Genomic DNA, 266,649 nt, shown 5'->3' on the forward strand with positions numbered 1-266,649 from the left:
CACTTAAAAAGTGTTAAAGTTATGAGGAAAAAAAGTTATTCGCACCTCGTTTTTTTTTCTCAGTGTAGGGCTCAACACGATTAATGCAAAAAGGTTTTTTATGCCCAGTGTACACTTAGACGATACCAAGTATTTAACCTATTGTGTACCGGACTCTTTTCTATTAGGGCTTTAACGGCTTTGATCATCCCTTTCGTCACTTATGGGGTTGAATTATTTTTCAGTGTAAACGCTGAGACAAAGGTCCACCTGATATCAGGGCATTCAACTCCTCCATCCTTGGTTAATTCCATCCTTGGTCTTCCTCTTTTCCCTTATTTTGTGCCAAGTTTTGTTGACTTTGCCTCGTGATTATTGTTTACTGGTGGACCATGGTATTTTGTGAAGTTAATGGTGACCGAATCATTCCCTAAGGCTTTCTTATCGTATCTCCGTGCACCAAGTTCAGGGTATCGCATTCTCCACACCGAAAGCTTATCCTCTGATTTGTGATTATTGTATCCAGAATGATTTGTCCTATATAATTACTAAATAAATTGAAAATTCTGTAGGATATTTCCTCCTTTCATTCATGCTAACTTAGAGGTCAAACGGTAACAGATACCAACTTATGGTCTTTTTTTAAAAATAGGTCTCGTTATAAATTTAATTTTCATTATTTTTCGATAAGATATTAACGAACCACTTGGAAGCAGATATCAGAACTTATCAAAGAGTTATCAGAAGACAAAATATAATGACTATGAAAAATTAACAACTCAGAATGTCGTGTTACTCTGGAAAAAATCTAGGATGGAATGATAACTTTTTGACACTATCGAATCAATAGTATCGATAAAGCTATATCTGTTAGATCACTGAGAGAAATCCGAAAAAATTAAAATAACATTCCGGACATGTTCATTTTACCCTGCATTATTGATCCGAAATCGGTGTAAATATTATGCTTTTTAGGTGTATTATAGCTTAAAGTTACCCTTTTTCATGTTAATTTTACACTTAAAAAGGTGTAAAATTAACATTAAAAAATGTTGATATATTTTTACACCTAAAAAGTGTTAAAGTTACGAGGAATAAAAGTTAATCGCACCTTTTTTTTCTCAGTGATTAAGCGAATGTCGACATTTTACACATTGTAAACCCATTCACTGTGACATTTTTAAAATAATGTGACAGCTAATAAATACCTATATTATTTACAGGAAGTGCAAATGTCGCTTAAAGTTTTCAAAATCGACAGTCGATACTATAGAAAATAAATTATCATGTCATCTCTCTGATATTTCTTTTGAAATTCAATGAGATGCAAGAAATTTAAATACAATCTTTGCATTTTTTAAATAAATTTTCAGTTTGAAATATTTGAAACTAAATCAATGCTCCAAAGAGAAACTAAAGAATTTCACAAGAACATTCTCCAAATAACTTCACAAACTTCCCATGCCAATCTGTCTGTCCAAAGAAGGTCAATTGGATTCTTTTTGGCACCAGAAAATCTCATAAATTTTACGCCGATTCACTATCATTTCTCACTATGGGCAGAAACAAGCATAAAAAGCTTCATAGAAAAGTACATTCGGAAATGTGAAAGCATCATCAATGATCAATAACAAAGACCAATTTTCCCACTGTGTCGATATAAATTAAACACTTGGAGAGAAAAATTATTTCCATGCGGGATATGTGCAATTTTCACAAGGGGGCAGAAAGCCCGGGAAAGTACAGGGTGACGATTAAAATGAATTAATGGATGAGATGTCTCAGCTAAGATGAGTTGAAACTGGAGAGCTTTTTCCCCTTGAATTTTGTATAGATATATAGTGCTAAAGCTCTCCGGCATACCGGGATGAAATTCATCGAAAGTGGGGAGATATTTTGCATGAAAATCTCTTTCTCCTGGACATTTTTTGTCCTTTTTTGTCTCGTGGAAATCCTGAAAGAGCATCCAGGAGCTTTTTGTGCGCAAGCGTTGAGCTTTTCCACTGTGTTTACTGGAGATATATCAACAGTAAAATTGTCAGAAAAGCAATTGAACCATCAACAGCATCCCTTTCTGGAAAATTTATCAGAAAGGGACAGAAGGACTTATGAGGAGAATTTTTCAGGGGAAAATAATCGAATCCCAATACAAGCAAAGTACTGTACGGTTGACTGAAGCGCAGCATCCGAAAATTCTTGGACAGCCAGTGTTTTAGTTGTAAAGCTATCCTCTGACAATGGTGACGAGTCATTCTTTTTTTAACTCTATCGTGGTCTCAGTGAAAATTATCCATTGAAGAGTTTCAGTGGTCAGGAGCACCTCAAGCACCTCAAATGGCATCCCTCGTGAAAGCTCAAAGTTCTCTCTAAACCATCCCCAAAATTTGAGACGTTTTCCGTGCAAGATGAATCGATTTTTTGTGATAATTCAAGTGTTTTGTGCGATTTTGTGTCCCAAAACCACCCATTGTCTGCCAGATATCATCAAAATTGGTGAGTTAACCACAGAAAAAACCCCTCCATCCATCAACATAAACTTCCGGACAGGACAAACACTCAAAGACAAGATGAAAAAAATACCCAAACCCCCTCGGAATATTCCTCAAAATGCCTCTGTAAAATTCCCCAGTGATACTTAGGGACTTATCCTTTCTTATGCAAATCCACAAGAGATCCTAAATATATATCCTCATCCCTTGCAAAAGGAAAAAAATACCCACAAACCAACATTATTTCGAGCCCCAAGAATTTACTCTGAAGATAATAAAAAATTATAACTCATTGGGTGTATTTAGCTCTCCTTCCCCCTATTTTTCCACCCACCCCAAACAATTTTCCCTCACAGCTTTTACATTTTCCGGCCTCTCCTTTCGTGACAAATTATTTAAACTCCTATACAAATAATTTAAAAATGAGGAAAAAAATGAATAGCCAACCCCCTACAAATATTTTAAATATCAAAATTCCCAAAAATTTCATACAAAATTTAGTGAAATTGCAAAAGAAAATTTTCCCGCCCTCCAGTCTCTCGCTACACATACGGAAATTGTCGAATATTCATAAACTCGAAAACTTTGTAAATGAATTAAACATTAAGCTGCAACTCAATAACATAGGAGTTAAGCACATTCTAACTAAGCTGAGCAAGTAGTTCGAGGAAAATTGAGTGAAAACTAATTCGCAATCTGCATAAATTGAGTGAAATTGTAAAATTCTAGTTCATTGAATTACACTCATTTAGGTTATTTACTATATTGATGTCAATCGGTCTAATTTCGATTATTATCAAATAGATTAGAAATTTGCAATCAAATGTGAAGTGAATTTAAATGAAATTCTGTATTTGCAGCAGTGGAATTTTGTAAAATGGAAAAATACTTTAGTCAAACAAGCATTGATACCGAACAGAACTGAAGTAGGGTAGAGTCAGTACTTTTAGCCACCATTAAGCTCTAGGGGCCTCGTAAGGTGTGATATTTTTGTCAGATTAAAATGAGTTTTTGTATAAAGATACTTTGAAGCAATATTTATGTATATATCTAGTATACGTCTCGAGAATTTTAGAGAATATCATTGAAAAATATGCATTTTCCCCAATTATTCTTGTTTCAGTACTTTTCGCAACCTGTTTTAAAACGAATTTCAATTAATTAAGAGACGTAATAACGTATTGGGATATTAGAACAGAACATATTATGAGTGTTAAAATGCTACTTATTCTTAAATGCCTTAAATTAGTTGTTTTATATTAGGTGGCGAAAAAGTGCTTACATGGCGAAAAAGGCTGACTCTACCCTACAGTGAAAACTTAAGGAGACCTTACGTTTTTATAAAGATAACCTCAAAATGCCGTAACCTAATTAATTTAAATTCGTCTAAGAAATCTTCAAAATTTCCCAAAAAGTAGTAATAGATGCAGTATGCAGTAATTTTGAATACTTTGCAGTATCAAAAAACCCCAAATTTGTTTTAGAGGTTATGTTGTAAAATATGAGTGCTCTAGAATAACCTTAAAGTAATACTACTTTGCTAGATTCTATTACCTCTTGAGGATCGATAATCTTTTCAAAAAGAAATATCATAGAGTTTAGAGGTTAATTCTGTCCCTCAAAATGTCATTGAACTGCCAAACGTGAAATTTAACCTCATTTAAATTATTTTAAATTATATACTGCAGACTTCTAGAGAAATATCTCTAAGGAAGTTTGTAAAGAAAACTCGTCCTCTTGTTCTCTTTTTAATTATTTTAGATTTCTTTTTAAATATACTATACACATTCAAAGTTTATGATTTAAAATAGGCCTGATAGTTATTGAAAAGATAACCTCAAAATTCCAGCTAATTACATAACCTGTTCGGCTGTTTATTAAAACTTTCAGGAGGTAAATTAAGAGATTAGGTAATAAATTTTAATATTTCAAAGGCTCACAAGAATCTTCAAATTAACATAAATTTTGAGGTTATACTGCTTAATAGGTTCCAGGAAGAGATAACCTCAAAATTCATTATAACCTATTTGTCTGTTTTTTTATTGATTTGTTTCTAAATGAATAAAAGCAACTTTTATAAATAAATTAATTTGACCTGACAACAATTTCATCCACAATATGAATTTTGAAATTATAATAGATTTTTTGCGGTTAAGGTAAAGTGTTCTCAATTCGACCAGGTAGAGTTATTTATTCAATTTATTTATATTTGCACTAATATTTGGCGTATGATCTAACATTAATAGGTCAATTATTGCATAAATAAATACGCATCAGTGACAATTTTATAGAAATTCACAATTAAAACATTCAAATATTGACCACCGGTCGAGTCGAGGAACTGGTCGACTCGAGGACACTTTACCTTATGTATATTATTTTCGTAATAGAAATCACATTATAGTCCAATTAATTATCAAGCTAGGGATTGTTTACAAAATCTTTCACTTAAGTACAAGTTTAAGATTTAGTTAGGCATTCTTTATACTCTTTTTCTGGATGAAGCATAATTCCTTGAAGGTTATCTTAAAAGACATTCCATTCAATTTAACGTTTTAGAGCAGAAGTGAGCAAGAACCGTTTGAAACCGAACAAACGTTAAATGAAAGTTGTACGTCAATGGTTAAACGCTACATGGACAAATTTATTTTGATGTTTATTCGGTTTTAAACGGTTCTTGCTCACCCCTGTTTTAGAGGTTATACTTCATAATACGTTTTATTGAAAAATAACCTGAGATTTCGTTATTTGTCTATTTTTATGATACATTTTTAAATTTTACAAGAAGGAAGTTTTATTAAAAAGACCAGTTTATACGACATTTATACGAATTTTGAAATAATACCCAAATTTTTTGAGGTTATGTACAGAGTTTTTGTAATTAAAACCACCTTTAAACTTAAAGATTAATTGAGTTAAGGATTGTTTGGAAGTACTGTCGCTTAAGTAGAAGTTTAGAAGTTAGCTGAGATTCTTTGTAATCTATTTTGTTAAGTAATGTTTTGCATGTTATGTCAAAAGGCATTCGATGATAACTGAATTTGAGAAAATGATATTAAGACAATAAGAACTGTCTCATTGAGAAGCTCTCAGTATACCACCCAAAAGTTTGTACAGTAGACTCTCTCTCAATCGGGCATTTGGGGCAAAATGTCATCCGGTTTATCGATAGATTTTGGCATCAATGCCTTTGTAAATTCCACAAAAAGTGCTCAATTATGAGGAATTACGATAAAATAGGAAGAACTACAGCGAATTTGAGCAAATTACCTTCATAATTAAACGTGAAAATTGTCAAGAAAATTTTTCGCCCGATTGAAAAAGGGCCAATTGAGTGAGAGTCTACTGTAAATGTTTTAACCAGAGCTTAATTTCTCATACATTTTAACACTCACTGAACATCAATTCTTGTGGTTCAACTTAACCTTACTTTCAATAAACATATTATTTGTTGTTTTTTTTTTGTTCTTTTTATTTGTTTATTTTTTCTTTTTTTTTTCAATGCATTAAGATTTTCTAAATATAAAGTCCGTTTTAAGGTTATGTGCCTCGTGGGATCATGTTAATTTTGAGGTTATGTACATTCGAAGAATTGAAATTCCGTTGCAAATGAAGAAATGTTAGCCGTTAGTGGCACATACTAGCCCTAATTAGTCAGCTTAAACATTTGCTATCTCTTTGTCATAAAAATGGGGACTTTATCCCATAACACGAAACAATTTTCAAGGACCTATATTTAGAGATAAAAAGCCATAATAAGGGAAAGTGCCCATTCTTGATACCATTTGAAGCTTCGTAATGACTAAATTTTCTAAGTTTCACAATATATATACGACTCCTCGAAACCATATTTTAAAAACTATGGGAAAGTGACCAGTTTTTAAAATATATTTCGGAGTCACGTTTATTGAGAAACATAGGAAAAATGTAGTCATTACGAAGCTTCCAATGGTATCAAGCATGGACACTGGGCACTGTCTCTATACCTTAAAATTGGGAAGAATATTCAAATAATCGCAAAAATTTTAGACATTGAAAAATTACGAAACAGCAAATTATTTGCTAAACTCAGCTGATTGTATTTAGGTAGGTTATGAATTTTTGAGGTTAACTCTGAGCAAATCGTGACACCACACATAATTTCCATTTCATTAAAGATATATTTCTTCTCAAAATTGACTGTAAAATTAAAAAAAAATCAATACTCACACCTTAATTTCATCGAATGCCTAAAACTTATTTGGAGGTTATTTGAATTGTGAGGTTATGAACATTCTAGGTTATGAAAATTTTGACCCAAAATTTGTCTTTCAAATCCTATATTAAAATCCTGCAATAAATTTTATATGAATCACAAATAAGAACACCAATCAGTCACCCTTTTCTCCAACTAAATCCTTCTTGGTGTAACTGTAACCGCAAACCAATGAATGGTAGAAAATCCCTTACAAGCTTATCACGTAGGAAAATTTCTTTCCCAATGAAACTTTCAACCCTCTGCAAAGGATGAAAAACACGATACTCACGCCTTCCTTCGCATTGATTGCGTCCATGAAGGAACAGTGAAAGGATACCCCGTAAATCCACTCACTTGTCATGCCATAAGAAAAGATGAGAGTCTTGAGGGTAAAATATGACTTAAATCATCTCATCCTATGATTTTTTTTCATCTTTCTCGGATGGGTGGCAATAGGAGGACTTTTCCATCCTGGTGATGACACCCAAGAGGTGGCCTTTCGCTATGCCGTTGAGAAAATAAATGCTGATCGTACGGTCCTGCCGCGTTCTAAATTATCTGCACAAGTTGAGAAGATAAATCCCCTGGACAGCTTCCATGCCAGCAAACGAGTTTGCCACTTGCTGCGAACAGGAGTGGCAGCAATTTTTGGGCCACAATCTGCCCACACTGCCAGTCACATTCAGAGTATCTGTGACACCATGGAGATTCCCCATCTCGAAACCCGCTGGGACTATCGATTGCGCCGTGAGAGCTGTCTCGTTAATCTCTATCCCCATCCCAGTATGCTCTCCAAGGCTTTTGTGGACATTGTCCGTGCTTGGGGCTGGAAGAGCTTCACCATCATCTATGAAACCAATGAGGGATTGGTACGTCTGCAGGAACTCCTCAAAGCCCATGGACCCAATGAACTTCCCATCACTGTGCGTCAATTGAGTGATTCCGGTGACTATCGACCACTTCTGAAGCAAATCAAGAATTCCGCAGAGTCCCACATTGTTCTGGACTGCAGCACAGACAAAATCTACGAGGTACTGAAGCAAGCTCAACAGATTGGCATGATGAGCGACTACCATAGTTACCTCATTACATCATTGGACCTGCACATGGTGCATCTGGATGAATTCAAGTACGGTGGCACGAATATCACCTCCTTCCGGCTCGTTGATCCAGAGAAGCCAATCGTGCAAGACACAATTGACACGTGGATTTATGGGGAAACCAAATCCGGAAGGAAGGTGCCTTTTGGGAAGATGGTGAGTTGGATAAATTCCACATTTTACTAACAAAGTTTTCCCATTGCAATTTCACCCAAAAGCATAAAAGGAAGAAAGTTTATTATATCGTCACTCTGTCCACTGTTGTCCCTTAAACCCTATCTATATGCAAGAAATATTTCATCCAAAATTTACTAAAAATTGTGAGAATTTTACGAACTTTTGTTCAATATTAATTGTATTTATGCAGTGGCCTCTCAACATTTCATTTTTCCATACGTTTTTGCATATAGGCACTGAAGACTATTGGCAAGTTTTTTCCTAAAGAGAATTGACTTATAAGTCTGATATATTTCGAAATCGTGCACTAAAAGCTACCTAAAAATACATATTTCATAATGCTCGCCGAAATAATGGAATAACTAGATTAGGCTTGATGGGCCCCTGTATTTATGTACAAAGACTCGTCAATCAGAGCAAATGAGACTCAAATCATCCAGTTTTCTCCGGAGTGGAGATAAGAAAAATTCCTGCCTCCACTCAGAATCGAACTGAAGACCTCTCGTTAACTAGACGAGTGCTATACGAACTGAGTTATTAGAGGCCACATGCTCTAATTGCTCTCTGTACTAAAAATTTGTCACTGGGTTATTTCATCTATGTAAAAATGTTTCCAAAGTCTAGCTTATGGTGTTATGACACATTAAAAACTAAAAATGCTGCTCTTCCGTTTGTACATTTTTTAGTACATCACTGTACTAAATTAATTTGTAACAGAAATTTTGAGTATTCTCATGAAATATAGCAATAAAAAGATAAGGTACAATAAATGCTAAGTGTTTTCTACATAGAAATCCTTTCTCTATTTTTCCTTTGTACTAAATGTACTAAAATCAAATCCGTTTATAATGACATTGGGAATATTACCAATACTTTTGATATTTGAAATGGAAAAAGTAGTAGTTATTTCTCGTAGTTTCATATGATGTACTAAATCAGTTACTGTAGCCGAGATATTTTAGAACAGTTGTAGTGACTACTCTGAAAAAAATGTATTGTCAAATTAATAAGACAAGTTTGTAAAAAAGATGTTCTTCCATACAGAATACGGAAAAGTTTTGTCAAATTGGCGGCCAACTGGATCTTGTTAAAAATTTGTCAAAAAGATGTTTTTCTATATAAAATGCAAGAAAAAGATTTATCAAATTGGTAAATAACATCCTTTTGACCAAATTTCATTTAAAATTTCATTATTCAAAATTTTTTTCAGAGTAGTGCAAACTTATTTACAATTATTACAGATAGAAAATTTATTTAAGTTGACCTATCGATCATTTTAATCTCTCTAATTTTCTCAAAACTGCTGGCCAACAGCATGACCTAGTACTAAAACTGAGACATGTTTTTTAGTACAAGTCATACGTTATACTAAATTCATAAATCATCACAAGCAATATAAAAGCATAAATCAAGCGTTGATTTTCTTTCATCGTGATGCATTGTTCAATGTAATTGAATCAAGGAAATCTATCTAAATAATTAATCCCATAAACATAAAAAAAACATATCTGGAATAAAGCAATAATAAAAAAATTCCTTAGAATATTTTAATTCCATCGTGTTTCTGATTGGACAAAGCTGAGTGCTTTCCTCTACCCAATCAAAGAACGTGCTCGGATTATAATATTTAATGTATTTAAATATTTAATTTCATGTGGATAATGCTTAAGCCCTAAATCAGGGATGGGTTAATAGGGAAGCCAAAATAAATTTGATTTTTACATACGCACAGAAAAATATATTGTAAAATTGGGAGCGTACGAAATGCGAAAAGATCTTGAAATTTCCAACCCGACTGCATCGAACTTAATCGGTCATGATTCGGTATAGTACCCGTAATTAATGTATCTTTCTCAAAAATTTTCAAGAATAGTTTTTATTTTTTCGAAAGCTTGTGAGACGGCTAGAGGCCAAACAATAAAAGATATCGACTTCCGGTTTTCAACGACCCTCCCATAAGTCAAAATTATCTAGGACACTATTATTTTCATTTACTCTCACCCCCATCGTATCCCTCCAAAACCATGTTTTCTCGGTTTATTTCGAAAACGGCTCCTACGATTTCTTTCATTTTCGAATATATTTTAGAGGTAATCAAGGCGAATATTTCGTTCTGGGACACCTATGCTCTAAAACCATTTCGATATTGAATTTTCGAAGATAAATGTTTAACCATTTTGGAGGGCAAATTGGACTTAATCAGTCATTAGTCGGTGTAGTACCAAGATCTTCTTTAACGAACTTACTTTTTTATTTGTTCGAAAGCTTGTTATTCATGCTAAAATATTCTAAAACCTACTTTTCTTAAGCAATTTCTTATTTCAAAATGATTTTTTTATTTATCAATCAATTTAATCGGTAGTAAAACGGTATGATTCTAAAAAGCATACGGAAAGTTTGAGTTCGAGCACTCTGCAAAGCTGGGACGTCTTGCCATCTCTTTTTTATACTGTACTGTCTTTTGAAATAAAGTGAAACTTCCTTAGAATCCTCGAAGATCAAATGAAGTGCCTTATTCTATTTTTAAAAGGATAAAGTATAGTTTCTGCACAATAGTGACAGTAACACTTTTGATGATCTTCAGAATGAATTTTTGTTTTCAAAGGGATTTTTAACTGTCCCTTGTAAAACCACGTTTTTTCGGATTGCTCGAAAACGTGTCGTGTGTTTTTTACATTTTTAGATAAGTTTTAGAGATTGTCCAGGCGGATATTACGTCCTTATTCGAATAATATCGTGGAATCGTTCTTAATAATTATTTTTAAAAGTCGGTTAAAAAAAACTCTACTGAGCGCATTTATTAATCGTATGGGGTCATTTTAGGCTCGTTGGAATTTTTGAAAAGAGTAAATCTGTTCGAATCGGTTATGCACCGGTAATGAACCGATTCATAGCGGTGTACATTTTTTACCAGAAAATCAATTGTGCTACTCCTAAGCTATTTTGGGATATCTTTTGAGTATTTCAATCGGTTCTGAAAACCGGTTATGAATCAGTAATGAACCGGTTGTGAACCCATAGGTAATTTTTGTCCGAAAATCAGTTCTTTTGCTCTTAAAACTATTTTTGTTGAATTCTAAGTGATTTTTGAATCGGTTCAAATCGGTGGAGAACCGGTAAACGTAAATGATGCGAAAGCACTTTTGAAGTATACCATCTAAGTCGCGAGTTCGAGTACTTCGCAAAGCCTGGGATGTTTTACCACACCTTTTCTACCGGTTTAAAAATTAAATAATTAAACATTTGGCCAGTTAAATAATTCAAACTTCGTCAGAAATAGCTTATAAACATATTTTAATAATGTTTTAATTTGAAACAGATTTGTGTTAAAAACTAATTCTAATCAACAAATTTAAATTTAAAATCATAAATCCTGTTAAAAGGAATAAAAATTAGTATGAAATTGGATTACCTTCACGTTTCTGGCTTTAAATGTACGAGAATGAAATTATGTGATAATATGCTGTCAGTCCAAAATTCTGATACATAGCATAAATTAGTGCATCACATTAGAACAATCGAACATGTTGAAAGCCCCATTAAAATATTGACCACATCTCAATGAAATTTCAAAAGAGCTTATCGACTCAAATAGGGATTAGGGTAGTAGGTGCAATAAACAGAATTTTAAACAGAACATTATCTGAATAATTGCAGACATTATTTGCCAACAACAAATTCTCTCTCTCATTGTGGTTTAATTAATCTCCCAACGGCTGTTTTTGCTAGCCCGCAGGAAAATAATTGAGAAAAAATACTTCCTCAAATAGTAATTGTTATGTGTGTTGAACAACAAAAAGGGCTACAGAACAAAAACACAGTGAACATTTATCCCTTCAGGCTGATTAATTAAAAATTCGTGCTGAAATTCTCTTTTTCTCTCTCTCTGTTATTTTTTTCCGGTTGTTGTATGTATAGACAAATATTTCCGTGATACGAACGGAAACAGCCCTCATGTACGATGCAGTTCACCTGTTTGCCAAGGCTCTCCATGACCTGGACACCAGCCAACAGATCGATATTCAACCCCTATCCTGTGATGCTTCAGACACTTGGCCCCACGGATACAGCCTCATAAATTACATGAAGATTGTATGTGAACTAAAATCATATTAATTCCCCTCAAATCAACAATAATTATCTCTTATCGCATGAAAACATCCCACACTGAGCTCTATCGAAGCTCTACTGCTGCAGGCTCAAATTGTTATTTTCTGTACAGGTGGAAATTCGTGGACTTACCGATGTCATCAAATTCGACCATCAAGGCTTCCGAACGGATTTTGTCCTGGACATTGTAGAGCTTTCGCCTCTGGGATTGAGAAAAGCCGGCACATGGAATTCAACGCAGGGTGTTAACTTCACAAAGACCTACGGAGAACAGCAAATGGAAATTGTGGAGAATCTCAAGAATAAGACACTTGTTGTCACAACAATTCTCGTAAGTATCGAATTTTCACTGAACCATGATGTTTGCAAAGGGGTTTAGGTGGAAAGTTTCATGAAATTTAAGATCATCACCCTCAGTCAAAGCAACTGGGCATCTCAAATTACTTCCTTACTCTCAGTTTTCTCAGCAAATAAGCTTGGAAAAATTTTAAATGATTTTGAAACACAGTTAACTTATACCGGCTTCAGACCTGAGCTTTAGCCTAGTTCCCGAGGTTTTAAAAATCAAAAACAGAAACCACTTTTATTGGTTTTCCAGAATTTAATGGGTCATTTGCTCATAACATTCATTTTTTAATCTTAATTTTCCAAAAATTCTTGACTAATAATAAATCAGAAAAGTGAAACCATATAGCTACTAAGCCTTATACGGGCTTCAGACCTAACTGTTTGCACATTAAAATTTTAATATGATTCACATTAATTGTCGCTGGTGAGATTCCAAATGTGTAATTTGTGTGTTTGAATCATTTTACATTCAAAATTTGATCTATTTGTTGATAAAAAGGTAGATTTGGCCCGCAAAAAATGTATTAAATTGATTTATAGCATTAATGCGAAAAATTAATGTGATTTTCTCTTTAATTTTTTAATGTGAAAAATATTTATGCTTTAGGTAAATTTAAACTTATTTTTGCAGGCCAAGTCCACTTCTTTATCAATAAATAGAAAAACCCCAAATATTAAGTGACTCGAAGACACAAATAACATATTTGGACGCTCACAAGCGACAATTAATGTGAATCACATTAAAATTTTAATGTGCAAGTGTGATAACACCGTAAGGCTTAGCCAAATGGCTTAACTGCTCTAATTTCTTATCAATCATGATTTTTTTTGGGAACATTTAACTTAGGATTGGACTATTAAAGACAAATATCCTATTAGACTCCCAAAAAGTAATTAAATTGCACGCTATTTAGTATTTTGAGACCTACGGGAACTGGTCTAAACCTCTAGTTTTAAGACCGCTTTAGGTCTGAACCTCCCATTATTTTAAGTCAAGTTAGCTAACCAAATACCACTTAAAATTTTGATTTGTAACGGTTAGTACACAAATTTATTAGTACACATTCGAAAATTATTACTCAAAACGAAAAATTCGGTATATTGACTCTACCAAAATATTCACAAATTTTTAGAACAAGGATAGAACTTCAAATCTAAAAACTACTAAAGAAAGTATCTCGCTGTAGCCTGTAAACCTCATAAACGTATCATAGTGCTATTACATAAAAAATGAAAAGGGATCATCTTTCTCTTAAACATTTTTTAGTACATGGCTATCATTATTATCATTAGTACATGGAGAAATGTTCAAGAAAAAATATTCAGTAGAAAGATCTCTCCATGTACTAATGATACTAATGATAACCATGTACTAAAGAAATGTTCATGAGAAAGATGTCCCCTTCTCATTTCCCGTAAATCCCATAAACGTATAATGGTGCTATTGCATTGAATGATGAGAAAGGGACATCTTTCTCTTGAACATTTTTTTTAGTACATAGCTATCTGTAGTATCATTAGTACACAAAAAATGTTTAGCACGAAGATTTATAATGATACTAATGATAGCCATGTACTAAAAAAAATCGCCTATGAGAAAGGTTTCCCCATGTGCTAATAAATATTAATGATGGCCATGTGCTAAATGACATTTTTTCTTGGAAAAAGATTTCTGATTTTCCCTTCTCATTTTTCAATGCAATCTTTCTCCTGAACATTCTTTTTTAGCAAATGGCCATGTACTAAAAATGTTCAGGAGGAAGATTTTCCCTTTTCATTTTCCAATTGAATAGCACCATAAGAACTTATTTAAAAAATTAAAATTATTGGAACATTACTTTTTACAAATTTAAGGTTATTTCACTCCTTTTTCTGCAGAGTACAAGAAAACTAAGTATGGAGAAGTTACATTTCCCAAAACATTGACAAAAACATGACAAAACGTTTAACTATTTTACACAAAAAAGACATAAACCATCTAGGAACCATAAAAATGCAATATTAGAACCAAATTCCTTTTCATAGAAAAATTTAGAAGAGCACTTTGAAAGTAAAGGTTCGCAATGATACTTGCTAAATGATTTTTTAATACACGCTAAAGAAATTTCAATTGAGAAACTTTTGAGAATCACTGTAAATTTCACTGTACACTGTAGAAGTTTGTACTGCTAAAAATAGACAGTTCCATATTTAGGAATTATTCCATGAAAAAACTGGTAACTGCCATTTTACAATACAATTACAATGCAATTTTCCTCTTGAAATTTTTCATAATTTCAATGCTTTAGGACAAATTAGTACTTCAAGATCCATACCGGAATTTTTTAGTACTCTTGATCTAAAATTGATTTTTAGATCTCTTAATCTACTTGCGAAACTATTGTCTTTTAATTAAGTAATTTAGTACACAACATTTATCGAGGACTTTGTACTAAAATTAATGTTTTGTACCAAATTCTTATTTCAATTATTAAAAGAAAAATCTATGGCATTACTTGGCGCAACTACTAAAACTTTATAGATTTTTTTTTATGAAAAATAATTGGTTAGTTGAGTGGCATAGTACTTGGTCTGTTTTGCAAATGTTCAAATATTATTCTAGGTTAAAGGGAATTCATTGACAGATTTTTAGGTTATTCAAAATTCCAATACATTAAATCCCTTACTCAATTTAATTCAGTCGGTTTGTACATCTAGGTTACGGATGATCTAGTCAAAAACAAATTTAATAAATTAGATTAGATTTTATTAGATTTATTTGTTAGTTCATGCAGTTCAGTACAGGCTTTATTTGTACTAATCACAAAATTTGCAAATTATAAAGCAGAATATTTTATGCATACTGAAAAGCGTCTCAATCAGATGAAATGTTGCGATAATAAAATTAGTACAAAATGAATACTAAAATTCTCTGCAATTAGAACTGGTCAAAAACAAATTTAATAAATTAGCACAGGCCAGGGGCATGACGTTTCCTATGTTTCCCATGTTTCTAGCGTGCCGAAAAAATTTTTGAGGTCATTATCTATTTTCTGTCATTGTAAAATGAATTAGCAAATATTACAAATACAAAATAAAAGCCAATTTAATATAGAATGGGCAACCGAAAACCCCAAATTAGCAACCTACATAGTTTCGGAGATATCTCGTGAAACGTGTATGAAAACAGTAAAAAATTTACAATAAAACTGGTCGCATTTTTCAGAGCTAATGTCACCCCCCCTGGTACAGGCTATGTACTAATCACCAAAGCCGTAAATTATACGACAAAATTTTTAATGCATACTGAAAAGCTTCTGAGTTAACTGAAATGTTGCAATAATAAAATTAGTACAAAATGAGTTCTAAAAAATCCATATTTTATACAAATTTTCAGCTATACGTTATACTTGAACTTCGAAATCTCTATTATTGCTTTGAAAAAATGCATTAAACGTAGAAAGATTGCCAGATATTTTATTATTCTTCTATATTCGTCGCTTGTACTAAAACAGTAATTATTAAAATAAAATAAATACAATATTAAAATGAATGCACAAGAACTTTTTTAAGTGCACCTTTAATATTTTGAATAGCAGCATTAAAGACTATGCAAATTATCATTAAATAAACACAGTTTGTACTAAAAAAAATATTTTAGGGAAAATAATTAAAATTAAGTAAAAGTCTTTTATAAGTCGAATTAAGTCATTTCAATCATTTCGAACAATTCCAGTAAAAAATTAGTACAGAGCAATTTCCTTTCAGTGCAATTCTAATCCTGTGAATAGGTATTATAAAAGACAATCAACTATGTCTTGGGAAATAGTTTCTGACATGAATTCTCATGAAATAAATGAGTCTGTCAGAAAATTTCTGAGAAACATTGCATCCCTTGAAAGATTTTCCTGTGAAAGTAGCATGTGAGGAAGCTTAGAGAACATGGGAAATCCATTAGAATGTCGATTCTTTTATCTCACTATTCAAACCTTTACCCTCTTTGGACTTTTGCAGAGTTCTCCTTATTGCATGAGGAAGGATTCGGCAGAGAAATTGACAGGAAATGATCAATTTGAGGGATATGCAATTGATTTAATTCACGAAATCTCCAAGATTTTGGGTTTCAATTACACCCTGAGACTTGCACCTGATGGCCGATATGGCAGTTACAATAAAGAAACAGGGTGAGATTTGCAGTTTAACCAATTTTAATTTTTACCTTATCTCAAAGTAACGTTGCAATATTTCTTTTCCAAATAAAATGAAATAAAATAAAAAAAAAGGGAATGGGATGGCATGGTACGTGAATTATTGGAGCAACGAGCAGATTTAGCTATAGCCGATTTAACAATCACCTTCGATCGAGAACAGGTGAGAGCATATTGTCGAGTGGGTTTTCCTTTTGTGGCTTTTCCAAGAGGGGAGACAATACTCAACAAGATACCCGAGTTATTGTGTTTAGAACAGCACAAAAATACAATATTGGGGATGGTTGAATTGTGTGAAAAATATCCCTCTTGTGTTCAATTTCTCTTGCAGGTTGTGGATTTTACAATGCCATTCATGAATCTGGGGATATCCGTGCTGTATAGGAAGCCAGTTAAGCAGGTGTGTATTTTATTTCCTCAACTTTAACCCCACACAAAAGGAAATCCCAAACTCACACTAGACCACCCAGCAATTAAGAATCACTTAGGGATATTGAATTTTTCAAGTGACATACTTTAACAAAGGTGGGTCCTTTTTTGTACCTTCTGGGAGAGCTTTTATTAAATTACACCCTTCCCCATTTTACAAATTCAGAGCTTTTCAAACTTTGGAAATTCAAAGCACACCAAATGATAGAATGTTCTGAAGTATTTTTGCCATATAAATCCCTTCTGGTATGTATAATTAATCATTAATAATTAACATGTCATCATACTATAAAAGGTTTAAACTTTATATATTTTAGGCGCAAAAACGAATACAGAAATGTAGTGAAGAAGGGTAGGGCACTTCGACATTGAAAATCTTTCTTTCCTTCAAGAAACGAAAGTAATAATTTCGCAAGACATTGAAAATTTCCCTTTGTCCCAAGAAGATAAACTAATAATTTCCCTAATTTATCAATGCAGAGAAAATGTGTTTTTGTCTCAAGAAACGAAGCTAATAATTTCCCAAGACATAGAAAATGTTCCATTAGCCTCAGAAGTGAAAATAATAATTTTCAAATACACAGGAAATTTCCCTTTGTCTTAAGAAGAGAAACTGATAATTTTCCAAAATACTGAAAATATTCCTTTGCGCATAGAAGCGAAAGGAATAATTTCTGAGAACACAGAAAATGTCGTTTGCCTCAAGAAGCGAAAGCAATAATTTCCCAGAATACAGAAAATACCCCTATGCGCCTGGAAGTGAAACTAATAATTTCTCAAAACACAGAAAATGTCCCTTATGCCCAAGAAGTGAAACTAATAATTTCCCAAAATACAGAAAATATTCCTTTGCGCCTAGAAGCGAAAGAAATAATTTCCCAGAACATAAAAAATATCCCTTTGTCCCGAGAAAGGAAAGAAATAATTACACGATGCGCGGAAAATATTTATTCTTTGCCTCAAGGAACAAACTTAAAATTTCCCAAAACAGAGAAAATATCCTTTTGCGCCTAGAAGCGAAAGAAATAATTTTCCAGAACACACAAAATGATCCTTTACGCCAAGAAGTGAAACTAATAATTTCCCTAATTTTTCGATACACAGAAAATGTTTTTTTTTCGCCCCAAGAAGCGAAGCTAATAATTTCCCAAAAGACAGAAAATATCCCTTTTGCGCAAAAAGTGAAACTAATAATTTCCCAAAATACAGAAAATGTCCCTTTTGCCCAATAAGCTAATCTAGTAATTTCCCAAAAGACAGAAAGTATCCATTTGCCCCGAGAAGAGAAATAATTTCTCAGAACACAGAAAATGTCCCTTTTGCATAAGAAGCTAATCTAATAATTTCCCAAAACACAGAAAATATTCCTTTGCTCCGAGAAGCGAAAGAAATAATTTCCCAAAACACAAAAAATGTCCCTTTTGCCCAAGAAGCTAATCTAATAATTTCCTAAAAGACAGAAAGTATCCCTTTGCCTCGAGAAGCGTAAGAAATAATTTCTCAGAACACAGAAAATGTCCCTTTTGCCCAAGGAGCGAATCTAATACTTTCCCAAAACACAGAAAGTATCCCTTAGCCCCGAGAAGCAAAAGAAATAATTTCCCAGAACACAGAAAACCTACCCTTGCCCTAAAAAGCGAAACTTGAAATTGTCTAAAACAGAAAATTTCCCTAATAATTTTCCAAAACACGAAAAATGATCATCTGCCTCAAAACGCGAAATTAATAATTTCCCAAATTTTGGCTTTTCAGAATTTCGTCTCATCCAGAATTTCATTCGCCCATTTGCGATTGTGGATTTTTTGGACCTTGACGTTTTCATATTTTGATTTCAATCATCTTTCAATATAAGCGTGTTACCTTTAAGGTTTTCATGCTTGTTATTGTAAACGTTTTTGTCTTGTAGGTCAGGTGTTCGAAACGAATCCGTAATTATTGAAAGCATCCTTGCGTTTCTGGAAAACTTTCCGAATTTCTTGAACGCAATTTTGCGTTTCTGGTCGTTTTCGTATTTCGAGGCGAGTGTCATGGAAAGGTTTCCGTGTTTCTTGAAATCAATTCAATTTCTTGGAAATATTTCTGTGTTTAATGGAAAAGTTTCCATGCTTTTTGGAAACGATTCTAGAACATTGGGAGCATTTCCGTATTTCTGGAAACGTTTCCGAATTTCTTGGAAACATTTCCGTATTTTGATACGATTATGATTATACGTTTCTTGGAAAGGTTTCATAAAAGTAATTCTGGTTCTTGAATGCAATTTTATTTCACGGAAACGCATATTTTTCGGAGATGTTTCGTGTTTCTTGGTTGCAATTTCGTAGTTATTGAGAACGTTTTTATTGAACGTAGTTATTGAAACGTTCGGAAACCTTTTCGAATTTCTTGAAATGTTTCTGTGTTCCTTGACAACAATTGAATTTCCTGAATGCGCTTCTTTATTTCTCGGAAACACTTGCGTAAATGATTTCCTAATTATTGAAAATGTGTCCGAATTCTCTAGGTTTCTCCGTTTCGTTTTTAGAAATATTTCTGCGTTTCTTATAAATGTTTTTAGAGGCGCTTCTTTGATGACAAAATAAACTATTTAGACCTCAGTACAGGATAAATCGAAAGTGATCAAATGTCTATTATAAAATGAAACATAACTGAAAAGAATGCGTTTTTACAACATTGCATAGATAGAGAGGAATTGTTGAAATTTAAATCTCTCATAAAAAGGCATATAAAATGTTTTCGAGTAAAAATATTATTTAGATAATATTAATAATATTTTTCAGGTAATATATCAATTTGATTTTGAACATATATATAATGACTGATATAACGGGTTACCCAAGAAGCAAAATAGCTGCCTTATAGAACCAAGTATTAGACAAGTCTTTTAGTGCACTTTTAAAAGACTATTTATTCACAAAAATAGGGTCAACCCTTTTACAATTGTGAATGAAAAAAAAGAAAAAAAAAGAAAAAAATGAGATAAAGAAATTATTAAAAAGAGAAGAAGTTAATAAATTCAGAAGTTTAAATTTAAGTACAAATAAAAAGATAAAAAAAGTAAAGAAAAAAAAAGTAAAGAAAAATTCCTAAGCTTCTCAGGCTTCAACTAAACTTCAACTTAAAGTGAAAATTTTCTGTGGAAATTCCTATAGGAGCTCTTAAAATCCTTGTGAGTACGCCACTTTACTTATAGTAATCTCAGTGATAGAGGCAAGAACTTTATAAGTAAATAAATATGTTTTTGGTTCTATAGTGCCTTACTAAGGGAATTCTACAAGACTATTTTAAGAAAAAATTGCTGTTTGGGTAAATACTTACGTAATATGGCTGTCAGTCTAGTCCTGTAATTCAACTTATTGCCAAATATTTCTTTTATTTGAATTTAAGTGTTTTAGAGTGTCTATTAATATCCCTAAAAGTCTTTTCGAAAGCCTAAAATCGTATGAATTGATAATGTTTTCTAATGCATTGCAAAAACATTATTGATCGCCTGCCTAAGGATTAAATGAAACTTTTGAGAGACTGTACCTGAGAGTGTTTTCAAATGAATAAATTACCATTTGAAACACCCAACTTCGCACTAAGCTGTGAGAACCTTTCATAAACTAGAAAATCAAAAATAAAATTGAAAAGTTCGAAAGTTTCCACAAAAGTATCTTGCAAGAACTTTTCCTCAAAGATTTTCTTCTCTCTGTTTTTTTTTCAGCCACCAAATTTATTCTCCTTCCTGAGTCCTCTTTCATTAGACGTCTGGATTTACATGGCGACAGCTTATCTTGGTGTTTCTGTTCTTCTATTCATCCTAGCCAGGTATGTTGGACTGTAATCCCTTAATTTCCCAAGCACAGAAGTTGCGTAAAATGTCAGAGAGAAAATCCATTAAGTGGTAGCTCTCCACAAGAAATCCATCCACTTGAGCACTAAATCTTTCTTCCATGCCCCCGCCCCCTGTGCTGAAAATTCGTGACATTTGCAATGTGCAATGTGGAAAATGTGCCTCAAAACCCTCTCTTCCCTCGCTTAATTTAAGATTTACGCCCTACGAATGGCCATCGACATCTTCATGTGACCCAGGGAAGATGGAAACTCAATTTACGTTGATGAATTGCATGTGGTTTGCAATTGGATCACTTATGCAGCAGGGATGTGAAATTCTGCCCAAGTAAGAATTCTTTTTCCCACCATCAATTCTTCCCTTCAGCCTCAGTTTTTTTTTTTGTGTATTCCACCCCAAAAATTATCCAATATCCATCCAGAGAGATTTTTTTTAATACACCATTTGAGAAACGTGCTTCGAATGGTTTGAGATGGAAGAAAACTCCCTTAAAATTTTTCAGGCTTTCGGCACTTCCTTAAACTTCTTTGATCTTACAAATCCACCCAATTTCTTGTCCGTTCCATTCCACTTGGAAGAAATTTTTCTGATCCATTCTAATGGTATTTTTACATTGAGAATCACCCGAATCACCGAAGGTTAAAGTGAAATTGGAAATTTCTCCTTTGTTGGAAGAAGAATAAGTTGAAAAGCATTGAGAGTTTAACTCTAATTTTCACTTCTTCCTCTCGTATTCAGATATCGTGCGTGAAAAAAAATCATTCATATGTGTCTAATGTGAAAATTGAGGACATTAAATTTTCATGTCAAGCACTCTCTGTCGAGTTTCCATCAAGTACCCACCCGGCAAATTCTGCAGAATTCTGCAGAAATTCGTCAGAATTGAATTACTAAATGCCGAAAAATCAGCAGAATTTCTGCAGAATTTTGTTCTAAGGTGGATCCGATCGTTGTATGAAAATTCTGCAGAATTTTTTGCAGAATTTCTATAGAAAATTTTAAAATTATCGGCAGAATTTCTTTAGAGTATTTAGATGATTTCTACATTTCTTCTACCCTTTCTAATGTTTCTAAACATTATTTTAACTACATAAAAATATGTATTTCAATTTATTTAAAATTCAATTTTTGTTCAACAATTTTACGTGAATACTCTCTTTTTTTACAATATTATTATAATGTTATAATACAATATTATTAAATCAGCCATAATAGAAAATACGAAGGGGAAGGAAATGGTTAGAAAACACGAAAGAAATTCGCGATGCTCACGAAGTCGCACGACTATCCCGAAGCCACACGAAGTATCCGATTGAATGACAAGAAACGTTAAAATTTCAAAAGTGCAGAATTGCAGATCGAAGTTTTGCTGGGACTATCCAAGAAAACAAATTGGCAATTGGAATTCAAATCAGGAAAGAGGCCAATTTTAACAAACTCGACAGAATGTCGCATTTTCAGTCCGCCATTTTGAGCAAAAATTTTGCATGACCTTCCGCGAAGCATGAAAACTATTCGGACTATTTTTCTCAAGTAATTGAACTAAAATTACTAAAAATCCATTCTCGACAGCAATTTAGATTAAAATTGCCCGGGAATAAATCATCTAAAATCACTCAATTTGCGTATGATGTATAATACCATGGTAAGGAATGGGTTAAGTGGATTTTATCTAGGTAGCGTAGTCATAACGATCCACACAACGAAGTGCCCAGATTAGCGCAATTGACAGGATACAATTCCTTATCAACTTGTATGAGAATCATAAAATCAAAAAATTCTCGAAACGCCACTAAAAAATTTAAGGTGCGATATGCTCATGTTTATTTACTGTGTCATTGTTGCTTTGAATGTGGTACAGATCGCTGATACAAAGACTTTACTAACACATGAGCATTAGGGTGTGTCAAATTTTTTTTTTTATCTTTTTGGCCCGGAAAGAAAATTAATCTATATGATGAAACAATTAAATGCTTCTTAGACATGAAAAATATCGGACGTCGTTTAGAGGTGCTCCAAGGCCAGTTTATATAAAGTGAAAAATCTCGAAAATTCATAAATTTTGCCCGGAAGAAATTTCTCTACGGAAAACTACTGAGTATTTTATCTCAATATTTTAGTGGAATATTGCTTATTTAGTAGACAATGTTTTTGCAAAATTTTATTGAGATCAGATAAGAAAGGTCTCCGGCCCAGCTACAACATACTAAAATTTGAGATTAATCGATACCGCATGGATCGAGTTATTGTGAAAACATAATTTGGGGGTTTTCCAAAATGGCGGAAGGGTGTATCTGACATTGCCTACTTCTAGCGGCCCATTAACGTATTTAGAATTTACCGAAAATCGCTTGTCGATATCCTCACTCCGTTCTCTCTCCTGAAATGCTTATACGACGGACGGAACGGGACGAGACGCGACGTCCACGAAAATCAATTTTTAGCAGATATCATATTCGTGATCTAGGAGTGTCAAAACGTGTTTAGACAAAGTTTGAACGAGGTCGGATTTCATCCGTGACTACAAAAGCTGAGATTGTAAAGAATCTCAGCTAAAGACGAAATTGATCGTATTTAGCGGTATCTTTAATTCGATAAATTCGAAGATATGGCCCAATTCGCAAAAAATTACTCTGACTCAAAAATGACTGGTTAATAAATTGATCAAAAAAAATTACTCCTAATTGGAATCTTAAAAATTAGTCGTATTCGCGTCGAATTTTGGTCACAGCATTACTCAAGATTGAATTAGTAATATTATTGTTATTTTACGGTTCTAAAATTTACTCTACCATGCAGTAACAAAAGCGACTCCAAATGACGGTATTTTTCCGTACAAAATATGACGCGCCAAAAACAATGCATTTGGCGTCCTTCTCTAGCGCATAGGTACGAAATCGACGTACACACTTTGAATGAAAACGTTAAGTGTACTTCACAACTTTGTATTGCATTACGACTGTAGACAATATTTTCTCAACAATTCTTCACATTTTCCATCGTTTTCTACTACGTTCTATGTAAATTTCTCTAATTTTTCCATAATTACCTACACACATTTGCGAAGATTTTTGCCGTTCGCCTATTGCTGAATGAGCCATCCGACATGTCGAAAATTTTCCCATTGGATGGCAACAATACAAAAAAATCTTTTAAAATTTTCACTAAATAGGTCTTTTCGACACAAAATTTTAATCACAGGACACTCCAAAGACTGGAGCAAACTCCTAAATCACAAAATTTCATTTTGCAAAAAAAAAATGTTTGTGTGTTTATCATGCAAAAAATTGCCTAATTTTCACTTTACTTCTGTCGGCACTGTACTTTTTCGAATCACAACACACATCTCTACTGAAGGAGCTTTTCCTCCCAATATACACTATTATATTGTTGAGAAAACACGCGAAAATGTCAATTACTTTGCGAATTCACAGCTCTGATTAGTTCTATTTGCCATTTGACAAGTGAAATTTCCCCTCAGATATATCCAGTGAGGAGAAGAATTTTTATTATTACACTGGAAGTCGGCGCCATATTTTAGTCGTAGGCGGGTAATCTCAGAGTTATTATGACGCCAAATGACTTCCGTAATTACCGTCATATTATTCCCCACTTTCCGTCATTCGACTCTCTGACGACCGTCATAGGACCCGTTTTTGGAATCCAGAATACATACATCCAACGGTAATCTTACTCCAAATTGCTATTTGGGGGCGGAGAAACAGAATCACAGAATGGAATAATTGAGAATCACGGAATACCGAATTGAATTATTAGCAGAATCATCTCACTCTTGGAACCATTAGAATCTCATTGTGGAATCACATGGAATAAACGGAGTATGGATACAAATTTTCGATCTTGAACAACCCTTTGGTAGTACTTCAACTGATTCCTTGTCGTCTTGAAGGGTTAACTTTTGTGATAACACACACAAACTCGAACATTTGTTTTTACACAGATTGTTGGACTTAAGAAAAATGCTGAATATGTACCTCTCTGTCGCATTCGGATTTTAGATAAACAGAAAAAAAACTACAGGCTCAAACATAAAATACAAAATATGATTTATATTTGTTATAGCTCCAGCGACTCATTTTATAATATTCATATGATCTATTGATTACTTTCTTCTATTTTCTTAATACAAAATTAGATAAGGTATAGCACCTTCGTGTGCTTTCGATACAGTGAAAATGTTAAAATTATTCAAGTTGAAAGATCTAGAATCGTCCAATTTAACAAATGGTACAGCCCTATCAACTTCACAGTGCAAAGTATATGATCCATTATAGAGTTCGATTCGACTAAATTTAGCAATGTGTAGATCATAATTGCAATTCAACTTGTGAGAGTATGATTTATGTATTTTTAATATATTTTTATGATATTTCGATGATAGTGTACAGAGTGTGATGTTAAGGTCTTGGTTTTTCTCAACCACAATACCGATCCCATTTAAGAACGTATTTTGCACTTTAGTTATATTTATTTTACTATTTGTAAGTTCAATAAACATTTTCTTTGTGAAATCAAACCCAACTTGAACTTGGTTCTTAAAACATGGCACGAGACTTCTTTCTGATCCGCAGATTGTCATGATATCACTTTGGCATAGGCTGTAATATCTTTTCCTGGAAATATTTGAAAATTGATAATGCGTAGTTGAGTTACCTTTGTAGGTTTGGATAATGTCACGAATCTCATTGTGTGTCAAAATGTGTCGATATTCAGCAAATACTTCAAAGATTTCCTCTTTACTGAAGATTGGGAAACGAATTTTGTAGAGAACATCTCCCAAAATCTCTCGAAGATTTTTAGGAGTGCATGGGATCTGTAATTTGAGGCAATTGTGCTGTGCCCATGTCATAATTGCACTAAAAAGTTCAAATTCCTCACAGTTCAAGCCATCCAATTTGGCTATTTCATTCAACTGCTTTTGCGAAAGGCTCAAGAAAATTTCCAATGTAGCTTCAGTTTTTACAAGAAACCTAAAATTAAATTCTATAAAATTCAAAATTTTCTTTTTAAATAGAGAGCCGTGGTTCAAAAATGAGCATTTGCTGTAAAGTGTCAGACATGAATTCCTATCCAACATATTGAATAGATAATCTTCGCAAATCTTAATCAATCCTTGTACATGGAATCGACTTGCTAATTTGAGGACATCAAAAGCTATATCATTATTCATTGAAACTTTTCCACTGTAGCAGTATTTTAGGAAACATAGGAAAGCACTGTACGTCACATCTTCTATCAGCAACTCCTTTTTGTCTAACTTCAAATTTTTGAACACGTTATCAAACACAGAACTACGTAGAGACAGGACGAACTTATGACCAGGAACTCTTGTCCTTTCATCTCCGACTAAGAATATCACATCTGACATTAAATTATTGCAGTAGAGTTCTGACATCCTATCCAACATCAAACTGCTGCTAGCGCTGTCAGGGTTCGCCATTCTGTGCATAAAAAATGGGCAACGTATCAATTGTGAAATTCAATACACTCAATAAAAATTTCAAAGAACAGAGAATAAAAGACCTGTGAATCTGAAGTCGCACAAAATTGTTTCTATAAAATCTGTTCAACTAATTCCTGATAAATAAATACAAATAAATTGCAAATGTTGCAAATGCTTAAAGGAAAAGTTAACCGACTTTCAATGACCACGGTCACACCACTTATGAGGGATGATTAGTATATAAGGCGTATTGAAGTCTGCATGAGTATCGTATATCGCACGCTGGAGATTTAAGTGGCACATTGAAGATTTTGATATTTTGAAATAAACAAAGGGTTACTCAAGATCGAAAATTGGTGTCCATATTCCGTTTATTCCATTGGGATTCCAAAGTGATTCTAACCCAAGGGGCATTTGATATCCAAATAATGTATGTCTCAAATGTAACCAACATATTTTCAACGTAATCGAGCGAAAATTATGTGCGTTGAATGCCAGTATAATAACTTGACTAAAAATTATATAGAAAATATCAGTTATTTTCTACATATAATACATTTTTTTTTTTGATAAATTCCAATTAAAATATTGTTATTTTCCCTTAAAATTACGACTAAACATTTTTAGATCCATAAACAAGTCATAATATAATCTATTTTTGAGTGAAAATGTATAAAACTCTGTCAAAAATTTCTAAAGTATATTTATCTTACATATTCATGCCATTATGTTCAGATAATGTCGTGAAATTGTATGAACATAATGTTCTGATATATTTTAGTTACATTTGTTCCATAAAAGACACAAGTTACATACAACTTGTCTTCTTTTTGTATGACGCTGCGAAATTGTCAAATTCTACTTTGAAGCAGAAATTCATCTGCGAGTGAAAATTTGTGAAAAAAGTGATTTCTCACATTAATTAGAGTGCTAAAATGCACCAGCGTGTGCAGAAAAATCGAGTATACAGATAAAAGGCATTAAATTTTACAAAGTAAGTGCCATTGATGAAAAAGTAGTGAATTAACACTTCGTTTGTGAGAGCTAATATTTTCTTCCTTTAATTGCAGTGTACCGCAAGTACAAGCATTAGGACAGCTTCCAGATCATTTGTTATGAAATCAAACTGCAGAATGAGTGCCCAGAATGCAGAAAAAGTTTATCAAAAGGATAATCTTTCAGTGTTTTGACATTTTTGCTGTATAGTGATATTATTGTCGTAAGATGTCTACAAAATGTAAATATGATATACGACATCTTATAAATATAATCACTAAAATATATAAATGTGTTTTATTTTCTGCTTTTCTTACTTATTTGGGTTACAATACCTTGATTTTATTTTATCAGAACAAAAAGAAGATTATGGCGTGGAAAAATACAGAAAATTGGCGACGCCAACTCAAATTAATGGAAAAATTATACACAAAACATTGCAGTGCAATTATATTTGACCAAATTATTGTTTAAAAGACTGTATTCTATCAATACACGCAGTAAAAATTGGGGAACCATAAGTTTTTTAAATGATGTAATGTAAAAAGCAATAAATTTATTCAATTTTGTTTTATTTAATTTCTCAGCTTTCCCTTAAGAATTTCAAGTCGGGAATGAAATTTTGTTCACTAATATTTTAGCCTCTAACGGAAAACAATTATTGCATTAAACTTTCATATGCGATGAAAGTGCACGAGGCACAAAAAATGTGACTGAATCGTTGATGATAAATATTTATTCATTTCAGGAAAATATTTGAGCAAGTCTTAAAGAAAAATGGACAAGAAATGACAGTTCTTCAGTCGATAGTTATAATATTGGTATGACAGAGTGATTATATTTTATTTAGTCATAAACAATACATTTTACCGTACACGACTAAAATAAAAAATTGTTATATTTCGGCTATAAAAATTCCCCATTCACCCGAATATGGGCCTGTTTTATGCGGTTATATAGAAGAAATTTGTAAAGTCTTCGCCATTATTTTCATATAGATATTAAACATCTCTACTCATTTATGGTGATAAATACTCCTTGGGAATGATTCCAAGTGTGTGATTCTCATTCGGTATTCCGTGATTCTCAATTATTCCATTCTGGGATTCTGCTTATCACTGACATCATCGAGTTTATCGTATTTCAGAGGGGCAATTCACGAAATTAAGCAGTCAAAATTTTGACTGGTTCTTGCATGTTTTCTGTGAGGCGAATTTCGCCATTCTGTGAAAAGGTGCGTCTTCTCGCTAAAAATGGAGGGTGTACAAGGTTTTGGGTCTTGTACCAGCTGGAATTTCTGGGTGTACCCAGACAATTTCACCCGCCAGCTCGAGACCGGAGGGTACGATTTTTTTTTACAAATATCTTACAAAAAAGTTATTTATTTGCATTATTTCGTTTAAGTAAAGATACTAAGTCACAACAATGAAAAGAAAATATTGGATTTTAAAATTTTCTAAACGTTTAAAGAGTTTATGCGTTCTGAAAAATAGGTTTTGGGAAAGTTCAGGGATTAAAGGAATTACCATTTAGGGATTTTCTAGGTCTCAGATTGTTTATTGTTAAATTTTACATACAATATTTCACCAAGCTAAGATTTCTACAATGATATTAAAAAAAATTGTGATATCAAATTAACCTTCTCAAGACCACTAGGGTAAGTGCTCATAATTTTGGACAGTTTCTAAATTTGGACACTTTGAGGGTAAAATTGGACACTAAAAATAAATTGATTAAAATGATGGATTTTTATTCCAATATTTGATGAAAAATGAATTCTATCTAAATATTTGTTCTTTTTGGAAGATTTTGACACTAAATACGTTAAATTTTGAATATGATTTGAGTTGAAATTGCTTTGTTGAAAATTCAGTGTGAGCAATTGCTTACGAAAAATATGACAGAACTTCGTGGCTTACTTCAGTCTTATTTAGTTTTGGTGAAGTACTAACAAAGTTTGTTCGCTGTTTTTGAGTGATATTATTGAATACTCATTGAATATTGTGTTGATTCACGTTAGTGGTGATTTGTACATTTGATCTGAAGTGAGATTTGCCTTGTGAATTATATTTTTCGTGTGAAAAATGGGAAATTTTTTAAGACATTCACCAGTGAGGTGATGATTCTTATTTTGGACAGGTGTTTTTCTCACGAAATTTCGTGAAGTTTTAGCTTTTGTGATGACTAGGTTGGACAAATGCCTGGAGAAATGAAGGAGCATCATCTCTACGAAAGAGATGTAGCGAGAACTGCCTTGAAAGGTTCCCGGAAAGGCCAGGGAATACGCGAATCCGCACGTACTTGGAGTATCGAAGTCAACTCACTTTAATGAATGATATGGAAAGTTTCCGGGCTTCTGTGACATTCTACGTTTCCCTTACATGAACAGGAAGAGGACTTGGTAAGATTGGTTCATCAAATCAAGAACAATGGGCATCCTATTGAGGCGGATTAGCTGTCCAAATTTACAGCCAAGTTGGACAAATTAATAAACAAGTTGTCCAAAATAAGAGCCAAAGTCACCTCTACATATCAATTCATTTTTAAACGTATTAAAACTAATTTTAATAAAAATAAGTCGATAAATAGCTTGCTAAGTTTCTAAACAACCCTTCTGAAAAGAGAGTAACAAGAAATGTCAATTAGTATAGAAAATATCGCACTTCAAACTTGGAACTTCGATGCTTATAAGCAGACTGTCCAAAATTATAAGCACTTCCCCTATATACGTGTCAATAAATGCATACATCAAATATATTATATTTGCAACTGTTGAAGTACCATTTATCACGTTTAAGTACAAAATGAATGAAATTTTTATTAATCAAATAACCCGGAGGAACCAAACTACGTATAAATTGTGTATATACGTTGTACGAATACTCAGTATCATCATGTACGCCCATACTTTTTACTCAGTACTATTAGCACCAAATGAGACCCGAAGTGTGTTTTTGTGTGAGTGTGTCCGTGTGAAGTATTATCTCTTACAGAGTAAATACGTAGTACTACATACATCGTAAATATATAATAAAAACCCTGTATGACAGAAAATGCTGTTGGAAGGCGTGCTGTCAGCTGCTTTGACAACGGGAAATATTTTCAATATTTGAATTGATATTTAGAGGTGTATTTGACTCAAATTTTGGACACCTTGGCTGTAAATTTGGACAGCTAATCCGCCTCAATAGGATGTCCATTGATCTCCATTTCAAGAACCAATGTTACCAAGTCCTCTTCCTGTTTATAAGAGGGAATCGTGGAATATCACAAGAAGCCCGGAAACATTCCAGATTATTCGTTAAAGTGGGTTGACTTCGGTAATCCAAGTTCCGGAAGGCTTTCAAGACTTTCTTCACTACATCTCGTTCATCATTATTCATCGAATATTGGAATAAAAATCCACAATTTTAATTAATTTATTTTTAGTATCCAATTTTACCCTCATTGTGTCCAAATTTAAAAACTGTCTAAAATTATGAGCCCTTACCCTAATTAAGGAGTCAACTCAAGATTTAAAAATTTGTTTAAAATTAAAAATTTGTTGGACAAGAATTTAATTATTTCTAATTCAGTCCGACCGGCGCGAAAGGCTTCAGTAATGGCCACTCGGTTATTGTGCTCTTCACTTGATTTGACCATTGCAATTCTTTCCTGCTTATAAACTGTCAACTGATGTACCTAGCTCGTAAGAAAGCCGAGTAGCGACATCTATCGAGCAAAGGAATGGCCGTCAAGAGATCTTAAAGTCAATTTAAGGCACACACCCTGTAGGGGAAAGTACGCACTCTTCGAATGTTCATGCCTTCGAATAATGTGAAATTTCTTTTAGTTTTCCTAAGAGACTTACACATTTCCATTAAATATTAGTTGAGTTATCATCAATTGTTGATAATTCGGTGATAATTTAGTGTAAGGGAGTAATCACACTAGAAAATTTCACATTGAAGTTAAAGTGAAAAGTTGCTCATTAAAACACCATGAACCTCTCGAGATCGCTGATTTAGTCAGGACACATTGCTAGAATTGCTCAATATCACGATGGAACGTGGATCGTTGCACATTAGGACACATATTAGCAACAATTAATGTGAATTATATTAACATTTTAATGTGAAACTCTCTAGTGTGATACCACGGTAAATCTCTTATGAAAAACAAATAAAATTCACATTATTCGAAGGCATGAACATTCGAAGGGAGAGCACTTTCCCCTATAATTATTTCTAAACCTAAACCTAAACTAAACCTTTGAAAATACTAAAAATCATCAGGATTAATTAGTCGTCAATCCTGAAATATTGAATAAGTCAAATACTAGTTTTGTAGGGGAAAGTGCCCATGTTTTGGACGGTCCAAGCTTCATAAAGACAAAATTTTCCCTGGGCCTGGCAAGTTGGCTTTTTTATATGGAGCTATTTGAAGCCAATTCCTAAATTGATCTCGGACTCAGCTCACAGTGCTCCGAGGAAAATATTTATTTAAACAAAAATTTAGTATATTTATCCCTCCATACGGAAAGGTATCTTATAATACGGAAAAACTTCTCACTTTTTAAATATTTAGCATAACGGTAACGAATGCAAAAAAAATCCCATATGAATTTAAATCAAAGTATGAGAAAGTGGCTTCAAAGTTCAGGCAACTTGCCAGGGGGTTGTTACTGAATAAATGTCACTCCGCAATATATTTTTAAAAATGGGCACCTTCCCCTAGTTTTTAAATACGGGTGCGATAAGATACATTTATTGAGAAACGTAGGAAAAATTTACTCACTACGAAGCTTGGGATCGTACAAAATATGGGCACTTTCCCCTATGCAAAAAATAATAATAAAAGAAAATCATTACTCTAAAGGAATCTAGGAGAAAAATGCTGATTGAAAAAGTAACAGACAGATCAATTTCCACACAGGTTTTCACCTCAAGAATGGCAAAATCCTCATCCATGCAATCGTGATTCCAGCACATTGGATAATCAATTTTCCCTCCACAATTCCCTCTGGTTTACCTTTGGTTCCCTAATGCAACAGGGATGTGATATAAGTCCCAAGTAAGTAACTTTTTCATCAAGTTTAAAATGTTTTTCACCACAAAAAATATATCCTATATATCTCTTCTCTTTCTCATGTGAATTCATGCCAAAAGTCTCTATATCATCATAAGTTGTGTGTGGTATAAAAGTGAGGACAGAACATCCTAAATACTTTTCCTTCCAAGAGACACTTTCTCCCTTTTACTTTGGTTGCACTGGGAAAACTTTGCAAACCTCATGTGTACAGAGATTTCCAAAAGATGGAAAATTTATAGTGGCTAGACTTGTGAGAATTTCTATGTAGAACTACATCATCCCAATAGAGTCCCTCCACATAATCTTCCCAAACATTTGTAAATAATATATTATGGGAAAATGTATAACGATAGGTCTTCTCTTCCTATAAATACTCATCCTCTCTCTTAGAACCATATCTCATAGTTTATCAATTATATTAATTTGATACAAAGCTTTTCTCATTCATTTAATCCTAAGTAATGTTCCTACTTTCTCTCATTCTATAAATCTTCGGGATTAAAATATCCCACAATGCAAAAACGAAGCACGTTTCTTGAATACCATTGTATATCTCTTTTCCTTATTTTTCTGTTTTGTAAATATTGAATTAGAAATAAAATAATAACAAAAAAAAAATATTTCCATTTTCCCAATAAATTCCATTTCAAAGAAAATACTAATTGATTTTTCTACTTTGTGCAAATTCAATGAAAAAACTTCCAGGGCCGTTTCCACAAGAATGGTAGCTGGGATGTGGTGGTTTTTCACGCTGGTAAGTTAAATTAATTTTTGTTCACCATCCATTAATAACATTATTATTAGAATATACTTTTTAAATGGGAAATTTTAGACGCTTTCACGTCATGAGATTTTCCTCGGAGAAAATTCATTATGCCCAATACAAAACAATGGGTGAGGAAAGTTCGCAAAATACTCGACCTTGCGGGTTTGTACCAGTTCAATGCCGATTTAAACCGTGTTATAATACGAAAACGATTTTTGGCGCTGGCACACCTTTTCAATTTAATGAAATTCAATCGATTGAAATTTTACCTCTCACTCTTTCAAACTGAAATCAGATATAGCTGCCTCTTTTCTTTCAAATGGAAATTGAAATTTCAATTTCAATTTTAAATTTCATTTGGCAGAAAGAGACAACTATATCTGATTTCAGTTTGAAAGAGTGAGAGGTAAAATTTCAATCGATTGAATTTCATTAAATTGAAAAGGTGTACCAGCGCCATAAGACTTTGAATTATACGTCTAGAATTTCAAAGAAAAATTTGGAGAAAACAGAAAATTTTTAAGCTAGGGTCAATTTAAATTTATTTAATTTATTTAATGTTAAATTTATTTGATGTATTGATAAATGGTAGAGAAAGAGTGCCAAACTTGTAGTAAGATATAATAAATTCAAGTATTACCTCTTTCCCAATGCATTACCTGCTAAAACTAGTGTAATCTTGTTAAGAATTCCAAGACCTTTCAAATAAATCCAAGCTTGAGAAAATTGGTTGAGAAATAAACCCATTACAACCATTCATACGAGCGTATTTTGGTATGAAATCCATATTTCGAATAAAAAAGTTTACACTAGATCCCGGCATTATGCACATTTTCGGGACCGAAAAAAACGCGCGAAATGCCATTATGTTTCGAGAAAATTTGCATACTTGCAGGAGATTTCTTTTTAATAAATCGGCCATAGAACAAATTTCGCGCGGGGTAAAAGTAGTCAGAATAAAAAGATTCAATTGTTAAAAAAAAGCATTTAGGGGAAAGTCGTCTGCCTTTAAATGCAGCAGCCTTCAAATGTTGCGATTTTTTCGTTGTTCTCAAAAGCATAAATTATATTCTATTAACTATTAGGTAGCTATCCATCATCCTCACAAATCATCAAAAAATGGAGAGCCTAGCTCCTATTTCCTAGATGCTAGATAAAAAAAAATGAAAATGAGCTCTAAACTGTAATTTTGATGTTCCACAAATCATGTGATTTTTCATAGTAAAAATCATTTTACAAATAAATCTTCCATTGTGACACATAGAAGGTTAATCAGGCTTAATATTTCTGTTAATACATTTTGGTTCAGATGACACAATTTTTGTGGGTGGCAAAAATTTACAAATATCACCCTGCAGCAGCCTTTAAATGCTAATGTCGTGTGCCTTTAAATCCTATCTTTCAAAAATGATTTTATAAATTGACTCCCAATGGTAGGCAAATTTGCATAATTGTATGTGCATAATTCCGTCAGGTGCATAATCCCGAAAGACTTAATGCCGGGACTGATTGTACTGTTAAGTACATGTACTCAAACTCAGTCTTGCCTACCTTTCGGCAAATACTAAAAAAGCTCTAAGGGAGATGAAATGTTCTTATGGCGCGCAGATTCAACTAGAACCGATGAATACGATAAATCGAATTTCAGTAACGTTTTTGGTTAAAAAAAATCCTTTTATACTTTCACAATGTTTCGGAATACAATAGAAATACTACTTTACTTTCTTTTTTAGCGAAGACACACTTAGTGGCAATATAAAATGTCTATGATACCTTATCACAGAACCGAAACGCTAGTGGAATAATATCCAAGACCCCACCGCTGTATAATACAGTGATGTTCACTTCGAAAACTCACTTCTAAGACTAAATCCATGTGTTCTAATCTCCCTATGTGAGTCTTAGCTAATATAAAAAGTCAAGTAAACTTTCTGTTTTGCTACAAAATATTCGCGAGGTGGTTGTAAGTAATTTTCCTAAAAACATTTAAATTGATTATCAATAAAATAATTCAATATCTATTTATGAAAATTTAGGAATAAGGAAAAATAAAGTACAAATTCTTTATACAAAATCCGTATAATAACGAGGTTTAGTATTGCCGTCAAGAATAACGTAATGTGGACTTCTGCCCTAAGGCTTAGCCATATGGCTCAATATATCTAATTTGGCATCATACAAAATAGAACAACTAATAAAATTGGTTGTCAATTACAATCCTGATGCGTTCAGTTACTGGGATAGACCTCCAGCCTGAAGACCGCTTAACTCTTTAAGGACGAGAGGGTCAAAAAATGGGGAACAGAAGGGAAAAACATTTTTTTTTGGGGACACCGGTGTCCCTATCGTTCTTAAATGGTTAAGAACGTAATATAAGGTTTATTTGTCAATTACATTACATTGCACATTTTAAGGAATGAAGAATACCGTGCCAAATGGCTTTATTCACCTAGAAAATTTGCATAGTATCAGGAGTTTTCCACATGGACTTTTTCGGTGTCCGACAGTGAAAAATGTCGCCCTTAAGATCAAAACAATTAGTTCGTCTTGCCCAGAGCTTTCGGTCCCGATATGGACCATCTTCAGTGTAGACATTGGGACCGAAAGCTCTGGGAAAGACGGAAAAAGTGTTTCATCTTAGGGCGATATTTTACACTGGTGGACACCGGAAAAGTTACCTTACGACTTAAACAGAGAGACAACTTAACGTAATTAGAATCAAAATATTTATTGGAATAAATTAATAAACTGTTTCTCGACTTAGGGCAGAATCACATTGACAGTAAAATGCTCACCGTAGCCTCACCGTATTTCGTTAATTTACGCATTTTCATTACAATTCTTACGCAAATTCTCGATTACCGTATTACCTTATCTCATACTCGGTGGCCCAAAGTGAAAATAATAAAAGAAAATTGAATAAATAAAACGAAAATGCGATAAACGGTGAGCAAAAAAACTGTACGAATAATTTCTCTTACAGTTTTTCTTTGCTCGCCGTTTATCGTATTTTGTTTTATTTCTTCAATTTTCTTATATTAATTTCACCTAATGCCACCGAGTATGAGATAAGGTAATACGGTAATCGAGAATTTGCGTAAGACCCCATTCAGACTAGAGGCTTAGCCCAGTTCCCAAGGGTCTCAAAACCTTAAAAAGCAACCGATTTTATTGATTTTTCAAAATGTAATAGGTCATTTGCCCTTAGTAATCCAACCCTAAGTCAACATTTTCCAAAAGATCTTGACTAATAAGATATTAGAGAAGTTAAGCCATATGGCTAAGCCTTAGGTCTGAAGCTCGTATAAGACTTGCAATGAAAATGCGTAAATTAACGAAATACGGTGAGACTACGGCGAGCATTTTATTGTCAACGTGATTCTGCCCTTAAGCCGCGAGATGACCTAGTCAAGAAACTGATGGAAATGTAATCTAATCATTATGTTAAACATAAATACCGTTAAGCCGGCTCTTGGCTGAAGTTCCAAGTGTGTCCAAGGCCTAACGAACTCTGGAATTATCGTTGGTAAACCTGGCAAAGAAGATATTCGAAAGATTTTCGAGCATAAGCCATTTACAGATATTTAACACCGAAATTACAACTGAATCGAAGTAAAGCTTAGAGAGGCAGTTTTATTTAGAAAAGGAGATCTTATATCAGAATATCCTTATTTAAATGACCCGTAAATAGTGATCCGACCTTGATATTCAAAACTAGTTATCCGTTTGGTCAACAACGAAAATATATTCCAAAATACATAGAGTATTTGGAGCTAATTCTACATTATCGACTTCTTATCGACGTGAATTTGAAAAAATTGTTATTTCTGAGCAGAAAAAACTTTACTTTTTTTACAGCGACAAAACTTATTTATCAAATACTTCTTTATGGGGATAATGATTAAATCGAAATCCCACTTCTGAAAATGTAGGGCAAACAGGAAAAACTACCCATTTAGCAATAAATAATAATAGAAATACTCTACCTATTTCACAATTCCAAAATATTGCTAAAATAAAATTTCATAGAGGGTTATGAATTGAATAATTGATACAGATATAAATTTAAATAAAAATTGATGGATTATTGATATCGCTTTCCCTCTAAATTCGAGCAATAACACCCAAAACACTCTCACTCTCCGCACTTGAAAATTTAATTGTAAGAAATGCTTTCACGCGAGAAAATTCGTCCAAGTGTATGCATTATAGAAAATTACTTCCTGAGGAAATGTGAGAATGGGTATTTATGGGAGGAAATATAACATTCTCTGATTTATTGTAATCATCTTTTCTATAAATACTTTCCCCATCAAAAGTGCAAATTCCATGGGTAATTGCTGATAATTTCTCCATCAAAATATCAAATAGTATTCAAATTAAATTCTGGAGAGAAAGTTTTTGTTCTTTTACGAGATCTCTTTAATTAAAACACGTAAAAGAACTTAGTTTAATCTCATTGAATTACCGTGTGATTTTTGTCCTTTTAGCAGAAATTAAGCGTGATATTTAATTAGGGTGGTACATTCAAAAGAGATAGTATCACGTTGATAGAGAGATAAGGCAACTGTATAGCATTTGGGGAATGTTTTGAAGCTTTAAGAACCCCTCAAAAAATTTCTTTCAAAGCATTTTGGGTTATAAGTGAATTTAAAAAGGATATTTGATTTATAGCAATGTTCTTTCTGGAAATCTTATGAGGAAGTAGGGGTACTTTAAACTGTAAAGCTACATTGCTATACAATGTTTTCGTATATTCAATTCTCAAGAAATTATTCTGCAAATTCTTTTTACAGAAAAAAAACACTTCCGCGTGAGGGCATTGTTTTCTCCCGCGAGTGGCGCTGGCAACTGTTCTCAATTAACTCAAAAATTCTCAAATATTGAGAAATAGAGAGAAATTATTAATTACGTTACAAGGAAAAGCCTGTTTAAACAATTATAAATAATTCATCATTATCCAATTAGAGATAAGGAGCTAAAATGATTATGATGAATTATTTATAAATAATTGGTTAAAGAGGCTTTTCCTTGTACTGTTTTTAAATATTTCCCTCTATTTTCGGTATTTGATAATTTTTGAATTTTTGAGAACAGTTGCCAGCGCCACTCGCGGGAGAAAACAGAGCCCTCACGCGGAAGAAAACGTTTTACCGGTAGTCCTTTTTTCAATTTCGCATGAAAAGGTTTTCTGACATGAACTGAGCTGAATCTCAACAGAGATGAATGTCTTCATTTCTATGAAAGATATTTTCATTCAAAATTTGGGTCTCTTTCACATTGAAAGCTGTCAAAAATAGCTGTACTGACAGAATTTTGACAATTACTTCTAAAGTATAGAGATTTTAAGACAGAAGTCCAATAACTCCCCTACATTGACAACCATTTCCTCCGCTAGAGGTCTCTGTTTTCTTCCGTGAGTGGCGCTGGCAATTGTTGTCAATTTTTCATTCTCAATATCTCAGATAAAAAAAAATTACATCAGTTCAAAAAACTCTCAAAATTTTTTTAATACTGTGTTGGTTGAAAATTTTAATTGCTAAATATTTAACAAATTTGGCCACAAAAATAAATATGAATTTTAAAATGAAAAACCACATAAAAGTTTGTATAAGCCGAAAAATATCAACAAATTCATAAAATGACCAACAAAATTGTTGCATAAATAATTCATGAAAAGCATAAACAAAATTTTATTTAATTTTATCTATTTGCCATCCCCATGGTGTTTAAAAACATATTTACAGAAACTTTTTTAATGCAATTTCCCCTGGAAATATTTCACAAAATCCACCGTGTATTTTAATAAACTTTTTAGCATAAACCTGAATCACTTTCTGCTCAACAAGCACCACGTATCAAAAGCTCTTAAAAGGCTTACAGAGAAATCGTAAAGCAACAAATTCTATTCAAACAGACAAAAAAAGTGTGAAGGGAAAAATTTTTACGAGTTTTCCGGGACAATAAGAAAGAAATTTGGGATTGTAAATAGCGTGAAAATAGACTGTCGAAGATGAAAAGATATTTTCCAGTGAGTCAGAGCCAATAAGTTATTTTTTTGGCTAGAGGGTTTGGGCATTTGGAATGGGATAATTGATTTATCTCTACTTACAGATCATGATATCCTCCTACACTGCCAACCTGGCGGCCTTTCTCACTGTCGAGCGTATGGATTCACCTATTGAGAATGCTGAGGACCTGGCCAAGCAGACTAAAATTAAATACGGTGCTCTTGGTGGTGGATCCACAGCTGCATTCTTCCGGGTAAATACTCTCCAGAGTTGATCAGTTGTCTTTAAGAAAAACATAGATGAAAGATAAGGATTTTAACTGAAATTTTTGGACTTTAAGAATAATGTAAGGTTATTTTTCCGGTTATGAAGAATTTTTTTTCTATAAAAATTACAACGGTCATAATTTGAAATTCGCAAGTCAATTCTTCTCATTAGAACGGTATCGAAAACAGAACGGTCGTATGGATAAGGTAACACCGGTAACACTTTTAGAAAAGTATTGGAAAGGGGAGCATCAAGCTCTGTGTCCTGAATCTTGCACAGTGGATAAAACAGTCGTTCCAGGACTCAGGGTAACAAATGAACAAAAGGATAAAAAACATTAATAAGTTAATTACTGGCGAATGACCTATAAACTGTTGGTCAGACAAAAAATAAGTTAATGACAACTTCTATTGTACGATAGTTATGCCCTAAACACACTTACTACTTAAGCCGAGAGTCGGCTTAGTGAAAAATGATGGAAATGCACTTTAACCATTATTTCTAATATAATTACGCTAAGCCGTCTCTCGGCAAATCCTCAGGTCTATCAAGGCCCTTACTTAATCTTTAATTTGTCATACTTTGTCTCCTTGTGTACTCCTATCATAAGTCCGTGTTTCAATAACCTGCTCGCAATCTGGTTCCTCGGATATCTGTGTGTACTAGAGCCTAGAACAAAATGGCTCCGATCAGTAATAACCTTTCGAAGATTTCGAAGAGACAAAGCCACAACGTTTGAATTGCAATTTCATTAAAATATATGTTCTTTTCATGAACTTGCTCACTTTTATGTAAGGGCCTTGACATACCTTGAGACGGCTTAGCGTAATTATATTACAAATAGAGGTTAAACTACAGTTCCATCATTTTCCACTAAGTCGTGTCTCGGCTTAAGTCGTAAGTGTGTCTAGGGCATAACTCGTCGGTTTATACGTTCGAACATCCAACAGGTTTTTACGTAAGTTCCCAGCGAGCAAAAGTTAGCTAAAAAAGACACCGTTTCCAGCATTTTTTTTTTTGAAAACGCTGCCTATTTTAGCTAACTGCAAGGTTATGATATACCTTCGAATCGGAACAGAAGAAACCTTAACAGGAGAGAGCTCTCAAATCGGGAACGTTATTATTGAACGAGAGCAATATTTCTCTTTTATTCTAACAGTTTCTTAAAAGTAATCTGTTACTTTCTGTATCAGTAATTTGATGCTCCCCCTACAATTGCTTTTTTTTGTTTCCCCCTCCCCTTTGAATTCATTGCTCAGGTCTTAGGCCTTAGGCCTATTTTGACCGAAGGACAATTTCTCTTAAAGTTCTCTTGGTGTTTGATCCAACGAAGATGTCCTTAGTTTTCAGAGTGAAATAAAATGCTGATACTACATCGAAAATTTTCGCAGTAAAAGCTATTGCAAATTACTCTAGATTAGTAGATTCTTCTATATTTTGGTTATTCTGTACAAAACCTACACTAGACTTTCCATTTTCATTCGAACCGTTTATATCGGGAGTCTATCTTATTGATTTCAAAACACAGAACAATGTTGGGATTATTGCTCTATCCTGCTATTTATAGTCATGTGTCATAGTAGAATAGGATATTTATTTACATATCATTTGATTTAGTATACAAGAAGTAACAGTTCTAATATATTAAATTATTTTTATTTATTGTAACAATAATTTCGATTCTCTTTGAAAAACAAAATAAAGTAGTTAAGATTAAGAGGAAATAATGTATTGTTCGAGATGGGACACATTTCTGATAGCTGAATATCTAATTATTCTGGAGTTTGACGATTTTTGCCTTAGAGCTATAATTCATGCGAGAAACACTCCAATCTCTCTATAAAGTCAGTAGATTTTGCAATTTTGACAAAAAATTTTTTATCTTTTAAATTTAGAAGCTCCTCTGACCTGTTTATATAAACATAAAAGAAATAATATAGCGTTTGTACAGCGAAGAACAGTTCCATAATTATTTATTTTAAATCCTTCATCTTGAATCTATGAATCTTTGCAACTCTAATGGAACAATTCAGTCACACTTTTTTGAGATTCCAACCACACATGGATGAAATTTCCTAACTTAGTGCACCTCCTTCTCCCAAATAGGACTCAAATTTTTCCACTTATCAACGAATGTGGTCCTTTATGGAGTCCGCCAGACCGTCCGTATTCACCACCAGCAACATTGAAGGAGTGGAGCGAGTGGTAAAGGGAAAGGGGAGCTACGCCTTCCTAATGGAGTCCACATCCATTGAGTATGTCATCGAGAGGAATTGTGAATTGACCCAAGTGGGTGGAATGCTCGATTCCAAAGGCTACGGAATTGCAATGCCACCGAGTAAGTTTGAGAATTTTTTTCTTATTGCTCGAAGTTGAAAGAGGAGGCGATAATCCACATTACGAAATATTACGTCTTAATGTCCGGACATTGATCCGTTTATTTGTTACTGATCTAAAGGCCAAACGGTAAGAGGTATTGCCTTCTGGTCTTCGGTAAATACTCGGATAAATCAATATTGCTTAGGGATTTTTTTTTCTTTTTCCTCTCCAAAACTGATTTTTTTCTCGTGTATATCGTCGCTTGAATCAGCAATTGTCCTATCTCCTGTATAAATTGGATAGAACAATTGATGAATCAAACGACAACTTCTTGACAACTAGACCAAAGATTTTTTACTTTTGAATATGTTCCAAAGATAACTTATGTAGATATTTTGCCCACTTTTCAGCAAAATAACCTCAAATTATTCCTTCTAACTTTGGTTCAAGGTTAAGGAATTATCAGCTTGGTACAACTCTGGAATCGTTGGAAAGGTCTTTTGTTCGCTAACACGTTCAAACGGATTACGAGTAGTTTAATTAACCGATAAATTATTTGGCTTATCGGTGTTCACATATTCCAATGACCTTCAATTATTCCTTTTAAAGATTTTTCAAGGTTAACAAATTCCAATCAACAGTGAATTAAAAACAAATTTCAAATTGAAAATGAAATTATTCTATTTTGAATCGAATTGATACAAACTCTTATGCGCCAGTACTCTGCGAATTTCCCTACGCAGTGGTTCAAGAAAAATATTTTCCATGAAGGGTGACACTCAATTTACAATTGAGGATTGCTCAATTCAAGCATTCGCACTTAGCATGCAGATAAAATTACGCTAGATGGAAAGAAGTTGTGCATGCAAATTGCAAGAAAATTTAGCTTGCATCTGGAAAATTGCACATTCGCAATGGAAATGATCATCATGATGGTTTTTCCTTCTTCCTAAAATGATTCTGCATCGTTCGGAGAAAATTTAATCATGATTTGGAATAAAGAAAATTTCACAAGAATTTTCTCTCTTACCATTTTCATCCAGAGAAAATTCCTGCTGCACTGTGTAGAATGCCAATATTCCCTTTATGTGAATTCTCTTCCGGCATTTCCCTAAACTTAATCATCAAAGTATAGAGTTCAAAATGAACAACTTTAGTTTCAATGAGGTCTCTCAAACTTCTTATTAGATGGAGATAGAACCTAGTTTTTGCAAAGAAAAACATCGAGGAAACTTAGACTTTGATTCTCCCACAAAACTTTGAATTAAATTTTGGGAAGTGATACAAATCGTGCTAAGTAATATGCACTGAATATTGGTTAGTAAGTTACAACGGGAAGTCTTTCAGGCTTCGCACACATTCTGGCTTCGAATTTCGAACACTTTATATTTCTTCTGTATTCCCTTAATGAATCTGACCTAATGGAAGAATATTTAACTAACTGATTTATCTGATCTGAAAACCGGTTTTGATAAAATTACGATTGATCAAAATTCTGAAAGGGACGAAATTATACGGAGGATAATGTGTGAAATAATTTCCCAAGACACAGAAAATTTTCCTAGTAGCTATGACACTTTAAAGAATATCCGGATTTTGCCATTCGGGATTTTGGCTTTCCGGGATTTTGGCTTTTCGGAATTTTGGTTTTTAAGCATTTTAGTTTTCCGGGATTTTATCTTTCGAGATTTCGGCGTTTAGGAATTAGCCCATATGAGATTCTGGCTTTAAAAGTTTTGGCTTTTTAGGATTGATTACGGCTTTTCGGGATTTCGGATTTTTCTTAGGATTTGAGCTATCGGAATTTTATTATCTTTCCGGATTTTGCCATTCGGGAAATTGGCTTTTCGGGATTTCGGTTTTTCGGGATTTTCGCTTTCCGGATTTTTTGGCATTCAAGATTTTAGCCCGTTCGGGATTCTGGATTTGGGGATTTATGCTTTCGGGATTTTATTTTGCGGGATTTTGAAGTTCCGGATTTAGCCCATAAGGGATTCTAGCTTTCAAAATTTTGGCTTTGCGGGATTTCGGCTTTTTAGGATTTGATCTATCGGAATTTTATCTTTGCGGATTATGCCTTTCGGGATTTTGGCTCTTCAGGATATTGACTTTTTTCCGGATTTTCGCTTTCGAAATTTTTGGCATTCAAGATTTTAGTCCATTTGGGATTCTGGATTTCGTGATTTTTCTTTCAGGATTTTATCTTTCAGAGTTTCGGCGTTCAAGAATTATCCCATACAGGATTCGGGCTTTCAAAGTTTTGGCTTTAGAGGATTACGGCTTTCCGGGATTTTGGCTTTGCGGGATTCCGGCTTTTTAGGATTTGAGCTATGGGAATTTTATTATCTTTCCGGATTTTGGCATTCGGGAGATTGGCGTTTCAGAATTTTGGGTTTTCGAGATTTTCGCTTTCGAGATATTTGACATTCAAGATTTTATCCCTTTAGGGATTTTGACTTTCGGGATTTTTGCTTTCGGGATTTTATCTTTCGGAATTTCGACCTTCAGGATTTAGCCTATACGAAATTTTGGCTTTCAGAATTTTGGCTTTGCGAGATTTCGGCTTTTCGGGATTTTGGCTTTGCAGGTTTTTGGTTTTTAGGAATTTTATCAATCGGGATTTTATCTTTCGGGATTTTGACGTTCAGGATTTCTGAAACTTATTACTAAAAATTTTTAAAATTTAATTAAATATTCTAATTAATAGCAAAATATCGAAATAGTTTATAAATTTAAATAAATTTCTTTAAGTTTATTTTATTTAGTGTATTTAAGTAATTAAAATAACAAAAATTAAATTAAAAAATTATAACAAACTTAATAAAAGAAAAAAATTTGAAACATTCAAAACTTTGTGAATTTATATATACTCGTAAAACGTTTCATTCAAACTGTAAACTTTACTATAACTTTAGAAAGTTTGTTTTTCTATCACTTTATTTAAAAATCTAACACTGAATCAAGTTGGAAAAGAAATAACGATATTTAGTCTCTTAGGAATTCAACAAGGAAAAGAGTAATACAATCGGAATCACATAAACTTTTCACGTTTTCCCAACAGATTCCCCCTATCGCACTGCAATCAGTGGGGCTGTGCTAAAATTGCAGGAGGAAGGGAAGCTGCATACCCTGAAAACTCGTTGGTGGACGGAAAAACGTGGAGGTGGATCATGTCGGGTAACATCAATATTTGACCAGAAAAAAACCATTCAGTCCTGCACATTTTCCTTTTTCATTTTTTTTTGGTTCCATGACCAGGACGAGCAGTCAAAGTCCAGTAGCACGGCCAACGAGTTGGGACTGGCCAATGTAGGTGGCGTGTTTGTGGTGTTGATGGGTGGAATGGGGGTGGCATGTGTCATAGCGGTCTGTGAATTCGTGTGGAAATCCCGAAAGGTGGCCGTAGAGGAAAGGGTAAGCCAAATATTGCATGAAACATAGCTCTAGAGGACTAAAGTCTCTCTCAAAAAAATAAAAAAAAACGAATAGGAAAGAGTACTAAACCATAAAATTGGCATTGAACAAAAAAGACTTTAAAAAAAAATAAACATCAAAGGGAAATCACGGAATAAATCAATTTCTAAATTAAATTAAATTAATTTAATAAAGAAATTTGTATATAGGGACAATTATAATCCAGAGGAAAAGAATATATATATATTTAAAGGAAAATTTCATGGAATTTAAGAAAAAAACCAAATTGTAGCCATTTATCATTATATAGAACACTTTTATTAAAACACACACAATTTTCTCAAATCAATTGAAAGAAAAGTTTAAGAGATTAAAAAAAAAACAATGTTTCCAAATGAATTTACAATTATATAAAACTCAATTTATGGACCAAAAATGATAAATCTTTTGCATTTCAATTAGGCTTTTATTTTTAGTTCAAACTCTCTAACATAATCTATCCAATAAATTGGAAAATTTTAAAAACAATCATAGATAAAGAGCTACGCACGGAAAATCTTTTTTGCAAAATGATTTTTTATGGAGGCTTTACTAGTTATTTGTTAATTTTTTAAGCATAATATTTAGTACATGGCTGTACTAAACAATTTTTGACGAAAACTTTTTATGCAATCAGTGGATGATAAACCAAAAACCCACCTCTTTCTTTTGGAACAGGTTAATTGTGACGAATTACACATGAACCATGAATTATACATGAACATTATTATAAAGCTAAAAAAATATAGTTTTTAGAACAATGGCACGAGAAGTACTAAAAAGGACAACGTGGATGGTGATAAAATTAAATGAATTTATAAAGCATTTTTCATAGAAACCCGTCCACAAATATTTTTTGAAGAACTGGCAATATTACAATTACAGTCTCATGACTGTACTAAAAATCAGACGCGCATGTTCCGGAACAAAATATTCTCCACTTCTTTTTTGAACTGGACTACTGAGAAGAATGCGGCTATTACATACAGTTCATGTGATTTCTGAATAACGTGAGGAAAACCAGCGGAGTTATTAGAACAAAAATCCAGGAGAAGTGCTAAAGAGTAGTCTCGAAATTAATGCGAAATGAAGAGAAACATTCATCAAAAAACTCGAGTAGTTTCTTTCTTTTCCGTCTCTTAAGAAAAAATTCCAATAAAAAATCATTATATAAAAATTATAACCTGAAATTTGTACTAAAAATGTCTGCCATTATTTTATAAATTTATTTTAGAACAAAATTTTCTAATGACTTTATGAAAACCTAAAAAAAATTGTCTGTTCTAAAAGTTCCTTTTAGAACAGACGATAGTTGTACTAAAACCAATCCTGTACTTCTTTGAATCTTAAAGAAAATGAAATCTCTAGAAATGCCTATTAGCATCCTTTGATTCTAATTTTTTGCCAATTTAATAAGTCGACTGGATTAAATTTTTCAAGTTAATGACACGCTGAGAGCAAAAAACTGTTTTTTTTTTAACGTAAACCGATGTTAATTTTAGTACAAAGTTTCTTCCCATTTTGACAATACAGAAGAATTTTTATTCTGGACTGAAATTCTTCCAATCCAACGATCACTGGTTGATTCTTTCCTTATTTGTGAATTTCCTTAATTATACTATATAAATTTCTTTTGAAAGTGTCAAAATTCTTTTTAAAAAAAAGTGTAACCGAATTGTTCAAAACGTTTTGTAGTACTGATAAAAGGGACAACGTATTCCCGAAACGTTGTAGAGAATAAAAATTGAAATAATTGGAAAAAAGGTCTTAATTCGTTTTCACCAGATATTATACTCCACCAGACCGTACATAAATTGAACATTTTAAAATGAATAAAAATATAAACATTCTTTTGGGTAATATTTCGGCCACCCGGCCACCCTAATTTTTATAGTTTCTTGTAATTCCGGAACTGTTGTAATATCTTTCCCATATCTTCATCGTTAGTGGAAGCAACTTCTTTTTCTGCATTTTAAATTGTGTGGAAAATGAAGAAACATAAAATTTAATTAATTTTGTCAAACAAAGGAAGTGGCCGAAATTACAAACTGGCCGAAATTTGATACAGGTCCCCTAAAAGCGACTAGAAGTACAACTTTGTAGCTTTTTGACAAGCCTAAATTTTATCAAATTAGATAAGAAGTATAATTTATGCTAAACTTCTAAAAGCGGTCTAAGAGTCTTTTAATTTTTTATTCCTAAACAAAATAGGAACGAATCAAAAAGGTATTTTTTACAGAAAAAATTCTCCGTGTGTAGCCCATAAACCTAATTAAAAACAAAAATTATGTGAATATCAACATTCCAACGAATTTTTTATATCGAAAATAGATGAAAATTCCTTTATTACCACAAAAAAAATGTGTATTTACAGCCGTAGAGAATGAAAATTAACTGCCAAAATTTTAATTTATTGTATAGTTATGAGCAATAATTTGTGGAGATGACAAATGCTATGAACAAAAAAACCAATTTTACAATAAATTATTGAAAAAATCAAAGACAAAAAAGCAGTTTAACATTTCTTTATCCAAACTCTGCAATTCACATTCAATTATTTATGCAATTTTTTCCTTGTATCCTTTCCCCACTCAATAAATTCATTTTGAACATTTTGTCGCCAAAAAAAAAGAATGAAATGAAATTGGTTTTGGGGGTAAGTAGTCATCGAAACGACGAAAATTCCCATGTGAAATATTCCCAGATTTCTTCCTCTCCTTTCAAACTTTTCCAAAACAATCTTGAGTGCTCAAAGTTTACGAAAAAGAAATACGTGTGTTTTATGATGAAGAAAAGAACGAAAAATTTTCCTCAGAGAATCAATAAATTCAATTTTGTTGTTAGGCTATCGAGAAAATTGAGAACTTAGAGAGATTTCAAAAAAGAAAAAAAGAAAGTCAGACGAATAAAAATTTCAAAATGCAATATTTCATGAATTTTCTCCCCATAAAAACAAATATATTGTGTGCAAATCTTTTTTGCTCCCACTTGTTGGCTCTGTTGGAAATAGGAGGTATGTTGCAATTTTAATTCAATTTTCCTTCGTTAAACACATCAATCAACCATTTTACCATTACATTTTCACACTCTGCATGCAAATGTTTGCCCAATTGGACCATGGAAAAGTTGTAAAGCATCTTTTTGTTTACAAACAATTTCTGTTGAGACATTAATTTTGAGTTATAAACCTCGTACAGTTCATTTCTTTATTCTACATTTAAGTGCTCCTGCAGTAGGGGAAAGTACTGTTCCTTCGAACATTCATGCCTTCGAATAATTGTGATTTTTTTTATTTTTCCTAAGAGACTTACACATAATTATTTCGTAATTATCAATAATTGATAATAAACTAAATAATATTTAATAGAATTGTGTAAGTCTCTTAAGAAAAATTAAAGAAATTCACATTATTCGAAGGAATGAACCTTCGAAGGGAGAGTACTATACTTTATGTCTTTTAAGTTTACAGGATTTTTATTTACTGTGCAGTGTTTTTTTGTATATTTTCCTAGGAAAGCAATTAGGGCAATCTTGGTATGGTTCGCACAGAGTGAACCTTCAAACAACGCAATTTTTCTCTTTGTTTGCAAAGAGCTAGTTCGTCATTTCTTAGCTATAAGATAGATCAGAGAGAAAATTCGCATCGTTTGAAGGTTCACTCTGTGCCAACCATGCATACATTCCCCTACTGGATCCATTCTATAAGCTCCGCCCATAAATAATTTTAGGACACGCCCCTTCGAGAATTTTTTGCCAAGTGAACGTAGTTTTATTTGTTTAGAAGGCATAAAATTACCTCGAAAGCCATATTACGACAAAATAGAAACTATTTACCCAACAACTTTAATTGTGGGCGGGGTTAAAATGTCCTTGATCACTTAACGTCACACTTATTAAAATTTTACAAACATACACAGAAAAAAATATATTTCGTAAAATAATTCGTAAATATTCGTGAACTCCTATTGGGGACTTGAGAAATGCTCGTAAATCGAAAACCCCACTAAAAAGTTTGTAAAAGTTTGTACTTTTGTCACAAACATTGTTCGTAAGATGATCACATGACGAAAATTTTTTATAATGTTACAAATATTTGTTCGTAAATGTTCACAAACAAAAAACCTTCGTAAAATTGTGTCATTTTGATCGTAAATTTTTGTTTGTCTGACAAAAAATTACGAACAAATGACAAAATTTTGTCAACATTTATTTGTGTGCGTTTACGAACATTTATCAACAAATGTTTGTAGAAATATGAACAATTTTCTTCAAATCAGTTATGTCATCATGTCACAATGTTTTTGATAAATTACAAACTCTTACAAACCTTTTTGTGGGTTATAAGATGTAAGTTGGAATTTACAAACATTTACTAATTTTTTTCTGTGTAGAGAAAAATGTAAAACCATGACGTCAATTAGGAAACTTTCAATGTAAAAAATTAAAGAAATTTCACCAAAACCTTGGAAAAAATATCGTTTTGACAAACTTTTACAAATAAGTACAAAACAGATAGTGAAGGGAATAATATATATTTGTTGATCAAATGCTTGAGTTTGAAGAGAATCATAGAATCATAAAATGAAAATTAGTGAAAAACTAAACAGAAGAAAATCAAAAGCATTTTACATTTCCGTCCATTATGTCCTACGTCTCCTCAGACCGAAAATTAAATCAGGTAAACGTTACAAACTCTTCTATAGGATTCGAAATAAATTTATACAAAAACATAAATTTTACTGGAAGCCTAGTCTATTCTTTGAGTTCTCTGTATAACTCCAAAAATAACCCATTTTTATATATGAAATTGTGGGCGTGGCCTAAAAGTTGTCTTCCTTAATAAAGAAACATTGTTCCCAAACATGTTTTAATAACAAACAATATATTAAGAAGATGTCTGACGAAGACAATTGAATGGGAAATTCATTTGACAGCAAAAAGAGAAATCTTTTATTACCACGCCCCTAATAGGCCACGCCTGTATTAAAATTTCCTTTAGGTTAAATTTGGAATTATTACACCGAGAGAAATCCGAAAAAGTTAAAATAACATTCCGGAAATGTTTATTTTACCCTGCATTATTGATCCGAAATCGGTGTAAATATTACCATTTTTAAGTGTATTGGGGGTTAAAGTTACCCTTTTCATGTTAATTTTACCCTTAAAAAGGTGTAAAATTAACATTAAAAAATGTTTATATATTTTTACACCTAAAAAGTGTTAAAGTTATGAGGAAAAAGAGTTAATCGAACACTCTTTTTTTCTCAGTGCACCTACTCCTCCATAAGTTTGTTCCATATGCAAAAAACAGTTTTATGTACTTTGAACAAAATTGTGATACTCGCAATATTTGTCTTTAATTAAAACTTTAAGGGGGAGTGGCCTATTTTCCCATGAGTATATCTTTTAGAATACAGTCGTCATTGCTCAAGCACTACTTAAGTATTCATTAAATCAAACTATTCATTCATTTTATTATTAAAAATAAGAATCAGAAGATAGATGAAATTTTAAAAGAGGCGTGTCTTTTAATTACAGTTGGGCGGAGCTTATTTGTAAACTTCATTACTCTTGTCAATACTCAGTGACCTTACATTAAAAAGTTATTCTAAATGTTCAACCAGTGGTAATTTCATAAAAATTCTTCTCTTTCTCTGTTTCTTCCTTCTTTTTCCAGGTGTCGTTGTGTTCCGAAATGGCCTCTGAACTTCGCTTTGCCCTCAAGTGCCGGTCAAAAAACCGCGGAGTACGTCACTCACACGCCGTTAATGAGTTAGACAGTGCTGAAAATCACCGATTTCATCCCCTCGGACCGCCCTATTCGCAATATGAATTTGAGACAAAAGCCGCAATGGAATAGATCTGGGCACTCAATAGAATAATCCAGCATTTAGAATTGAACTAAATATCGAAAATCACGCTATTTGCAGTTAACAGTGCACCCGATAGATTTAAAACATAATAATTAATCAAAAGAAATCAAAATTTTTAATGTGCTTTCTTCGAAGAGGAAGATAATCTCGGAATATGTGCTTCTTAGGTTTTTCGATAAAAAAAACTATACTCGAAATTTCTTTTATACTTTTTTACTCAATAAAAAACTACTCCCCAGACCCTAATTGACTATAAAGGAATTTGTATATCGTTAAATAAATGAATGTAATTTGCATTTAGAAAAGATGAAAGATAATCACTATCGCTCTTGGCTTTGTTAACTTCGCTGAATTGGATTGGATTTTATGAAATGTTTAATTCTAAAAGCAATATATTATTACTTAGTTTACCATAAATAAATGAAATATTTGGCAATTTTTCATAAAACAACGATTAATCAAAAATATTATCATCTGTGAGTGTCAAGACTGCAAGAACAATTGTGTTCCAATTTAATAACCGCTTTTTGTTGGTTTAAGCAATAATAAAAATGCTTTAATGATATTAAATAAATTTTGGCAAACAAAATATTATAAATTTCCTGCGCTTAATGATGCTATAAGCAATTTTCTTTTAAATTAAAACATTTTTAATATCCTTTTTATTTATAATTTGCAAATTTAAATTTCATATAAATTTGTTTATTATTCTAAATTTGGAAAACTATGTAATTGTAACCTTGTATAAATACATTAAATGAATACAGTAAACATGAGTTAATCAATCAATCAAACTACGCATATTTAATGCCAGGTGGCGCTGTGAACTTGACGACAAACATTCAAATATAGGTTTGTCGTTAAACGAAAGATGGATTTTTAAATCGAAATTTAAATTAAATTATTTAATTTTATAAAATATTTCAATCTCAGCGCGTTATTCGATTGATGTAAATAAAAGATTGTAAAATCGAGAGGGAGTTGGGCATACCCAACTCTTTCTTCTGGTAACCCTGCCAAAACTGTTTACAAAATATACAATAAGGAATTTTCCATATTTTTGTCCTGAAGGTTAACTCAATGCTAAGACAGCGATGGTCGCACATTGGGTGTGTCAGAAGAAAGAGATAAAGTAAAATAAAATTCTATAATATTCTCTTCTATTGACTATTAAGACCAAAGGGATGAGATTAAACCTAAATCAAAAGGAATCTTTTACGAAGAAAAGATAAGAATTTTTCTTTTGTCAATATGAAAAAAAATCAGAAATGTTTCTCATTTGGGAAATACAACATTTTTTCAATTTATTTCAATCACTTTTTAATGAAACTCTAAAAACAACAGTTCTATTAATACGCTTTGTTATACATTATGTCTATATAAATGCAGAATTATTGTTGTTTCAGAAAATTATTAGCCAAGACACATACCAAAAAGTAGTAAAGAATGGTATTAATGAGTTCTATTGCAAGTTTATCCTTCTTTTCAAATTCAAGAATAGACTTTCCGTGAGTTTTCCTCTCGATCTTTGCTATATTTTTAGTAAATAAATTTTGAGGGATAAAAAACAGAATGTAAAACATAGGAACGTCAATTGAAAGTTCTGACGTGTGGTGTCTCAGAAAAAATTATATTAAAAGAAGAAGTGAGGCACCTTTGAATAGACTTGAATGAAACCTTTGAATTAGACCTCATAATGATATAATTTAATTCAGCAAAACAATTGTGAAGCTAAATCATGATTAGACTCAGTTGCACTTAAAAATAGGAGAAAAAAACCCAATTTAAAGCTGCCCCACTTTAAAGGTGCCTTTCTTCCCACTAAAGATATTTTAATTTGTTACATAAAAAAACAAAAACATTGCAACAACTTGTGACATTGATTATCCGGTCATGTGTTTTTTGTAATCGAACATAAGCATAACTTGCAATGGAAGTCAAGTATGCAGTAGGAATATGAGACCAAAAAAGGGTGTCTCTATACTTATTTCAAAAGGAATATTTATTACTCAGATAGTTCACTTTTTTACTGTTATGTGGTTTGCGTCTTGGCTAACCTTTATTTTTTTTAATTAAATTTCGATGATCTATATGTTTTGATTCAGTTCTAAAAGTTTAAACTAAGGTAGAGGATCTTTTAGTCGGTTCCAAGTAAGTCACTCCGGGTTCTTTATGTCACTGGGTAGATTTACGTTCCTGAACAAGCTTTAATAAGCTTTACCAAACCCTAAAGTGAAAACTAGATCAAAAAATCGACGTTATTCATATCCATAATTAACAATGGGGCTGAGCTATTCTTCGCAGCTGATAGTGAAACGTTACGGAGACTATCTGTGACTTTCCATGCTTGTGTCAGATATATTGGTGGTCTTGATCCCCGTGATCACATCTCCGGGCATCATAACGTATCGGTGTGTTGTTATATCCCATCACTCCTCCGTCTGAGAGCGGTATCATTCCTTTTTCACTTGATTATCTCTGAGAGGCTACAATACTTAACTTCACTTTTGTAGGGGAATTCTGTAACAGTATGACAATGTCATATGACAAATTTGAAAATTTTTATGTAGCTAATTCGGGAAAATTTATTGAAAATCACAATCATAAAAGCTTCATAAAGCTCCTTGAAGTGGCCATACGATGCTTACTGGACTTTAGTGTTGTCCTACTTCAGAATTTTAGCAAGAAAATTTGCCATATGACATTGTCATATCGTTACAGAATTTCCCTACTGGTTCATGGAGCCTCTGCCAGAGTTCGGAGACTCTTGATAGAGCTAACTCGAATCAGCTTTCTCATATGCTCTTTATCAAGGGGATAGTAATGTTTAATTCACTTCTTCCAAGTTCCAGACTATCAATTGATGGAATAGCGGCATACTTTCAGTCTCAGTTTACTTTCACATTTTCATTTAACATTTCCTCCTTTTCTTCAAATATTGTTAGACTTTCTCACAATTTTCTTCTCTTTTCGAAACATTGTAAGAGGCTTGAACGCTATTTGTTTGTGATTAATAAATAATAGTAAAAATAAAAATAATTACAATCTTCCGGATGATGGAGCGGCATGCTTCCCCGTCAATTTCGCGATCTCTGCATAACTCGCGTTCGGATTCTTAAGATTTTTGTCTACTATTAATCTTCGCAATCTCTCGATCTTGTTGCAATAACTCAGTTAAAAATCAATATTTATTTATATTTTATATTCTAAAATCAATATATCAAGAATTCCACTAAAAGAAAACTGGAGTGAAATGATAACTTGTCGATGCTGTCTAATCGATAGTATCGATAATTCTGTATCTGTCAGATTAAGTGAATGACGTGGTTTTGAACGTTGAACAATTGATTGGATCGTTCTTAAAAGAATGTGACTCTTGATAAATATTTATTTTAACTACAGAATGTGCAGCTATCATTTCAAATTTTTAGAATCAACTATCGATACTATCGAAAAGAAGTTATGATGTCACCCATGATTAAATTCTTTTGAAACGACACAAAAAAAAATAAAATCCAACGCCAACTGTGACTAACTTCATGTCAAGCGTTGGCTATAATTTTTATTCGGCACCCTTTACGAAATTACCTTATCAGCTAACAGGAAATATTTAGTTTTTTTAATGTCAGATGCATAAGCCCTGAGAAATCTTGTCCATCTTGTATATTTTCTCAAAAAATATCTCTTCGAAAATCGGGTCCCAACAGCTGATGTTTCAGAATTTTGAAATGAAAATTTTAGGAAATAGTTAAAATGTTGTGCTTTTATAAGGTAATAGCTCGATTTAATGTCTGTTTTTGTTATGTTGAAAAACGATGTCAAGTAACTTTTTTAGTTTGTTTTTTTTAGTCTTCGTGACCCACGTAACCTTAGACATACTTTCGACTTAAGCCGAGAGGTGACTTAGTTAGTGAAATTTGATGACAATGAAGTCTCATTCCCATCCCATATTATTTCGAACATAATAACGCTAAGCCGCCTCTCGGTTAATCCTCAGGTATATCAAGGCCCTAAGCCCTTAAGTAAAATTTTAAGTGTATTAGCAAAAATTTCCTAATGATAAGTTAAAGGAATTAAAGGTTAATATCTTTAATAACAGTAAATGTTCCAAGTTCTCCTAAATATTCCAAGGCTTTAAAGTGTCTCGGGTTCATCTTTAAGGGTTAAAACAACTTTAAAAATTCAATTTCAGTTTTATTATTCTTAAGTTTGTCGTAGTTCACCTCAAACGCCTAAAGTATATTACAACTTCAATTACGCGAAGTGTATCTTAAAACTCGATTCACAGTTAGAAGGCTGATTTAAAGTTGTTTAAAGTCTTAAAGCTTAAAGAATGTATTTCAGAAAATATTTTTCAAAAAGAAATATCTTTCTTTTAAACAGTTATTACAGTGTTTTACTATCTTTGTTATCTGTTATTGAATTTCGCGACTTTTTAAGTGGATCTCAAGTCATTAAGCGACTCTTTGTTTGCAATTAGCTCTGTAATAAGCCATAAGGATAAAAAAGAACTCTTGCTGTCCTTAATCCAATTCAGCGATGTCAATAAAGTCTTTTAACTCATTATTTTTTGCATGGAATAAAAGAAAAGAAGAAAAACTGTGTAATAGCAATATAAGTCTCAATTAAATATTCTACATCAAACATTCAACTGGAATTAATTATTTAGCTCCAGGGGATCTTTTTAGTTTCAGGAAGAACGACAAAGTCTTGGGTGTCTCCTATCCATCTAATTAGTGCATCTCATTTGTATGCGGCATGAAGTTAACGTATTTTACAAGTGTACCGTGCAAATGCAATACGAGCTCTCCTGCACTTAATTTGTTGAAGTTTTCGGGTTTAAAAATAAATTCACGAGAGTCAGTTTGCTGGCAGCAATCTAAACATCAACTTGCACTTTTACCATCATCTCTTGCCATTTTATTTGACCCTTTTCGCATATTTTATTTGCTAAAAGATAATTTTCTAGTAAATCTTCTGGAAAGACTGGAAAGAAGTTGAAAAAAAAGGTGTAAATTACCGTCTCGAGTGACTCTTAAAACTTTTTTTTTGAGAATTAATTTAGCGCAATAATGGAGATTTTTTTGGGGTGAAAGTGAATGAATTATTTGGTGAATTCCTGATGTTTCTGTCGACATCGTAAAAATTCTGTGAACCCATGGATACCATGAGATTTTCCTGGATTTTCGCAGCATCATTCCTCATTCTCAGCACATTCGTCCATGGCGATAACATAAGAATTGGTAAAGAATAGAAATGGAGCCAAAAAGGTGTTTGAAAAGTCAACCATAAAATTCTTTTGCTGATTGTGCTTTCTTTTCTCACACCATCCTCCTCGCCTTTTGGCGGAAAACTGACAAAAAAAGGTGGATTGTTTGACACTGACCAGGAAGATTTACGGCTTGCCTTTGGGTATGCTGTGGACATTGCAAATACGGAAATCCTGGGAGCATCCAGTGATTTCCAATTGGAAGCTGCACAAGTTGAAGTACCCTTTGGCAATGAGTATTTAGTGTCAAAGAAACTCTGTCGTCTACTGAAGGTGAGTTCATTTTAATTTTAGAACACTCACTTAGCGTCCTAATTAATTTTCATAAAAGTGCGTGTATCAATTGATGAATATTATTTCTGGCAACAAACGCCAATAGAAATCCCGCAAGTTTATTTACCAAATATTTTCTGCATAATTATGTTGATTTTTCCTAAATCAAAATGTACACTCTGTCTGTCAATTTAATATTGACTAAAGTTAAAGTAGCAGCCCTAAGAGAAAATTACACTCTCCAAAATGAAGAAAATATAACACTTGTGATGAAATTAAGGGGCTGACAATTTGTTATTATTACGCCAAATTATTCAACCATTTATCACACAAATCCGTTTTTTTTTTAATTAAAATAAAATTAAAAGCAAGAAAATCGATAAAACAAAAATTATTTAGCCGAGACACATACCGCATAGAAGAAAATAGTAAATAGAAAAGTCCATGCTTATGCATTCAAATAATCTAGCGACCTTTTCACTATATTAAAAACCACTGAGATTACCAAAAAACGATGGCAAAACGTCACAGACTTTGCGAAGTGCTCGAACTCGTGACTTATATGCTATCCCTCTAAAGTACTTTCTCATCATTTACCGTTTACCGGTTCTCAACTGATTTGAAATTATGCATAAATCACTCAAAAATCCTCCAAAATAGTTTTAAGAGTAGTAGAATTGATTTTCGGACAAAAGTTACTTATCGATTCATAACCGATTCATCATCATCGATATCATTCGCGTTTTCCGACGGTTGATTCAAAGTATTATCAATTCCGGTAAACGTTGTGAGATGGGGCAGCTAAGAAAAAAAAATTTTTCCCAAAGCTTTCGGCTCAGACTCCAAGCCTTCCTCAGTGGCTGGGACCGGAAAGAGCACTTTTTAATTCGGGTTGTAAAAGATTCGATGAATAAAACAGTGCTTTTTCCGACCCCAGTCACTGAGGAAAGCTTGGAGTCTGAGCCGAAAGCTTTGGAAATTTTTTCTTCAGGACACAAAATATTTTGTTTAAGGACACAAAATATTTGCCTGAGTAATCTCCAAAACCGGTGGAAGCCAAAATCCCGAACGCTAAAACGTGTTGTTCACATGAAGTATAGAGGTAACTTTAAATTCACCTAAAACGTGGCACTCACACCGTAAGGATCACCGTGCAGCATCCGCTAGGCAGAGCATGCGTGAAAGCAGGTTCGCATAGGGGAGACCGAGGTAGATTTGACACCAAATGAAATTTTTTCGTTGCGCGTAATTTGTACAAAAATTGTTTGAATGACACTGATAAATACTTCAATGAATTGAATAGCAAGGGAAGTATATAATTCAAATAAAGTGTGGTTTCCTCAATATTCCTTCGAAGGCAAACTATATGATACCACTATCTAATAATATATACGGCTAATTCTACCTCGGTCTCTCCTAATAACTATGCTGAGAAAAGTGGTCCCGGGAGGTGGAAGATGAAAATTTTGAGAGCTAAAAAAATCGAGGGCTTATTATGCACAACTCTCTCTCTGTAGAGTTCGAGCAGTACTATGTTCAAGACAGTGTAAATGACTTTTTGATGTAAGTCTCAGCTACTAATAAAAATTTCGATCGCTCAGAATAAGAAACGAATAACTCGCAGTAGGAAAATTTAGCAAGAGAGCGATATAAAGCTGAGATTTTATGCAAAGTATATGATTTTTTAGATTTAAAATCTGTATAACTCATTATCTTTCAAGTATAATATTCACAAGGGTATAAAGAAGTATCCAAAAAACGAATAAAACGATTTTTGGAAAAAAAAAATTAGTTGTTCGACTTATATTCTGAGTCATCGATTTATAGAGAAAAGCGTACGGTTGTAGCTCAATTAAATACCTGTATTTTTCAGTTATTCTACTCGTAATTTCCTACATTCTCAATTTATTATGTATTTTTCGTACAAAAAAATAGAAGAAGGGTAAAAGGAAGCTTGGGCAAATCTCATATCTTAAAAGATATGAGATATGAGCTAAAGTGTATCGCTTTAAACACTTTTTATCATGTAATGTCTCATATTTTTAATTTAGTACTTTTTTTTACTTTCTTTAAATTCTAAAATATTTATATTTTAATAAAAATGACGCACAAATAATACAGAATTTTGAGAAATATTGAGCGATGTTTGTGTCTCGGCTAAAATCATTTTTACTGTTTTTTTGTTCACAGTTTGTTAAATTTTCGACCTTTTTCTTTTACTAATCTCTTTTGTGCTCCTTCTGGTAATAAAATGAAAGTAGAAAGTCTAGAATTCAATAAACAGTGAGCGAAAAAACTGGAAGCCCTATAAGTTGTGTGTGTCTTAGCTCAATCGTTCTCACAATTTCACATAATTTCTAAATCGTGCTTAGCAAGTTCAATAAAAAGAAAATTGTCTGAGAATTGAAATATAAATAAGCAAATCTGTGAGAAAAGATAAAGGTTTGACAGAAACCGTAAGGATCTAACTGTCAAATCTGCCAAAAGAACTGTATTATTCTGTCATTCTAGTATCTAATTCTGGTAATAAATTTAATTGAATTTAATTAAATACAGAAAAACGAAAAGAAATATGATAGTAAATACATTTTTAAAAAATATTCACAACAAAGTTTATAAAAATTAGTCCTAATAATTCATTGCGGTGAGATGGTATGTGTCTTAGCTAAAGGTTTTTAATTTTCGGATTTTCTTTCTATTACTAAAATATCTTAGTTTAAACTCTTTTATACCTTTCTATTTTTTTTAATTTCTGAATTTTATTTATTTTCCAATTATGTAAATTACTCCTGTTGTACTAAAAGTTTTACTTATCAGCCCCTTGGGTAACATTGAAATGAAATAACAAGATGATGAGTTTACTCTAAATTACCATTGCATGATGCTCCACCAATAAATAATTCATGAAGAATCACTGAGAAAGAGAAAATAAAAAAAAATAGGAAAATATAGGAGATAATCCTGGGAAAAACAACACAATATTTCCCCCAACATAGAGTGGTGTAGCTGCCATAATTGGACCACAATCTCCCGCCTCAGCTGTACATGTTCAGAGTATTTGCGATGCCAAGGAAATGCCCCACATTGAGACACGCTGGGAGCCCATCTCCAACACCGGCTTGCCCTCCCTCAACATCCATCCACATGCCCAGACGATGAGTCGCGTCATTGTGGACCTTGTTCGTGCCTTCGATTGGAAATCATTCACAATTGTCTATGAAAACGGTGAGTTTCACATGCAGTTGCATGCGACTGACTATCGATTGCATTAAATTTTGCACGATTTCTGCCCTTAGCGCCTTATCTCGTGGCTCTATCTGATCTCCTGAAGCTCTACGATCCTAAAGGACATACCATCACTGTTAGACAGCTAGACCTAGGCCTCCAGGACAACTACCGGGCAGTCCTGAGGAGAATCAAAGTTTCCGAAGAGAAAAATATCATCCTCCACTGTTCAGCAACAATTCTACCAGAAGTCCTGAAGCAGGCCCAGCAAGTGGGAATAATCACTGACCAACATCAGTTTATTATCACCTCACCAGACCTTCATACCCTTGACCTCGAACCCTACCAATACAGTGGAACAAACATCACTGGTATTCGTTTAATTGATCCTGAAGATCCAAGACTCGTCCAAGTGACCGATTTGTGGAAGAGCCTGCATGAAGAGCAGGGTCTGGAGCTACCAGAATCCCTACTGCCCAATAATATAAGGACAGAGGTAGCTCTGACTTTCGATAGTGTCCTAATCTTTGCAGATGCCTTAAATCAACTGCATGGGAATAAACAACTAAGCCCTGTCCCATTGAACTGTGACGATGGGGACACCTGGATCAGTGGATACAGCATTATCAACTACATGAAGACGGTAAGGGATACTCTCAAACCTTAACAGACACCTTTGGAATACCCAGCGAGCACAGTTAGTTGAAAAAAGCGGCGTTTTCATCATATTTTTGTTGAGTTGATTAGCAAAAATATGGTTAGCAGTTCTCGAAGAAAAAGTGCTAACCAAAAAAATTAATATTAAATTAATTAAAAAAATTAATTAAAAATTAATTTAATTAAAATTAAATTAAATTAATAATTAAAAATTAAAAGCTGAATTAAAATAAGTTAGAATTTGGTGCTCGCTGGGTAATTATGTCCCGAGATGTCTTTCAAGTTGGATTATAAATCTAATGGCTAGAGATATTAATTCTGAGCCTTCGATGACCCCAACATAAAGTCATTTGTAACCCAAAACCGTTACTTTTTGGATATTTTTCTTTATTAACAATCTTTTTTTTTGTTCAGGGAAAATATATTTAACTTTCTTGACAAGTTATTTCATTATAATTTAGGCCACGCCCCCTAAATTTGTTACAGATAGCAGAAGTCGAACCTACCAATTTCTTATAAGTATTTTACTAGTTTATAAGACCGACAATAAACTACACTCTAACAATATCAAACACGCCAAATTATTTTAAAAAAGGATCTAAACAAATTTACCTGTTAAAATATAGACCACGCCCCCTTTTCTATTATTTATTCCAATTACCAGTTTCGTTTCAATTGATTTCAACTTCAATTTGAATTTCAATTTATTAACATAACTGGTTTTCTCGTATTTTAGGACAGAATGTCCTTCCGGTGAGCGTCGGTGTATTGGGTGCAATCCAAAATAAAACACACAATCTACCAGAGCTTTCGACACATATCGTGTCTTCTTCAGTGGTTCTTTGGATATTTAGTCAAGTTTTGGTCTACTTTTTTACACATCAGTTGTTTGAAATTAGTTAGGAGCGAATTTCTTTTCTTTCTTTGTTACACAGCAAACGGCTTGGTACTTGGAACTGGTCTTCGGTTAGTGCTCTTGAGTTAACGCTCTTCCATGTTTTAGGAATAGTGGCCATCGCCGTCTTAACATTGACCTACCCCCAATGTAAAAACGATTGAAAAATTCTTCCAAATCTTGTATGAACGGTCTGCATTATTCGAAAAGAGTTTTCATAAAATAAGAGAAAAGCCAAAAAAAAAACGAGTGAGAAAATCAGATTGTAGTCCTTCCGGAATTTGCGACACTTATACTAGCTTCAGACCTAAAGCTTAGTCATATGGCATAATTGCTCTAATTTCTGATCAATCACAATTTTTTGGAAAAATATGACTTTGGATCGGATTATTAAAGATAAATGACTTATTATGCTCTCAAAAAGCAATAAAATTGCTCGCAATTTAGGATTTTCTGACCTTCGGAAACTGGACTAAACTTCTAGTATTAACCCTTTAAAGACGATTCGAACACCGGTGTCCCATAAAGAAAATAATTTTTCCTGACTACCTAAAGTTATTTTTTCTAATGTCTGTACATAATTGTAAAGTAGAAGGTTGAAGGAATCTAGAATGTTTTTTTGCAAGTCTATAGCTATTTGCTATATAGTAAATATTTAAGCTCAAAAATGGCGAATTTTTAAATTCTCAAATTCATAATTGATTTTATTTATTTTTTATACTTCCAATTTTTTTAACCAAAACCCTTTTGGCAATAAAAACTACAATACTCATACGTAATATTTTTCATTAAATCGAAAAATATTATTCATTGGTATTGTCAGAAAAAATATTTAAATTTTTGGGCTATTTTTGTCCCTATCGTTCATAGAAGCACAAAATACACCGAATCAGACTCTGTTGGACTTTCCAAGATTAGATGTAAAACTTATCATTGATTATTTTTCTCAGTTTAATTCTTTTTGTTGATTTTCATCCCGTAAAAAGTGTCTCGTCGTTAAAGGGTTAAGACCGCTTTATACTCAATAGATGATGACCCTCTTTTTGGGATTCGTAGGCTCAGCATACGCACTCTGAGCCTTCCAATGACACAGTGACTGTACCACAGATGGTGCCAGGGTGTCTTACCACTCACCCTGAAGCAGGTCAGGGAGGCAACCTTGAGATTGCAATAGGGGAGGGTTGCCAATGGCGAGGAGCGTAACGACGGTAACGACACGATCGCTACTTTGTCGTTGTCTGGCGGAAAAATCTTCTAGAAGACTCAGGCCGGCCCTAAACAACTTGAGTTGAAAATTTCATCAAATCAAAACAGTTTCTAACCGTTTTTAAACCGATAAAAATGCCTTTAATTGAAAACTCCAGTATGCAACCTTAATAGTGCTATACTGTTCTGAGGTGTGTCTGCATGCATTATCGACTTTTCTTAATATTGGTTCATGTCACGACTTTTTGGTGGTTTTAGAACACGGCCGAGGACTAGGGAAAACAGTCGAGGCAGGAACCAACACAAAGAAAAGTCGATTATTATCGAGACACTTTATTTGGTATTGCAATGTAATCATAACAATATGCCTCGTGTTAGAAGAATCTGCTGATCGTAGATCGCCCAGGAATGCCTTCACCGAAGTAAATGCTTCTTCCGTGTTCCTGAAGGTTTTTTGAAAAGTCGATAAAGTAGACGCACTTGAGAACAGTAAAGCGCTAAAAACATGTTCATTTTTCATTGGAATAGCACCATAAAGGCGGTTCTAGACACTACTTCGTACTCTTGTTCTCTTTTCAGTCCCACACGAAAGGCCTCACGAGAGATATTAAATTTGACCACAGAGGTCACAGAACTGACTTCCTCCTGGACATTGTGGAACTAGGATCAGCTGGACTTGACAAAGTCGCCGTGTGGAATTCTTCAGAAGGACTAGCTTCAGCAAGAACCACGGCTCCTTTAGATGCACTCGCTGACGATGGAAGCTTAAAGAACAGGACTTTTATCGTCCTTACAGCCTTAGTGAGTCTTTGAAAGTCAAAATCGATTTGCCTATTACTTTTAGGATTTTTTTCAGAGTCCTCCATATGGAATGCTCAAGCGATCTCCGAATAAACTTACGGGGAATGATCGTTTCGAAGGATTTGGTATTGATCTCATTCATGAACTCTCCTTGATGCTGGGCTTTAATTACATATTCCATCTGCAAGAAGATGGGGTTTATGGATCCAAAGGAGAAAATAATGAATGGAATGGGATGATTAAGGAACTCCTTGAATACGTAAGTTGAAAAATGTTTAGGTCTCTTCGTTAATTAATTTGCAATTTTAATTTTTAGAGGGCAGATTTGGCCATCACGGATTTGACAATCACTGCAGATCGCGAAGGAGCAGTGGACTTTACCATGCCTTTTATGAACCTTGGGATTTCCATCCTTTACCGAAAGCCTACAAAGGTTTATCTTGAACTCATTATCTAGGATAGTCCTGTGATTTATTTTTCTTTAAATTTCAGCTTGCTCCATCTCTTTTCTCCTTCATGAGCCCCTTCAGCACTGAGGTCTGGCTTTATTTGGGTTTTGGCTACTTGGGTGTCTCAGTCTGCCTCTTCATCCTAGGCAGAATCTCACCCGGTGAATGGGATAATCCCTATCCCTGCGTGGAAGAGCCTGAGTTCCTTGAGAATCAATTCAGCTTCCGGAATGCCCTTTGGTTCACAATTGGTGCACTTCTGCAGCAAGGAACAGAATTGGCAGCTAAGTAAGTCTCATATTAAACTTTTTCCTTTTCCTCTGATTAATCATCCTCAATCCGCCTACCAAAAGAGCCCCATCAACACGGGCTGTTGCGTCAATCTGGTGGTTCTTTACCCTCATCATGGTATCATCGTACACGGCAAATCTGGCTGCTTTTCTCACCGTTGAATCCCTTTCTCCCACAATTGGTAGTGCTGAGGATCTAGCAAATGCCAATGGTGCGGTTAAGTACGGTGCCAAGAGGGACGGGAGTACTTTCAATTTCTTCAAGGATGCCGAATATCCGACATACCAGAAAATGTACGAGTACATGAAGGAGAATCCCGATCTGTTGACATCATCTAATCCAGAGGGATTGGCACGTGTTAAATCCGACAATTATGCCTTCCTCATGGAATCCACCTCCATTGAGTACATCATTGAACGCGAATGCGATGTAACACAAGTCAATGGCTTATTGGATGATAAGGGTTATGGCATTGCCATGAGAAAGAGTAAGTTCCTAATGCTTTGCCTTTTAGCAAAAAGTATTCTAAGGTAAAGTACCCTCTAGTCGGCCGGTTTCTCAACTCGGCCAGTTGAATTATTTAACCAAATTTTTAACGTTTTATAGTCAATTTCTATGAAATTTTCACTGATTTACTTTATATATAATATAGTACACCTTCTAATGTTAAATCGGTAAGACCATAACAAATCTAAGTAAATTGAATAAATAGTCGCACTGGCCGAGTTGAGAAACCGGCCGACTAGAGGGTACTTTACCTTATACTTCTCTTTTTACTATTGGAATTCAAATTGGGAAGTATAAATGAGATTAGAGACACCGCTGTGAATCATATAAATTATGGGATATTTTATAGCCAGGTGTTATGTGTCTTAGCTAGGCGGTATGTGTCTTAGATCGGAGTATTCAAGATCTGTTGTGCTATTCGAGTGAAAAATGAAAAGAGGAAATCTTGAAAATGCGTAAGAATGACTGTTCTCGTCGACTTTTCTTAGTGTTGGTTCTTGTCACGACTATTTGATGGTTTTGGAATACGACCAGGACTGGGGAAAAGAGTCGAGGCAGGAACCAATACAGAGGAAAGTCGATAACGCAGAAGCACATGAAAACACTAATTTTTCCAGGATTCAAGGTTTCTCCTTTTTATTTTTTCATTACGGAATAACACTATTAACCGCTATTGTGTCTGCATATAGGAAACTAGCTAAGACACATAGCAAAACTCATAAAAAAATATAGTAAACTCAATACAACAATCTTAACATGAATTCGGTTTTTCTTCCCTACCTCATTCTAAATGTTTTAATTTTTACTTTACGAAGCTTAATATAGTTTTTATAGGTTTCTGGTATATGCCTTGGCTAACCATTTTCTAGTTGGAAAATTTAGATTTTAATGGATTCTGATTTTAGCATAATAATGATTAAATTATCTTTACAATTATAAGCTAAGACGTAATAATCCCTAATCTTTCCGTACAGAAGTAGATCTTGAAAAATTCGAAAACCTATGTGAAGATCCAAAAAAAGACTTTCTTTCTTACTTCTTAATACTTTCGCAAGGTGGCGGAAGTTACATTCCGTTCGAATTTCGAAGTGCTCAAGTGTCAAAATGTGACGTTCTTCACATTGTTGTGAAGAAGAAAACAGAACAATGACGTTTACTGTTCTTGCCCCAGTATTTAATCACTGAATAACTCGTTTGCCAGCTTTTTGTGATATTTGATACATTTTCCCTACCTTGTTCGAAAATTTAGCATGACAATTCGAAATTGAATTTGAATTCATCGAACTTCAACAACTTTTTGTGCAAATAGAGTTCCATTTACCTTTTATCCAAGACACTATTGGAGAATCAAACTCTACTTCTGTTTGGGCTCAATAGAAGGTATGTTTTTATAGGTTTCTGGTGTGTGTCTTGGATAATTCTTTTCCATTTTGAAGGAAACCTCGAAGAATTTTACATTTCTAATATGTTATTGTCAATCCTTATGGCCCTGGCACACTTTCTAGATCAGAAAATTTCCATCAAACCAAAATTCACATATCTTTCTTTCTCACTCGTTTTGCATATGTCTATCTCATTCTTTCGTGCTCAAAATTAGATTGAACTAAATTTGATTTGATCTGATGTTCAAAAGAAGAAGAAGAGTCCGAAAAGCTGGGATAAACATATGGGATAAACTTTTGATTACAAGAAATTTTCCTGATTTAAAACGTTTGCCGCAACCATGAAGAAATTGAAAATTAAATTAAATTTAAGATCGAAAACACTGAGTTAATTAAACCTAAAGTTTCAAGATTAGGTTAAGTTTAAGATTTCACTCAAAATTGAGAAATTATTTTAAATATATAAAACAGTTTAAAGTCTTAAATACCAGAGTCATACTCATAGTTCAGAACTCGTTTACGAAATTTAAATTTAATTTTGTATAGTGTACAATTTAAGAAATTTTTGATTTGCAAACCTTTTTTCAGGATTGAGTGTAAAATTCTTATATTCCATTTGAAAATATTCGTGCTATTTTTAAATTATTCTGGGTTTATTTTAACACAATCAGGGCTTACTTTTGCATTCTTTCGGCTAATTTTAAATCTATAAGGGGTAATTTTAAGTATGGCTTGTTAATTTTAAACGTTTTAAACTGTTCTTCTTTCTGTCACAGATATTTCTATCATAATTTACAATCTTTTATCCTCAGATTCTCCATATCGCAATGCTTTAAGTGCAGCAGTTCTCAAATTACAAGAACAGGGAAAACTCACTGTCCTCAAGATAAAGTGGTGGAAGGAGAAACATGGTGGCGGTGCATGTTTGGTAAGAATATTAAAAACTTTTCTGTGAAATCTCTCACGTACCCCTCCTTGCAATCCTTCTATCTCAAAAAATACAAAATAATCTCGCGTTATTCAATACCCATTCCGGAATTTCTTTTTATCTCTCTGTTTTTCTTATTTATTGCTTTTCAATGGGTAAAAGGCCGCTAGTGAAGATGGTGGTGCACTTGCTTTGGGAATTGAAAATGTGGGTGGTGTCTTTTTGCTCCTGTTCATTGGCTGCGTGGCAGCTGTTGTCATCTGTCTCTTGGAATGTCTTTTTGATATCAAAGCACGCGCCAAAGAGCTCAAGGTTCGTGATGATTCTCCCAAAGGAATCTCCCATTCCCTTTACTTCAATCTCCCTGACTTTTTTGTCATTCCCTTTCATGCAACAAGATACAGAGAACTTGTGTGTTATCCATTTCAAATGCTACATCATCATCTCTATGAGAAAACTATTTCACGAACAAATCCCTCATTGCATTTCAATTGCTTTTCCCTGGAATTTTTGCACTTTTGAACAGAATGCCAATGTCTTCCGTTCTTTTTGGACAGAAAATTCTGCAAGAGGACAATGCCCCTTCCTTGATTTTTCAGCTGTGATTCTTTCATAATAATAATTGTGGCACAACGTTTCATAGAGGAACCTAGGCCTTCATTCAAGGGGAATTTGGAACATACATTAACATTTTTTCTTATACGGGATGAGATTGCCAGTCCGTAAAGGGGATTCGAACCCGTCCGAAACTTGACCCATTGAGTGTCCTAATTCTTTCATAACAATCATGAAAATTCTGGCACTTTTGAGCTGATAGGGTAGCGGCATTACTTATGGCCAAATTAAGGACATATTTGCTCACAGCTTCTTTTCTTTTTGACCAATTAAGATAAAATTTTAACTATAATCTCTTAAAAGTACCTCCTTTCCATATATCCCAGTGAATTTATTAGGAAATTCCCTTAAGCCTCAGAAAAAGTATGAATTTTCCAAAAATATAAAATTCATAACTTGTGGCCACTTTTACTGACTTATGGCCGCTTGTGGAATGACTTGTGGCCATAATGTAAAATGATGCAAAACAAACTTATAAATAAAATATTTTAAGTGCAAAAGAAAAGAAAAAGATTTTAGGTAGTTTCATAAATTTTTATTATTTTTTTCTTAAGTTTTTGTAGTTCTTATTCATGATTGTAGCATTGCACTATTAATTGCTTCTCATCCTTCTATTCACTCATGGCCCACAATCCGTTTTTCATAATGAAAAATGCATATTTGACTGCATGAAAAACCCATCTCATAATACCCTCTGTCTCCTTTTGTAAGGGCATTGCGAAAGCCTTCGTGGTCTGATATTTCTTCCGGATCCTTTCCGGAGATTTTAATGAGGAGAGTTGTGTGAGGAATATGATACCCTTGAAATACTTTGGTCGCGATCATTGCATTGTCAATGCCTCTTAATGCCTGTGAGTTGAATTGAATATTGAGGCTCTTTTTAGTTTCTTTATATTTTTTTACTGGTATCATTGTCCTAAAAGAGTGAAAAAGAAAAGTCAGGTTATCTGTAACAAAATACAAATTCATGAGATAAATCTACAACTCTCGAGGAATCTTGAAATCAGATTTTACACCACATTTATTTATAAACAATTTTATATTGCAATTTCTTTACTTACCTTAAATTTCATTAAATGTTTGCCAGAAAACACCGAACTATTGAATAAGAACAATACAATTGACAACTCTCCAAATCAAAATAGTGTCACATATGGTATGAGGGCGCCACACGTCAAATACCCTGGCCACAAGTCCGTAATCCTATCAATTTGGTCATAACTTATGGCCTCATATTAATTTTATATTTGTTGTTTAAAAATTTATCAAAATTTAATAGTAAAAGAACATATAGTTATTAAGGAAAGAAGTTTTGAAAAATAGTTCTAAATATTTTCAATTGAAGATACAATATTTAGTTGTTAAAATTTTTGAGATCATTAGTAAATTTCTTAACGATTTGACGTATTTTTAATCGTAATCCGCATCAGTAAAATATTTTCCCTTAATTGATTATTATTGTACCGAAATATTAAAGTAAATCAATTTAAAATTTTCATTTAATGATAGCACATCAAATATTGGTAATTTTGTGGTTCTTTGAAATCATTTTGTGAGAAAAAATTGAAGATTTCTGCGAAGAGGCCACAAGTATAGACTGGCCATAAGTAATGCCACCATCCTATACTCTTCTCCGCCTGTAATGTAGGCAAAACCATTTTAGCCATTTTATGATACTCAGGTGATCACAGTTTCGATTCTACTGAACCAATTTGATTTGTTGCAAAAAAAAAGTTAACGGTCTTGATATGACCTACAATTCTTAGGAACAAATAAAGTTTGTAGAACCAAAACCAGGAGCGCTGTAGTCTCATGAACATCAGAAAACATGGAAAAATTGCATTTTGGTTTTACAAACTTTAAACAAAAATATAGGGGATGTTTCTCAGACTTCGCACATACTTTGGCTTCGAACACTTCATATATTTATCATATTCTTTTAAGACTAGTTATTAAAATATTGCCATAGGTAGGATTCATTAAAGAAATATGTGAAAAATATAAAGTGTTCCAAGCCAGCATGTGTGCAAAGCCAAAACCAAAAAGGATTTTTCATCATATGAAATTTTGAATGTTACTGGTCATATTTTGCATATCAACAACTTTTTTGTAGAATATTTTATTTACCCTAATACAAGGGATCGTCTGAAAATCAAGCATTCACCATTATTTTGCTAAATATTTTATCAATTTCTTTAATTTTTTAATATAGTCTAGACACACTTAAGGCCTTTCCAGAATACACATAAACTTAAAAATCTATCGAGTTGTTTTCGAGATATATCATTTTGAAGATTTTTTTTTGCGAAAAATCAAGATATGATAAATACAAGGTGGACAAAGATTGATCCAGTTGGCTCACAAAAAAATTTCCAAATGAAAGAATCACAGTTCAAACAAGCCTATTATTCGTTTTGTGAATGTAATCCCACTTCTGAAATGTGTGACCCTCAAAATTCCTGTCCATCTTTTCTTCCCTATCTTTTCTTGTGAGCCAGAGAGGCAGCCTTGATGGAAAACCCAAGGATTTAGACATGGCCAATGTTGGTGGAGTTTTTCTAGTTCTTCTAATTGGCGTATCATTGGCTTTCTGGTACGGATGCTGTGAATTTATCATCACGACGGTAAGACGAGCAAAACAGCATCGTGTAAGTATGAGAAATTTTTCTAAAAAGACAACCCTTCCCACTAAAGAAAACTCAGTCAAACTCAATAAACCCTCCAAATGGCAAAGCATTTTTCTCGCCGCATTTTCCTCCCATGCTAAAAACGCTTTTCCCGAATGATTTTGTCACCAAAACCTCAAGAAAAACTCTATGACTGAGAGTGTTATAAATGGGACAAATTTCTGGCTTGTTTTTTTTTGTGTGTACTGGTCCAAGGATACGACAAGAGATAAATCAGTTGGAATTTGATTCACTTACCAACAGAAACTTTGGTATTTTTTTTTATCTTTTTCCTATTGCCCCCACGATGGGTAAAATTTTTAGGTATCCTTCCGTGAAGAATTCATCGAAGAGATAAAATTTGTTGGAAAGTGTCACGGAAACACCAAAATAGTTCGGCATCGGAAGAGTTCATCATCGAATTCCAAGTTGTCAGAATCTTCAGATCAAATTGAACGCGGATCTACACATTCACGCTCCACCAATGGCAAAAATGCATCCAGAAATATAACTGATGTTCCGGATATGATCATCACAGCATCCAATGGACATCCACCAAAGAAGGAAAAATGAGAGCACATCAGAAGAAAAGAAACTTTTAAGTTGAAATAAATAAACTTGTGGCATACATTTTGACTAATGACATCCAATTATGAGAATAAATTTGTCACGGATTCACGAGTGCAACATTTTATTCTTCTCACATTGGAAGCTTTAAATGCATTTTCTGTTGATTGTGGGTGTTTATGACTCTCTCAAAATTCGACTCGTCTTATTAGAAGCGCCTCGTGAGAGAAATATTCTGAGACATTTTAAATATACATTTTTAAGAGTTGGATACATTACATTACCACGAATTGTCTACACTACATATTAGTCAAAAGGTAAAGTATCACGAAATAAACAGAATCAATTTTATTTACTGTACAACGTTACTAATCTCGTATGACATACCACGGTATCTTAGTTGAAAATTCGAAATACAGTGCCAGGTCTCTTATTTGGATCGGAGTTATTCGGATGATAGGGTAAGTGTGCCAAATTTCGGCATAATTGCATGCAAGCGTCAAAGTCTCGAGTTTGAAATGTAATATTTTAAATTCAAATTGATTTTTTTTATTCTTTCTTTTGTAAGAGTGTTGCTTGGAACCTTGTAAAGAGTTTACCGTCTTTATTTACTCTAAAATCATTCTTAATACATTTTAAAATGAATAAAAATATAGACATAGCTTTGGTGCCCTATTTCGGCCACCTTCATTCTCATAGTTCCTTGCACTTCGGGAATTCTTCCAGTGCCTTTTTCACGTCATCTCGTTTGTCGAAGCTACATTTTTTGTTATTCTTTTGCATTGTATAATCTCTAGAGTACGTAAAATCTAAAAGTTCATGGAAATTCGAGGAAAAAAAAAGGTGGCCGAAATTGCAAGCTGGCCGGAATTTGGCACACTTAATCGGCTAACGGTATCCTTCAATGATTGTCAGGTATATCTTCGGTTTGAGTCGCCGAGACCATATAACGCCCCACAGAAACGTTTTCATAGGTTGTGATCAGGAGGGGAATTCTGTAACGATATGACAATGTCATATGATAAATTTAGAAATTTTCATGTGGTAAATTCGGAACAATTAATCGAAAATCAGATTCATATCAGTTACTAAGAGCTTCATAGAGTTCCTTAAAATGGCTATTCGATGCTCATTGAGCTTTAATGTTGTCCTCTTCTCGAATTTGCAACGAAAATTTGTCATATGACATTGTCATATCGTTACAGAATTCTCCTACAGTATTTTTGCTTGAATCTTTTTACTCATCTAAATTGTTTAATCGGTAATGCTTGTTAAGCAAAGCATACCATTTTCTTTGTAACTTCTACAGTTTCTTGATAAATCAACAATATTTTTGTTGAGACAATGGAGACTATGCAGATTTCCTATGCAGTAATTCTGCCGAATATCTAAAGAATTTCTCTAAATGTACTAGTATATACCGTTACAATTCAAAAAACCTCCGAGTAAAATCGGCAGGTAGAGCAATGATTTGACGGGTACTTTTCGTAATACGGCACTATGACATCTGTCACTGTGACTCGTTTGTGGAACTCAGAATATATATTTGAAAGTGATTGAACAGAATCTGCTCGCTTGGTACGTAATCCCAAGAAGTTTGTGTTTATGCACAGAGAGCGACAATCAGAACAAGTGATTCCCAACCACAATTTTAACCCAAGTAGAGACTGGAAAAAATCCTGTCTCCACCCGGGATCGAACTGGGGTCTTTTCGCTGTCTAGGCGAATGCTCTACCAACTGAGCTATGGGGACACACTGGCTCTGACTGTCTTTTTGCCACTGATCTTGATTAATTGCCAAATGCATTTCAACTCGTTTTGACTCACTACGAGCCTAGAGGAACGGTATCATGCGTACAATTAAACCAGCAGCCCATGTTTTCCATGGATAATTAATTTATTTGAAAGTGATTGAACAGAATCTGCTCGCTTGGTACGTAATCCCAAGAAGTTTGTGTTTATGCAGAATATATAATATCCCATTCGGTAATTTTTCGTTCAAATACTACTTGAAAAAGACGGAAATGTAAGTGCAAGGCACTAAAATAATACATTTGCATGTTAGGCTAAAATTCATTCGAGCAACGTAATGGTTAAGTGGATTATAATAGAGAAGGCTGCACGCACAGATCACCGGGAAGAGCTAAAGTTATTTCCTCCTTTTCAGATATAAAAATACTGAGATTATTGCCCCTGTTTTTGGTCGCCTCAAACACCTTTTCAACAGTAACGTAATTTGTAAAAAATCGTGTTTTTAAGTTTATAACTTTTTAACTTAAAGTGTTTAGAGAAAACCATTGTCTTAACTTTTCTGATTTGCTAGAAAGATATTTATAGATTTGGGAAGGATTCTATTTCTTCAGCAAATAAGTCTAGGAATAGTTTTCTGTACTAATTTTAAGATTTCAATTACTTCAGATACTTGCACTTGGAGTAATTTACATAACCTCCTAGAAATTAAGTTCTATTTCCGTTAGGATTTTATATTTGGTGAAAGACAACCAATTTTAGGGATTTTTTAACTTAAATTATTATTACCAAAAATCAAATTTTATAAAGCAAATTGCGAAATGAGGTTATGTTTAAAATAATCTAACTTAAAGTTGTGGTAATAGTGAATAATCATACCTTAAGACCCTTAAGACCGGTGAATCATTAGGAATTTCACGTTCTTATTACAGTAAAATCTCGCTAATTCAGCGCTTTTAAGGTCGCACTACTTTTTAATTTTGCAAAAGGTTTGTTGACATTTTCCAAGTTTCAATTGTTTATCGATTGAAGTGAATATTGTCAATTTTCCATAGTTTGTATTAGTTATGATGTGATTTTGCATTTAATTTTGCATGAATTTACAATAAATATGACTACGCAGAAAAATTTTTTTGTAAAATTGTTCGTAAATGTTTGTTAATTCCCCCTGGGGACTTACTAAATGCTCCTAAATCGTATGATCGGTATAATCCATTAAAAAATTCGTAACTTATTTGTAATTTCATTGTTCGTAACATGATCACTTCAAAAGCACTCTTCGTTCTTTTGCAAACATTTGTTCGTAAATGTTTGTTAGATTTTGTCATTTGTTAGCAAACTTTTATCAGACAAAGAAAAATTCACGAACATAATGTTTGTTGAAGTATAGAAAATGCTTGTCCAGTGATCAATGTTTATGAAAAATTCAAACGGTATAAATTTTTACAAACTTTTTTTGTGAGTTACACGATTTACGAGCATTGCGTAAGTCCTCAGTAGAAACTCACAAATATTTACGAACAATTTTACAATTTTTTTTTTCAGTGTATGCAAACTTATTCTGAGTATGAGATGAAGAAGAAATCGTTGACTTTCAAACAGTTTAAAATTCAACTGTTACGGGTGACATTTCAGTCCGAAACGCCCGAATTTGAGATAGTCTACTGTACGTTATTCCAACTGTCAATGATCATTCTGCCAATTTTTTGTGTAACAATTCAAAAACGGTTGACCTAATCTGCAAAAAGCCTTCGTACAAAACTTTTTACGTTATCAAAGGCTCCTTTCGACTTTTACTAAATTCAGGTAATTTTTACGTAATTTTTACGTCATTTTATTTAATCATTGTCGAAATCATTTCGTAGACAATCCATCCTTGTACCATTTCATCACTTTTGGGTTTTTCAACTTTCCTACAAATTTAGAAAATGCCCCTGAAACTCTAGATGGAAGAAAAGGCAAACAGATGGAAAAATTCTCGAAACATCGAGCAATTAATATCGCATTTTTCATCTTTCGATAAACAAAACTTTTCTTAACGAGATTTTTTCCACAATTTGGCCAATCAACAAACCACCCAAGAGTACCAAAAAAAAAAACATCATCTGGAAAAAGTAATTATGAAAAAAACAACACAAACAACTTAAGCCGCCAAAAAAATCAATTTCCTCTCAATTGAACGTAGTACAGAAAAAAATCTTAGGAAAAAAATTATGGCTTTTGTGTGACAGAGACTGAGGGATTACTCCTATACTCATGGCATGTTCTCAGTGGAATTTCCTCTCGTGTTATATATTCCTCGCATCTTGTTTAAAAATAAATTTTTATAACTTTCCACCGGAGGAGGTGCTGGGGGGTCACCAAAACTCAATTTTCAGCAGTTTTCAAGCAGAAACTTTTTAGTCACGATCCGAATCTTGCACCATTGAGGAGTGTCAAAGACTGTGGTTCAAAACTAACGCGGAATTGACCAAGTTTCCCTCCATTCAATTGGATTTACATCAGTGGACACTTTTCATTGGAGTTTCCAGAAGGAACAAACTTTTCTGAAAGGACTTTGTTTGAATTTCCTCGAAGTTGGATGGCAAAGAGACAAAATAATTAAATTATTGTGTTGAGAGGTGAAAATAAAGGACAATTTCTTCTTGATGGATGATGGTGAATGGTGGAAAAATGAATGGGCTTCATATTTTCTTATTAAATTATCTCTTCATTTTCACCCTTGGATATGAGTATGGGTATCCTATAACAATAGGTGAGTTCAAGGAGAAAGTTCAAAATACAGAGGAGTTTTTATCCTTAACGGTGATTCTAAAGTAAAGTGTAACAAAGAGTTCAAGGCTTTGGCTAAATGCTCGAACTAGTGACCGGTATTCTAAGCTCAAATGGTGTTGTTGATAAAATTATCTGAAAGCTCTAAACTTATAAAAGAGAGCACAGTTTTAAAGAACTAAAGCATTTTGCAAAGCATGTTCGACTATGATGTTATTTAATTCAGTTAACCTAGATCAAAACTTGACCAAGATTAGCGGAGCTAATTCAAGGAATGAGGAATTTACAACGAACTTTAAAACTCCGCGGGAAATTCCGGTAACCCACGGCGAAAGCTTAAAGGATGCATGAGATGCGGTATGATCATTAAGACCTGACTGAAACCCCGAGAAGATAGGAAGAAACCCTGAAGAACCACGAAAAATATTTAGGAACCCTTAAACGGGCTTCAGACCTAAGGCTTAACCATAAGGCTTAACTTCTCTATATACTTACTAGTCGAAAATTTTGACTTAGAAATGGACTATTAAGGGAATTAATCTTCTTGAATCAAAAAAACAAATTAATTTTGTTGCTATTTAGGATTTTGAGTTCTTCGGAAACCAGGTTAAACCTCTAGTCTGAAGACGATCTTATATAAGCTTGATAAGAAACGGGAAATTTGGGTAACCTACGGAGAAACCTTGATGAGCATAAAAGGAACGGATAGGGAACACCTAAATAGGACTCACTAAAATCCGTGAACCCTGAAGCACCCAAGGACAAATTCAAGAACATCATATGCCCAAGACACACTTAAGACTTAAGCCGAGGGACGGCTTAATGTAACTATAATTAAAAAAATGATTATATTGTAGGACTGTTGAGCCTAGGAGTTCAAGTGATAAAGCCCGTTCTGACAAAGGCTCTTATAAGCCAACTGTATCAATCAATGTTCAGTTCTGGTGGTGGCTCTGAGGGTTGTTATAATGGGTTACTTCAAAGAGTACTGTATTGTCGGTATTGTCGATAGATGGAGTTATGAGCGTTCAGCCTTCAACCGTGAATCCAACAGGAAGCTCGATTCGTGACTTCTCAGTAATGGGCAATGAGGCCTCTACTCCTAGAGGCTGGCGATGAAGGGCACTTCAGCATATTCCAGTGTGGATCAGTATGCTACAAGATTACATTTCCATCAGTTTCTGACTAATCCATCTCTTGGCTTAAGCCGAGAAACGGCTTGGTTAGTGGGAAACTGAAAACAATTTAGTCAAATCATTATTCTAATTATAATTGCGTTAGACTTGAATGTAATACGAGCTTTAGATCTAAAGCTTAGCTATATGGCTTAACTTCTCTAATTCCTCATCAAGCATGATTTTTTAGGAAATTGTTGTTTAGGATTGAATATTAAGGGCGTTAAGGGCAAATGACTCATTAGATTTTGAAAAATCAATAAAATTGCTTGTTATTAAGATTTTTGAGACTTTCGGAAACTGGGCTAAACCTCCAGTCTGAACCCGGCATAACTTAACTTTTACGTAGAAGTCCACTTTTTCATTCATTTTCAACCGCTTATCTCGCTTATCCTTGTCGGGATCGCGGGCCCATGACATCCAATTTAGCAGCCCACGCCTGTCGACCATCCGCCATTTTGGGAAGATGTTCGCAGTTAATCCTAAGGTACTTATAGCCTTGAGAACATCTGTAACATAAAAATCTTTCAAAATTTTAAGTACAAAGACCTTTACGTATGTCGATAACATAAATGGACCCGTCAGTTTAATCTTTATAAGCCCAAAATTGTAGAAAAAAAAACATTATTGTGATTATGAGATCGTAGCACGAATGTTAAAGGTCTCACACCAGAACATGCTAGAGCATCTTGCATCGCTAGTCTCCCGGAATTGAGCCTCATTGCTTATTCCAAGAGAGCCACGAATCCGACGTTCTCTTTGCTTCACCGATGAAGTCCGATCACTCACAGCACATCATCTAGCGGAACTATAGCGATATCGTAACTTGAGGTTGGCCGCCGTTATAGCACCCCTTAGAATTACCACCCCAGCTGAACAGTGAATTTCTTCCTCTAATTCTACAAAACTTAAGCGTCCTACTACAAGATTAAGTTATGATAAAATTCCTTCACTTTTACGTTTATCCTTTTCATTTAACGTACTTAGTTCCTGTTCAGTTTTATAGATTCGCAATCGATTTAAACACTTTGATAGTTTACTTTAAAATTTCTAAAATCTCAGATAAAAGTTAATAATCGGTTATTGACCGATTCATAACTGGTTCAGTTTCGAAGGCATTTCCAAAAACCTTGAATTTTCCAAAATCGATTAAGAAATATGCTTTTTAGAGCCTTTTTAACCTTTCATTTTGAAAAAAAAATCAAAATTTTATGATTCAGAAGTATTGTCGTGTATGGACGGAATGTTTTTCATGACGTTTTCGTAAGATGAAAAAAAAAGTCTTAATTTTGAATTGGGAAAGGATTGGAAGAAAAGTGTAGAGGTAGATAAGAATTAAGGTAATATTTATTAACAATTCGAGGTTTGACTTCTGAATAGTATTCTGCAAAGTCTACTCCAAGCTTAGATCTCGTAAGAAACGGACAAGGAGCGTTCACTGGAACGATTATATATGTGGATTTTTCCGTGAAGTACGAGCAAGAATATAAACCAAGCCTAGAATGCAAAGATATTGGTGTAAGAACAATGTTACAGAAATAAATTGTGAATTTTGGGTGAAAATCTCCGCCTCCAAAATAAACCCAAGTGTCGGTGCAGAGTTTGTTGGGTGCGGGTGTGCTTTAATAACACAAAAATATAGGCCAAACGTATGGTGACCATCAATTTTGAAAATCAGAGAAATTGTCACTCAAACTGCCTAATTTTCACATTTTGCAAAATAAAAATCTCCTTTAGGTGGAATTTTCGATGGGGACACAAGTGATGCCGAAATGGCCTTTGCATATGCTGTAGAAACGGCCAATAATGAAATTCTTGGACCAACAAGAAGTCAGCAATTGGTAGCTGTTCCAATTCGTGTGTATGACAACAATGAATTTACAGTCTCCAAGAAAGTCTGCCAGGCCATCCGTGTAAGTTAAGTTTTATCTCTGTGACAGCAGCACATCGTTAAACACATATCAATTTTATCTTTTAGAAGTTTGTTTCATCAATACCCATTCATTTCTTCTACTAAAAGGCAGTGTCTTAAAAATCGATTAATTTTGGGGTGACATGTTGTGTTGACCAACAAATAATGAAACCCAAAGAGAATGCCGCAAATTTAGTCACACTTGTAAGCTTTTCCCCAAATGAGGGCACTGCTTTCTCCCGCAAGTAGCGTTGGGAACTGTTCTCAATATTTAGTTCTCAAACTTTTCAGTAAAAATAATTGGCAAATTTAGTCAAAGACGCTTTTGGGATTGCATTTTTACTTAGATACTGCATTGGTATTGGGTTTTCCAACACAATTCATAAAAATAAAATTCAAACTACCAATCCCAATAATCTATTCCATGCGAAAATGCAATACCACTTAATTTTAATCTTCGTAAAAGCTTGTAAAAGGACTAGAAATTCTAAATCTAGTAGTTAATTAGCAGGAAAAGGTTCAGATTTATTATTATTGATCCTCATTCTCTGTGACTATTTAATTTCGTATTTAGTATCCATGTGAATGCTTTTGGGATTCATTTAGATAATGTGGGATTGATTTTGCATGGAGAAACTATATTGGGATTGGCTTTTTGCAACAAAATTCACTCAAATAAAATTTTAAATCTCAATCCCAATACACTATTCCATAGTAAAATGCAATTCCACTTAAGTTCCTATCATTTTAAAAGCATGGAAAAGGTTTGGAAATACCACACCTAATAGTTAATTAGAAGGAAGAGGTACAGAAATATTAATATTTATCCTCGTTCTTTTTGACTATTTAATTTCGTATTTCATATACATGTGAATGCTTTTGGGATTCATTGAGATAGTGTCGGATTGATTTTACATGGAAAAACTATATTGGGATTGGCTTTTTGCAACAAAATTCACACAAATAAAATTGAAAATCCCAATCCCAATAGAGTATTCCATAGTAAAATGCAATCCCACTTAATTTTAATCATCGTAAAAGCATGTAAAAGAACTATAAATTCCAAATCTAGTAGTTAACTAGCTGGAACAGGTCCAGATTTATTATTATTGATCCTCATTCTCAGTGACTATTTAATTTCGTATTTCGTATCCATGTGAATGCTTTTGGGATTCATTTAGATAATGTTGGATTGATTTTACATGAAAAACTATATTGGGATTGGACTTTTGCAACAGATTTCATATTAATAAGACTGAAACTACCAATCCCAATGAAATATTCCGTGGTAAAGTGCAATCCCACATAGTTCTAACACTTTTAAACAGAAATGTTTATCAAAAATGCTTTATCTATCTCAGAACTTCACCTTAAGAATATATACAGTTTTTTACATCAATTTTATGATTAGATTACAGTAAGTACCCAATAATACCTAAATTTACGAGCAATACCAAAACTTTTCTACGAATTTCTTCTCATCAACTCTTCATCGAAGTATTATCAATTGACGCAAAGCAATAAATCTTATTGATCTTACTAATAGACAATGCATTGAATTAGTAGCTTCTGACATGTTCGTCTTTCATTACAACTTGTGCATTAACGGATTTTGTTTATTTAAACGTCAATCTCCATTAATTGACTCCCAATCGACTCTTTCGATCTACCATCACGTAAACATCTATTAGCAGTCTCTCATGCTAATGCATCAAGCATAAAATCAAATGTGTTCAAATACACAGCACATAAATATATTAGTAGCTTTGGGTAGACAAAGCAAGATGAGCAAAGGAGGAGAAAATTATGTAAATATTTACATTTTATACTCATGACACAAACTATCACTGAAAATCCACTTTGAGCCAAATCTCTCTCAGCTGAGAATCTGAACCAGCAATAGAATCCTCCATTCGTCGCAGTTATTTCATTAGCACAATCATTTGGCAAGGAGAAAGGACTCATTTGAATCACTGTGAAAGGAGATATTTTGCGGGGGCAATAAAAGGGACAATCAGCAGGGAATTTAGATGTAAAGATTAGGGAGAATCCCCTATTCAGTTGGAGATATTTTGGATAATTGCACAAGACATGAAATTCATATTAAAACACACAACTTTCCAATTCTCTTTCGTCCTTTGTGGATGTGAAACTTTTTGAAATCACAGTTATTGCAATGTTGCGGCTCAGTCTATCACTTGCGTTTTATGTTTACCAAAAAAACAATCAATACGTCCTACATTTCCTGTACTTTGGGATTGCATTTTTGCTTAAATACTGTATTGGTATTGGTTAATTACAACAAATTTTACACAAATAGAACTTGAACTATCAATCCCAATGCAATATTTCATGGTAAAATTCAATCCCACATAATTAAAAAAAAACTAAAACTATTTTTTAAAAAATAATGACTTCAGAAGCTACTAATATTTTAAGAGAAACAAGCCCAGTGTTATTTATTTCATTCATTCTAATTTCCTTTGACTGGTGAAAAATGAATGCAAGTTTGAATGAAAATCTTATGCAAATGAATCCCACTGCTTATGGGATTCATTCGCATAAGTCAGATTGCGTTATACAGGAAGATATTATATTGAGATTGCTTTTCTATAGCAGAACTCAAGAAATAAAACTGAAAATACCAATCCCAATACAGTATTCTGTGGTAAAACGCAATCCCACTAAATATTTAATCATCTTAACGCATTTAAAAGAACTCGAAATTCAAAATTTATTCGTCAATTATCCAGAAAAAGTCTAGGTTTAATTTTTAATCGTCATTCTTTTTGCCTAGTTGATACTATATTTCGTATCCGTGATAACGCTTTTGGTATTCGTTAAAATAGTATCGGATTGAATTTTACATGAAAAAACTATATTGGGATTGGTGTTTGACAACAAAATTCACAAAAACAGGATTAAAAATGCCAATACCAATACAGTATCGTGTGCCAAAATCCAATCCCACATGGTTCCAATGCTATTACACGTATTTAAAAGAATTAGAATCTCAAAATGTACTAAAGTAAAGGCCCAGATTTCTTTCACAGATCTTTGTTCTCTTTCTGACTAACTCGTTTTATATTTTGTATCCCTGTGAACACTTCTGGGATTCATTGATATGATACCAGATTGAATTTTGCACGCATATATTGTAATGGTATTAGGTTTCACAACAGAATTTACACAAAGAGAACAGAATAAACCACAAAATGTATTTTTCTAGCTTGCTTACAAACTGTACTTGTAATTCAAGAAATCCCAATTCCCATAAGCTTATAAAACCTTACCACTGATTTTCTTCAACCATTTTCCATAGACGGGAATAGCTGGAATTATTGGTCCACAATCGCCACATTCATCGGTGCACGTTCACAGTATCTGTGACGCCAAGGAGATGCCCCACATTCAGGCACGTTGGGATCCCATCGCTAGCACCCCGTTCGCCCTCAACATCCACCCAGATCCCCAAACACTAGCCCGTGTCTTTGTGGACTTAGTGAGGGCATGGGAATGGAAGGAATTTACAATACTCTATGAAAATGGTATGAATTGCCTCTTTCTCCTTTCTTCTTGTGTGTTTTGTGTCTCTTGAATTTGTTTTGCACTTTAAATTGCATCCCAAAATGGGAAATTCTTCTTTTTGTCTCCAAGAGATAATGTCACGATGGTGCAAGTTGCTGGCTTGTAAACTACAGTAATTGACAAATTTTACAAGAAGCCATTAAGGGACTTTAAGAGTTGAGATTTTTTGAAATATCTTGAGTATTCAAATTACTTTACAGAAATATTAGGGTTTTGAATAAATTTTGACATTAGAAACGTTGTTTTGAATATTGACTCAAACTACGCAAGTATCAAGAATGACAGATGTCACACTGACAGAAACAACGATACTCTACTACGTGTAATGACAGTTATTCAAAAACTTATTAGAATGACATTTGTCGTTGCACGATTTAACAGTATATATAGATATTTAAAATATTGTGAAATAAATTGACAAATATTATTGGTTAATTTTGAGCATGTTATTTTACTGTCATGCAAACAACTAACTGTCATCCGTTTACGAAAAATGACAGTTCGTTTAACATTTTTTTTTTAAATCACGAATAAATCTAAAAATAATAATGTAATATAAATTACAGACATGCTTTTCTTTTAATAACATGTTTACTATCAAAACAATCAATTAGTATGACAAATGTCAATTTTCGAACTGTCAAATGTAATTTGACTGTCAAAAAGCTATTCATTTTGATCAAGTGGCAAATAGTAAAGACGAGGAAGAAGAAGAATAAGATCAATTAGCAATATAATTCATAAAATAATCTTCTAATAAATACTTTTAATAATAAATTGATTGAATAATAAATTAATAAATTGATATTATTTACAATTTTGAATTTTGAAACAATCGGCAAAAATTAGAATTAGGGTAAAACGAACCCCTATTGACACTTTAAGAAATCTTGTCAAGACTCATTGACACTTTACTTTGTACCATTATTGGGAGATTTGAGATGTAAAATATAAACATCTCGCATGATAGGAAAAGAAATATTATAGAAAAGTGTCACATTACTTAAATTTTTACATTTAATAAATGTCAAAATTTTGACAAGTGTCAATAGGGGTTCCATGTCGAAGAAGTGTTTCAGTGATCCTATCTGGAAGATATATTAGATAAATAAATTTTGAGCCAATTCACAAATTTTATAACAATATAGCTTTAAAAATAATTCGAATATGTATAAATATTAATTTATTAAGGTAAAATACTTGAGTTCATGATTGACAATTGACATCTGTCAAATATGTCACTTTTTCATTAATAATATTTTTGCCCTTTATAATTAATTGATGCTAGATATTTTTAGAATCATAAATAATCTTTAGACTTCATATGTTTTTTAAACATAGCTGACAAGAGAATATCAAATTTAATTGTCAGACCTGTTAAATGTCAATAACTGTCAAGTACATATAATCTGTCAAATTATTTATGATCGATATTATTTATAGACGAGAGTAATAAATTTTGTATCAAATTATAATATTGGGGAACAATATGGCTTTAAAAAATATTTATATACATTTAGGATTGACATTTGACAGCTGTCAAACATGCCACATTTATTATAGGGAGACCGAATTTCTTTAAAATCATAAAGCGAGGTATCCAAATATATTTCAAACACATCTACCTGACAAGAAAGTGTCAAATCTGACTGTCAGATCTGTCAAATATATTCAAATTCAAATTGAAACGGTCGCAAACTGTCACAGATTTTTTTGAAAGTAAGCTAAAAGAATACAAAGAGCAATTGAATACTGCTCTTACATTTAAAAGTATCTATATGGAACACTGCCAGGTCTAGGGACAACACAATAAATTAAATTCAATGCACAACAAAGAAGGAAACTGATAAGGATGTTTCTCATTTGAATATGTTGTTGTAGTATTGCATTCAGTTGCAGATAGAAGATAGAACAAATAAGTAAGAAAAGTTTAATTTTGAATAAGTGGTTTGCAAAGAGAAGAAGAGTACTCAAGAGCTTTCCCCTTTAAAGTCAGTGGGTAATCATGTCTTTAAGAAAGTCCTTATCGCCTCATCATGAAACTTTCCCATAGTGCTTTAAGAGAAAGAGCTTTTCTCTTCACAGTTTCTAATGGAGCTGCTTTAAATCTATTCCGGGGTGAATTTTAGCTGCTCATCTACCAAGATTGTCAGATCTCTTGAAAATGTATGACCCCAAGGGACACACAATCACCGTTCGTCAATTGGATTTAGGACTGCCGAATAACAATTATCGTTCGGTGCTGCGACGGGTTAAATTAGCTCAAGACATCCACATTGTCCTGGATTGTTCAGCAAAAATTCTGCCCGAAGTCCTAAAGCAGGCTCAACAGGTGGGCCTCATGACGGACTACCATCAGTTTATCATCACTAACCTAGATCTGCACACTCTCGACCTCGAACCATACCAATACAGCAGTACAAACATCACAGGGATTCGACTCTATGACCCAGAAGATTTGCGTGTGCAACAAATCACTGAATATTGGAGATATCAGCAGAAGACCTTAGGACGGGAGTTAAACCCGGGTGAGTTGTGCAAATAACTTCACAAAACCATTAATTAACACCCAGAGAAATGGACATGCCGACATGGCAATTGGACAATATACTCACGTGAATGATGGTGGGAATTTAATTAAATTCCAAACCAATATCGTATTTTGGAAGGACATTTTGATAAATAATAAATTACAGCCTTGTTCTCTATCTCATCCTCTCCAGGACTTCAAGCCCATAATTTGACCACAGAAACCGTCCTCGTCTTTGACAGTGTTATTATGTTTGCTGAAGCCCTTAAACAATTAAAGGGTAGTCGACAATTGCGACCAATTGCACTGAATTGCGACGACAACCTGACATGGAGCAGTGGATCCAGTATCATGAACTTCATAAAAACGGTATTTACATTTTAAAGATTTCTTTTAAAATTATTCATGCATAACTAACAGACTAGCTCTAAAAAACATTCAAATTATTTAAACTCTTCTTTATTTATAACATAATTCATAACATAATTCAAAGCTTGATATTTTCTTATAAAATACCGATATTGTTAGTGAATTAAAAAGAACTTAGTTGAAAGAAAGTCCTTAATTAAGTACTTTTTATTAAGTACAGAACTGAGAAAGTTGAGTCAAAAATATCACCACTCAGGACCCGATGGACTTATCTATTGCGCCACTGAGATCCCTATAAAGTACTTAAGGAAACTAGTTTCAGTGTCCTTAATACAAACTACTTAATTAATGGCATATGCAAAGGTCTTAATTAAGTACTTAATGTTAGGGCTGAATCATGCAATATTAGTATCGCTATTCGCCACAATGCGTAGACGTTTGTCTCATTTCCGTATATTTTTTTTAAGTATTGGGTTGTTCTACAACTCCTTAAAATTACGTCATTGAACTAAGAACTTATTAAGTACTTAATAAATTCTTAATGTGTTAGCCGGGTAGTAGAATTTTCTTTGTTTTTCAAAATCTTTCCTTTAGTGCTTAATTTATTTAAGTACCGAGGTTTAATAAGAACAATTATATCCGGGAGACGAGATATGTAAGGTTATGTGCTACAAAAATTGGTTTTTGAGACTAGGGTGCCCCTAGCGTTGATCCAACGGAGTTCAAAAGCTAAAGAAAATCGTAGTCTTTGGCAAGACCTTTCCTTTGACCCCTTAGTCATCAAATTCGGTCAAACAGAGCCGGAGATATAGCGTGTTGAATTTCAAAAACCTTGAACCACCCCTATATCTCTACTAACCTATAAAATACCCGATTTTGCAATTTAATTTCTGCTCAAAAAATTAGATGTTTAAAAGAAAACTACTGAAAATTTATTAACCCATTCAGTCAATGTACCAGAAATACTTGAGATAGAATATTCATATTTTGGAATTAGTTTCCTACAGATTAATAGATGAATTTTTTGAAAAGAAAAAAATTTTATCTAATATGGGGGCGCGGGAATTTTGCCCTCAAACACACGTCTTAACAGTCACTGAATTTAAATTCTGTGCATTAATTCATTACAAACTCTATTGATTTAGATAGAGTAACTATCCAAGAAAACAAATTGGCAATCAGAATTCAAATCATGAAAGAGGATAGAGGCCAATTTTAACAAATTTGACGGGATGACGAATTTTCCGTCCGCCATTTTGAGCAAAAATTTCACATGACATTCCGCGAAGCAAGAAAACAATAACAAAATGTATTTACATCTCTGTCGGACTATTTTTCCCAAGTAATTGAAGAACTAAAGTTACTAAAAATCCATTTCCGACAGGAATTCGAATATCAGTTGCTCAGGAATATATTATCTAAAATCACTCAATTTGCATATGATGTATAATACCATGGTAAAGAATGGGTTAATAAGCTTATATTGTACGTATAATTCCTAACAATGGCTTTTCCTTTTGTACAATTTTTACCGTTCTCAACAGCCTGTGTAAGCGTAATTTATGGCATGGTCTCTCTGTTCTATATTAGAAAAATTGGTCAATCATAGCTTCTTCCCACACAAAGAGTTTTTTTATGTCATTCTATCATGAAATTCTTGTGTAATCCTGATTAAAATTTACGATTCGCTCTAATTGGAAATATAAATTCTCTGATTTTTCTCTGCCGCCCCCCAAAATGAAAATTGGCCAGAGTCACGCCCGAGGACTCAGCTATGATATACACTTCGACAACAAAGGACTCCGCACAGATTTCCTTCTGGATGTCATTGAACTGGGACCGGCGGGATTGCAGAAAGTTGGTACATGGAATTCCACGGAGGGCCTCAATTTGACGAGACACTATCAAATACTGACAGCAGACAGCGATGAGAATTCACTGAGAAATAAGACTTTTATCGTTCTAACAGCTCTGGTAATTTTCACTCATTTCCATCAAAAAAGTTTTACCCCAACCCCCAACAACTCACAAATGGGTCGGGGGTTTGTTTTCTCATCTTAAAAGTTTATTCGTCTCCTCCTTTTTGCCCCATTGCCAGAGTCCTCCGTACGGAATGCTGACGGAATCCGCTCATAAATTGTCCGGCAACGCAAGATTCGAAGGTTTTGGCATTGATTTGATTCATGAACTGTCGTTGATGCTTGGCTTCAATTACACCTTCAATTTGCAAGAGGATGGCATTTATGGATCCAAGGGAGAGGATGATGAGTGGAATGGGATGATTAAGGAACTCCTTGAATACGTAAGTTGAAAAATCTTTAGGTCCCTTCGTTAATTAATTTTCAATTTTAATTTTTAGAGGGCAGATTTGGCTATCACGGATTTGACAATCACTGCAGACCGTGAAGGAGCAGTAGACTTTACCATGCCCTTTATGAATCTTGGGATTTCCATCTTGTACAAGAAACCCTCTAAGGAACCACCATCTCTCTTCTCCTTCATGAGTCCCTTCAGCAAAGAAGTCTGGTTGTACCTTGGAATGGCATACTTAGGAGTCTCCCTGTGCCTCTTTATTCTGGGCAGAATCTCTCCGGGAGAATGGGACAATCCCTATCCATGCATTGAGGAACCTACAGTCCTGGTGAATCAATTTCACTTTGGCAATTGCCTGTGGTCAACAATTGGGGTACTTCTTCAGCAAGGAACAGACGTAGCTGCCAAGTTAGTAAAGACACATACCATTTTTCCAAGACACAATCCTAATTTTCCCAAATTGCTTTTTAAAAATATTTACTTTCTGTAATATCTTTAGATGACTATCAGTTGTTTTCTCGGGATTTCAATAATTTCATAGAATTCCACATTTCAATTAGCCGAGACAAAAACCTTCTGAAGTGGCCATTTAAAAATTTTGCTGAAAACATTTTCTTTCTAAATTGATAGTGTGTGTTTCTAGAATAATCCTAATAATATTTTGTTTTGGGTAATACAGAAGTTTTGCCAAAGAAAATATAAACTCAAATTCTCAATCTTCCCAAGACATACACCAAAATCACAATTACAAATGTAGTTCTTGGAGAGAAGGATTTCTATTAAATCTCAGACTTTACTTCTTTTTATAAAGCATAGAATGGTACTGAAATTGAAACATGGAAACTAAGAATATGTCACTTCGTTCAATTTTTCCCAAGACACAAACCTAAATTAAAGACGATCTGGAGATTGAAACAGTTTTACACATCTCATTGTAGTCCCAATTAATATTTTACATTAAATTTTGAGAATCATATTAAATATCAAAAATATATGGTAGCGCAAACATAGACATTTTCGATAATTCCAAGACACAAACCTAAGATTGTAGTGCTACATAGAATTTCAAGAATAAAATAAACAAAAATGTGTCTACACAACTGATCGTCTTCTCACTATTTTGCAGGAAATAGAATGACACTGAAATTTTAATAAAAGTAATAGAGAACAAATATTTTCCAAAATACCTAAGACACAAACCAAAGCCAAAAGCATTTTGAGTGTAAAAGGTTTGAAGCGGATTCAGTAAACGTTTAGATTGCAAATAATTTTGCTCATGAAAAAAAGATACGTAAATTAATCGCAAGTTACAGTATGCTGTCTAATATTTCGATAAATGAGCATAACAAATAAACATTCTTTAATTTCTCCAAGACACAAACCCACGCTAATACTAAATTACGTTTTTGATTGAAAGTTTAAGGTTAGTTTTTAAGCTGTCTTTCCTACAAATAATGATATTTTCTATTTTGTGTAAATTATTTTGCAACTAAAAGTGGAGTAAGGTTAATAAAAAACACAAAAATATTCTAGCACTTTTCCAAGACTTAAACCTGTTCGAGAAATATTGAATAAAAGCAAAATTCTATTTAAAAATCCTTTGTATGTTTTCTAAAAGCATTATACTTTGTAAAAATTAATTTTAAATCAAATTTTTATTTAGTAAAATTATAAAACAGTCATTAACTTAGCCAAGACACAAACCTAAGTACGTAAAAATACAGTTAATCGTAGGGAAAGTGGAATCTATTTAAATTTCAAGAAAACTCCAAAAATTGTAGAGCAACAAATTCCACCAAACTCTTGATCTAAACGAAAATGACACATAATTAATTTTAATCCTTCCCAAGACACAAACCCAATAATATTGAACTACAGAGTATTTGCTAACTAAAGTGATCCCCTTTAAAAATGTTACTGCAAAATTTTACTAATCATTCACTGTATTTTGCACTAAATTTAGAAAAGTCCACTAAACAATCTCCATTAGTGCTCAATCGAGTGGAGAAAAGCGACTGCAATTTCCAAGTGAAATTGAACTTTTTCACCCAACACCACCCATCCAAATGAGAGATTGTCTTTTCTCACAATCTCAGCGAATAAATTAACTCAATCGCACTTAATTCCCATCTCCAGAGCACCATCTTCGCGCGCCGTTGCTTCCATTTGGTCCTTCTTCACATTAATCATGGTGTCCTCGTACACAGCAAATCTGGCCGCCTTCCTCACAGTCGAATCCGTCTATTCGCCCATCAACAATGCCGAAGATCTGGCCAATGCCAAGGGTACCATCAAGTATGGAGCCAAGAGAGACGGAAGTACCATCAGTTTCTTCAAAGATGCCGAATATCCGATTTATCAGCAAATGTACAAGTACATGATGGATCATCCGGATATGTTGACCTCATCGAACTCAGAAGGATTGTCAAGGGTTAAATCTGAGAATTACGCCTTCCTCATGGAATCCACTTCCATTGAGTACATCACTGAACGAGAATGCGATGTGGCTCAAGTCAATGGTTTGCTGGACGACAAAGGATATGGGATTGCTATGAGAAAGAGTAAGTTTGAAGCCCTGTAATGCCTTAAATAGCCCCCAAAGTGTTATTCATACAGAGAAAGTAGCGAGAGTGATTTCAAACCAGTGAAACTGTGACAAAACCTTTGCAAAAGTCGAGAAACCAAAAACTCTTGTCAGTAAAGACACTGAGAGAAATTCCTAACTACCCCTAATGAATACCATCAGTGGGATTGAATTTGGTTACACGATTTTAATCTTAAATAAAATTTTTAGTCATAGTTCGAAAAAAGTTTTCACATAATAGTGGGATTGGTAGTTCGAATACCACTGACAAGGAACAAATGGGATTCATCCTAACAAATCTTGGGATTGGCTTCACCCCTATTTACAGTAGTTTTTAGTCCTTTTTTGGGATTGGTTTCATTTCTTTGGGACCCACATCAATTGATGATTAATTGATCACATTTTGCGATTGCCTTTCAATCATAAAATGGAATTAGATCAATTCTAAAATGAGATGAAATAAATTTCTGAATTGCAATTTGGAATAGAATCAGTCAAATAATTTATTTTAAAAAATCCAATCCAACTATGTGAAAGAATTGCCAAATTAAGTTGAATTTATCGCAAGATCACCTAGGATAAATCGTTTAATGTGTTAGAATCAATCCCATAAAATGATTAAAATAAATCCCACAATTTTATTAATTAGTGGGATTGGAGACCCATAAATCTCACAAAGTGGATAGAATTGCAAAATGTAATACACAAGATCGTCTGCAGTAAATTGTAATAGATAGAATTAATCCAATAATTTAAAAAAATCAACCCCAACGTGTTATTTAATTCTGTTACTTCGTTTTGTTTAATCTTTTTCAATCCCATAGTGTGACAAAATGACAAATTGATATAGGAACAAACACAAGAGTCTCTGGAGTCGATTTTAAAGTGGAATAAAATAAATTACATGATTTTGTGCAATTTAAAAAAAATTAACTAAATGTTGTTAATAAATTCAAAAGCTATGTGGTATTGGGATCTCTTCAAACCTTCGATGTAATAGGATCTATAATGGGATAGAATAGACTACGGGACTGTTTGGAACTCATTTTAAAATGGGACAGAATGTATATGACCAATCCCAAAATGTTATTGTATTCAATCGATAAGTGGGATTGGGATAGAATCAATAAACAGACCGATTACAATCCACCGTAAAACGGGACAAAACGCATACATTCAATCCCAAAATGTTATTGCATTCAATTGCTAAGTGGTATTGAAATCCATTCAATCCCAAAAGGTTATAGGATCGAAAATAGGATAGAATCAATTTCAAGACTAATTGCAACAAATCGGAAAAGGCGACCTAATGGGTATAATCAATCCCAAAACGACATTGAACTGTACAAGGTTGTGGGATTTGGATCTCCTGAATCCCACAATGTGATGGCATTACAAATAGGACAAAATGAATTACCAAACCAATTTCAACCACTCATAAAAGGGATAGAATGGATAAAATCAATACCAAAATGTTATTGTATTCAATCGCTAAGTGGGATTGGAATCTATTTAATGCCACAATGTGGTAGTATCGTAAAAAGGACAGAAGCAATACCAGAATTTCATAAAGTTGAATCCCAAAGTATTATTTATTACAATTACCAATCCCACAAATACAATCAAATAAATTTTAGAGATTTTCATGCTGTTTGTGACGGATTTCTAACTCTTTTATACAGATTCTCCCTACAGAAATGCATTAAGTGAAGCTGTTCTCAAGCTCCAGGAACAGGGTAGACTCAGTGCTCTCAAGATAAAATGGTGGCAGGAGAAACGCGGTGGAGGAGCCTGTTCTGTAAGCCCATGGAATCCCATCCCAAAGTCTTAACTTTTCAGTTATTGCATTTCAGAGCAGCGGATCAGACGATGGAGCTGAACGCCTGGATATGGCAAATGTGGGAGGTGTATTCTTCGTTCTGACCTGCGGAAGTGCCTTTGGGGTGTTCTACGGATGCTGTGAATGGCTGTACTTCATCCGGAAAAGAGCTGCCAAGAAGAAAGTCTCTCTCCAGGAGGAATTTGCGTCAGAGTTCAAATTTGTGGCAGCTTGCAAGAGTAACGTTCGCGTGATCAGAGAAAGAAGTGACGAGATAGATTCTCAGCATTCAGCCATTTCAGAGGCTTCAACCAAATCCAGAAGAAGTCAATAAATTCTTATCCTAACTTCCCAGCCCCTCGCCAAAGACAAAAAGTAAAAAGAAAATTTTGCAGACTTTCCCTTTCGTAATTTTCCCTCCAAAGTGCTATTTTATTCACTTCTCCCCAAACCGAATACCCACTCAAAACAGCCCCAGACATGACATGAAAAATAGCAAAGAATTCAATGATATACTGCACTCTCAACTTTACAACTTTATCAACTTGAGAATAAATCATACATTTGCCATCCGGAGATAGATATTGGAAGAAAAGACTTTTCCATTCGACAAAAAAAGAGGAATAAAAATAAAGTTAAATGAAAATATCTTAAGGCTTTTGTGTACTTTTGAGGAACCTCTGCACGTGAAACGAATGGATATGTTAGCCACCTCGAGGATATGTCTTATTTTTCTAAAAGCATCTCGCAATTGTTGAAAATATCTCAATATAGCCCAATCATCAATATTTACCCCGACATTGTTGAAAGCTTTCTCTCATCCATATCAATTGGAAAAGACATTTATCATTATTTACCGCAGATTCCAATTGAGAAGTAGTTGGTTTTGTATGAAAACATTCAAATTGAAAAACAAATAATAATTCTGTTTGGGAAATTTTAGCAGTATTGTGAATATTTCAAGTATTTAGTTCTCTAACTCAACCACTTGGCGCTAGTGTCGAAGACTCAAAAATTATAATTATTGGGACTTATTCAATCCCACAATGTGATAAGATCGCAAATTAGATAGAATCAATTACCAGACCATTTGCAAAACGGAACAGAATGGGTATAATCAATCCCAAAATGTTAATGTACTCAATCGCTAAGTGGGATTGGAATTAATTTAATCCCACTATGTGAAAGGATCTAAAATGAGATAGAATCAATCAGCAGACCATTTGCAACTAATTAGAAAATGGAATAGAGCGCATATAATCAATGCTAAAACGTTATTGTATTCAATCGCTAAGTGGGGATGGGATATCCTCAATCCCACAATATGGTAGCATCGTAAATGGCATAGAATCAATTAAAAGACCATTTGCAACCAATTGTCAAACGGGGAAGAATGGATATAATCAATCCCAAAACGTTATTGTATTCAATCGCTAAGTGGGATTGGGATCTTCCCAATCCCACTATGTGATAGGATCTAAAATGCGATAGAATCAATTAGCAGACCATTTGCAACTAATTATAAAATGGAATAGAGTGCATATAATCAGTACCAAAATGTTATTGAATTTAATCGCTAAGTGGGTTTGGGATATCTTCAATCCCACAATATGGTAGCATCGTAAATGGCATAGAATCAATTAAAAGACCATTTGCAACCAATTTTCAAACGGGGAAGAATGGATATAATCAATCCCAAAATGTTATTGTATTCAATCGCTAAGTGGGATTTCGATCATTCCAATCCCACAAAGTGATATGTTCGAAAACGAAGTAGTATCAATTACAAAACCAATTGAAATCAATTGTAAAATGTTATAGAGCACATATCACCAATCCCAGAATGTTATTGTATTCAATCGGTAAGTGGGATTGGGATCTATCCAATTCCACAAGGTATCATGATCGAAAACGAGATAATATATATTATAAAACCCATTCAAATCGATTGTAAAACTCTACAGTACTCATATAACCAATCCCAAAATGCTGTTGCATTCAATAACTATAAGTGGGATTGGTATCTATTCAATCCCATTTAGTGATAGTATCAAAAATTAGTCAAATATAGCAATGCATTTCGATTATGCGAAAAAATTAAGTATTACAACAAATACAGTCATCATTTTACGTGTGTATCTCGAGTAAATATTTTTTCGTTGACGACTTCGCTCTTAAATCTCGTAGGATTACCAGTTTATATTTATTTTATGTCCTTTATGATAATTACAGTTGTATATTTAAATTTCACTATTATTTGTAGATAATACATACGCTAAAGTATCTAAAATTTGTAATTGCAATTTTAAAATTAGTAACATGATTCAAATTAAATACGAATCTACTAGTTTTAAAGCATTTTAATTCTTTCGCATCTCACCAACAGAATAAACAGCAAGGATAGAATAAAAAAAGGTCACTGAGTATCCAAATCCGATATCTGAAACAATTTGTTCTCTACCCGGGAATTTAAAAAAATGAAAGCTTAGTTTGAAACTAGGTTTAAAGTCACAAAAATTGAGGATTTCCTTTAGTAAAAAGCTAATTACTATCCTGTGTCTGCACAAAAAATGAACAATACCGAAGAGGTTAAATTATACAATAAATGGTGGCTGTCTGGGATAAACTCATGGTTTTAATTTTTTGTTTTAAAAACTAACCCTCATAAATCTTCAGGATTCTAAAGAACATATTTTATTTCACAAATTGAATTATTTCTAGGGTTAAAACTCTTGAAAATACTTGTCATTAGGGCGATAGAAAAAGCCATGAGTTTTCCTCAAGTTCATGGTAAGTTTACAGCAATTTATCAAAGTATTCTCTTGTTCGAGAAGTCAATAACTTTTAGAATTCAACGCATCCCCTCTTCAGAAAAAGACTAATTTAGTGAAAAGTTAAGTATATCCTGGAGCAAGACACATTCATCGTAAGACCTCCTCTAACTTCCCACAGCAACAGAAAGCTTTATCACATTTTTTTTCAGACATTCATGTGATTTCTCCCAACTTTCGCCAGCAAAAGCTCTCTCTTCTGGACATCCTTGTCAAGACGCACAAAAAAAGCCGAGAGTATGAAAAAGAGGCGGACTTGAAAAAGTCAAAAATACCAGAGATTTATACAAGTTTTCCACCAAGCAATCATGGACCATTCACAATTTTCTTCATATAGAATGGAACGTCTTTTTCCCTTTGACCACTACAAGAAAATATTATTATACAGGGGAGGTTGGGGCTGTTGTGGCCAGGGGATAATTTATATTGTGTTCCAGTCAATAATCTGAAAGCTAAAATCCGGAATAGATCGAATTCCTGAATAATTAAAATCCCGAATGGGTAAATATTCGGAAGAACCAAAATTCTGAATGAGCTAAAATTCCGAATGGACCAAAATTCCGAAAGAGCCAAAATTCTGAATTCCTACACTGAGAAAAAAGAGGGTGCGATTAATTTTTTTCCTCACAACTTTAACACTTTTTAGGTGTAAAAATATATCAAAATTTTTTATATTAATTTTATACATTTTTAAGGGCAAAATTAACATGAAAAAGTGTAACTTTAACCCCTAATACACCTGAAAAGGGTAATATTTACACCGATTTTGGATCAATACTGCAGGGTAAAATTAACATTTCCGGAATGTTATTTTAACTTTTTCGGATTTCTCTCAAGTGTAAAAGTGCCGTAACTACTCCCACGATTGCATCTCTCTTTGTTGGAGGTAGAGAGAAATTTAGTGAGTTTTGGTCATTTTGGTTAATTGCAACATTATTATATTCTGTATAATTTCATCCCTTTCAAGATTTTGATCATTCCGGATTTTGATTTCGGTATCTTGGCTTTAGGGATTTTGACTTTGAAGATATTAGTTTCCGGGATTTTGCTTTTTCGGAATTTTGACTCATTCGAATTTTTTGCTTTCGTAATTTTTGGGCATCAGCACTTTGGCTTTTTGTAATTTTGATGTCCGGGATTTTAGTTTTCGGGATTTTGGCTTTTAAAGAATCTAGCTTTTCGGAAATTTGGAATTTGTGATTTTGATGTTCGGGGTTTTTGCATTCGTGATTTTGGCTTTTCGAGATTTTGATTCTTTCGGTATTCTGGCGTTCAAGATTTTGAGATTTTGACAATTCGGGATTTCGATCTATTCCGAATTTTAAGCTTTTCGAAATTCGAATCTTCGATCCAATCGGGATTTTGGATTTTGTAAATTTTACATACGGGATTTTCGCATTCGTTTAATCGACTTTTCGAGATTTTAATTGGAGAACCTAATTTAGCATCAAGAAAATCCCAAAACAGCTCCAACCTCCCCTATTTTGGTTAAGAAGAGGAAAGATGGTAAGAAAAACGATTTTCTGTCAACTAGCAACATTTCTCTATTAATCACCCACCAAGAGAAAACCCCCTTCAGTACTGTCTAAGAAAATTCTCTGTGACTTTTCCCTTCAAAAAGACGATGGAAGAGGCATGACAATCGCCTTTGGTTCAAAAGAAAAGCCAATCTTATGTATCTTGGGGCCTCTATCAAGCTCACAGCTCATTCAACCCAAAATCCAAATGAATACACAATAAAAACTTCCTCGTCAGCCCTTCTATAGCCCCCGCCAAGTCTTCCGCCTCATTTTCTTGCGCCCATCCTGACCGATTGTACAACAAATCACAACACCCCCATCAAGAAATTCCCAGCAGCTTCCTCGCGGAAAAAAAGGAAGGAAGAAACCGTGAATCTTGTGCCCATTGAACACTGACTCTGACATGGAAAAATATTAATTATGGGGATGTTGGAAGAAGCCTCGAAAAAAAAAGAATATTCCGGGTCATCATCCTTATGTCTGAAAATTTTCTTCTCTTTTGCCTCGGAGCAATATTCGTGGTACATTTTTACTCATTTTCGTCAAGATCATAATGGAAGAGACGATGGGTAACTTCTGGCAGAAAATGAATGAATGTCTACGTCACTCCTATCCAACAATCCATTCCATCACTCTTCCATTTATGAAAGATTTTTTTTTTTACAAAAGGAAAACTCTTATACTTGTTTCGTTATCTAAAAGATTCATATGATTGTGAAAGGGGTGGAACCTGATTAATAGAAAATGTTATAAAAATTGATGAACGAGGTATAATAATTCCAAAAAGATTTTTAAAAATGTGTTCTTAAAGTAAAATTAGAAAAAAGGCTTTCTAGGGTGAGCTTGATTTATAAAGGAATATTATAATTCATTCTTAAGGTATTCTATTTGGGAATGACACCCCATGTAGCACAGAATTACTAAAATGTTATATCATTCCGGTGACAAAATTAATTGTCATTACCTAAAATTTACTTCATTGTGAAGTAATAAGACGAGCCTGTTACATGTTTTGTTTTCAATGCGACGTAGCGGCCCATAAGTAAGTAAGTAAGTAAGTAAGTAAGTAAGTAAATATGACGAGATTTTGACCTCATTATTACCAGTAATGCTAGCGGTTAACCTGATCCTTATTTTCCAATCTTAATTCCGGTAAAAATGTTGATTGTATAGAGTAAGTTTCAGGTACTATTTAAGTAAAGCTACCGTCTGATTTTTCTTCTTTTAAAACCTTTCTTTACTAGCATGCTAAAAATCATGTCATAGTAATGTACCGGAACACTGGGAAGGAATGAACCTCAACGTGTATTTAGGACTTTTTACGGAACTAATCGGTGCTCCTAGACAGTCCTCGGGGACTGACTAGACTAATCCTTCCACCACGAGGTCAAAAATAGAGTGTCTACATTTTGCACGCAAAACCTCATGCACAAAACAAATAAAGCCCTGCAATTCTTTGCAGTTATGACCACACGCAACACAAAAAGATCCTTTTCAAGAAAATTGCTCAACATTTAAATCAATATTGACGGTAGCCCGTTTCTGGTCACGACACGTTTAATTTTTAATGCTTCGACTCGATTAATAATAATTGGAACCCTTAACTCACAGTGTTACCTAATCATTGCCAAAATCTTACGCAATGTCAACTATATTTTTAAAACCAGCTTCACCAAAAGTAACTTACCCATTCGTTACCAAAATCTTACGTGATTTATTTTTACGAAAATTAGGTGAAAAGTCAGTTGAGTATTGCCATCTTGAAATGCTTAGCTCAGTATTACCTCATCGTTACCTGAATCTTACGTAATGTCGACCTTATTTGTAACTCTCTACGGCATTCGCTTTCCAAATTCTATTCGTCTAGTAAAATAGCACAACAAATTGAAACGTTTTCGCCCAAACTTATCGAAGGGTTGAAGTTATGCCTCTGTAATATCGTATGAGCGATATGAAGAAGTAATAAGTTAAGTTTGACTATGATAAAAATGTTCCTCTTAAACTATATGAAGAATGCACAATGAAAACTCCCACATATTTATGTATTCAACGTATAATCCAATTGGGATTCTTTTCTCTCGTTATTTCCCTTTTGGCATATATGAAATTTACCGCATATTGAAATTTTAAATTCAATCTCGTACAAGTGGAAGAAAGTATGCTGAAAAATTTCCATGCGGAGGCGGAAATCACTGATTGGCAGAAATTCAATATCAACAGGAGGAGTGGTATTTTCAAATCATTTGGATGTGTTTTGAGAAATTTGCTAGCCATTATTATTTTTGGAATTTGTAAATGTAAAAGTGACAGCTGTCAAATTTGATAGAAATGAGTCGAGTGGTACGGCGTTGGCTCTACTAATCTGTTAAACCTAATTACTTACTTACATAGGTGGCTGTAATCTCCCTACGGTAGGTTAAGGGACATTCTCGCACTAACCTTCTCTAGTCATAGCACAGGTAGCTGAAGAGCGACCGTCCTAGTAGAGGCTCCTTGCGAGTTTTCGCAACAATCCTAAAACCTACCCTATGTTTACTCCAATATTTTGACAGCTGTCACGGTGGCAGTAATGGCTGTCGCTGTTAGTCTTTGACAGCTGTCAACTATTATTCACTTAACATTCATTCTAATTGCAACAGATGTGCTGCTGAGCATTTTAATGCATGACCTGAAAATTTTCTACCAAAAAAATTCTATCCTGCAGTTTTTAACACTTATTTTCGTGACAGTTAACAGCTGTCACAGTAGATCAATGATGGCTGTTGCAGTAAACACTTAGTAACTGTCATATACTGTTCGTTAAACAGTCATTCTAATTAAATCCGATGCACAACTCTTCTTAGAACGATTTCGTTTACAGCAGATCTATCTTGTATTTTTTGACAGTTGCTATGTAGGGAGAGGTGGGGCTACTTTGAGCTGTGAGGCTACATTGATATATGATTTTTGAGCATATTTCTAAATTTTGGTTCTTACAATTATTTTATTGAGATCCACAATTGTTTTGTCTATCCAAATTATATCATATTAAAACCCAGTTTTCTTTACAAATATGCGAAAAACACGTATTACAATGTAGCCCCACCTCTACCTATAGCACAATCTACTTGTAAATTTATTTTATTTAAAATAATCATTTGGAAAGTATCCTGAATCACTTGCAAATGAACTAAACAAAAACTGTTAAGTTAAAAAATTTGACAGCAGTCACTTTAGCAAATAATTTGACATCTGTCATTTTGACAAATTATGAAAATTTAAATACAGTTTATGCAATACATATAATTTTCTTCTAATTTTGAGAATAAAATTTCACAAAAGGAGGTAAAAGCTAATACTATAAATTCAGGTAAATCTCTTACAATAATCTATTTGATGGTGCTAATTTAAGTACGATGCAATTGTGAGATCATGGGAAAATTTGTAGCTTTTCTTTTTCCACTTGCAATGCTGGGAAAATAGTCGATTTGCTGTTTGGAAAATGTGGTAAATTTAGTGGTATTGTCATCATAATTTACTAATTTATTGGCACCAGAGAGTTTGCTTTCAAATGAGCAAATTTATTTAACAAGCTGCATTGGTATTTGAGAGTCTGAGCCAATATAATGAAAAGCTCTTGACCAACCAAAAGCTCCCTCCTTTACCCCATTCTAAATGGAAATTTATTTGATATTGGGGAAGTTTGCTGAGTGAGAAGAACGCAACCCCCCCCCCATCCAAATTGTGATTTCCAATTGATGGTATTGCAATATAAGAGGTTAAGCTCACAAAATATTTTCACTTTCTCTTGCACACGAAGCTCCTCAAATTTCTTTCTTGCATATTTTTTTCTTTTGCTGGAAAAGCCGTTTTTCGTGGTTCGAGGGAGTTTTTCGCGGTAAAATTTTCCACCCTTGTAAGCATAAAATGTGTGTTTGTGTGCATTTTTTTTTTGCTTCAGCATGTTGGATAATTTTTGATAGGATATTCGTTTCGTTTTTTTCTTTTTGTTACTCAGGAGAAGGAAAATTTATGAGGATATTCTCTGCTCCTTCAGCTGGAGATTGTTTGGCAATGAAAGCGAAAGTGTCTGCCACAAAATTCGTATATTTTACAAATGTCTCTATACTGTGGTTAATTTTCTTTCAGTATGAATTTCAATCTGTTTACTCCTTCTTATGTTTTACACGCGCTTCTTCAATCCTTTTTTTGTTGTAGAGGTTTTTTCTTATAGGCTACGCACAATTTATTTCACCTGAAAAAGTTATTCACACGTCATTGGAATTACCCGGAAAATACAGTTCAGTTATTAACTCAATGACTTAATTTTAAGAAGCTGTAGATCATCCAATTGCTTAAAAAATGTATGAAAACGAGACAAACTCCAATGCTTTGTGGAGAATAGCGGAACTAATATATAGCATGACTCATCTTTAACATTAAGTACTTAATTAAGGCCTATGTAAAAATCCTTAATTGAGTACCTAAGAAGCAAAATAGCTGCCTTATAGAACCAAGTATTAAACAAGTCTTTTAGCGCACTTTTAAAAGACTTAAAGTGAGAATTTTCTGTAGAAATTCCTATAGGAGCTGTTAAGATCCTTAATGGTGCGCCACTTTACTTATAGTAATCTCAATGATGGGACCAAGAGCCGTTATAAGCAAATAAAAAGGTTTTTGGTTCTATATTGCCTTACTTAAGGAATTCTACAACACTATATTAAGAAAAAATTGTTTCTTGGATAGTTTGTGTTAAGGACATGAAAAGTGTTTTCTCTAAGACCTTATTTAAGGATTTCTGATCAAGCACTTTTTAAGTATAGTTATGCACTACCAGACACCCGGTTCCCGGATTACAAGCTATTGCGACTATAGGGACACTTTGAGACACTTACCAAATCAAAATTCTAACAAAAATGTTAAATTAAACTACTCTGGATTCACTGATTTTCGATTTTTAAATAAATTTCTAACTAGAAGATTGAAATCTTTGTGAATTCCTTTTACATTATTTCATAAAATAATATTGTGCTTATTTTTTCTGAAATGTTGTATTGTTCTCTCATGCCATCCAATGATTGACAGATGTCCATCCTATTCTCAATTACAATTTCTATTTATACCACTAGATGTCGTCAATTTTGTTCAAGAAATGAATTAAGTAAGGACTTAATAAGCACTTATTAAGGACTTAATTGATGCACTTCAGAGTTGGGCGAATTTTTTAGATTTTACATCATTTTGTACATAGTAAAAAAGCCTTTAACATGTGTTACATTTTTTACATGTAAAGTTCAGATGTAAGGTTAAAATGTAAAAAATGTAAAATTTATTGATACACTGAGAAAAAAAAAGAGGGTGCGATTAACTTTTTTTCCTCACAACTTTAACATTTTTAGGTGTAAAAATATATCAACATTTTTTAATGTTACTTTTGCACCTTTTTAAGGGTAAAATTAACATGAATAAGGGTAACTTTAAACCCCAACACACCTAAAAAGGGTAATATTTTCACCGATTTTGGGTCAATACTACAGGGTAAAATTAACATTTCCGGAATGTTATTTTAACTTTTTCGGACTTCTCTCACTCAGTGTATCCATCAAATATCAAGTTCAATTTTTTTTTATCTTTTACTCAATCAAAAATTTCGTTGTAATCAGTAAAATATTTTGCGGATTTTTGCTGTAAGGTTTGTCGTCTAAAATGCGTGATGAAATATACTGGCAATTCCAATTTAAATTTTCAACTGTCCGGTTGAACCAATATAATAGTAACCATCTAATAAACGATTAAAACTTTTTGAAATTCTATATCTACATGATCAGGGAGTTTTCTAATTGTTCTGCGATTTCTGCTAATCATCAATATTGTAAAAATCACTGAAATTAAGATTTATTCCCTACCCTCTTCAAAACGATAATCTTTTTTGCGAATTTTGCTATATACCTTGTCCAGGACATCACATTCCAAAAAACAATGTTCATGAAGAGTGTTCACTTGCTAACACTGATTCTGTGGTGTTGAATATTTCTGTGATAATATTCTAAAAACCATCGTGCTTTATTATTAATCTGAGACTAACCTATTAAACAAAAATTCACACTGAAATTATGATATTATAACGATTCTTAATAAAATCTCCACAGAATCCGAGTAAAAATAGTTACTGATTAGTTTATTTTTTTTTTTGCTTTCTTTTTTCTCTTTTCCTATTATTTATTATTTTCTTTCCTTTTTTCCTTTTTTCTGTGTTTTTTTTTCCTTTTTCTTCTTAAATTCTTTTTTCTTGCCACGCGATTGTAAGAGGGTTGTACCCTATTTGTTGTGGATTTTTGAAATAAATAAATAAATAAAAATATGATCTAAATTGCTGAACGTTTCATTCGACAGCTGTGAGGATTTTATATTCAATTTTAACCATTTTGCGTTGAAGCTGTGCGGTCTTTATTTGCAATTTCAACTTTTTCGTGTTGAAGGTATGAGTGTATTACATAAGTGAAATCATTTTAAGCTTAAGTTGTCCGGGGTTTGAACATAATATTAACCGTTTTATGCTGAAGCAGTGTCGATTCTAGGACTTTAACCATATTTAACTTTACTAGTACGAGTTTTATATACAATTATAATTGTTTTCTATTAAAGATTAATTTAAAAATATATATTGCGGCGTTATTTTTTTCGTTGTGTGTTTTAACCCCCTGTATTAAGAACACAAAGTCCCTAATTTTTCCTGCCCCCCTGGAGTTTTGATTGCCTTTTTCAATACACAAAAATAGCTAAATAATTCTTTTTCAAGTCTTCTATTTGAAGCACTTTCTGTTAGTTTGAATTTAGTACAGACATTATTCTGAAATACCTATCTGTGGAAGAAGAACGATTAATTAGAAAATAGTAACGTTATTTTACCACAGAGTATGTTTTATATGTACTACAAAATCGTTGATTTACTTCACATCAATAGGTTTTCATAACAAAATTTTGTTAATGGCTTTCCCAAGATTGTTTTCTTGATATTCCTCGTAAGAAATATCAATATTGATATTGCTTACAGGAAATGTCTAAAAAATTCAAAAATGCTTAATTTTCCTTTTTTACATTTTACATATTTTTTACATTTTTACATATTTTTTAGTTGGGTTATATAGTTTATTTAACTAAAAGTTTTCTAGCAGTGATACTTTTGCTAATGACAGTTGGTTAATTGAAAAAAATTATTGCTTTTTCCTTGTGAAAAAAGTATTTTAAATCGAAAGGTTTAATTAAAAGTGAATTAGCGAAAAGCCGACCCAGTTAGTGCACGCTGACTTATTTCAGTATTATAATTATTTTATAAATTTTCTTTAATATTTTTGATAATTTTTTTTAATATTATGTTTCTGAATGAAACAGTGAATAATTCTATGGATTTAGAAGAAGTGAAAAAGAATTTCATCAGTCTAAAAACCAGCGTTTAAGTACCACTCTACGGAAAACGATGAAATTAGCCCACCTTACTACTAGACTACCAGGAGCCTCTTTGCTTAGAGGTCCCTGGCCTCATCCAGGCGGCGCAGCACTGGGTGTAAAGTAAAGGTTATTTCCCGCTTCAAAAGTAAGACGTAAGAATGGGAAAAACTTACTGTGACCATACGATAAAAAATACCTTAAGCTGACTACATTTTGCTACTTGGGTTTTTTTTAGAGTATGCCCCTGTATTGTCTAATGAGCAATTCGACAATTTGGGAGGATTCTTTAGCATAAGAAGAAATTGGTGACTTCTGAAGAATATCCTTGCTGGGTCAGAATGTTCTCAAGAGTGCAAAAGCATCTGAGTCAGTGTTCTCGAGAGAGCTTTCTGTGGTCCATTCAGCTTCGACGCCGGCGAAGACAAACCTCACGACGAACTCAATAGACGAAGAGACTTGCTCCTTGAGGATTTCAACAAATAATCGACTTTGGCGCTCTTTGGCCTCGTGATGAATTCGAGACTGTGCTCAACTTTAGTTCAAATCCCGATTTCACGCTATTCAGTCGATTTTCCTATCGAAACTTTTCTCTCTCCCACAAAATACTTGCCGGCATAAATTCTTCTCGCTTGGGAAAATCCTGAGAGAAAGTGAAAGTGCTTTAAATACTGCAAACTTTAAAGACAAGCTTTTTCTGAGAATTGAAGGTGTATAGCATTTTCCCACAAACTCCAATGCCCTGCGTTAATTAGGAGAAAAATGTGAATCCTTAGAGGGATATTACTCTGAAACCAAGTGATTTTCTCTGAAGAACAAATTAGCAAAAGGTGCTTGAAAGCAATAAAAAGTAGTGCACTTATTGCGCTAGTTGCGGTAGTCTTCTATCGAGAACTTGAATGACGAAGCCCTTGCCATTTTCACCAGCATCACTGCCAGAACAATGTGATTAAAATTAATGGAAAGTGACACCGATGAGGAAAAAAAACCAAAGTCAATTAGCATAATTGGTGAGAAAGTTTCCAACCTTTGAGACAAGTTGCACGCAATCTCAAAAGTTTCACCAACAAATTTCATATTCATCCAACTAAACTTGAACTTTTCTTCATGTTCCAACCCAAAAATATCTCATTCACACTCCTTCACTTGTAATTTGTGCAAAACAATTTGTCTGATATCCCCAACAATCCCCCCTCGTCAATTGAAAGTGCGACAATTTTCTTCAGAGTCAAGACCAAAAAAAAAAGAGGAAAACCCCATGTACAGAAAACCAAGACACAAGATACAGATAAAATATCTTTTCCATGTAAATCTGACTTGCAGTATTTATTTTTTGGCAACAACAATTGCCCCAAAGGAAAGACTCCCATGGATTTAATCGAGAGTGACTCTGCCAAAGTTTTCAGAGGATTTTCACCTTTCTCACACTCCCCCCTTTGGATATTTTCTTTTGCACTTTTCTTTTTGTTTTGGTTTTTCTCTTTTTTTATCAACACCGTGTTCTGCTGTTGATGAATTAATCACAATTAACCCACAAAATTGCCCAAAAAAATATTCACTTCATTTGTGACGGAAAAGAAAATTAAGTCACCGAGACTTATAATTTTATGTTTTCCGCCTTAATAAAAAATCTCATGTTGCGTTCTGCCGAGGGGTCGTAAAAATCTTTTAAATGTATTGCAAAGAATAAGGAATTCGAATTTCAATCGGCTAAAAGCAAAGAAAAGAGTTCGAGCAGTTAAAATGGGAAAGTGAGGCAGCTTCATGCATCTTATGACTATAATTTTGTGGTATAGGGGAAAGGCTCATAATTTTGTCTAGTTTCTTGTTTTGGACACTTTGAGGATAAAATTGGACAGTAAAAATAAATTGATTAAAATCATGGATTTTTATTCCAATATTTGATGAATAATGAATTCTATCTAAATATTTGTTATTTTTGGGAAATTTCAACACTAAATACGTTAAATTTTGAATATGATTTGAGTTGAAATTGCTTTGTTGAAAATTCAGTTTGAGCAATTGCTTACGAGAAATATGACAGAACTTCGTGTTTACTTCAGTCTTATTTAACTGTGGTGAAGTACAGTAGAGTCTCTCAAATCTGAATCTCTAAAATTTGAACGACGTTTGGGTTCAAAATGCCAATTGTGTGGTTATGTTGAAAAATTCGTGTTCTGAATGAATGAAAATAATATTTATGTGCTTCTTCCTGAATGTTTACATACATTATTATCGTATAAAATGAAAAATAAGTATGTTACAACTAAGAATTGTAAGAAAGTACGGGAATTTGATTCAAAAGTACAATTTAATTTCACATAAATTTCGTTAGTTTTGAAAAAATCGTTCGAATTTGAGAGGTGAGAAATGTCAAAAATACCCCCCGAGCGTTCGAATTTAGAAGACTCTACTGTACTAACAATGTTTTTTCGCTTTTTTTGAGTGATATTATTAAATATTCATTGAATATTGTGTTGATTCACGTTAGTGGTGATTTGTACATTTGACCTGAAGTGAGATTTGTATTGTGAATTAGATTTTTCGTGTGAAAAATGGAAAATGTTTTAAGACATTTACCAATGAGGTGATAGTCCTTATTTTGGACAGGTGTTTCTCTCACGAAATTTCGTGAAGTTTTAGGTTTTGTGATGACTAGGTTGGACAAATGCCTGGATAAACAAAGGAGCATCATCTCTACGAAAGAGATGTAGCGAGAAAAGCCTTGAAAGGCTCCTGGAAAGGCCAGAGAATGAGCGAATCCGCACGTACTTAGAGTACCGAAGTCAACTCACTTTAATGAATGATATGGAAAGTTTCCGGGCTTTTTGTGACATTCTACGTTTCCCTTAGATGAACAGGAAGAGAACTTGATAAGATTGGTTTATGAAATGAAGAACAATGGGCATCCTGTTGAGGCAGATTAGCTGTCCAAATTTACAGCCAAGTTGTCTAAATTAATAACCAAATTGTCCAAAATTAGTCAAATTTATCTCTACATATCAATTCATTTTTAAACGTATTAAGATTAATTTTAGTAAAAGCAAAGACAATAAACCCTTGCCAAGTTTCTAAACAACCCTTCTGAAAAGAGAGTAACAAAAAAGTCAATTAGTATTGAAAATATCGCACTTCAAACTTGGAACATCGATGCTTATAAGCAGACTGTCCAAAATTATGAGCCTTTACCCTAAATAATACCCAAAAATAATCCTTTATATATTCAGGAAGTCAATAACTAAAAGTGAAACAAGCAGAATGAAATGTTTTAACATATTTATTTAGTAAGATTCGGAATATAATTATATTCCGAATAATTAGCACCCAAATAGAATAAAACTTGAATAAATTAACCTAAAATCTTAAAAGAAATTTAAAGGATCTCTGTTCAATTGCAAGAACCCTTGATGATTTCTTTATTCTTATATTTTATTTACAATTAAAATATAGTGTCAGAAACAAAAATACTTCCGAGAAAATATTGTAGACATTTCATAATCTATACTTTCACATGTATATCAATTTAATGTTGTTTTCTTTTCATATTCTCCTAGGTGTTAACCCCTCGATCTTCTTGCAAAATGTGATTTACACCAAATAACCACGAGTATTTACAAAAGTAAATAATTAAAAAATCGCATGAATGAAAAGACTGCAACTTAATTGATTTAACTTTGGTAAATGGAAGAATATAATCACTGTGACAAAGAGCCCAACGAAGTGAAATATTGTTTAAAGCCAGTGTTAATATTAAATCATGTGAATGATGTACTTTATCACTTTTTATGGGATCCACATTCAGTATTGTTTATCACACTTTTCTCCTATATAATCCACCAACAGTGAATTTTCCCACACAATCCAAAAATGAAAAATGATTATTGAGAGACAAAAATACAAAATATATTTAGTATTTATCCATAAGAAATATTTTCGCGAAAGTGTAGTAAGAAATGAGGAGAAGTAGTGTGTCAGGACTTTGAAAGAAGTTATATTTCTAAAATAAAATAGAACAGAGATACGCGACATAAATAATGGAAGAACGTGGTGAAAAAAGAAAAATTCCCTCATCACTAATTCGTGCACTGTCGTGGCCTCTTTTGCCAGCAACTGGCACCCCTAAAAACTCCGGAGGGATATGCAATGACCAGGAAAAGCATCCCAATGGAATTAATATCAACAATAATCACACAAGAGGAATATCCGCGTCGCCAACATTCCAGCAATTAATAACAGCAAGGCGTCTCCTCTATCGTCATTACTATCCCGAAGGTGGATGGGGAATTGTTATTATAATCGTTGGGATACTTATTCAGACCTTAACACATGGACTTCAGCTTGCATTCGGAGTCTTCCTCATGCCAACCATGAAGAAATTCCAACAGACATGGATAAATGCCGGTAAGTCGCACTCACTTAAAGAATTCTGTCTCAATGGGCCCATTAATCATATGCCCCAAATTCCATACCCAAGAAGCAAAATAAGCACGAGAATCGTAATACTTTTCATAAAAATAACGTAGAATTCACAATAAAGCTTACGATATTAATAAGGTTGTTTTCACCGAAAGATGGCGTTGTGAGAAACTGTTACCCCAAGTAGCAAAATCATAGTAAATATTTAGACACTCGTAAGTCTTACTTTCGAAATGGGGAATAACCTCAATTATTACAATGAAAATAAATTAATTATTGCAATAAAACTTACCATACGATAAGTAACATATCATTTTATTTTTCAACCGTCTTCCCACTTGATGGCGCTGTAACGCTTTGACAATTTCACTAACAATTCTAACATTTTACTAATGAGTGATATTTTACAGACCTTTTTTACGAAAGTACTGACATAAAAACTTTTTAAGTAAAATTAAACAGCTGTGGTATACATAGTGCTAATAGAAATCGCTAAAACTTACCTTTATCTGACGTAAATATTACCCCAAGAAAGTTACATAAATTCTCTAAGAAAATCTTTCAAAAAACTGGCGTTATATTTTCGTTCAATTCTGACGTAATTATCTCAGGGGGAACCTTTGCAGCTTCATACGGAAAATCATATCCAAGTTTCAAGATATTTTACCGAACGTCACTGAATCAATTAGAGGGTCGAAGGAACACCTATCGGTATTCTCTTTTGTACCATTTGAGGTATGATTTTGAACCTCTTTGGACATAATATCAGAGAAAAGGGAAGATTAATGAAAAAAAACGTCATACACTTGCATTTTATTAGACACTATAATAAAATTTCAATATTTTGATGAAATTGCCAATAGGTATTTCATGTCGAACAGATGTTACTTCGACCCTACCACTTTGTGTGAAAAATCTCTTATTAGGCTCGTAATCCCACCTAAAAAAAATCCCTGGAAATCTTTGAATTTTCCTCTAAAAGAGAATGAAAATGTAGTGGCAATTTTTACAAAGCTGCCCCGGGTTTGCTTAGCTTCGTAAAAAATTTACTCACCTACGTACACCCCATTTTTACCGTAAAAACTATACCCGGATACAAAAATTTTCGCATAAGTGTTTAGGTGAAACATTCATCAACCTGTTTTAAATATTTGCAAGATGTATCATGCGTTTTAAAATCATCTTTATGCAATTTTTCTAAGGAAGGTTTTTGTGGCACTTGGAAAATCATTTTTACTGACAATGCAGACAGTCAATTAGGTGTGATTATGAAAGAACCACGCCAATTGTATTTATCAAATTTCCTTATCCACCCCTAATTGGTCTTACAGAATATGTTTTAAGCATAAATAGTTCCAAAAATGATCAGAAATTCTATTTGGAGTCAGGGAAAATTGCATAATAATACAAAAAATGCACTGAATTGACAATATAAGAGTCATACCTACCATAAACATATTTAGATTAACATGCCAGCGAGCACAGAAAAATCACGCAAACTTACGATATTATGACTAAGCATTTACGTTATAGAGTCAATTAAAATTTAACGTAACAGAATAACGTGTGAAAGCATAAGTATTACTTCAGTATCATTGCTTCTCTTATACAAGTAATTCTAGTAACTTGCAAACTACCTTTGCTTTACCTTAAGTCGTAAAATTTGGTCACAAAATGTTTATGGGGTATAAAGTGTTCTAAGAACATTAGAAAGAGCATTTCAGTGTCAAATGAACTCCATCACAGTAATGAAATCTTTATGTAAATCAATTAAAATGTGTGATGAAAAATATCCCTAACACCCACTCAATTACACTCAACATCATCGACAAATAATAACAAGAATTTATTGCCCACCATAATGAATCCATTAAGTGCAATTAATTTTTTTGAGTCACGCAAATTAAACCCAATTCACTTGCAATATAATTATTCCCTCAGCACCAAAGTTTTCCATGGGAATTGGTCGTAAGAAAAAGCTCTCACTTTTACAACTCTTTTGAGAGAACTCAAAAAGTTGAATTGTTGCATGTTTAACAAGATTGTTATGCGATTTATTGAGTTGAAAAATTCTTTCTGTGAAATTATTGTATCCACAAATCCACATATTTCACCCCCCAGAGATTTTTTTTCTCAGTAAAGTTGTTTAAGAAAATTTCAAAGGGGAAAACTTTATGGTCAAGAGGTGTACGTTTGCTATTGAGAACGTTACAAAGTTTATATGGTGTGTAAGTCGCTAGGTATACATTTTCCGAAACACTGAGTTATTATTTGACTTATTCCAAGTGTCCCAAATTTGTCCCAAAAGCCATAAATTCAGAAATTATTATCACTGCAAAATATTAAGTGACTATTATTTCTAGACGATTAAAAAACTAAACTAAGAATACTGATTTCGTATAATTTTGGGACATATACTAAGAATTCTAAAGCTCTGAAACAAATGTCCCAAAATGTATAACATTGTAAAATTAGAAAACGAAGAAAATCAAATACATTTCAGGAAGCAATTTTTAAGATGATGTAACTGAAAGACAAATAAATTTAGACATATTATATTAGTTACAAGGTTGTGTCACAAACGTCCCAAAATAAAAATCCTATAAAATAAAAGGCCAAGCAAACTTATTAAATATATATCCAAAAATCGTGTCTCAATTCCAAGAAAGAGATGCATCCTAAAATATTTCTAGAGAACCTTGGGACATTTAGAATTTCTTCTATCGCTTAGAAAACATGTCCCAAAAAGTAAACTATTTAAAAATATTTAGAAAACAAATTAAAGTGTTTTTATATGAAATTTTGTTGATGAATGTTAAAGTAGGACAAGTAAATTTATTCTGAGGGCCTTTAGAATAAATTCTAAGTGCATCTATTGCTGTGTCTCAAGTGTCCCAAAATGGATTACAATACAAAGGCAAATTTTTAAGTTAGTATTATGTACTGAAAAATTTAAAGAAAGGCATCAATTAATTTTATATCTAGGCTCAAATGGTAATTTTTAAACTTAAAGAGGCGTTCCAGTCATTTTGGGACAGTTTAGAACAATTCATTATGCTTTGTTAAAATAATGGAAAACTTGAATTTGAAATAAGTATTTTTGGTTGAAATAGAAACAAAGGTACCATATTAATTTATGTATTTACTGAATGCAAGAAAATTGCATAGCCTATATAATTTTTATCTATGTCCCAAAAAAATCATTTAGTAAAAATAATTATGCAGGTTTAATATTAATGTTTCCAAGTAGTTTTTAATATCATTTTAATGCATATTTTGGTTCATCAGCCATAGTAATCCAAAACCATACATTTTGTAACAAATTGTAGTCCACTTACCACTGTCACAAAAATGTCCCAAATTTTCGAAGACACATTTAAATATAAAATGTAATAATTATGTCGCCCAAAATAATTCTTTTTTCCCAAAAAATATTAATTTCCACAAAATTCAGGATTCAGGACATAAAATGCAGTGATCATTTACCAGTCATCATGAAAACCAGAAAACTCTCTCTCCTTTTGATTGCAATCCCTGTGAAAATATCTCATCAATACCAGAAACTTTTTACGACATTCTAATTACTCTAGGAAGTGGGAAAACTCCAGAGGAGCTGAAGGTAGATTCTGCTCTACTTCGAGTTTTACCTTTAGTGGAAAATTTGTGACTCATACCGGAACAAAATGAGTGTAATGTGTGTTTGAGAAAAGCCATAAGAACTTTATGATGTGGTCTGTTCTTCAGTACCAAACTCCCGAGAAGCTCTTGCACTGCTGAACAAGTAGAGCTTTTTCTAGAGAGAAAACTTTTGTCCATATATTTATGTTGTCCCTGTAAAATAACAAATCTCTTCCACCTTCTGCAATAAACGCCACAACATGTCACTTAGAAACATTTTGGCTTAGAGGCGAGTTGTTATCAGAAATTGGCAGGTTCTCGAGATAGAGACACTTTTGCCCTCCGAAGTAAATGTCGGAAGTCACATCGAAGAGGAGAAAATGATAAATTTACTCAGGGAGTCATTTTCATCAATATATCGCACATTTGCAATGGTAACGACATAACTCGATTACAATCAATTTTACAATTTCTTTAAATTCTATTTTGATTTTTTTATTTTCAATATCCTAATAATTTGATATAATTTTTGGGTATAATATATTTATTTATTCATTTAATATAAATAAATTTATATCTTATATATTTTTCAATAAATAATGAATTTATCAAATTCATTTTAACATGCATATTATAAAAATAATACATGGAAAATATTCCGCGTCCATTTTATTGTGAAATTGACCGCAAATGCAGTGAATTTTTGAGAGAGATAAATGGTAAATAGTAGCTAATAATTTTTAAAAATTCATTTGATTTGTAGCAACAATGCGGTATTAACCTGACGATCCGAGGAACACTGGCAATCACTACACTGAGAAAAAAATGCGGGTGCGATTAACTTTTTTCCTCATAACTTTAACGCTTTTTAGGTGTAAAAATATATCAACATTTTTTAATGTCAATTTTACACCTTTTTAAGAGTAAAAATAACATGAAAAAGGGTAACTTTAACCCCTAATACACCGAAAAAGTATAATATTTACACTGATTTCGGATCAATACTTCTGGGTAAAATTAAAATTTCCGAATTTAACTTTTTCGCATTTCTCTCAGTATAGTGCTCTTCCCTTATTCAAAATCTGTTTGTCGCTTCTATTGCAAGTGTGCGATATTGGAGTCTAGAAGAAATCCATGGAGAGAGGCAATAAAATTTATGCCCTAAAACCTTGTTTCTCATCATCATCATCCCTTCGATGACGATGAATCTCGTGAAATATTCATAACACAGCGAAAAGCCCCAGAAGAGAAAGCTGGGGAAAAGGGGAAAAATGGGTGAGAGAAAAGCCTCTGCTAGAAAATAAATGAATGAATGTGTAGCTATGAGAGAACAAGTCAATAAATGTAAATTATCCCATTCACGAGTCACACACAAGTGGATTAATATCGTTATATTGTCGGAGGGTATTGCTCTCCTTTCGGACCGATTTCTGTACTATATACCATCCTAAGAGAGCACCAGAGAGAGAAAGAGAGAGTGAAAATGAGAGCCGATATACCAAAAAGCTCGTGGGTGGTGACTTTTGGGTGCAAAAGCTATTTTTAGTCTATAAATTTTAACACGAGAACATACAAAAGTTTTCGAGAAGATACACAACTCCCTTCAAGCTTTAAAGCTATATCATTTTCACACAACTCATATCCCCCAACCCCTCCTTTAGCAACTTTAAATTGGCCCATAAAATCTCCTCTTACACTTTAGCCCCAAACTCCCGTAGTTCTGGAAAAAATACAACACGTACTCTATTTATCTCAGGCTGAATTTCTAAAATGTTAATTATTACACATTTAAGCTATGAGACTCCTCACTAATGTCAATCTTTTTGTTTTTCTTTTCCCATTTTCTTTAAACTTTCACTAAGAAAATAGTCCTCTATAACAGTGAAAAAATTATGTAAATTAAGCATCCATAGAGGAGCTTTTGCGAAAATACCATCTTACTAAGTATCTTACTGAAAGTTTCTCAGAAACAAAAGAAAATAGTTAAGATATCAAGTTTATTTAGAGCAAGGTGAATTGATTTTCTAAAAAATTTGTTATCATTGACCACGCTTATATACTAGGATAATTTAGGACCCAAACAGTTCCTGGATTAAATTTTACTTCAAAGCATCTATATTGCAAATAAAAAGGGGTGGCAAATCGTCCCAGGCTTTGCGAAGTGCTTGAACTTAGGGTAAGTGTGCCAAATTTCGGCATAGTTGCATGCAAGCGTCAAAGTCTTAAGTTTGAAATGTAATATTTTAAATTCAAATTGATTTTTTTTATTCTTTCTTCTGAAAGAGTGCTGCTGGGAACTTCGTAAAGAGTCTACCGTCTTTACTCTAAAATCATTCTTAATACATTTTAAAATAAATAAAAATATAGACATAGCTTTGGTGCCCTATTTCGGCCACTTTCATTCTCATAGTTCCTTGTCCGGGAATACTTCCAATATCTTTTTCACGTCATCTCGTTTGTCGAAGCTACATTTTTTGTTATTCTTTTGCATTGTATAATCTCTAGAGTACGTAAAATCTAAAAGTTCATAGAAATTCAAGGAACAAAAAAGGTGGCCGAAATTGCAACCTGGCCGGAATTTGGCACACTTACCGTATGACTTTTAGATGCTACCTCAAAAATACTTTCGCATCATTTACCGTTTACTGGTTCTCAAGTGATTTAACCCGGTTCATAAATATACTCAAAAGATCCTCCAAAATACCTTAGGAGTAATATAATTGAATTTCAGATAAAAATGAAAAAAAAAGTCGCACGACGCGTTCTGAATTAATCCGAAAAATACGGTTTTTGGAAGGGAAGGGGAAGGATGGGGGAGAAAGAGGGAGTCTTAAGAGTCTTAATATAATTCAAAATCGATCTGCTCCCTCTGTGGAGTTCGAGCAGTAAAATCCCTATTGCGACATACTTATATAAAGTATTACTTTCTCTGTAAATAAAACATTGGAATAAAATTAAAAAAAAAAACCCTTTAGTTCTACCAAAAATTGCTGTAAAATACAATCCAAAATATTCAAAACGTAGAAAATTCGTATTTGTATTTTCTTGGTTTTACATGAAATAGTTCAATTGTTATAAGTTCACCTGAACAGTAATAGCAAAAATGGGAGCAGTTGCGGCGAAAAGACGGAACTTAAATTCAGCGTTTTGAAATCTAATTTAAAAAAATATTCAAAACAAAAACATATAACAGAAACGTTGCAGTCAATTTGAGAGGCGAAGTGGGAATAGTAATTTGCGGAAATAAGATCAGTTGCGGCGAAAAGACGGATCTTTAATTCAGCGTTCCTGAATCTAATTTCAAAAAGTATTCAAAACAAGAACATTTACCGAAAGCGTTGCGGTCAAATCGAGAGGCAAATTGGGAACAATCCTTCGCGGAAATGGGAACAGTTGCGATGAAAAGACGGAACTTAAATTCAGCGTTCCCTAATCTAATTTCAAAATATCCTTTCTAAAATGTAATCTGAATTTTTCAGTTTTATTTAAAATTTGGATTAAGCTTTTTTAAAATATTTCTTTACATAAATTTCGGGTTTATTGAGCGAATTACAAACTTTTTTTTTAACTTATGTTAAAAATTATAATATTCCGAATACGGAACTTTCGTATTTTAAAAATTTAAATATTGTTTTAAAATTTGTCAAAAGGGTATTATTTAACTATTAAACTTCGAATATTACATTATTATTGAGAATAAAATAGTTACAATTTTAGTATTCATTATGAAATGGCATTATATTCTTGAAAAACTTTTTAAAAAAATTAATAGTTCTTAAATTAATTCATGAAGAAATTAAGAATTGTGTTACACGACTTATTGGAACCAATAAAAAATCAAAAACATATTCAATTATCAAATGAAAATCATACTTTTAGATTTAATAAAAACAAAATTATAGATCCCCTTTTATTAAATTATTGCACAATTTTTTGTGTTCGGTAAATTAGAAAAATGCATGAGCTCATATTTCGCAGTTGTTGCATATAACCCTCCTTATTGCATTCAACCACCATGTGTCCCATTCAAAGGCAAATTTTGCAATTCTCCTATTTCTGCAATTTCACTCCATTCATCCTCTATTTTTTTTTCCTCTGCAGATCCATTCTTTTCCTAATAAGCTCATCACTGTAGATTATCTCCCAGAGCAACAGCAAAAAAGTAAAATTGTCCACAACGGCGAAATGGAGCAAAAGACAAGAATGAAATTGAATGAATGGGAAGGCAAAGTATATCGCAAACAAATAAAAATTGCCATTTAAACACGGGGATACATACAAGAGTGATGCAGAAAAACAAGTTTCTTGGGCATAAATGTGTGCAAACATCATTTGCAGTTGGTGACTGATATGCCAAATGAGTGGACAATGTTGCTATTTTCTTGGCTGATTTCCCTCCACAAAGGGGTGGCATGAACAAAAGCTTCAATCTTCTAAAGCTCATCCTCCTGAGCCAATTTGGCTCTTTTTGGGCTTCATTGGCTTTTTACTGTGGGTATGCAATTGCTTCTGGCGTCATTTAGTCAGACTTTTCAGTATTTTCTTTGCTCGAACTCACAGAGGGAACAGTCTATTGTATTTAATTCTTTGATTTTTAAACATGTAATCGAATTAACAGTTACTAAAGCTTCTTTCCCACGAAATCTTATGGAAATTAAATTTCGAATAAAAAACGTTCTGGTAGAATTGTCCGTTTTTCCGTTTGTCTGGCATCGGTATAGAAGCCAAGTTCGTGTAGTTCGGAATCATGTATAATTCGAAATTTGGACATTTTCTCACTGTTTCAGTTGAGCATAGAGAAATAAAGAGCAAGACAAAATGCAAGCCTTTACACTCGAATGAACTAGAGTAAAATGAAGTAATTTGGAACCATTTACAATTCGGGACATTGGAGATTTTCTCAGTGTTTTAGAGATTCAAAAGGAAGAAATCTGTTCCTTTTCTTCTTAAACGCCTTTTTCTTCTATTTTGCGGTCTTTGCTTTCTCTTTGCTCATCTGAAACAGTGAGAACATTTTAGGAAAAGGTATCTTTACTTCTCTTTTCGTCCGCATGGTGGCTGAAATGATTCCTGTTCGAATTTCGAAGTGTCTCGAGTGTCACTTTTCACTTTGATATGAGGAAAAACAGAGCAATGACGCTCAAAATTTTCTTGATCGATTATATTTCCTTTTCTTAAAGTGATATTTCGCAAATTTCTCAACCTTGTACGAAAATTTAGTTTGAAAATTCGAAATTGCGTTTGAATTCTTCGAACATCAACGACATTTTGGGCAAAGAGAGTGCAACTCCAGCTGTGAATGGAAAGATTATGCCTCTTCATGCCCTGTCGAAATAATTCTAACCAAATAATGAACGAATCTCAGAAAAGAATTTTAAAAAATTGACAACCTATGAAAGTTTGGAGACTGAACAGAAAATTCTGGACAAAACTGATACATTTTCCCTAATTGATTTCGACTTCTAAGCAATTTGCAGATTATCCATCGAGGTAATTCCGAAGAAAGTTATACGTTTGGAGAAAAAATAGGAATTAAGAAATCGTTTCACAGAACGTTTTTGTTATTGCGTATATGCTACTCTCTATATTCATGAATAATTTTGGAGTACTGCCGCGATGGTAAGTGGGAGAACACATATCTTAAAGCTGTCTTTTTTCCTAGTTTCTTTTTCTCAATGAGCTCCGATACATAATTAATTACTGAAAATAGGACTGCGATTAATGTAATGTACTAGGATTTATTCTAAACTATTAGTGTGTAAAAGGAGAAATCAACAGTTATTTCTATTGTTTCATTTTTATAGTTCGAAATTTGCAGAAGAAATTGGCGTGTAATATGGTCGAAATGTTCATCTAGACAATATCTGATACATTTACGAAAGTTATACACATTGCAAGTCGCTATCTGTCATTATTTGCCATATAGTTAAAAAAAAATGGAAATAAGACATCGCTTTCATAACTTAACAGTGTGACTGCATCCCAATATTATCACTGATCCTAGTCCTAGTAAATAATACAAGAGATATTTTATAGTATACAAAATATTTACATAACTATCCCTCAGTTTAAATTTTATCCCAAACGCACGATTTTTTCGGAATGAACAGAATGATTAATATAAAGTATATTGATTTCAATCTTTTTGGAAGGAATAAAAATTTCGCTTTTGGAAGCGAACTGCTTTACCTCTTGGTGAACCACTCTATTAAAGAATTCATATACGAATTTCTCTCCCGAAGTATACGATCAAGGTGAAAATTGAACTATTGCATCAATTTAAATACAATATATTTATTTATTTTATAAGATTATCATGGTGGGGATCTCAGTGGCGCAATAGGCAAGACCGTTGGGTCTTGGGCGGATGAAATCTCTGACTTTACTCTTCAAGTTGTGAGTTCAAGTTTCGCCCGGTGCAAACAACTAAATTTTCAGAAAAAAGAATTTGTCACTGTGATCTAATGTAATAAAAATGCACCGCCTCTGTTCAAAAAAAAAAACACCTGGGGCAAGGAAGAAGTATCCACATCGCGGGAAAGGCGCTCCTGGGCTGTCTACAATAAACTTAACACATTCTTCCAACACGGGATGTACGACATTGGTGATGATAAAAATACTTGCAATATTACAAGATTACAGTAAGAGGAGTTGGGGCTGTTTCAGGCATGTATGACATTTAAAAATAATAAATTTTTCGAAACACCATATGGGGGAAAGTATTCTGCCTTCGAAAGTGATTTTTTTTTGTTTTTCTTAATAGATTTGCACATTTCTATAAAACATTAGTTAGCTTATCATGAATCATTGCTAATTGCGTTATAATTATGTGTAAGTCTCTTAGGAAAATAAAAGAAAATTCACTTTCTTCGAAGACATGAACGTTCGAAGGGAGAGTACTTTCCCCTATGGAAGATGCTCTATATTTTGCAATTTTTTTCGGCTGTCTGAAACTGTCCCACCCTCCTCTTTTTGGAGTTTCTGAAAACCATGGATATAATCCTTGAACAGGGCCTATTTTTCAACCGATTCTACCACGATTGGATTCAATAAAAAGGCCTTGAAATTTTTAACAAGTCTCAACCGATTCGAACCGGTAATGAATCAGTAAAGAACCGGTAAATGATGTTTTTGTCAAAATGCAACTTCAGCGATATTTTGGGAAGGTTTTCGAGTGATCAGGAGGGTGAGGTCGTATGCGTTCGAGCATTTTGTGAAATCCTATCGACTTTGTCATCCCTTTTCATGAAATAAAGGATGCATTGTTGTTTTTTTCTTGCCGGAAATCAAGCAAGTAACACGCGCCGGGAAAAAAAGCTCCAACAGACATTGTAGCCACTGAGGATGGAGGAGACTTGGTCGAGCCGCCAAGTGCATGTTTGGAAGAGTACATATGGAGTGCTGGGGATAAGGCATAAGAAGATAGGAATGTACCATGGAGCGCATTGTGAGAGACACAGAGACACAGTCACTTGGCGCACTTCTCAATAACGCAAAAGTCAGTGCGCCACATTCAACATGCCACAATCTTTAGCATGTTGACTCTCATCTCTCTCTCTGGCTCACCCAATGCTCCGTGGAAGCACCATATTATATATACGACATATATGAGCAGAAATTGTACAATCCCGAACAAGCTTAATACTATTTCGACTCGCCAATCCGTTCAGTTATTCAGCAGCAGCAGCAGCGCGCGAAACTCTTTGCTGACCAGCTTCGCAGTCACTGCCAGTCGCTGATAATCCGCGGATCGTTCCCTCCAGTTCATAACCTTTTGATAGTGTATTGTGCTCTTTTTTTTTAACTGACCATTCACACAAACCTCATCCACCCACAATTTCTCTCCTCCTACCCAACCCAAAAAAAAACGAACACCCAAAACAAAAATCGCCCCCAAAGGCCATCGAGTGCAATTAAAATTAACTATTATATTGTTCCAAGTTTCTCCCCAAATGGACTAACTCTCTTGGTCAATTCGCACACCCAACATTTATTACATCGAAAGTGTTGCATTTTTTCACCAGCAATCTCTTTTGCACCAACTTTATCTCTCACTCTTTCACACACAAGTTTTATGCTAAAAGACAGCAGGTACACCAACAACAACAACAACAAAAAAAACTCCACCGTGAAGTGACTTCGAAAACGACCAATTTGAACTACAACTTGTGCACGACTTTTAATTATTACCTTTTTTTTACCCACTCTCTCAACCTCAAGATAACTCCAGTTGAAATTATTTTAATTCACGCCAATAAAATTGGAATGTTATCGTGTGCTGCGAAAGGTGTTAACGTCTTTTTTTTGTCCCTTCAAAACAATCATAATTTTTGGGTGAAACTCTATCTAGAGATGATCCACTCTAAGCTACAGTGTCTAATCCATTTCAACCAGTTTAAGTTATCATATGTTTTGGAGGTGAAAATGATTTTTTCCGGTTCAAAACAAGAATATTATGATTGGACTCTAAGTTAGAGATCACTTACTCTAACCTAGAGCTAATAGCTTTTTTTTTAAAGTTCAACACAGTAGGAAAAAGATGTTAAAGTTTGCAGGAGTTATCGTAGAGAAAATTAAGCTAATTCAAAACCTACTCTAAATGGAGATTTTTCGCTACTCCAAATGGAAACGTCATTGTTTACATGATTAATACAATACTAATTTATTATATTTATATATTTTTTATACCTCTGTTTAATTATTTAGTTAATTTTGCTCCAAATAAAGCGAAAATCCATTCATATTCACAAATTTTAATTTGTTAATTTCTCAGAAAAATTAAAAGTGTCCTATTTCACCATCGAATTTTTCATCGATCGACCATGTTTTCCAATGAAAAACACAATAAAGTGACTTGTTTATTCGTTTTGTTTAACATTTATGTTACATTTCTGGCTAATTTTAGTTAAATTAAGTGCTAATCTTTATTGTTAACGGGACGTGAAGTTCTAAAATAAAACAATTACTTATTTCGTGAACAGAAAAGGTTTTTCTGAATTGTCTGCAAATGCTTTAATAGGAAACCCCGGAAATATGATTTTCTTAGAGAGATTTTCCTATTGTTTTAGATGGAAAAGAAGAAAGGACCAGGAATAAGAACAAATCCTGCACTCACAAGTAACTCAACAAGGTTTTGGAAGCCTTTCGCCGCAATTTCATTTACACTGTTTGTCTCCAATTAGAAAATTTCCCTTGTCTCCATTTGGATTAATTTGTTTCCATTAAAAGTATTTTACACTCGCATATTTTTCTTGTATTTAAGAAGTTTTTAAATTATATTTAAAGAATTTTTACTAAACATTAACATTCTAGAAGAGTCAAGGAGCAAATTTATGTAATTTCCTTCAGAAAAAATATGAACTTTTTGTGTTGAATCTTCTGTGAAAGTTAAAGCATCTGGAAATGGTTTTAAATTTAGTCATTTACCCAACTGTGCAATTAAAATCTAGAGACCATTCATGTCGATTTAGTGAAAACTACCAAGATTCGGCCAAAGAAGTTGGGTTTGAAATAGGTTTAAACAGATTTAATAGAGGATTGCTCATTAAAATTACATTACTTCCCCTACAAATGTTGATATTTTATTCTATTTTTTTCTTATTTACCCATTTATTTAATTTAACTTTTTAATTAATTGTTGGAATCAAAATTTATTGATTTATTTTTGAAAATTTAACGGAAATCTTTCTGTTTTTGACAGATATCATTCTTGTTTCGCCTCGATAAAAAACACCCGTAATAAATTGAAAAAAATAAATAAATTTCGAAAAACAATTAAGATTTAAAATTGATCAATGGATCGGTTTTCCTCCTTTCGGAACCGCTGCATTTGGATCACTATTCTAGGTCCTTTATACACCTCCAGCCCACTTTATTCTCCTGTTCGATTTTTACCCACAAAACGGTAAACTTGCTCTATATCAGAGTGCTCTATATATGTTCTAATCGTTCTGATACACTTAATACCCCTTTATATCACCGTGGACCTGCTTCCGATTTTGGATCTAGGCAATTAAAATGTATTCGGCTGACCTCTGCATATCGGAACTCGTGAAAAATCTGCATCTACCTAAACTCGAACCCGAAACCTCACAGTCAGGGAGACACTTTCGTCACTTTAGATTTTTTGCATATTAAGGCGTATACTTCAGTGGAAATAGTTTTCACTTACAAAAAGTCCCAAAACGTCTTAAGCAGACGCGTGAATTATACTGCTCTCTCGATATTTTAATGGGACATAATCCCTACGTTCAATAATAACCTTCCCGATTTGAGAGCTCTCTCCGGTTGAGGTTTTTTCTTTACCGATTCGAAGGCGTATCAGAGAGAACTTACCTAAAAACCCGTTTAAATTGTTATTCAAACGTTCTGTGATCCTGAAATCTCAAAAAATTACAGAAAAGATTATTTTTCTGTAATTTTTTCAATTGAACTTGCACTTTAGGCTTCTGCTAGATTTTCGAATACATTTGGCTTGAATTTGGAGTGACTTTATCTTTCGAAAGGTTATTACTGAACGGAACCAATCTAGGCACAATCACATTTTAGGAAGAACGGATTTAAAAATTTATCTTCTTTCTTTTTCTAAATGAAATGTTAGAAAAAAAATTGAGATATAAATTATGTAGATTTTATATTTTAAAAATTAAGACGTTTTTAAATTCATCAAAGAATTATAAGTTTATTTTACTGTGCAATTTATCTGTGCTACCATGTGCTTAGAAATGTTTTACTGCAATTTTTCCTTTAGAAATAATCACATTTTCGTTCAACTCAACCTAGTGATCACATTCTCTAGCCTAGAGTGCCTAATATGTTTTTGGCACTAAAACCGGGATAAAATCCTTTTTCTGAATTTTCGCAAAGTCACAATCACCCAATAATGACTTTCTCGAATTTTATCTCTTTTGCAACACTATCAGGATATGTCAGTCCATTGTTCACTCTACTCTCTCTCTCTTCCTCTATTTCTTTTTCTCTCTTTCTCCAACTATCGCTAAAACACCCACAAAACCACCACAATCATGCCAAATGATACTAACTATTTAGTCTCCCACAATAAAAGTTGATACACTTCAATATTACCCCGTAAGATTACTCCTCAGCATAACATTCTGCAATCTCAACACACTGGCAACATTATGTTTCTTCCTCAAAAGCATACCAGAAAAATGTACACACAACTTGGAAAATTACCCTGATTAGATCAATGATTCAAGTCATACTCACGACTTTTTCGAGTCAAGTGAAAATCCATTTAAATTCCCACAACGATTAACACAGATCTTTTTTCGGTTTTGTACTTCACTGATGGATTCAAAAAGTGACGATGGAGGCCAATTTAGCAGTCAATCACTCAAGAAACAATCAATTCTCCTGCAGAAAGAAGGAGTGAAAAGAAGCTCAATTAGTGTCATATTTTTGTGACCTTTTATCGTGAGTTGGATCATCTCCAGTGTGCGCATAAATTCGTTATGCTTTTGGTGAAGGAATCCAGAAATTGATTTGTACCGAAACTGATTGAATTGAAAGCGACACCGCAATTTTATGATGTTGGAGAAATAAGAAAATTACACAGTTCAGATGACTGAGATGGCGCCACTAACAAGAGATATATTTTCAGTTCTTCTATATCGCTTTGCAGTATTAAACTATTCGATATGTTTACAATAGGGCGGTTATCTTATCCGTCTTATCCTGATTTCAAATCTTAGAGGAGAACAGTGTAGTGCAGTTTAGCTTTGACATGGGGTAATCCTAGATGGCACCACTATTTTAGAGTAGTATTATTTTCCATCAAGATGAAAATTTTGTGATACACAAACAATTAAAATAATGAGAGACAAAAACGGGGCAATCATCTTCTAGATTCACGCCTAATTAAAAAAAAAAATAATGAGAGAATATAAAACTACAGATAGGGCCAATAACAACAGTTCTTAGAAAACTCATTACGATTTACGTAAATATCAGAAACTTTCCAAAATATTTTTTTCTTAAAGTTTAGTGTATTATCAAATAACATTACCAAATGATAGTGTTCTCAACTTAAAATTTTAAACTTCATAACCTTTACTTAATCCAATTTTCTTTTATTTGTTTTTTTTATTGTTTAAATCTATTATTAGAATGAAGTAGTTTTTAGTGGTATACTTGCCCCATAATTATAGGATAAGTGTTACCTAGATGGCACCACTTACAAGACTCCAGGGAGTTCCGCTTCCAAAGAAATTTTCGGTACCAAAAAATACCGTGATTCACTCCAGTGCCAGTGACGCAGAAAAATTGCATACCGATAGGAGAGATCTTTTGAATAAGTTAAAAAAATGCTGTGCTTAGCTTCCAAGAATAGTCAATTCATATGAAATTCTTTCAATCCGTTTTCACTTAAGACGGAACTCCTTGTAATAATCCCTAAGGACAATTAGTTTCATAATAAACAAGATAAAAAAGCTAAAATTTTGCCTGGTTACGTCTGTGAATTTCACCTCTGTTGCAAAAAATGCAATCCCAAAACAGTATATCTTCATGTAAAATCCAATCCGACATTACACAAATCCCAAAAGTATTCACAAGAATGTGAAATACGAAATCAACTAATAAAAGGGAATTAGGATTAATAAAATAAATCTTGGTCTCATTCTTTTACTTTACTAGTTGCTTTTGAATTCCTAAGTATTTTTAATGCTTTTAATAACGAATCCCAAAAGCATCCAGAAATATACGAAAAAATAAAGTCAATCACTCAAAGAAAATAAGAATCATCGCAAGTAATCTGGGTTTCACTCTCTCTTACTTGATTAGTAGATTTAGAATTTCTATATACTTTTTTTATATAATTTTTTATATATTTTTAAGTTTAATTGATCTATGTGGGATTGCATTCTACCATGGGATATTGCATTGGGATTGGTATTTTAAATTCTCTTTTTGTGAATTCTGCTGAAAAACCCAATCCCAATAGAGATTTCTCATGTAAAATTCATTCTGACGTTATTACAATGAATCCCAAAAGCATCCCAAAAGCAGAAAATGAGGATTATTGGAAGTAAATCGAGGCTATTTTTTTATTTTATAATTAGATTTAAAATTTCTAATTTTTCGTACTTTTAAGTTTAGTAGATTTATGTGGGATTGCGTTCTACCATGGGATATTGCATTGGGATTGGTATTTTATATTCTATTTTTGTGAATTCTGCTGAAAAACCCAATCCCAATACAGTATCTTTTAGTAAAATTCATTCTAATGTTATGCCAAAGAATCTCAAGAGTATTCATAAATATCCGAAATCAATCACTCAAAAAATTTGGATGAATTTAGGTAATCTGAGCCTGAATATATAACTTCGTGAGTAGATTTGGAATTCTCAAACTTTTAACATAATTTTAAGATTATAGGAATTACGTGGGATTGTATTTTACCATAGAATATTGTATTGGGATTGGTATTTTCAATTCTATTTTTACGAATTCTACTTTTAAAAAGCAATCCCAATACAACATCTCCTTGTAGAATCCATTTTGACGGTATACGGACGAATCTCAAAGTCATTTACAAAATATACGAAATAGAAAATCAATACTCAAAGAAAATGAGTATCATTGCAAGTAATCTGTGCCTCAATCTTTTACTTTATTGATACATATAGAATTTCTATTTTTTTTACTTAAGATTATTGGAACCATGTGGGATTGTATTCTACCATGAGATATTGCATTGGGATTGATATTTTTAACTATATTTTTGTAAATTCTGTTGTAAAACACCAATCCCAATACAAAATCTAATTGACTATGCAATCCCAATGCAATGAAGATACCATATTCTCACTCCGTCAAATGATAGAGTACTCGTTCTATTATTTAAGTGTCTCGAGATTATTTTTAGGACGGATTTCCTTCTTGAATTCAGCCCATTACAAACACTGCCCGAGATGGCGCCACTACCTACTGATCCCCCATCCATTGAATACTTCACACCTTGTCACTTATAGCCCATAAGCTATTCGAGAGATGTGGCAATTTTCTCCTAAGCTACATCATACGATCCGGAAAATTCCTCAATGTGCATTTTGTCACATCAGAAGTTGGTGAAGAGTAAAATTTATTGCAATTGCATTGATGACAGTTAAACAAGGAGAAATATTTACCGATGGTGGCATTTGGCGTTTGTGCATTTGCTTGTGTCTCACCCATTTGTATTTATGATTCCTTTTAATACCTTCATCTTCTCCACATTATTGCCATCATGATGAGACATCCCGTACATAAATTGTTGCTTCCTTTCCTGCTTTTTCTATCTCTCGCACATTTTCACATGCTATAAAATCACGTGGCGCGACACAATCACTATATTGGGGAACTTATAAATGTGATTCTTTGCCCAGTTTTTCTTCTCTCTATTTATAAGATAAGTCTGCTCTTGCACTAAGCCAGTGTCTCCAAAGTCAATTGACTTTTCAATTGAAGAACTCCCCACTGTTTTCACATTATTGCAACAAATATCGCATTTCGACTCTTTTCATCCTCTCCTCATAACAGAACATTACAGAAATTCCATGGAGCAATGTGTGACCATTAAATTCACCACAGGAATCAATTCACCTTTCTATTTTGGCATCACACACTGTGCTAAATGGTTTCAATTTGGAAGACAGAGATATTCCAGATAGAGGAAAAATTGCTCATATCTTATAAACAACTCTCCTCATGGTTCACCATTTAATTGAGATAATTGTCCAAGACAGTGAAATTGACACAGAGAGTTGATACACACTCAACTCCACAGCTAAAAATGCCTGTTTTTGGACAAAATCCAAGATAAATAGCACTCCATTTTCGCGCCAACAATCTCTTTTTGCCAATCAAAGATAAACCATCTGAATTATGTGATAATTTGGCAGGAGATATATAAACCAACTGGCAAAAAATGTCTTAAATTAATTACTATTTTTCCCAAAAAAAAATATTTTCACTTGTCTTTTTAAATGTAAGCATCATAATAATTTCATAATAAAATAAACAAAAGAAATTACTGAGAAAAAGTGCGCCACTATTTCCTAGAAGCAAGTTCAGAGACAGGGTGGGTCAAAAATCTCAATTACACTACGTAACTTTTCATATTCGCAAGCAAAGTTCGATCATAAATTCGAAATTAGAAAGTTTTTCGAAATTCAAAGTGAAGTTCGCATTTTCACCGCTTGAACGCTGATAGTCATTATTCGAACTCAATTCGAACATCAGAATATTAGAAAGTCGATTTAGATTTAAAATTATAAACTGATTGCTTTCATCGGTTTCAGTTTCCAATATTTTTAAAGTTTCGAACAACGAATAAGGTACAGTAGACTCTCAATCAATCGGCTCTTTTTCAATCGGGCGAAAAATTTTGTTGACAATTGTCACGTTCAATTAAGAAGCTAATTTGCTCAAATTCACTGTAGTTCTTCCTATTTTATCGTGATCCTTTATAATTGAGCCCTTTTTGTCGAATTTACAAAGGCTTTGACGCCCAAATCTATCGATAAACCGGATGACATTTCGCCCCAAATGCCCAATTGAGGGAGAGTCTACTGTAAATGAAAAAATTGGACACTTTATCTTAGATATTTTTTCACAGAAAATAGCAATTTTGATCAATTTATTTTGTAAAGTTTATGCATTGGTGAGTGTCTAAGGAATAATTGGGATCCGTTGAAAATTAATTTAAATAATTAATTATTTATTTTTAATTAATTAATTTTAGCGCTGATTGTTCTGCCATTTCGAATTTCGGTATTCTTCACACTTCAATCGCTTCAATTGTCAAAAATGTCAACGACATTGTGTAAACCTTTAAATTTCGATCGTCAATTTAAATTTTCGAACTTGCAACGGATTTTAGGTGAGTTCTCATTGATATACCTTCGAATCGGCACAGAAAAAACCTCAATCGAAGAGAGCTCTCAAATGGTCAGATGGTCACTCGCTGATAAACCGGTTGCTTGCATGAATTTTAGCCTTTTAGTACAAATGGGTACAAGTACAACTGACTTATTTTCTCACCTTTTCTTTGCCTTTTCTCGAGAGAACTTTAAGTAGCGTATTTGAAGATGTTGTAATAATATTGTATCACAACAATATTGTTATGTTCAAATAATTCAAGCCCGATCTCAATTATTCGAACTAAATTTTCTCACCATCTTGAGAAAACTTAAGAAATATTATATCAAGCAGGTGTTAATAAGAGTTACTCAGTGATTATGAGGGAAATTAAATGGGACAGAAATATTAAGATCGTTAGTACTTTGCTTGTTTTCACAACAAACTTAACATTAACACATGTTACCAGTAGAGAGGGTTCGAAATTCGAAATACCTCTGCCATCACGTGGAAGAAATTAGAAGTAAAAATCTTTCTTATTGGCTTTCGAAACCGATCTTCGAAACTCCAATCTTCTTGGGAGAACTCTAGCAGTGAGTGCTCGGAACTTTTCAATACCAAGCTCAAATTAACAAACTCCGAATTTTATGCTGGTTTTAATAAGTCATTTAAGAAATAACTTCAATTTTTTCTATATCATGATATTACTCAGCACTTTTAAAAAAAAAGATAAGATTTTCGAAAATATTTCGAACGTAGGACTTTTCAGATCAGTTCTAAAGAAGGAGATTTCGAATATAGAACTACCCTTAGTTGAATGATCCTTTTCTATTTATTTATGGGCTAGTTAAAATCAGTTAAATGCATTAAATTGATTTAAAAAATCACTAGAAATAATTAGTTTAACCTAGACTTTTTTAACACACCCTGTATTTCCTTAAAAAAAAGACTTTCAAAAGTTCACAGTTCATGTTTGAGCTTTAACACAGCAGAGATAAATTATTTATCTCAGAGGAAAACTTTACATCCTCTCTTCTTGTTCTTATCCATTTTTGGCATATCCGATGATTGTCGTTTTTCTTCTTATTTTGTTTAAAACTTTTCCAAACTATATATACTCTGAAAATTAGACAAATAGATTGACTCATACTCTAACATTATTGTGGAAATTCTTCGGATACTGGTTGCTCTAAATTTTGGGAAAGCAGATGGAGAGGGAGTAAGAGAGCTTTTAAGAATATTTCCTGAGTGAACTTTTCAATTTTGTCGCCCTGTGACCTCGATGGCATTCGCGTAAGATAAACACACCAATTAAGGAGACAATTTTTCGACTGAAAACACATGATTGCCTTCATTTAATCTTCTCCACTATCTCCATATTACAAAATAATCCTCAATGGTCAGAAGTTGAGCACAAAAGACAAAATTAATAGATCATGTTTTTTTTCTTGTTGTTAAATAGCCGAATAAATGTGTTGCTATCGCGCTGAGAAGAGACAATTAATATGGATTTACCATGAATTTATCACTCAAAAGCCTCGCGTGTGTTCAAAATGAATAGATTGGAGAAAATGTATTGGGAATTGTGTGTAATATCCGGTGGTTAAGTGAAATCTCTGATATATCTGGAAGTGTCAGGAGGGGGAGATGAGTGTGCTGGCAACAAGTCGAAGATCTCTAAGGAGATCGCAATCACTGCCTCACATTGCATCTCAATCATCACGCAATGACTCGGGATTGGGCTTCAGTGGATCCTGCAGCGATCTCGATCACCTACATCATCATCATCATCTACATCACAATCAAGAACCAAAGGTTCGTTGACTTGAAGAAGGGTTGCCAGATTGATTAATTTTCTGAACCACTAAGGACTACGTAAAATTAAATTTGGAGAAAAGCTCTCAAGCTTTTTGAAGCAAGACCGAAATGAAGTTTAAAAATTAGGCACTTGATTAAGCTTTCAAATTAGAGTTCAAATACGAAACTTTAAAGCTAATTAAGCAAGGACAAATGGAGTGACGTTTTCAAGTAAAATTTTGAAATAAGGTCTAAAGGCCCCGCAGTAGACGCTACGCAATGCTAGGGAAGTTTTAAACAATTTCAAATCAAGCTTTGGTGATTCAAGTATTGAACAGTATCTTCAAAATAACTTCTTTCTAAGTTTCGATGTATTACTTCAAAATATTAGCTCAAATAAGTGATTAGCACAAGATTCGAAGTTTGAAAATCAAATTCAAAGTAAGATTCTAAAGTAAAATTCTCAAATTTAGCTTAAAGATCGGTTGAAGAACTTGAACTTTAAAATCAACTGCAACAAGTTCAAAGTGTGAAAGAGAGTTTGGGAGCCAAACTTAAATCCATAACCTCAAAGTCAAGTTTTGAATACATCTAGGATGAGATTTTAAAATGTAACTTCAGAAATTGAGCGTCAAACTAGGCCTTCAAAACAAGTTCAAACATGAAGTTTGATGCTAGTTAACTTTTAGAGCTAAGTTTCAAAGTTAAGGTCTTTAAAAATCAAGTTTATTATTAATCCGTGTCGAGATATTTATTACAAGGTAATCAGTTTTTTACAATGTTATATCCCGTGTTGGAAGAATCTGCTGGTCCGTTTGTAGACTCGCCCAGGAGCGCCTTCCCCGAATTGTGGATGCTTCTTCCATGCTCCCGGAGTTGTTGGGCGAGGCGGTGTACATGTGAAAATTGTCTAAATCAGACATTCAGATCTTTGCACCGGGCGGGACTCGAACTCACAACAGTGAATCGAGCCGGGGAATCGATCCGCCCAAGAGCCAACGGTCTTGCCTATTGCGCCACTGATTCCCCTAAAAATCAAGTAATCTAATAAGATCAATGTCTGCAATAGAGCTTGAGTTTCAAATTATAAAGTTAGTTTTAGAATACGGCTTTACGACTTTGTCCTCCGTGGGTAACTTTGACCCCCTACTACGTAAACTTTTCTTTGATTCTAATGTGTAAGAATGATCCTCACCGATCAGACATGGTAGATCTGATCGGTAGAGACCATTCTTAAGTGCTTAAAGAAAAGCTTAGGAATAGTAGGGGTTCAAAGTTACCCACGGAGGACAAAGTCGCTCGCATCTCCGGTAGCTGAAATATCAAGCTTGAAACTAGGCCTTCATAATCAAACTTTAAAGCTGAACTCTCAAAATTAAAATTGAGGTTGAAGGTTTAAAAAACAAACCTTGAAATGCGCCTATAATCTGAATTTTAAAATGAAACTTCAAAATAAATTTCTAAGTAGAACTGCACTTACAGACTTTAAAGTTTAATTTACAAAGGTAAGTTTAGAAGTTTTAATCTTCAAAATTTAGCTAGATTGATCTAAATAAGAACTAGAACTTCACACTCAAAACTTGAAGTCGAAACTTCAAGTTCGAAGTTTGATAAATCAAATCTCCATCATTCAAATTTGAATTGAAGTAAGATTTCTAATTCAAATTTTGAAGATGGAAGCTTTAAAACTAAGCTCTGAAGTTAGACATGTAAACTTGCAAAAGCAAGCTTTGAAGTTTCTAGTTAGGCTTGAAAGTAACATTTAGAAATTTTAACTTCGAAATAGGAATGTTAACCAAAGTTTCAATACCAAGCTTTGATGAAGAGATACAAAGTGAAGTCCTTGTTGCTCTTCATAATCTCACTGCGTAGCTCTACTTTCAAATTTAGATTTAAACTCAGTATCTTCAAAAAAGAAGTTTCGTAAAGTTTTGCAATATTAAGCACCTTAAATCTAGTTTTAAGTTATTAAAAAAATAATTCTTCTGTTTCCAAACATGGAAATTCATCTGTAAAGTTTTCTCAATGCTTTCTAGTCCATTTTCCCACCGATGAAAATTACAGTGTAGTCTAGACTAGTGGACAATTAAACTTATGCTTAGTATTCAAATGGTGTTTGTTAGAATGAACATTAGAATAATGCCTCAATCATGTGAGAACAAGAGCTATATTCTCTTCACAATGAGCCCATTTTATTTCTAAGCTACACAAATTGTACCAAATGGTTATTACTGAAAGTTACAAAGTGAGGTGCTTTCCTTGTCCACCTTTAATCTCTCTGGCAACCCTCTCCACCAACATCAACATCATGCAATTTTGCATGAGAGATAGAGCTTGAGGGAAATATGAGATCACATCGGATATTCATCTTCAACCCCAGATAGCTTATGGTGCTCGTCTCGTGACAGATTTGAGGCAATTAATGACTCTCCGTCAGCATTACTATCCCGAAGGTGGCTGGGGATGGCTCCTGACCAGTATTGGCCTGACTATGCAGTGCATCTCCCATGGACTCCATACATCTGCTGGTGTTCTCATGGTCGAAATGATGCGAACATTCAGTCAAGACATCTTAAGTACAGGTTAGCCAAATCATAAATTCACATCACGTTCTTTTGAAAGAACTTCCTCAATAAATTGTCTCACGTTCAATTTTTTTCTCTTCCAAAAAAATAATTCAAATCACATACCAAACGATAAGTCAATGATGAGGTTTTATCAGTTTATGGGATTTGTGATTCTTTTCTTATAAAAACAATTTGTATGAAAACTCGATTTAAATTTATAATGAGTATTTTGTTCCATTTAATCAGAAACAGGCCATATTTAATGGCCTCAACACACTATTTAATATGTCAATATTTGACATATTGAAGAAAATAAATTTGCGCCTTATGGCTTCTACACACTAGAGCAATTTATGTCCATATTGAAGCAAATTCCCTATGCTTGTGTAGCAAAAACTCTTCAATATGGACATAAATGTCTCTAGAATGTAGAGACCATTAGAAAAAACAGTAAAATATGCACATATTTTTCTCTAGAGTTTAGAGACCATAAAAGCTCTTAGACAAAATTTATGTCCATAGTTTGCATTATAGAGAAAATTTTTACAGTAATTTTAAAGGCCTTTAAATACTATAAGAAGATTTTTTGTCAATATTCGGAATATAGGAGAAAATCGAGTACGCTTTTGTAGAAAAAAAACTGTCTAAATTATTTCAATAATGCAAAATGTGGAAATAATTTTCTCTTTTGTGGAGAAATAATTGAAGAAATTTTGACAGTTTTTCCAAAAGAAGCGTAAACAATTTGCTTTATTATTTGAAATATTGATAAAATCCTCTTATAGTGTGTAGCAACCTTACGCACTCATAAAAAATTTTCTACACAATCCCAAACATAGGAGAAATTTAAAGTGTATACCACCCATAAAGGTTTCTACACATTATTTGAAGCAATTTTCGTAGAAAAAATCTAATTTTGACGAAAATACTTCCAATATGTAGAAAACAAAAAGGAAAAAGTGAAAATTCTATTAAAAAAATTGATAAAAATAGTTCTCAACACATTAACTCTCGTAATCACACATTAGTGAGATCAATTTTCATCAAAAAATAACATTTTCAAGGAAGTTTTGACTTTTCTTCCACGGTAGAACTGTATATTTCCTTCAAAAAGCAATTCTTGATGAAAATGCTTTCAATATATGGATAACGTTAAGACCTCGACACAATGGGAGCAATTTTCGTCAAAAAAGGAGATTTTTTGAAGGTAATTCACTGCAATTCTTTAGGTAGAAACGTCAAAATTCTGTCAAAAATGCATTTTTTGACGAAAATTGTATTTTTGAAGGAAATTATCCGCACTGGTGTAGGTAGAAATGTCAAAATTCTGTCAAAAATGCAATTTTTGACGAAAATTACTCCGAATGTGTAAAGGCCTTAAGGGAAAATGTCAAAATTTTTTCAACAAGAAAATTTTGAAAGAAATTGCTTCATCAAAATGCATCATTTTTACGTAATGGCCTCTACACATTGGGAGCAATTTATGTCAAAAATTGCTTTTTTGAAGGAAATTCCCTGCAGAGTTGTAGGGGGAAACGTCAAATTTCTGTCAAAAACGCAATTTTTGACGAAAATTGCTCCCAATGTGTAGACGCCTTAAATCTCTGATACATGCTCGTAAATAGCATCAAAATGCCGCATTTCAACGAGAATTGGTCACAATGTCCCAGAATTATGCATATTTTCGATAATATTTCAAAATTTGCTATTCTTGGGCGAATCTTTTAGGAAAGCCATTGTTATAGGGTAAAATGGAGTAATTTGGAACCATTTACATTTTGAGACATTTGATATTTTCTCACTGTTTTCGAGATTGAAAAGAAAGAAATCTGTTCTTGTTCTTCTTAAACGTCTTTTTCTTCTATTTTGAGGCCTTTGTCTTCTCTTTGCTCATCTGAATAAGTGAAAAAATCTCAAGTGTCCTAAATTGTAAATGGTTTCAAATTACCTCATTTTACCCTAATTCGAAATAGAACAATAAAATCAAGTCGAACTACGTTTAAACCTTGTAAACTTGGTTGATAGTCTTCGGAATGAAGGACGTTTTTAATATTTCCATTTCCGATTGCCAACGAGTGAACCATGAGTGGCAGATCGCACCGATTAGTCTTCAGGATCGCGCTGATCGGAATCCAAATTGAACCATGAGTGGCAGACTTGCGTACCCCCTGATTGCAATAGCTGTGACAATGAAAGAATCACTGCTACAATGTTGCACTTCTTTACAGAAATGCTACCTAACACTTGTATAACCAATCTGGCTTTTTTATGCAAAAGTAATATTAGTTTAGAAGAATGGCTTTAAACCCTAAACAAATTTTAAATAAAATCAACTTAAGCGTAAATAAAAAGATAAATGGTTTAATAAATAAACAAATAATGAACTTCTGTAGGTATATCAGAATTATTACAGAATGACAAGTGTTAAACAGAAATCTTAAAGCAATTTTGGTACTTAAAACAAAATAGTGAGACAATAGCGAGATTTTTCTTTGTGTCACAGCAAAAGAATAAAATTACGAGGCAATAGCCTGCATACAAGGGGGAAAAATTGCAATTACTTTTTATGTAGACAAATTAAATTTTATTGATTTTCTCACAAAATATTTCTTCAAAGACACACCACTGGGTGACTATTTGAGTTGAACAAGTCAATAAGAGGACTTTTACTATCATAGATATACACTTAAACTAACAAATTGAAAACATGACAAAGTTGAAAGATTTCATTGCAAATAAAATCTCACTTTTTATTGCATTTGTCTGTCTTTTCGCTCTCATAACATATTCCATCATTTCTTTCTTCTTCTTCTTTCTTTTTCTATATATATACATACCCCCAAAGGCTCTTGTGGGAAGAAAATATTTTCTTGTCAAGATTGCAGATAAGACTTGGAATAAATAAATTTATGGATTAACAGTAGGCAAAAATATCATATTGATATCATTCAATGGTGTTCCTATTTCATTTTCTCCTTCAACATTCTCCTCCTCTCTCTCCTCATGGGAAGAGCTTTTGCCTTGAGGATATGAAGATTGTGGACAGGAGATTTCACAGGATGGAAGAAATTGAAAAAAGAAAAATATACTTTAGAGAAGAAATAACGTTAGGAAATTCGCAGACTGCTCGTAAATTATTTCAAATCCTTGCGAAGATAAGAAAAATAACGTTGAAATGATATAATTGATTTTTCGATTGAATAAAATCAATTACCGGTTTATTAATGGTGGAGTCGCCGAATACCGGATTTCGAAATCTCATACCGTTTGGCCTCTATGTACGATAAATGTAACTTTACTGATTTACTGTACGGACTGTGACAGTTTCAGACTTCTTGGGATTCAGAGACCTTTCGAATAAATCTAAATTTGTTCCCAGCGATTAAGAGTTAAGCTCTACAATGGAAGTTTGACCTAAAATCCTGAAAAATTACTATATCTACTAGCTTGAAATTCCACTATAATTAAGAGACACCAAATTAATACTTTTCTATAAAAATTTCTTAAGAAAATTGCAACAAAAATCCAGTAAATCATATCACAGAAACAACAAAAAAAATTTTAAAAAAAAAATAAATCAATAAAATAAAATATCGAATCAAATTAATATCAAGAATTTGGTGATTTCTGCTTCAATATAAAAATGTTTTTAATGGCCCCTACACACTAAAAAAAAATTACGTCCATATTAAAGCAAATTTACCTACGCTAGTGTAATGGCCTCTACATACTAGAGAAATTTATGTCCATATTGAAGCATATTTCTTACCCTGGTGTAGGAAAACTCTTCAATATGGACATAATTTTCTCTAGTCTGTAGAGCATGGCAAATTTCATGAAATTTCACGTTTTTCCGCCTATTGTAGATGGAGACTACAGTGAAATTTCATGAAATTTGCCATCTATATGTAGAGGCCATAATACGTTCAGAAATTTATTAAAGGGATAATTAAATATTGCATAATTGGAAAGAATAAATATGAGAGTACAATTTATTTAAATAATTTACTGTACATTATGGCCCCTAAACTCTACAAAAAATTATATCCATATTAAAGAAAGTTCCCTACACTTGCGTAGGAAAAGCTCTTCAACACGGACATAAATTTCTCAAATGTGTAGAGAACATTAGATAAATGTATTTCAATAATATTACAATCTTGTATTACTTTATCGAACTTTATGTTAATATTTTTCAACGTCTTTTGAGAATATAAGGGGTTTTTGTAACAATAATGCAATATTTATTGTAATACTGACATAAATTTATGACGATTTTTATCATAACCCTAATTTAGATAGACTTTATTCAAAATTCTCAATTTATGTCAATATTTTTCAATAGATTGTTGCAGAGTTGAAGCCGTTGAAGTGATCTGTATCATGGTCTCTACACACTTTTATAAATTTCCGTCAATATTTGAAATATTGACAATATTTTGACAGTGGTTCTATGGTCTCTACACACTAAAGAAATTTATGTCCATATTTGGCATTATTGAAAAAAAATGGCAATTTTTCCTGCACTCCCTATAGCCAAAGGCCTTGGAAATTGCACTGTATTTTGAGCAGTCTTTTCTGCCATGTCCGCAGATTTTACCCCTAAAAAGCCGCATGCAGTTCCCTGGATATTACCGCTCAAAATCCGTGAAGATTTCCGAGGAGGAATTTGACGCTAAATTTCTACCTAGTGTTCTTTGAATGTTTGCGGAATTCTGTATAGGACCGTTTAATAAGAAATTCCCGAGAGTTTCCATGGACTTTTGCGACGAATATATCCACGACTTTTCCTGTGGATTATTAGCGGTATTAGCGGCAGTCAGCCCTTTAAAAAATCGGAAAAATTCTGTTTATTTTCACGAAATTCTCCGCGGAATTTTCATTGTAACTGCCTTAAAGTTCTATGGTTAAACATTAATTAAAAATCGTATGGAATTTTTATAGAAAATTTTTACATAAAAAACATGATAATAGATATTAACATAATGGAAGACCAGTGACAATTAGCAACTCGAAACTTAAAGAGTATTTATCTATCAGACAAATACTCAGTTGTTCTACTTTTGAGGTTGAAACATTGCTACGATATCGTACATTTGAGTATGTCTAGCTCGCAAGAATTATATCGTTAGGGCAAAAAACAAGTGCGGAATTTTAGCGTGTAGTTCCATGGAGTCTTGGCCGGAAAGATATCGGAAAATGTACTTGAAACGCTAAACAAAAATTCGAACAATTATACACAGTACTCTCCTTGAAAGTTCGAGCAACAAAAGGAACAAAACGCCTTGTAAAAGAAGCATCTGCTGAAGTGAACTTTTCTATCCTCTTCAAATATCAAGAAAAGTAACCAAAAAGTGACAAAAAATGCCAAACTTTAGACATTTTCCAAGTTTTCTTGATATTATCCCCATGAGAAAAACAACTGCTTAAAGAATAGCGAAAGAAATTGTTGTGCTTTGCAGCTATTTCCTCAAACTAATATCACTACATGTTGTTCCTAAACTCCCTCCCAAAAAATGACTTTATCACCCAATTTTTCTCGTGACAATCTTCTCAAGATTTTCCGGTGTCGGAGAAAATTGCAAATTTACTCTTGACTCTTGAACTCATTCAATTTTCTCATCGTTATATGGCTGAGACATCAAAAGGAAGTACACCGTAAATTAATCATTTTGTTTAATTAACTAACATCACACCCTATGTAACCCATCTTCATTGCTATTGTCAGTGGAAGTGAATTTGATAAATGGATGCAACAATTTGTCAATAATGATTCTGAGAAATTTTCCAATGCAGATATACTGAGACGGAAATGAGAAATGGAGAAAGAGAGAGTAAAAGAGGTAAAAGACCAACTACATTTTAACCCATGTCAATTTTACATACGTTTCCTTCCATATATATAATAATGGAAAATCCTCCAAATGGGACAAGTCATTTCGAATACTCAAGAGTCCTTTGAACTAGCCACGGGGATTCGCCCTGTTTCGCTTTTGAGATGAAAGGATTCTAGATAAAAGATTAAGATAGAACTTTTGAATAATTTCAACTTAAAAGCGAATCAGCAATTTCGAGAGATCCTTTCGATTCTTCGAAACTCAATCGATCATCTCAAAAAGACTTCGAAGTGTTGTGGCCTCTACCATTAAAAAAATTCATGTCCATATTCGTCAATATTGAAGACTTATTTTAGTGTGTTGTGGCCATTAAGGAAATTGTTTTTAGATTTTTTATTACAATTTACTAGCAGAAAGCTTTTTTTCCCAATTCGAACTCGAAAAAGATCGTTTTCGAAGGAATTTTCAGAATCGTTCTTTTCAGCAACGTTGTTAAAGGGGTTAAATGAAGTTGAGCTTTAAAATGCTCACTCCATAAGACAAATATTCTAGATAAAGCCATGCAAGATATTCTAAAAAGAGTGTTAAAAGTGCAATTTAGAAAATTTGACTTCGAAATTTAATTGAGCACTGAAGTAAAGTTTGAAAATCAACTTTCAATTTAAAAAAAAAAATATTCTTGGAAATGTTGGACTAATAATTCAATTCATGTAATAAATAGTCCCAATATTATGTAGTATAATAATCCATTAACTTTAGTAATAAAATTTTCGAAATAACGAAATCCATTCAACTGAAAAAAAAAATAAAGAGAAACCTTGTTCAATCTTCGCAAAGTAATATTAAAAACAAGACTTGTAACTCTCTTAAAGCTTTCCAAAATATTTATTTTTAAGTCAATATTTAAATTCTAAATTCGAAAAAAAGGGAATTCGAAGTTCGAAGAAACGTCGTAACCAAACGCAGATCAAATATTTCGAAAAAAAATCAGAAATAAAAAGAGCACTAAAAGTTTTTGAAAGGACTTTGGTCAAAATTAAATATTTCAGAGCAAACAAAGACGAAAAGAAATTACGCGGTTGAAGTATTCTATGTTTCGAAATTGAAGAATTTAAGAAATTTCTATTTTGAAATTGAAGAAGAATAAAGTGTAGACTTGAACGGGAATACCTCGTGATTATACTGCATCGACGTGAATGGGATATTACTGTAGATAAAATTCCAAGCTTTGAGCAGTATACTATACTGTAATTTTGAAGGATATTAAATAGCTAAAAATTTGAGTAGATCCATCTGAAAATTAGAATTTCGAATTCGACAGAAAACATTTTCGAAACAATGTTCGAATAAATTGAAAAGTTTGACAAGTCGCACTAAAAACATTGAATTTTGTTCAAATTTAAGCTTAGGTTTTCAGGTTTCGAACACTTCATATTTTTTCCATTTCCTTTAACGAATTTGACCGATCTTTTGTATATTTTAGTAGCTAGTCTTAAGTCACACATTTCCTGAAAAAAAAACCGCCAGCTTTATCAAAGGAATATGGGAAAAATATAAAGTGTTCGAAACCTTATAGCATTCCCCTACTTCAATTTTCAATTTCGATTTTAAACCTTTAAAAAATCACTTATCACGAAAGATTACACCAAGAATTCTACGAAACTCTGGGATGAGTATAAGAAACATTGAAAAAGAAAATCACCGGCACTTGGAAGCTTGTGCAAAAGATAGGATGATGAATGGGTGTCATGTGACGCAAAAGACCAAAACCCAGCTCCATCAAAGAATTGGGGGCCCCTGAAAAAAGGGGAGAACATATTTCACATTCTTGACAGATGTGACACCACACTAATATGCATTTCTTGCCACTTTGAAGATGAAGGAAGTCCCCATAACATTTCTGTCCGCCCCTCATTTCATTGAAAACCTCCCCTGTCCCCCTGACCAACAAAAACTCTGCCCCAAAGGATGTGGAACTTTTTACAGCTCAATACTCAATGTGATTCAGTATTTGCCCAGAGTTTATAACTTGATTTTAGAAGCATAATATCTCTCTTTATTTTATTGCTCGAACTCCATTGAAGGAAAAGAAGACAAAGAAAGTTCGTCTAATAACCTTGAATTTTCATTTATCAATTTCTCAAGGTCAAAGGATAAAAAGCCTCTAGACAGCTCATTTCTTAACCGATTTTGACAAATATGGATTTAATTGAAAGGTCTTGCAATCCTTAATAAGTCTAAATCAGTTTGAAATGGGTTATGAGTCGGTAATTAATTTTAATACAAAATTTGAATATATAGTACTTAAATGCAATTATGAGCAATTTTTGTAGTGACCCATACAACGTTCTTAACCGAAATTTTTAGTGAACGACTTATCTTGAGGGAATAAAATCAAAATTCCGATTTTGAGCATCTCACGAAGCCAAAACGCTTTGTCACTTCTGTCTTGGCTCCAATTTTCCTTACCACAAATTCCTCCAGAACATCCCGGACGCAGAGAAGATTCTTCAAAATTGATTTATCATCTTACACACATTTTGATCTTATTAAGAAAAACGACGATGGAGACCACACCACCCACAATTTCAGAGCTATGCAAATAAATCACACTCAAGATACTTCCACCTGTGGATTCAGCCAGCATCTCTCCTAGAGATTATCTCCAAAATCTCACACTCTAAATGTACTCAAATTTCCACTCACAGTATGATGCCTTGCCAATCGATGAAATCCGATCTTGACAGAGATTTGCAAACACAAGAAGAAGAAAAAAAATCTTCTGACCACCAAAAAGAAAACCACATCAAACATCAGAGTTAATGGAATTAAGTGAATGAGATTGGAAGAGCAAAAAATATGACTGTATTACATGAAATTAATTGCCATTTGCCTCTAGCGTCACATTGATTAATGGGGATGAGAAAAATCCCTGTTTATTCTCATTTTTTTCCTTCTGTCCCATCCACTCAAAAGCTATTTTCCAAGAATTTTGGGCTCAAAGTAGAGTTAAAACTGTCATAGATTGGAATAAGAAGATTTATCTTAAGGTTCTAATAAGTAAGAGGATAAAGCACCAGTTCACGAACAATGTAGGGTAAGTGTGCCAAATTCCGGCCAGCTTGCAATTTCGGCCATATTTTTTGTTCCTCGAATTTCCATGAATTTTTAGTTTTTGGATACTCTTGAGATTGTACAATGCAAAAAAATAACAAAAAATGTCGCTTCGACGAGCAAGATAATCTGAAAAAGACATTGAAAAAATTCTGGAAGAGCAAGGAACTATGAGAATGAAGGTGGCCGAAATAGGCCACCAATGCTATGTCTACATTTTTATTCATTTTAAAATGTATTAAGATGATTTTAGAGAAAATAAAAATGATAAACTGTCTGCAAGGTTCCAAGCAACACTCCTTATAAAAGAGTAACAAAAATATTCAATTTATATTAAAAATATTACTTTACAAACTTGAGACTTTGGCGCTTGCATGCAACTATGCCGAAATTTGGCACACTTACCCTAAGGGTAAATAAAGAGAGAAAAATTAAAATGAAATCAAAATTCGCGTCCCTTCTTTATCAAAGGACTTGCATAATCGTGTCCTATTCTTTCGGTCTCAAAATTGGGCTCAACGGGCTGAACTAAATTTAATTTGGTGTGATGTGCAAAAGAAGAAAAGTGCGAAAGAGTAAGATTGACACATGAAGAATTTTTGAGAAAGAATATGAATTTAGACTTTATGAAATTTTCCTGATCTATCAGGTGTGCCGGAACCATTACTGACCAAAATAGATTTTTACTGGGCATTAATGATTTTTGATTTTTTTTTGTGAAAAATTTGGTTCATTACTGACAGATATTGATTTTTTAGATAAAAATCTATATTTTTACTGACCAAAATTGATTTTCTACTGAAAAAATGGACTTTTTATGTGTCTATTACAACCCCTTTTAGATTAGACGAATTCTATGACATCAAAAATCATACCCTTTTTCTTAAACGCTTTAAAATTAGATTAAACTAAATTGAATTTGGTTCAAGAAAAGAAGAATATTACGAAAGAGTGAGAAAGATATATGCAAAACATTTGAGAAAGAAAAAAGTGAATTTCGATTTCATGAAATTTTCCTAATCTAAATATTTTGCCGAAGTAATTAGTGTTTAAAATCGATTTAGTACTTATCGAAATCGATAGTTCTTTTATCAAAATTGATTTTCTTATGAATCTAACCCATATTTCAGATCAGGAAACACGAAATCAAAATTCACATTCTTTTCTTCTTTAAATAATTTGCATTCCACTCTTTCGCACACTTCTGTCTTTTTAAACATCACAACAAATTCAATTTAGTTTAATTTAAATTAAATACTTATGGAGCTGGCGGCACATCTTTCCAATTCAATGAAATTCTATCGATCGAAATTTTACTTCTTATTCTTTCAAATGGAAATCAGATATATTGTCTTATTCTGTCAAATAGAAATTGAATTTGAATTTGAAATTTAAAATGAAATTGAAATCGAAATTAAAATTTGCATTGGACAGAAGGAGGCAATTATATCTAGATTTCAGTTGTATGGAATATACATACAAAATATTTTGGGAAGGAAAGGGATATGAATTTTGATTTTATTAAATATTTCTGATCAAAAATGTATGCTGGAGTGGAGGCATTACTGACCAAAATCAAATTTCCACTGCCTAAAGGACATTGGGCAAAAATATATGGGAGGTGGTCAATAAGGTGTCCATAGACGGGACTAGATACATTTTATAGGTAATGGCGTAGGATGAAAACCTGCCGAAACCTAGGAGGATATTCACTGGGAATCCTTGTAAAATTACCTTACAATTACATCGCATTATTCAAGATCGGCTTAAGGGATCTTTATAAAATTTGGTATGGGGTTAGTGTACGGCTAAAGCTTTTAATCCATGAATATTACTCTCTTCCCCCACTCCTCCTTCCACTAGCCCCCATACAAAATGAGGACTTTTTCCATGATAACTCGTTTCTGAAGAGAAGTGGAAATCACATACTTGACACAGGATCAACATTAATGGAAGGCTCTTTAACCATGTATACATGCGTTTCCCCCTACCACTCCTTCTAGTAGCTCCCATACAAAATGAAGACATTTTTAATTAAGACTCCTCACAGAGAAAAGCTAGAAAGCTGGAATTTGGTATGGGATTAAGGTTTATGGAAAGTTATTTAGTCATGTAAATTTCATCAATTTCCTGTTATCTGAGGATCAATTATTTTCACATAGTGCCACTGAATATGAGATAAGGTAATACGGTAATGGAAAATTTGCGTAAGAATTGCAATGAAAATGCGTAAGTTAACGAAATACGGTGAGGTGAGTCTACGGCGAGCATTTTACTATCAATGTGATTCTGCCCTTAAGCCGAGAGACGGCTGAACGTAATTATAATCAAAATAAAGATTGTATTACATTTCCATCAAATTCTGACTATAGTCCGTCTCTTAGGGTGTCTACACACGGAGAGCTATTTTCATCAAAAACCGCGTTTTTAAAGAAAATTGTTTACACTGCTGTATGTGAAAACGTTAAAATTCTGTCAAAAATGCGATTTTTGACAAAAATGATTCCCAATGTGTAGAGGCCTTTAGTTAGTGAGAAACTATTGGGAATTTAGTCAAATCATTATTTGGATTATAATTACGTTTTAAGCACATGTTACAAGTTTGAACACTACGCAAAGACTGGGACGCTTTGCCACCCCTTTCAATAAAATAATAATTAATATCTTTTACAATTAGAGCGCCATCGGTTAGTTGGTGGAAATAAAAAAAAAACTAGGGTAAGGTAAGCTATTGTACCAATAACGTAAAATTCACGTAAAATTTTCGTTATTAAACTTACCGAAGGCAATTTTGTGAGAAGGTTGACGTTGTTATCGTGAATGTGCACTTTCCTATTATAATACTCCCTCCGTTCCGAAATAAGTCGTACGTTTGGGAAAAATTCTTGTTCCGAAATAAGTCATACGTTTGGGAAAAAATGGGATTAAGGGAAAGTTTGTTGATAAATGTTTTGTGTATCAACAATTATCTCTTGTAAAGAACTATTGTTAATGTTCAGCACTAAAATTGGGGTACAGTCTTTATGGTAAGTTGAGGAACGAATGTCTTAAAAATGTCTTAGTTTTTACGTTTTATTTTCAAACTAAAATAAGTGCAGAATGGTGGTGAGAGATACAGACTTGGGACCTTCGGGGGACCCCCCCATAAGTTGACCCTGGGACCATTAATATGTCCTTTATTTTGCCCCCACTCCTTCCCTTCCCCTCCAAAATCATGTTATTTGGGATTGCTCGAAAACACGTCGTGCGATTTTTTTCTTCAATTCTGGATATGTTTTAGAGAAATATATAAATGGTCCCAGGGTCAACTTATGGGGGGTCCGCTGAAGGTCCCAAGTCCCTATCTCTCACCATTTTGCATCCAGATATTCGAACACATAAAAAAGGATGTTCTTTTTATTGCTCATTCTACAAAATTTGAGATATAAAAAATGCCATATCGGTAATAACTGTTGAGTTCTACTTGTGCATACTAAAAATTTAGAACAAATTCTAGCCTGTAATGTTAATCACAGTCCATTTTTTAGTAATTAACTATCTACCGGAGCTCTTTGAAAAAAACGCGAAAAATGGACAACTTTAACATATCGATTCCTCAACTTACCATCGTGATAGGATCCCCATATTATCCCTGAACATGGAGGATAGTTCATACACAAGATATTTGCAAATAACAAAAACATTCTCTGAAACCATTCCTTAATCCCTAATTTTTCGCCAAACGTACGACTTATTTCGGAACGGAGGGAGTATTACTTTGAAAGTGTAACACGACCTCGCCAATTTACTGTCATAAGACTGAAATTTATTTTTCGCTAAATTTTGTTACTTGGGTATCTTTATAATACTCTTTAAGCCCAAAAAAGAGATGGTATTCAAATGAAATTAAAATCTAATTATTTTTATTAAAAATGGCGTAATTGATAAACCTGGATCTAAGCTGCGGTATATGCTGCACATTCAATGGAAATTCAAAGCATTAAAATTTTATTATTTCTCATTTGGCTGAGTAAACAAATAAAATTGTTCTATGCTTCAATTCCCAAGTGGAAAGTCTCTCATTCCCAAGGAAAAACTCCAAGAGAACAATCATCTGAAGAAGGAATAAATCGAACTTTGTCAACGCAATAAATCCTCCACTCCCTGGCAATGGGGATCATTTTTCCCTAGCCCTCAGCGAAAAATTCTCACCACAAAATCCTCCATATAAGAAAAGTTTTTCAATTGACCGAAGGAATTTTTATTAGAGACAATTTCTCTCTCACTTTATCTATCATCCGTGTGAATATTCTTCATCAAGATACATACAACCACCTCCATAACAAGAAGATCCAAATGACTTGCAAGAAAAATTACTAATCTCGTTAGATCTAATGCTTTAAATCGCCTCAAGCTTGCGCCTTTGATCTCTTTCTGATGTCGCTCTTGGAAGAGCCTCATGATTGCAATATGCAATAAAATTAATTGCAATTTCAATACGTGAGCATCTCATCACAATTTTCTGATTTATGTGCGGTTAATTTCAAACCATCATTGTGGTTAAGTGGAAATTCTCTTGCTCTAGGCACGATCTAGCAGAGCTCTAGGCAATAAAAAGCTCAACGAAATAAAAACTTGAGGAAGAATTTGAAGGCAAGTATTTCTTGCAGATGGAAAATGGCTTTGGAAAACTCCCGCAGATACAAAAAAAAATTATCAAGTGTCAATTCCATTTCTAAAATGAATAATTTTATATCTCTTCCTCTTTCGTGTTCATCACTTTTACGACTTTTCCTCTCCGCACATTTTCTGTGCAAGATTTTCATTTTCTTTGCCTCATTTTATTGTCATGACACTTTTTGTCTCTTATCCGGAAAATTTTCCACCATCCGAAGTTTAAATTCAATATTTAGTCCTCCCTGTCATCCACATTTTCCCATTCATCTCATACCAAATAATTTTACAGCATTTGCGACACAAAAATGCTCCAATATACGAGAATTGATTTCAGCGATAAAAATAAATTTTCTTTTGTCACATGAAACTTTTCAATATTAATTTATCGCCAATTTATTGCTCTATTTTGACTCTGAAAAGTTCGCAAGTGTCACTAAAATGCAAGGGAAGGAGAATCATGACATAAACATCATCACTTTTCACCTCTAATCAGTACCAATAAAATTTTAAACACCCAAGAATTTTCCCCATTTAAACTCCCAAAGTTCTCTGCAACACCCAAAACAGACACACACATTTTCCGTCCCTTTTTATTGTACGAAAAAAAATAATTAATAGCCTTATCAGATGGTTCTGCTCTCTTTTTGGGGTAAAAATTACACAAAAGAAAAATGGGCATTGTGATAAAATTTTACGATGCACCAGACAACATGAGCATAAACTAAACAAGAGATTTCAACTTCATTTTTACGACTATTGACTAGCAATAATAATCGCCCTCAGAGACCGAAAAAAAAGCATCTTTCTAATACGATATTACCGTGTTTTTGATACAATCTTACAATCCGATTTGCTGGAGTTTTCTCCACCAGCAATAAAATTTATATGATAGTTTTTAAAAGCTCTTCAACAAAGTTCTTCAGACAGACAGAAAAAATAACCATATACACTCAGGAAAATCTTGTTAAATTGATTTCCTTGATATTTTTGAAGAAAATGTAAATTTAACACATCTGTGATTCATAGTAGTATGACGTGCTATATTTTACCGTGGTCAAATACAAATTCTAGCAAAAAAATGCCACATGCAATTTATAACAGTACGACGTGCTAAACTGCATGACGTTTGTATGCTTATTCTTGTAATTTACACACATCCGTGATAAATATTAGCATGGCGAGCTACATATCAATACGCTTAGACAGCCAATAAATTATTGATATATTCTACGTGTACTGTAAATGTTACATTTGAGAATATTTATGATTTGTTCTCAGTACCTTAAACTTGATTATTATTATTACTAGTCTTACTAGTACGACAGTATAATGTTCTAGATATGATCACATTTCAATCAGTTTTTTGACTAATCCATCTCTCGGCTTAAGCCAAGAAACTGTTTTGGGAAACCAATGGGAACTAATCAAATTATTATTTTAATTATAATTACGTTAAACTGTCTCTCGGCTAAAGGACAGAAAGAACAGAAAGAACTAACCACGCCAAGTCACTTCTTTTATCACATCCTGCTACTTTGCTAGAGCAATACAAGTTCCAATGAATTTATCCCGTCCATGATTTATAAGGCGAACTAATCGTTCTAATATTTACCACATACTTTATATGTTCTAATAAACTTAATTCTAATCGTACTGTATTTCAGAACGCCGTGTTACAATTTGTCGTGATAATATATCTATTCTAGACAATGAATCACGTACGTTATTCAATCTAGCACGATACAAACTACATGTCCATGATCCACACCAAAACGATGTGCTATTATTTATCACGCGTATATAACTATTCAATAAACTTATCATATACGTGTTGACCACAAAAATTATTTATTCTAGTACGTTGCAGTACCTGACGCATCAAAGCTGTGGTTATTTTAACATAACCTAATTTACAAATCATGCTAATGGTTCCCGATCAAAATTCCAAAGTTCCGAAAGCAAAAATCACGAAAGTAAAAGTTCCGAAAACCAAACTCCCAAATGAGTCGGACTCTCAAAAAACCAAAATTCCGAAAGCACTCCTAAAAACCAAAATCTCAAATGAGTCAAAATCCTGAAAAGGCCAAAATCTTGAAAGAAAAATCCCAAGTGGAAATCTCGAAAAACCAAATTCCTGAAGACACCTAAATTCAGGGGCGTAATCCCGAAAACCCAAATTCCCGAAAAGATAAAAATCCCGAAAGCAAAATTCTTAAAAGTCAATATCCCAAATGGATTAAAATCCTAAATAGACCAAAATATCCAAAGAAAATTCCAAAATCCCAAGTGGGTAGAAATTCCGAGAAAGCAAATGCCCGAAAATACCAAAATCCGGAAAAAATCAAAAGTCCCGAAAGCAAGATTCCCAAAATCCCAAATCCCAAAAGAAAACATCCAAAAGCCGAAATCTCAAGTTCGTCGAAATCCCTAGAAACCAAATTCCCGAAAAGACCAAAATCCAGAAAAACCAAAAATCCCGAAAGAAAAAATCACACAAGCCAAAATCCTGTAATCCAAAATCACAAAAAAGCAAAATCCCAAAAGTAAAATACCTAAAACAAAAATTCCGAAAAAAGCAAAATCCGGAACGCCAAAATCCCAAATGAATCGAAATTTCGAACAGCTAATTCCGCGTATCCAAAATCCCGAAAGAGATTATTTATCGTTCATTGCTAAAAACCTGGACGATAAAATTCCGAATTCTTAAAAGTATTTAGCCACTTCTACGATAGCTCCTGCACTTATTAGAGGCAAAGGGAATTTTTTTGTGTTTTGGGAAATCATTTTATTCATTATTCTTCTTATAATTTCGTCCCTTTCAAGATTTTGACCATTCGGGATTTTGGCTTTTTAGGTTTTAGTGTTTGGGATTTTGGCTTTTTAAGATTTTGGATTTTTGGGATTTCGACCCATTCTGTATTCCGACCCATTCGAGGCCGGAATCCAGAAAATTAACGAGCAGTAAATATAATTAAAAAAAAAACAGTAAAAAATAGAAAAATTAGCGGTAAAATATCCAATTTTGATTTAGGCTTAGTAGAAAGCCTAAATCTTTACAAAAATGGGTCTAATGTCTAATGGGTTTCGTACAATGCCATTTCAGGTAATATGAAAACTTATCTATTTTCTCTTTGTATAAACTTGCATGAAAATTTCACTGCTCTTAAAGTTCTAAAATCAGTTACTGTTCAAATTTGATTTCTTACTAACTAATTTTTTTTACTGCTTATTTGTGCAATGCCCTTTTTATATGCCTGGATAAAATGTGAAAACTGCAGATCATATCGATCACTTGATTCTCTGAATAATCTACCTTCCAAGCATTTAATAATTTTATTTATTTAAAAATTATCATAATTTTGTTATTCAGTTGAAACAAAAGTACTTTTATGGTTTTTTTTTAATTTTGAAAATTTTTAAAATCGAAAATTTCTCTTAATTTCTTTTGCCAAAAATCTATGTTGACGTCCACCGCCGTCTTAGCATTAATTCCCAAATTTTCGGTGCAAATTTACGATAAACTGATTCACTTGTTGCTCTTAAAAATCTCTATCGTATCAACACAAATTTCTCTGAGTGTACATTTCAACACCAAATGCAAGAAATTTGAAAGGAGAAGCATCTTCTCCCTCAAAAATATTGAATTCTTGCAAGAAGTTCCTGGAACGTGAGCGAATTTTCTTCATTTTCTGATTTCCCATGAGAAATACACCCAACTCTTGGAAAATTTCTTCCCATCCAATATTGTGGTCAAAGTTTTCAATTCAACTTTATAATTGCACCACCGTATGCTCTCTAACGTTTGAGAAATTCCATCACGCAATTAACATCATTTTTCAATTCAACCTCCATGGTAGGATTTTTCTAACACTGCACCACATTACTTCCAATATTTCCAGAGATGGAGTCAAAGAGTATAAGCCATCCAATAAACCATCTTTTGATCCACCCCAAAAGCTACCATGAAAAGACACTCTCTGAAAATCCTCAAAATGACAAAAGAAAGGAAGGAAAATGCTAAAATAGAATGTAATAAAATTTCTAAAATATTGTAATTCCACAAGCCTGAATAGCAAAAGCCACACAAATAATCATAAAACTTGTCATACTTTGGCCAACTTGACAGGAAAAATGGACCAAAACATTTAATTGCCATTAAATTATGAAAATTTATCCTTGCACCACGAAAATTCATTGAATCGAAAGCCATAATGGCCAGCAATGTTGCAGTAGATTTGTGGATTAAACCCCGTGTGCACTGGTTCCACCCATTTCCCTGCAATAGAATTTTCTCTTCTCCCAGGGAAAATTTACTCCTTTTTTTTTGCGACACGGGAAATGCGAGGAAACATGGATCAAATGCTGCATATATTGACTTTTGGGAGACAAATCAAACAATAAAAATTTTTATAGCCAACAAATGTTTCTTCATTCGTCATAGAATGTTTAATGTAAGTTGAAAAGTTTCCTTCAAGTAGATAAAAGAAGCAATTGTTATTTTTTGCAATTAAACCAAGACATAAACCCGTTTTATAGGAGTGTGCTTTTCTTTTTAAATAGTCAAAGTTATTGACAAAGTTAATATGCAAAATGTAATTGAAAACAGGGACTATAGTCCATTTTCTGTAGATAATCTATGTTATTCCCAAGACTCCAACCCTCAACACAGGAAATCTGTAAGCGGAGACACATACCAAATAAACAAAAAAATAGAATTTAAATTCTATGCAATAATAAGAACACTGAGAGAAATCCGAAAAAGTTAAAATAACATTCCGGAAATGTTAATTTTACCCTGCATTATTGATTCCAAATCGGTGTAAATATTATGCTTTTAAGGTGTATTAGGGGTTAAAGTTACCCTTTTCCATGTTAATTTTACCTTTTAAAAGGTGTAAAATTAACATTCAAGATTTTTAAAAAAAATTTTACACCTAAAAAGTTTTAAAGTTATGAGGAAAAAGGTTAATCGCACCCCCGTCTTTTTCTGAGTGAAGTACTTTCTTACTTTATACTTTATACGCAGAAAATTTAAATTTATTTTTAAATAATATTTTCCAGAACCACATAAAAAATAAAAAACCGTAATTGAAAAATAAGACATCAAAGGTTATGATAAAATTTTACATGATAACTCTTTAGTGTCTTTAAAATCTTTTATTTGAATTTAAATAGATGAGAAAACTAAAAAAAATCTTGTCATCCGAATTTCACAATTTTATCTAAGACACCCACCCACTTTTTCGCTTTATTTAAATGCAAAAAAATCATAAGAAATATTTATATTGTTATTGGAATAGCCAATGATCTTAAATAAACAACAATAAAAACAGTTTTCTTCCTCAAAATTGCATAAAATTCAAAAACCTTCTAGAAAATACACGTATACTTTACCCTAGACACAATACCCTTTTAGTAACTTTAAACATTAAAAAGTAACATGAAGAGTCTACGATTCATACACTTAAAAAGTAGTATAAGGACGACTGCCATTGTTAGCTCAGATGTCCTGTTTCTTTTTCAGAAAATAATTTATTAAACAGTTATTAGTCCATGTCCGAAACAACGTACTTCTCTCAAGACACAAACCCGCTTAATCACACAAGGTTTACAATAATTAACAGAGAAAATAACGACTAAAATCTTGAACAAAAAAATATAATACAAATGAAGCGAAAATTAGCAAATTGGGAAACAGAAAGTCATAACCTGGGAAGTGATTCAGTACAACATGAGAATTGTCATACCGATCGCTCAGAATAAGAAACGAATAACTCACAGTATGCAAATTTTACAGGAGAGCGATTTGAAGCTGAGATTTTACTTGCAAAGTATGGGATTTTTTATATTTAATTTCTCTATAATTTTGAAAATAATTATCTTTCAAGTATAATATTCACAGGAAAGGTAGAGGGTATAAAGAAATATCCAAAAAGCGAATAAAACGATTTTTGTAAAAAATCGAGTTTTTCGTTTTATATTCTGAGTCGTCGATATGAGAAATCTTAATGAGAATAGTCACTAATTTTAAAGTCAATTTTTTAAATTAATTCTTTTAATTTGAGAAAGTCCATTTTTAAAAATAAGGTCTCATGACTATTTTCTCTTCGATACTTATCGCGTGACAATTCTCACAGGTATAAGTGCCTGAATTCGTTCTGAAGATGTATTCTGCAAACTATGACCATTGTCATATGGCCTTTATCAGAAATTACTTAAATGGGACAGTAGGTGTTATTCCATGTTATATTATGACTCATGACTATTCTTACGAAATTTTGCTCTTATGACAATTCTCACAGAGATTTTGTTGATTCTGTTAATTTGTGAGAACAGAGAAGTGTCACAGGGGAGAACGGAGAACTGATATTGAAAGAAGTATCCAGAGATTTCGAATAACTGGTACATAATCAAATTCGAAAATTATCTTTATCAATAAACTTCAATGGGCCAACATAATCAACTCTGTTTGGGGTTGAAGTTTTCTTGAGCATTTGGCACACAAATTTCCGAGTAAGAGCCATCGATTCCAAATGGGAATACTTCCCTAGGATCGGCTACGACAATAAACAACCCATAGAGTCATGGAGAACAAATTTTGTAGAGTCCCCCAGAGGGAATTCCTTGTTGATATTCGTCTTGACACACGACAAGTGCTTCTCCTACATGAATATTTCAAGCATTTCCCTATCTTGCCAATAGCTCTTGTTGCAGAAGAATTTACACTACCGCCGCCGCCAAGTTTGCTAATTCAATCCTCACGCTTTCCTTCTTGTATTCTTTGGTTCTTTCCAGGATGGCTTGGAGCCCTTTCAACAGCCGTCGCCCTGGGCATCTCGCCGATTACAGTGGCACTCTGCAAACGAAAATCGACACGCCTCACTGCCGTCATTGGTGGTCTAGTAACAGCTCTTGGATGCCTCTTCACATCTTTCGCCTCGCAATTTCACCAATTGTTCTTCAGTTATGGTAATCAATAATCTTTTTTTAATCTCTTCTTTCTTCACCATCATCACTTGAAGTCAGTGATCAGTTAAAACTAGCTTATTGTGGGTAAGATTCTTTTAGTGTTCGCCAACAGAAATGTTGACCTTTTCAAAAACAATAATAGCTCTCTTTTTTGTACCAAAGAACCTATTTTCACCGCGAGTGCTCCGATTTTATGTACGACTATTCCCATTTTCTCAAACACTGTTCCTATTTCGCCGCAACTGTTCCCATTCCCATCGCGATTGTTTATATTTTCGCCGAGATTGTTCACAATTTCATAACGATTATACACATTTTCGCCGCAACTGTTCCCATTTTCGGAACGATTGTTCCCATTTTCACTACAAATGTTCCCGATTTTGTCACGATTGTTCTCGTTTTCGCCGCAACTGATCACATTTTCGCGGCGATTCTTCCCATTTTTGCCTCTATTGTTCCTATTTTCGCCTCGATTGTTCCTATTTACGCCGTAATTGTACCTATTTTCGCCGCGATTCATTTCATTTTCGCCTCGACTATTCACAATGTCGTAGCGCTTTTGTTTACATTTTCACTGCTTCCGATTTTCTGTACGACAATCCCATTTTCGTCACGATTGTTCCCATTTTTATCGAAATAGATTTCGCCACCTCATGTTCTCATTTTCGTCACCGGGAATAATCGTGGTGAAAATGGGAACAATCGTAGCGAAAATAGGAACAGTCACAGTGAAAATGGAAACAATCGCGACGAAAATAGTAACATCTCCAACGAAAATGGGACCAATCGCGGCGAAAATGTGAACAAGTGCTACGACATTGTGAATTCCATTGCTGGCTTCTTACGGTTATTCTCATGGTCGCCGCGACTGTTTACATTTTCACCGCGATTGTTCCCAATCTCGTTGCAGGTATTCCCATTTTCACCGAGACTGTTCCTATTTCCGCAGCAATTGTTCCCATTTTCACCACGATTGTTCCATTTTCGTCACGATCGTTCCTACTTTCACTGCGACTGTTCCTATTTTCATCACGAATGTTCCGATTTTGTATACGGCTATCCCGTATTCGCCGCGATTATTCTCATTTCCACCGCGAATGTTTCCATTTTTGTTGCGACTGTTCTCAATTCGCCGCGATTGTTCCCATTTACACAGCGAATGTTCCCGTTTAAAGTTTAAATTTCATTAAATATAATTCAACGTAGTCAATGATACGGTTTCAATCTTCAGAAGTCTTTCCTGACTAAGAAGTTACAGACAAAACTTTGTATAAGTTTTAGCCCAATCGAAAGACAAGAACTTCCGAAATAACCACAATACGTATAAATATTAACAAAACAATCATCTAAAGCTACTCTTGAATTAAGGAGCCAGCTCTTGAAAAATCTCTTCTTTCGCCTCTAATGATGCACCATTCAAAATTATGTTATTGAGTTTGCTCAAGACATTCTCCCCCAAAGGCAAATTACTCCATATTAATTTAACTCAAGAGTGAATTAAAATGACCAAATATACTTAGGATAGCAAATTAAAAGTTCAACTCAAAGGAATCCTCAATAATTTCTATTACCGAAACAACAAGAGAAAGATATTCAGAGAAATTCCTTCCTGAAACCAAACAAACCATCGAGACTGTGAGAAAAAATTCAGCATCATTAAAATTCTCTCATGATAATCGGAACAAATTGGACCAAAAGCTGTCTAGAAGTTTAAGAGACACCAAGAAAAACGACCACGACAGAAGATCAACTGGATAAGCAATTTGAAAAGAAATCAAAACCTCGAGCCATTTTACATAAAAGCAAGTGTACGGTCAATTTTGTTGCTCGAATTCCATGGAGAAGGCATCATCTATAATTGATCTCTTTATCGAAATGCCGAAATTGCCATTACTGATTCCAAACCATTCTAAAATTTTCTAATTCTAGAAGAATCGTATTTGAATTTTTGAAATAATGGAAATTAATTATCACAAATCTGTTTTTTAAGATCAAATGAGAGTGTTTTTATAAACTTTTGGGATTGGTTCATCTGTAATTTAAAATTAATTCTTTATGATTTACTGTTTTAAAAACTCTAAAATTGAATTGAATAAATGGGATTGAATCCCACAATCATCAAATCCTAAATTCGACTAAAATTATTCACCACGTATTATTAGGAACTTTTAAATCCCAAATAATTAAATAATTATATGGGATTATAGTTAAATAATTAACTGATGTCAATTGTAAAATAGTCTGCAATCTATCCCATAATGTAATAAAAATCAATCCCAAAATTTTACTGAAATCAAAGACTAGATGTGATTGAAACCTCTTCAATTCCACATGATAGACTAAATCCAAAAATACACAAAATGAGTTACAATTGATTCTAAATTTTCAGGTGTTTGTCTTTAAAGTTCCTTACTGGCTACGTACTATTTCAGATACCAATTTCAGTTCAATTTAAAATTCTCATGTAATTCTAGAGTTTCAAAATAAGAAAAACATAGTTGGAATATTGGGTTAGATCAATCCCAAAATGTCAGAAAATCAATTCTAAAGTGTGATATAATAAATGGGATTCAATCCCACAATCATAGAATCTAAAATTCGACTAAAATTCACTGCATGTGATCAAGAACTTTTCAATCCCACATAAAGAACTCAATTACAGGATTTATTAATGTCAATTGTCAAGCTGAAATCAGTCCCACAATGTTATAAAATTCAATCCCAAAACTTCCTCCTCAATCCCACGTGATCGAATAAATCAAAAAATACGTAAAAGTAATTGCAATGTGTCGGAAAATCCAATCCCAATATTTTATTAAATTCAGTGATCACGAATTCAAGTATTCTGCAGAACTGAAATGCTTTGCCACTCCTTTTTTTACTCTCTTCATCGCCTAGAGATCCATTAAAAAAGTTTAACCAAAACGTGCTACACTCGTTTGTTCAACATTTCTTTTTTAGCCTTCTTTTCAATCCCACTTGGATATTTTTGATATTGAACAATCTTCTTCACCGTCTTTCACTGATTTTCCTTTGAGTGACTCTTGTGGATTCATCGATGACCAGAGAGAACATTGTAGGGAATGCTAAGTATGGCAAAGTACAAAAGACCAGAGATAAATGAATTGATTTTCAATTATTTACCCGCCAAAAGACTTCTTCATCTCCCACAATAAAGAAGAAGCACGAAAGGAAGCTTGATGAAAGATTCCAATGCTCGTGGATGAGGAGAGTAAAGTAAATATGGCAGAAAATACGGAGTTTGATATCAAAGTACAAACTGAATCACAGCCACTGGGCAAATAAATACAAAACTTCGCTCTATCACTCATGCTTACACACTAAATAAACCTTGAGGGTTTATTGAAAAGTTCCTTCGTGTTTACAAACATAAGGAATGGCCTGGATTACAAGTTCAAATTTATAAGAGATTTCTTCTCAATTAATCAGCTAACGAAAAATGCTTTGAAAATGACAGAACTGTCAAAGATTGTGACAGTTAGAACACTGACAGTAATTAACTGTAATTTTCGCTGTCAAAAATTTGCTTTTCTTAAATTTACGTTTTTATGACAATTCTCTGACAAATCCACAATGTCTACTTATGCCGAAACTATACACCAGTAAGTTAACATAGTGAATGTCTACTTTATAATTGTTTGCAATGACAACTCTGTCAAAATCTTTTGAATTTCAAAATTCCACTACTCACTACTGTAATTCAGTAACACTCTAATCATTTAATTTTAGAAATAGAAATGTCAACTTTGCATGTTATTATGACAGATATGTCAAAAAATATATTAACATGTCAATTTTCAAATAATATCTGAAGCTATCCAAATAGTTATGCCAGTTATGTAAATTTATAAATACCCAATAACTTAATAATTAAAGCACTGACAGTAACAGACATTTTGACAGATCTGTCAAAAATAAATCTGTACCTCAAGCTATATGCCATTCTCAGTATAAAATAATGAGATTTCCCAGAACTTTACAATCAACTCACGTGCTTCAGAAACTTCTCACTCAGCAATTCACAGGAAAACGATATGAATTGCGTGAGAAGAAGCAAAAGATATACTTTACACCCATTATGTCATGACAAGTGAGCGCCTCATCAATGAAATCTCACCACACTTTTGACTGCATATGGCAAGACTGCTCTGTAATCACACATTTACTGGATTTCTCGATCCAATCGGACTAAAGAGATTATACAGACCACAATTTTTTGGTTAGGGGAAGGGATGGGAAAAACATGAAAGATTGCCGCTCGGAAGAAAAGTGACAAGCAAATGAATTAATCAATCATCGAGAGACTCGGATGAAAGTGACATGACAGCCATTCATGCTCACACTCCTCAAGCCAATTGAAAGAAATCCAAATGGAGAAAAAAGTGAGAATTCACACACGGAAAATTGATTCCAGCTACCAAAAAAATCAAGGTGGCAATGACCCAAACTTTGCAGAATGCTCGTGAATTGCAGGGCATATCCTCAAAATTAGTTTTGAATTATTTGGTTGTTTACATAAAGTTACATAGACTAGATCACAAGTGGCTTTTAAATTTCATTTAACGGTCATTGAAACGTCAAGTTGACAAGTCATTACGATGACATATCTGTCAAAATTAACATGAACCGACTTGTAAGATAGAATTAAGAGTATACATTTAATAAAAATAAATATTTAAAATTCTTCTCATCCTAAATACTGAGAAAATTTAATGTACATACCCTTTAAATTGACAGACCTGTCAAAAATCTGACACTTAAAAAAATAGCAGAGGTAATTGATGGATTAATTAAAATCCCAGTGGAATTAAAAAATATATATGAATTACAAATAAAAAATGTCAAGATGAATAATAATGATAATAATATATTGGTTACTGTGACAGACATTTATACGTCAGAATGACTCCGAAATTCCCCGCTAGTGACTCAAAAATGACACGTTTAATAAACTGAGCACTTTTTAAAGTATATGTTTTTTCTTAAAAGAGCTTCAAATTGACTTTGCTTTATTACTCAAAAAGAAGTAATATTTTAGTAATATTCGTGACTATATATTGACCATTAAATTCCTATCAATGTATAATTCATTTATTGTAGCTGTTTTCAAAATTCAATACGACTGGGTAAACGAAAATCTAACATATTACCCAAGAAGCAAAATAGCTACCATATGGAACTAAGTATTAAACAAGTCTTTTAGTGCACTTTTAAAAGACTTAAAGTGCAAATTTTCTGTTGAAATTCCTATAGAAGCTCTTAAGATCCTTAAGAGTGCGCCACTTTACTTATAGTAATCTCAGTGATGGAAGCAAGAGCGTTATAAGTAATTAAATAGGTTTTTGGTTCTATAGTGCCTTACTTAAGGAATTTTACAAGACTACACAGAGAAAAATAGTTGATAATTGAGTTGATCAAAAAGTTGATTTTTCATATAAAATTAATCACCAAGTTAATATATCGAATCCTATGTAAAGTTGGTCAAAAGTTGATTGATTTTATCAACTGTTGGTTTTTCGATATTTTTTCCGATATTATCAACAGATCAATCGACCTTTATCAACTTTTGACCAACTTTACATAGGATCACGTTTTAATCAACAGTTGATTAAAAGTTGATCAAAGGTTGATCAACTTTTAATAGATCAACTGTTGATCAAAAGTTGATCAAAAATTGATCAACTGTTAGTCGATCAACAGTTGATCAACTGTTAGTCGATCAACAGTTGATCAAAAGTTGATCAAAGTTGATCATCTGTTAGTCGATCAAAAATTGATCAACTTTTGATCAACTGTCAATCTTTGCATCATCTGAGTAATATTGTAATACTTTACATTAATCGTTCCATTGATTGGAGTGCTGAACCAAGCTTTGGCGCCAAATGATGTTCCTGACGAAATTGACCAATCGAGATATCTGTAAATATACTATATTTCATGATAACAAGTCTTTTTGCGTCGTATTTGCACTGTCAGTATATAAATTATTCACTCAAATTCTATCTCGCCTGAATTATAGCTGTTAACTGTAACAAAATTGATCAACTGTTGATCAAATTTTGATCAACTGTTGATCAAACGTTGATGACATTAAAAAATAAACAATTTTATCAAATATCAGATAACAAAGGAATCCATCGACTCATTAAATTCAGATTGGCTTCATATTAACAACATAGATTCGAATAGGCATAATAGGGAACGTCATACTCAAAAAGTGCTACATTAAATTTTCCTTTAAAGTTTAAGATAAAGCACTTTTAATTATTTCATTGTAAAAGTAGCTGAGCGGAATAAAATAACAATAATAACGCTATGCAACAAATTCACTATTGTTTTTCTGTCTCAGAGGTCTCACATGGTACGTTTGATAAGAGTTGAGTCCCCTGATTAAGAATCTGGTTTTAGTTTTGCTCTATCACGTCTCAATTTTTTTAATTACTACTTTTATATTAGGTGAGATTCTTAACAATCTCACCTACTATAATCCTAACAAAATTTCATGTCCTCCGATCGCGCTCAAACTTGGCCAAAATGTGTTTCGCCACTTCCTGATCACGAATATATGGGGGGCTAAGTTACGTTCCCGGCCGGCCGTCCGGCCGGCCGGCCGTCCGGCCGCTCTTTGGAGCTTAATAGCTCCTAAACTAAAAAAGATATCGACTTGCGGTTTTCGGCAAAGGTTAAATATCGTATGAAAATTGCAACTTGGTGCATTGACCCCCCACCCCCCACCCCTCCTTCCGCCATTTTGAAGACCCCCCTTTTTTTGTTTTCTCAATAGCTCCGCCCCTATGGCATCGAGCGGGCTCAAATTTTAGTATGTTATAGCTGGGCCTTAGAGCTTTCCATCAATACCAAACTTAAGGTCCCCCGACCCCCCTGACCCGAGCTATAAGGGTCCAAAAAAATTTTCTTAAAATGGCCATAACTCCGGTTCTAATCGTCAGAATTTAAAAAATGAGGGCTTTTTGGAAAGCTCTCGTGAAATGCCACTTCCCCTTCTAACATCGCAAGTTCATAAAACCACCGCTAGGGGCGCTATTATTAAAAAGAAAATTTTTAAATCTTAAAAGTTAAATAACTCAAAAATTCCTTATGCAATCGGGCTGAAATTTTAGTATGTTGTAGCCGTTGATTATACCTATCAAACAAAAAAAACCTTAAGTCGATCCATAACCCCTGACCCGAGCTATAAGGGGTCAAAGTTCGAACATTGACCGGCCTCTATCTCCGGTTCTAATTAACATAGCGACCTAAATTTTACCTTTTTGGTTTCGTCTCGATGAGCACTTTCAGATGGAAGTTCAAAAAGTCACCACAGGTGGCGCTGTGATAGCGTCAAAATTCATCGAAATTCAAAGTCACTTTTCTCAAAAACGGCATTGTGCAAGTTAATGAAATTTTAGTATGTTGTAGTCCAGTCTAGGACGTTTCCAAAATGGTGCGTATGTGCGCTGTGGTTTCAATAGAACCGGAGATATGAGGGGTCAAAGTTCACGAAATTCAAAAAATCATATCTCCGGTTCTATGTGACCGATTTTGATGAATGAGGGCATAAACGAAAGATCTCACCAAATGCTACAGCTTTCTAGAATATTTGAACTTCGTGTGACCAACACCAGGGGCGCCACAGTCGAAAAACCAATTTCAATATCACATAACCTCAATTATCTCGACTGTCGCTGAACCGATTTTGATGATTACTTCGACATAATTGTAGAGGACATTTGTCTCTACATTTCGTCCATACATCATTTTCCGCTCAGACTACGCTATCACTCCGATTTTGCCGTTTAAGTGTGAAAAAATTGATTTTTCCCATAATAACGCTTTGAAATCACTCAGATGCCAATTTGACTGCCTCTACTCCACCAAGACACTTAAAATAGGGTTTTAAATGGAAAGTCCCACAGAATACAACAATTCTTTGATATAGTTGAAGTTCAACAAATGACTACTTGGGGCACTCTGGATGAAAAAAACAAGTTAAGAAACAAAAAACCTCGATTATCTTGGCTTCTGAGTAATCGATGAGATCATGTTCTATGGAAAAATTATAGAGAACATTCTGGTCTACATTTCACCCATATAACACTTTTCTGTCAGTTCATCCAAATCCTTGATATTTTGGTTTAAATACAAAATTTGTATAATTTCACGAATTTTATTCAAGATAACTGAATGGCGACTCACAATTTCAGCTCTAAATCGAATTTGCATGCACTCCGAGTTAGCTCACGTTAAGAATCTCACCTACATAAGCCGGTTAGGATTATCTGTCCCTTTTTTCTGCTTTGCCTTAGATTATTTGTTACATCTCAGGTTCTGCTGAAGAGAACTTAAAAGGCGTAGGTTCGTTGGAAAGGTCATTAGTTGTGTTTCAATTTCCATTATTACACAAAACTTTGTAAAACCACTCCTCCCAGGGTGTAAAATTAGAGTTTCTCTAAAAATTACCACAAAAATAATGGTCTTAAAGTGAGGTTTTAAAAATTTGAATAAAATAATATAAACAAAATATTAAAAAAAAATCATTAACACCAGGAGATAGGCAACACTTAGAACTACAAATGGCTCCAAATGTATGTAAAGTTTGAGGCCCCTATCTCTCATAGTTTCCGAGATAATCCGAGATAAAATATTTTCAGACACTTTTATGCATTTCTCGTCCAATTTTCTTAATTTTCCAATGAAATTTTGCACATATCAAGCCTGAAAGAGGCTCCAAACGGATGTAAAGTTTGAGACCTCTATCTATCATAGTTTCCGAGATAATCGACTTTAAAGATTTTCAGACACTTTTATGCATTTCTCATCCAATTTTCTTAATTTTCAAGTGAAATTTTGCACATATCAAGCCTGAAGGAGGCTCTAAATGGATGTAAAGTTTGAGGCCTCAATTTCTCATAGTTTCCGAGATAATCGACTTTAAAGATTTTCAGACACTTTTATGGATTTTTCATTAAGTTTTCCTCTTTAATAACGATAATAAGTTATATACGTTTAAGAATTATTAATGGGAATTTGCATTATTTATGTATAAATATTGTTCGAGTTTGCTACAATCCAAATTTGAAATGAAGGAATCGCACCTCTATAAGCTGATCTAAGCTTATCACTGTCTTTTGTGATGCTACCATGCAGTGACTCTTAACCGTCTTTTAATTCACAGTTTTCTATTATTAACTAGTATAGATGTTTATTGATTATAAAACATGTATTAAATAAGAAATATTTAAAATTATGCAATTAATATGTCATTTTTGTAATAAAATTTGTTTTAAGCTTGAAGTAAAACTGAAATCTATAGATATTAAAGATATTATTTGAGTTATTAACTTGTGTAATATCTAAATATACTTTATAAAATGGTAAAAATGATTAAACTTCTAGAGTTGTCAAAAACAAGATAAAAAATACCCTGAGATTTCTAAATTTAAAAAGAAAAAGTCAAAATGTGTGAAATAGTAAAGATTTTGTTTAGTTGGTTAAGTGCTAGATTTTCGCTTGAGCCTCAATTTCGAGGTTAAAAAACAATCTTAGCGAAAAGTTGCACATGGACGAAAATGTAGCTAATTAAATTCTCTATCAAAGTCACAAAACAGTTCTGTTCAGCAGAATCGGAGATATATAGGCACCCAAGTATCAAAAAATGGCAAAAACGGTTTTGTAGTCCTAAGTGTTGCCTATCGCCTGTTTTGTTTATTTTATCTTATTCAAATTTTTAAAACCTCACTTTAAGACCATTATTTTTGTGGTAATTTTTAGAGAAACTCTAATTTTACACCCTGAGAGGAGTGGTTTTACAAAGTTTTGTGTAATAATGGAAATTGAAACACAACTAATGACCTTTCCAACGAACCTACGCCTTTTAAGTTCTGTTCAGCAGAACCTGAGATGTAACAAATAATCTAAGGCAAAGCAGAAAAAATATAAAAGTAGTAATTAAAAAAATTGAGACGTGATAGAGCAAAACTAAAACCAGATTCTTAATCAGGGGACTCAACTCTTATCAAACGTACCATGTGAGACCTCTGAGACAGAAAAACAATAGTGAATTTGTTGCATAGCGTAATTATTGTTATTTTATTCCGCTCAGCTACTTTTACAATGAAATAATTAAAAGTGCTTTATCTTAAACTTTAAAGGAAAATTTAATGTAGCACTTTTTGATTATGACGTTCCCTATTATGCCTATTCGAATCTATGTTGTTAATATGAAGCCAATCTGAATTTAATGAGTCGATGGATTCCTTTGTTATCTGATATTTGATAAAATTGTTTATTTTTTAATGTCATTAACATTTGATCAACAGTTGATCAAAATTTGATCAACAGTTGATCAATTTTGTTACAGTTAACAGCTATAATTCAGGCGAGATAGAATTTGAATGAACAATTTATATACTGACAGTGCAAATACGACACAAAAACACGAAATATAGCATATTTACAGATATGGCCCAATATCAACAGTTGATCAACAGTTGATCAACAGTTGATCAATGTTTGATCAACAGTTGATCAATTTTGTTAGAGTTAACAGCTATAATTCAGGCGAGATAGAATTTGAGTGAATAATTTATATACTGACAGTGCAAATACGACACAAAATGACGTGTTATCATGAAATATAGTATATTTACAGATTTCGCAATTGGTCAATTAAATCAGGAACATCACTTGGCGCCAAAGCTTGGTTCACCACTCCAATCAATGAAACGATTTTGCGAAACAATTACAGTATTACTCAGATCAACAGTTGATCAACTTTTGATCAACTTTTGATCAACTTTTGATCAAATTTTGATCAACTTGGTCGACTAACACATGATCAACTTTTGATCAACTTTTGATCAACTTTTGATCAACTGTTGATCGATTAACAAACGATTAACTTTTGATCAACTTTTGATCAACTGTTGATCGATTAACAAATGATTAATTTTTGATCACTTTTTGATCAACTGTTGTTGTGGAAATTAGATGGAATCATCTGATTAACTTGAGTATCATGGTAGTATTCAAAAAAATTGACAACAAAATTCCAGAAAATTTGTGATGTTTTGGAGAGAGCACGTGGAATCTTTTGACCAACTTGAGTATCGTGGATATGTTCAATGCAATTGCCTACAAAATCACAGAACCTTTAGGATTTTTTGGAGAAAGCAATAATATTAATAATATGTTACTCATCAGTTTTTGTCAAACAGAAACGGAGTTTTTAACTATAATCAATTGTTCAAAACTGTCTTGGTTCTTAAGAATTTACTATTATTCAATTGCTATCGACAGGTGATTATTTAGTTGGTTTTTATATTTGATAGTTAATAGTTGATAAATTTTATACACATTTTGATCATTAAGTTGATTTCAATATTTAATGATCAACGATTGATAGAAATGTATTTAAAACTGATTAACTATTAGTCGAAAAAATCGGAAAATTAACTTTTGTGTAGATAAAATCAACTTTTTTACCAACTTGTTGATCAAACTATCAACTGTTGATAGAAATTACCAACATTTCGATCGACTTACTGATCAATTGTCAAATTAATCAACTATTTTGATCAACAGGGTCGATCTGATTATCAACTATTTTTCTCTGTGTATATTAAGAAAAAAATGTTTCTTGGGTAGTTTCGTACTAGTTTTAGTAACTTTCAAAAACCTCAAGTCACTGTCTCTATCCGTTTGGTCTAGAGACCTCAGTTCAGTAGAAATGACAAGGTAGACAATTTATTAATATCAATATAGCTCTGACTTCGTGCAATAAAAGACCACTCCTCAAATTGGGCCCAAACGGAATGAAAAATCATCAGGTATCCCGTGGCGTGAAAAACAGATAAGCAACTTTTGGCAATTTATCATATTTTCCCGCACCGGAAAAATGCGTTTGACATGGAAGAAAAAGCCCATGGAAAGTGCCATCATCATCTCGGCCAGAAGAAGAAAAGTTGACCATAGGAGTCACCAAGAGTTCAAGTGAAGAAAAAATCCCTTTCTAAATACCTCAATATTCCTTCTCTCCCAACTTTTCCCACAAGAAAAGAACAACCATTCATCTTCCCAATGCTCGTTAAAATTTTTCCTCACACTAAGAGAAAATTCACCGGGAAATTAATGACAAATTTCAACAAAGAAAATTTACTCTTCATATCTTTTTCTCCAGAAAAAAAAATTCACACTTCCATCTCGTGAAAAAAAAATTTTCCATGAACATTTAAAAGCTCTGATAGAAGCTTTAGGCGAAAAGAAAAACATACCATCAATTTAGTACCGTGAGAAATTTGATCTGAAAAACCACAATTGGCTTAAGCTTGAGGTAGGATCTCTCACCAGAGAAAAGAAATCAATAATGTGGAAGTTCATTGACAACTCAGAAGGATTTGCTAGAGGATTAGGTTGATAAATAGAGTCCAATGACACCCACGAGAGAAGTAACTTTTGTGCCTTTTAGCTGAAGAAAGTATCCCATTTCCAGAAAAGTGAAATGTCACAGCGAGTCAATGAAAAGCTCCATCAATTCATAAACAAAGAAACTGAAGAGAAATTGAAAAATTTCATAAAATTTATTAAACCCGGGTGGACCTTCACTGAGAAAAAAAAACTTTAACACTTTTTAGGTATAAAAATATATCAACATTTTTTAATGTTAATTTTACACCATTTTAAGTGTAAAATTAACATGAAAAAGGGTAACTTTAACCCCTAATAAACCTAAAAAGCATAATATTAACACCGATTTCGGATCAATAATGCAGGGTAAAATTAACATTTCCGGAATGTTATTTCAAAAATGATTAAAGCCGAAAATTATCGTAAAGGCCACGCTTAGGGCCTTGGCAGACTTAAGGATTAACCGAGAGACGACTTAGCGTAATTATATTCGAAATAATGATTGAACTATTAAAATCAATTTAAATCAATTTCCACTAAGTCGTGTCTTGGTTTAAGTCCTAAGTAACATTTGATGTTATGTGATGAAAGTTTTACTTTGAGACCAATTAGAGCCACCTTTCTCTTGTGCTTCATAAATATTATCGTATTATATATTAATTTCTGCGACAAAACCCATTTATTTACTATTAAATTATAATGATAATTTTCCCAAAAGTTCTTTTTCTTATTTTAGGGTTAGTGCATTTCATAAGAATTCCCCTTTTCCGTTTTTGAAAATATTGTTTAATTTTAAGAGTGAGAAATATCTTCTGTAACCCCAAAATGTTCATATTTGACGAATTTGGCTGTATTTAATACGTCATTAAAACATCAAGTTGACAAATGATTACGATGACAGCTGTCAAAGTAAAACCCAATAAATTGACAATTCTATCAAAAATCTGAAAGTTCAGAAAAATAGTTGTTTAAAATTACTCTATGAATATTAAATTAACAAGGAAATCACGCATATGCGTTACAATAGTACATATAAAATTAATTAAGTTGAATTTGAGGAAAACGGTAAGACCTTTGACAGCGCAATGGGTTTCAGACTGGAGGTTTATCCAGTTCTCGGTGATAAACTTTACATGCCGATGAGCGCGAGCATATAGAGTAGACTGTGCAATCACCGCGATTTCAGAGACTGATCGGGACTATCAACGCGATCATAGAGACAGACCGGTGCGATTTGCCGATCTGCCACCCAAAGCTCGAAAAAGGTCGATTTTGTTTTGATTCGATTGCTCGAAAAAGCTTTGTACGATTTTGTTTTTCATTTTTGAATATGATTTAGAGATTATCCAGGCGGACATTCGTCCGCATACGAAAACATCACTGAATCACTCCTAATGGTTTTTCAAGGTCAAACGTTACAAAAAACCCTATGGCATGAGGCCATGAAGTTGAAGCAAAAAGCTCATTTACATACAAATGCATAAGGGAATTTTTGCAGCCGTTAAGCGATATATCCCCGTCAAATCATTGCTCTACCTGCCAATTTTACTCAGAGGTTTTTTGAATTTTAATGGTAAATTCTAGCAGATTCAGAAAAAAATTTGTAGATTTTCGGCAGAATTTCTGCGTAGAAAATCTGTAGATTTTCGACAGAAATTCTACCGAAAATCTGCAGATTCTCGACAGAATTTCTCCCTATAAAATCTGCATAGCCTCCATTACTTCACAAAAATATTGTTGATATTTGAAGAAACTGTAGAAGTTATAAAGAAAATGGTATGCTCTGCTTAACAAGCATAACCGAGTACATATTTTAGATGAGTAAAAAAATGCGAGCAAAAATACTAATTTCTTAAAAATCACCCATGGAATGATACAAAAACACGAATTAGGTTGACATTCTGTTTAAAGTTTTCACTTCATAATTCTCTACTTATAACACGGCGTCGCAGAATTCTTTATTTTATATAAACACCGTGAAATCACCAAGAATAACTCTATTGAATTTTGAAAAACTCAGTGAAAAATATTCCATCTTTTCAGACACAGCTGTCTGGAAAGTCTGGAATGTAGAAAAATCTACAGAAAATCGGCAAAATATCTACAGAAATTCGTCAGAGTATGCACCAGGATTCGTCAGAAAATCTGCAAAAATTTCTGACGAATTTTGTCCCAAGCCCAAATAAAATTCGTAGGAATATCTACAGATTTCTCGGCAGATTTCCTGCAGAGGTGTAGATATTTTCTGCGGAAATCTTAAAGATATCTGACGAAATTATTTGACGGGTCTTGAAAGTGAAAAGATTGTTCGTGTTATAAGATCGCTTTTTTTCAAGGTCAAGGGTTAAAAAGCCACTGGAAAGCGTATTTTTCAAATAAATGGTATCACGTTTGGGTTCTTTGGAAAGGTCTTAGAATTCTTGACAAGCCAGAAATGATTCCAACCTAATAATTAATTTTTATCTGAACTGAAATTGTATTTCTCCTAAAGTATTTCGAGTGATTTATGTTTCGAGTGATTTATAAATCGGTTCAAATCGGTTATGAACCGATTAGTAGCCAATAAGTAAGGTAAATGTACCAAATTTCGGCCAGCTTGCAGTTCCGGCCACCTTTTTTGTTCCTCGAATTTCCATATAGTTTTAGTTTTTGCATACTCTGGAAATTATACTATGCAAAAAATAACAACAATTATATCTTGACAATTGTTGTTAATAAATGACTATCTAGGAATTCTGCTATATTTTTTAATAAGCCAAAATCAAAAGAAACTAACAGGGCTTAGTTGTTCGAAAATGGTTCATATTCGTTTAGGAAAAAATACGGGCTTCAGACCTAAGACTTAGCCATCTGTCTTAACTCCTCTAATTCCTAATCAGGCCCGGTTTTTTTTTAGAAAATTGTTGTTTAGGATTGGATTATAAGGGCAAATGATTCATTGGATTTTGAAAAATTAATTAAATTGCTTGTTATTTAGATTTTTGAGACCTTCGGGAACTGGGCTAAATCTCCAGTCTGAAGCCGGCATAAGTCTTGATAAAATGTGTAACTGCGTGAAACTACCCCATCCTCCTCTATCTAATGGTGCGAACCCCTGCACAAATTTTAATCCAAAAAACGTATCAGTAACGCAAGACATAGTCAATAAAGTTACCTCTGTTTGAGGTGATTTGAGTAACGTAAAATTTACCGTTTTCTTACTCAAATTTTCCAAATCGGTAGGAAAATGCAACTTCCTCGAAAATGTGGAAAATAGATAAGGCACAGTTTAAGAACAACCAAATAACTCTTGCTTCCTATCTCCTAAACTTTTCTAAATAAAATTTCCTAATTTTCCAGCTACAGTTGTTGGAATTGGCGTTGGAATGACCAGAGACTGCTCAACTCTCATGGTGGCGCAATATTTCAAGCGACGCCGGGAGTTTGTAGAGATATTCATTGTGGCCGGAAGTGGCTTGGGTATCACAGTGATGTCGGCATTTATAAAATCCACGATAGACTCAATTGGATGGAGGTATGGTGTACATTAAAAATAATGCATATTGCAATATATTCCTGGTGGCAAAACCACATTCTTGCGCTTAGTTACTGCAATTAATTGTCATACTCATTAAATTTTATTATATTCAACTTCTTTCTCTTCTTTCACAATTTATACATTTTTTTTTAAAAGAAAGGAAGAGAAAAAATTACTAAAAAGGAATCTTTCTGTGTGGCACAGATTAGGATTACAGGCAGTGACTGGTGTTGTGTTTCTCACATTCATCTTGGGCACATTCTACAGATCAGCATCCCTCTATCATCCCCAAAGACGTGCAATTCTTCACCTCAAAAACCAACGTCGAAAGATTAAGGACAAAAACAAGCAGGATGATTCACCTCCATTCTTCGACTTTCGCACCCTTCGCAGCAAAACCGTAAGGATTCTTCTCGTCTCAACGGCCATCAGGTAATCAATACTTAAGAGAAACCCAGAAGAAATTGCAGTCCCCGGTAATTAATTGTCCCACCCACAATTACTTGCAAATTCTCACCTGTGTCCAATTTCTCGCTTTGGCGCCAAAATGAGGTAGTTTCCTCACAAAGCAATTACCCACAAACACCATTCGAAACGGAAGAATAAATTGAGTGTTTTGTGCAGAAGAAAAATGCAGAGTCATTAGTGGAGCTACCTTCAGTTGTAAATTGGAATAGGTAGCATTAAGATACAAATATGCTGAATCTTTTATTGAGCTAACTAACTTGGAAGCAATCAACTCATGAATTGAGCATTCAAAAGATAAGATTGTGATTGAGCCAAAATAAACAATCGTAAACCAATTCACAATTAACGTCAATTGATAATTTTTGGAGGACTTAAACATGATTTATGAGAAAGATTTGATTGAGATAGAAGAGGTCTTTATCACCAGAGAAAAAAATGTCGAGTGGATTTCACAGAGTGTTCGGGTTCCCTAAAAAAAGAGAGATTTGCAAAGATTGAGAAGTTTAAGCAAAGCAAGGTACGAAGACTTATACATTCTTCAGAGCTGAGACTTATACGGGATACAGACCTAAGGCTTAGCTGTATGGCTTAACTTCTATAATTTCTTCTTAATCAAGATTTTTTGGAAAATTATCACTTAAGATTGAACAACCATTGATAGGAAGATTGGACCATTAAATTTTGAAAAACCAATTAAATTGGATGCTATTTTGAAATTCGAGAAGATCGGGAACTGGGCTAAACCTTAGGTTGTGAAGCCGGCCTTAGCCATAAAATTTAACTATGCTCTAATTTTTCAACAATCAAGATTTTTTGGAAAAAATTGAATTAGGATTGGATTATTAATGACAAAATGACTTATTAAATTCTGAAGAAGCAATAAAAAATGTTGCTATTTAGTATTTTGAGACCGTCGGGAGCTTGGCTAAACCTCAAGTCTGAAGACCATTTTAACGAACTCCTATGAACAAGACGTAGCCATAGGGCTTCACAAATTTCCTATCGGTTAAGGTTTTTCGGAAAATTTTAGTTCAGAATTGGATTATTAACGGCAAATGACCTAATTAGATTCTGAAAACAATATTATAGCTTGTTATTTAAAATTTTGAGGACTTCAGGAACTAGGCTAAACCTCTATCTAGTCTAAAGACCGTTTTAGGCCCTAGACTCAGGCTAAATCCTCAAGAATATTTAGCAGTAACGGATAGGTAAAGGAAATTTATGCCAAGGACCTCTAATGGATGATCCTAAGCCATTACTGTATCACATTTTAGTGGCCTTCAGATCAGAGGTTTAGCCCAGTTCCCGAAGTTCTCAAAATCTTAAATAGCGAGCAATTTTATTGGTTTTGAGAACCTAATAAGTCATTTTCCTTTAACAATTCAGTCCTAAGTTAATTTTTTCCAAAAACACGTGATTGATAAGAAATTAAAGCAGTTAAGCCATATGGTTAAGCCTTAAATCTGAAAGCTATATTTGGGATAAATCTTACAGAGAAGGCTTTCAGGCTTTTAAAGGACTATGGAAAATATGAAATGTTCGATGCCAGAGTATATGCGAAGCCTGAAAACCTTCCCCTACTGCCAAGTTTTTGCAAGCTAAATATTTTCGAGAATCAATCTGAATCTATTTAATCCCTTATGTGGCTTTCAGGATTTTGACTTTCCGAATTTTGGCTTTCGGGATTTTGAGGACCTCTTAACGCCCTAAACAAAACCAATGGCTTAAATCAAGACACGGATTAGTGGCAAACTGATAGGAATGCAGTCTGATTATGATTTTGATTATAATTTGGTTAAGCCGTATTTCGGTTTAAGCCGTAGGTGTGCTTTCGGGATTTTGGCTTTCGGGATTCTGGCTCCCACTGTCTTTAGACTAAAGATTTAGCCCGCAGTTCTTAAAGGTCTCAAAATCCTAAATATCAACCAATTTTCTTGCTTTTTCAAAATGTAATAGGGTCGAAGGAACACCTCTTCGACAGGGAATTAATATTGACACTTTTGTCAAAATGATTAAATTTTTTTAATCTGTTTGGTAAAACGCAAGTAATATGATGTTTTTTTCGATAATATACATTTTCTTATAAAAAGAGATGTTCAAATTTCATATCTAAAATTGATAGTGAAAGTGTCGATAAGTATGGCATGAAAAATTCTTAAAGTATCAATAGGTGTTCCTTTCACCCTAGGTCGTTTGCCCTTAATAATCCAAGCCTAGGATTTTGTTTCAAAAATCTTAATTGTAAAGAAATTAGAGTAGTTAAGTTATATGACTAAGACTTAAGTCTGCAGCTCGTATTAGGTTGCTGAAATCTAAATATCTGACTTAAAGGCCTATTAAGGTATACTCCAAACCCATTTTAATATGTTTCCAAATTGCAAATTAATATAATTCCAAATTTCAATGACAGGTTCATAACCGAATCATTACCGGTTAAAACTCGTTCAGACTTTCAGAATTTTAGGACCTTTCAACTGAATCTCCCCTTGTCTCAATTAAACCCCTATCCTTGGAACCTTCAAAATCTTCTTAAAAACGTTTTATCTAAATTTTAGATTATTAAAAAAAAACGTTCTAAAATGATTTTTGAATAAATCCTATTACTAAAAGAAGATTTATGAAAGCCCCCTACTCTCCTTAGTCCTATAATAAATCCCTAATTTCAGGATCTTTAGAATCTATTTAAAAAACGTTTTTGTTTTAAAATTCTCAATGACTTATAATCAATTTCTAAGTTGGGCTTGAATCGGTATCGGTCAAGATCCTATGACAATTTCAAGAATTCGGAATTTTGGCTTTCATGATTTTGACCAGAACCCACTTGAGCGTATCTACAATTTAAAAATATATATATAGTAAATAATTCTTATCAGCCCTAGTCCCATGTATTTCTGAAACTATCTATATTCTAATTTGGATAATCTAAATCAGAGGTGTGCAAGAAACCGTTGAAACCGAATTAACGTCAAATGAAACATGTACGTCAATGGTCAAAACGCTACTATAACAAACTTATTTTGACGTTAATTCGGTTTCAACGGTTTCTTGGACACCTCTGATCTAAATACTAATAACTATTACGTATTTTTGCTAATATAAAATATTCTAGACAATTTGAAGATTATACCTCAATGAATTCTGCAAAATTGTTTAAATACATTTTCGAAAGATCTTTAAGTAATATTTAAGGTAAAATGCTCAATCTGGTGTATTTAAACAAGGTTTTTTTCCTGAATTCAAAATTATTCAATAAATTCCAATAAACTTTAAGATTTTAAGATTTTAAATCCCTACTTCTAAACTCGGTTTAAGCCCTATTGCAGAGCCTAATTTGAAGGCTAGAATTTTAATTTAAAAATTCAAAATTAAGCTAATCCTCTGCCATTTCAGGTAGATGTTCGGGTTCGATCCCGAGGCGTTCCAAGGCAAGATTCTGAATTTGATTCAGTAACCTTATCCTAGGTCTGCCCGAGGTCAACACCTTCTCACAATGGCTTGCATAGGTTGTGAAGAATTTCAAGACCTTTCGAGCGATATCATATTCGCCTCTATCGGTCAATCTATTCCGCAGGAAATTTTGAAAATCATTTCAGAAAAAGAAAATTTATATATAAAAACCGCCATCTTGATTTTATGACATGTAGAATGACCTCATTTGGATATCAAAAAAGAAGCTGAAGCTTTTAAGGAGCTAGTTCGTAAAATCCATTGTAGAAAAATCGAACAAAGACCCTAGCGTTCCGATCCATCAAAGCCCTGATACCCTTATTTCAATATCCATTACCAAATTCTGTAGATCAATTAACCAACATATCCCTTTTCCAACAGCGGCTTTGGCATCAATACCCCAATTTACTACCTGGCCCACCAAATGGAGCAGGATGGCATAGGGGATCGCATTGTGGTACTTCAGGCATATCTAGGACTGGCCTTTATGCTAGGTTGTGGAGCTTTTGGGATGCTGGTGGTGAGAAACAGCGTAGAATGCCGAATTGCTCGTCAATATCTCTGCCAGACGAGCGTTTTTATGTGCGGTATCAGCATCCTGGCCTTCACAGCTGTCCATGGAAACTACCATGGGTACGTGATGTTTGTCTGGATCTACGGGATCTTCTGCGGAGGGTATCACTATTCCCTCAAGATGTACACTTACGAGAGAGTACGAGCGAGGAATTTTGCAAGGACATGGGGATTTGTTCAATTCTCCCAGGCGGCTCCAATAGCCTTTGGAGTGCCCCTGACTGGATACATTAGTGAGAGAGCTGGAGCCAAGGAAGGGTACTACTTTAGTTCAATGTGTGCCCTTCTGGGTTGCCTAGTGCTGTTCTTTGTGGACCTGCACCGAAGAAGCTTGTCCAGGCACAAACACACCAGAGCCAATGGAACTCGACATCTCTGTACATCAGATTCCTGTCCACAACGCAGAAAGCTCTCATTTTCACAGGAACCCGACCATGAACCTGGAGTCCTTGTGACTGGAGCTACTCTCATGATTGGTTCTGAATTGCTAATCCCCCAGCTTACAGATAAATTCCTAGAACCTGCAGCTGAAAAGCCCGAATTGACATGCATCTCAGAGGAAGGAATAGCAGACATGGATCTTCCGGACAATCTTCTAGATGACCTAGACTACGTAGGGGATTGTATAACATCCTGCAACAAAGTAGAAAACTTCCTGATGCTGAGTGAATTCGAGAACAATCTCAATGCCGAACTGCCGGCTTTGCTGGAACGGAAACGCCGTCGAGTGTCCATCTCAATGAACAAAAATGCCAAAATAAGTGAAGCTGATGAAGAAACTACATCAAATGGAGGAGATAAAAGCCTCAATATCGACTGCCTAGAACCACCATCAATCACCAACAGCCACAGGCACCATAAACTCTGGCATCCGCCAGCAAATGCAATAACTGTGATTGACGAGGCATCCGTATGAGTTACTCCCTGAAACGCATCTCAAAGTACCTGACCAATTTCACTCTCAATTTTTAGCACCGGAATGCGAAAGCGGGAGCCCCCTGTCCCAAGAGATATGACAACAACAACAAAAAGATACAATAAATTTGTATAAATCTGTGTATTATAAGACTGTAGCCGCAAATGCAGGAATATTTATCGAATTTGTGTAGTGAATATTTCAAGAATAGACTCACAGAGTGGTTGGAAATAAATAATTTAGTCCATAGAAGCAAGGAATTATTGAAAGTTTTAATGTGGAATAACTCGCTTTTTTGTTAAAAGGGCATTAGGATTGTTTCTGATACAAAGGATAAAATTGAAATTTGCGGATCAAAAGCTTGAATTTCAAAGTTTCAGCTTCAAAATTTTATTTTTAAAGCTCAAATTTCAAGGCTTTGCTTTTGAAGTTACAACTTCAAAGCTTAGTTTATAGACTTCAAAGTCAAAGATAGACTTTGAAAGTTAGAACTTCAAAGCTTGACTCTCAGGGCCCAAACTCAAAAGTTTGAACCTTGAATGTCAAAACTTCAAAGCTTAATCTTTAAAGTTCCAACTTTAAAGCTTAACTTTCAAATTTCCAACTTCAAAACTTCGTTTTATAGATTTCAAAATCAAAACATGATATCGAAAGTTTGAATTCAAAAGCTTGACTTTCAAGCTTCTAACTTCAAAATTAGTGTTCAAGATTGCAACTTCAAAACGTGACTTTGAAAGTTGAAACGTCAAAGTTTGACTTTGAAGGTTAAAACTTCAAAGCTTGATCTTTAAACTTCCAAATTAAATGCTTAATTTTAAAGTTTCTAACATCAATGCTTGGTTTTATAAATTGCAAAATCAAAGCTTGACTTCGAAAGTTGGAACTTCAAAGCTTGACTATCAAGTTTCCAACTTTAAAACTTGAACTCTGAAGTTCCGACTTTAAAGCTTCACTTTAAAATTTAAGCTTCAAATCTTGAACTTGTAGGTTAAAATGTCAAAGCCAGCTGTTTAAGATTCTAACTTTAAATTTCGATTTTCAAGGTTCCCTTTTCATAACTTGATGTTAAAGATTCCAACTTCAAAAAAGACTGATTTTGAACGTCTAACTTCAAAGATAAATTTCCAAAGTTCAGACTTCGAAATTTGACTGTAAATCTTCCAAATTTAAAGCTTGATTTTCAGAGATCCAAGTCCAAAGCTTAATTTTCAAAGTCTAGCCTCAAAACCTTTTTGTCATGGTTTAAAGTTTGAAGTTTCACTTTCAAGAGTTGAAGTTCTAAGCTTGATTTTAAAAATGTGAACATGAAAGTTTGATATTGAAAGTATGATTCAAACGCGATATTTTGAAAGAGATCAATTCATGCTTGATTATGGGAACTAAACTTTACAGTAAATATCTTCAAAGTTTGTTTATGAAGTGCTTCTGCATACTCAGTCCCAGGATTATGCACATTTTCGGAACCGAAAAAAACCCGCGAAATGGTATTGTTTATCGAACAAATTTGCATATCCGCAGGGGCTTTCTTTTGAATAAATCGGCCGTAGAACGAATTTCTCGCGGAATAAAAGTAGTTCAAACAAAAATAGTCAACTGTTTAATAGAAATGCATTAACAAACAGTACTTTTGGGCCAGAGTTCTTCAATAAATGGTAAGAATATTTAAAAAATTTACCTTAATAAAAAGAAATTAAAGTTTTATTCTGAAAATTAAGCATGTTTTCAAATTTCCCGCGTCATAAAATAGTACACATTCAGGCATATTTCAAAAATGATTTCATAAATTGAATCCCAATTATAGGCAAACAAGCATAATTGTATGTGCATAATTCCGTCAGGTGCATAATCCCGAAGTGCTTAATGCCGGAACTGAGAGTGTACTTCAAAGCTTAATGTTGAAGGTCTACAAGGTAAGTTTAAAGCTTAATTTGAATCTTATATGCTAAAACTTGTTTCCAAACAAGCCATATTAACTCAGCTCTTTGTTATCCGGGTGACAGTTGCTAAACACTGACGGTTTATGTATTCAAAACGTTTCTTTTTATGCCTTAAACCCTTTTAGAAAACTTGAAAATTCTTTTAAATTCATTATTTACAACAGTTTCATTATTTAGTTAATTTTGCTCCAAATAAAGCGAAGATCTATTCATATTCACAAATTTTAATTTGTTAATTTCTCAGAAAAATTAAAAGTGTACTTTTTCACCATCGAATTTTTCATCGATCGACCATGTTTTCCAATGAAAAACACAATAAAGTGACTTGTTTATCCGTTTTGTTTAACATTAAAGTCATATTTCTAGCTAATTTTAATTAAATTAAGTGCTAATCTTTATTGTTAACGGTACGTGAAGTTTTCAAATGAAATAATTACCTATGACGTGAACAAAAAGGGTTTTTCTGAAGTGTCTGCAAATACTTCAATAGGAAACCCCGGAAATATGATTTTTTTTGGAGAGATTTTCTTATTGTTTTAGATGGAAAAGGCAAAAAAATCAAATCCTGCACTCAAGAGCAACTCAAGAAAGTTTTGGAAGCCTTTCGTCTCGGTTTCAGTTACACTGTTTGTCTCCAATTAGAAACTTTCCCTTGTCTCCATTTGGATTAATCTGTTTCCAATAGAAGCATTTTACGCTCGCGTATTTTTCTTGTATTTAAAAAGTTTTCAAATTATATTTAAATAATTTTCACTAAACAGTAACATTCTAGAAGAAATAAGGAGCAAATTTATGTAATTTTCTTCAGAAAAAATATGAACTTAATGTGTTGATTCTTCTGTCAAAGTTAAATCGTCTGGAAATGGTTTTGAATTAGGACATTTACCCTAAATTTACCATTTGTCGATTTTTTCTTTGTGTTTTTGCATAATTTATTTCAGCTCAATTTATATCCAAATTGCTGTGGAAAATACTTTTTTTTTGTTTCTTCAGTCCTTAAATTAATTGTATAAAATAGCCAGTTAGAAATACCAATGGGAATACACTTTGTTTTTCTTTTCCCGCTCCACAGAAAGTCATGCGAAGTTTGTGCATGTAATTACGCACGGTCAGTTTGACATTGACATCGCGTCGATTTTGATAATATTTTCCTCTATACTCTTTCGTGTTTGGAATTCTGGTTGGCAATTCGTTTTCTTGGATAGTTACTCTATCTCCCCAAACGGCAATTTTGAGGAAAAATACTGTCAGATTAAGGTTCTCTGGATCCGAAAACGAGTCCTGTGACGGTCCTCAGAGGGTTGGATGACAGAAAGTGGGGAATAATATGTCGGTCATTTTAACGGTAACGTGCAGTAAAATTGCCCTTAAAAATGACCCTGGTTTTACTTCTCGATAACTCGTAATTTTTGTTGAGAAACGATGACTTGGAAATTGTAAGCCGAGTTTCAGCTAGTCTTCGGAATACGAATTAAAACTTATTGGACAATAATTCGTAGTCGTTAGCAATTCTTATGACTGAAACAATGTCGGTGTTCCATCACTCATTTTCCTTCAAGTAACATTCTATTCATCTTAAATAGTCTGTAAGACAATAAATTTGTGAAGAAAATTCATGGAACATACCATTTCCGAAAGAAAATGACATATTTTTCGTCTAAATTATGGTCCCAAATAAAAATACAGGAAAAAAAAATTTTATCGTATTTCAAATTAAAATTTAATGTTTTTTACAATATGCAATTGTATTTGCCATAGAAACTTGTTCCATTCTTCTAATTCAATATTTTATATCAATTTCGGTGAACAATGTTATAGAAGCCCCAATAATTAATGATTATTGTGCGTCGTGGTGAATCTTTCATATTCCATCCTCCATAACAAGACATAAATCTTGAGTCAAGGTGTTTAGAGAATGCACGAATGATTGTCTCAATTTAATTTTCTTTCAAAAGACTTCTTTCTGCAAACCAGTCTTTCTTATGAATTTTAATATGTTCTGAAAGCTCTAAAAGTAATGGTGTTCAAGATTCTGATACAGTTTCTTGCTCATGTGATTAAAAAAATCACAAAAAGAAAGATCAAAACAAAAGGTAGTGTATGTTGCTTAAACGCCTTGAGTATGTGTAGAGAAAAAAATAGTGACAGCTACCGCCCGCCATATACAGTGATATCGCGAAAAGCTTGAAAATGCCGTTTCTAGTCGTAAAAACAATTGAGGACGGTATCCCGTGTGTTGCGGCATGTCCTGATACATGGTTGGAGGGCATCAGCAGGCTTTATTGGTCAAAGGAGTGTGTAAATATTGACAAAATCAGGAGCAACGATAAGATCAAGCCTCGTAAGTGAGAACATAACCTCAATTTCTTATGTCCCTGAAAATACACGAATCAATTTTAGCTTTATTTCAGAAAAATCTTGGATGAAGTTGAAATTTCAGGTGAAGATGAGAGATATCGCCTCTTTCGGAGAGGCTGTTCGCTATGAAAAAGATCTCAGCACTGTAGACACTGAAAGTGAGGCGTAAATAGTGGAACACCGCAAGGGGAAGCAATCTACATGCTCTCTCGGACAAGGTGCAGCGTCGCAAGATTTTAACTTTTTGGTCTCTAAAACTGAGGGATGCAATGCAGTGTACTTCTCGGAATCAGCAGAAGGTCACTATGAGACGTCATTAGCAAATGAAACTGGTCCTGATCCAACTTCAATAAAAATTGTCGAGTGTCCCGAACCGGAGTACTTTCCTGCAAGAGCAGAAGAAGACATAGAATCAGGAAACGAAGCTCCAGTCGAGCAAACTTTGTCGCAATGCGACAATTGTGCTGCGATTCTTGAGAAACTTAACCATGTAAAAGATAATTTGAAATATCTTTCACTTTTGTCTGCGATTGATGTAAAGTTGGACAGACTATTGGAAGAGCAGGAAAATCCAAAAGGGGGTATAAAGAGAAAGAATACACCAAAAATAGATATTTTTCCAATTGGAGATGAATCAGTTCTGGAGGATTTTGAGGCGCACCTTGCAAATAAGGCTTACAGGGAGCAATTTGTTCATCAGATGTCATCCTTTGGAGGTACATCAGGCAATCGTGATGGTAATAAAATTGCATTCCGACTAATTGATGAAATTTTTACAAGGGATTTATTAACTAACTACTCAGGGACAGGTGGAAATTCTGGCTTCTCTTCAATCATGTACAATATTGGCCAAAAATCTACTTTGGAGCTACGGTATATTTGTACACCGTCCACGTGAATTTTGAGGGAAATCTGTGTGTCTTCCCTGATGTCACAGAATTGCTTCTTCAAGTTTATCGCCAGTCCATTGTACCAAAATTCACCATCAGATCCCATAGAAGTGATGTTTACGTGTTGTGGAGATTTCAGCAGAGTTCTACTGTTTTTTGGAAGATACTCCAAGCATTTATGAGTCCTCAACAAATTTAAAAGATGATCGACTGAAGCACGAGTCTCATTGTGCTCAATTGCCCAATCAGTTAGTCCCTTTTTAAAACAGGATTCCTCGTCTTCCGGTGATACTTTACGAACTTCATCAATCTGATTCACTTCTGAGGAACTACAGTGGTCTGAAATGGGTTGAAGTAGCAGTGAAATTCTTTCGTTCGTATATTGCTTCGACTAATTGAAGAAGATATTGCGCAAATTTCCTCTTTAGAGATGCATCCAGAAATCTCAGTGTGATTTTCAGAAAGTTTCTTTAACTTTCTATAATATGTTGAAGAGTATTTGAACGGTCTTTTACTCATTTTCAGAAGATTTTCTTTGTGTTTTGCCACGAAATGTCAATTTCACTGTTTGTACACTAAAATTACTCAAAATAACCGTTGTGTGACACCGACGTAGTCGGAGTCACATTACTCGTATTAAAGTTTCTGTGTTGACGACATTCTAACGCGTTAAATAACAGTAAGGCAAAGGACGTTCATTTTGAGTACTTTCGATTACTTTTTAATGAGTAATATTTTTCATATATATCGGACGAAAATATTACGCACATTTAGTGACTCCAGTTCCAAGTACTTTTTTGACCACTTATTGTTCTCCAGAAGCGCGTCACAATTGAGTCAGAGTAATCTTTTGCCCATTGGGTCAATCAATTGAGTTTGTAATAAATTAATGCAAAGAATTTAAATTGATCGACCGTTGAAACGCGTTATTGATAGGAGCTACTCTCCTCGCACCTGATTAGACAAAATATTTTTCTCCCCTAAAAAAATTATTTATAGTCTGTAAAAACTAATAATGTAACTGTAGAAACTAATTTCAAAGTATGAACATTTTATCTCAAGTTTTTCTAATACATTGACTGAATGGGTTAACTTTACTTCATTTCATATCAAGCTTAATTTATTTACCACAGTTCTATTCTCAATCTCAATATATTGAGAAAAATAAATAATAAAACCATGAATAAAAAATTTAAAATAATAATTGCATCTTTGAAAAGGATGTGTCATTATAAATGCAAAGGTGCGAAATATGGAACATGTTCACTAACCTCACTTTTGAGTGCGCGGGAAGATGAATGACCGCCATCAAGATTCTCACCACAGAGGATATTGGAAGCACTTTTTTCTCTTCTGTTTTCGCGAAATTAAACACCACACTTCACTTAATCTCAATTGTTAATCTTTTCACTAGGTTCTCATCTATAGTTTTCACAAATTTTCACTTTGGAAACTTGAGTATTTCTGCTGTTTTCTTCACAAAAACTGGAGCATTTTCTCCAGTTGATTTGGAGCCAAACAAATTCACCACTAAAATGGCCAACTGAGAAAATCCTCCTAGATGGCAGTAGTTTCCACGTGACTTGACATTGACTAAAAAAATTATTTACTATTTTCCTCACATTTCATCACATTTTCTGGGCAGTTTATTGAGCAGGGAAGTGGCTGGAGTGCCTCAGTGGCTAGTTGAGTGTCTGATCTGGCAGTTGTGCTGCAAATTGCACAATGTCCGCGGGTATTTTGTACAAATTCGCTTGGTTCCTCTTGCACCTCATCTTCGCAGCGGCGGAAGCTGTGATTTTCTACCGGAATTACTTGTTGCGGAAGCTCAAGGAGTTCTCTTCGGTGTCCTACTTGGAGAAACATGGGAAGAGCCCTGGAGAATACATCAAGCTCCACAGGGAACATCTGGATAAAATGCCTCAGCATTTGGCTGTGATTCTTGGATTTGAGGAGCCAAACTTCCTGACTCTGTCCAATCTCATCTACTGGGCAATGGCCAGTGATATCAGCTACATCAGCATCTACGATCATCAAGGTAAGCTTTAGGATTTCTAGGGATAAGTTGGAAACAGAGAAAACTGGGAATTCCTTCATGAAATCCAAGTTTTTTTTTGTGCTTGGAAAGGCTTTCCGGAAAGGCGTTTTTGAGACTTTACATCAATAAAAAGCCCAAAATTGCCTTCTTAATTGCAAGCACATAGTTTTATCTGCTTAATTATCATGTTAATGTGAATATTTTTAAATAAAAACTCCGTTTAATTCGTTATAACGCTAATCCCAAGTAATTTGCGGAAAAAATGGCTTTAATTACCCAAATTGTCACTAAAATTGCAATTAAAAAATAAATTAATCCATTAAATCCGCCTTGACACTCCCTGACAAAAAAATCTTGCCTCGAAAAGTGAGATACTTTCCATTCAAAACGACTTTCATGCCTTTTGAAGACATTCTCCAGTCTCGCCTGGAAGACTTCCGGGAATTTGTTCGGGGCAGCAAAGTAACTCCCGGTCACGTGGCATTTGTGTCAGGAAGGCAAGGAATGGACGGGAATGGGTTCAAGAGTCAGATAAAGGTACAAATCCTGTCGAAATCCGACGGGAAGCCAGCCATTGGGAACCTCTGCAGGACTCTGAGCCAGGAAGTGCAGCGAGGGGATCTTCAGCCAGATCAAATTGATGTGGACTACATCAACAAGAGACTCAGTGATCTGACAGGGAGGATTCCCGATCCAGATGTAGCTATTTATACGGGAAACTTTTGCTGCACTTATGGCTTCCTGCCCTGGCAATCCAGGCTGACTGAATTCATTCCCATGGGAAGTCAGCAGGACTTCAGTCTGGACAACTATTTGAGTGTCCTGTATCAGTTTGCGAAGAAAGAGCAGAGATTCGGGAAATAGAGAATCATCCTACGACCTTCCATGGGATCAATTTGCTTTTCCACAGGATATTTCTCCTATTTTCTCAATTATTGTAAATAAATAAATAAATTTATAGATATTAGAGGTGAACAGGACTTGGTTTTTACTGATTCTTCCACTGGGATTGGGATGCTGGAGGGATTTCACATGTGAGAAAATTTCATTAAGGTAAGAGCATATGCTGCATGCAGCTTTTGCATCATATCAGATTCTTCGAGATCAAAGAAAAAGATAAAGGTAAGCCTAGATCAGCTCAATGCAGGTAAGATTGTTATTGTAACCCACATTGAATCAGAAATCCTGATGATTGACTATTACAGTTCCCGCTCTCTAATCCGGATCGCCGTAATCCGGACGAGTTATCGACGGTTACATTAAAAATCATTTTGAGGTTATGCATGCACGAGTATTCAGCAATGAAAATGAATTACCCTGTGATGTTTTTTTTAATAAATAAAGTATAATAGAATAGAATTCTCTAATTAGGTCTTTTTAAACTTCTTTAAAACTTTTATTCTAATTCTAGAAAAAAAAACCTTGTATTACATTTTCGAGCCGTTGAACAAATTCGAAAAATTCATCCGGATTACGAAGCGGGCACTATATTTTTCATTTCTAGCGGCAAATATTCTTGCACACTTACAATATTTTAATATTATCTGTGTTTTGCGAATAAATACAGTAGACTCTCTCTCAATCGGGAATATGGGGCGAAATGTCATCCGGTTTAGCGATAGAATTGAGCGTCCAAGCCTTTGTAAATTCCACAAAAATCGCTCAATTATAAAGAATCACGATAAAATAGGAAGAACTGCAGAGAATTTGAGCGAATTAGCTTCATAATTAAGCGTGAAAATTGTCAACAAAATTTGACGCCCGATTGAGTCAGAGTCTACTGTACTGCCACACGAATTAAAAATCTGAGCTGAACTGAAAAATACGGAATTAGACAGAACAGACTTTTATTTTCGGACACTCCCACTTCCAAACACTTCATTCTCAGAGCTATACACCACTTCCGACCGTAATAAATTCCCCTTGAATATAACCTTAAATTGTGAAATGCAATGCGCCTAGGGTAATGCCAGCTTCAGACTGGAGGTTTAGCCAAGTTCCCGAAGGTCTCAAAAAACTAAATAACAAGCAATTTTATTGATTTTTCAAAATCTATTTGATTATTTGCCCTTAATATCCAATTCTAACCAACAATTTCCTAAAAAATCGTGCCTGATAAGGAATTAGAGGAGTTAAGCCAGATATCTATAAGCTCTATAAGCCTTAGGTCTGAAGCCCGTATAAGATAGGATAATTTGGAATCATGTCTATTTTTGAATTTTGTGATTTTCTCACTGTTTCAGATACTCAAAGAGAAAAAGAAAACCACGAAGACAAAGACTTCACAATCGAGAGTACTTCTTCGGTGCTGTTTCTTCTTGCCATCTAAAACTGTTAGGAAATCTCAAAGTTCCAAATTAGACAGATTTCAAATTACCAAATTCCAAATCTTACAGGAAGACTTTTCCAAAAATTGAGGTTATATTTGACCTAACCTCGGAGAACATTTCTAAATTAAATAAATCATGCAATTTTTCTAATTATTCATAAATGTATTCTTTATTTTGATTTTAGAACGATTCAAAAATCAGCTTCAATCTAAAACTCATGGATAGCAGATTAAGACAACCTACAACACAAAAAATATCTTTATAGGGTTAACCTTGACATAAACGAAACTTTGAGAAATAACTAGTTGCTTTACTGATCCTTAGTACTTTCTGATCCTTTACGCTTTAGATAAAACGAAAGTGCATTGATATTGATAAGTTTTAACTAAAAATGACTCCATTTAGTTATGTGGTTCTGAATTAGGTTATTCTACCTTAATTCTTATAATGATTTGTTTTGTAAGGTTATATTGGATGTAATGTTCAAAGTGTTCAAAAACTACAGTGCCTGCTTCGTTATCCGAATGATTGAGAAAAAAATGACAGATCGTCTCCTGAAAGTGCAAGTGTTCTAACTTACAATAGTATAGGTACTGACGTGAGAAATGGTAATGAAAATAGGAAGACGAACACTTCCTCCGGTTGCGTCAGGGTTGTTTATCTTCTCAGGACAAGAAAAACAAAGATCTACGTGTTTTTCTTGTCCTGAGAAGATAAACAACCCTGACGCAACCGGAGGAAGTGTTCGTCTTCCTATTTTCATTACTAACTTACAATAAGTTAATTCACGAGAAAAGCAATTCAATAATTTGTGCTCTTGATCCACATTTTTGACACCTTAAAATCGTTCTTTTTTGGTTTTATATATATATATATATATATATATATATATATATATATATATATATATATATATATTTTTATTTCGAAAATTACATTTGAATTCATATCATACAGAAACATATTTAGAGATGGAATATAATAAATTCCTTACAGCTAGTGAGGCTTAATTGACAGTATCCTAGCGGATAGTGAATACGATTTGGGCACTAGAAGCGTTTTCTTTAAATACATACATGTAGCATAGCCAAAAAATTTAAAAATAAGTAGAAGAAAAAGTTTGTCAAACAAAAAACTTCAAAAACGTTATTAATGGCTTTTAATGCCATTTTAATATTTTAATTCTTTTAAGGACCATTTGTTCAACGGTAATCTATAAAGAATTTTTTTCTGAATAAGTATCTAAAGTTATTTTTCCCTAATGTTTACGTAATCGCAAAGTAGAAGGTAGCAGGAATCTAAGATATTTTTGCGAATCTCCAACTCCTCTTTTTATTTTTATTTTTTTTTTCTATATAATATCCAATTTTTTAAAGGAATAGCATTTTGTGAAAAGAATCGTAATACTAATACACAATATTTCTCATTAGCAAAAATTATCATTCGTTGATTTTGTCAGAACAAAGATAACCTTAAATTCTTGGGCTATTTTTGTCTCTATCGTCCATAGATGTAAAAAAAAAATCCATCGAATCCTATTAGTAATTTAACTGCATTGTAGGTTCAAGGCTTGTCATAAGCGTTGAAGATAATTAAAATATGCGTTTTTCCAACCAAAGTAATTAAAATTGAATAATTAGGACCGAGAATATAAATTTGTGTGTTATAGAAAAACAAAAACTCTTTAAATAAATATAGAAAAAATTTAGAGTGGTAGCAATGAGTAGATTTCAGATTTGAGATCCTTAAAAGATATTCTAACTAATATTATCACTTTTTATATTATAAATATTATAATATCATAACTTTTGTCAAATACAGTGACAAAATTTAGTGAAATAATGCACATAGAACAATTTCATTTAATCATATTAGAAAAACAAATGGTTTTCAGGGAAAATTTTATGCATTTTTCGATAGTATTGGGTTAATATAGTACCACTATGGCAATAACTCAAAATCGACCAAAATTTTAGTTAAAACACTTGTATTTTGAGGAGACGATCTGTATACATAACCTCAAAATTATTTCAAATGTAACCATCGATAACAGGTTCGGATTACTCCGAGTCGGATTAAAGAGCGGGTACTGTAAATCTGAAGCCTGATTCTATTATTTCATAAACAAAATCATTATTTTAAAATTTAGGGTTATGTATGACTTAACCTGCTTTACTTAACCTTGTCACTTACTTAGAGGTAGTACTGCTGAGACGGATCTACATCCCTGTGAGGAAAAGAGTTGGTGAAATGTATCGCATCTGGACGAATTACGAGCTGAAAGTCTTATATGAGAAGTTAAACATTATAGTCATCATCAGAGCACGGCAAATCAATTGGCTGGAACACATCTACCGAAAGTCAGCCGAAAGAATGTTCGAAAAACTACTAAATCCACTGCAGCGAAAGAGTTAAGGGTTCGAAAGGCTGTCGGTCTCTGCCGAGCGGACCGCGACGCAGTTCATTTCCCGCTATATCTCTGTCCAGGTCCAGGTACCTACCTGTGTCCAGGTAATGTAAGTATGACTTAACCTCAAAAATGAAAATTGTGTCAAAAGAAATGTTTAACCCCGGGTCAAAGTAAAATTTTCATAATACAAGCACAGTGGGCGAAAGTCAAAGCTTGACGCTCAATTCAAACTCTCAGCGAGTAGAGCCCTCTACCGATCTACCAATCGGTTTGGAAACTACTTTTTGGTTAGGTTTTTCTGTACTTCTAAGCCCAGAAAATTTCCAGATCTAGAAAACCTGCCAAAAACTGTTTTTTGAGTCAATAACTTTACATTAGATCCGATTTTCTTTCCTATCTGAGAAATTAGTTAGCAAAGTAAGGTTATGCTGAACATAACCTTAAAAACCAAAATACATGAAAAATGTTTAAAATTGACAAATATTACATTGACATAGAAGAAATCAGGAAATATTTCTTATTCTCTGCCGATCCATCGATCCTCAGAGGTTATATTATTTTAGCATAACCTTACATTCCTAACCTTGCTAACTAACTTTTAAGATCCCGGCGGGACCAAACTACGTATAAATTGTGTATATACGTTGTACGAATACTCAGTATCATCATGTACGCCCATACTTTTTACTCAGTACTATTTGCACCAAATGAGACCCGAAGTGTGCTTTTGTGTGAGTGTGTCCGTGTGAAGTATTATCTCTTACAGAGTAAATACGTAGTACTACATACATCGTAAATATAATAAAAACCCCGTATGACAGAAAATGCTGTTGGCAGGCGTGTTGTCAGCTACTTTGACAACGGGAAATATTTTCCATTGGAATATTCTGTTAATAAATTATGTGTTACAATTATTAGTAATATCAGTGATTATAATAGTATAATAATTATGCGACGCTGTGTTATCTATAGAAAATAGTGAAGTGATAATAATAAAGGAGTTGCAAACCTAAAATACGCGTGTTTTTATTCCATTCTGTGAGTGTTTTTGGGAAATATTTTTTTACGCGATACTTTGTGATTCTAAATTGTTCAATCGTTGTCTCTGGTTAAATAAAATATATTAAAATCATTGTGACTTCTATAATTTCGTCAATATTTGGAAATAAAAACGGCAGGTGCATGTGACAAGTTTGTTTGGTAGCCATTTATTCTTGTGGGCGCGCATATGTTATTTTCTAGATACAAGTACGTAGTTTATACAGAATTTTCGTAAAACTATGTACTCTCAGTACAGAAATACGTAGTTTATACTGTGTATATGAGTGAACTTGTATTTTTGAGTGACAAGTACTCATCAAATATTTTATACATGTGTAAACTGTATCTTTTCTCCACGAATAAGTCGTAAATACATTGTATGACATGTGAACTGTGTATTTTGGTCCCGCCGGGATAGGAAAGAAAATCGAATCTAAAGTAAAGTTATTGGCTCAATTGGGAAATTTGCAGACTGATCGGTCTTGGAAGAATCAGAAGAATAAACTCAATCGGGCCACAGCAACTGACCTAAATTTTAGAAGAAAAATGGTTTACAACAGCCAGTCTGTGGATGTCTGTCAGAATTCCTAAGACTATTCCGATGAATTCTCCATGGAAAATCCTTTTTCCTCGGAAATAATCCTTGAAATCGCTTTTTTCGCTTTAGAAATGAAAAATTCAGTTTTAAACATTACTCAATATTCTTTATTTGGAAAGAGAGAAAAGATGCTGATGAATAGATGCTATTTTTTCATTATTTGTTACTTTCTATCAAATATTTTTTTTTCTTTTGCAATTTTTACCTACATTTTTGGGAAGCTGTGGGAGATTAATTGTGAGATTTGGATAAAAATGGATGTGAAAAATGTCTAGAAAAAAAAAGCTCAAAAAATCGCCTTCTCAACCGGAAGACTCTCTCTTTCGCGACTAAAAAGGTGACTCCGATCGTTGGGGGAGAATTTAAAATGGGCGGGGGGAAGATCATGACTCAAAAATACCACCTGCTTGTGCCTCCTGTCCAGCCACTCAATGGCGACTGTGCCTGGAGGAGGAGGATCTTCTCTCGCGAGATCTCGATCTTGTGCGTCTACTTCGTGAGTGTCTGCTGTGTCGATCACTTGATCGTGATCTTCCACGATGCTTCCTCTTCCGGCTAGAGTTATTGGAGGACGTTGAAGACACTTCATCATCATCATCGCTTGAACTCATGCTCCTCCTCCGGGATCTTGAGGACGAAGAACCCTTGGAAGTGGAGGATGATCCCTTTGAACCCGAAGCTGTTACTGTTATAGCTCTTGAGCCACTAGACTCCGCCATATTTCCCGCAATACTCGTGACCAAATCTGCCCGAAAGGCTCCCAGGATTGACACATGGGTCAAATGGGTGCCACGGACAGTGTCACGCGGGTCACTGAACCTCGATTGTTTCTTAGGGCGAGAGCTTCGACCTGGATTTGGGGAGAAAAATGGGTCCATTTCAGCCTGTCTGCGGATATCTGTTGGAAATCCGCGGAATCTTCCCGGGAATCTTCCATGGAAAAGTCCATTTCTCCTCGGAAAAATCCCCTGGAAATCACTAATTTTTTCGCCTCAGACTAAGGAATAAACATTTTCTGCAAAAATTTCATCCCTTTTGTCCCCCCCGTGGACCATCTTCCCAAACATCAAAGAGGAAATTTGACAACAACGCGTTTTCTCTGATCTCAAGTGAGCCAATTTGGAGGGAGAGAAAAAAATATAGATCGTACATCACGCGAAAATGAAGCTAGAAATCAACTTACCACTTCTTGAACTATTTCTATCAAGTTGTTCAGTCTCACCATCTCTATTCCTCTCAACACTCCCATTATTCTTCGACAACACTTCACTTGATGCCTTTCGGCGTTCTCTCTCCTCATTTTCCTGCCTCTTCCGTTCCTCCCGTTCCTCCTCTTCGGCCAATTGCTGCTCAATCTCACGGGATGTCTTCTTGAAGGCATTCACTTGCCGCTTGATTCTTTCCTGAAAGTTTCGCTTGTTTCTTTAGCCCAGAATTCACTCAAAAATCAAAACTCATCATCTTTACCTGAAGTTCTGCATCAGAATCTGCAGAATCCCTCTCGTCGCTGTCGTCATTCTTTCCGGATGCCTGAGAATTTTCCTCTTCTTCAGTCTCACTGTCACCCTCGCTGTCACTATTTCCGTAGATCGACAGACCCAGTTTTCCCGGAATATTGCTTGTTGTAAGGATAGAGCTCTGCACCACGATTGGTTTGGGTTCTAATTTCAAGAAGAATTTACCCAAAATAGATTTTAATTGCGAGCCTTCAAAACTCAAAAAAGTAGGCGTGGCTTAAGTAATAATCATCTAAATCAGACTCTGATAAGCATTATAAAAATATTACAACAAGTCAAATAACTAACTGTGTTATCACACTTGCACATTAAAATTTTAATATGATTTACATTAATTTTCGCTGGTGAGAGTCCAAATGTGTAATTTGTGTGTTTGAATCATTTTATATTCAAAATTTGATCTATTTGTTGATAAAAAGGTAGACTTGGCCCGAAAAATTTGATATAAATTGATTTATAGCATTAATCTGAAAAATTAATGCGATTTTCTCTTTAATTTTTTAATGTGAAAAATATTTATGCTTTAGGTAAATTTAAACTTATTTTTGCAGGCCAAGTCCACTTCTTTATCAATAAATAGAAAAACCCCAAATATTAAGTGGCTCAAAGACACAAATAACATATTTGGACGCTCACAAGCGACAATTAATGTGAATCACATTAAAATTTTAATGTGCAAGTGTGATAACGCCGTAAAGTCAGTATAAATTTTACTGGGGATAATTTTGTAGAAGTGGGCGTGGCTTAATTGTCAACTAAAATAGACATTAATAACCCTACTAAAAATAAAAGGAAAATAACCATTGCACTTCAAGTCTCCAAAAATACATATTCACTCATTTCCGGTGGAAAAATTTTTAAAATTAGTTGCCGGAGTTTCCGAAGGGCGTGGCTTAATTATTTCTCATCTGAATCGGACTTTGATTGGCCTTGGAAAAAATACTACAATAAAAAAAAATAACTAATGCCTTTGAAACGATTTCTTTAAATATTTCTGTTATAATTTTTTACTGGAGGGGGATAATTTTATAGAAGTGGGTGTGGCTCCCGAAGGGCGTGGCTTAAATAATTGTTATCTGAATGGGACTGTAATAAGCCTACTAAAAAAAGGTATACGAACATTGCTTTTGAAGTCCCTAAAAGGATTTCTTCACTAGTTTTCGGTGGAAAAAAAAACACAATAGTTGACGAAACTCCCGAAGGGCGTGGCTTGATCAATTATCATCTAGATCAGACTTTGATCAGCCTTGATAAGATATTACAATATGAAAAATAACTAATGCCCTTGTAGCCTACAAAAAGATTTCTTCAAATATTTATGTCACCAATTTTTAGCAGAGTAATTTTCCAGACGTGGGCATGACCTCCGAAGGGCGTGGCTTAACTAATTGACATTTCAATAGGACTGTAATAAGCCTACTAAAAATATAAGAAAAATAAACCACATCTTTCGAAGTCTTTTAAAGATTTCTTCACTATTTTTTTGAGACGAATAATTTTACAATAAAATATGAGGCGTCAGCAGGGCGTGGCTTAAATAATTATCATCTAAATTAGACTTTGATCAGCCCTAACAAACATTAATCGTTTATGAAAGTGACCAATGCATTTGAAGTCATAATAAAATTATTACAGAAGTAGGTGTAGTTTCTTAAAGGCGTGGCTTAACTGTAATAAGTCTACTAAAAATATAAGGAAAACAAACAATGCTTTTGAAGTCTCCAAAAAGATTTCTTCACTAATTTTCGTTGGACAAAGATTACAAAAATTGACGGTACTTCCGGAGGGCGTGGTTTAACTACTTCTCATCCGAATCGAATTTTGATCACCCTATAGAATCACCATAGTAGAATAATTAGAATGACTAAAGTCTCTGAAATCAGTACATATTTTCACTGGAAATAATCTTGCAGAAGTGGGCGTGGCTTAATTGATTGTCATTTAAATGGGACTTTAATAAGTCTACAAAAGATATATGAAAAATGATTATTGCTATTAAAGTTTACAAAAAAAAATTTCTTTACCAACTTTGGCTGGAACTAAATTTACAGAAAAAGATCCACGTCTCAAGAAATCTCTGTAACCAATTTTTGCAGGGGGGATAATTTTACAGAAGTGGGCATGGCACAAATAATTGTATCTGTCCAAGATTTCTCATTAGAATTTTTTTGACAATTAAAACGATTGTCGCGTTGAAAGTCTCAAAATACATTTACAGAAAATATCAAATATTCAATAATTGATTTGGATAATTCGTGCAGGTTGGCGTGGTCTATTCTCATTGAATCCCACTTGGACTGAGCCTACAATTGAATTTGTGATAATGGTCTATTTTTAAAGAGCAATAGTATGCTCAATGCATCAATGCATCAAACGACAATCTCTTGAATAACTTAGGGGCGTGGCCTATTTTTTCATGAAGTTACTCTCCGTGCGATTCCACAAATTACAGAATTACAAAGGTATTTAGTTCGGGATGTATTCAACAGACCCAATTTTTTAATCAGATAGAGTTAATCGTAGCACTGCAAAGGGGCGTGGCGTGGCCTGAATTCTTCTAGACGAAAATGCGATCGATATCACAATTTTGTGTTTTTTTCTTTAACTTTTTCGATGGTATTCAATTTATAATGCTGGATCCTATTATATTTAAATGAGTGACGTTTGTAATTAGACTTTGAAGATTTTGTAATAACAGAATAAGAGCTGTCATTCTTTTATTATAAAAGTCTCCCAAAATCTTTTAAGGGAAACACTTCAGAAGCGAGTTTTTTTTTAAGAAACCAAGACTTTTTTAATAACAAAATAACAGCTGTCATTCTGTTATTAAAAAAGTCTCCATAATCTTTTAAGGGAAACACATCAGAGGGGACTTTTTGTAACAGAATAACTGTTATTCTGTTATTATAAAAGTCTCCAAAATCTTTTAAGGGAAACACCTCAATTTTTATCTATTAAAAACTTACTTTTCTTCTGAGCCCTTGCAATTGTTTCTGTTGCTATTTCCTGAATCTCTTCATTAGTCACCTCTAGGAGAATTTCCGTGAGTGTTCTCCTGACATCCAGCATCTAAAGATCAAGAATTAATAATTATTCCTTTCAAAAACGTTCAATTAACTCACCAGTTCTTCAAGAGTCTTTTTGATAACTTCAGCCTTTGCTTCTGGTGACTTCCTTCTCGCTGAATCTCCCTTCAGTTTCCTGTGTCCCTCCGAAAAGACCTCATCAGCCTCGGAATCCGAGTCAGATTCCTGCAAAATGAACCCAAAAAGTATCTTGAAGGATATTCATAATTTTCGCCAAGAAGAAATCCACTCACAAACTTGCTTTTCTCAGGAAGCTTGGCACCATCATCATCCTCATCCTTCTTCATACTTTCCAGCTCCTTGAGAGCTTCCTCCTCAACTTGTCGGCGCTTTTCTAACTCTTCCCGACGCTGCTGCTCTTCACGTTCCTTTTCCGCTTGACGCTGTTTCTCGCGCTCCATCTTCTCCAGGCCCTCCCTGGGATTTTTGTGTGTTGGGATTTTGTTTTTTTGTTTTTTTATTCACAAGGACAAAAGGGAAGACACACAAATTCCAGGAAGTGACATGGATACAAATTACCCAACAAGAACAACGCGCAATACATTTTCCGGATGGACGCAAGATAACGAAGTAGAAGAAGAAGAGGACGCGAGAGGGAGACAAAATGAGAGAAATTTCGAATTATTCCACTTTGATCATCAGCCTTAGTATCACGTGATTCCCATGAAAATGGGTTATTACCGAATCCATGCTGGTAAATTTTTTCGTTTGGCCGCATCAATCGTCGTGGTGGTGTCTGCTTGAACAAAATTCACATCTGACTTTGATGCACTGGTACTTACTTGACTGTCAACCTTCCCGGCCACCACATTCCCAACCGGTGTCACAATGGCAGCCGGGAAGCGTGCACGGGGCCAGGCGGAGGCACTGTGAACTGCCGGAGCCATCAGTTGCTGTCCAATTGCCGGCGGTGGACTCCTGAAGTCAGCTGGTACAATCCCACGGAGGATTCCAGGGCCAGGAGGTGCTACCAAGCCAGGACTCATCCAATTGTTCCAACCAGGACCTTCAGACCAACCGAAAAAAATTGGGTTGCTACAACCTCCTTACAGACCATTTTACTTTGACTTTTGAAATTCACACTCAAAAAGTTCAAGATCAAATCTCGGGTCTAGCTTACTCCAAAATTTTTTTTTCTTTAAATTTTCTAAAGGGATTTCCTTATTTCAGTGTTCAGTTTTCTTTTTCCTTATTAATTATTCATTTCGAGGGGTAAGTCATTGTAGCAATGCAAACCTCTTGGATAATTCTGGAATCACGTAAAAGCATCTGAGGAGCATATTTTCTTACAATATTTACTAAACTCTTCTAAAAAGATAAAATCAAAACTTTAGAAACGTGAAAGCACATCAAAGACACATAGACTTTTTTTTCTAGAAACACATCGATGGAACACAGTTACGTTTCTAGCAAAGAGAAAAGCAAAAGAAACACGCGAAAGTTTATGTAGAAACAGAAGGAAAAAGAAAACGCATCAGAAACCACGACGGAAAATTTTTTAAAAACACGAAAAGTTTCTAGGAACGCAGAAACGCATTTAAGATATACGGAAAGGCTTTCAGAAACGCTATTTTTTCTTCAGGAAACAAACGAATATTTCTAGACTGGAAATGTAAAAAGTCGAAAAAACACAAAAGGGTGTAAAAATACAAAAACGCATTCAGTGAACACCGAAAGGCTTTCAGGAATGCAAAACTTATTTTAGAAACAAAGGAGGTTTTCTAGAAATGCAAAAAAAAAAAACGTGAAACACCGAAAAGCTCTCAGAAACGTAGAAACGCGTTCAATAAACACCAAAAGGCTTTCAGGAACGCGAAACTTATTCAAGAAACAAAGGAATGTTTCTACAAATCTAAAAAATAGAAGAAACATAAAAGCGTTTCTAGAAATACAGAAAAGGCTTTCAATAAACACCGAAAGGCTTTCAGGAACGCAGAAACTTTTTCAAGAAATAAATAAACATTTCAAGAAAAATTAAAAAAAATCGTCTAAAAAACATGAATTTCTTTCTGGAAACGTCAAAAAGTATTCAAGAAACACAGTAACGTTTCTAGAATTAGTTAAAAGCAAAATGAATATGAAAATGTTTCCAGAAACTCGTACAATAAACTGAAGCGTTTCTTGAATCGCGAAATAGCAGCCAAAAAAATACGGGAACGTTTCTCTAAACACGAAAGTCTTTTCTAGAAACACGGAATCAGATCAAAGACGTACAGGAACGTTTCTAGAAACGCCAGAACACATCCAAAGATCACAGAAACATACCAAAATTGCAGAGAATAGCAATTTGCATCACGTTAGACATAAGCGGTAAAAACTAAAAAAAAGGTTTCTAGGAACAAAAATGTCATGTCAATTTTTTTTGTCTTATGGTTAGCCCCTCGTTTATTTGAATAAATAAGTCGCCCTTAAAAATTATTCTTTTCTTTCATAAATTGTCTTGAACATTTATTCTGATTATTTAAGCAGCACGTAGCGCCGCAGGTGAAAAACTTTCGAAGTATTGCCAGGTAAACACTATATTAGTTGCATTTTTTTATGAATATAAAATTTTACTTTCAAGATTTCGGTGAAAATGTGTTATAAAGTGCCTAAAATTAATGAAAAAAGTTAAAAAAAAATATAAGTTGTAAAATTAGAATTGATTCCTGGGAAGATTTGATCTTGAGTTTTAGAGATGCGGCTCTTCTATTTACGAGTATTCTATATTTTCTTTGGCAAATCGTTATTTCAACTTTTTAATTTATTATTTAAATGCTTGCAAATCAAGGCATATAGCATGATTGCAAACAGAAACGACCGCTTCTCGACATCTTATAAGATCAAATCTTCTTTAAGTTCAATTCTAACATTGACGTTTATTTCTTTTAAACTTTTTTTTCGATATTTTTAACAATTTAAAATATTTTAATTTTATTATTACACGTTTTCACCGAAACCCTAAATAAAATTTTTTGCTCATTAAAAAAAGTATAATAACAACTAAAGTAATTTAGTTGCGCCTATTTTTATTTATTTATTGTTTTGTTTTAACATGATTAAAACATTTGTTAATGTAGATATGTTGTTTGTTCATGAATAAAACATTGGATTTTAATTAAAAAATAAAACAAATATTAAAAAAAAGCATATTATATTATGCCGAAGCCAAGACTTGATCCCTCGATTTCTAAACCAGAAGATATCAATTAATTTTTTTGATTCAAAAGCATTCAATCTTCTATTTAGTTATTTTTCAAATTGTTTCTATAACATTCACATTACCTTATTGTGAAAAAGTTTTGCAAAAAATCTTCCGTATCAAAAAAATTTTCTATTTAGTATTAATTCATAAAAAAATCGAAAAATAAAAATTGCTCATCATTAATTTGTTCTGAATTTTGCAGCCTTTTTATAGAGTGATATTGTAAATTTTTTTGGGTTTTTCCTGTTTCAAAATGAGTTATCCCAAATTATTTTTAATTATTTTTTTTTTACTTAGTAGCAAATGAAGGCTTATAGTATGATCGAAAACAGCAAGAACCGAATCCAAAAAAACTCGAGATCAAATTTTCTCTAATTCTAATTTTAATTTCACAATTTTTTGTTTATTTTTTTCTTTAATTTTTGTTTTTATGGTTTTTACACAAAAAAGGCTTTTTTTGTTTAAAAAAAACACCTCCTTAAAAAATTGTAAAACAATTAATCGGAATTTTTTTTTTAACAATACCGAGAAAAAAAACGAGGGTGAAATTAACTTTTTTCCTCATAACTTTAACACTTTTTAAGTGTAAAAATATATCAACATTTTTTAATGTTAATTTTATACATTTTTGAGGGTAAAATTAACATGAAAAAGTGTAACTTTAACACCTAATACACCTAAAAAGCATAATATTTACACCGATTTTGGATCAATACTGCAGGGTAAAATTAACATTTCCGGAATGTTATTTTAACTTTTTCGGATTTCTCTCAGTTAAGGATGTAAATTAAAAATAAATAAAAAAAAGTAAATATAATAATCATTGTGTGCCAATGTCAAGAATTGATTCATGGCTTTGTAAAGCGGAAGATACCAATTCGAGTTTAAGTCCAGAAGCATTGGATATTTATTATTAAAATTGTTACTTATGCCATTTACTTTATTAAGAAAATCTTTTATCTAAATTTCTCGATGTTAAAAAAAATATTTTTTTTAAATAAATAAATAAATAAATAAATTATTTTAAAAATTAAAGAAATAAATAGAAACTTCGATATTCTCTTAAGAACTTGAAGTAAAAGAAGTAGTAAAAATAAATTTTGCTTTTCATTACGATTATTCTTTCTTTAATTAGCTTCCTTACTAAAAGTTTGACTACGCCCCTGACCATTTTGAAGTATTCCAAAGGTACTTACGCCACTGATTCTGAGCTCTGAATGAATTCCATCCAGGTGCCCATTGATTGCTAGATGCAGGTGCAAAAGCCGTCTCCTCCTCCTTGTCCACGACCTCCATGGGAGCCTCTCCCTGCTCCTCAAAATCGCTCCTGGTCAGTGGCGGCGGCGGAGGAGCTGGAGGAACATCTTCCGGTGGACAGGTCTCCTTCATCTGGATCCATTGCTGTGCCAGAGCAGCCCAATCCACCATATCATTCGAGACATTCTGGTAGGCTTGGGGATTGAGGGACCATGTTGTGCTCTGATAATTCTTCTCCCGGGCAACTCCCGGCGTCTTGCCTTTATCAATCGGAAACATCTTCAGATGGCTGTTTTTGCATTCCCTACAGCTCTATCAACATCCACACTGCTGCAACCTTGGGTCTCTATGCCTTCTGACCCTTGGGATTCCCAAGAAAAGCCTGAAAACTTTCAGGTCTGTCCGGGAGACTCCTGTCAATGACCCAGAAAATTCTCTTTCCTTTTTTCCTGGTTTTACCGCAGACTACTACAAAATTTCACACTAAATCACTGCATAAGATCATACTCTATCGATTTCACTTATTTTTCACTTTTCCCAGGAGGAAATTGTGGAGAAAATCACGAATTTCTTGGAGTGTTGTTCTACCATTGCCAAAATAAAATGAAAAATGTCACTAATGATTCGGGACACCGTCGCATGTGGCGCTAGTGGCGAAATCGCGCCAAATTTTATGGCATGCAGAAGCATGGTTCTTTGGGGAAAAGGCAGGAAAATTCCTCTTTTCCCTCACTCATTCGCGTGCTAAATAGGAGCACTGATCAGTGGGGGACCTGGAGGTATCATGCGACTTCTGGGGAGTTGGCACATGCGCCTTGGGCAGCTGAATTGATTGAGGAATCCGGGAAGTCTCACAGGAGGAGGCTTTTACTTGTTGAATTCAGAAGGATATTTTCCCGGGTTTTCCTTCAATTGTGGGAAAAATCTCAACGCAGTCCCCTCTGGGGAGGTATTTTGATCAGATTTTTTGGGTTTTGGAAAAAGTTCTTTGGTTAGTTCAGAGGGAATTGTGAGTATTTGATGAAGGTGGAAAGGATGAATGAAGTTGTGAAGTGCGTGGTGTGAAGTACCATAAATTTTCCCACTGACTATGCGTGGTGTATCTCTGTGGGAAATCCTCAATCGCCCCAGAATCAGCCATGGTTTTCCCCAAGACTTCTCCAGTATCCGTCGAACCGTTCGCTCAAAACGGTCGATAACGCGCTTTTCGGGCTGATAGTTCTGTGCAATGTCGTGTCTCTCAATCTTTCTGTGATGCAAATTTTGGCTTTTCTGCAGCCATAGACATCCAGGTCACACGCTAATCCCACTCACGATCACACATAGTGTCCCAGAGTCACGCAAAATCACCTCAAAATCACTCCTAAAACCACAAAATCACGCAATTAAAAACCAACTTCAGCAAACAATCTGCTAAAACTGAGAATTTTGCAAAGTTCTCATGGGAAAAAGCGAGTGATGTGAAAAAAAGCTCGTGAATTGTGTACGCAAAAGCACACAAGACACTTTTTGTAATCACCTCCACCTTATTCTTATTCTGCAAATTTTCGGCAATAAATCGCGAAAACACGAAAAAGAAAAAAAAAACAGATATTTCTCTTCCGAGGAACACGCGTCTTTTTTATCTACAGAATCATCCTCTCTCTCTCAATAAAGTGCAGAAAAATAAAATAAAAGGAGAAAAAAAGCAATTTCCAAACCCATCGAGAAAAATGGTGAAAAAATGTTACGAAAAAGTTGATGGAATTTTTCAGCAAAAGGAATAATTCACCAAGAAATTTGTGGATACATGCGTGATGTAGGAACGCCTCCACAGAGGCCACAAGATTACTTCTGAGACATACACATAGACACAAAAAAAAGTAGCTAGTAATTGATCTCAAAAAGTTCTACTGCACACTGAGAAAATGGTAACGATTTTGTAGTAAAACTATGTGTCAAGAAATTTCTTTTCATTCGTCTTTTGCCTATATCTTTTTCACTTCCTCTTTCTCTCTTACATAAACTTTCTTTTTTATCTTTAACCCCTTTGTGCTAACTGAACTGCGATGAAAAAGCTCTAATAAAAAAATACTTTAAAAGCTCAACAGTTTCTCCAAAAGCACTTTAAAAAAAAATAGTATGGTAAAACTTTCTTGTAGATTAGCTAAAATGGTGAAGAAAAAGCAGTTTTTGAGAAAATTCCATAAATAGCATTACCAAACTCTAATATTGGATTATAAAACTTATTATAAACTAAACTCAAACACTATGATACGAATTATTCAATTTTAAGTATGAAAACCGTGAAAACCAAAGTGATTTTCCAAAACAGCTTCCTGAGGCTCAACAAGCTTTTTAAGTTTAACCGTGCGTAACTCAATATATTTTTTATAGGAAAGTTCTTTACGACATTTTTTTTATAGGAAAAGCTCATAAATTTAATTTATTGCGATTTTTCAAACATGAACATTCATAAAACCAGCTCTATGTCTGAAAACTCTATCAATTATTTTAACGACATAAATATCACGATTTTTTTTAAAGATACCACAAAACTATTTTTATGGGAATATTAAAATAATATTGCTTGACACTCAAACTACTTCGTAAACTAATTGCACATTATGCTCAAATATTTTCTTCTACGCATTATCTATATGCTATAAAATATTTAAATGCATAAAATATTTTAGTCTCATTCTCAAATTGCATAAAATTTCGAATGGTTTTAAGCTATCACAAAAAGCAATTTTATTGCCATCATATTGATAATGTTTCGATGAGAAATTATATTTTTGAAAGCACTTAGAAATAATTGTGAAACAATACTCCAACATTTATAGCTGTGTTTTATAGGAAATTTATAGGAAAGCTCAAAAATTTATTACGTAGTTTCGAACAAGAAGAAAAAATAATTTATAAATACATAAAATTTTCTTTTAAAAATTTTTGCACTTTTTTTTAATATACCACAATATTTATTTTACGAGAACTTGAAATTAATAATGATGGAGACTCAAGGGGTAACTCATATTGAGAAACCCTCGTCAATTGTCCGAGAAACGCTTCGCGAAACCCGAGAAACCCACTTTTTGCATCGCGAAACTCGAGAAACCCACTCTCTGCATCGCGAAACCCAAGAAACCAAAAACCCTTGTCAGAAAAAATGGAAATGAGTTACCCCTTGTAGAGATGGAGACTCAAATTAACTTCACGGTATTGTTCTTGTGAGAAAAGAGCCGTAAAATGCATTTTGAAAGGACTCTAATCTTATTTATTAAGCATTATTTATCTGTTAAAAAATATTTAAACCCATAAAATATTTTAGTTCCATCTCGTTCTCCGTTTGCATAAAACTTTGAATGGTTTCAATCTTTAACCTATCACAAAAAGGGTTTTTATGGCAACTATATTGACAATGTTTCGATGAGAAATTATGTTTTTAATACCATTTACAGGGGCCCATCCAGCTTAATAACAGTGAAGATATTTTTCACTTTTTCGTGTAAAAATTTCGCAGAAATTGCACCGCGACCTAAACACATTTGCTCGTAGTTCTAGTATTATTTCGGCGAACATTATGGAATATGTATTTTTAGATAGTTTTTAATGCACGATTTTGAAATATATCAGACTGATAAGTCAAGTGTCTTTAAGAAAAAACTTGCCAATATTCTTCAGTGCGTCTATGCAAAAACGTATGGAAAAATGAAATGTCGAGAGGCCCCTAACCATTTACGAATAATTGTGGAAAAATACTTCAATATTTAAAGCTATGTTTTATAGGAACTTTATAGGAAAAGCTCACATATTTAAGTTATTACGGATTTTCGAATATAATAACTCTATCAATTATTTTAACCAGAAAAATGTTTCAATTCTTATTAAATATATCGCAATATTTATTTTATGGGAATGTGAAAATAATAATGGTGAAGATTCAAACTAACTTGCACGTCATTCTTCTTGTGAAAAAAATGCTATAAAATGTATCTTGAAGAAACAAATGATTTTAATTTTTTTTCTGTTACGCATTGACTATTAATAAAATATTTAAAACCATATACCATTTTAGTATTTTCTCATTCCCAGATTGCATAAAACTTTGAATGGTTTCAAACCATGACTAATCACAAAAGCGATTCCACTATAATATTTTATGGCAAACATATTGATAATGTTTGTAAGGTTTAAAATTATAAAAGGTTGAAATTTTGTTTCAAAATTATTTCTAAGGGATTTTAAAAAGATAATTCCTGTTTGAAAGAATTTAATTCAATTTTCAATTGAATAAATTTCTTTTCAATTTGCATATTTATTTTATTTCTAAATGTTTTTAAAAATAGATTTTCTTTTTAATTCAAATTACACAATTAAAAATTGAATTGAATTGTATTCAATAGGAAACTATATTTTTAAAAACATTTAGATATAATTGTTCAACAATCGTTCAGCACTTTAAACTTTGTTTTATAGGAACTTTATAGGAAAAGCTGGATATAAAAGCTTAAATGTCAAACGGCGTAAGAAAACATTTTCTTATTCGTCTCTTACTCATTGAAAATAATCACTCTAATTAAATAATTTATAAAAAAGTGGTACACTTTTAGATCCTCGTTATCCGGCTGACGGGAAGACAAAATTTGAATCTGGTCAACGGTTTCTAACGAAGAGCTGAGAGTATCGCTTATTTTTATAGCTCATCTTAAAAATTGATTTATCAATTAGGCTTAGGAACATTGAATATATTTAAGAAAAAGAGTCTGCGCAGTTAAATGAAATTTATAACTTCATTATTAACTGCTTTTTCACGAGAGGATGCTAAAAGTAACTCTAAAGAAAAATTTATGTCCGCTTTGTAGGTTTTCAAAAATAATTTTACTTATACAAAAAGTAGAATTTTAGTGTGAAAGGTTAATAAATAAAGAAATCTTTTTTTATTGGAAGAACCATTAATATTATTTAAGTCATGTATAAAATCCGTGTTTTTTATATTAACCTATGTACGCTTTTTAGTTTATTTTATAAAAGTTCCTATAAAATAGTTCAATGGAAAGGTTGGATTTTAGGTTCAACAAACCTGAAGTTAAATAATCTATTGAACTTGGCTAGATTCTGAATTGTAAAGAAGCCAAAAGAAAAAATCCCATAAAAGCTATAAATCTTGCTATAAAAATACAAGCTGACGTACAAAGTGATACCAGTGAAGTTGCTCAAATGTGAACTCTGAATTATGAACAACGGTTGAGTTTAAAATGTAATATTTGAGGTTATGTGAAGAAAATTCTGCGTAAGGTTTTGGAGAAGCACCATAGAAGTTGAAGAAACACAACTGAACAGTTGTTCTAATTCTGACTTCACATAACCTCAAATGCTACATTTTGAATTTAACCATTATGCCGTTTATATTTTCGAGGGACTGTACTGTACTTGGTTTTCTATAAAGCTTTTGAAAGCTTTTATTAAGAAGCGGAGAAAATTAATTAAAAATCAGGAGGAAACTGTTAAAGATTCAAAAGTGTAACAAAAATCCGTTTTGAAGTTTCAAATTAGAGTCAAAGCTTTTTTATGGGACATTAACTATAAAAGTTTGTTGTAGATAAAATGAAAGCTAGCTCAAAGTACCTAGGACTACTTAGGCCTAATTAATTTTTCTTCCATTTTCTTACTTTAATTAGTGCCCACAAACAAACCCTTGACAACTTGACTTTTTATATGAACATATTTGGAGCTAATTCATAAATTGATCTCGGACTCAGCTTACAGTGCTCAGAAAGGAAATCTATTTAAACAGAAATCTAGTATATTTATCCCTCCACATAGTACTCAATCTTAATACGAGAGAGCTTCTCATTATTGAGATATTTCCTGTAACAGTCGCGAATGCAAAAAAAATACCATATGAATTTTAGTGAAAGTATGATAAAATGGTTTCAATTTTGCAGGCTACTTGTTAGGTGCTTACCTGTAAATATTATTAAAAAAATAGTTTGCTATAAAAAAAAGCTCTACAAAGTGCTATAAACCGTCCTATAAAAGATTGCAGTTGAGCTGTAAAAATATGGCTTCATTTATGGGTTAGGTAATACTTTAATTATTCTGAATGTCCAAACTGAAAGTAAATTCATTTGAAGTTTTACACTAAAGCTGCTATAACTAGTCTTCTGCAGAAGCTCTAAATTTCCCGATAAAGTTTACAGCTAAAATACTTGCTTGGTGTATTTCCAACATCGATTTATAAATACATTTTCTGACAAAAGCTCCACCCGAGACAGGTTTCCCAGAGGTCTATGTCCTGTTCTGCATCCCCACGAGAGATGAAACCCCTCCCCAATGCCATAAAGCACAAAAGAGCAGTGGAAATTTCAAATGGAAATTGAGGTGCAAAATAGAGTGGAAAAATCTCAAAGGCAAATATATAAAGAGAGAAAATTCTGGCGAAAAAAGCTCACGCGACAGAAGCCATGCAAATTAAATGGCAGGAAACGCGATTAGGGTTGTTTGTGTGCCTAAGAATGGGCATAAAAAATGCTTTTTTATGCCCTGGAGAATGTATGCGTGCCAACATAGAAAACAATTCATTAAAATTACCCCATTGAAACATTTTCTGCCCATAATGTGGGAAAATTCACCCTTAACCGCCAAGTTCCATCCCTCCCTTTTGTCTTTTTGGTCCTTTTCGCGGTTTTCATCTTTTTCTTCCATCTCAAGAACTCATCCCCCTAAAACGTGCCACGTGAATTGAGATGAAAATTCACCTGAGCTCTTATTTTCCTCTCTGTTTTCATATTATGGAAATTGGACCAAGAATTTTCTTCTATATAATCTTCAATACATTGCCCATATTTATTTGATTCCCCCGCTCATTTCTTTCTTAGGATAAAATTTTGCTTCATGTCAGAAAATTTTCAGTTGAAAAGCAGTTGGAAAAATTTCATATTGATTGACACGCGTGTTTTTCTTCATGCCATCCCCTGCTTCCATATCATCCCATCGATATTTCCACGTTATTGTTTCATTATGTGCTTCAACCTTTCTGTTGAGTGGTTCTCTGATAAAATTTTCCTCCCCCAACCAAGGGGTTACCATCCTTCCGCCTTCAAAGAATAACCTGAAAAATTTTTCATCCACTCCCCCCAAAAACATACTTGAGAAAATATCTCAAAGATTTATGGGATAAAATCCCTGGGTAAAGGTGCGAGAGAAAGTGAAGAAAAATGGAGGAAAATTCGTAATTTTCATTGTCAAATGCCAATGCCTATACAAGTGGAAGATTCTCTGCACACGCAAATACAATCAAAATAAATTGAGGGAAATTTGTGGACATATTTCACGAATTACTGCACAATTTTATCACAAATTCTTAGGAAAAGTACACCAAGGGGTTAATATCTTTGCTAATAAGCTTTAGAATTTAATGCAAATGCGTTGTGCTATAAAGATATTTTATGGTACGTCCATAATAATTATCCTGTTGAGATGGTAAGCAGAATTAGGAGACAAAGTAGCCCAAGAAGCAAAATAACTGACTTAAAATCCCGAAAGACAAGATCCCAAACGTAAAAATCCCAAAACCCAAAATCCCGAATTCTTAAAAGTGTCATAACTCCTCCCATGATTTCACCCTCGCTAATTGGAGACACATGAAAATTTTCTGTGTCTTAGGAAATTATTCTACACATTATCCTCCATATAATTTCATTCCTTTCAGAATTTTGGCTCTTTCGGGATTTTGGCTTTCGGGATTTTGGCGGTCTCCGCCTTATAGAACCAAGACTTTGACAACTCTAATGGACCTTTAGAAAGCTCATAATAAGAACTTTGTGTTGAAGGTCCACTAGAAGCTCCTGAGCCCTTTAACTTTGCATAACTTTACTTTTAGTAGTCAATGAAGAGGATGTTACCTAAAGATGATAAATTCAGAAAAGATTAATACCATCCACCAAGCAGATAGCGAACCAACTTGTTTCAGATTCACCTAAGAATAGAAAAGGATGATAGAGTTCTCTCTCAGATAATTCAACCTTTAAGCAAACAATTGAAATTGTACCTGAAAGTACACCTAGAATTATATCCGGTAAAAATGAGAAAATCAGAGAAAATTCACTTTTTCTTGGAGCACATTTTTATTAACTTGTTCACGTTTCACAGAGAAAATTAACAGTAAAAAACAGCCATATTGAAAATCCTCAAGATGGACGATTTCCCGGCAATACTTTTATCGATACTCGATTAATCGAGATCAGTTTGAAATAAGAAAAAATTTAACGGATTTAAACCAATCTTGTACAGTACAGTCACAACGACAGATCTAAGAGCGCTATAAGCAGATTGTGGGAACTTTAGTTCTATAACGCCTTATTTACGGAATCTACACACTAGAAGCAATTTTCGCAAAAAATACTCTTTTAAATTTTTTTTTGGTGTTTCTGCCTACAACTGTCATGATATAAAGATGCTATAAAACGCCTTATAAAAAACAACATCCTATAGTTACAAACAAACACTGACATGAAAGATTAAAAATGCTCTTTATTTGTGAGATTTTACAGTGAATGAAATTTTGGAAATCTAATTGCGAAATTATAGCAAATTGCAGGGAAATTATAGCAAATACAGTGTAAACAAAGTTACGCAATAAATTGGTAACAATTCTAACCAAATTACTCAGGAATTGAATGAAAACAATGTATATCACGGTAACTATAAATACTTTAAAAAAAAGTGCTATAATATAGGTATCTATTGACGAAAACCCCTACTTGAAAACGATAGCTCTTTTTATTAAATATTGAAATATGACAAATTTTACTAGATATTTAAAAATTGAACTAGAACAATCAATTTCAGTAGACAATATTTACAACTGATGCATCATAATACTTTGGCCATAATACTCAAAATAAGATGCTATAATACGCTCAATGATAATAAACATTTCGTAAATCTGAGAATTTCTAGTCCAAGGATTTGCGATCCATTTTATAACAGAATTCGGGATCAGTAGCATATATTGCTACAAAATTGGGGACTCATTGGCTCAGTTGGTAAGAGTGCTGGGCTCTTTGGCGCAGAGTCCCTGATTCGATCAAGTGAGATCGAATCGCGCCCGGTGCAAGCTTGGAAAAATGAGTGTCTGGATGGAGACAGCTTTGAATGTGGTAGTACCAGTAAAAACACACAGCAATAATAATCGTCATGAAGCACCGCCAGATAGTCTATTCTTTGTGCAGCCATCTCTGCCGTTCATTAGCTCCCAACCGGTTGAGCTCTTCTTCAGTTGCTCTGAATAATTTCATTGAGCATCTACGGTCCTGCTCGGGCGGAGTGTTGATCAGCCGCCCAACCCCACCATAGGACTTGTCGATTATTCATCGCTTCACTCACAGCGATACATTTGTAATTCATGCACATCTAATGCGTTACTTTGTATAGAGGACTATCAGTCCTATTAATAAAATAAAGATTATAAATAAATAAAGATTATTATTATTAAAATTGACAAAATAACAATATTTAATGCTAGTAAAATTCCTGCCCTGGTAACCTAAAGGAGATTTGAACCTGAAACACTTGCATAATAGAACGAGTACTCTATCACTTGACCGTTTGAGTGTCCAAAAAGAGAAGCTATAAAATGCTTGGTGGTGATAAAGCTTTAGATTAGATTACAGCGGGGAATTTCCTTGCAGAACCGCTACACTCAGGCCTCCTCTTAGGTCCATTATGCATCCCCAATTAAATTAACCCCTGTTAAGGGCAAGATGGTCCAAGCCAACCCGTTTTTCAGAAAAACTCCATTAAACAGGATGGCTTTAATCTTGTGCTTTTATTTATCTTAACCATTATTCTTACAGATAAAGCTCTCCACGGTTAAGCTAATAAGATTATAGCAAGTTTTCCTATAAAACATGTAATATTTTAACTAACATCATTTACATGCAAAGAAGAACTAAACTCATTGAAAAACATTTGTCGGATTGAGAAATAACTTATTTAAGATCCCATAAAATTTACTAAGTCACTTGTCACTTAATTCCTTGATAGTATCAATTACCGTTCTCTCAAATTTCCTTCATGTTCGACATCTTTCTTCAAAGCGATTTTCTTAAAGTAATAAAGGGTTTTATTGTAAAGTATTATAACGAATTTCTATTTAACTTAACGATGAATTTTGAAAAGAAAGATTTTAATAGTGAAGCTATTAAAATTATAGCAAGTTTTCCTATAATATACATTACATTTTAACTCATTCATAGAAAGTTTCCATCAATTAATTAATAACGAAACTTATTATAGAGCATTTTCTAGCTTCAGCAATAACTCTTTTCGGTTCCCATAAAATATTCAAAGTCGATTATTACTTAACACTTTGATAGTATCAGCTTATACTCTCTAAAATTTCCTCCGGGTTCGTCATCTTTTTTAAAGTAATAAAATGTTTTTCTTTTGAGGTATTAGTATTATAGCGAACCCTTCTGTTTAACTTTACCATTTATCTGAAGGAGACAGATCTTTATAGTAAAACTATTGATATTATAGCAAGTTTTCCTATAAAATATATTGCATTTTAATTTCCAGCGATCACACTCAAAGAAAATTGTCATCAATTTATTAACAACTGAACCTATTCTATAGCATTTTCTAGCTTCAGCAATTACTTGTTTAGGATCCCATAAAATACACGAAGTCGATTATTACTTAACCCTTTGATAGTATCAGGTTCTACTCAACAATCTCTTAAAGTAATAAAGTATTTTTATTGTAAAGTATTATGACGAATGTATATTTAACTTAACGATGAATCTTAGAGAGAAAGATCTTTATAGTAAAACTATTTAGATTATAGCAAGTTTTCCTATAAAACATATTATATTTTAATTTATAGAATTTAAACATATGTATAAAAAGTTGTCATGAATTTAAGAACTTACGCAATGCAGTATATATTTTCCAGCTTCAGCAACAACTCAATTAGGTTGCCATAAAATGTGTGAAATCGCTTAGAGCTTAACCCCTTGATAGCATCAGCTCTGCTCTCTCAAATTTCCTCCATGTTCGTCATCTTTTCACCCCCCGAATATGCTGAGTGATTTTCTGGGGGTGTTGGTGAAAAGCATGGCAGGCATTGTTGATTGTGATAAGAAGTGAAAGATGTTCACATTGTCCCCTCAACCTCTTCACATTTTCGAGGCTCTCTCATCGTCTCCAGGCACACAAAATACACACAATCTATTTTCGATATATAACAAATGAGGTGGATTTCAGGATTAAGAACAGCCCAGAAGCATCGATTAATGGGTTTATTTTCAACCCTCTCAATCTCATGTTTGCACAAGGGTAACATAGCCAACGATTTCATTTCCAAAGGTGTTATTATTAGCAACAAACATTTGAGCCAAAGTGACGATTTTTTCTCGTTAACACAAACCCATAAAACTTGGGAAATAATCCTGTATATAGTAAAAGTTTAATAAAAAATAAATTCTCTAGAGCTTAACTAATTTAATATGGTGCACTGAAATCCCATGTTTTAAAATAAATTCCACAAATTTCTGTGTGTGTTCATTAAACTAAATGAAAATTATGTCTCTTAAAATTTTATAGCAAACCCACCCTCATAAAAAAACATGTATTTATAGAGGATTTCGACATTTAAGCGCGCATTTTTTGGAGAACCAAAAAAGGGTTAAACATTAACTTTTATTGCACGTACCAGTACTCTTTGTTATGCTCAACTTTCTTTCAATTTTTTTTTAAAGGTTTGTTGAACTCAATTCATTGGCAATTTTCCAGTTAAAAAAAACGAATGTGGAAAAACTAGTTAAAATATCTACTCTTAACGTCTAATCCGTCTAATTGAGTTTTCGTGTGAGTTGAATTGTAATTGGATTATTATAAGAAAATCGATGAACTTTTCAAATCGAACTGTTGAAGAAAATTGCAATAATATTTCTCTTGCATTAAACTCCATTCAATTATTTGACAAAGAAATTATTTCTGTCTGTGAATGAGATAGAGTTAAATTAATTGAACTAATTATAAACTATCTCAATTTCCGATACTCTGAATATCATGGCTAAATTAGTGGATTGTAGCGGGAATAGTTTCAAATATCATTACGAATTCAGAAATTCGCAATTATGATTCACAATTTAATAACCAACATAACCTAAAAAAATATTTTAATATTTTTCTAACCTCAACTTTGCTTTGTAATACATAACCCTAGTTTCTCTTATGCATAGCTAAGAAGTAAGTTAACTATGTGAGGTTATGCTCAATATAATTCATGAAAAGGTATTCAAAATTAAAATGAAAAACATCGTGAAAAGGGCAGATTTAATGTTTTGTTTTGTCTCCCACGTGCCTAAATTATTCATAATATTGTTGACAATCATTTTCTTCAGGTTATGTTTAGCATAACCTCACATTTATAGCTTCTTAACTGAATAAAAATCTCTGTTAAAAAATAAATATCTTAAAATTTGTTTATACGAAGAGAATAAGATACTACAAATGTTTTAAGTTATTACTAAAATTAAAAATATATATTACTTACAATTCTAAATTTTCGTCAAGCCTAACCTAAAATCAGGGAGCTTTTACATTTTATTAAATATCGAGATGCATTTTTTTATACCTCTTAATTTCCAATTAAAAAAAATTACTGTTGGAATAAAAGGTTTACTTTTAACTACAAAAAGTGTCCATCAATTTTTAATTTTAAGGTTAGAATACTTCATAATCTTTTAAATCAAAAAGATATATTTTATCACATTTCAAAAATGAAGTTTTTTTTAAAACCTTTTTTGTCTCTAACGTGCCTCAATTGATTGATAAGGATAGTGACAATTTTTTTCATGTTTGTTCAATATAACCTCACATTTCTAACCTCTTTACGAAAAAGATAAACAGCTTAAATATAATTTGTTTATACGAGGAGAATGACATTCTGCTAATGTTGTCAGGTATTACGAAAATTTGAAAAAAACGGTAATGTTACTTTACAATTGTAAATTTTCGTCAACCCTAACCTAAAAACCAGATATTTTACGCAATAAATTATATACTAATACCGATTAAGTAGCGAGTTTTTGCAATCTATTTCTAATTCTCCACGATTGCTCACTAAAAAAATACTATCGGAAAGAAATATTTACTTTTATTTTCAAAAGAAAATGTCTATTAACTTTTGAGGTTAGAATTTTTCTCATTCCTTAAGCGAAGATGGTTTATTCTATCATATTTTATTCTAAAAGTTATATGATTTTTTGTATCTCATTTGCAGGAATTTGATTAAAAATTAGTAACAATATTCTAAATTCAATAACATAACCTCACTTTTTAAGATAACCTTGAACTATAAACTTTTGAGCACTTGTCAACTTCGTAATTTTCATCATAAAAATCCAAAAGATTTATGAAACATTAAAGTTTTCAGACGTATAATTGAATTAAGCACAGTAGCAAAGCTTTCACATAAAGATTGAAAAAACATTCTTAAATTCAATTATTTCGCAAGAACTGAATTCAAAGTTTCAGTTTATTCATGAAAGCAAATCAATATGAATGCGAAAAAAAATGTTGAAAATATAATTATTTTTCGCATCTCCCCTCTAAATCCCAGACAAAATTGAATTTCCTCCAAAATCATGCCAAATTGAATATTCTTCAGGAAAAACATCTATTTGACATATTCCCTTCAGTTCCTCACCAGAATTCTCTGGGATTTCTCGTGAGGATTACAAAATGTTTTCCAGGGTGATTTTCCTCACTTTGCAGAGGTATTATAGACAAAAAAAATGTGCCACATGCTTTGTTCAAAATGAGCTTTAAAGCTCTCTGGAGGTATTTTTCGTCATTCTTTTTTTTACACAATAAAATAAAAGTTTTCCAACTTTATCACTCAATAACTTCCTGTTTCAAACTTGTACAACAGAAAATTCTGGGATTCTCTTCGAAAAGTTCTATAAATTTGCAAAATGCGCTCTAAATTTAATTTCATTTACAAGAAGGATGAAAAGAAGGGACAAATGAGATTTTTTTTAATATCCTTCTTCCTTGAATTTATTTATACATTTTCTTGAAAATGGATTCTAATTGTCAGGAAATTCCATGGAAAATTCATTAAATTCACCAAGTGTAATTTTTCAAGATAAATTTAGCTTTTTTCATTCCCTTTCTCACAATAAACCTTTAATTAAAATTTGAAGTTACTTCAAAAGGAAAGACGAGAATGTAATAATGCTATTCCAATCGATAATTCATTGGATCCTGTCTAGTCTCGGTGATAACAGAAATAATAGAGGAATATTGAGAAAATTATTGAACCATATTTTAATACTACTACCATGTCATCCTTTGATATTGAAGCTAAGAAAATTCTCATGAATGTTTAAGGAAAATTATCCTAAACTCTATCAATCTTATTCTCATTTAGTGGAATTTAATATGCGTATTACAGCTAACAAATGATCATTTTCTTTTCCCTTTATATTTTCTCTCGTATTTTCTCACTTTTCAAATGGTTTTCTTGCACTCGAGTAAAATAATAACTTTTATAAATATACAAAGGAATATTTAAAGAGCTTCAATTTACTAAAGAATTCTTTCTTAACCGAAAAAAATCACGAAATTGAAAGAAATGCATCATGAAAAACTTTCAAAGTACGCCACTGTCGTCTGTAATGAATTTTATAAATTTGAGGTTATATTGTACTTAACCTATAAAAACTTTTTTTTAACCCATTCAGTTAATGTACTATAGAAATACTTAAGATAGAATAATGTTGGAATTCATTCCTTACAGATTAATAGATTATTCTTTTGAAAAGATTTTTTTTTATCTACTATGGGGGCGCTGGGAACCACTGTCAAACACACGTCTTAACGGTCACTGAATTTAAATTCTTCCCATTAATTCAATACAAACTCGGTTGATTTGGATCTGAGGTGGGCAAGAACCGTTTGAAACCTAACAAACGTCAAATGAAACTTGTACGTCAATGGTCAAAACGCTCCCCATAGCAAAATTCCGCGGAAATTCCAGTAGAAAACTAGCGTCCAAATTGCAAAAATCCGCGTAATTTGTCTCAAAAATTCTACTAAGTTTTCCATGGAATTTAGAGCCGGAAATTCCATTGGAATCATATCTCTCCATGGAATTTCAAATACGATCCACTGGAATTCGAACGTTGAAGTCCGCGGTGTAAAAATCCAGCATAAATCCTTCAAATTTTCCTTGGAACCTATTATGGAAAAATTCCGTGGATTTTTTCAAGGAAAAGTACTGGAAAATTCCGAGGAATTTTTCGCTTGTTATTCCCATTTCACTTTCTTTTGCTATGGGGCTCAACCTATTTTGACGTTTATTCGGTTTCAAAAACGGTTCTTGCACACCCCTGATTTATATAAAGTGTCTATCGAAGTAGAATTGGCAACCATAATTCAAATCAGAAAGCAGGACGAAGGCTAATTTTAACAAATTCGACAAGATGTCAAATTTTCCTTCCGCCATTTTGAGCGAAAACTTTGCATGCCCTTTCATGAAGCGAGAAAAAAGGAGTGCGAGCAAAAATACTAATTTCTTAAAAATCGCCCATGGAATAATACAAAAACACGAAATTTAGGTCGACACTGTTTGAAGATATCACTTCACTATTCTTTACTTATAACATGGCGTCGCAGAATTCTTTATTTTATATAAACACTGTGAAATTACCAAGAATAACTCTATTGAATTTTGCAAACTTCAGTGAAATTTATTCCATCTTTTCAGACACAGCTGTCTGGAAAGTCTGGAATGTAGAAAAAACTCTACAGAAAATCGGCAAAATATCTATAGAAATCCGTCAGAGTGTGCACCAGGATTCGTCAGAAAATCTACAAAAATTTCTGACGAATTTTGTCCGAAGCCCAAATAAAATTCGTAGGAATATCTACAGATTTCTCGGCAGATTTTCGGCAGAGGTGTAGATATTTTCTGCAGAAATCTAAAAGATATCTGACGAAATTATTTGACGGGGTTTAATCTGTTTTTGAGGTTATGTTTGATACAGCTTAGACTTCTAAACTTGACAAAATAAACCAAATTTATTTTTTGTTTAATATTAACATATTCTTAAACTGAAAATGATAGATATTTAAAGTATCATTTATTATTTAGACAGAAAAAGTTTTTTTTTGTAAAATGAGGTTAAGTTGGATATAACCTAAAAAAAATTCCAGAGAAAATTTGTATGCAAAATAGTATAACTTATTGGGAAGCATTTAATTATATTTTAAAATTAATTTCCATAATTTAATAAATTCTTCTTACTTCATTATAATTTTTCAAACGAACGGTATAATTGTAAATTAACCTCAAAATTAGATTAGAAGTAGATGAAAAGTTTTAAAAAAGGGTTAGTAGTATTTATGAGAGAGAAAACTTTTTCTTATTGTAATGGAAAAATTTCCAAGTGCAAAAAGTAATTTTCTGGAGCCAATTAAGCAAAATGAGCAAAAGAGTGAAAAAATATCTAGAGCAAACTTTCCATATAAAATATTTTTCCTATTTAAATTGAAATTGCATTAATTTTCTAAATGACTTTTAAATTTTCATCCACAATGGGCGTGAATATTTCAAACTGAGAGTATTTTCTCCAAGAACAAGAAGAAAAAAAATGATGCAAAAAAGCTCTTCTGAAAAGCTCTCAGCTCGTGTTGTGTTCTCTATCTTTTTTTTTAGGGGAAACAAGGGGAGGATGAGATGGGAAATTTATGAAATTACCTAATGGGGGAGAACTTTTCTAAATTTACTTGACAATTTCACACTTACCCTGATTTATATTTCCTTGGAAAAAAATTCACCGCGACTTCTTTGGAAGTACTTTCATCTCCTCGCAAAAGTGCTTTCGAAAGAAGAAGAAAAAAAAACAACAAAACATTAAGATTTTAATGTTTTCCACAATTCACATAATTTTTCGACTGAATATGAAGCTGAAATTTTGGCATGGAGGAAAAAGAGATTGACACAAGTATGATGAGGGAATTTCTTTCACTTTCTCCATTTGACTGCCACCCCCCACAAACTTTTCCGACCCACAATTGAGGCAGAGAGATGAAGAGGAAAAAAAAGCTCCCAGGGAAAACACAAGAGATGGATGATGGGGTGGAAATCAGTGTGAAAAAAACACAAACACTTCATCTTGTAGCACGAATATTTTACCCCAACATTAAATAGACAAGTAAGGACGTGAGGGAATGTCTAACATCGTGCTAGAATGTTTTCTAGGTCAAGAGGAATCTTCAGAATTTTAATTGTGCAACACAACCACATTCGAAAATTTATCCCTTTGTGCAATTAGAACATTTTCACATTCAACACCAAAATTCTTTACAACACTCAATTCAATTTTCTCCATATTTTCCCCCTCTCTTGACTGCCTCTCTCTAGTTTCCACTTCAATTTACTTGCAAGAGAAAATGTACTTGCTAAAACTGTTACACTTTGCCCTTTGATATTTGGAAAAAGCCAGAGGGTATTAATTCATTCATATTGATTAAAATTTGCAAGAGTCAGGAGCAAAACGACTAAAATAAAAACGTGATATTGAGTATCTTCTCTTATATTTGGGATTTTTAGGTTATGTTACGTCTAACCTTATCTAACCTAAAAAAAAAATCAACACCAATTTGGTAAAATCTCTTTATACAGTAGACTCTCTCTCAATCGGGAATATGGGGCAAAATGTCATCCGGTTTAGCGATAGAATTGAGCCTCAAAACCTTTGTAAATTCCGCAAAAAGCGCTCAATTATAAAGAATCACGATAAAATAGGAAGAACTGCAGCGAATTTGATCGAATTAGTTTTAAAACTTTAAACTTTAAAATTAAACGTGAAAATTGGCAACAAAATTTGTCGCCCGATTGAGAAAGAGCCGATTGAGCGAGATTCTACTGTACCGACAGAGAAATTCTGGATTAACCTAAAATAAAAAAAAAACTACCTAAAAATTATGAAAAATGTGTATTTCACGAAATTCTAACCTCAAAACCTTATCAGGTTCATGCCCATTTTAAATGTTTCTGAAGCAATTGTTATATTTTATAAAAAAAGGTAAATTATTTCCGAAAATTGCAAATTAAATTCAACTTGCTCTTATGATATAATCTTTGTTTTACAGGCCAAATCATACATAACCTCAGACTTTAATCACAGAATAAAAATTCTGTCTAACGTTTGAAGATTATATTTTGATAATTTGAGAGAATCAACCATTTTAAATCTAATGTTCATTCACTTCAGAACCATTACAAACTCAAATGTTTAAGGAATTATAACCTACAATAAATTTTCTTACCTTAGTGCAATTTCAAATGTCAAGAACGTTTGAAACCGTTAGAAAATCATACAAGTTTTTGTTTTAAAATGCCTGAATTAGGATAGTTCAGTCCTTTTTGATATTTTATATGATGTAAATATTTGAGGTTATGCTCAACAAAACCATAATTTCTATAGAAATCTCTTTACAAAAAATATACAGTACACTCTCTCTCTATGGGGTATTTGAAACAAAATGTCACTCGAAATATCAAGAATTCGAGAGTGAAACTTTTTGAAATACAACGATTTTTATACCATTTACATAACCTATAATAAGTTTATAATAAATGGAAATTCCACTAAAAAGCCTTAGTAATAAAGAAAATCGGGGCATTCAATGAGTCATGTGGTAGAGTACTCGCTCTATGATGCAACTGTTCCAGGTTCAAATCCCCTTTAGGTCACCAGGGGGTAAGTTTGTGAGAACGTGAGAAGTGCTAAAAATGAGAAAATACCTAAAATTATCATTTAAATTTGATTGTCCATGCCCATTTTTGTGAAATTTCTCACGATATTTTCGTGAAAGTAACCCAATTGAAAAAGAACTGATTGAGTGAGAGTCCACTGTACAGTCAAGTACTTCAAATGTAAACAATATTTTCAAAAGCGTATAATTATTTTTTGTTAAATAAATGCAATTTATCGGGAAAATCCCGGACTTTTTCAAAACTCGGTTTTTACATATTTCAGTAATCCCAAATTTCAAGATCCCGGGATTCCGAAAATATAGATTTTTGGGAACCTTGTTTTTGCGATCCCGATACTAAGAATCATGTGATCATCTGCATATTATTGAGGAAGCACCAGAGAATTCAATTCTCCTAATTCAGATTCATCTTAGAAATTATCTCAATATAACCTCAAATTCCACATTTTGAAAGTCAACTGTCGTTCATATTTGAAGAGCTTCACTGTAATCAACAAGATTTTTTTATTTATTTATTTATTTTTGAGAACAACAATAGAGAATTTTTGAAAAGCTCCATGAAGAAGTAAAACACTGAAATTTTTGAAGTTAGAATGAAAAACTCTCCGGAATGAGAAGAAAATATTATGAATTTAAAAAAATTTGAATAATTTTTTAAATATGACCTATTTTCTCTAAAATGAACCAATTTATTTGGGATAATAATTGGTTATGTGCAGAGAATTCCGAAGTGTTTCCATTATATGTTCAAATAAGTCTTTTTAGGTTATGTATAGTATAACCTCACATTGCCAAATTACTCCTTAGTAAAGGATCAGATCATCATAAACTCTACCATACAGTTAGAGTGAAAGATCAGAAATTAGAGATTCATAACAAAAATTTCATTTACCTGATCTTTACTGAAAAATTATACGAGTTGAATATTCTCAAGGATCAGTATAAGTCTCCTTGAGCTTTTAAATCAATTATAGTTTAAAATCTGTGCAGTTCTCCATAATTTGTAATGACACGCACTACCCGGCACCTTAGAAGTATTTCAAAAATCATAATTCCAGACACTTTTTGCACTTTTTTCATTTTCACTTCAAATGTTTTCATTTTGCTAAACGATTGCAGTCAAGTTCCTCAAATTCAAATATAAACATTTGAGGAGTATAAATAACAATCCTCAAGCCTGTACAACATTTTAAAAAACAAAACGGAATTCATGTTAAACACACTTACTTTAAATCAAGAAGGATTAAAACACCAGAGAAAAATTGCAATATTTCAAAGTACATACAAAACTTTCTTCACATAACCTCAAATTTTTCATTTGAGGTGTTTAAGGTTGTGTTCTCATTGCTCAGATTTGAGGAACTTTACTGTACGTATATATACTAAATTTTCTTATCAACTACAAATTTACCCGGATTAACTTTTAATCCTAAACGTTTTGGAATAAAAGAAAATTCTTACTGTAGTATAACTTTATCCTCAAGCGAAGCTGTTGGCTAACTTATTGCTTTTATTTAACTTAGAAAATTATATATATTGCATGTAGCAATATTTTTAATATTTATGTAAGCTATAAAGCCCTAAATGATGAATTAAAGAGTATATAATTAAAATTTATGTCATTGAGAAATCATTTTTAATGAATATTAAACAAAATTTAGAAAATTTTACAATTTTTCTTTAATTATCTCTGTGTATTTATTTTTTTAATATCTTACTACAAAACTAAAAGATCATTAAGGAAATAAAAAAAATCACCAGAATTATCAATTATAGCTAGTCTTCAATCTTGGTAATTTTAATTAAATATTTAACAAACAATAGGGTAAGTGTGCCTAATTCCGGCCAGCTTGCAATTTCGGCCACCTTTTTTGTTCCTCGAATTTCTATGAACTTTTAGATTTTACGTACTCTAGAGATTATACAATGCAAAAGAATATCAAAAAATGTAGCTACGACAAACGAGATGACGTGAAAAAGACATTGGAAGAATTCCCGAAGGGCAAGGAACTATGAGAATGAAGGTGGCCGAAATAGGGTACCAAAGCTATGTCTACATTTTTATTCATTTTAAAATGTATTACGAATGATTTTAGAGTAAATAAAGACGGTAAACTCTTTACAAGGTTCCAAGCAACACTCTTTCAGAAGAAAGAATAAAAAAAATCACTTTGTATTTAAAATATTACATTTCAAACTTGAGACTTTGACGCTTGCATGCAACTATGCCGAAATTTGGTACACTTACCCTATATTTCTTCCTTTGAAGTGGCTTTGTCTCTTCGAAATCAATCACGATTTTTTTTGGAACCTATTAGGTTCTCAAAAAGCAACAAAATTGTACGCTATTTTGGATTTTATGACCTTCGGGAAATAGGCTAAACCTATAGTCTGAAGACCTCTTAAGAGTATACGAAATCTGCCCTTATTTAACGCAGTAGGGGAAGGTTTTCAGGCTTCGCACAAGCTCTGGCTTCGAATACTTCATATTTTTCCCATATTTCTTTAACGGATACATTAAAGGAAATCTCATTTCAGATATATTAAAGGAATATGGGAAAAATATGAAGTGTTCGAAGACATGAGTTTGTGCGAAGCTTAAAAGCCATTCTCTACTAATTTTTATCTCTCTGTGTTCCAGATAAATCGGAATTCCATTTATATTGATAAATTTTAATTAAGAAGGTTCCCATTTGGATCAGGTTCTGAATTAGATTGTCCTACCTTAGTATCTTCAGGAGATCGAATTTTTGAATTTTTAAGTGTAATCTTCAATCCGGATTAGATTTTCTCAAAATATTCATTAGATTCCTACAGTTGAGCACCCCTTGGTAAACGACTCTAAAACCGTTTCTCTGCCCTCTAACAAGAGCACTGCACAAGAGACTAGAGCTAAAAAAAATATCGATATTATAATTATAGATTTTTTTCTATAGCACAATATATCCTGCAGAAAGGATTAATTGCAATGTCTGAGGCTACAAAAGAGCAACAGTGACACTCAATTCAATAATAATCTCCATTTGACATGCAATAGATTTATGTACAAGCTTTTCCCTTCACCACGGAAAACACTAATAAAATCGGTAGAACGTAACCTTCCGTCCCAGCAGCAGGAAAAAAAACGTCCATTTGATATTGATTTCGAATGGAAGAGTAATGTTTTGGAAGAAAAATCACCCACCCATAAATTTGCTTTAAAAAAAAAAAGAACATGCTTCTCTAAACCACATTTTGGGCTATTTTTTTGTATTAGCAATATCTTTTGCAATATATTGCTTCTGCCACAAGACCACCTTCTCCTTTTTTTTTGAGTTTGGGGAAAATATCTTGGAAATAAATTCAATTTTGGAGGATAACCAGGAATGATTTAATGCACGAAAATTAAGCTACAAAGTTTGTCTCTTCTCAAGCAATATTTTATATCTTCATTTTTCCTCTTTAACTGAATCTAAGCCAAAAAAAAATCTCTTCTTTCTTGCACCATCCACAAACTATGTAGAAAACTGATTTAAAAGACGATTTAAAGAATCCACGTTGATTGCCAAATTAGCGTATCCGATTCATTTAAGGAGAGAGAAGAGGAAAAAGAAGAGAAAATTAGTAGGAAAAAGGGGAAGGAGAAATCTGTCGGGAAAATGCCTGATCCAGACAGTTACGATGATGAGGTAAATTTTTCCATGCACTCATTTTGTTGGACTTGATTCTTTAGCCCAAAAATTCAAAAATAAATAAATTTACTTACAAATCAAATTTCAGCACTCGTAGTTTTAATCTTTTTTGGATTGCAACTTAAATTTTTTTTGTAATTTTTTTATCTTGTATTTTGTAACGAAAACAACAAAAAAAATTTATTAAATTCTTCTGAACCCTTCATTTTACTGTAATTTTTCAAAGAAAATGTTATTTGGAACTTTTAAATATACGCCACGCGCATAAGTAATTTTAGGCCACGCCCCTTTCATACCTAGGATCACATTTTATGGATGTTCTAAATTCAAAATACCAAACTTCTAAAAATAGATCGACATAAATAGGAGATTTTTTCAGAATAAAAAAGTACAATTAAATAAATAATTTCTCATTAATGAGTCGGACTTGGAAAATTTAAATATGCGAACACCAATGACATTTTATCAAAATTAAGTGACAACTTTCAGAAAAGAATGCTATAAATTGTTTACAATATTCTATAAGTCATTTTCGAACTCAATAGTCAACGCTGGTTTTTCGATATTAAAAATCATACTAATCTTTTGATTGATGTCTTACTACTTAGTTTTACAAAGATTGTTCATAAGACTGTAAATTGACGAGCAATTTTTGTTCTTTTACAAACATTTGTTCGTACATTTTCATTTGTCTAGCCAAGCTTTACGAACAAATGACAAAATTTTATGAAAATTTTTTGGGTGTTTATAAACATTTACAATTAATGTTTGTAAAAGAACTTAAAATGTTCGTTTAACGTAACGGACAATGCTTCACAAAAAACCGTACTTTCACAAAAAAACGTACAAACATTTACGAATGATTTATGAGCATTTCATAACTTCCCAGTGGGAATTCACAAATATGTACGAACAATTTAAAAAAAAATTTCTATAACTCTTTCCGGACCGCAGCATATGCTGCAAGCCAGTTTCACCATTTTTTAATCAAAAATATCTAAGTTCAGGAATTAATTGAGGTAATACAAAAAATATCTTACATTTGAACATCGTTATAGTTTGTAATCATCCACAAGAATAGGATTTTTATCAGTTTTGAATAATTAAAAAACATTATTTTTCACAGAACATTCATATGCTGCTTTGGGTACTCAGAGTCACAAAAGAGACGAAAGAGATAAACCTACTAAAAAAATTCGCATAAAATTGAACTTTTTCACAAACATTGTTCATAGCATACTCACTTGATTGACATTTTTGTTCTATTACAAACATTTTTTGTCAATGTTTGTAAAGACATAGAAACATGTTCGTAAAATTCTCTCATTTGTTCGTAAATTTTTGCCAGACAAACAAAAACGAACAAAAATTGTTTGTAAAATAAAAAACAAAAATATGCTCGACAAGTGATCATGTTATGAACCAACTTTTGCGAACTTGTTTGTATGTTATACGCTTTACGAGCATTTCGTAAGTCCCCCATAGGAATTCATAAACATTTTTGAACCATTTTGCGCAGTAATATCTTCTATGTAGAGAAAATCTTCAAAAATTATTTCATAATTCAAGGAAAAGGCCTTTCGCCTTCTTGATAATTGCACAAAGTGGCTCAAATAATTTTTTTGTTCGAATTTTGAACTGTTTGTTCAGAGTATCAAAAGTAATGACTAATGACCATAAGACCGTAATGAGCTAAATGGATATAATCAAAGCAAAGAAGTCTCAAAATTTTCCTTCTGTATTGTTATTTCTCGTATCATTCGGAATTTTCCTTTAGCACTTTATCTTATTTTCGAATTCGAAATTTACTTCTAAGTTTTCGAACACAAAATGCATCTAGTTCGAATGCTATACTTTTAGATTTAATTGTAGACATATACCGAGCGTTCATGGCCAGGGTCTCTCCAAGAGAAATGTTATTCGAAGATGTGTTTCGAAAGTCAAATAAAAGTCATTTTACTTCTCGTTTCATTCTTCTTGGCGGCTAATGTATTTCCTGTTCGAATTTTGAAGTGTTTCAAGTGTCAAAATGTGTCAATCCTGCACCTGAAGGAGAATTGTGTTAGAATGTTTCTCCAGCTTTTTCATCATAATTTCATGAGTTCGAAAAATGTAATTTATTGATTTTATTAATAAAATCTCTTGCACAATGAAATGACAATTTGCAAATACAGTCTGTCGTGGTTGATATTTTTTATAAAAGTAATTGCCAGAAATCTCAAATTTGTGTCTCATGATAATGCCACATAGCAATACCATGGTTACAGAATCTCTTTTTCGAAAAAGCCCTTCTGAGATTCAAACGAAATTTGTCACATGGCATTGCTAAAGCGTAATAGAATTCCTACACTGGTTATGCGAAAATACAAAGTTTGGAAATTTCGAAATTGATTTGATGATTTTCAGTTTGGCATTAACCTCTTTTGATTTTCTCAACTTTATTCTTTACAATTTTTCCGTACAATAGTAGATCTTGAAAAATTCGAAAATCTATTTGAAGATCCAAAAAAGAGACTTTCTTACTTCTTGATAATTCCACAAGGTGACTGAGGTACATCCTGTTCGAATTTCGAAGTGCTCAAGTGTCAAAATATGACGATCTTCACAATGTTGTGAGGAAAAAAACAGAACAACGACATTTACTGTTCTTGTCCCAGTATTTAATTACTCCATAATCACTGAGTAACTCTTTTGCCAGTTTTTTAGTGTGATATTTGATAAATTTTGCCCAACTTGTTCAAAAATTTAGTATAAAAATTCAAAATTGAATTTTAATTCTTCGAACTTCAACGACTTTTTTGCAAATAGAGTTCCATTTACCTTTTATCCAAGACACTATTGGAGAATCAAAATCTACTTCTGTTTGGACTCGGTCTTTCCGTACAGAAGTAGATCTTGAAAAATTCGAAAATCTATTTGAAGATCCAAAAATAGACTTTCTTAAATTGACTTTTTGTGAAAATAGAGTTCCATTTACCTTTTATCCAAGACACAATTGGAGAATCAAAATCTACTTCTGTTTGGCCTCAGTGTGTAGACACAATTAGCAGAGACACTTCTGTAAAAGCAAATCCGACTGTGAAAAGCACGAATCTGTCCATATTGCCTTAGGTTTAGCTTTAAAGGGGGCGTGGCTTAAAATCATCAACGAAAAAATCTTACACAACGCCTTCAGTAATACAATCTTACAATAAAATGAAAACATTACAGTAAAATGAAACCATTGGCAATAATTCTTGACTTTTCGAGTTTCTGTGGCGAAATTTTTTTCTCTATCTAGATGTGTTTTTATTCCTGAAAGATCAATTTTGACTTGTGTTTCCTTAGAATTGATATTTGTGACTTGTTTTGTACCATTTTGATTTTCATCTTGTTGTTTTTTTCTCCATCCCGCAAGAAAATGCGGAATAAAGATTATCAGACAAAGATTTCTTACCAATTACATTTTCATTTTCTTGTAATATTTTTTTTTTCTTTGGCAGTGAAGAAAACACACAAAGTAAAGCCATTTGGAATTGCTGAATTTCTCTTAAGGACGAAAAATATCATTTCTGTGTTATCTTTCATCTTTCTTTCCTTTCTTCTTTTTTTCTTTGTTTTTTTTTGTGAAGCATCAATTAGTGGAGTGCAAGTAAAGTAAAAAATTTAAGTAAATAAAATTAATATGAACAAGTTCATCTTTAGATTCTCACAGATTTACCATAGGGTTCTTGTAGTGCAAAATGTAGATAATTAGTCCGAGTGATTAATGAAATAATAGAAAGTTTCTGTAGGAAGTATGATATTCAGGCATTTAAATCATTTTCCATGTTCATTTCCATATCTCTCGCTGTGCATAAAGTCCATAGAATAGCTCATACGGAAGTTTTTCTCTTTAGCAATAAATCCTTCTTTAATGTCGCTCTTTCTCTTTCACCCTTATACAACTTTCCTCATTAATTATCCCTTTAATTGAATTTCCTGTCACAACTCAAAATAATTTCTCATAATCACAAATTGATTTGAGAAAACTTTCAAATTTTCCGCACTAAAACTAAATTAATGACCATCGCTTGGTGACACAAAGTTTTAAAGATACTTCATTGAAGATTCCTTCACTCCAGAACTTCTTCAACTCAACGCTATTTCTTTTTTTTTTCCTCTGCACTCTATCCTTGCCATTGTGCCTGTGGATTTATTTATTGATAGAATATCGATTCCTTCTTGATGGTTCATGAGAATTTCTCAAGAGTCCTCTCATGCATTTAAAACACTTCCGTGACACTTTCTGTCTTTCCCTCTTTTCTCATCCGTCGCTTGAGCAATTAATAAATCAACCACTTTAAATTTTCTACCAAACTCTTTAAGCTAAAAGCCATTTCAACCATTTGGAAAAGCTCTTATTGAATAATTTAATACTAGTACACAAATTTATCTAATTTTGCGTCATCAGAATTTCTCATTTCCCTATTTATTTTAATAATATGTTATTTCAAAATCAACTTGATTAAATTATTTGGATTAACCATTGAAGCGAAAATTTTACCCAGAATATAATTTCCATTAAGCACAATTCTTCGGCTATGTTTATATGCAGGGGCTTAGACTTAAACTAAACTTGTCATCATACGAAAGTCCAATGCCACAAGTTTTTGGCAATTGGATTCAAAGAGCAAATATTAAGGTGTCTAAACATTGAGAACAATTTTCGTCAAAAATTGCATTTTTGAAGGAAATTGGCTTGCAGCGCTGTAGGCGCAAACGTCAAAATTCTGTCAAAAATGCAATTTTTGACCAAAATTGCTCCCAATGTGTAGAGGCCTTTGGTGATAATGATGAATCTTAAGGTGTCTACACATTGGGAGCAATTTTCGTCAAAAATTGCGTTTTTGACAGAAATTTGGCGTTTCCCCCTACAACGCTGCAGGGAATTTCCTTCAAAAAAGCAATTTTTGACAAAAATTTCTCCCAATGTGTAGAGGCCATTAAGCTAAATAAAACGTCACGTTTATATATTGCCGGATGTAGGGAAAAACCTTCAGTAGGGGAAAGTACTCTCCCTTCGAACGTTCATGCCATTGAATAATGTGAATTTTCTTTCAGTTGTTTTGTTGATAATTCCGTGATAATTTAGTGTAAATCTCTTACGAAAAACAAAAAAAATCATATCATTCTAAAGGCATGAACATTCGAAGGGAGAGCACTTTCCCCTATCAATCGTCTATTACGACAAATTAAATTATTGAATTGGAAAAAAACAATACCATTTTGGGATTAGTCCCTACGACATTATTGTGACTGATTTATGGGATTGAATCTATTACACTCTGGGATTGATTCCTACTTTAAAATTTTTAAATACGGTACTTTTTGTAATTAGTTCTATATAATATTCCGGTATTTATTATATTACCTTTTGGGATTGATTCTATCACCTTTTGGGATTAATTCTGGTACTGGGAGGGATTCAATTACATTTAAGAATTGATTCTGACTAGGTTTGTTACTGATGCAAGTACATTTTGAAACTGCATATAGCTTTATGAGATTTGGGATTGATTCTCATTTTGCGATTAATTTAATTACATTTTGGGATTGATTCTTACTTTGCGATTGCTTCAAAAACTTTTTGTGATTGATTGTATATAGCATTGTGGTATTTATTTTATTTCTCTTTGGGATTGATTCCCATTATGGGGGATTGATTCTACCACATTTTAGGATGGATTCCCATTTTGTGATTGATAATTTTACATTTTAAGATTGATTCTATAAAGCATTATGGGATTGAATCTATTACTTTTTGGGATACAGCTTATGGGATTGAATTTTAGTAAAATGAAACTAATTCACTGCCGTTTGTGATTGATATTTTTAAAATTAAAGAGAGATTTTATAAATGGGATTGTACATCTTGGGGTTGATTCTTTCCCGTTTTGTGATGGATGCTTGTATTTTTTAAGATTGAGTCCATAAAGCATTATAAGATTGAATCCATTATCTTTCGGGATACACCTTTTGGGATTGATTTTTATCACATTTTGGGGTTAATTCCTATTTGGCAATGAATTTTAGTAAATTGTGGGACTGATTTACTAGCGTTTTATATATAAGTACTAAACTATTTAAAGACAGATTTTATAATTGGGATTTATTTTATAATTTCTTGGGATTGATTCTTTCCCGTTCTGTGATTGATATTTTCAAAATTAGAGATAGATTCATGATTGCATTACATCTTGGGATTAATTCTTTTACATCTAAAGATAGATTCTATTAATGCGATTGGTTTGATAACATCTTGGTATTTATTTTTTCCCGATTTGTGATTGATGTTTCGTTCTTTATGGTTGATTAAAAAAATGTGAAATTCATTCAACTGCCTTTTGGGATTGATACCCATTTTGGGATTGGAATTTCTACTTTTTTTTAGATTCCTATAAAATATTATAAGATTGAATCTATATCATATTTTGGGGTACCCAATATGGGATTGATTGCATTACATCTTGGGATTGAAATTTTTCCATTTTTCTGATTGATTCTGGTGAGATTGAATCTGTTACCGTTTTTGGAATATGTTAGCCTTTTAAGGACGAGAAGATCTAAAATTGGGGCAGAAAAAATCACTTTTTCTGACAATAAGGTAAAATTTTTGGAATATCTGTGTTCCAAACGCCCATAAAGAGCTATGGGATTCATTTCTATTCTAAAATTTATTCCTGTAAATAATGGAATTAATTCTCTCTAATTTTGTGATTGATGCTTATACATTTTAAAATTGATCCTGCAAATGAGATTAGTTTTCTTACATCTTGGGACTAATTCCATTACCTATTGGGATTGATTTAATTATATTTTTGGGATTAATTCTCCACTATTTTGTGATTAATTTTATCTACTGACTACCAAAAGGCGAAAAGATGAATTACAAAAAGTAAAGTAAAAAGGAGAAGAATTAATTTACAAATGATAAAAATACAATAAAAAAAGAAATTAGAACCAATCCCAATATCATAATCAATCCCATTTGTTTATAGTACGTCTTTAAGAATATACCGCATTATGAGAATCATATAGTTTCTTAACATACATTATAGAATATTTTTGAGACTAAAATAATCTCATTAACTTTTCTTTTTTTTAAATTTTGGGATAAGTTCAGTTTAATTTAAGCTGCGCATGTAAATGTAGCCATTGAATTAATATGTAAACATTGAAAATTTCAAAGCTATTCGAAAGTGCCTTCCGAAGGTTCAAAAATATTTAAAACATTAGTGGTATGTTCTACTCAAATATTCGATATTTGTGAATATTCTTGATTACTAAAATTTTAAGAAGTTTTATTCAAAAAAAACAAATGTTCAAAAATTATCTGAGATTTCAAAATAGAAGTTCACAGATTCGTCGCTTGTGAGTTGGTAGCACTGCCTGTTCTACTTTTGATATTTTAATCATATATTAAGATAGATTTTCCCAAGAATTTTCCACTCTTTTGATATTTTCTTAATCGAAATATCAAGTACATTTCTTTTAAATACAAACAAAAGGTAGGCCACATTTTTTCTCTTCATTAAAATTTTAGTTTAAATTTTTATATTGTTCAAAATTTCGAACATTTAACGGTTTTTAGATAAGTTTTGTTCGACCTGTTCGACTTATTTTCGAATATGTCACGCTGAGATGTTAAATTTTCGCGCAAATTTTCGAATATATCGTTGATATGGATCTGAATACAATTTAAAAACAAAAATCGTTACCAGACAATATGTCTTTTAAAGTATAGCTTAAAATTAAAGCTTAAAAATGTATCTCAGAATCGAACGAAAAATTTGTTTTTCTTGTGAATTCTCAATTACCTTAGAAGTCTTTATACGAAAAACACTATTTAGGTTTTAAAGTATACTAAAAACCACTAATATAATATAAATATTCATAAAATAAACAGAATAAATGTATGATAAATATTTCGGAGAAGGGATTTTTCCAAACAGTATCTCAAAATAATAATTCTGATGACTCAATTTTTGAAGAGCACTAAAAAGTGAAATCTGAGAAAAATCACATGAAAAAAGTGCGAGATTTTTGCTCTTTTACGATAAAAATGTAATAAATGTTTGTACATAAAATTTACTTTCTGCAGGTTGAATAAAATAAAAATGCTAACCATTATCTCTCACGACATTTAATAATATTTCTGTACTGCATGGCTTGTCGGTAAAAACCATCGAAAAAAAGCAACAACACTTTGCACATCAAGTGGTTGTTTTTATTTGTGAAAAATAATAAATAACATAAAAACTCTGCAAGCACAATTTCAAATAACAATTTCCACTGAAAAGTTCAAAACCACTATAAAATTTTGCAAGCTTTCTGACGCGAAGGAAAAAAACCATAAGGAAATCATGTAAAAAGCGCCCTTCCATCTTTAGTGCATATGCATTTTTTGCCATTCTTTTAGTGTAAATATTTTCCCACTCGAGCATTTCATGCAGCATCGCACTTTATTCTTAGTCGAGTATTTTCCTCAAATTTTCCCACCATCCATCCCCCAAAAAAAAACCAATTTTATTTCAGCAATGAAGCCAACGTTGAATGCTCATTCTCATTTTATAATGTATGAGAAATATTGAAATTAAAAAAAATATAAATAATTTAGAATTTTTGGGCTTATCATTTGGATCTATTTTCTTTGTTCGGATAGGAAAATCGAAAATTGTGCACAATTTTTTAATAAATATGGTAATGTATCACTGAAATCATTGCAATTTTTAGTTAACCTCAAAATGCTGATTTAAAAAAATATATTCATTTTAAGGGAAGAGCACCAGCAATCGGCATTGTTTCTCGGATCGTCAGGTTACTATCAGATTGTCGCACCAATTCAAATGAGTTTTTGAAAATTATTAGCTACTTTTCACCATTTAACTCTCATAAGAATACAGTGCATTAGTTTAAATTTAATTTTTAAAACCAATTTTCCGTAATAAACCTGATTAAATTTGTAGCGATCCGAGGTACAGAGTACATCGTTGCAATTACATCTATTCTTTATTAATTTATTCTTAAAATTTAAAATTCAAATGCGCGAATATAGTTAAATGAATCACTAGTATACCGATTAGCAGACACAAAAATACCAAATAGTATTTTGAGGCTTATATTTTCAAATAAACATCGATCATGTCTCTTAACATTCCGATCCGGGGTACTCTTCCCTTACCCGTTTATACGAGACTGAATGAAATGTTTCAGTTCTTGAAAAATGGAATGAGCATTCCTGTACATATTGGCTTCATCGTACATAGCAAATATTTCCCAAGCCATTTAAGTGTATGATAGAGAAATAATTAAATTTACTCCCCTTGGTGTCTTGGAACAACTCCCCTTCAGCTCGTGTCAGCAAATCAGAATCAACGAAATTGGCGCGGTATTCTCATAGCCCTTCTCGTGATAATAATCGTTTTGGCGCTAATTGTCACATCAGTGGTAAGTTTCAGCAATCCCTATTAAATTAGTATTGTGCATCTCCCCGATAAATTGACCCAATCCCAAATTTCAGGTCCTCCTGACACCGCCCGATGAGGGCCCTCGAGTCAAGGGGGAACGGATAAAGCTGCAGGATATTGTGAATGGAGACTACAATCCTGCCCAAGTAAACGGAGACTGGGTGGGACCCGATGAGTTTCTCTATGAAAATCAATGGGGCGAAATAAGTCTGCTCAATGTGGCGAATCTCACCGCCAAGACACTAATGACCAACACAACATTCGTAAGTCATTGTTTATGATTGCAGAGGCGGCGAAATATTGCTGCCTTGGCAATGACATATCTTCCCGACAGCAAAATGCATTTTATTATAGTTACACAATGATTCATAGGACTTTGGGAGTGAAATTATTGGTTGATTTCATGAGATACATAGAAAATCAATTTTCGTCCTTTCTCTTAAGATATTGCAGTCTGCTTGAGACATTTGGAGGCGACAAAATTTCTTGTAAAGCACTGTGTAATCCATTTCGAAATGTCCCCTCCAGACTTGCAATAAATATTGTTTCCTTTTAATTTCTGAAATATAACGATCATGGAATTTCATTGAAAAAGTTTTGACAGTTACTGGTTTAAAAATTATTCTTGACAGTTGGTTTTGACAGTTAATTTTGACAGTTGATAGCTTAACAAGTGTAAATCCCGGAATACTCCTAGATTTGTAATATTTCAGAATTAAAGTTTCAAATTTTTTGCGAAGTACTCAAGCTTGAGTTCTAGGATACCGATGCCACAAATACTCCGGAATGTTAGCCAATCTTAGTCAAGATATTAACTTAGTCAGAAAAGACTTTTCTCTTCCAGAAGAGAATCTCACCCAAAAGTTTCAATATTTCGAATAAAGGTGTTATAGGACAATTTAAATAAGCTTGGTCTAAAAATAATTTTAAGCCACGCCTGCTTAAGGTCCTTAAGATTTATGGCGCCTTATGACATATGATAGGGCCATTATTGCTATACCGTAGACTCTTGCAAATTCGGCTCCCTTAATATCGGGTTACTTTCTAATTCGGACAGCCTTTGAAAAAAAAGAAATTTGAAAAGAGTTTGTTGACATTTTTAAAGTTCAATTGTGATTATTGAATTAAGCAAAATATGCTCAAATTTGCCATGCTTTGTCTCAAATGTGATGTGATTTTGTGTTATTAAGGAGCTTTCATAAAATTTACAATTAATATGAGCATGTAAATTTAACCCATTCCTTACCATGGTATTATACATCATACGCAAATTGAGTGATTTTTGATGATTTATTTCTGGGCAATTTTAATCCAAATTGCTGTCGGGAATGGATTTTTAGTAACGTTAGTTATTCAATTACTTGAGAAAAATAGTTCGACAGAAATGAAAATACATTTTGTTATTATTTTCTTGCTTCGCGGAAGGTCATGCAAAATGTTTGCTCAAAATGGCGGACGGAAAATACGATATTTCGTCGAATTTGTTAAAATTGGCCTCTTTCCTCTTTCCTGATTTGAATTCTAGTTGCCAATTGGTGTTCTTGGATAGTTACTCTATCTAACGCAATAGAGTTTGTAATGAATTAATGCACAGAATTTAAATTCAGTGACCGTTAAGACGTGTGTTTGACAGGGGCTCTCCGCGCCCCCATATGAGATAAAAAAAATTTCTTTTCAAAAAATTCATATACTAATCTGTAGAAAACTAATCCCAAAATATAAACATTCTATCTCAAGTATTTTTGGTACATTGACTGAATGGGTTAATACGAGTACGGAAGTAAACAAAAAATCGTTGCATTTCAAAATATTTAATGCCCGAATTTCTCTTTAATTCGGGTGACATTTCGGTCCCAAATGCCCGAATTTGACAGAGTCTACTGTATGAATTTTGCACCAGTTGCGTATGCTTAAGTGTATTAATAATAATAATAATAATTATTATTATTATTTCCTGTCCCTCAAGAATTAAGCCACGCCCCTATACACAGAAAAAAATATTTTGTAAAAATGTTCGTAAATGTTTGTGAATTCCTATGGAAGAGTTACGAAATGCTCGTAAATTGTACAACCCACAAACATGTTCGTAAAAGTTCGTACTTTTTTCACAAACATTGTTTGTAGCATGATCATTTGACGAACATTTTTTGTACTTTTTACAAACTTGTTCGTAAATGTTCGTAAACACACAAGAAAATGTTCGTAAAATTTTGTCATTTGTTCGTAAATATTCGAATGCTCGTCAAGTGATCATGTTACGAACAATGTTTGTGAAAAAAAGTACAAACTTTTACGAACATGTTTGTGGGTTATCCAATTTACGAGCATTTCGTAAGTACCCCATAGGAATTCACAAACATTTACGAACATTTTTACAAAATATTTTTTTTCTGTGTAGGATATTTTTCATAGTTAACTTACTGGTCTAAAACATCACCTTGAGCTTCCCTTTGTATAGATAAATACCAAAATAATTTGTATAAATTTTGTATCTTAATGAATGGACATATCGAAAAGATAACTACGTTACGCCTCTTCTGCAACTCCGCCTACGATACATTGTTTCATAATCTCTGTTTTAAATCTATCAATCCTATCGATCCGTAAGAATATTAAACGTACTATAAGATATCCAAGGCCTCGAAAAAGCTTTCTTACACCTTTAAAGTATTTGTTCTTCATACGAATCTTCTTGGGGCGTGGTTTATATTTTCCAGTAGAAGCATCCTTTGGGTTACGTTTAGTATTCAGATTGTCACGCTTCTTTGTTCAAATGATAGGTATTGTAGTATCCCACTTATAGCACATTGAACAAACAAAAAGCAACGTCCAATGGTCATAATTTTTAAAGGGGGCGTGGCCTTAAATTATTTTCTAAAGGGGTTTAGTCATAAAGTTTGCGCTTGACAATTTAACCAACAATATTAATTTGAATTTAAGACCAAAAACAACTCATGCCATTCTTCCTACAGAAATCACTATCTCCAGTGAAGTTTTCCGTGTCGCGCGATAGAAAGTACCTTCTGCTGGCACATAATGTCCAGAAACTTTTCCGACACTCCTTCCTGGCACAATACAGCATCTTCGATGTCGCCACGAGTGAGACAATCGAACTGTCCCCCCATCCAGAAAATCCCGAATGGCCCTTCCTTTTGCACGCCCAATTCACACCCAATGGAAACTCCATCGTGATGGTGCACAAGTACGACATCTACTTCCGCACCAGCCCCAAATCACCAACATCGTACAGAGTGACAAATACAGGGGTGCCTGGAGTCATTCACAATGGAGTAGCCGATTGGCTGTATGAGGAGGAAGTTCTGGGAACTTCTGCCTCAATAGCTCTGTCCAACGATGGACATCTAATGCTCTACGCCACCTTCAATGATACTCTCGTGAAGGAGCAGAAATTCTCGTGGTACGGCGTCACGAATTCGCTGGGCAGCGAGAATCTCTACCCAGAAATCCGATCGATTCGATACCCAAAGCCAGGCACAACAAATCCCACCGTAACTCTCAATATTGCTGACCTGGCCAATCCCAAGAACATCAGGATTCGTGCACTGACGCCACCGGCAGTCCTGGCCAATGAGTAAGTACTAAGTACAACAAAAGTAGGGTAGGATGAGGTAATTCGGAATCATGTCTATTTTGGAATTCTGCGATTTTATCACTCTTTCAGATGGTCAAAGAGAAAAAGAAAACCACGAAGAAGTACGAGACCTTATATTCGAGAGTATTTTTCTTTTTTTTCCTTTCGCCATCTGAAACTGTTAGGAAATCTCAATATTCTAAACTAAATCATACATGATTCCAAATTACCCCATCTTAACCTATTGATCCAATTTTTGCTGGACTTTTGTTCACGGGTTCAGTCAATCACAGAAACATTTGCAAAACGTCCTCAAGAACTTAAAAGGGAAAAATACCTCCATGAATTTATAAAAAGATTATTTTGAAATTAGAGGTTATGTTTCAAAGTGTTTCTTATCACATAACCTCAAAGCGAGAAAAATTTCCTCTAAGATATTACAGTGACCAAGTTCAAATACCTTAGTTTGATCAATCTTCTTGTTCAATCAGCCAGCAAACTATTGGGATTTATTATCTTTTTAACCTTGAGGTTTAATTTTGAGGTTATGTTCTAAAATAATCACAACGCTTAGAATAAAATTGAGCTACCACTTTTTTGGAATATTTATAAGGATTTTATCATTTACTTTAAATCCTATTACATCAATTTCAAACCTTTCGAAATTGCTATGGTCAATTTTAAACCATATTTTTAAGGTTATGTTGAACTCTACAATATTTTCCTCACAAAACATGGAAATTATGTGAATTTACATTTCAATACAATACATTCAATTAGGTCATACAGCCAAAATCTTCTTCGAATAACATGTTGCACAAGTCTATTATATAAAAAAAATTGAGTTACTAAACGAAATGTCAGATTTCGTGATGAAAGATGTTTTACTAGTCAGACTTAACATAACCTCACATATCTTAAATTCATTAAAAGAAAGAGATCTTGAATTTCTATACTAATCAATTTTGGCTCTATAATCAGGCAACATCTAATGTATAATTATCAAAATTTATAAATGAAATAATCCTATCTTCGAAAACTCATCATAAATAATGAAAAATGCTCGAAAACCAAGATCCATTTGCGGTATTTTATGGCATAGAAAACCTTCTTTAGCATTTTAGATTGATTTTATAGGATTCTTGATACTAAATTTAAGCGATTCTGTGGAACAGTAAAAATGCCAGAAATATTTTATTTCCATAATGATTTTAGATCATTTTATTGTTGATTTTATATCATTTAGGCATTGATTTTTAGTACATTGTGGCATTGACTTCAGATCATTTTGAAGTTGATGTTTAGTACATTCTAGCATTGATTTTATATAATTTTAGCATTGATTATCAATCAGTTTGGAATTGATTTTATATCATTCTGGAATTGATTTTAGATAATTTTGACATTTCTTTTTAGAACATATTAGAATTGATTTTTAGTACAGCGTGGCGTGGCATTGATATTTAGTATACCGTGACATTGATTTTATATCCATTTTGGCCATGATATAGATCATTTTGGAATTGATTTTAGATCACTGTAAAATTGATTTTTAGTACAGCAACGTGGCGTGGCATTGATTTATAGCATTCCATGCCATTAATTTTATATCCATTTTAGCCATGATTATAGATCATTTTGGCATTCATTCTAGATCATTTTAAATTTGATTTTTAGTACAGCATGGCATGAATTGTAGATCATTTTGACCAAGATTATCAATCATTTTAGCATTGATTCTATATCATTTTAAAATTTATTTTTAGTACAGGGTCGCTTTGATTTTTAGTATACCGTGACATTGATCTTGAAATTGGTTTTTAGTACAGCGCGCCATTGATTTTTAGCATGCCGTGCATAACATTGATTCTACATCATTTTGAAATTAATTTTTAGTACAGAGTGGCATTGATTTCTAGCATACCGTCGCATTGATTTTAGATCATTTTGACCATGATTATCAATAATTTTAGCATTGATCCTCAATCATTTTAAAATATTTTTTTTTAGTGTAGCGTGACATTGATTGTACTGCTCGAACTCTACGGAGAGAGCAGTATATAATCCCTCGATTTTTTCATCCTTCCAAAATTTCTACCTTCCACCTCCCGGAGATCACTTTTCTCAAGAAATCTTCACGTTTCGGACGATTTCTGAGAAATGTCGTCACGGTATTTGTCCGTCTGTCGGTTTTTCCGTCCGGCTATCGCCAGCTCTAGAAGCCAAACGGATAGAGATAGCGAATTGGGACCTAAGAGGGACCTCCCTCCCATAAAGTTCTTTAAATTTACGGCAAAATCGAACAGATTCCAATCGGTTTGGACCCGGTAATGAACCGGTTCACAATCGATAACTAATATTTATTCGAAATTCAATTATATTACAGTAGACTCTCGCTCAATCGGCTCTTCTTCAATCGGACGAAGAATTTGGTTGGCAATTCTCACGTTTGATTTTAAAGCAAATTTACTCAAATTCGCTATAGTTCCTCTTGTTTTATCGTGATTCTTTATAATTAAATGAATCTCTCGATAATTTGGATGACATTTTACCCTATATGCCCGATTGAGAGAGAGTCTACTGTAGTCCTAAGTTATTTTGGGCAATGTTTTGAGTGATTTATAAATCCGTTCAAATCGGTTGTGAACCAGTTATGAACCGACAATGAATCGGTTATGAACCATTAAGTAATTTTTGTTAGAAAATCAATTTTATTACCCTTAAAATTATTTTGTGGGATCTTCCGAGTGATTTAAAAATCGGTTTAAATCGGTTAAGAACCGGTCAACGGTAAATAATGCGAAAGTAGTTTTGAGGGATAGCAACGAGTTCGATCACTTCGCAAAGCCTGGGACGCTTTGCCACCCCTTCTTATTAAAAAAAAAAATACTAAATAAATCTGACGAAAAAACAAACTAAACCAATGCCAAAATTTGTGAATTTCTGTCTTTTAAAAAATTAATAAATATTCTATTTTGGTTTATGTTAAAGCAAACAAATTCTTTTTATTGACATTTTTAGTAACTGCCATTAGATTCAATTCCATAAAATATCTGCCATTGGTTTTCTTTTAAGCTCTGCATACACTTGATATAATAAAACATTTCTGTTATCAACAGCATTCCTATGGGTATATGCAATGCGATAGCTACCGGCTGGCATTGCAGGTGGAAGTGAATTCATTGTGCCTTTATCAAATACATAGTCTTTAACATAGTATAGGACGCCCTGTAATACACAAGAATACATGAGGTTTATATGCTTCAAATTGAGCATTGAAAAGTGTTTAATTTACCTTTTTTAATGGACAACTATCAAAATTAGCGTGTTTTTTGAAATTGCTTAATCCAACATCTATCCATGGTGCTGTTAAATTTCCTTTAAAGACATCACAAATGTTCAAGGTGACGTCAATCAGAAATCTCCGATACATATTATTTGAGAATCGGTAGTAGACGGTGATTCTCATAATGGGATAAATATCAGCATAATTTGATATTCCAGATGCTTGAATCATAGTCGTTGTACGATTAATTAACCTCGCTGAACAATTAATTTGGAAATCTTCCTTGGCCAATGAAAAGCATTCAAATCTTTTGACGGAAACATCGTACATGGGCTGCAATTAACAATATTCACGAACTAAGAACGTCGATTGAATTTGATTACTCAAAATATTTACTAACTTACTATTTGCAAGGAGAAACGATATAAGAAAAGGAGCACTAAAAAATGGAGTACAAACCGTTCGAGAAACATGATTGAACTGAAATTATACTTCACTAAATATTTCATAATCGCCTTTTAACGATTGATGGCGTGAATTCATTACGAATGGGGTTAATCGTACTATTAAAGATCTGATCTCTGTTTTTCGGATGTAGTTTATTATGATGTAGATGTAGAGATAAAAGCCGCTAAAGCATTTGCGTTGATTGCCTAAATAAAATTTAAATAAAATATTATTCATTTTGATGTACGGGGCTATCATTGCCATTTTGTACATTGTTCAGTTTACAATTTTTTATTCGATTCGCAAAGTGTATCAGAAAGCTAGTGATAAGTCTGTCCGTCCGGCTGTCGCTAGCTCTAGAGGCCAAACGGATAGAGTTAGCGAATTGGAACCTAAGAGAGACCCCCCCCCATAAGTCGACTCAAGGATCGTTAAAATCCCCCTCATTTTCCCATGTTTCTTTTACCAAGGCGGATATTTCGCCCTCATATGACAATATCGTTGAACCATTCCTGATCATTCCTAATAACGGTTTATCAAAGTCAAAGGTTAAAAAGACTCTAAAAAACGCATTTATCAAGCGAATGGAGTCATGTATGGGGTCGTCGAAAAGGTCTTGAAATTTCCGACAAAACTGAACCAGTTCCAATCGGTTTTGAACCGCTAATGAACCGGTTCATAGCCGATAACTAATTTTTATCCGAAAATCTATTCTATTACTTTTAAAACAATTTTGGAGGATCTTTTGAATGATTTATTAATCGGTTCAAATTGGTTGAGAATCGGTGAATAATAAATGATGCGAAAGTACTTCTGATGTATAGCATCTAAATCAGGAGTTCAAGCATTTCACAAAGCCTTTGATACTTTGCCTCCCTTTTAATAGAAAGTGACATTGGTCATGATTTTATAGATCATTTTGGCATTAATCCTAAAACATTTTAAAATAGATTTTTAGTACAGCGTGGCGTGGAATTATTTCTAGCATACCATGGCATTGATTTTATATAATTTTGGCCATGATTAATAGATCATTTTGGAATTCAGTCTAGATCATTTTAAAATTGATTTTTATTTTTGTAGATCATTTTGACCAAGATTATCAATCATTTTATTATTAATTCTATATCATTTTAAAATTAATTTTAGTACAGGGTCGCTTTGATTTTTAGCATATCGTGACATTGATCCTAGATCATTTTGAAATTGATTTTCAGTACAGCGTGCCATTAATTTTTAGCATGTCGTGCGTGGTATTAATTTTAGATCAATTTAAAATTGCTTTTTAGTACAGCGTGGCAATGATCTTCAGCATACCGTGGCATTGATTCTAGATCAATTTAAAATTGTTTTTAGTACAGCAGCATTGATTCTAGATCATTTTGAAATTCATTTTAAATATTTCTTGTATTGATTTTAGATCATTTTAGAATATATTTTAGATCTTTTTTGATTTTAAGACCATTTTGGTAGTTAGTTTTAGTACAATGACATTAATTTTTAGTACAAATGTGGCATTGATTATCAATCATTTTGGAACTGATTTTCGATCATTTTGTCATTGATTGTAGATAATTTTGGAATTTATTTTTAGTACAGCGGCAACGTAACACTGATTTTTAGCACAGTGTGATATCTTCGATAGTTTTGGCATTGCAGTGCAAAATTTATCGCTAAAAAAATTTAAGAAAAAATTAAAACATCAGAAAAAACAACTCTAAATCTGAGTTTTGATATAAACATTTTTATAAAATATAATCTGTATAATGTCTTTCAAATTATTCAACCAAAAAAAATATAAATAAACTATTCTCTCTATTAATAACAAAAATGAACTACAATAATACTTTACTGCAATTTATTTGTCGAAAATCAAATACAGAGAAATGTGTGTAAAACAATTGCAAAATCAATAGTTGAAATAATTTAATAAGAAATATTTTCGTAAACAACTAAAAGTAAATAAATTACCCTTAAACTCTTATCAAACAAAACACATGGATTATGGTGCATTTTGCTCCACAATGACCAATAAATTTACAAAACAGAAAAACATATCGAAAAACTCACTGAACGTGCAAATTTGTTTGCCAGCAATTGATTACATTTCCATATAAATTAAGTGAAAATATTTGCTGAAAACTGAAAGCTTGCAAACAAGAATAATGTGTTGCTCAATTCTCGGATTAAAATAAATATTTCTGGACATTTTTTTTCCAATGTCCTTGTTTCCTTTTATAATAGAAGCCAATTTATCTCAATTATTTATGATTCTTATCGATTTGTATATCAACAAAAGCTGCAACAGATGAATTTTATACAATTGATCCGTATTTGGTAAGCCTAAATTCTTAATCCATCTATATCAGTCCTTAAATCAATTGCAGTGAAATGCCTCAAGACTGTACACAAATCAATTAATCAACACTTGTCAGTGCTTGTGATTTCCCCCCGAGGAGTTTTTAGCATTTTCCGCATTCTCAAAACTTCCACCAATAGTTTGGAAAAGTCTTTTTTCCTCACATTCACCTCACCAATCAATTTATTATGCCTCAAATTGGCCTCGAAAGAGGGACAAAAGACCAAGTTTTGGCGGAGAAAACTTCGACCATCCTTGAAATGCTAATTGAGATAAATTTCTCTTCTGCGGTGAAATTTTTGGGGTTCATGTATCCCCCGCCCCCCAAAAAGAAGAAAATTCTTAGAGAAATTCTCCAAGAGACAAAAATTGCAAAACTCCCCTGAGAAATAATGGATTATAGTGTATAACCCTGTCTGCAGCTGCACAATTGCATTTTATAAGAAAAAAAATGGGAGACAAGATGTAAGAATGTTTTATCCCCAGACACTTCTTCATTGCAGAAAATTTAAGCATCTCTGCAGAAAACATGCAATTTATTTAAAATTTAAAATCATTTTAAAGTTCCGGAAAGCTTGAATTTTGCCCTATATTTTATGCACTTTCCAGATAATTTCTAGATTTTGAGGTTAATTAGAATCCGTTATTTAACCTCAAATATCAGGAAACATGATTTCCGGCTAATGTAACCTCTAAGATATTTTTAAGTAACCTCAAAGCTAAAGGAATAAACAAAAATAAATGTTGAATCTGTGGGTTTCATCAAGGGGTAAACAGGTTTGTCAGTGACGGTTCATATTGGGTGCCGATCAGCGCGAGTTTGGAGATTGATTGATGTGATCTGGCGATCTTGGAGACAGATCGATGCGATTTTGCGATCTGCCACTCACGGTTCATTTTGGGCGCCCATCAGCGTGATTTTAGAGACTGATGACGCGATCAAAACGATCACGAACCCAGATACATCGATGCGATCACTCGATCTGCCGCTCACAAATCACTCGCTGGCCATACTTATTCACCCCCTTGGTCTCATATTCTAATTTTGTGAATAAATTTAAACATTTGAGGGTTAGAATTTAATATATTTTCCAAGAGAAAAACTCTTTAAAAATCTGCTATGTCAATTGTAGACCGCCGAAAAGTGCCTTCCCCGCAGAGTGAGTGCTTCTTCCGTGCTCCGGGTGTTTTTGAATACAGAGGGTGCACTTTTATTAAATTATATCACAGTGAAAATGTTTTTTTTTCTAAACATTCAGTTCTTTGCACCGGGCGGGACTCGAACTCACAGCTGTGAGAGTCGAGTCAGAGATCTCATACGCCCAAGACCCAAGGGTCTTGCCTATTGCGCCACTGAGATCCTCAAAAATACGAATAAAAGTTATGGAAATAAATTCTTTATCCTCGAATAAATTTAAAAGAATAACTTGCAGGTTATGTTCAGCTTAACCTCACATTACTAAGAACTTCTTACGTAAATAATAAAATTGGGTTCTATATCTAGAAAATCTAAATATTCTATGATTTTGAAGCATTTCCCAAGGGTTATTGGTTTACTCCCATCAATTTCAGACTTTTTTCTTTCTCAGAGGTTATGTGAGGTTATGTAAACGAATTTTGGCCAATATATTGAAATTTAAATCAATAATTTAACCATTTCAAAAGAAACTATTGTAAATTCTCAAAGCATTCTCAAATAATAAGATTCTAACCTCAAAATACAATAAATTTTAATCTCCTAAAATACAGAAAAGTTCATATTCGTTATTGCAATAGAGGTAATAGGCTTAGCTTTGTCAAGTCTAAAAGCCTTTAATGTGTAGTAGAGCCCAGTATTTAATTAAAAACAGTTAGCTTTATAAGTAAATTTTTAAACTTATTAGGAAGTGGGGCATCTTTGAAATTAGGATTTTCACCTATTTTTAAAAAAAATTGAACCTCATCGTGATATAATTTAGCTGCACAAACAGATTGAGAAGTTAAATTATATTATGATATGGATCAGTTCCACTTAAAAATGGGAGGAAAATCCCAATTTCAAAGGTGCCCTACTTTCAAAGGTGCCCCATTTCCCCCTAACCTCAAAGTTGACGTCTTTCAAAAAAGAATTTATGTACTATTAGATCCATTGAGCTTCTGAAGAAGAAGCATCTAAAAGAGAAAATCGGTTGTGCGTGAAAACGACTTATTCTTAGCTACACCTTCCTCCGACTCTCATTCAATCTGGTAAAATAACCTCAAAAACCACAATTATGTAGTTCCATTCAGTTTTAACTAGATTTGACTCATTGAAAAGCATTTTGAAGTTTGATCAACATAGAAAGAAAAGGATTCGCTGAAAATCTTCAATCCAATCTCAATATTCTAAGAACTCTAAGGAGTTTATTTCCATTTGGTTTAGCAACTTTGAGGTTATAAATCTCAACACAGTTGTTCAATATTGCAAATTAAACGAATTCCCACTGCATAATATACAATAAAAAGCACTACTAGTAAAAGGAAATGTTTATGCAAATGTTGCACTTTCTTCTAAATGGAGCAATAAAATTAAGTGCTTCTTAAGCTCAAAATTTGTCTTTAAATATACATTTCCATGAAGCTTGCATAACCTCCCATTAAAGACAAATTAGTTTTGATTCTTACATAATCACACCTATTTTTTGCATTTTTTTTTTGGTACAGAAAAATTTAAACGACTATCACTTTGATTATAGAGTCAAGTTCCTCAAATGTGAACAATATTTCAAAAAACGTAAGGTAAGTCATGTGATATTCACTAACCCTAAATTAAGAAAAAGAACTTTAGAGAATTTATCATTGAACTTTATTGATAAATAAATGGAACTTGTTAAGAAAGATAATATAATGCAATGATATAGTGGAAACACCAGAGAAAATACTTCTAATTCAGCCTTCACGGAAAATTTTCTTTACATAACCTCAAATTTTACATTTGAAATTTAATCATCGCGCCGGTCGTTCATATTTGAGAAACTTGTCTGTAATTGTATTACTAATTGAACTTTTATTTCTCTATTCATTTACGCAAAGAGATATTGCTTTGATATTTAGATATTGATATAGGGGAAACAGGAGCACCACTAAACACGGGGTACAACCAAACACTAATTTTTATTTCCAAACTATGGACTATCTCGACCATTCATTCAGTGAACGAACATCCCTATAGTGCCTATAAATTCCTGTCGGTCTTATCGTCTGATATCCAATACCCGATAAAAAAATCGCAGTGTTTGGTGGTGCCCCAGTTTCCCCTATTGATACTATTTTTTACGCAAAAGGATATTGCAATAAACAACATGACTGGAATATTTTCCAAATATAAAAAAAACCATAATCTTTTCACATAAATGAATCTGTGTCCATGACTTTTACTATTTTACACATATGATGATTTTCTGGCAACAGAATTATGAAGGCAAAAATAACATTTTAAAGTTTTAAAAAACGGGACTTTAACGAAGATCACAATTTGGTACACACAATTTTTTTCTAATTTATAGTTGAGAATATTTTCAGTTAAGCCTTTTCGCACTGAACTATATTTAATTTGGTGCGATGTTCAAAAGAAGAAGAAGAGTGCGAAAAAATAGGATAGACATATGGAAAGCTTCTAAGAAAGAAAGGGATGTGAATTTTGACTTTCTGAAATTTTCCTGATCTAAAAGGTTTGCCGGAGACAAATGTATTTAAATTTTCACTGATCAAAATTTTTTTTACTGCTCATTTGACATTTCTGAATTAAAGAAGTAATAGTGGGAATGAACAATGAAAAACCGATAATCAAGAAAAGCGATGTATAGGAAAGGTTTCAGGCTTCGCACACACTCTGGTTTGGAACACTTCTTATTTTTCTCACATTTCATAGCCTGTCTTAAATCAAACATTTCCTGTAAAAATTAGGTCAGATTCATTAAAGGAATATGGGAAAAATATAAAGTGTGCGAATTCAGAGTGCGTGCGAAGCCTGAAAACCTTCCCCTACTCAGAAACAAAAATTGTCAAATTAACAAGGCAAGTTTGTCAAAAGGATGTTCTTTCCTACAGAAATATGGAAAAGTTTTGTCAAATCGGCGGTCAACTGGATCTTATTAAAAGTTTGTAAAAAGGATGTTTCTCAATATAAAATACGAGAAAAAGATTTGTCAAATTGATAAATAAGATCTTTTTGACAAAATTTGAACAAAATACATCTGTTCGTTTAACAAAACTTTTTTTTTCAGAGTATAGGGGAAAGTGCTCTCCCTTTTAACGTTCATGCCTTCGAATAATGTGAATTTCTTTTGTTTTTCGTAAGAGATTTACACTAAATTATCACGGAATTATCAACAATTGATGATAAACCAATTAATATTTAATAGAAATGTGTAAGTCTCTTAAGAAAACTAAAAGAAAACATTATTCAAAGGCATGAACGTTCGAAGGGAGAGTACTTTCCCCTAGTGGTCAAAAAGTTTCGAGTATTCTCTCTAAATTGTCTTTCTTCACTATTTCTATTGAACAATTTTCAGCAATTAACTTTTCATTTCACCTAGAATGTTGATTAAAGTTTGTGCTGAGGAAATTGCAAATGTATCTGTCTGTGTCTGAAGACATGGCGAAAGAGCCAAATTGTAAATTGAAAGTGACAAAATTGCATAGGAGATTAATGTTGAACACTTTATCCATTCCAATCAGAGATCGATACTTCACGAGTGCAGCATGGATTTCTCAGACAGAAGTCAGTGTTGTGTGGCTCAATCGACCACAGAATCTATCTGTGGTTAGTCTATGCAAGAGTCCCATGTGGGTGTGCCAAGAGGTGAGTGCCAGAATATCATGCAAATCTCTTTAGCAATCAATTTTACATAACAATATAAAATGGAAAATGATTTTATTTTAGACTCACCGCGTCAGCGGAGACAATCGCGGTTGGGTCGATGAATATTCTGTGCCATTTTTCTCCGCCAACGGAAGTTCGTACATCGCGGTGTCGCCCCTGAGGGATGGGGGCGCCGGACATTTTCGGCACCTCGTATACATTCACATTCCCAAAAAACAAATCCTTCCACTAACCCATGGTCGCTACGAGGTCACCAAGATCGTTTATTGGGATCAAGTCAACAATTTCATGTAAGTTCTTTAAAATTTTCCTCTTTACCTAAATGATTTGGGCATTTATGTTCTTGGATAAAACCGATAAAACTTATTAGTTTCAGGATAAACTTACTTGATTACTCAAATACTCTAATAACAAAATATAGGGGAAGATCTTCAGGCTTCGCAGACACTCTGGCTTCGAATACTACATATTTTTCGCATATTTTTTTGATGAATATATGGCAATATATTTTAACTGTGTTATCACACTTGTACATTAAAATTTTAATATGATTCACATTAATTGTCTCTGGTGAGAGTCCAAATGTGTAATTTGTGTGTTTGAATCATTTTATATTCAAAATTTGATCTATTTGTTGATAAAAAGGTAGACTTGGCCCGCAAAATTTGATATAAATTGATTAATAGCATTATTGCGAAAAATTAATGCGATTTTCTCTTTAATTTTTTAATGTGAAAAATATTTATGCTTTAGGTAAATTTAAACTTATTTTTGCAGGCCAAGTCCTCTTCTTTATCAATAAATAGAAAAATCCCAAATATTAAGTGACTCAAAGACACAAATAACATATTTGGACACACACAATCGACAATTAATGTGAATCACATTAAAATTTTAATGTGAAAGTGTGATAACGCTGTAAGAGCTAGTCTTAAGAGACACATTTCCTGATCATCAAAGGAATATAGTCAGCTTCATCAAAGGAATATAGAAAAGATAGAGCAGATATGAAGTGTTCGAAGCCAGAATGTGTGCAAAGCGTGATAGCCTTCCCTTAAGGCCTCTACACATTGGGAGCAGTTTTCATCAAAAATTGCTTTTTTGACAGAATTTTGACATTTCTACCTACAGCAGTACAGGAAATATCCTTCAAAAAAGCAATTTTTGACGAAAAGTGCTTCCAATGTGTAGAAGCCCTTACAGAACCAGTCTCTTTGAACGAAAGCCACAATTTCGCTGAGAGAATTAAAAAGAATCCCGCTGTTCTTCACAAAAGGATGTCTCAAGCCAAACAATTTTACAATTCCTTTGATAAAAGCAATATAGTTCGTAGTCTTTTAATAAAAGAGCTGTAGAATAAAGTAATGCTGCGTGAAAGTATCCCCCTACAACCAAAGTTTGTCAAGTGTATTATTTTATTATTAAAATATAAACGTTTTCAAGGAGGAGATATTACGGATATGTACGACTTATTGGAAATTACAAGGGATTAACTCATTCTGAGCCATATTTCAGGAGACAGCATGAACTTTTCTGCACTTTATTAATTACTATTTCACATAGGCTAAAAATATTCCATATTGAATTTTAATCCAAACCGTTTATAGCGTAGATAAACTTTAATAGTATAATTAGCGACATAAAATAAAACAAAAGTTTAATTTTATTTAGAATTAACGCTTTTGAGCTTAAAAAAACCAGTATAACTCTATATAATTTACGTAAATTAATTTAGGCCTTTTAACGATTAACTAAAAAGGTGTGGGAAAGCGTCCCGGGCTTTGCGAACTCTTAACTCGAACTCGTCAAAAAATGCTTTCGCATTGTATACCGTATGCCAGTTTTCAACCAATTTTACCGATTCAAAACCGATTGGAATCGGTTCATCAGGAATTGCAAGACCTTTCCAACGAACACAAACATGTCAATATGTAGTACCATTCGGTTGAGAGAAACGCTTTCTCGAACCTTTAAAACCTTTTACCTTGAAAAAACGTTCATGAAAAGCCCAACATGCGGATGCTGAATAAATTAGGTGGTCTGATACTTCATCGTGGAAACGGGATCCAGAAGGACCGTTAATACCTCTGGGGAATTGAATACAAATTGAAAAATCATAAATAATGAAAAAATCGTAATACCACAATGCCCAGGCACCCAATGTAGACCGATCTCACAAGTAAGACCGCTTCTAACATTTTCCGGCACTCGAGCACCGGCTCTACTATCAGAGAATATGTTTATCTTCTTGCCAGAAACACGAGATTCAGCCAGAATTTGAAGCCTAGGATTTCTGTGATTTAGGTCTAGAATACAGTATTATACCGGCCGCGTAGCACTGACCCGCTAATTCCTGTGATTGAAGAGCAGGCTAATCTATGGAGCATCTGTAGCGCCGCAGAGCCGAATTTTTATAATCGACTCTTGGCCATCATACTAGAGCTCCTTAGGAGATCAGTGGTCTAACTATGGCTGTATACATCCATATTGTGATTTTCGGAAACAGATCCCAAAATCTTCCGAGTAAACGTCACCATTAGGCCGATGCGATACGGTCCTTTAGATTTTTCTTTCATGTGAATCTTTGGTCAGGTAGAATACAAAGGTATTTCACTTCCTTCTGCAGGGTAAGCTCTTTCCCAAAAAAAATTAGGTGCCCTGTATCCTGGGACCAGTAACATATCCCTCATTTTTCTCCTGTCTCTCACCATCTCCTCCAAAACCATGTTTTTTGAGATTGCTCGAAACCGCTTCATGGGTTTTTCATTCTTGGATATATTTTAGAGATCATACAGGTAGACGTTTTGTTCTTGTACGAAAAGTCCGTTAAATCTTTCCTAATAAAGGTTTTTCAAGGTCAAAAGTTAAAAAGACTCTAGAGAGCGTATTTCTCAACCGAATGGTGTCATGTTTTGGCTCCACGGAAAGGTCTTGGAATTTTTGACAAACCTGAACTGATTCCGATCCGTTACGTACCGGTAATAAACCGGTTATAATCCTGCAATGAACCACTTCATAACCGATAACTAATTTTTGTCCGAAATTAAATTATATTACTCATGAAGTGTGTTTTGGGAAATATTTGGAGTGATTTACAAATCGGTTTAAATTGGTTGTTATCCACTAATGAACCGGTTAGAACCGATAAGTATTTTTTGTCCGAAAATCAATTTTATTGATCTTAAAGCTTTTTTGAAGGATCTTTTGAGTGATTTATGAATCAGTTCAAATCGGTTGAGAACCGGTAAACAGTAAATGGTGCGAAAGTACTTTTGAAGTATAGCATCTAAGCAATGAGTTCGAGCACTTCGCAAAGCCTGGGAGACTTTGTCCGCTATCATTAGAATTTGCTACATAAAACTATTTTTTTTTAGTCTATCTCGTGATATCTTTCTTTGATAAATAAATTTTCAAAGTATTTTGGGTTTGAGGAAAATTTTAATGTTTTCCGTTTACCAAGAGAAATGATGAATGACATCTGTTAGTGAACTATTCGGATGAAACTTCGTTATCTCTATTATCTTTCTCCAGCTATTTCCATGCTATCCTGACAAAACTTTTTTTTTGATATCCTTTCCTATATTAAAAAACTTTCCCTACAGCACATCCTGGTGAAATATACCATGCGATAAATGCTACAAATTTAGTAAATGACCCACTTTTATCCGGAGATATTTTCCCCATACCCAAAAATACTTTTTCCACCGCGTGGGTTTGAATCCTTTTCTATTTTTCCCTCCCAAAAACATCCATTTTTCATTTTCCTAAATACCAATTTCATAATCTTATATCCCCCTTTCGCACTCCCTTCTCTTTTTGCTTGTAATTCACATTATCCCCAGCATTAAATTTCCTAACAGTTGAATTTTCCACGCAAGGAAAAAAAAAACAATGTGGAGAAAATTGTGTGCAGAGATGACGCAGATAAAAAGGCTAGACATGAATCTGCCCATGAATTAATTATTTCGCAAAATGAGATTATCATTTTGAATGAGATTGGAGCTCTGAGGAAAAGGACAATTCCTACCTGTGGAAAATCCCATAAGATAATTTTTGTTGGTTTGGGGATGAAATGGGAGAAAAATACAAATAGAATCACTGCAATTTCCTTCCTCAATTTCCTGCCCAAACGGAAAATTCATTACCAAAGAAACATTTCAAAATATATCACATTTTCAGCATAAAATGCTATCATCTTATGCTTCATTTAATATCTTCACATTAGAATTTCTCATTGAAATTCAAAAATTTTATTCACAACAATTATCTTGCTCAATTTTTTCAACACTCTCATTTTAATAGCAAAATGTTACAAAAAGTTTTCCAATGAAACTTCATGGTGTTTTCAACTCGTTAAAATAAAACATACAGATGCCAAAAAGCTCTTTTCATGAGTAAATAAATATCACGAAATATTCTCACATAAATCACGATAATTTATCAAAAAGTGTGCAAATTCTGTGAGAAACTCCCTCGTCACATAAACATACATTTTCAACCATATTTTCCCCCGGAAAACTATTTGGGAAGAAAGGATGAGTCTAACTTTCAGACTCAATTAACAATTTTAACCCTTTTGTTGCGAAAATTTTTTGGGAGAAAAATGAGGGGGCGAGAGAAAGTGAATAAGGCTAGAAAAGTAGTATAGCAAGAGTGGAATGAAGGGGAAAGCCGCCCTGGGCGCCAAATTAACGAGTTATGGCGCTATTGCAATGAAAAATTAACATTTTTTACCACTTTACTGTTCTCAAGTGCTTCTGCATTATCGACTTTTCCTTGTGTTAGAGAAAAGTCCTCCTTCCTTCAGAGAAAAGTCGATAATGCAGTAACACTTGGAAACACTTTCCATTGTGTCCATTTGGATTATAATATGTTTCCAATAGAAGCATTTTACATTCGTGTATTTTTCTTGTATTTAAGAAGTTTTTAAACTATACCTAAGAATTTTCACTAAACAGTAACATTCTAGAAGAGTCAAGGAGCAAATTTATGTAATTATCTTCAGAAAAAAATATGAACTTAATGTGTTGAATCTTCTGTCAAAGTTAAAGCGTCTGGAAATGGTTTTGAATTAGGACATTTACCTTACTTTAAATGAAAAACTGCCATAAATTATATTTCAATCCGATTTTGATGATTTTGAGTGGTAGTGCATAGCACTTTTTTATTAGTTTTCCAAAGAATGAATCTTAGCCTTTGTAAAGAAAAAGTAGTGAAAGCATATTTAATTTTCTTTTAGAAATGTGCTAAAAAGCGTTCTGTTTAAAATTCAGCGTAATTCCATTTTTACAACGATTTTTATAATTATGGATTATTTGTAAAAACGAAGACATTTTCACAAAAAATCTCTGAATCATTTTCAAAAATTGGCTATTTTTTGACAAAAATGGTTTAAAAATACAAATTAAAAATTCATTAAAGTTGGATAAATGAAAATATTCTTATGTAACGTTTAACAATTTCATTTAAGCACGATCTTGCTAAATCTGACGTAAGCTAAAAAGCCACTAAAGACACCAACAAGACTTTACCTTCAAGAATGTGCTAAGAAATTGATCAAAAAATGGAATAGACAATGCTCGCTAGAGTTCCAAGAACATATCTGTTCACTGGGAAAGTGTCTTTCAAATATTCTGCAATAATTGAATGGTAGGGAAAGGTCTTCAGGCTTTGCATACAATCTGGCTTTGGACATTTTATATATTTTTACATATTTCTTGGATATTTTAAGAAGAAACACAAAGGATCGCCTTTCTTGATTTTTCTTTCTTTTTTTTGGAGGGATATCGCTTTTTCTAGTAAAGATCAGACATTTCGAGGTTAAGTCAAACATAACCTCAAATATCATAATGAGATCTTAAAAGATCTCATTATTGCTAATTATCAATCGAGAGAAGTAAGCCCAATGCTAATGTAGCCCATACTAATAAAAATCTGAACAATATCTTGCAAATGCAGTTCAAATTAAATTAAAATTGTAAAAGAATACTGCAACTTGAGAAAGTGAGATTATGAAACTCATGTCAATTGATCTGCTTCAAATTTCCAAATTAAAATTCGAAAATACAAAAAGAACGAACTATTTCCGTACAGAAGGTGTATTTTCCAGGCGCCAAATATCCTAAATACGCCGCTGAACAAGGGAAAGTCTTTGTGAAAAATACCCTTTTCTTGACTTCTGACCATCCCCACATAATTCCCCTCGAGGCGAAATGATACTTTTTCCCATCAGAGATGAGTAGAAGGAAGTTACTTTTTTCTGCTTCAGCAGAAAGGCAAACTTTCCCCGGGCCAGATGATGCCAGACATTCAAATGACAATGTGGCCAGAAATTTTACCCAGAAATCCACCTCAAGACGAAGAAAAAAAACGCTCAAATTGTGAACGGAAGAAATTGCGAAGAGTTGAGTGGCTCTAAATTTCAAAGCTCATTCGTGCATATAGTGCTAGTAAAATTTTTATAATGATTACCTCTAAAAGTTATTCAAAGTCAAATATATCGCTTACAGAATCGTCAAAGTGCCTTTTCGACACTGTGAAAAATTGATCAAAGACGATATTTACAATTTTTCGATATCGAAAACCCTAGATTGATAATTCTCCGAAAATAACTGACATTAACTTTTGATTTACAAATAGAAATTTTATTTTTCGATGTCGAATAATAAATTTCGAAAGCGATTGTAAATGTGCTGTCTCGCTATATGCACAGTTTGGATACTTTTTTTGACAGTTCTCTCTCTGAATATGCACAACTTTTTTTTTTGAAATTCCCAACGGTTTTTTTCTTTTTTTTAATAAATTATCATTTTTTTATTGTTCTAGAATTTCCCGTGTTATTTTAAATATAATATGAGACAGAAAAAATAAAATTAAGAAAATTAAAAACAAGAAAAATTAGTTACCAAGAAAATAATTTTCTTTATTACTTGTCAAAAGCAAACAAATTGATTTTGGATGCAACCGACACAAAAGCTGTGCATAGAGAGTGTGCATATAGAGAGACAGCATTGTAACAATTCCGAAATCTCTTTCCAATATTCTGACATTTTTCGACATTGAAATTTAATTATAAATTGTTTAGAAAATTTGAATACTAACACAAAAACCGTAACTCATATTCAATCAAATAAATATTTGAAATTATTTTCATTGAAAAGAAATATGTTTTTTTTTAAATTAGTGAGTTTTTAATTTTAAATATTTTTTTCTTTCCTAACAAAATAATAACTATAATATTTTGTCTTAATCCTTATAACATTCCATAGAAAGATTAAGTCTTCAAGAAATCGAAAAGTGAGCTGTCACAGTTGTCAAATCACAATTAAATCGTTTTGGGTTACCAGATGGAATTTGATGAGTCTTGCAGACTTGAATTTCAGTTTTATAAAAAAAAACAGAAACAAGAAAATCTCAATTACGACTCTAGCTGTCAAAATACAATTAATCGATTAGGGTTGCCAGATGAAATTAGAACTTTTACAGATTTTAATTTAGCAATTCAATTTGAATATCAATTTTTAATATCAATTCAATTTGACAAGAAGTTTGAAAAACCTCGAATTAAACTTCTGTTATAGCTATCAATCAATCTAGGGTTGCCATAAGGCAACTGCAGAATCTTGTATATTTTAATTTTCCATCAGAAAATTCAATCTTTAATTTTATATGACCAAAGAAAATCTGGGACGAGTAGCTATTAGCTGTTTAAATATCATTCAACAAAGTAAATTAGGGTTGCCCGATGACATTTGCAGAATTTGCACTTTTATTTCAATTTCGAACGATTTAAATTGTAACTAGACAGAAAATATATGGAAACAACATAAAGAAAAAAAGCTAAAGGTTTTCTAAAGAACCAATTTTCGACCTAACAATAGCAACCCCCTCGTCAAATAATTTTCCGCCCAACTTTCTTTCCTTCATTTCCGCGAAAAGCCCAGAAAAACCGAAGAAACGGAATTACCTGATTAATAGCACGTATTTTGTGGAAAGCGAGGAAAGTTTGCAAAGAATAAAATACCAACAATCAAAATTAACATTTTTTCCGCCAATTAATACCTGCGGCAACTCAATTATTTTCCAATTAACTGATGGATGGAAAATGCGGGAAAATGCAATGAAAATATCTCAAGTGAAAATTGGGCAAATGGGGTTGGGTCAACTTGTGCGGAAAATTGATTGAAAATCTTGAGAATTAAATTGTAATTTAATGAATTTAGCTATTACCTGGGCACGCCAGAGTATCTTCCTGGGCAACAGCATCTGTACCGTGTATCCTCGAGCCCGCCAAAATTCGGAGTGCCACTGCGTCCACCTCGCTGTCTCACCTGTCCGAGTCTCAGTCGCGGGGGCACCACAACAAAGTCCCCGCCGAGACTCGTGACGAGCTGGGATGATGATTGGGAGGATGAGGTGGTCACAGCGGCTCCCCCTACGACGCCCCCAAAGCGTCAGAAGAAGAAGAAAAAGGGTGAGGGCAACACTTTTTTTTTGCCGGGCGAATCCCCAGAAGAATTACTCACGGAAGCCCTCGTTGCAGACTCCCAACCCCGTGGACCACTACCCTGCCAATACCACACCGCCCTCTTCGCCCCTCCCAGTGCTACGCCCTTCGTCCGGATCGATTGCCTGGGTCCCGAGATCCCCACCAGCGCCATCTACCGGATAGCCCATGAGAACCGCGAGAAACCACTTCAACTCGTCACAGCCATCCAGAACAACACGAAACTCCGCGAGAAAGTGGCCAGGATCGCCATGCCACAGATAAAATCCTTCCCTGTGATGATTTCCGGCGGATACTACGCTCAGGTTCGACTGTTTCTGCCCCCAGGACTTCGGGAAGACGAAATTACGCGATACCCTATGATCTTGCACGTCTATTCGGCTCCCGGGACGCAACTGGTCACCGAAAAATGGCGAATCGACTGGAACACCTATCTGGCCGGCACGAAGGATTACATTGTGACCCAGATTGACGGCAGAGGATCCAGTGGACAGGGCTATCAGCTCCTCCACGAAGTCTACCGACGATTGGGAACTGTTGAGGTTTCAGATCAGCTCGAAGTTACCGAATATCTCAGAGACAATCTACATTTTGTCGACAAACGTCGCGTTGGGGTCTACGGATGGAGTTTCGGTGGATTTACAGCCACTCTAGCACTGGCCAACTCTCAATCCCTCTTCCAGTGCGGCATTAGCGTATCTCCCATTACAAACTGGAAGCTCTACGGTAAGTTTTCCGTGTTAATTCATCTTCCGATTTGGATATTTTGAATTTTTAACTGAAATACTTGTCGTATTGACCGCAATGGCGCCACTAGCATAAACTTATTACAATCCGATTTTAACATTTCTATTTTTGAAGGATTTTACAGTAGACCAGAGCAGAGGTGTGCAAAAACCGTTGAAACCGAATTAACGTCAAAATAATTTTGTTATAGTAGCGTTTTGACCATTGACGTACAGTAGACTCTCGCAAATTCGGCTCTTTAAGATCGGACTACTTTTTAATTCGGGCAGCGGTTACATTTGAAAAAAGTTTGTTGTCATTTTTCAAGTTTGATTATGATTGTCAAATGAATCAAATATGCTCAAATTTGGCATGGTTTGTCTTAGTTTTGATGTGATTTTGCATTATTGAGGGATTTTCATGCAGTTTACGTTATATATATATGAGTGTGTAAACTCAATATCTAGATGCACATGAATAAAAATCGTTGCGTTTCAAAAAGTTTGTCGCCCGAATTTCTGTCTAATTCGGCTGACATTTCGGTCCCATATGCCCGAATTTGAGAAAGTCTACTGTACATGTTTCATTTGACGTTTATTCGGTTTCAACGGTTCTAGCGCGCCTCTGCAGTAGACTCTCGCTAATTCGGCTCTTTTAAGATCGGGCTACTTTTTAATTCGTGGGCAACAGTTAAATTCGAAAAAAGTTTAATGACATTTTTTAAGTTTTCGAATGAAGACAAGATTCTCAAATTTGGCATGTTTCATCTTAGTTATGATGTGATTTTGCATTATAAAGAGGGTTTCATGAAATTTACCATTAGTATGCAGAATAACAAAAAATCCTTGCATTTCAAACGATTTGATGCCCGGATTTCTCTCTAATTCGGATGACATTTCGGTCCCAAATGCCCAAATTTGAGAGAGTCTACTGTATGTGCAAATTACTCAAATAACGAACTTTGAATGCGTTTCGTTTAAAGCTCAATGGATGCAATTCGAACACCTTTAACGCCAGAAAAATTCCTGGTGACCTAAAGGGGATTCAAACCCGGGACACTTGCATCATAGAGCGAGTGCTCTACCACTTGACGCATTGAGTACCCTAAAACCGCAAAGGAAAAGTTGACATAAAAGTCAGATCAAGTTCAGGCGAAGACTTCCAGACTTCACACACACTCTGGCTTCGAACACTTCCTTTTTTTCCTATATTTCTTTAATAAATATGACATACCTATGGCAATATATTTCAATAGCTACTAGATCATATGGCAAAAAATACGCAGTGTTCGAAACCAAAGTGTGTGCGAAGCCTGAAAGCCTACCCTTTCGACGATTTCAAATAAATTTAAAATATGTTCTTTTGTATCTAAAAATAATTATATTATTCAGAATATTTTTTTTAACTGAAAGTTTAAATAGGTTTTTGTAGGTTATGTTAACCATAACCTCACAATGGAAATTAACTTCTACTGAAAATGAAAATTTGGACTAATACCTTCAATTCTAAGATGAAGAAAGCTTAAAAATAACCTTAAATACATTAAAGATTTCCTGTTCTGAATTAAAATGCTAATGATGTTTCATCTGATCCAATATAACCTCAATTCTTTTTTTATTTTTATTAAAGATTTCAAAAGTAGTACTCGCGACTGGCTTTAAAATTAAATTTATTTTGAAAGAGTTTGACATTTTTATTTCTGCTGCGTTATTGTGAAGTTTGTTATATTTTACCATTTTTATGGATGGATCATTTGTGGATCAGTTTTTAAAGGCCTATTTAAAGATTTACTCCATGAATATTACTCTTAGAAATAAAGAAAATATTTAGACATTTCATAATTTTGATAAATTTTTAAGTTTCGAAGTTTGATCTCTTAAAGTTTTCATTTGATTTCAAGGTTATGTACAACATAACCTCACATTTTTAACTATCTTCCTTGCATAGTCAATTAAATTTTAATTATCAAATAGATCATCTTTAAGAAATTTGAATTTAAAAAAAAAACACAATAATTTCATCCAAATGAAAACAATTTTAAACATCAGAAATGGTTGTTCAGACAATCAAAACACAACGATAAGCATAAAATAGCTCCATTAACTTTAAATAACTCCCAACGCATCCTAAAACAACATTAATAAAATGAACATCATAACTTTAATATCCAGAGTATTATTATCAAATGAAGAGCGCGAAAAGAGAAAACTTTTGAAATTTTCTCATAAATAAAAATGATTTAAAAAATATAAAAAACCACTCTCTAGCAAATGCGCTACCGGATAGAATATTTCCTTTGCATTTATTAATCAGTTTCAAAAATGGGTAAAATGGGTAAAAGCTTCTTGGATAAGAAAAATGGTATTTAAATCTTACATTTTTTCCGGACTCATCCTGCAACAGATTCAGCTTACACCGAAAGGTACATGGGATTACCGAATGTGACAGACAACTACAAGGCTTACGACGAGTCAGACCTGACGAAAGTAGCTGATATGCTGAGGGATAAGCATTTTATGATGGTGAGTTCTATCAAGGGGGAATATGAATATACCTTTAGAAATTAAGTGAGGGACGAATTATTAAAAATATTTTTGCAGTGATGTTTTCAGTTTTTCGAAGAATAATCGGAATATATTCGAAAATTCAATTATAGATGTTTAGGGTTCTTCGAAAATATTTCCAAACTAGAGTCGTTTATTATTTAGTCGTAATTCCTTTCAGTTCATGAAAAATCCCATGATAATCGTGATTTTTCGTAAAGTATTGAGAATTTATGCAAGATATTTTTCAATTTCGAAAATATTAGAAATCAAAAAATCTAGATTTTTTTGGTTAACTTTCATTTTCCTTAACTCTAAGATTATTAAACTTTGTAAATATTATCCTTAAAAAATAAATACCGAAAAAATTTCAGATATTTTCAAATTTCTTATAGTGTCCGAAATCTTTAAAAGATATTCGAAAATTTGCATTCTTTAAGAAGTATTTCAATTCTCGATAGAGTATTTATTATAGAGCATAAAACATTCAAAATCTTTATAATTTTTTAATTCAAAGAACTTAAAAGCAGTTATAATTCTTTCTTGTTCGAAAATTGAATTATACTCAGGAGTTTTCTGTAGTTATTAAATAATTCCACAAATTATTTCTGATTTTAAAAAAAGTATCCGGATACTCAATGAGAACTTACCAATTTTTCAAAAAGTATTTGAAAACTTGAGAAAAGCTTCATAGTTTTCGGAAGTTTATTTATTAAAATTTTTAATGTTCGAAAATTTAGTGACAATCGCCATGAGTTTTCAGCAATCCCGCAGATATTCAAAAGTTTCGCTAACTATTTCTAAAGTTTCGAAAACTATCCGTAGGGTAAAGTACCCTAAAGTCGACCGGTGGTGGTCTATTTTGAATGTTTTATGGTCAATTTCTATGAAATCGTCATTGATTCGTATTATTTATTTAAAAAAATGATCTATTAATGTTAAACCATAAACTAAATGTTATAATAACTCTACTAGTCGAGTTAAAGTACCGATCGACTTAAGGGCACATAACCTCATTTAAATAACTTGTGGTATTATCAATTTTTGAATGTTTTCTGAATTGTTAATTTTATTTGGTATTCGAAAACTTAATAAAATACTCAGAAAATTTCAGTACAAAAGGTTTTCTTTCTGGAAATGTATCTTTGTCAATTTTTCAAAAGTTGTTTAGAATATTTGAAATATTTTCCAAATTTTTGAAAGTTTTTAATTTGTCATTTCTTAATGTTTAAAATCTTAATGATACTCACGATTTCTCTCCAGATATTAAAAAAATTCGCAAACGGTGTCTGGTTTTTCGAAAGGTATTCGAATGTTCAATAAAATGTTCATTAATTTTCGAAAAGTATTTAAAAATCTTGAAATACCAATATATTTTTCGGAGAGTTTCTTAGACAAAAATACTTTCATGTTCGAAAATTTATGATACTCATGAGTTTTCTGTAAATATTCGAAAGTTTTGCAAACTGTTTCTCATTTTTCGAGAAATGTCCGAATATTCTACAAGATTTCTATTAATTCCCGGTACTTGAGAAACTCAGAACAGCTTCATAGTTTTCGTAAGTTTTGTCAGTTCAACATTTTTTTCATTTTCGAATACTTTATGTTTAGTGAATTTGCTGCAAGTATTCGAACGATAGTATACGAAAGTTCTGCAAATATATTTAATATCTTTATTAATTTGGAAACGTTTTTGAAAATCTTGCAATATTATTAGTTTTTCTATGTTTTCTCAGATGATATTTTTTCATTATTCGAAAATTATAACACTCATGGGTTCCAGTCCAGACGTTCCAGACATTCGAATTATTTACGAAACATTTATAATTTTTGAAAAGTCTCTAAATATTCTACAAGATTCTTACTTTCAGTAATAACCTTGCCGACCTGAGAGCTCTCAGGTCTTGGGGTAGATCAGAGAGAACTTACCGAACAAAACCCCGTTAGAAATTCAAAAATTTTGACCGACGATTTGCGCAAAAGTAAACAATTTCATGAAGAAGACATTTTTTTAAATAAATCGAAATTCAAGCATTGTGCCATTCTAATATTCAACAAAGCTACATAAAAATGGATTTTTGCAGCAAAAGTTTGCGTACTATTGTTGTTATTGGTGTTGATTATTGTTGACGAGTGTCAAGTATACCGAAAATTCGAATTGAATGAACAAACAACGCTAATGCGGCGAATATGCGAACTTGTACTTCGTAATTCTGATTGATTTTCAAATAGATTTGGTTTACCTTTGGAGTGGCTTTGTTTTTTCGAGAAGTCATTACTGAATAAAGCCGATCTTTATCAATTTTCAAAAAGAATTTGTAAGATTAATAGGAATACTAGCCAGTAGGGGAGTTCTGTAATGTTCTGGAAATGCGATATAACAAATTGCGTTCGAATCCAGGAGAGCTTTTTCGAAAATGTGACTCTATATTTTGATTTTTTTTCTGAATATTGTTTAACAAATCAACCAAAACCGACTGTGTTTCTAAATTATCACAAAGTAAAGTAATTTCATTTAAAAATAAATAAATCGAATTTTCGAACTCATGTGACATGACAAAAAAAGCTCGTTTGGCATTGTCAGGTTTCGAATTCACGTGTGATAATGGTAGTAAAATTACAGAATTACCCTAACACTCCAGATTTGCTTGAGTACACGTCTATTCAATGGCTGACTCTTCCGTACTAAAGTTCCAGCTCTAGGAGTTTTACCACAAATCCAAAGCTGCCAACTCTACAGGACTTGAAAACCTTGGAAAATAACATCACTGTTCTCGAAAGTTTTCACTGTAATCAATCTTTCAGTGTTCGAAAAGACAATGATGCTCATGGATTTTCTGCAGATATTCGAAAATATGGTAAAATCTAGTATAATCACAAAGCACTAAAATGTTCTATACAAGACATTTGTGAATCTTTCGAAAAAGTATTCGAAAATTATTTTCGAAATTCTTTATTGTTCAAATAAATTTCGAGTGCTATCAAGGCTAATTTTTCATGAAACATTTTCGAATTAAGCTTTTCGAAGTTGTTTTTTCAGTCAGCTACATATTACCCCCTTGAATTACCTGAAATTTTTTCAAGGAAAAAGTTTAAGAGAAGAACTTTAATGTTAATTTAATTTTTTTTGGGATGCAGGTTCATGGAACAGCAGACGACAACGTCCACTTTCAGCAGAGTATGATGCTGGCAAAGGCTTTAGCCAGCAAGGGAGCCCTGTTTAAGCAGCAAATCTACCCGGATGAGGGTCACAATTTGTCAGGCGTTAAGCGTCACCTGTATCGCTCCATGACACTCTTCTTTGAAGATTGCTTTAAGAAACAAGTAAATGACAGCCTCCTCTTCATTGAACCCTTCTAAGAACAAAAAAAATACCTGGCCAAGAACACAACACACCTGAAAACATGCACACCGTTAACACAAGAGTTTACAGCAGATTCTCTTTTTTTCCAATTCTCTACACCCCTTCTCTGCATGTGATTTATCAACCACCCAAAAAAAATTGTTCTGCTTGATCTCTTATCAAATTTTTGCTTTTTGGTACGCACAAAATAAAATAAGCTCAAAAATTGTCTATCAATCAGTTCTAACTAAGCTCTTTTTTTTCCCAATAATTCCACACAGATTCCCATCGAAATGAAGTCTGGACTGGGAAATGGAGGTTCATCGGATTAAGTCACACAAATCCAACCTATCTCTTCACCTCAACAACCTATTTTTCTCACCAGTTTTTTGTGTGTTAAAAAAAACAAATTGTGAATCAGAGACAAAGAACTTAAAAAAGAAATAATTTGAGTGATGCTAAAAGTGCCAAATATTTGATGTTGTATTCACAGACAGAAAATCCAATACCACAGCTAAAACAAATAAAACTATTATCCGGACAGCAAAGCCACAATTCAATTGATGGCACTTTAAAAAAAAACAAGCTCAAAAACATTTTAAAGTGAACCAGTTAGAGGAAAAAAGCTCACGTCTGAGGGGCATTTCACTGAGACAAAATTGGTATCTGACGAATTTTTACAAATTATTCGGAATATTCGGAATATTTGCAAAGCATTCGCAATATTCATGGTAATCTCGATAAATATTCGCAATATTCCTTTCTGAATATTCTTAATTTTTGCAGAATAATCGTATTATTCGCTAAAAACGTATTATTCGCAAAATTTGCGATATTCGGAATATTATTTATATTCTCGATATTCGTTATTCGGTAAATATTCGAGGATATTTCTACTTATTTCCATACTTATCCGGCGCTACAACTAATTGCTGGTTTTATAGACGAAGGAATTAATTCTAGACTTCGTGCCGCTTGCTAAATTTTGATCAAGGACTCTTGCACAGCTCTGGGATTTCGTCCCATAATATCGATATCGTCAGTATAGGCCAAGAACTGAGTGGACTAATTGAGAATGACAACAATACCATTGTTCACACGGAATTTTCGTGACATTCAATAATTCTACTAATTATTTCTGATTTTAAAAAATGTATCCGGATACTCAATGAGAAATTACCAATTTTTCAAAAAGTATTTGAAAACTTGAGAAAAGCTTCAGTTTTCGGAAGTTTATCTATTAAAATTTTTAATGTTCGAAAATTTAGTGACAATCGCCATGAGTTTTCAGCAAACCCGCAGATATTCAAAAGTTTCGCTAACTATTTCTAAAGTTTCGAAAACTATCCGTAAGGTAAAGTACCCTAAAGTCGACCGGTGGTGGTCTACTTTGAATGTTTTATGGTCAATTTCTATGAAATTGTCACTGATTCGTATTATTTATTTAAAAAATTGACCTATTAATGTTAAATCATAAAGTAAATGTTATAAAAACTCTACTAGTCGAGTTAAAGTACCGGTCGACTTAAGGACAGTTTACCTTATTTCAATAACTTGTGATATCATCAGTTTTTAAATGTATTCTCCTTTGTTAATTTTATTTGATATTCGAAAACTTGATTTCAGTAGACATTCGAAAATTATAAAAGATTTTCTTTCTCGAAATGTAACTTTGTCAATTTTTCAAAAACTGTTTAGAATATTTGAAATATTTTAAAAATTTTTGAAAATTTTTAATTTGTTATTTCTTAACTTTAACCGAATCGTAGGCTGTTTTGAAAACGATGAATAGATGGTGAAGTGCATGCTCTCTCATCTTCTCCATAATCAGCCGAAGGGAAAATATCTGAACTTTTGTGAAATTATCTGGAGTAAAACCACATTGATATCGTCCAATAATGGTCTGAGTGAATGGGGCTATTCAACCTAGCAGAATAGAGATAGAAGAGAATATTTAGTAGACAGTACTCAATGACGTAATATCCCTATATTCCTTATGTATAGGACGAATAATACCAATTTACCGAATATTTGTGACATCAGCAAAATGTTCCTAATACTGATGATATTCGGAATGATTTTCTTCAAAAGATTTACAAAATATTTCAATACTCGATTTTCGTAAAAATGTTACTAGTATTCTTGATATTCGCTAAATATTCACAATATTTCGAAAACTAGCAAAATATTCTTAATATTCACGATATTCGCGAGATTTGCAATATTCGGAATAATCATCACGTTTGATATTTCTGCAAAATGTTCCCGCAATTCTCTAAATATTCGGATCATTTACAAATATTTCTGAAACCAACAGAATATTTTCAATATTCACATCATTTAATATATTCAGAATATTCCATATTCAAAATCTCTCCAAAGTATTTTCAGTGCTTGATATTCACAAAATTGTCATAATATTCTGTATACTTGGTAAATAATTGCAATATTTACAATTTTCCTGATATTTACAAAATGGTCTTAATATCCATGATATTCGCGAGATTTATGGCATTGTATTCGGAATATTCCTTATATTCGCAATCACTGAGAAGTATTCTCTTTATTCGTTTTTTATTGAATATTCGCAAATATTGTATTTGTAACATCAACAGAATATTCTTAATACTCGCACGGTATTCGCCAGATTTTCAATGTTCGGAATATTCTTATTCGAAAGATTTGCAAAGTATTTTCAATGCTCGATATTTGCGTAATATTTTTAATATTCACCATATTCGGAATATCAATTATATTCGCAATCTTTGCAAAGTATTCGCAATATTCTGAGTATTCACAAAATATTCGGAATATTCCTAAAACATTCCCAGAATTTATATTCGCCAGTGAAATGCCCCTTGCTCATATTAGAATAAAAGCTTTGTACAAAGCTTAAAGCATCGTAGAATCAAAACAAAAATAATGTGTACTAAAAATGTATGTTAGGATAATTTCTCAACCATAAAAAAGGAAAAAAAGGGAAAATCCTCCACAGGAGGAAAGACGAAAGAAGCAAAGTGTAAATAAGGAGATATCGTTGAAATCAAAAGAAAAAAAGAAAGAAAACTACAAAAGAAATACCATTGGGCAATACGGAAGAAGAAAGTTATACTCAGAGATTCCCTTTCAAAGAGCATTAATAATTCACATATCGGAATTGAGTTTTTCTCTCCAATTTTTCCCCTCTCACCTCATCTGTTTCCCCCCATTTCGTCCACACGCATTTTTGCAATGAAAAATTCCACCCACACAAGTCCTCCCTCTTTGATCCATCCCCCCATTTTTCTCACCCTGCAAAAGCAACTTTCAAAGCAATTTCTAGCACGTAGACAAATCCTCAGAGTGAGAGAAATATAAAGATGTGAATAGAAATTATTTTCTTATAAAGAAACTCATATAGACAGTAAATAAAATTTAGAGTGGCGCAATTCAAAAGAATAATTTAAAAAAAAAAACGGATGGTTTAGTAAAAGCTTCAAAAAGGACTCTGCATACTTCAGTTTGAATATGGCATATTTGAAATGATTATTTTTTATGTCAATATTTTTTATTTCAACAATCTTCTAGTTCACGCGGAACCTTTCGGAATTGCAAAATCGTTCGAAAATAATTTCGAAAATCCACTTGACGCCAAAACATTAGTTCGCAGATTTACCGTCTGAGCGTTTCCAATTCTCGTTCAAACTGTTTTTGTGATTCTCGGCGATTGATAGCCTCAAAAAGTAAAAAAAGGTTTTCAAGGAATAAGGAAGAAGTAAATAAATAAAAAAATAAAAGTAACAGGTCGTAAGCCCGTGTTTTCACTTCCTGTTCAAATCAATTAAACACATTTACAGCACACAAATGAAAATGACAGAAAAAAGCATACGTCAAATGAGATTTTTGGAATTTCTCGAGTGGCAGCTGTCATTTGAATTGGAGAGGCGAATATTGAAGATTTGCATGTACAGTAGACTCTCTCAAATTCGGGCATTTGGGACCGAAATGTCAACCGAATTAGAGAGAAATTCGGGCGTCAAGTTGTTTGAAATGTAACGATTTTTTGTTCATTTGCATATACTCATATTGAGTTTACATGCACAGTAAAAAATCGTGTAAAAAAAATAACGTGTAATTTCCAAATTACCACTAAAAAAATTGTAAATTTTAATTTTTACCACTATTAAAATGGTAAATTTTGTGTAAAAAATAATTAGTGTAAAAATTTTCAGCGTGTAATTCAAAAATGTAATTTTACCATTATTCAAGTGGAACTGTGTCACTAAAAAAGTGGTAAAAATTCCACTGCGTGTAAAATTTAGTGCGTGTAATCGAAAACGTGTAAATTCGCCATTACAGTTTGACAGCTGCAGGAAGCATCCACCTCGGTGAGTATTTTCTTTAGTTTTTGTGTTTTATAGCCCCAAATTTTAAGAGAAAAGTCCAAATTCCTAAAGAAAAGAATGAAATACGCCTACTAAGTGTTTATTTTCAAGGTTTTATACGAGTATTTGTAAAAAAAGCTGTGGTGAAAATTCAGTGGTGTCGCACTTTGAATTCTTTTCTTTTTGCTCGTATTTTCGCTAAGTTTTCTGCCCCAAGAAGCATTTTTCTGTCGATAGTGATCCCCATATTAATCCCTCTTGTAATCACCAAGCTTTCAGAGAAATCACGATGAAATATTGTGCATTTATTTCGGAGGAATCTGAAAAAATTTTGCGAGTGTCATTCTTGATACAGTTATTTGGTGTTCTGCCCCAATGGGGTCTTCCGTTGTTCTTAAGGGCATCTGAGATCCATATTACAGACATCCCTAAATGTTACAGTGAAATATTGAAGTGTTGTGCTGCCAAAATCTGCAGATTTTCACAAACTTCTTAGAATCCTGCTACGTTCTTCCCGGAACAGCCAATTTATCTCAGTGCTTTGCCCCGTGGGGCCTATATGTGTTTTTATTAGATTCCCTGACTGATCCCAAGAAGTGCCAATGGAATCTCAAAGCGCACTATTTGCCTATTTTTGAGGTTTATTGAGGTTCCTATGTAATTGAGGTTATGTTGTTCCGGAAACAGACAATTTCTCAGTGACTTCCGCGACTTCCACGTTAATCCCTGTTTACACAATTTAGTTTGTTTTATAATTACAGAGAAAGGCGGATCACAGGGATGTACATGTACAACAAGACAAGACAAAGGTCTGGAGACTGACGAAACGGCAGGAAGATAGAATGCAGCAAACAATAATGGAGATGGAGGAGGAATAACTGGTGGAGCGGTGAAGGAAGCCAGCAGCTCCATAAGGTTAGTTTAGTTTCTTTTTTTTTGAGACGAAAAGTCTCAATCTCTTTATGATCGCGTAAATATTGTACCCGGAATTGAAAATTTTCCATTTCAATCTCTCATATTTGAAAATGTCTATTTTTTATTTACAGAGTTGTCCCCAAAGTCACATCTTCATCAGAGAAAAGCATCCCAAGTACTCGAGATATCAGCAGTTGAAAATTATTGAAGCTGAAGGGAGAAGCGTGAACATGCGAGCGAATAAAATATTTTAAAAGAAATTATTATGTAAAAAATTACAAGGAAATAAAATTACACGTTTGAAATTACAAGTTTTTGTATTTTACACGCACCACTTTACACAGAATTCCAGATTACATTCTGCATATTACACGCAAAAAAATACACGCAAGAGATTACACGCGGGAAATTACACGTTTCAAAAATTACACGTTTGTCAAAATTACCATTAAAATAGTGATGCAAAAAATTACCCACTATTTTAGTTGTAATATTTTTTTACTGTGTGCTCATTGCTATTATAAATTGCATGAAAACCACTTAATAATGCAAAATTACATCAAAAGTAAGACAAATCATAACAAATTTTAGCCTATTTGCTTCATTTGGTATTCATAATCGAACTTGAAAAATGTCAACAATTTTCGAATTTAACTACCGCCCGAATTAAAAAGTAGCCCGATCTTAAAAGAGCTGAATTAGCGAGAGTCTTACTGTACCATATTCGAAAATTCAAAAATCTACAAAATTCGAATTGATAAATTTCTTACATTGATACATAGTAAAATTTGATAGATTTGTCTCTTTTCCCAAAGGAATATTTGCAGCCCCCTTCATGTATTCTTTTTTTCGAAAAGCCCGAAAAGCAATAAATTGCATGCAATTATCACCGTTACAGTTTAAAAAAAATCTCGGAAGAAAATGGAAGTAAAAAGCTTCAAACCTTTCTGATTTAATTTCTAATACTCTACCGAAATTTAAGGATTATCGACTGACTTTTCTTTCATATGCGTTTAAAGGAGTCGTCCGACATTGTCGAGTGATAGTAGTTTATCGAACGATTATCACGAAGGTTGTCGTACCATGACGATTGTCAATTGATTGATTTGATTTATTTTCATCTCAATTTTTGCTCCATCCCGAGCGGCCGTCGTCTTAACGTTGATTCGAACCTCCGGGATGAAAACCATGAAAAAATACCTTCATTGGTTTTATCTTTAATGACCGTGTATGCACAAATAAGCCACTTACATAGGCTTTAATTTACTTTTTTTACGGAAAAAGAAAATCATTTTTACACATGGTAAAGAAATTCTGATAGAATATCGACCTATATTGGAATCTAATTTCCTTTTTTGACTTTTATTCTAACAGCTAAAAATAGTAAAGCTTTCCTTATAACATATTCAGTCCTAATTGCTATGGAATACAAATACTAGGGAATGTAAAAGGATGTTGTAGAGAAATATCAGAGTAAGAGATAGTCTGCCCAAGTAGCAAAACATAGTCAGCATAACGTTATTTTTTTCGACTGGTCATAGTAATTATTTTGACACTCGCACGTCATATTTTCAAATCAAAGTGAAGCCTAACCTTTCGGTCATAATGATGTAATTATTACAATAAAATTACCATTTGGTAAGTTTTCCACTTCGTTTAATCCATTATGAATAATATATTTAAGAAAATTTAATTTAAAATAATAAAGACGTAAGAATAAAGCTAGACTCTTTGGCCGCTAGAGTAGAAGACATTAAAGTGACAAAGGACTTAAACAAGTGGTTCTGAGAGTCCGCAAAAAATCCAAAATACGAAAACAAAATCTATGAGTAAAAATGTTGGGTCTTTGCACAAAATTTTGGTCTCGAGGAAAGTGCCCATGCTTCATACGATCTCAAGCTTCGTAATGACTGAATTTTTCCTATGTTTCTCTACAAATACAACTCATCGCACCAATATTTTAAAAACTAGGGAAACGTGCCCAGTTTTCAAAATATATTGCGGAGTCACATTTATTCAGAAACATAGGAAAAATTTAGTCATTACGAAGCTTGGGATCGTACGAAGCATTAGCACTTCCCTCTCCCGCTATTGAGCATGAATTAATATCTGAAGTTTGAAAGTTTTTCACAAAAAATAATGATCCTTAGGGGAAGAAATTATCTTAAAGTGTAATTTGATTGAATATCTGCTTGATGATCTCAGCTTAAATTTTATCATTTTTTTTCACGTGAAGATTTACAGACAATTTCTTATATATTAAAGAAAAGGTGTGTTCCTATCTGGAACGAGTAGTAAATGCAATTTCAAAAACTTACCTTATTCTGACTTAAATTTTACCTTGAGAAAACTACCTAAGTCCTTTAGAAAGAAGGTAGCTAATAATAGACGTTATCTTTTTGGTCAGATTATATGCAATTGTTATTAATAAAATTAACGTAATATTGAGGAAATGGAGTGATTACTGCTAAGGATTATCCCAAGGTATTTAAATGACATACGAATAACGTTTTTATCACCCAATTTGTAACGTTCTGGAGTAGAACAGCGAGAATAGCCTAATTTAAAACCAGATCCAAATACGAACTTTTTAAGTAAAACAATAAATTGAGAAGAAATCCTCTATCCTATTTAAAGAAAGTTCTGAATTAGGCTATTCTCCCTTCAGTTACATTTTGCTACTTGGGCGTGTATTAGAAGAAAAGTCACCAAACCTCTTGGAAACGAGTCAAATATCCCCAAGGGGCTCAAGTTAGACATCCTTCGACGTTCAGAATTGCATTGGTCTTTGGGGAACTTTCTCCATTAGCCATCATGCCAACGTAATGAGATACTATTGACTTTGAAGCAAGTTTCATAACATTCATTTTAATAATTTTATAATGGGAAGGGTTATTGGAAAAAAATGAGCCAAGATTGTAGATGAAAGCAGAATAATCCTGTCAGTGCTTCTTGTTTGGAAATTAGGGACTATCAGGAGGGGGAATTCTGTAACGCTCTGGCAATGCCATATGACAAATTGAGTTTGAATCTCAGGAGAGCTTTTTAGAAAATGCGATTCTGTAGCCGTAACATTGCCATTTCAGCTCACGTGACATTGTCAAGTCACATATTTGAGATTTCTGGCAATTAAAATGACAATGAATATTGTTAAACAAATCAACCAAGACAGACTGTATTTGCGTAATATCACTAAGTAAAGATATTTCATTAAAAAATCAGTGAATTGCATTTTCGAACTCATATGATATGACAAAAAAGCTCGATTGGCATTGTCAGGTTTCGAACTCACGCGTGACAATGCCACGAAAATTACAGAAACTACAGGACAGAATTAAATATTTTTAATCTGAAACCTAAAATCTTTTAAATTGAAGAGAAGTTCTTTGTATCTATAATTTTTTATAAGGGCAAACTGTTACGTAGAAAGCCTTGTCCCTTTATCTACTTTCCGAAAAACGCTTCGAGAATTTCGAAAAATCAAAAATTTCCTCGGGAAACCCGAGAAACTTAGAAACCCTTTTCAGTAATAG

At 33.2% G+C, this 266,649-nt stretch overlaps 7 protein-coding genes across 13 annotated transcripts; 6 read left to right on the top strand and 1 right to left on the bottom strand.

Annotated features, from left to right (window-relative positions):
* The first annotated feature begins 2,140 nt into the window (after positions 1-2,140).
* LOC129806229 (glutamate receptor ionotropic, kainate 2) lies at positions 2,141-51,878 on the top strand. 3 transcript variants are annotated; one of them, XM_055854659.1, is made up of 16 exons: positions 2,141-2,472; positions 7,162-7,961; positions 11,901-12,074; positions 12,205-12,423; positions 16,434-16,603; positions 16,703-16,790; positions 16,959-17,027; positions 20,760-20,863; positions 21,084-21,215; positions 32,263-32,400; positions 33,124-33,172; positions 39,299-39,448; positions 41,569-41,800; positions 44,843-44,958; positions 45,040-45,195; positions 50,912-51,878. In XM_055854659.1, the coding sequence occupies exons 1-16, from the start codon at positions 2,385-2,387 to the stop codon at positions 51,092-51,094; spliced, it is 2,868 nt and encodes a 955-aa protein (XP_055710634.1). In that variant the 5' UTR covers positions 2,141-2,384; the 3' UTR covers positions 51,095-51,878. The 3 variants fall into 3 exon arrangements, with proteins under 3 accessions (XP_055710634.1, XP_055710635.1, XP_055710636.1); XM_055854660.1 differs by lacking the exon at positions 21,084-21,215; XM_055854661.1 differs by lacking the exon at positions 32,263-32,400 and having other exon boundaries at positions 2,142-2,472.
* Positions 51,879-55,969: 4,091 nt separating this feature from the next.
* On the top strand, positions 55,970-70,949 carry LOC129806232 (glutamate receptor ionotropic, kainate 2-like). 3 transcript variants are annotated; one of them, XM_055854662.1, is made up of 13 exons: positions 55,986-56,350; positions 56,474-56,649; positions 59,646-59,874; positions 59,946-60,517; positions 63,212-63,433; positions 63,489-63,692; positions 63,750-63,866; positions 63,926-64,170; positions 64,236-64,660; positions 66,875-66,990; positions 67,153-67,302; positions 70,104-70,253; positions 70,596-70,949. In XM_055854662.1, exons 1-13 carry the CDS (start codon positions 56,266-56,268, stop codon positions 70,842-70,844), a joined length of 2,940 nt encoding a protein of 979 aa, XP_055710637.1. In that variant the 5' UTR covers positions 55,986-56,265; the 3' UTR covers positions 70,845-70,949. The 3 variants fall into 3 exon arrangements, with proteins under 3 accessions (XP_055710639.1, XP_055710637.1, XP_055710638.1); XM_055854664.1 differs by lacking the exon at positions 70,104-70,253 and having other exon boundaries at positions 55,970-56,350; XM_055854663.1 differs by lacking the exon at positions 67,153-67,302.
* A 4,039-nt stretch (positions 70,950-74,988) lies between these two features.
* Positions 74,989-92,295, top strand: LOC129806233 (glutamate receptor ionotropic, kainate 2-like). Of its 2 annotated transcripts, none has more exons than XM_055854666.1 (11): positions 74,989-75,342; positions 78,272-78,447; positions 81,769-81,994; positions 84,164-84,562; positions 84,758-84,933; positions 86,686-86,907; positions 87,032-87,235; positions 87,293-87,654; positions 89,383-89,807; positions 91,513-91,628; positions 91,684-92,295. In XM_055854666.1, exons 1-11 carry the CDS (start codon positions 75,240-75,242, stop codon positions 91,981-91,983), a joined length of 2,709 nt encoding a protein of 902 aa, XP_055710641.1. In that variant the 5' UTR covers positions 74,989-75,239; the 3' UTR covers positions 91,984-92,295. The 2 variants fall into 2 exon arrangements, with proteins under 2 accessions (XP_055710641.1, XP_055710642.1); XM_055854667.1 differs by lacking the exon at positions 74,989-75,342 and adding an exon at positions 78,130-78,183.
* A 15,063-nt stretch (positions 92,296-107,358) lies between these two features.
* On the top strand, positions 107,359-173,876 carry LOC129806234 (monocarboxylate transporter 2-like). Of its 2 annotated transcripts, XM_055854668.1 has the most exons (7): positions 119,143-119,241; positions 128,783-129,135; positions 131,498-131,699; positions 152,087-152,260; positions 168,026-168,200; positions 168,408-168,635; positions 172,500-173,876. In XM_055854668.1, the coding sequence occupies exons 2-7, from the start codon at positions 128,968-128,970 to the stop codon at positions 173,605-173,607; spliced, it is 2,055 nt and encodes a 684-aa protein (XP_055710643.1). In that variant the 5' UTR covers positions 119,143-119,241; positions 128,783-128,967; the 3' UTR covers positions 173,608-173,876. The 2 variants fall into 2 exon arrangements, with proteins under 2 accessions (XP_055710644.1, XP_055710643.1); XM_055854669.1 differs by lacking the exons at positions 119,143-119,241; positions 128,783-129,135; positions 131,498-131,699 and adding an exon at positions 107,359-107,826.
* Positions 173,877-180,352: 6,476 nt separating this feature from the next.
* On the top strand, positions 180,353-181,805 carry LOC129806235 (dehydrodolichyl diphosphate synthase complex subunit Nus1). The gene is made up of 2 exons (XM_055854670.1): positions 180,353-180,830; positions 181,240-181,805. The coding sequence occupies exons 1-2, from the start codon at positions 180,518-180,520 to the stop codon at positions 181,692-181,694; spliced, it is 768 nt and encodes a 255-aa protein (XP_055710645.1). The 5' UTR covers positions 180,353-180,517; the 3' UTR covers positions 181,695-181,805.
* Positions 181,806-187,293: 5,488 nt separating this feature from the next.
* On the bottom strand, positions 187,294-196,884 carry LOC129806237 (arginine/serine-rich protein PNISR). The gene is made up of 8 exons (XM_055854672.1): positions 196,193-196,884; positions 192,494-192,818; positions 192,046-192,229; positions 191,849-191,977; positions 191,693-191,795; positions 188,677-188,870; positions 188,393-188,612; positions 187,294-188,059 (listed from the first exon to the last, which is right to left on the bottom strand). The coding sequence occupies exons 1-8, from the start codon at positions 196,530-196,532 to the stop codon at positions 187,638-187,640; spliced, it is 1,917 nt and encodes a 638-aa protein (XP_055710647.1). The 5' UTR covers positions 196,533-196,884; the 3' UTR covers positions 187,294-187,637.
* Positions 196,885-197,427: 543 nt separating this feature from the next.
* Positions 197,428-261,623, top strand: LOC129806236 (inactive dipeptidyl peptidase 10). The gene is made up of 12 exons (XM_055854671.1): positions 197,428-198,163; positions 218,606-218,701; positions 228,077-228,172; positions 228,246-228,455; positions 231,165-231,784; positions 242,575-242,698; positions 242,780-243,009; positions 250,942-251,192; positions 251,262-251,951; positions 254,355-254,473; positions 257,633-257,818; positions 258,119-261,623. Exons 1-12 carry the CDS (start codon positions 198,161-198,163, stop codon positions 258,167-258,169), a joined length of 2,676 nt encoding a protein of 891 aa, XP_055710646.1. The 5' UTR covers positions 197,428-198,160; the 3' UTR covers positions 258,170-261,623.
* Positions 261,624-266,649: the final 5,026 nt, after the last annotated feature.

This window comes from Phlebotomus papatasi, chromosome 3 (genome assembly GCF_024763615.1).
Source record: "Phlebotomus papatasi isolate M1 chromosome 3, Ppap_2.1, whole genome shotgun sequence".
Taxonomy (NCBI): domain Eukaryota; kingdom Metazoa; phylum Arthropoda; class Insecta; order Diptera; family Psychodidae; genus Phlebotomus; species Phlebotomus papatasi.

What these genes read in the sequence shown, in the direction of transcription:
- LOC129806229 (XM_055854659.1), top strand. Translation starts at nt 2,385, where the DNA reads ATGAATCGATTTTTTGTGATAATTCAAGTGTTTTGTGCGATTTTGTGT. An exon ending in GCCAGATATCATCAAAATTG is followed by an intron (nt 2,473 to 7,161) that starts GTGAGTTAACCA and finishes GGGTGGCAATAG; the next exon opens with GAGGACTTTTCCATCCTGGT. An exon ending in AGGTGCCTTTTGGGAAGATG is followed by an intron (nt 7,962 to 11,900) that starts GTGAGTTGGATA and finishes TTGTATGTATAG; the next exon opens with ACAAATATTTCCGTGATACG.
- LOC129806232 (XM_055854662.1), top strand. Translation starts at nt 56,266, where the DNA reads ATGGATACCATGAGATTTTCCTGGATTTTCGCAGCATCATTCCTCATT. An exon ending in TTTACCGAAAGCCTACAAAG is followed by an intron (nt 63,867 to 63,925) that starts GTTTATCTTGAA and finishes TTTAAATTTCAG; the next exon opens with CTTGCTCCATCTCTTTTCTC. An exon ending in ATGGTGGCGGTGCATGTTTG is followed by an intron (nt 66,991 to 67,152) that starts GTAAGAATATTA and finishes AATGGGTAAAAG; the next exon opens with GCCGCTAGTGAAGATGGTGG.
- LOC129806233 (XM_055854666.1), top strand. Translation starts at nt 75,240, where the DNA reads ATGATGGTGAATGGTGGAAAAATGAATGGGCTTCATATTTTCTTATTA. An exon ending in TCATGAACTTCATAAAAACG is followed by an intron (nt 84,934 to 86,685) that starts GTATTTACATTT and finishes AAAATTGGCCAG; the next exon opens with AGTCACGCCCGAGGACTCAG. An exon ending in GCGGTGGAGGAGCCTGTTCT is followed by an intron (nt 91,629 to 91,683) that starts GTAAGCCCATGG and finishes ATTGCATTTCAG; the next exon opens with AGCAGCGGATCAGACGATGG.
- LOC129806234 (XM_055854668.1), top strand. Translation starts at nt 128,968, where the DNA reads ATGAGTGTGCTGGCAACAAGTCGAAGATCTCTAAGGAGATCGCAATCA. An exon ending in ATCACAATCAAGAACCAAAG is followed by an intron (nt 129,136 to 131,497) that starts GTTCGTTGACTT and finishes CTTCAACCCCAG; the next exon opens with ATAGCTTATGGTGCTCGTCT. An exon ending in CTCGTCTCAACGGCCATCAG is followed by an intron (nt 168,636 to 172,499) that starts GTAATCAATACT and finishes CTTTTCCAACAG; the next exon opens with CGGCTTTGGCATCAATACCC.
- LOC129806235 (XM_055854670.1), top strand. Translation starts at nt 180,518, where the DNA reads ATGTCCGCGGGTATTTTGTACAAATTCGCTTGGTTCCTCTTGCACCTC. An exon ending in CAGCATCTACGATCATCAAG is followed by an intron (nt 180,831 to 181,239) that starts GTAAGCTTTAGG and finishes TGCCTTTTGAAG; the next exon opens with ACATTCTCCAGTCTCGCCTG.
- LOC129806237 (XM_055854672.1), bottom strand. Translation starts at nt 196,532, where the DNA reads ATGTTTCCGATTGATAAAGGCAAGACGCCGGGAGTTGCCCGGGAGAAG. An exon ending in TGCAAGGGCTCAGAAGAAAA is followed by an intron (nt 188,871 to 191,692) that starts GTAAGTTTTTAA and finishes TCTTGAAATTAG; the next exon opens with AACCCAAACCAATCGTGGTG. An exon ending in TAGAAATAGTTCAAGAAGTG is followed by an intron (nt 188,060 to 188,392) that starts GTAAGTTGATTT and finishes CCCCAAATCCAG; the next exon opens with GTCGAAGCTCTCGCCCTAAG.
- LOC129806236 (XM_055854671.1), top strand. An exon ending in CAGACAGTTACGATGATGAG is followed by an intron (nt 218,702 to 228,076) that starts GTAAATTTTTCC and finishes ACTCCCCTTCAG; the next exon opens with CTCGTGTCAGCAAATCAGAA. An exon ending in TAATGACCAACACAACATTC is followed by an intron (nt 228,456 to 231,164) that starts GTAAGTCATTGT and finishes TTCTTCCTACAG; the next exon opens with AAATCACTATCTCCAGTGAA.